The sequence below is a fragment of the Solea senegalensis genome, linkage group LG18, assembly GCF_019176455.1.
Source record: "Solea senegalensis isolate Sse05_10M linkage group LG18, IFAPA_SoseM_1, whole genome shotgun sequence".
Lineage (NCBI taxonomy): Eukaryota > Metazoa > Chordata > Actinopteri > Pleuronectiformes > Soleidae > Solea > Solea senegalensis.
Genome location: NC_058041.1, coordinates 7,887,269 through 8,172,549, shown reverse-complemented (window position 1 = coordinate 8,172,549; position 285,281 = coordinate 7,887,269). Strand labels below are relative to the sequence as shown.

Below are 285,281 nucleotides of genomic sequence, written 5' to 3'. Positions count from 1 at the left end.
CACGACAACCAGAGTACGAGGCCTCTGCAAAGATCTCTGCAAAGACTCTGCTACTCCATTACACAGCACTTCACAAACTGCAACTCATTCATTCACATTAGACACAGCAAACAGCTCAGACCACTGCCGACGTCAGACTGCACAAGGTCAGCACCTGATCCACTCAGGGTTTAACTCAGGGTTGTTTTATTTATCAATAAATCCTTAATAACTTAACTCCGGCATAATATCAATCAAGAGGAGAGAGCGCCACATCTGCACCTAATCTAAGCTCTGTTTGCAGCCTTATAACTAAATCACAGACCGGGTTCCATCTACTCTGCATATACAGTGGAAGGAACTCCAGCTACTCCTGCACCGGCAACAACTTCCTATGGCTGCAAAACAACCTAAAAAAAAGAAGAACAATCTAAAAGAGTCAATTAAATAAAACTGGCAAAAAGTTTCAGAAATGATGAAACGAAAAAAAGATTAGTTTTTGCATAGTCAGTGTAAAAAAATAGTAGTTTAGCATACTGTGGATAAAACTATTGATCTTACCTACTGCAGCTTTAATTATTGTTGATTTATGTCCAAATGTCTGGACATGGAAACTAAATGTACAATATTGACCACTATTTCCATGATTGTATTAGAAGTTGGTGCATTTAAATAATCACCAATCAGGTTGAATCAGGAATAAACTGAGCCAAGCTGATTTCCACTTATTCTAAGTGAAAATGACAAAGGAAATATCTTTTGACTAAAACCAACGGAGTGAGCTAGACGTGGCTAAAAGGTACAATTTCAGGTTCATGCAGACGTACAGTATGAGTGTCATGTTAGCTCAGCTGACTAAGTTACACGGCTGGTTTTAACGCCAACCTCTGTTTTCCCACTCTGGGCTCCATCTCCAGACTTGTCAGCCTTGTGACCCTGTCGGGAGCGCTTGCCCCGTTTCTTGCCCTTCCCCCCCGTGGCTCCTCCTGATGCTGTTGCTGTTGCTGTTGCTGTTGCTGCTGCTCCTGTGGAAGAAGCAGCATGTGCGCCACCTGTTGCTACACCACCACCACCAACACCAACACCAGCTTCGCCTTCACATTCCCCTCTTTCCTCTGAGTTGACCACGCGGCGCACCACCTTTCTGATCACCTGTAGGGGGCAGAGGCATGTCAGGGGGCAGGAGGAGGAGCATTTTTGTGAGGAAAAAGGTAGAAGGAAGGAAAGGAAGTGTACAGTATGTGTGTATGCCTGACAGTATCCTGGTGTCCATTTAAAACAGTATTCTGTGTGTGTAAGTGGTAGGATGAGGATGCAACAGGTGAAGGTGGAGAGAGGGTGAGGATGGTTACTTTTCTGGTGACCAGATTCCCGTCTTCATCTGTGAACTGCTCCTCCGTCACAGACTCTCCAGGAATGTTTTTGGCCTCCTCTCCCTGTGGTGTTTAGGATTGTTGGAGTGGAAGGATGGATGTGGGCGAGGGTGCAGGTTAGGAGAAGTTAAAGACATTAGTTTTTAGGTTATTTCCCGCTATTACAATGTAGGAAAACATAAACCAAACTGCACCATCACTAATAGGCAAAGGTTGAGATGGACAAAATGAAAACATATCAAGTGCATCAATTTAAAATAAATGTAAAACTTTCTACACAACCTTAACAGCTCATTCAGAAACACTTAAGACCTTACACATGTTAAATACGACCAGTTCAGAACTGAGGCTCAATTTACACAGAGACGGAACATCTGTATTTTCAAAGCTGCAACAATTCTGCCATGTTCTGGACACACAATTCATTAGATTCATCGGATTCATTCATACATTCTAGAAAGAGCTTCACTGTCTTTCAGTAAAGGACATTTATTAGACATACGTTCAACAGCTGGGCTCTAATGAACGCCTCCTGTTATCACATGCCTAACAGATCTTCTGCACCTGTGAAAATTCAGCCTCAGTGTTACGTTCACACATGTCATTCTACGGTTAATTCTCCACCAGCAACAAGCGAGTGAGTAGCACTTCACGCCACAGCAACAAACACACACCTACGCAAATATACGCTGGTTTCTGTTCAAATGTACCAGACGGGGAAGACGTGAGGACGAAAACCAAGTCAGAAACCAAATTAGAATTAGTTTAATAAATTAAGTGTCTTTGTACGACATCATTTATTCACCATTGCTTTGTAACATATGGGTTTTAATCTACATATACATTTTCTTTACACCCAAAAATTATTATTCTTAATATTAAGAACTCAATAGAACGGTAGTAGATTCTCAAAAACCCACAAAGGACACAAACACACACTCACACTGTCTCTCTAAAACACACACAAGCTGACAAACGGAGTTAATCGTTCCGTTCACCTCTGTGACTCACTCTTCGTCACTGAGCCACAGAGTTCAGGCAAGAGCACACTGCACACACCGTCTGCAGCTCTCCACACACCTTGAGTATGACCCGTCTGCGGTACACCCTGGTGGTGACTGTGGTCTCCTCGTCGGAGTCAGACTCCGACTCCTCGGCTCTAACGCTCTCCTGACGAAGACAGCCCAGTGACAGTGGAAGAATCAGTGACCCCCCCGGTGTGTTAGTGAGTGCGTAAATGTGTCAGTTAAACACTGTGGTCGGATCCTTAAAATTGAATTTGCGTGATTTAAGTGAGTGCAGCACAGGTCCGGGTTCCATGGCTGTGCTTTGAATCGTTAACATATGAGACATTTCACTGAAAGCAAACGTTTACAACACCTATTGACAACATTATCGCTCTTTATGTTTAGGCATGTAAAAATTGGACATAGTACGTCCAGAAACATTTACTGTATTGCCACCAGGGAACTCAATTTGAATGGAAGTCTATGGGAAAATGTGTTATAACGTTTTGTTCTGAGGAGTTTCAGGTCGTCAAAAGCACATGATGACACATTTGTACATTATGTCCCCAATTAGAGGACAATAGAGGATGTCACATATGAGTGGACACCAGTGAGATTGACAGCTGGTATCGTCCAATAGGTGCAGAACAATATTTGTTCTGCAAATGAAGGACTCTGTCCACTTTTATGTACAGTCCATATGCAAGGATTGAAAAGGGTAAGAGAATCCATCTATAATTGTAGACTCTGACCTGGACTTTGTGTTGGGACCTGTCCACTCTCTCCTCATGTCCTCTACTTGGTCCTGGGGAACTGCTGTCCTCCTGAGATTCCTTCCTCTTGGCGTCCTTTTCCTTCCTCTCCCTGGCCGCCTGAGTTTGTCCTCCGTTCCGTCCGTTCGACCGAGTCGGCGGCTGCTCTAGTGAATCGGCAAGACTTTCAGGGCTGGGGGTGGAAAACAAAGTGGCGTTGGCAGTGAATGGAAGTGTGTGAACCGTAAAGAGGTAGACAGAGCTGCAACTATTGACTGTGATCATTAAAACTCGAGAATCATGTTGTCATTTTTGATTTGTGGACAAAACAAGACATTTGACTGAGAACATCGTCGTTTTAAAGGCTGACCAACACGGATCAACATTTTGCAACATGTTCTGACATTTTATGGACCAAGCAACAACCAACAGACGAATCAACGATGAAAATAATCATTAGTTGCAGCTCTACTGGTATTAAAAAAGAAACCCTACCTGCCCTCCTCGTTGAAGGCCGCTGCAGACGACTCTACGATCTCATCAGACATCTCACTTCTCCAACCTGGAACTGAACACACAGCCTTTTCTGCTTGCCGTACTTGTTCCAGGATAGAATTCACCCTCTCCTCTGTCATCTCATCGTCATCCAAACCTCCCTCCAGCTTTATATCCTCCAGCAGACGCTGCAGCTTCTCCTGGGTCATCTCCTCCTCCTCTTCTTCCTCCTCTTTATCCTGCCTCCCATTTCCTTGACCAATTTGTGAGGCAGAAAACTCTTGGTGACATTCCTCCAAAATAATATCACCCCCCGCCTTCATGTCTTCTGTCCCCTTTCCAGAGCTCTGTACCGCGTGTCTGTCATTATCTGCCGTCTCATAGGAGAACAGCCCTGGCTTTGCTTCAGCTCCTTCTCTGGTGGTCAGAGCTGTGTCTTCTTCCACAGTAATGGGGGCCTCTGGGGCAAAAAAGGCTTGGCCTGGGGCGACTGTGAGGGGCTTGCTGTTGGGAGTACTGGTGGTCTGTGAGAGAGTGAGGTCACTAGGTCTACTAAGTGTGGTCTTGCTAGGGGAATCTAAGCTACCTTCGCCCTCACTAAAGAAGTCGTCTGAGCGCAGCGGCGTGGGGGGCTCATAGTTCAGGTCTGTGGGGGTTTGCAGCTCCAGATCTATATTGTGGTACCCTGGATGGATGGCAGGAGTAAAGGATTAGAGGGTAAGGGGGTCAAAAAAGGGGAGAGGAAGAAAAACAAAAGAAGAAGGCGAGGAAAAAGGGAGGAGGGGAGTGGTGGAGGTGATGAAATGAGAAACACTTGGAACATCTAAAGGTGGCATTTGTTCAAAAGTCACACAAGCCCAATTCCACTTTGAAGTGGCATTTGTTCTTTAGTGTTTTTTTTTGTGGCAACATGGGAGCTTTGTGAAATGAAATAATACTGTAGTTGCCCGGTTACACATCCTGGAGACACTTAGCAACACATTCACTTGGCTTTGTACGTTGTTTCCACAATTTCAATAGTTATTCTCCTTTAATTTCTGTTTTTCCCAACTTGAAATATGTGGCTCTTAAGCAGATAAAAGCTCTCATTATGTAAATCAGCGTATTCTTTTATTAGTTTATTTATTTATTCATCCATCCATCTCTTTATTGTTTGGAAACAACATGTGGATCTTTTTAAGTACTGGTTTATAAGTGCTTTTTTCAATTATAATCAAGAATACACATCTGCAGATGTAGATCAGAACAAACTTGCTAAAATATGTGGCTCTTTCGAGCTTATTATTCAGAGGATTTGTCACTGTGATCGACCTGTTTCACATATAAGAAAAAAGCTGTGACGAAGTCTGTGTGTGACACATGCACAGCATCAGCATCTAAAAGCCAAAAGAGAGCGAATAATGACCTTGCATTCATTAGAGGGCCAGAAGCACACCTTTTAAATAATGCTAATGTTGCTTCATGTCTGTCGGGTGTGTAATTATTAAACCGTTTGCTCATCCATTAACAGTATTCAATGTGGCATTGGTAGCTTCTTCTCGTTCTTCTTCTTCTTCCACTGCCCATGCAGTGCAAATCAAATAACAGTGGTGGAAGGTTATTTTCCACATGGGAACTTGTATGTGACTCCTGAACCATCATCCCAGAAAAGACACATGACAACATCACAAAGAGATGGAAACAGAAAAAAACGCACCAGGCAGAATAGAAAATATAAAATATAAAATAGAAACTTCACATCCTGTATATGCTGTATTTAAATATACTTTACGCTACACAGAGCTACTGAGGTTCCTTCCATACAGTAAATTAAAATCTGGGCAAATTCAGCTTATTGGCTCAGTCATTACTGTGATGAAGGAGCAAAAGCTTGAGCAGAATCAAGGTAGGTTAGTTGTGTTGGTTTAAACAGGGGAGGGGAGAGTTGAAGGAAGGAGGAGAAAGGGGGGAACAGTGACAGGAGAAGGTGAGGAGATGGAAAAGGGGGAGACAACATACAACAAGAGAGGGGAAATGGGGAGATGTAAGGCAGGCAGAAAAGAGAGGAGGGTGGAGAATGAGCAGAGGAAGTGGGCAACAAAAGGGAAGTGAAAAAGTGAGGGAGGACAGGAGCGACGGGCAGGATGTAAACTGGACAAGTAGAGGGGGGAGACGGGTAGAGAAAGACAGAGGAGGAAGGAGGAGTAACAGGGGGAAAGGTAAAAGAAGGAGGTGATATGACTGAAATTAAAAGGGAGGAAAGGAAGAGGTGACGGCGGTGCAGGTGGGAGAGTTCTGAGAAGTGTTGGAGCTATTTTAGTTATCGAAAAAAACCAAAAAAAAACAACAAGTGCTAGACAAGACTTGGATGAAAAGACAAAGACAACTTTTAAAAGAGACAATGAAGTGGAAACGTGATTGGTAAAGCTGCAGAAGCAAAGATATCGCACGCCGCTTACATCAGGTGAGAAGCAAGAATAGGCTTCCTAGCCAGGAGCAATAGAGCTGATTAAAAATAGTAAATGTATGTTCTGGATTTGTCTTGGGTGTGGTCGAAATGTTTGCTCTTTTTCCACCAGTTACTTTTCATTCTTATGGTCCGTTCTCTTGAAAGAAAAAGAAAAATTCAAAAATGAGGTGGAGGAGTGTCTTTTTTGCCGCATTTGAAAACAATTTCCAATTGACACAAAGGCGAGACTTTTAAAACTGTGTTTCTTAGTTTTACAAGAAAAAAAGGTGAAAACTGGTCAGTTTGATAAATGTAAATCTTCCCTCCATCTTTTGGAATGTAACAGGAATACTTTTCTTCTGCAATTCTTTTGTTAATTGCGTTGTTGTTCGTGCCGACAGGGGTCATTGTGCACTTCACTGACTCAGTTCTCACTCTAGTTGGCAGCAAGCGTGTGTAAAAAGTTATTACTCGGCTGATTTCATATTTTCAAAAGTAAAAAAAAAAAAGAAAGTGTTAGCCATTGGGGAGAACTTGCTGGTTATTGTGGCTTAATGGTGTGTCAAGGGAATTTGCTTTAGTGGTTAGTCATTTAGAAGCAAGAGGAGCAGAGAGGAGGAGGCGGCAGGAGAAGCTACAGCAGAGCGGAGACGCTGGGAGGCTCGGAGGAACCCAGGGGATGACGGGCTACAGTACAGCTTACAGCAGTGACACACAAGCATAATCATATACTGTCCACTTTGGAAAAAAAAGGGTGTTTCATTTTCAACCCATGTTGAAGTGTCGCCCGGGGCAGAGCTCGTCCTCGACACTCGCGGATGTGTTGAAAAAAGGTTTCCACCCATTTGAAATGTGTTTAAAAAGTGTATTATTGTCAACGACAGGTGACAATAATTCAACAGGTAGCCTCTCATACAAAGCCACAGCCATGCATTTTGTTGATCTTTTTGGCCATAGATTGGTTTCACTTTAAATCATCTTTACAAAAAGATCACGTTTTGCGTTCAGCGTTGGCCAAGGCAAAAGTAACACTGATCCTTGTGTTCACAGGGCCCTAAGACGACCCACAAAGTCAAAATTAGGAAAACTACTAGCTGCCACATTTAAATTTCATTTAAGAAGAAAGAGAGAAACACAGAAAGAGGGAGGAAAGGACTTTCATACTGGTTAAAACAAGCATGCCATTGTTATTAAGTGTTATAATTATGTTAAAAATTAAATATTTACACCTGTAACAGACACATACATGTAACTACTCTTGAACCAGTGCCCTAACCAGTGCCCTTATTATTGTTATTATCTAAATAAATACAATTATCAGCATTTTTCAGATGGGACAGAAACACCAATTCATTCATAACTCACATTTACTTCAAGATCATGCTTTTTGGACGGTTTACAAAAACAGCCACACATACTAAAACGTCTCATGCACCCATACTGGCACAGACTTCCTTGCACTTAATTGAAACAAGTGACGTTTTAAGAGGTTTCATTGCAAGGTGCTGCAAAACTAACAAGCTGACTGGGCTTAACAGCTTAATAAAGACAAATCTAATGCTATTATCACCTGATGGTCTGTTAGATAGAAGCTAAGTAAACCTGCTGGAGCATGAAGTCATTTCGATTCACGTCTAATTAACTCCCACTATTCAGGTTAGGCCTGATTGGGTCTGTGTTTGTTGACACGGTTAGCTCCGACTATCGGGCTGAGAGAAGAGGTGAAGAAGGGTGAAGGGATAGACTGAGAGATAGACTGAGAATTCAGCTAGGGTGGGCTACACTTTACCATCGGACTGATCCGGGAATACTGCGTTATCATCGGCAAAGCAGCGTGTGCCTGAAATGTTACCGTAGTCAAATATGGGCCCTTCCAGCAAAGTCACAATATCCAACCGATTGATCTTAGTCAGCGCCGTAGTTAAAGCATCCGCTAGAGAGGAAAGAAACAGAGGGATTTCATCAATATTATTCAACACTGATATTGCCTTATCATGTATTCGGATATAAGCGTAATCCCAGCTATGTGAACTACAACGGCCATTTCTCTCACACAGAGTTCATAGACTGCAGGAACGGAACACACAAAGGCACACACACTGCTTACTTGTGGCATTTTTACCGTCCCTGTGCACCCATTTCTTAAGGAGCATGAAGCTCTGTGCTGTCAGGGAATTTGGGTTCTCCACTCTGATGAAGTTGATCTCCTCCACAGAGAATTCCAGCTCCCTGGCCAGCTCTGAAACAACAACAAACACCATAAATGTTCAAATGCAAGATGATTGTTGTTCATGGAGCCACAGGCTTAGGATTGCTGACACCCTCCGCTCCAGCAAGTACAGAAAACAATACAATGCACTACAATACATAATACATAAAGCAGACAATCATTTAATTCATTTTTGGGTAGTAAAGGTGCAGCAGATCAGCAATAATTGAAGGAGCCTGGTCATTTAAAGATATAAAAGAAGTAACAAGGACTTTAAAATGTATTCTAAAATGAACTGGTATCCAGTGAAGTGATGCTAAAATATGGCAGATATGTGCTCTTTTGCCGTTGTGAGTGAGAAGTCGAGCTGCAGAATTCTGGACAGTCTGCAGACGGTCAAGCTCCTCCTTATTAAGACATGTAAAAAGAGTTGCAATAGTCGAGGCGATTTGAGATAAAAGCATGTAGGATCGTTTCTAATTCAGCCTTTGACACAAGAGATCTGAGTTTGAGTCATGCTCACTCCAGCACAAATGCACCCTCTTTAAAAACGAGTCACTCACTGTGAACTGAAGTGAAGCTGTAGCACTGAAAGCATCACATTCATTTGAATTTATTTCCTTGCCGTCTGTTCACTGAGTAATTATTAACCTGCCAAACACTCTGCGCCAAAAAAAAAACAAAACACGTTTGTGAAGATTAACACAGGCTGTAAATCTAAAACTGTAAGAAAATAATGTTCGGCTGATATGCTTATTCACTGCAGCTCTGCAACAGCAACAACCATTAAATATGGATTAGATTCCTTTCCTCTACTGAGTGCTCACTCAGCCACAGGACGGGGAGGCAGTCCACCACAGCTATACACACACACACACACACACACACACACACACACACACACACTCTCACTCTTCGGAGGATGACGGTGCACCCACTCACACACATGCAGACAGGCGTGGGGCAGTGCTGCAGTGCAGAGCAGAGCAGGTGGACAGACTTGGACTAAACTGCAGAGGCCACACCCTTATCTCTGTACTGTAAACAGAAATATCGCCATCTCACCGTTCCCTCTGAAATACACACACGCTTCATAACATGTAAGGACGCAAATACACTGCAGTGCGAACCACAGTTTAAAAGCAAAATGAATAATACATGTATTGCTTTATATGGATTTTTTTTATTTTGATGTTTGCCCCTAATATATTTAAGCATCTCAATCAGGTGAAAATGTTTAAATTTAACATATTTGAATTCAAAAGATTTGATTGAATTGAGGTTTCGTAGCAAAATGATGCATACAACATGTGTATCACTACCACTGCTGTAATGGTTAAGTCAAGATAATTATACTGCACGGCCACCAGATGGCAACAAACACTGTAAAAATAGTGGTTTGAAGGCTGATTCATTCCCATGTGGGTGTTGAAAATTCACACAGAGAATCATCTTTGTTACAGGATCAGATTCATATTTCGTTAATCCTTTAGAAAAAAGCAACTCACATCTACCATTGCAGTTGTTAAAGTAATCCTGATCACCATCCTAAATATAGTGTTCACCATTTTTCGATTGAAGTGTTTAACAAAGGGGTGAAGAAGTTAAATTTGTGTACACTTACCAGTCCAGCTGAGTCCAAGGTGGTCAGCTACTATTGCCATACGGAGGTCTGTTCTCTCGCAGGGACTCTGAGGGCCTGTGCGAGGGAGAACAATTAACATGTGGCATTTCGACAATAATCCCAGTATTAAACGAGGTCGCCATGAAATGACCACAGAAGACAGTAACGATATTTGATGAAAGAAAGAGATTGGGATAGTGAACTAAAGTCTATTACGGGCAGTTTACGTTAAAGTAGTTTAACCATGAGCTTGACTAATTACCTTGTTAGTGAATACTTACTTTCACTCTTTTTTTTTGTAAATCCTCTGGTCATATCCATATCAAACCTTTAGATCAACTTTAGCTCACTCTCCCATGTCTCACCTTAAAAACAGGCTTTTCTGGCCAGACTCTCCTCAATAGTTCAATGATTTGGTTTAAATCATGGATGCTTGGAAAAGTATGCAAAGAGTTTAATTTGTTTTCTCGTAATAGTAAGCTTACCTAAGTATAGACTACAAACTGAGGGAAACAGGAAGCCTGCTTAAGTATAAATAAAATAATATTAAATTGGACATTTAAGGTCCTATTTAGACAATCTAAAACGCCTGGTCTGAAGCGCAATTAAGGCATGTCCAATTATTACTTGTTATTTACATGGCGCATTATCTTGGCGCAAAGTTTCGCTTGCCATTCTCTTTAAAAGCCAAGTGTGCAGGACATTGGAGATCTCTGCTGAGGACATGGATAAATGCACAATAAAATAAATAAATGCAATCAAGAATGAGGATCTGTGAGGCCAGAAAAGAAAAAAAGAAGAAGACAAAATTCCATTTTTTACTTTAAAATGTTTGATGTGTAGTATGTTCAGAAGTATTAGTAGTCAATGTTAAGTGTGAAACATGTTTGTATCACGTCACTAACAACACACATCTACCATCAGGCAGCATTCCCTCACACCGAAAAAAACAACAACGAGCCATGGCGTGAGTTTGAAATCAGTCGTAAAGCAGCTGCACAACATTTTCTGCCGAGTTACAAATGATCGCATCCTGTACAGCTGACATTCACGTGATTGTCAAGTTCAGCCGATAGACTGTTTTCGGCGTGATTTCAGAGAACAAAAGGCCACCCAATATCTACAAACCAGGCAAGCAGACCAAAACAAACAGAAGGAATCTTTTCCCCAGATGTAGTGTGGTCTCACATGATGCAAGGTGCAAGGCTATCTTAATGTCAGTGTTACATGAAACTGAGCATGGTCCACTGTAATAAAAATAAATGTATATTATTCACTCTATATACCCACTTCTAAATGGATAATGATGCTGATTTTGACATGATTGTTCCTGTGCATTTGTTTTAATACCAGAGATATTGAAGTTCCTATGAATTAATTCATCAAGTCTCACAACAGACCATTGCCATTTCCTCAAGCGATCTTAAGAGTACTGCTAATTCACTCACTGACTCTTTGTGTTTTAGCCTCTACGTCTTTGTCTAAACAGACGGCACAAGACACAGATAACAAGAACGACAGGAAGAAGTGACAGCTACACTTATGTCACATCACAAAGCACCCACAACAGCTACATGCATCTCACAGAGAAAGATTGAGAATAACAAGTGTTTAGAAAGAGGTTACAAACTAGTCTTGTTCTCCGAGACAGGAGCCTTGACTGGTTGATCAAACTTATGCTCCTTTTCTCCAAGAGTCCGCCTACTCTTCCTCTTGCTCCTCCTCATCTCACTGCTGGCCTGCTCAACCTCAGCTTTCACATCTCTAGCTGATGGTGTTGATGTTGTGGTGGAGGTGGAGGTGGAGGTAGAGGTGCGTGAAGGGCAGGAACCTCTAGAAGATGTAGGTGTCTCTGACAGGGAAGTGTTCCTGGTAGTGCTGAGACTGCAGCTCTCTTCATCCTCAGTGGGCAGCTTTTTCCCTTCTAACCTTGTTTCAGCCTCCTTAGGAATGGTTTGGTCCAAAGATTTGGCTACCTGGCTACTAACTGACCTTGCTTTAAAGTTTTTGGGGACGACTAAACAAGTTTTCCTCCCTGTCTCATCTGTGCGACTCCTACCTGAGATTTTTACTAAACTGCGTTTTTGTTCAGTGCTGGTTGTGCATTTAGTTTGCTGTTTTTTACCAATGTTTTTTTTAATGCTTCTATCAATTACAGTTTTGTTAGTAACCCGCTTTGCACCCTGAGAGGAAGAGGAGTACTGGATGGCTTTCATTACTGGGATTCTAGATTTAGGAAATAGAGTTTCAAACGGGTCACATCTTTCCCTGACTTTATGTATTGCATGCTTCTTATCTCGAAATCTGTCAACATTTTCTTGTGCTTTGCCTTTCCCTATTGCTCGAGTTTGGCTACAAAGTTTGTGGTCGGGCACCCTAACCGGCAACTTGGACTTGCATATCTGTGCTTTGACCTCTTTGGCTCCCATGTTTATTATTGCTACATTAGGACAAAACCTGCCTTCCCTACTTTTCACCTCTAGCTGGTTGAAGCCAGCATCTATCCTGCTTATCTCTGTTAGTCCTGATGAGGACAACAAATTACTACCAGTCTGAACAACATCTGAATCTACAAAATGGGAGACAGGGATATTGCAACTGGTATTGGTACTCCATGTTTGAGAATTACTTCTATCTTGTGAAGGTGCAGAAAAACAATCTGTGCTTTGGTAATAAATATCCTGATTACCTGAGGACCAATCCAAATGGTCCCTTGGTTTGGACATACATGAATGAATTGTGTGGTTTGAATAAAAATCTGCCGGGTCTAATGAATTAAGATCAAAAGAATCTTCATGGTTTGAGGCTACATCATAAGAACTAATAGAATCTAAAGCTGTTCCTGATGGCATGTCATTAAAAGTACATGGTGTTCTACATTTAATATTGCTATCTGGAGAACCAGAATGTTTATCCGATGGCAATTTGAATTCTGTTCTAAAAGTGGAGAATTTAAGCTCAGTGGTGGAAGCTGAGTTTCTGCATGTGCTGTAACTGCCAGCTAGATTTGACACTTCAAGCTTGACAGTTGTAGTCTGAATGGATACTTGAGGGATTGATGAGGTGTTTGTGGGACCCTGAGTACTAAAATGATCTCTGTGTTGTATGGAGGCCACTATCTCTGAGTCTCTGACATTGTACTTGCCTGCTGAATAGGAATGCTCACCAATCTGAAAAAACTGGAGCCTCTCCTCCACCATGTCTCTCTTGCTCATGTCAATTGCCCCACTGCGTGTCATCTCAAACATCTTCCCTTCATGGAAGGGGAATGGATTTGGCTCACTCGTCGGGGTACTATCATCCGTTGGTGTTCGGGCTGGGGTAGTATCTGGTGTAGTGGCCTGAGACTGTTCGTCCACTGCTAGTCCAAAAGGTTTAGGCTCACCGTTGACCCCCTGCATCCCTCCCATGTCAACAACGACTTCTTCCTCTGCACCTTTACTGGACCAGGGGTCAAAGTCCAGGCCTTTAGTGGCAACAGTCTTAAAGGGAGAGTTAAACTCCTCCTCTAACTTATAACTAAAATAAGTGTCTGAAAATCCCTCTTTATTTGAGGGTTCTTGTTCAAGAACTTTAACCCCATCTTTACTAACATCATCAGATGTTTTACCATTTGAGGGGGTATCTTTATTGAAAGTGTCCTTTTGACATTCTTCTGGAGTTTTCTCCTCTTCAATAACTTCCAGTTTAGTCTGGGGAAAACATCTATCCGAAGACCTAAATGTGTCCGTTGCCCAAACGTCTCTACGGCTGTCTGGAAGACCATACAGTCGTAAATCTGCCTGCTCACACAGGCCATCGTCCTCATCTTGAAGTTCATATCCATCTAGGGAGTCAATCTCTGTTGCATCAGTGTCATGAGAAAATTCAGCGGTTGTGGCTATTGAACAATCTGTTATTGACTGGTCATTTCCATTTTGCTCATATTCATAATCTTCTCCTTTGCCATTAGAACCCTTAGAACCATTGAAGCCATTGGTTCCAACATGATGCTCTTTGTTATTTCCATTTTTGTCATGTTTTTTGGATTTAGAGGCCTTTTCCTTCTCTTCCCTCCTCTCCTCTTCATCCACATCAGGAACTTTGAAAGTGAACTTTTTACAAGGAATTGGTTGAAAGATCGACTCATCGTCGTCCTCTTCTTCACCATTTGACTGACTTTCATCTGTCCCTGGAGGGACTGGGGTGGGGGGTTGGATTCTTATAATTGGCTCAGTCAGCAGAAGCTTAGAGTTTTCTTCCTGTAAGTTCACCTCCATCATTTCTGTTTCAGTCTCTGAAGAGGCACAGGATCCCTTTCTCTCTGGGTCTGAAATTTCTGAATTAGAGTCCAGAGGGGGTGGGGGAGGGAACTCAATATATGCAATACCTTTGTCTTTTGAGACTTCTTGATATTCCTGCCCATTTATTTCATCATGCTTACCAATGCTTGTTACTTCTTGCTGGTCGAACCTATTTATTAACTCCAGGTGGTTATCATTAATTTCTATTTCTTGCTTGTTAGCATTAACAAGGTCGTCTTGAGTGGCATATATACCAGGTTTCTGTTCTGGTGTGGCCTCTTTAAAAGAGAAAATGACCTTGCTGTGGTCATCTTCTGATTCCTCAGATACCTCCATGATAGGACTGGGTTGCCCTGGCAGAAATCCCATAAAGCCATCAGTGGTCCTTGTAATGAGGTCATAGCTGACTTCCTCAGAGCTGGGGGTCTCAGGTGTAATTGGGCTTTTCCCTGAGCTATCTATGAAAGACACCTGTTCTAGTGTGTCATCATCTGGGCTGAGGGGGCTGAGGGCTGAGTTTGAGTTCTGTTTGACTGTGTACAGTGCTCCTTTGGCCTCTCTCTCTGCTTGCCTGCCCACCTGGACGCTGACATAAACAGGTAATGTTTTGATGCCCTTGAAGTTTTCTTTGGTTGTTGTTGCAGATGGAGGGGTTAGTACTTTCCCTAGCATTTCTCTCGGAAGATTATTGGAGTTGGAATCTTTGGGTGCATTATCTAGAATTTCAAATGAAAGATTTTCATCTGTTTTTGTTGGGGTTGTCTCAAGACTCATCTGTATTTTGCTTTTAGATAGTGTAGGTATCTGTGAGGGTTTAGTTGTTGTCTGTTTCTTTGTGACGTCATTGTCTAAAGTAGAAGGTGCAGTTCTTGCAGGAATTTGAGATTCTGTCTTTTTTCTTAGATTTTTGTTTAATTGTTCCTCACCATCTTTGTGGGGCAGGTCAACTTTTGAAATTTGTTGGTCATACTTAGCATCACTATCTTTCTCTAGTGGTCTAGGTGTCTGAACTTTCTGACCATTATTGCTTTCTTTAATTTCCTGAGTAACACTGGAATGGATATGTTTCCCTTTTTTAGTCTCAGTTTCAATAATTTGTCTTTGTGAGGAGATTTCTGTGACAATTTGATTTGTTAGCTTGTCCCCTGTATGTTTTGGGGCTTTAGATGGTGATATTAGAGCAGCTTTACTGCTGTCTGTTGCAGCACACATGTCCTTCTCAACGTCATTTTTCAAGTTTTCTTCTTCTGATTTTTCAGATAGTTTTGTAACTTTTCCTCCAGCAATAAACTGAAAAACAGGAAGTTTGCTCTCCTGTATTTTTTTTACTGAAGGTTTTGGCTGGACAGGAGGAGGAATTCTGGATGAACTTGACTGATTTTGTTTCTGAGCCTCAGATTCAAATTTCATCCTCACAGCACTGACTTTGGAAGTTGATTTTATGTGTGAGAGAGACTGTTCAGACTCACTGGTCAATGTATCATCACCACTGTGGGAGAACACACTTTTCTGGGGACTGCTTGGCAAGCTACAGCTTTTCTTTTCAGTTGTTGTGGTTCGCCCAAACATTTTAACAGCCGAAGGCTCTCTAAGTTTGCTTTTACCATACCCCTCTTCTGCTGCTTTAGGTTTCTGCTGTGTTTTCTCAGGGCTACTACATGCTGAACTAGGCCAGGATCTTGGCTCCTTTGGCTCACGTTTCACAGGTTTTTTCTCAGGTGATTGCAGCTCGTCATTGAGCTTCTCAGTTTTGTCACGGAAGAACTGTGATACTTCACTGAGTTTTTCCTCTGCTTCCTTCACAGTTTGGTCCACCCTATCCTCATAAAGGAGCTTATCCCTGCTTCTGTCATGTTTATCCTCTGTAAATCTCATCCAAACAGCATGCTTAGGGCTGCCCTGTTCTGTGGAGTAATGGAGCACTGTCACTTTATCAAACTGGGATGGCTCATCCCTCTGCATGAATTTACCAGATTTCTGAGACCCCTCTTTTGATGACTTGGAGATAAATTCTCTCTTGGGGCTTCTATGTTGCTGACTCATGCCCTCAATATTACGGTTGTCTATTCCCTCAGAAATAAGGTGGTGGTGTTTGTCAGTCATCATTGCTGAATCCTCTGTGTCAGAGTGAGATAGCGTTGATGCGTCAAGTTTCTCTGACAGAAGCATTTTCTCAGCAAACCTATAGGATTCACTTCGAAACTCGGACAGCTCATCATCACAGTATTCTATGGAGTGCTGGCTCAATAGTTTCAAGGCTTTGTATGAATCATCTGCAATTAACTGAGCAGAGCTTGGGCGACTATCCTCCTCCTGTGAAAGTGGAGTGTTAACACGGGATGTTTCTAGGAAAGAGGGCAGGGTTTCTTCGGCGTTAAGTTCCTCTTCTTCCTGTTGGACCTCATCATAATCACCAAGTTCCTTAATTCCACTTTCTCCTTTGTAGATGTAAAGCTCGGGGTGTTTTTTGGTTTCCCTGAAAAAAACTTCAGTAGGCTCTGCTGTGCTATGGCCCTTTTCAATATGAACCTCGATTATCCTTTCAACTTTGGGTTTAGATTTAATATCTCTGTCAAGAAATCTCGGCGTCAACTCATCACCTTTAACGGAATCCTGGCTAGCCTTGTGTTCAAAAAGACCTACCAGTTCTTTAGATGGGTCTCTACCTGACTGAAATGCTTTCATTATGTCTCTGACTGACATACCTTCCTCTATCATCTCTGCACCATCAGTTAGTTTTGGCTTGTGATAGACCATTCTAGTGGTAGTTGTAAAATGAGTTTCCTCTTTAAGACACATGCTTTTGTTCATTATGGAGTCGTCTTCTGGAATTTTCATCTGTAAGGCTCTGGTGGAGTTCGCTGAGGCCACATCTGGCTCTATGTAAGGAGAGGCAGATGCCGCTTCCTCCATGAGCGGAGGCTCCCAAGGATCATCAGGCTCATAGTTACCAATGTGGACCTCGTCAGTCCTGGTCTCAGTTACACTAGGAGGTATTGGTGAATCTGTAAATAAAGGCTTGGGCCCTGTGCTCTCTGCACTCTGAGGAGCAGAGGGTGTTTTTTCACTCCTGGTCTCAAATCCACTGTCTGACAGTGGACTCTTATCCTGCTCATGAGATAGGTCCTCTGGTGATTCCAAGATAGTCTCTGACCCCTGATATGACTCTGTAAGTTTGTTTAGGTCCTTCTCTGAGGGAGACCTGAGCATGCCTGAGACTGGCGGAGGCATTTTGAGTTTGTGCTCTTGTATTGACATAGATGGTTTGAGAACACGTTTCTGTTTCTCCTCCCCTTCTCTCCTTGCCTCCTCCTCATACCTATATTTCAACTCTGCCATTTTAGAGAGAGAGTTTGCACCAATGTCATTTGTTAAATAATCTACAACTTTAGCCAACTCTAAGTCCTTGCTTGACATAGAATGGTGCTTGAGAAGGCTCATTGTTTCATCAAAAGGAGAATAATGTGTGATGGCATTTCTTTGTGCCTCCTCAATTTCCTCTTTGGAAAATTCTTCCCACTCATCCTCTGAGGCCCTTTCTTTACCTGTGATGGCCTTAGCTTCACCCACTACATCTTTCTGCAATATCTCACTAACTTTCACTAAATCTTCTTTGACTTTTTCCACAAGAGTATATGGCTCTTCATCCTCCAACTTGGTCTCTTTAGGAGTGCCAGTATGTGATGTTTGAACAGTTTTGGCTGCTGTCTGTGTGTCTGTCTGTAGGATAGCTGTCATTCTCATCAAATCCTCTTTCATGTCAGCTACATCTTTTAGTATCTCCTGGTTGGAGGTTGCAGTTGGGTGGATGACCGGCGGGGTGATAAACGGGGGGGACTTCAATTGAGATTTAATTTTTGATGCAGTAACACAGGTAGACAAAGAGGAAGATACTGAGGCATGAGGGGGGTCAGGCAGTGCCATTTTAAGAGACCCTGGCCCTGGTTTGACAGGGGTCTCTGAAATGATGTTGACTAATGAATATACAGGTACAGTCATCGTATTAGATGAAACTGCAGTGCTAGGGGGAGCAACTACAGATCTCAGAGAACCATAAGCAGAGCTTGCTGATCCAGATCTACGTGAGGATGACAGTGATTTAAGTGTTCCGTAGCCCGAGACAGAGTATGAGTCTATAGCTTCATTTAGGGCTGCACTGACACTGGAAGTTGCTGCCTGTGTGGTAGCCTGGATCCTCTCCTGAAGGCTGCTACTCCTCTCAGAGTGCAAGCGAGAAGACGGGGAGGATGGCGTGGAGGAGGAGGATGGATATTTAATGGGCGAGGCAGGGCCATTCATCATGGACAGTTCTGAGGAGGCAATAGTTGTTTGTCCAGTTGAGGAGAGAGAGGAGAGGGATGATCTCCCTCCTCGGGATGAGAGTGTTGAATCTACAGAGGTTTTTAAAGAGGACAAGCTAGAGATGCTTTTAACAGAAGGAAGGTTAAGTGACCCTACATCTGTCACAGCTATGGATCCAAGGGCAGTTTTAAAAGGCAGGTTAGTATTGAACACGTTGTTAGGTGTCTTTGATGATACAGGAGCTGTAACAGAAGACAATAACCTCTCTGGCACAGAGCCATTAGGTGCTGAGTGAAGTGGGGAAGTCATTGATGTGTATGCCGAAGCAAGATTCTTGATAGTTGCTGGATCTGTGGCAGGTTTACATGAGCCTCCAGAAGACAAAAGGCTGGCAGTTCCCTGAACAGGGTATTGGCCCTGCTGGACAACTGTTTTAATTGGTGAAGGCATAGTCCTGTAAGACCTGATCGGGGACGACGATACGTTGTCATTAACTGATTTAACAGGGGTAGACAGGGTAGGTGCTTGTGGAGCTCCGAGTGTGGCTTTGAGGTTTGCAGGGCATGCAGGTGATGGGGAAGGGAGGGGCCAGGTAGATTTTAATGGAGAAGGAGCTGGTGAGTCTGCCGGTGAATCGGTAGAGGTGAAGGAACCCCCCACTCCGATGTGCCTTGTTTGGCCAGGGACGGTAATAGGAGCAGTCGACCATGGTGGGAAAGGTCTGGTTGGAAAGACAGGTTTGTGAGGGTAACCAGCAGGCAGTGTTCTTGCTGTTGTGCTTCGCTCAACTGCTGTTTCTTCAGATGAATTTGTGGCAATAATGGTGAAGAAAAATGGAGAAAAATAAAGAAAAGAATGTGGAATATAAAAGGTAACAGAAATGTTGGGGAGGGGAAAAGTACAAAAAATATGAAAGAAGAGATCAGAGGAGGAAGAGTTGGTCAGTGACGCAATCCTGGCATCAAGGAAGGAAAACAGTTAAGTGCAAGACAAAGAAACATGATATACTAAAGTTGTGCTCCTGTAATTCACAATTGAAAGATAACACGATGAACATCAAACAGCAACAACAACATAATGAAGTGAACAAAGCACATTAAGCAGCAAAGTAAAATTCCAGAGACAATGGCTTAGACCAACGATAGACAACAGAAATAATGGCAAGACAAATGCACCCAACATAAAACAACTTCTTTCTTTTTTATTTCATCTGATGTTATACTGTATGGATCCTTGCTAAATTTTCAATCTGCTTTTTAAAGTGCCTTTTATCTGTTTGGTCCAAAAATTACATGATAACAGATTGACCCAAAGACAATTTTAACACTATGGTAAAAAAAAAATAGAGCCAAGGGCTGGCAGAGCTTTACATTTTCTGTTCATTACATAGCAAACCAAACATGCCAACATGTGTTTTGGTCCATTTCTTCATGCAGGATTGATAAAAAAAATAGGTGACAAGCAGAGAGCGTGAACAACTTACAGAAGTACACAATCCTGAAACAAAGCCGAACTCAAGACCTTCTAACATGCATCTTTGTCCCACAAAAAAAGCTGCTACATCACAAAGCCAAAAACCTTTAACCTTCCAAGGGACAAGATGAAAACAGATACAATTTTACTTTGACCACCGTTCCAAATGTCTGTTCACTTTGTATTGGTAAGTCAAAGAAAAATTTTGTGTTGCAACAGTCTGACGTTTAAAACTCAGAAGGGGAAACAAACCCAGAACAATTCGTAATGTAGACAAGCACAGCACCAAAACTTAAAACCACTCATTGACCCATGCAAAAATATACCATGTACCATGTTGTAAACAAGCATGTGGACAGTGCAAGTTATGTAGGATGAGCAATATGCATTTATTACATTAGTCACATCTATCTAGATATGGATTACTCATTTTACAAGTTAATTAAAATTACGTGTTAATGCTGTAAACTAACTTATCATTGTTATAGTCATCAAAGTGTTTTTTTTTTTGTTTTTTTTAGTAAAAATGTCAAAACTCACTCAGTGCAGGCTCGGCCAGATAGCTGTAGCGCTTACGTAAGGCTAGAGATGCAAAGGTATGACGTCGCTCTGGCTTTTCAGTCTGCAACAATAGCAAACAACACAAAATCCTATCAGTTCTAAGTCACCCTACATTGCATAGTTCTGCCAAGTGAGCAACATTTGGACCTTATCATGTCAAATCAAAGATAGTCAATTGTTGCCATAAAAACAAAGCCGATGTTCAACAGCTGCATGAGGCAGCCGCGAATTGTCCCTCGAAAGTATTCACTGCACTTCAGTCTCACCTGTTAAGTGCTGCTTACAATAAGTGTAAGCAAGTCACAGCAAGCTAGTTGAATTAGCTTGAGTTAGTCACAACAATGCGACCGACTCCAAATTATGCTTAAAAGTTAAATATTATATAGATATATAATATTCACCCAAAAACAATGCAGGTATACCTAAATGTAAATGCCATTTGTATAACAGTGAGGAGCGCATAGGATTTGGAACTGGACATAAATCATATACTTCTACATCTATAATAAATTATATCATGCAAAACTATGCGGCGAAAAGGTTGCTTTGAGCAAGGGAAACTTTTTAAAGCTTTGATGAGCGGAGCAGGGCCACTATAGGTCTAACGCAGAGGACAGCACAAGATGGGGAGGGTGTAGTTTACCTCATCCTCGGCATCTGACTCCATTTCCTGGTTCCCAAGATGCATAGCAGAAACAGGGGAGTAACATAACATGGAAAGCAGGGGGAAAAGAAACATCAGGGTGTGAAAAAGGAGTGTGTGAAAGAAGCTACAACTCCCAAGCCATTTCAGCAGAGTCAGCAAATCAAAGAAGCATACCATAACCATAAAAAATTAAAGGATAAAAGCACCAACAACAGCAAACACATTAAATGAACTAAAGCCAAAAAAGCCAACCTGATAGCTAAAAAAGTATTTTGCACAAAAGCCCTTAGCCAAAAGCAAGTATCCAAAAATGAAAAAAAAGGAGGCTTTAAACAGATAAAAGACACAGTGGCTGCAGTTTGGCCAAAGTCTTTCATTGTCTTTCATCTAGCAGGGTTATCGGTGGTGAAACTACCCTAACCATGAGTATGGTTATGGAGATGACAACAAAGAATGGTGAGGTTACATTACCATACCTTTTTCACTGCTGGAAGTGTTATGTTCAGGTTGCACACGGCGGTTTGTGGAAGGCTTTTTATAGTCTTACACTCTTTGAGGAAAGTGAGACGACCACATGGCTCCTGGCTCGGGTCTCTCACCTGGGGAGAGAGCATTGCTTCTTTATGCACTTCATTCTTTTAAAGCCAGTAGTTGCTATTTGATAAGTTGAAGTATTAATGAATATTTTCAATCATTTTCTTTCAACAGAACTATTGGAAAATCCCAAGAGTTTCAAATAAACAACATGCATGAAGACACCATCTTGGACTTTGTGGTTTTTTTTCCCCTAATACACAATTTTAAAGACTTACCACTAATTTGAAACTTTATTGATTTAGTAATTTATTGATAATAGTTTTATGTTATGTTTGGTGTGGATGAGGGTTACATCAGGACATGTTTTATATTTGCCTGGAAACTTGATTGGATATTAGCTGATACTGTGATCAAAGGCTTAGCTCCTTGGTAATGGATAACAAATCGATCAATAACATGAGGTTATTTAGCAGCGGCAAAGGTCGTACCCTGTGGACTGGGTTAATTTCACAGTATGAAGAAAAAGGCAGCAAAAGGAAATATAGCTGAAATTATTCATTTTTCATTGTATGAATGAAAAAAATACGCCGCTACCTCTGTCTTTTCCCTTGTTTTATTACGTTAGTGACTTTTTGTGATTTTATTTGTAGCCTTGCTGATGTATAGCTCCACCTCCATCTCCACCTTCCACCCTGAGGAGGAGGAGTTGTAGGTGACGGTGGTGATAATTGTGTGTTGGAATACCTTGACGCAGAAGGGCAGACGGTTCTCCTTGAAGGCATAGAAGTTAAGAGCTAACTGCTGACCGGCTTTAGTCAGCGGAGCCAAGTTTCCATAGCAATCCACATAGATGGGTCTACCCTCCAGAACCTTAGAGAGCAAATCAACAAGGTAAGAACCACATTCATAGTCAAGTCAGAGTCCAGACCATGTGAGCTGTAAGTGTTTTTACGGATGCCAAGGGTTACAACCTGCAACGTTAAACCTGAAACTCACAAAATGTTATCTGTATGCACTATCAATAACCTTTGTATGAAGTTACTTTGACTAATTTATTGTTCAGCATCCAACATTTTTTATAATTTTTATAATATGTGAGCAGTAACATCACCGTAATAGGTTTCAAAAATGTTGCATATCTGAAGAAAATTGTCCAAAAGGCTGTAGAAACCATGGAAACGATGGAGCATTCATTAAAAAAAACGAGTGTGGTTCAAACTGCCTAATACATTTAGCACATTGTAATAAGTAAAACACTGTCCTACAAGTCATACAAGGGAACATCCATCCTTTATTATGTCTTTAATTCCCTTCTACATACTATTATGTACCTCGATATCTTTGCTCCTGGCCACCTCTTCAAAGTTCTCCTGCTGCTCTAGGGTCTTATCCACCTTGTCGTCCGTCATACAAAAGCACCTCAGTTTGGACTCCACTGGGTCATTCGTCTTGGCAAACACTACAAACTTGGCCATGTAGGGGACACAGATAAGCTCCCTGTACAGCTGCATGGCCAAACCCACTGTCTCTGGAATCTGGTGGCAGTCTGCTAACCAGAACCTATGCAAGAGACAAACGTAAACAGCATGTATGACAATTAAGACAAAGAGGCGAAGGAGGAAACAGATGCAGCAGTCACATGCTTGGTGCGCGTCTCACCTTGCAGAGACGTTGGTGGTGAAGGAAACACAGTCGTTGATGAAGGTGAGAGGAGTTGTGCCTGTGATGTCTTCCCATTGCGCTGGGGACGTACCACCTGGTAAACAGCCATACATCAAACATGCGTATGGTCTTAGACACTTGATGTGATTCATCATGAGATTACAAGATTTGTGGTTTCTTGTACAGCAAAAGAAGGACTTCACTTAAAATTCCAAAAACCCAAAAGTAAATTATTCAGTGAAAAAAAATCATCAATATGACATCTGCACAGATGTACCACTTTTAATAATGAAAGGACCCTTGAGATGTCATTTTCAAATAAAATAGCATACCAAAATCTAGATCATTACTAACAAAAATGGATTTACACATGTTGTAATGTATCCACAAGTGCATAGTCTTAACTTTGCCTATCACAATAACTGGTAGTTCTCATTTACAGCCTGACCAGTCTCAGTTACTCTTCCCCTTCAAAGGAAATTCAGAAAGTAATCCACTCATCTCAGTCGGATGGAGAGGCGACTTGGAGTCTGTGTTTTACAGATAGTCGTGGAGTGCCAGTGTCTCACCACAGGCAACAAGACTAAATAAACTAAATTTGCATTCTAGCCTCAAGCCATGGACAGACAGCATGTTGTTAGCGGCGTGGAAGAGTAACAACCCCGGCGACATTTGCATGTGGGTTTAAATGCTGTTTAATATATTGCATCTTTGCATCCAATTAACTATCAAGCCTGTAAACTTGGCGCATTACTGAAGTCCACTAAATAAGGAGTGATGAATGCTGTACAGTAACACACAATAAAAATGCCTTTTAAATTCTGCTAGACTATATGTACTGTACTACATATTAATGACAATAAAAGATGAACATTCAATGAACTGCACTTGTGCCCCCCCACCCCCACAAACACATACCTGTAATGCTACAGAGGAGCCGGAGGCATGGGGTACAGTCTCCTTTGTAGCCATTGGTAAGCCCCTCCCCTGACAGGGGCGGTACTGGGATTGTCATGGTGATCGGTTTGTGAAACTTCCGCCTCCTTGGCTCCACGGTAACAATGGGGCTAAAGGTTGCTCGGTTACCAAGGATTTTCTTCACAGTCTCATCAGGTACTGGTTGGGCCTGGGAGAGAAGAGACATCAGTACAAATAGTAATGCAAATATTACCTAAGACCACTAACTACTACTGACTACTGCTAATGCTAATTTTACTGCTACTGCTTATAAAATGAATACTACTACAACACCATTCATACTCTATCTTTCTGACAGTTTACACTAGGGGTAGGAATCACATGGTACCTATAATACGCGATACATGGTCCACGATACAAATAATATCACGATACAACAATTCTGTGATAATCAATATGCTGCAGGACAATCATATAGCGATACATTGCAATATCGGTCTAACTGAAGAAAACAAAACATACGTGAAAAGTCTAAAAGTGCAGGATTTCTCCATTTATTCACAACATAGAGAATAAATATGACAAAAAAAATAATAAATAAATATAAAATAAAAATCACTCAGCTCACCTGCAGTCCAACTTTGATCTTCTTGGTTAGTGCTCCCTCAGGAAAAGAGGCCTGGACCATTGGGACACTCCGACTGCACAGAGTTCCGCCCTCTGGTCCCATCTGATTGGTCTCCTGTCTGATCCGAGACACGACTGCAAAGTACTGCGGAAAGTCCTTCGTGACAATGCGGCAGATCCTCTTCTTCTCCAGCTCCTCAGGACTGTCCAATTCTTCAGGTAAATAAAATACATTTGTTTACTTATGATTGATTAGAATTACATTTTATTGGCAATCAAAGGGAGAAGAAATGCTGACTGTTGACTAACTACAACATCCTCCTCCATTCATATTAATATGTGTCATTTAAAAGACTCTATGACATAAACAACTCAGGAATGATCTTTAATCAAACCTTTAAAATGGCTGTAAAAGCGTTAAAAGTCCCAGTTGTTAAACAGTTCAACTTGCAGGTGTGGAATAATCACAATGAAAATAAAAAAGTCCTTCCATTACAATAAAGCCATTCACGTTTTGTGTGCTCGGACTCTATTAACATGTCTTACCTTCATCCATCCCATTCAGAAGCTGCTTGAGGTCATCTGTCTTACAGTCGTACAGATGTTCCTTCCAGGACTCTCCGTTCTCACTGCGCAGCAGGATCAGCTCTCTCTCCTGGCCTCGCATTGAGCCAAAATGTGGGATCTCCACTATCACTGGCCTGTTGAGGTACATATCATGGAGATATGGTAACAAGTAAAGCAACGGGTAAACCAAAACAATACAGTTGCACTTTGCCATTTTGTCCTTAGAATATGGCCGAGTGCAAGTAAGACAGAGCACAGTTGAACATTCTGAGAGACTACACAAAATATAAATGACAACAAACATGTCATCATTCCATTAAATCTGGACATAGTTCTACGAATAAGAGACAAAATGTGAATCAGAAGCATTGCAGGACATGTGACTCGGGAAGATGAACTGAGAGTCTGCTCGTGACTGTGTTGCTTCTTAATGAAAGCAGTAGCAGTGCTGCATTTCGATGGGATGTTCAGAGTGCATGTCATAGCCTGGGCATGACGTGGGAAAGACGTGGACAAGACAATGAGTTGAGGAATTGGAAAAAGAAAGCTGCACAGCCCTTACTCACTACAACAAGGCATGACAGCAACACAAGTGAGAAGGATGGACATACTTTGGCGCGAGTGTACTGCACATTGGACACACAGCCGGTGTGTAATGTGCAGTACACTCACTCACTGTAACACATCAACGGGAACGTCTTATTACTACATGCTCTCAAAACAGCCTCTGTCACGATGCTGGAGACATTAATTCCAACTGTGTTGACATGATTTACTGCATTGCATCATTTCTGCAGAGCAACATATGAGGAAGACACAAGAAGATGGCAAACTGTGGCCATAAAGGGACGAACATGGTCATTAAAAGCATTCAAATATACCGTGACATTTAAACTATGACCGATTGGTGTTAAAGGACAAAACTGTGTCAAGAACAAAAAGTCTCGACACATCAAACAACCACCAGAAGCCAAGGCAGGTTCGGTCCATGGATTAATGTTGGTGACGCCATATTGTAACGCTACCATTCCGAAGTTTTCAGATAAATGAGTTTCATTTTGTTCAACCGTCCAGTGTTGGTGAGAACGTCTCCACAGCACGTTCAGATTTCTTGCTGTTGCTGTTCTTCGTGTTGTTGTTTTAATATTTGATTGTTTTTCTGCTCCCCACACTTAAAGATATCTGACAAACTGAAGCTTCTCTGTCAAATCCAACCAGCCACGCCATAGACCTCTCCCATCCACAAGGTGTTTCCGTCTCCAAAAACTGCTGATCACTGGATGTTTTCTGGCAATACTACAACTTGTTGTGTATAAAAAAAGAACAGATTTCTCACACACTTCTCTCAAAACATCACATTGTCTGTCCTGTGTTCAGGAGTAGCCCTATATCGTTTCCTGGTTTCCTAATTTCTATGCGTCATGGTACTAATGCATTTCCGACTTGCCACAAACCCCCCCCGAGATCTTCCTTGTTTATGTTAACGTACCGTATAATGTAATAAAAAGTCTTAACACACCAAATACCGTGACATAAAAGTGATCTCACAGGTGACGTAAAGTAACAGCAGTCATGGGAAGCAGGATGATGCTTGGCTTGAGAAGGAAAAGGCTCATGCCCAACAAGCGCAGTCCAGTCCAAACAGCCAATCAAAACCTTTACTTTCAGTGAAACCAGAAGCCCACTGAAAGCCTCTGGGGAAGAAAAAAACAAAACATACAATGGTCTCTAATGAAAGTGACTACAAAGGAACCATAATGGATTAAAAAACTATATTTTTGTGTAGTTTTAGGAAGAACTCTGTATATCTCCCTGTGAAAGTGATTGAGGCAAATCCACTTTACTGTGTCCCTCAGCTCACTTTAAATAGATCAGGTTTTACTCTTGACTTACTGTTATTTGTCCTCCTTTTCTTTTTTAAAAGAAATATGAAAATCATCACTATGCCATTGATTTCTTCCCAAAACTACATGGCAACCATATCCTTACAAATCAAAGTCAACAGAGATGGGTAAAGTAATTACATCCATCAGCATGAATCAGCGTCAGTCATGTCGTTTCCTACGGGGAGTGGGAGGTACAGGGCGGGGGAGAAGCAGGGAGTCAGAGTGGGGGTGGGTGAGTGGTTGGGGTGCTATGTTTAGGTTCCTACCCAACAAATCTAGTTCCTCTGGGTCCCAGCTGTAGTACTGGACTAACCAGGCTCTCGCCTTCATTAAGGGCTGGCAGCTTTCTGGGAAGATGCAGTTTACTGTGTCCGCAAAATAATGAAACACACATACACACAGAACACACACACACACTCGCAAAGTCAGTTAAAGCACACACCTCTGAGTTCTGGTTTTCATCAGTAATAAGATGATTTCTGCCACTTCCTCTACGTTCTATCATCAGTAACATCAGTAATGACTACTCACTTACAGGCAGCTTCATCAGAAAATGGCATTGGATAAGAGGAGTGGGTGTATTATTTGTAACAGCACAGTGTAACCAGACGACTTTAATGATGATGTTTTTCGTCCTAAATCAGCCCCAGAATCATTCATGCAAACACAACATCAAATAACATTTCTCAGAAGAGCATCTGCTGAATTTCTTTGGAAACTGTGACTCATTGGGAATGACCAAATCTTCCAACCTTTTAGACACTAAATTATTCAATTTGACACCTTGGAGTGCAACCATTTAATTATGATTCATGTAAATGGTAAATGTTTACAATCCACATTCAAACAATGTTTACATCGGATGGTGCAGGACTGAAACACAGCTGGACAACTCGCTTAAGGGTGAGCACATGGTAACGATTATACTTCACATTAAACTGCATGTATCACCCCCCGCAACATGCGCACACACACACACACTTTCCAGTCGAAAAGATAAATGGCTAGAAATGAAGATGGCACGAAGCAGAACGAAGGAGATGTCACCCAGAAGAAGAGCACCCAAAAACGCTGCGACACCATTTAAGTGAGGTTTTAAACTTAAAGTCTCACCCGAGGAACTGAGCTCCTGCAGGACCGACCTCCACCAGTCGGCTGGCCAGGCCCTCTCCTTCCACCATCGGAGGAGGCGATGCTAGCTTGTGCCTCTTGACCAGGCGACAGGTGATCCTGGTGGGTGCCGTGCACTTCCTCGGTGGGATGATGATGCGCATGCCGTTGTGGCGACTTCCCCGCATGGAGCCGCCCCTGGCGTCGACCATGAAGCTGACCAGGAACCTAATGGAGTGCACAAAAGAAGAAAAGAAAAAAGGAGGAGAAGAGGACAGAGAGTGACAGAAATGAGAGAGAAGCAGAGCGCGTGATGAGATAAATGAGGGAAAATATGAGATAACCACACAGAGGGAGAGAGGGAAGGAACAAGAAGTCAAATATTCATTTGTATTAGTTTAACAGCAGTACACTGATGAGGAGAGAGGAGGTTTAGTCGAGGTGCTTCCCATGCTATGATCTTCAAAACACACACAGAGTGAGTGTGAGCAAAAAAAAAAAAAGAAAAAAAGAAGAGAGAACAGATATGTCAGGAGTTTTCTGTGTTGGCTTTGACTGCGGTGGCACAGCAAGGAAAAAACAAAAAACACCAACTCTGTCAAGTAGATGTACATAATTTTCCCCCCAAAAAATTATATTCTTATGCAAATATTCTTCCATGCTTCAGTATAACCTAGTATTATACAAATATTTCACATAATGCTCTGTTTTGAGGATGGTGCATGATTTAAAGTCAAGATGCCAACACATGAGCCTCCAGTGTGTCTGAATTGTACCAGAAGGTAATGTAAATCTGTGTGTAGCTCATTTGAAACGTACAGACGATAAATAAAGAAATAAATAACTACCACATATCTCAAACACACACAGATTCACACCATGCGATCTGGTAACTCTGATGTCATGTTGGTTAGTATGTAAATGCTGACCGTCAAGCACACAAACGGACACTTTTATTGTGTGTTGTGTGGGCTCTATTTCGCTGGCAGCTGATGATTGTTTTTATCTGTTTCAGCAACATCTGGAAAATGTGACAAACAAACTCCAGGTCCAGCTGTAACTGAAGCACAAGTCCATGTCACTCCAAATCACGACCAAGTGCAATCGAATTGAGTTTGTTACGTTCAAGTCTCACAAAAAAAAAGGCCAGAAATAACAACACCGGTCGTGTGTGAGGGGAACAAACGTCGATGTTATGAGTGAACACGGGGGAGGGGGGAAGGGTGTGATGTCACCATAAGACAAGGAAGCGGTGGTGATAGACAGGGCAACCAATCACAGTCAGTCACCTGCTGTCGTACTGCGGGAGCGGAGAGGAAAAACTGCAAGATGGAATGACAAAGCAACGCAGAAGTGACACGTCAAAATCAGGTTTTTGTCAATAAAAATACCACTGAGAACTGTGGAGACTACCAACGAGTCCAGTCAAGTATTAGTTTGATATTTGTTTTAAAAACAAAGCTTATTTGCATGAGGGGATTGACACCACTGTTAGTTTTGCACACTACAACTATACTATGTACTAGGATACTATTACATTTAGCTTAGCATCACATATGGAATGTTTTTAACTGAGGTTTTTGGACAAATTTAAAAAAGGACTGACTGCTCAGATTTTGTTGAGAACTTTCTCGTTCTCTAACAATGGCCTTGGAGAGTTCCTAATAACACACAGTGCCGTGCAAAGGGTTTTGGTCGCATTTCAGATGTTTCTCCTCTTATCCGTGACACTTCCCCTCGGCAGAGAGACAGAGGACAGGAAACTGTAGCAGATTCTGCAAGATGACTAATCTGAAAAGTCCCTAAAAAAAAGTGTGCGGAGGAAAACAAGTGATGTTTTCAGGCAAAATACAGTTGCATCAAATCCTGATTCAATTCAGGTCTTGTCTGCTTGTTGTTACTTCTGCTACTTTTAGTATCCAAGACCTTTGCAAAGTACAGTTTGTGTTGACCTCTGCTTCTAATATATAAACAATGGGAGCTTACAATTTCATCAGAGAGGGTAAAGGGAAAAGGGGAAACAAAATAAGACAGAGAGAACTTGTAAGGATGACAGACAGAGAATATAGAACGGGTGGGTGGAGACAAACACAAGCACTTGTCTTGTATCCTCCCTCCTTCCTTCCTTTCTCTCTGAAAGCTGAATGCTCTTTTCCCATTCATCCTTTCAAACGTGCTCACCCAGAGTGTATTGGTGAGGAGACAAGGTTGACATTATCCAGTGCATCTCCCGTCCAGCTGTATCTCCTCAAAGAGTCAGTGTCAAAGTCCTTAGCCACCGTCAAATGCTGCGGAGGGGAAGACAAGGTCGTCGCACATCACGAGGTAAATGCACGAATGCTTTGAGAAGGTGGGGAAAAAAATGATGTATAAAATGTGTGACAAAATGATAAAACCCCAAGTTATAATATCAGTGTCCCATGAAAATGTGATCTAAAGCAATTCAACCTTCTATAATTTAATTCTAGCAGAGACTGGCGTCACATCCAAAATGAATGTGGATGAAGAAAACTGAATAATTTAGTATTTTTTAGCTCCAGTCTGGCTCACTTCAGGTCCCACCTCCTATGGGGAGGGAAGGTGGGCATTAGAACTAGCCATGACTTGCAAGATTTATGGTTTGAATCATTAAGTGAATCCTACACGGGGGACACTGCACCAGCTGTCATCAAAAGTATAAAACAATTTAAAAAAACAGAATTTACAAGCTATGACAGCATGCATTTCAAAATGACATTTTCAAAAGGAAAGTAACTCAAAAGATGGAAAGGAAATCATGAACCAAAATCAGACCACCACATAAAAATACTAACATAAATGTGTAACATGCTCTGATAGGAGCTGATTTATTTGAACAGAACCAAAAAAAAGAATATTATACTACATAAAGGCATCGTCTGACATGCAGTGACAGGAGAGCGACATGACTTCAAAAAGTACCTTGTTGTGCTGCTCTACAATGAAAGACCTTTCCTTACAAAGCATCTGGAGCAGCATGAGAGGAGACGAGCCGTTATTTAACAGACGCTACATCCGCAAACAATAGAAAAGTCTAACTTGTCTTTTATTTGTGCAAAAAATGGCACGCACACTAGAGCGTCCCAACTGTATTCGGTCTATTTGCACCTTGGACGTTTCACTCTACTGATTTTACAAATGAGGCTCAGTTTACTCGTCGCCGTTACTGTTACTTCCCGTGAAAAAACACTTGTATGAAGTCCACTGTGATTCTGCGGGAACACTCTTCAGTCTGATCATCATGGTTTGAGAATGGAGAAAACAACAAACATCTAACATCTCAGGGGAGGCAGAAAGCTTCAAACAAAAGGCATTTGCCACATAGGGAGATTGTGATGGAAGACACTATTGAGTTGCATAATAGGAGGAGAGGGATTAGATTTAAAGGCCACAAATCAGGATTTTGACAGTGCTTTTGTTGAGCTAGTCTCCAGATTATGTCACACTGACATATTCAAATAGGACTTTTTATAATTATTATTTAAAACATTGGGAAACAATGACAAATGCATGTGAATGGCTTTGAAAAGGGTCTTGTTTTGTCTAATCAACAATGGTATTTTGGAAGCTTATTAACACAGCTCATAAATATAATTCTGCTGTTTATAGATAAAACAAATATATGGAAATTTATGATGGACATTTTTGTTGCAAGTCTGATTTACAAGGTCAATAACATACAATTATAACCTGAATTATGACTTTACTTTAAGTTCTGTGGCATCCTGAAAAAAGTAAGGTCGGCCACTGGATTAATCCCGTTTGTACAGCAGCATCGACCACTAATCTCATTTCCTCTTTCAGGGAACAGCCTGACTTTTCACCGAGCACCAACACTAAGGAAGATTGTTTCATGTTTAGACTGAGCTGTGTCTTTTCTTGTGAAGTGAATGACCTGCACATGACTAACTTGCAAAAAAAAGGAGAGTATTACAGACATAGAGAGAAAGCACATGCACCTTTAAATAGCTTTACATCCAGCCGGTGTACATACCATCTCCTTATTGGGTGCCAGCATCTCCTCTATCATCATGCTGTCCCGGGTGAAGGAGCTGCGGTTCAGCGTGTTGGACCTATCGGAACTGAAGGAACGGAGGCTTGGTGTGCGGTTGCCGTAGCGGTCAGGGATTACACCAAGACAACAGTCACAATGATGGAAACAGGAGGTGAGGAGGAGTTGGAAAGGGGTCGTGGGTGTAACGGGAAATGAAAGTGAACAAGGGGAAAACAAAAAAAACAAACAAAAACAAACATAAACACATTAAATGCATGCAGCTTCCAGGAACCTGACTGTATGCCACCAAGGACAACAACAACCACAGGGTAATAATACGTCAGAAATCAATCAATGTTTCAATCAATACCCCTTGATTTGGGAATCTAGTGCAATTGTTTATAAACAATATACAACAATCATACATCTACGGCTTTTTTCCACCTCTTAAAATGGACCATTCACACCAAACAGCACACAGATTGAACGCCTGGGTGAAACAGAGAAGCTTATGAATGTTCGGCAGATCACTGCATGATGGGCAATGGACAGGAAGCTCATATCCGCTGACATGATGATATGACTAGCAAATACTTTTGCCGATGTGACCTTATCTCGTCAATTAGTGCACGTTGAAAAGGAGAAAAGGAGAAAAAAAAACGGAAACGTTTCTGTCTGAAGGCTGAACGCCGTGATGTTTGCGAGGAGGGCATTTATGAGGCAAATAAACTGCATTCCTCAGCAATGACATGTGATGAATGTTTGCCCTGCAACATCATCCACAGCTACAGCTCTGCACAGGTAAAACACACGAGGGAACCCATTCATCTGTGCTCATTTTCCTCTTCCACAGTCTAAGTCTACTTTTTGTTGTTGCCAGTTTAAAGGTTAAGCTGAAAACATAATAAATGTGTGTTTTATTGCACAGTTAGACAACAACGCTAATTTTTTGGACCTTTGGGGTCTGAGATGAATCGTATAATTTAGAGCTTGGTTAACAGGCCAATTGGAGATTGGTATTCAACTTTCCCAGCTTTAACTGTAACCGTGTGTTGTTATTTTAAGTGTACAGTGTAAGCTCAGCCAATTTCATTTCCAAATGATTTTGTTTGTTGGCAAAACATAAAATGCCATCCAATCGTCTGATGAGCTTTTCATTTCTTTTCCAACAGTGTTTTATTAAATCATAAGCAATCATAAGATTACTTCTCAAACATGTGGACGTTAATATATTTAAGACATATCACCCCTATTGCCTGCAGATGTCAGTTCAGGTCCCTGGAAGCTTGATAAAAAAGAAAATTCCACACCGAAACCAAAAATGATGCAAAGCTCTACCTTTGTGGCAAACCCACAAAGACCCAGGCATAAATGACACCACAGTCACCACAGTCAAACACCAACAAAAAGCAAACACAGCAGAATATTTTCTCCATGTGAAAAAATACAAAAAACAAAACCCAGATCCGCTTTTTTTTTTCTTTTTTGCAACTTAATGCAAAAAGCTGGAGAAAGATCACACGAGTGAACCGACAGTACACCACACAGTGTGCCTGATGTCAACACAAAACAGTGTTAAAGAAAACATGACCAACCAGCTCAAAGTAATCCAGTTAGTAGTCAAACATACACAGTAAATAATGTATTATGTGGGACCACAGAGTCATGACTGGGGTCTACAGGTTAAGGCAGGAGGAGGGGAGGGGGGGGGAGGTGTGAGGTGGGTGAGTAGGTGGTGGGAAGGCTTCATCATGCCTTCAGCCTTACCTGACTTTGGGACTAACATTAAGAAGGGACATGAGGAGAGAATAAAATATTGTGAGGAGTGGATCGAGAAAAGCACGGAGAGACGCGGGCTGGGAGAGCGAAGGCAGATGCTGCCAACTGCCCGACTTAAACTGTAAGGATTATTATTTAGAATTGAATCATCAACTTAATCTTACAATTTCCACATAAATACTTTACTTGTACCGATTGCAACAATTTATTATAGGTCCTCTGTGTCTCCTTTGTCTTATGCATAGATATTACCAAGTTGGTAACATTAAGGGGATTTCAAACTTCAAAAGTACTGAAATAAACCCACCCTTTTTTTTCATTTAACCCATCTTTAACAAAAATCACACAGCATTTTGATCACAGAGCCTCAAAACTACTACTAAAATCAAGATAACATTTGAAATCAACATGAGATTAGTTCAGCGTCCATTATCTGAGTTTGCAGCACATCTTTTTCTGACATCATTGCAGCTGAGGTCCCTGGATACTATAGTTCTGTTTCCCTTACAAACTAAGGGATGCTGGGCTGCTCCCAATTCTTAACTTTATCGTGTTTTGAAATATCATAAAGATGTTTTAATGACAATAAGAAATTTGAAAGTTAATATTTAAACTTAAAAAATAGATCTTAGAGATGGCTATTGAGCTTTTCATATTCCCTTCCTGAATCACGCGAGCTGGAAATAATTTGAAGCCCGTTCCCCGAGGACCACACATTTGTTAGACCAATTCTATGCTCAGGGCTAACTGCTCCCCACACACATTCACACATTCCCTCTCACTCAAACAGCGTGTGTTGACCTAACCCACCGCTCAAGGCCGTGCAATCGAACATGTTTCTAATTTCCTGTGACTCAGTGTCCATGCGTGTCACTGCTCAGATATTCAATAAGCCCTCCCCTTCGTCAGTGTGTTGCACAAGTGTCAATATTCTATAGGGCAAGCAAAGGGTTCAACGGCAAAGAACTATGACCTCCCACCAGTGAAGGGTTAGAAATACGGTGTCTTTAGGTGTAACTGATGCAGAATGTTCCAATACTTTACACACAAACTGCTTAAAAACTGTGGCTGAAGTCCAGAGAAGGAGTTAAATCACAACCTTTCAAAAGCCTTTCTGGTCGCTAGTTCATATGTGTAACAATGACAGTGGTTAATGGTTAAACTCTATATGATATTATCAAGATAGCATTATCTTAAAGCTTTTAAAAAAGACCACAGTGCACATTTTTACCCTGTGATGTGGTTGTAGATGATGTTCGACTGTCAGTCACATTCACTTTCCACATCTGACAGGACTTTTCATGTCAGCTGCAGCATACTGTCATTATTATTAGTTAGAGTTAAAAGTCATCACACTGATTTATGGACTGGGTTGTGTGTCACTGTGTGTCTCACCTCTGTGACCGCGCACCCACGCTGAAGCCCATGTAGCCCTCCTGAGGGAGCGAGTCGTCCCCCAGCTCCCGCAGGTCCTGGGGGGCCAGATATTTGTCCGTGTTGCCCGTCATGGCATCATCACCTGGTGGGTTTGAAACACACGGAGCAAAGGGCTCGTTTTTGTCAGCTTTCAAACAGTGAATGATTCCTCACTCTCTCTCTCTCTCAGTAACTGCTGTCCAGGTTTGCTACAAGAACACACATCCTGCTTTCTCTGAGATTACACTTCACGGCATTGTGTACAAGTGTGTCGTCCATGCAGGTCATTACAGAGCCGCTCTTTTCCACCGACAGATCAATGCAGCTTGAGCCCAGAGGCTGCTTTTCAGTCACACACACACAAACAAAAGTCTCGCTGTCACTTAAAAGCTTGTTGTCCCTGTCCCCCATACATGTCCACAGTCATACTACAAATAGAGCTACTGTCACAGACTTTCTATGTCGGGTACGTTTGCAAAAGTAGTAACACCAGTTTAAGAATGTAACTTTTTGAGCAGTTTTTACAAACCACAGTTAAGGTGAATTAAAAACAACATCATCACATCAAATCACACAAGTTAAAACATACATTACAGGCCTATCGGGAGCATAATCGGCAGCATGTTATTTCCCTCAGATGTACTGTAGGTCCTACCCTACTGATGAACCAGTGACCGCAGAGTTGAAAGAGAGACGGGGAGGAGGAGTTAAATAGGGGAGAGGGGAGCAAGTGCATGCAGGCGGAGAGACGAAGGGAAAGAAAAGGCATTCCAGCAGCCACAAAGCACCGGAGATCCCATCAGCACCCCATCCCTCCCTGTCCCCTCGCCCCCTGCTGCTGCACCAGCACCCCTCCCCCCTAAAACTTTCCCTCTCTCAAACACACACTTTACAGACCCCATCTGGCGACATTCCAGTCGATTCTCCAGGATTCCTCCTCACTGAAGGTTTCACGAAAAAGCAACCCCCCCGAGCGCCTGAACACAACTCACCTCCTGCTTTAAAGCACTTCATTCAGCTGGCCTTCAAGTTTGCAGGATTTCACCCTGAACTAACTTTTCTATGACTTGTAACCTCCCCTTCAGCTCTTTGTCGCGCTCTCTCTCTCCTACATACACTGCCTATCTCTCTCTCTCTCTCTCTCTCTCTCTCCCTCTCACTCACTCACAGCACTCACACAAACAGATCAGCTTTCTCCCGCCTACCCAGCCTGCTCGAGGATTATACACTGTGTGTGTGTGTGTGTGTGTGTGGAATAGACACCTACATCCCACTGGAGGACAGAAATAGTAAGTGGGTGTGTGACTCGGACCAAGTTGTCCAAACGTCTACCTCTGTAGTGTCTGTTGCACAAGAGTATACAGTAGAGCACACTGACTGTGTATAGCCTAACCAACTCCTCCTCAATTTCATGTAACTCCCCCTCTCAGCCCATCTACTAAATATTGTTTACTTTCAAAGTGTGCACACATAACTTTGTCCTCCTCGATCTTTGTTTTTTCCACCCCGCCCTGCAGCTGACTCCATAAGTCAACATGCACGAAACCCTGCTTGTCACCTGTGCTAAGTAGATAGCACATGTGCATGTGCTTTGCAGGATCTATATTTATAAGAAAAAAAACATAATTCTGATCCTTCAAACATCTTGATTTTGCCAAGTTAAACGTGCGTCTTTCAAACCAAGTTTTTAAATCTCACCCTAATGTGTCAGAATTAAGTCGAACACATCATGAATCACATGAAAATGAGACTCCCTGCCGCATGTTGATCAGTTTTCATTCAACAAATAACCACGCTGCCTTCTTCTCAATACTGCTGCTTCCCTTTTAAATTTAGAAAATGAATTTAGAAACCTGAGATGGGCACGGACAGCCAAGCATTTAAACACATGACAGATTTTGGATCTTCTCACCAGATCAATTATCAGAGCACACAGAAAGCTACTCAAACATTTGCAAAGATGTCACCGAATCATAAATACATACACTAACCCAGGATTTAGATTTCCATGCTGACAAAATATTTATCAACTTTACAACACAGCCGCCACTGTTTATCCAAAGGCTCCACACAGGGTTTGTGGATGTCCACATTACGATCATTGGACCAGTGCATGTCACTGGAGATGTTCACTGCTGTTACTCGGCCGGTATGTGAGCCTGTGGGTGTATTTTTGGACGAGAAATTAAAGATGGGCCCACAACTCGGGCTCTACACACACACACACACACACACACACACACACACACAGCTCCAGAGTGATAGCAAACATGCACATACACAAACAAGTGAAAGCGGCAGCAGCAAAAAACCATGTGCACAAAGTTAAGTTCCATCAGTTCGGCTGCACCACCTCACACTGGTTATTGGAGTTTAGGTGAAATCACACTTTTATCCATCACTTACAGGAATAGCTGACGCAGATATTTCCAACATCCATCTCTGTTTAAACAAAGCAGAAAACACCTTTTATTTCACTTACAATTTGGTCCTTATCCTTAGGATTTTTTTTAATATAGTTATTAGTGACCTATTAGACTTATCTCTTCATCTTACTTCATATTGTATGTTTTTTTATTTACATATATTTTCAATACGCTTTTAAGTCACCCGAAACTGTACATGCTGAAGATATAGGCGAGCTACGATCAATTCAGAGCATCTCTGGCCAAACCCTTTTGTAATTTGGGTCCTTTGTAATGATTTGAGTGATGTAAAATATGGTGCAACACTTGGCTCTGTTCTGGGCCCTCTGCTATTCTCTCTCTTATATTTCACTACCTTCACATTTCACCCGTATCTTCATGTAAAACCTTCTGAAATAAGATGTGTGCCTGTCTGTTCTATTGCCCAACGCTGGTTAACACTTTATGACACACACCTGGAACACATCAGCAGAGGTTGTCTCCGACATGAATAAATAATGGCGCACCTGTTCGCCACGTGATCCGCGTTTATCCGTAACACTTTCACAAATATAAACTGTTTTGATTGTGATGAGGACGCACGGATTACTGCAGGCTACTGACATTTAGCGGCTCTAAAAACTGTGACACGTGACCAACTAAAACTGGAAGACTACCGTTATTTACCAACTCTGACCGTGTAGCACTGTAGATCCAAAATGAGCCAAGCAAAACCTAGAATCAGGCAAACCACTGATCAAAAAACTGGTGAAAAATCAGTTTCCTCCATTCCTCAGTCTGCAGTGTACTAGGGAAACCACACACACACACACACACACACACACACACAGAGACACACAGACCCAGCAGCTGACACCATGTTTGTTTTGGCCAAAATGTGTGAGACGACAAAGGCTGCATCATCGACAAGCCTCCGTAGACAAAGGATCGAGTGTGCGTGTGTGCAGTCTACCCTCCATGGTGTGAAAAGAAATCTGTTACACGCTCCACCACAATGCCATATGCAGACAGTTGGCATGGCAACCCATAAAAAAAGACATATCCCCCTGCAATTGGATGCATGAAAATACTGGAGGCTTCACGGCAGCTCAGCATGAGAGAGTCAAAGGGGGGATGCAGCAACAGAAAGTACTGGAGTACAGTATAGAGTATCGCACACACTACATTTGTGACACACTCAAAAGAAATTAGAAGAAAAGGAGCAATGGCTACAATTTACAAGAAGCCACTCTACTTAAATATGTTCATTTAAACACACTATCTTGACACCACTAATACAAAAATAAAGAAAGAACCTGGCGAAAGAGAACAAAGGATTGCAGGACATGCAGAGAGTTTTTAAAGAAGTGAGGGGGGGAAAAAAAAAATGAACCAAACAATGAAGAAAGATGAAAAATACCTTCTTCCACATCAGATAAATAGTCCTCAGTGATCATTTCGGGGACATTGGCTTTACGGACTGTGTGATTGGGATGGAGGAGAGGGTTAGAGGAAAGAAAATCAAACCAAAATAAATGGAAAATCATATCATAACAAAACTCGAAGGCAAAGAAAGAATTGAAAACAATATGAATGACATACGTTCAAAAGTGTGCCTTTACATTACTGTGACACTCTTAATTCTGAATCAAACTTAAGACGCTATGATTAAAAAAAAAAAGAGTTATTTAGCAGCAACAAAATTTCCTTGACAATAAAGGCAAACATTTGACAATGAGGAGACAAACACTGTGTGAACGGCAACCTTTGACATCACCACAATTGTTTGACGAGCAGAGCTGTTCAACGGATTTAAGGGGACACAGATTCAAACTTTGATTTAACCATGACGGGAAACCTCACCTTCATCATCGGACATGTCCAACACCTCGTTCATGGTCTCGGGAACATTAATCTTGTGCTTCTCTGTCACAGTCTGTTAAACAGAGATACACTTTACGTCACAAACGGCACATCAGACACACACACACACAAACGCTATTTGGTTCAAGGAAGTGGTTATTTATTGTCTAAAATGTTATTTCTGAATATACATTGCATTAGAGTGAACTAAGATCCATCCTTAACCTTAACAAAAACTAAACAATGGAAATGTTCGGATATTGTCCGTAGATTTTATGCATCTACATATTTATAACTTGCCAAAAACACATAATTAAACCAACTGTTCCCGTCATACTAGAGCGTGTAATGTAAATGTATTGATTTCTGCAGAAGCATAGATGCACCTGAGTCGTCAGGGTTTCCTCTGTGACCACTTTGAGCGTGTCCACGACAGAGATGTAACCAAGCCTCCTGGCAATGGACAGGGCACTGTTCCCATTCTTGAAATACAGAAGAACAGTATTATAAGAAAGCTGAATTGGATGCATCCGGTGTGAATAGTACATTGCAGTGGAGAATCTGGCCGCGTGCACGCGCACTTACAGTGGTGAGCTCGTTGGGCGACGCTCCATGATGTAGCAGCAGGTTGATGATGTGCGTGTGCCCCTGCTGTGCAGCCTGATGCAGAGGAGTGTAACCGTTCTGCAGAGGAAGCCAAGAAAAACAAAGGTTAAAAGTAAAAAAACAAAAAAACAACACACATTTGTGATGCACCCAACTCACACACAAAGATTTTGCGTCAAATTTAAACACTGAAAACAGAAGAAGGCACTTCTGCACTTAATAATTACCTTGGTCTTGGCATTGACCTTTGCCTGATTCTTCAGCAGGAAGTTGACCATCTTTGCGTTTCCATAGTGACAGGCCACATGAAGAGGAGCGTATCCCAGCTGATGATAAAAAAAAAAAAAAAATTTAATACAATTTTCAGCAAAGAAACGATCCAGGTGGTTTATGCGCCACATCAGCCAAATGTATGTGTTATCAGTGCATTTTAGGTTTGATATGACGACGACGTTAGTGCACCAAAGATGAGGGTTTAAAGACCAACAATATATATGTAGGCATAGGAAGTGGTCCAAACATTGGGTGGTGTCTACTTTGACCAAGACTCCAAAAACACATATTTAATTCACAACAACATAAAACAGATTCTTATGCCGTGTCTCCACTACCGATTGCTGGTGGGCGGAGTCACCACAACACGCCTGAATGAAACTGTGACTTGTAAAGCAGTTGTTTTTGATGTACTGAATCATAAGAATCAGTTAATTTAAAAGATTAGTTCAGTGACCGGAGCACATTGTTCGCTTTGACTTCTTGCTCAAGCTGGGACCAGTAAATATGAGATTTGTTTGCCTGACAACTGAATTCTAGAAGACGGCAGAAAATTACCTTGGTCTCAGGGTCTATAGTAGCTCCTTGGTTGACTAAGACCTCTGCAACATTGACTTTATCCTCCTGCGCTGCCAGATGGAGTGGAGTCAGACCAGACTGAGGATACAGATGGAGACAGAGAGGCAGTTAAATACACAGACGGAGACAATAAAATACATAGAGACACAGACAGGGAGAGAGAGAGAGAGAGTGTTAAACACATAGAGACAATTAAATACAAAGACAGAGGCAGAGAAAATACATCTTGCCAAAAACAAGGCAACAAGTTTGTGCAACGCGGTGATAAATCACAAGTGACAGAAAAGCAAACACTTGCAGCAGAGTTTTCTAACGTCGACGTCTCGCACCTTATTGCCGATGTTGATCGGCGCATCTCGAGCCAACAGCAGCGTCACTATGTCCACGTTGCCTTCCTGCGCAGCGAGGTGCAGAGGAGTGATGCCCTGGCGCGTTACCGTGTGAGTGGAGGCCCCGTACTCCAGCAGCGTGGTGGTTATCTCCATCTGATTCTTCTTAGCCGCAATGTGGAGCGGCGTGTAACCGTTCTGGTGCACAGAGACAAGCGGAGAGGTTTCATGTCGGTCACTCACTAACAGTAGTGCAGAAAACTCGGATGACCTTTTGATGCAACTGTAATTCTTCAATTCATAAAAGTAAAATTATGCACATCTTAACGCAATGACACGTGCATTATTTTATGGGGATTTGCTGCGGGTAGATAGTGGATGAATGATAATTTAACATTCAGTGGAATTGCACTGTGATATGATCATACATATGAAAAACATTCAACACAACTGTAATGTCTACATCTGCAGATCTGCTGGCTTTGAATAGGAGTATAACAGGATTTGTGAGGAAAACCTGAGTTACATTTTGGAGATTCATACGTGGATGTAATTCAAAATTTGAACCGCATACAGATTCACAGTTTTAGTTTATCCGAAACAAGAAAACACAAGGAAAAAAAAACAAACTACTGGAGCTTTGATAATTGCCCTGGCAGCTCTTTCGGAATAGATGCTGTTAGACCAGCCAATCACCAGTATAGAGCACATGGTGTAATTGCATGTGGGAGACTGAAACTAGGTCAGCGTGCTTTCACCCCGAGCCAGACAGAGAGAGAGACAGAGAGAGAGACAGAGAGAGAGAGAGGTTTTGGTGCATCAGTGCGTTAAAGAACATTAAATATTTCCTCCATCAGCAAAGCACTCTTATTATACTCTTACCTTTGCAGCAGCAAGTGGCGAGGCCCCCTGGTTGAGCAGGAGCAGCGCCACCTTCTGGTTATCATAATGTGCTGCCACATGCAGTGGAGTTAGTCCACTCTGAACGCACACATACAGTAAACACACACACACAGGCATTGTTAGACGGTGATACAGGGCATTGACAGTGGAGGAGATAAACACTGTGAGAGCTGTGGCTTTACAAAGTAATGATGAAAAAAAACAAAAAACACATGACGCCGTGAAAACAGGGACAGTTTTTACGGCGTTCCTGTTCTTTATGCGGCAGCTCACACACTCAGTCTTTGCTGCCCCTGAACAGCCGTCTCTCTCCTTATTGATTTAACATGCATTACCTTCCCTGCAGCATCAGGCGGGGCGTTCTTCTGCAGAAGCAGGTTGGCGACCTCGATCTTCCCGTACTTTGCTGCAACGTGCAGAGGAGTGAAGCCCTTCTGGAGACACACAAAAACAGAAGACACAAAATTAATGTACAGAATTTTCCATTCAAACATGATCTGATTTACAAAAAAACACCTACACAATTTTCTGCTCTACAGAACCACGTGTGTCTGAGTCATTATGCAGTCTTGTGTCATGACAACATAAAGAACCGATTATTTAGAAATGATGAAACACAATATGGACGCAGGGTGTGGAAGCAAGGACTCGTGTTGTGTTGTGTTGTGTTGTGTGTGACATGTACATTCTTCATCCGTGAGGCAACACAGAAGAACCAGAGAGCTCTCGGTGTGTTTGAACATGACTTGAATGTGTGACCACATCTGTGTACGCAAAACAGAGACGTGAATAATAGTGTTGTTATTTGACTTGACAGAATCCAGACTGGCCCCTCTGGTTCAAGGCCAATGGACTTTTACGTACAGTATATGGCAGTGATAAGCCTGTGAAGACGCAGTTATGAGCTACAATTTTTACCAAGATCTCCACGGACAAACACGATACACAAATACACTTGAGTGTTAGTATATACAGACAAAGAGTAATCAAGTATTGTTTGACACTTTTGTCAGTACAAACAGCAGTCTAACTCCCAACAAGCCAACCTTTAATCATTTTACTGACAATTATGTTGTAATATTAAATATTTTAAGGATTTAAAATACATACATATTATTTATATAATACATTTTACCCATTTCCCCCGAAAAAACCCCAGTATACTCGTCTTGATGTCATGCAGCAGCAAAAATCAAACATTTTGTCCTAAAAATAATAATTTTTGTTATAATTAAAATATGAAGTCAGTGAATCTTTTTTATTCCTGTCTAAAGTAAATATAATATACATTAAGCCATGTCGTGTGCCCCGTTCCTTTATTTTTCTCCATCCAGTCATGCAAAAACTAGAACGCCATAGTGAGGGTTTAGGGACTTTCCTCAAAAAAAAAGAAAGATATAATCTGTGGTAATAAAATGCTCCACTGCCATTTAAATGAATGTTCTGTACTGAGTGAATGAAAACTGAGCCCCTCCTGAACAAATAACTCCTGGAGTAATCCTTTAGGTCTTACAGCATTGCGATGACCCAACTCTTCCATTGGCAGAGCGTCAACTGTAACTGGCGTTTCCCAATCCCTTTGACTTTGCTGGAAATATCACAGCATTTATTTCAGTTTTTCCATCAAACTAACCCTTGCTAAATGTGGAGCGACAGAACTTACCACATCTACAACTCAATACATCCTCCCTACTGATATCCAGTTATTATGCACATAGTAACCTTTACATTTAGGAGTTGTTTTTGCATTTTTAAAACATAATATTTCAACTTTCTTTCACATCAAATCACTTTGTTTTGAGAAATGTATCAGCCAACTTATTAATTATAAGCAATCTCGATTGAATTGTACCATCGAGACTTGATTATTGTAACGTTCTGTTGTCCGGTCTCTCCCATACGAGCACTGGATTCTGACGAGAAGTGAGACATTTGAACACATCACACCGGTCTTAGCTTCTCTTCATTGGCTCCCTGTCCAGGTGAGATCAGATTTTAAGGTCCTTCTGTTGATTTAAAAGATTGTAAATATCTGACCTCATAAATTAGGACGTTCCATCTTGAGCTCTGACTGGGCTTTTTCCTATCGTGCCCCCTCCCTGTGGAATAATGTGATTCTCTCTTGATCCAGAAGCCCCCTCCCTTCTGTTATGAACACGTTGATTACTTAATCTGCAATCTTCTAAATTCTACTGGATTCATTTTCTTGTGGTCTGTCCTTTTCCAGACTTCCACGGTGGTCGGGGCTTCGTTTTCCATTTTGCAGTTTGCCAAACTGTTCAGCTGTGACCAAAGTTTCCCCTTCCTTAGGCTGGACGTGCATCTGAGGCCTTGTGTCCACACATCCTCAATAATACTTATATTGATATTAATATTATTACCAGTTGCGGTTAACCATCTGTCTCTTATGTTTCTACTCGTTGTAAATTTGCTGTTTTGTTTGTAATCTGCCAGGTTTTTCCTCACTCAATGGGAGGGTCTAAGGATAGAGGGTGTACACAGACTGTAAAGACAATTGTGTTTGTGATGTTTAAATGTATAAATAAAATTGACTTGACTTGATTTGAATGATTAGCTGGTGACACTTTGATCCTCTCACTCACCTACGCTTTGTTTGCATTTATGCTTGATTTTTACCTTAGTAGTAATGCCCAGACTCGCTCCTTGGTCCAGCAGTGCTGTGGCCACGTCTCGGTGTCCCTCCCTGGCGGCCAAGTGTAAGGGTGTGTATCCGGAGCTGGTCGTGGCATCTGGACACGCTCCGTTGGACAGAAGCTGGTGGACAATGTCTTGTTTGCCAAGACGGCTTGAGATGTGCAGAGGAGTCTGGTCATCCTGGTGGCAACAATAAAAAACCCATCATTTTTAAACGGATGAATACAAGTCCAGCATTTACTCCCTTGCCTGTGTTGTTGGTCTCCACCAACTCCTGAGGGAAAAATCTGTCCCTTTCGCTGCTAAATCCTGCACATTGTTCAGTGTCTGGTGCTGAGCAGGTGTACAGTGGCTTTTTACAGAATATATTACATAAAATGACCATGATGTGTTACCAGAGATTGAGGAAACACATGAATGAATTTCAGTGATAACAATGGCACATATCCACTAACTAAACAGTGTGTTGGTCTTTTGTAAGGTTGCCAACTCCCCTCCCCTTTACCTGATATACTTTATTACATTACATTACAAACACGACACACTTTCACAGTCGAGTAAAAGATGCAGTGGCATTGTTTTACAATAGTAGTTCTATGTATGGAACTTTCTGTACCACCAAATATGAGTTTAAAATCAGTATAATAATTGTATTAGATTGTTATCGTCCTGAGCAGTATCCTCCTGTCGCCTTCACATCTCGCCGCGTCTCCGTTGCTACGATACACAGGACTCACGGTGAATCGGACGACCAATTAAAAGTGTCCATTCGCTGTTGGATTGTAATGAATGACAGAAACATCCAAAAGGGTCTGACAGCAAGAGGAGGATTTCATTTTCTCGCATAGCAATCGTGCAATCTTCATTGGTGGACTAATCTATAATTTTTCTGTCATGGTTTCTTATCTGTTTGATATGGAACACGTCTTTTATCCTTTAAATACGGAACAAATGGTCTACCTTGGCCTTGGCGTCCACTTGAGCTCCATTCTGGATCAGATATCGAACCACGTTAGACTGTCCTGCCCTCGCTGCCATGTGGAGCGCCGTCTCCCCCCTCTGCAGAACACATGCACACACGGATTAAAAAAGAAAAAAGGAACAGCTAATACTTATTTATTAAGACTTTAAACTTCCTCTTATCCCTATAGAGTGACACAGAGAGAGAGAGAGGGAGAGAAACCCCCTTTCTCTACACACCCAACTTACCATAATGACGTCACATCATGCTCTGTTTCTATGGTAACCTGGCCACAGACATGGCGTAGGCGACCAAATACTTGGGGTTTAAGAGTTGACTGCGCTGTGCTCTTCCCCCTTCTCTGTTTACTTATACACACATGCAATATCTCTTCTCTTTTCCCCTTCACCTTTAATGCAATATTAGAGTTACCTCGCTGCAGCAGGGACTGTAGCTCCTAAATCAGAGAGTTAAAGTGCGAGTCTGCTTTTTGTTTGTTTGCTCTATTCCCTTTTCAGCGCTAAACTCACCACATTGCTCGTGTTCGGTGAAGCACCGTGGTTGATCAGCTGGTGGACGATGTTTTCATGTCCCATAAACGCCGCCACGTGGATCGGAGTCAGACCAGACTGCGGAACGAGAACCAGAGGAATAATTCTGTGAGTGTGAAGGTCTGTGAGCTGATTTTAAAGGTTTCCAGAAGACATCGTTGGCTTTGGTCTATATAGACACATATATCTATATCTAAAGATAACCCTGCAGATAATTTGCAACACCCGCTGCATGCTTCTGTCACCAGGACGGGAGCAGCTGATCCAGGTGATTTTTGCAGGTTTATTGCTACTGGCAACCTCTTTCAATTCACCATCCTACATATAAAGATTCAATTTAAAAAATGTAACTAGCCACTATCCAAAAGGCTGAATTCATCCTATCACTATGAAGAAAGAAAGAAAAGTTAGACTTTTAACAGTCAATAACAAACTTATCGGGTTTGCTTCTATGGGCGCTATTTAAAATGCTCCCACTGTAGTAACAGCTGCAAAAATAAGATTTAAGTTCAGTAGGAGTATGGCAAAACTGTAATTAACCACAGCCTGTCTTTCTACCATTGTGTTTAACTACAAGTGTAACCCAGAGGAAAAACTAGACGGACAGAAAACTTTTCCCACTCCTGTGACGCTCCTGGAAGTTCACCGAGTACACGAAGACACTTTACGGCAGCGTCTTTGTCACCAGAAGTGATTACAGTAAAGAAACAACATAATTAAATGACGTACACACACATACCTCAGTGACTGCCTGTATAGATGCTCCGTGCTTCAGAAGTAGCTCCATCACCTTCACTCTGTTCTTCTTACAGGCAATGTGCAGAGGAGTGAAACCATTCTAGAGCACAGAAAACAAATCGGAAAGTATAAAAAAATAGTCCACAAACTGTGCGTGGGAGTGTGTGTGAGTGTGTGTCCGTCTTGCACCACTAGCAGAAGACCTGGATCTGGAACTCCACATGGAAAATACAGTAAAAAAAAAAAGAGGGGGCACCTTCTTTCTTTTATCCCCCTCCTCTTCCTTATTTCCTTTCACTCTTGCTCTCAAGCCCTCACTATGCAAACCAGACAAGCATGTGTGGAAATAATTGACTATAAAAAAAAGTATGCTGTGCTGAAATAGATACTTTTCTTTACGACTCACTCGCGTCTCGCCAGCTCATGGATTCTGCCCCCTCCTTCTCTCTCTTACTCTTCTGACTTTGAGGTTTCTGGCTCAGTCGTATGACTTCATTTTCCTCTCCATGTCCTTTTTTCCCTTCCCATTCTCTCTGGCTATGAAGTCCCAGTGCTCTAACCACACCCAGACTTCTCCCATTACAGAACAGAGATGGCTGTCTTATTGCCAAAGACACGGGATACATCTTTTTTTTTTTTTTTTAACGGTTATCCATTAATTTCCTTCATATTCAGTCCCCGTGCTCTGTCACTGATTCCCATGTTTATACGTCAAAAGAGAAAAAGGTAAACAGCAAAAGCAAAAGAAAAAAAAAAAAGGAGGGAGACAGGAAATGAACAGACTAGGTTGGTTGGGAGATGAAATCATCAGGACCTGATTTAAACACTTCAACTGCCACAATCTTAAAACACATGGCAGCTTCAACGTAAGTCTCAGTGGAAATTCCAGCTTTTTTTTATCCTTTAGCTTTGAAAAAAAACAGCAACATTTATCTATCCCTTTTTTTTGTCTAAAGGCACGTCCAACAGCAATTGACATTTCCATAACTCACAACTGTGAGGCTCAAAGTAAATATACATATGCATTTTGTGTTGCAATTGATTTGATAATTAAATGATCATTTATGACAAATGGAACAAAACAAAGACATTCTGTATAATACAAACAATACGATCCTATTAATGAGTCTCCTCTCTTGTCATCGATGTTTGCACCCTCTCATAAAGAACAAAAAAAGGATAGTTTTAATATATGTTTTTTTTAATTTTAGAAACTTTATTAATCCCCTTAGAGAAATTATACTCTGCATTTTCACCCATCCTAGAATTAGGAGCAGTGGGCTGCCACACTGAGTAGCACTGTACCCCAGCCCTTTCGACCTGGTGGGGACTTGAACCGGCGACCTTCCGGATACAAGCCAAGTTCCCTCTCCACTTGGCCACAGGCTACCCTAAAGAAAAGATTCTGGCAGCGGTGGGATTATAAGCCCTTACAACATGCAAGCACGTCTATGAATATGACTAATCACTGAACACACACTGGACACATATCCTCACCAGTGCCTTGGCATTGGGGTTGGCCTTCTTGTCCACGATGACCTTTGCCACCTTGTAGTGTCCGCAATGGGCAGCGACGTGCAGCGCCGTCAAGTAATCGTTGGTTACGTCATCCACGGGCACCTCGTGGTGCAGCAGCAGCTGAACACAGTTGAGGTGGTCGCCCTGTGTCGCCATGTGAAGGGGAGACAAACCGTTCTGGAAGGGAGAACGCAGGAGAAGCTGATGTACCAAACGACGGCTCGTGGCTTGTGCGAAAAGTAGAGAGGATACAAGACACAACACGGGGCCGACGACAAGTAGAAAGCTGTACCTTGGTCTTTGACATAATTGGAGCTCCTCTGTCCAACAGCATCTCCACCACCTGCTCATGACCACTCCTGGCTCCACAGTGGAGAGGGGTCAGACCGTCCTGCAGTGCCACAAAGTTACAAGATGACTTGAGTTTATATTCACTTTCATTTCATTTCATTTGAAGGAATATGTAAAAAAAAACAAAAAAAAAAACACTGATGTGATGTGAGAATATATGATATAATATATGATATTATCACTTATCGGGATTAAAAGCACTTACAGTGAGTTAATCGTTTTGAATTTCTATTATCGTGTTAATCGTGAATGAAGAAAAACATCAATATGTCACGTGAGTGACTCTTAATGTGTTTAATGTGGGGAGCTGCATCTTTCCTCGGTTCCTTCATTCATTCATTCATCATCTATGATCTATGAATTTCACAAAGAAAAAATGCTTCCGACCACCACAAGAGCAGACAGAGGGCTTCTTAGATTACTTATATTATACTTTATTATGTTTTACACTAATATTAAAACACACTTTTTCAGCCATTGCAATAATACTGTTAATCGCAATTAATTTGGTGAGGATAATCGTCCCATGCCTATAAAGGAGATCACTTGATCTGTCTGTTCAATACCGCCACTTTATGAAAGTAAATCAGTGTTTAAATAAAATGATATCTTTTGTGTGAGAAACCTTGGTCCGTGCATCTATCTTGGCCCCCCTCTCCAGCAGCAGTCGCACCATGTTGCTATTCCCGCGTTTGGAGGCTACATGTAGCGGCGTGATGTCATTCTGTGGAGAGAGAAAGAGAGAGATTTTTTATTACTTAAAAAATAATCGCAGAATACGCTCACAATACCTGTTGGTGAGACACAGTCCAGTGTTTTTTATTTTTTTGGTACCTACCCTTGCCTTGAAGTCCACGGCTGCCCCTCTGTTCAGCAGCAGAGTCGCAACGTTGATGTTGCCGTAGTGAGCCGCAATGTGAAGAGGAGTGAACCCACTCTGCGAGGGAAAAGTCAAAAGCAAAATGGGGATCTCTTAACAAGCGGGTAAAAGGAGGTAAACAATGCCTCGCCATGAGTCGTGAGCAAAGCATGATGGGGCATCACATACAGCAGCAGGATAAACAGAGCGCAGTCGACCAGGACAAAGAATAGCTTGAACATGCTTAGATAAAAACATGAATGAGCACAGTGTATTTCTCTTTCTCTTGTACAAGTGCACCACAACTATTCAGTGTTTAGGTTCGGTGTGGATACATCAAAATAGAAAGTAAACATAAGAGCACAATAACCTCCTGTCAAATGAAAACCATGCACACTTTACTCATTTGGCTGTCCAATAAAATGTCTCAGTGTGGTGACACGATTTCATGTGACAGGACAAAAATAAAGTCGAGAACACACATGCAGGTGAGTGTGCATCAGTGCAAGTTAAAAGCTCGCTTTATTTGACAGCTTTGAAGAGGAAATCAACTTGCAGTTTAACATAAAACCCTATGATGATGGTGCACTGTAAGGTCTGAGAGGTGTGAGCAATTTGTAAATATAGGTTGCATTTTTCTTTTGTTTAAATAAAAGCAGGAAGGTTCATGAGTTCACAAGACAACGTTTGTTCAAATTCAGTCCAATAACAGCTCAGTTAAAGTTGTTCTCATTGACGAGAGTCTCAGTGTGGTGATCACAGGCTCCGGCCACATTAAAATGAAGCTACAGCAAATAAATTCTATCTCCTGCATGACTGAAATACGGTTAAACTCCAACAGAGCCGGCACTCGAGAGGAGCAGGCAACACAAGAACTGATTCTTGTTGATAGATGTCCTAAACATTGTTTTGATCCGATTAGGATCTCATTACAGAGAGCTGCCGCCGTGGCTGGAGACAGGGAAGTCAGGATTAAAAAAAGCAAAAAAAAAAAAAAAGCCACAGACACTGAGACTTGACCTGGCAATAACAGCACTTTTAGTCATTTGAAATCCATGATTACATCACGTGTTTGTCCTCTACATTGTGTTTTTGCAGTTAGACAGAGTTAGTTCTGTTCTCCTGATTTATGTTCAAATACAGCTCAACGCTGTGCGTAGACTTTTTTTTTGGATTAAATGTAAAATCTACAGAAAGTGCTGATAGTAGCAAAATAAGAGTTGGAGAATTGTTTTAATTTAACAGCATAAATATCACACAGTGATCATTTGAAATGTTTTTTTTTTAATGAAAATGAGAATAATGATGTAAAACATATGATCTGTCAAAATAATCCCATTTAGATATTTATTATTGAACGGGAAATGGTTTCCAAGGCTTTAGGAGTTCTTAATGTAAATGAAAGTCTACTGCTGTTCATTATATTTCTGCCCCAGAGCAGCAAACTGCTGTGTATTCACAGAGCAACGTCAAAACATGATGCAGGCTCTGGGAACAGGTATACAAGGGTGAAGCACGGTGAGCAGCAAAAGCATTCATGCCAGCATTAAGGATTCATGCCAGCAGACAGAAGGCTTTGCAGTGGTGACCATGAGTGAACAGAGGAGAGGAGAGGAGAGGAGAGGAGAGAGGAGAGGAGAGGGAGAGGAGGAGAGGAGAGGAGAGGGAGAGAGGAGAGGAGAGGAGGAGGAGAGAGGAGAGAGGAGAGAGAAGAGAAGAGAAGAGAAGAGAAGAGAGAAGAGAAGAGAAGACATGTACCTCGGTTGTTCTATTCACCATCATCTAGAAGGGAAAGAGGGGAGTGGAAGGGTAAACAAATAGAGAGAACAGGAGGAGGAGGAGGAGGAGGAGGAGAGAATGGGGTGGTTAGTGCACCACAACAATAATAACAACAACAACACCATGGCGGCACCAAGCTGTAGGATGAGCATGAATATGGCAGGAGAAAAATGACAAGAACTAAAAGACAACCACTCAGAGGTCCATACAACTGCAAGAAGGACTGAGACTCTCCATGTCCTTTTTGTTCTTTTACTATCGTTTCCACCTCACAAAGACAACTCCGTCTTCTTTCCTTTGACATTAACAACATCTTCTACACATGCTTGCACACAGATGGGATCTGCAGTCCCGCCCGTCACACCGCGACCGTACCTTGGACTCCACATCTGCGTTGTGGTCGTTCTGCAGGAGGAGGGCAGCGGCTTTGGTGTCATCCTTTCGCGCGGCAATGTGCAGCGCCGGGAGGCGGACCTTCCCCTTGGTGTCGTTTTCCAGTAGAAGGGAGACCACCTGGTCATGGCCCTGCTGCAACGCCACGGCAAGGGGAGTGAAACCGTCCTGTGGACCAGCACAAACAGAGACAATGACGTCACTGTTGGCAGTCAGATGCATATTATGAGCCATGTGGGTGCTGAATGTCAGCCAAAATAACCTGACGCTGACTTAAATCACACCTTTTCCATGTGTCAACAATGTTTTCACATCGTCGTTTATTTACTCACAGAAATCTGTGTGAATATAATGCGGCGCTTCATTTTATTTTAAGTTTTTTGAGTCGTCGGGCAGCTGTTACCACTTCATCTTCAAACCTAATTTATAAAGACGTCCTTGTTATTTCTTATGGTGTTTATATTGTTTTCTTTTTGTCTCAATTATAACATTGTTTTGTACGGAGGCAACTTCTCTGTGTATCCGTGTTTAAATTGGTGTGTTACTACCTTTAAAAGGTGCGTTAGCAAAGCACAACAAAGTACAGCAGAGGATATGAGGAAAGCCGTTAATGGAAATCTGTAAATATGTTCATACCATTTTGATTTTATACTATTTCTTTAATCGTCAAGAAACCGATTAGCACATGAATTGAGTAGCACAGTAATATAGAAGTGTAGGTGTGGTGTGTGCACACATAAATAAGCTCATGCACATTATTGATTTACAGAGACAGTGATGAATTACAAACAAAACAGAGGCGAGTAGCAGCAGCAGCATGAGTGTGTGTGTGTGTGTGTGTGTGTGTTTCCAGTCTTCTACACAGTCACATTATGGGGAATTGTCTTCCTCATGGAGACAAAAATCAAGCTCTCGTAACGTAAATGATTACATTTTAAGATTAGGATGAGGTTAAGGTTGGGGTTAGGCCTGTAGTAGTTATGGTCAACGTTAGAGTGAGTCTCCAGGAAATTAATTCAACCCCTTAACACAGAGCGTATCGCAGACGACACGTTTGCGCAAGCGTACTTTGCGTTACCGTAATCACGCGGCCGGTTTGTGCTACAGGAAAAAACGGTTTCTGAAAGCACATCATTTTAAATTGTTAATACACTACTTTAACATGCAGTAAATTGTAAATAATGCAAGATAGTGACAGTTATTCTGGAAAAATGGGCAAAAGCATTTACTCACAGGATATTTTCTGGCCCTTTGGTGGGAACAATAAGCAAAAAAAGTCCAGACGGACATTTTGCATTTTGAGGCTTAGGTGTTAAGTCAATGTAATGTCCTCTGAAGTCCTGAAAAACAGCCTGTGTGTGTGTGTGTGTGTGTGTGTGTGTGTGTGCTGTCAAGGATGCTGACTCTCTGGGTAAATCCAGCTCAGCATTGCCCACCACACATCAAAGCAGAATCTCCCCACGGAGAAAGAGTCCACGTTAAAACTAGAACAGAGATAAACAAACACACACTCACATGCTAATGAACACACTCATGGTCTGATCCAGACATCTGCAAGACACACACACACACACACACACACTCTCTCTCCCGGGCAATCTTCAAAGCAATATTTTTTTCAGTCGTCAACTATCCAAATGTGCCCCGCTGTTTCATCTGATCCATTAGGGATTCAGGAGGAGACACAAAGTCAGCTCAATGTCCTAAAAATACCTCGACACAAACGAGCAGCAGAGGCAAACAACGAGGCACAAAAGCCAATCTGAAGACTTGCAATGACACAGCAAGAGGTCACCAGACTGAAATAAAACCACAGTAAGACAACTTGAAATAAACACGACGTGAACAATCACCTTGATTGTAACTGAGCTTTATCAAACAACATATTGAATACATCGTAGTCCATTGTGTCATCGAGATAATAGCAGAAGGGAAACAAAGGAATCTCTGAAATGCTGAAATATGAATTATTAAACACCGGGAGTTGCTTGAAAACGTGGTCCAGACACGTGAATAATTCATTTACAGCGGGGAGGCAGTGAACAGTGAGTGGAGAAGGAGGCAGAGAAGAATAATTTGGTTGAGATAGATGCAGCTTTAGTAGATACAGTATACACAACACAGACAGGTGCAGAGAGAGACAGTGACGGTCACAACCCTAAATACTATACATAACAACAACAGTGGGATAGAGGAGACAAATTTTGGAATTATCAACACATTTTTTTTTCAGTTTTCTGTGTTGTCTGCTAAATGAGCCACGTTTGTCAGGCACCTATTTACCATTTACAGCAAACAGTCTGCTGGTCATGACGCTGCAGTGTAATTACAGGGTGGCTGCACGAGGGCTGGGATAAAGAGCAGTGTGTGTGTGTGCGACCAGTCGTTAAGTGCACAAGTGTGTTATCGGTTGTGCTTTTGTTTATTTACCTCGGTGGCGATGCTCTGACTGGAGCCGTTGTCCAGTAAGAACTGCACCACGTCCAAGTGGTTCTCCTGCGCCGCCATGTAGAGCGGAGTGAAGCCATTCTGGAAAAGAGGATAAAACAACACGCGGGGTCACACGTGTAATCACCGGCATGATGACGGGGCGCGAGGACAAAACACAGACAGCTGCTCACGTCTGAGACTAAACAGTCCGAATCCAGACCTCCCCTCTGTGATTTACTCTATATTTGATTTAACGAGTAAGAGGAATTTTATAATTACGACATCCTGCTTGTAAAACACAGTTTATATGATTATAAATAATCACTGTTGTTAAAAATTATCCCACTTTATTTGCCTTAATTTCTTCCTCAGTAATCAAATGCAAAGAGAAATGTGCACAAACAGATAAATACTGTACACCTATACATACTGTATAGTGGTGAGATTAAAAAGAAAAATATGAAAGATTTAATACAACAAAAGGCAAACTAAACATAAGTGGTGAGCAGGAACACAAATAGATAAGAGATTAAAATTAAATTAAAAGAAATAACATCCCCACATCCCAAATCTTTGGATTGAAAGTTTCTCCACAAGCTTGGGGATTTTTCCCATCGCACAGCATTTGTATATTTAACGTGCAGACAACACAAATCTTTTTCTTTTGACAACAAGTCACGTACAGCAGGGAATACATAAAGTAAGTATGACCTGGGGCACAAAGGAGGAGCGTGATCCACATAATGAGAAACATTAAGTACCAGTGTTTCGCTTAGATAACAGGACATTGCCACGAATAATGATGAAGAGTCTCTTGCTCTTCTTCACGTGTAACACACTGTAAAGATAAATGGACATTTTATCCTAACGCAAATTCAATAAAATGAAGAAAATCACTAAGGACGTGGCAATATTGGCTTTAAAGGATTTTCTGCATTCTACAGGGGGTTCTGCCACCAGGGGTTTTTAATCCATAAAGAGTCACAGAGTGGGATTTCTGAAAATGCTGTATCATGATATTTATCTACGAGTTTTTTACAGCACACTCTGTGACCTCAGCGGTAGTGAAGGATGTGTTTCCGTGTGTGTTTTTAAGTTCACTTTTCCTGAGCCCTCGTCGTGAAGTACATACTGTCACCTCCATACATAACTCACACCTGATAAGAGCAAAGATAGGAACGGATCTAGAACTCTCTCTGTGTGTGTGCGCACTCATGTTGTGGGGACCTAAATCTGTTTACACAGTCACATCATGGGGACCTGTCTTCCTTATGGGGACAAAAAGCAAGTCCCAATAATGTCAATTATTATATTTTAAGGTGAAGACATGTTTTATAGTAGGTTCTGGTTAAGGTTATGCCGGTAGAGGTTAAAGTTAAGGTTAAAGGAAATGTAAGTCAATGTAATGAAGTCATGGCAACCAGACTATGTGTGTGTGTGTGTACATTTCTTTAAGCTGTGTGGACCAAGCATCAAGCAAACCTATCTTTGTGAGGACATTTTAGCTGGCCCATACACATTTAACAGGTTTTTTGAGGATTAAGACCTGGTTTTATGGGTAGGGTATGGGCTAGGGAATTTATTATGTCTATGAGTGTCCACACAAAGAATGCAAAACCAGTCTGCATGTGTGTGTGTGTGTGTGTGTGTGTGAGAGAGGTGCCATTAAAACTCAACAAGTTGATCCAAAAATTATTTCAGCATGCAAAAATGACTCTTCCTCCTCTTCTCTACTTCATGTTTGTTGTCGCGTTGCTGCAGCAACGGATCTTCGGTCCTAATGTATTTACTTAAAAAATTGACGGTCAAAACGTGAGTAAGACCAAGGACATGAGGCAGAAAAAGCTCAAATGCATTGTCTTTTATGACCAGTAGTCCAGTACTCACAGAGACCAAAAAAACCTGGTCCTAATGAGGCAGACCTTCATTTCTGAGAAACTGGTGAAGTTTAGGGTAAGATTTGGAATGCGCTTGGGTTAAAATGAAGGGCTTAAGTATTTTTCAGGTTGTCCAAACGAACTGAAGCCTGTGAGTGTGTGTTTTACCTGAGACTGCGCGTTGACGTTGCCTCCGTGAGTGACAAGCTGCTTCACCACGTCCGTCTGTCCGGCAAGAGACGCTATGTGGAGGGCTGTGTTTCCTTTCTGCTTAAAAAACATGAACAAAAACACAATCAAAACATTTGGTCTCTGAGGTCTGAAAATAACATTTACGAAAAGACTAAAAGGGAGAAGGCTTAAATCTAACCATTAATTTTTTTTTGTTTTACACTGGAAGTTTTCCCTTTTTAATCACTATAGCCCTTATTTGAAAAGTGTTTGCAGCACTTCTACATCCTTTACGGCAGAGTGTGGGATTCCAGGATTTGTTGTTGTTGTTATTCAAACTCTTGTATTGATAGTACTTTTTCCCATATTGGTATTCCCATAATGACAGAAAGTGTGTTAGGTTCACACATCACAGCTATTATATACCTGTGCTTTATCACACTTCATTTACACCCATTCAGAGTGCAAATTGGAGGTTCAACGTCTTACCCAAAAAGACCAGGGGCCTCATTTATACAGCTTGCGTACGCACAAAAGAATGCGTTTGGGAGAAAATGTGCGTTTTTTTTATGGGTAATCGTGTCCATGCATACGCACATTTACATTCAGCGAGAGGAGAAACTGCGACTCCGATGGCAGAAGGATGAATAACCGGAAACTGTTTAACACGACTAATGTCGAATTATAATCTGGGGTGAAGCCCACAAAAGCTGTGCAGCATTACGAGATGGTTGTGATAAAGAGAAACTGGTATGGGAAGTGTGCGCGCATGGTTTTATAAATCCAAATAATTTTTTTTTTGGGTAAACAAATCCTGTGCTTCCTACGTCAACTTTTCAGGCGTACCTACGCACAGCTTTATAAATGAGGCCCCAGAGAAGCCGGAGATTGAGTCACTGACCCTCTCGTTAGAGGACGACCCACACTACCTCCTGGACCACAGTGTGTGTGGAGTCATGTTCACTTTCTGTTCCATATAAGTGAGACTTTGTGACTGAAAGGTTATAAGGCAAAGAGGAGTGGGAAGTGGAGTGCAGTCTTGGGTGAAGGACAGATTATGTTACTGTAGACTGTACGAGTGAAAATGTGAGCGACAAACACAGCGAGGACGAAGAGAGACACAGCTTGAGACAAAGTTTGCGTGAGAGTGAGCCGCGTACTGAGCCTGTCACGGAGGCACCTGTTGTATTCATGTTAGCTCCGGCAAGTAGCAGCTGCTGCCCTGTTGTCATTCCTGCTGCCACTGGAGCCTCCACATATACACTCCCCCATTCCTGAATGTGAACTGCTGTATCTCCCTTCCCTTCTCATGCTTCACCTTTCAGTGCACTTGAACCTGCCACATGAGTGCATTTTACCAGACCGACTGCATTACAGGGGAACAGGAAAGCAACACTTTCACAGCACTAATCCTATCATGAATGGAGGATGTGTGCATACTGTGACATATTCTCACAAGTCGATATAGTGATCTTTCAGATGTGTTCAGATCTCCACAGCTCCATTTTAAGGAGAAATAAGTGGCTTTTTTCTACTTTGTACATTCTTTTTTAAACCCTTTATTGGTGTCAAAGGGTATTGCAGATGACACGTTTGCACAAGTGCACTTTGCGTTACCGTAATTACGTGAAGTTTTGTGCTATTGGAAAACTTCCAACGGTTTCTGAAAACTGAGAAGTTAATAAGTTTATTACTTTTAGGTAATTTCACTCAGTGTTGCAGGAAGCTGGCGAAACAGAATCTTTGTCACCAGAGAGGAGAGAGTATAGGAAAATGCATGTAAATAGTTTCCATTTTTTGGCCTGTACAACTACAGTGTTTTGTTTTTCAAATAAACCTTTTTGTTTTTCTTCATTTCTAATTGTTAAAAACTATTTTAACATGCAGTATTTTGAAAAAACAGGCAAAAGCACTTACTCACAGGACATTTTCTGGCCCTTTTATGGTTAAAATAAGCCTCAAATGTCCCAAGGACAGCAAAACTTTTTTTTTCCAACCATACATTACTAATGGCTCTACAGGAGAGATTCACTGTCACATCATTCTAAAAGGCACCACCTAATTTATAGGAAACACCTCTGTGATAACACGCAGCCATTTATCTCTTCACACTGCTTAGGCAATGTGACTTTGAGACGAAGCTGACGCAGCAGACTCCAGCGTGTGGTGTGAATTCATGTATAGACAGCGTGAGTGAGTGTGTGTAGCGGCACACACCTTGGTGGTTGCGTCCACGTTGGCGCCGTGCTTAATGAGTTCAGCCACCACTTCCACATGTCCCTCCTTTGAGGCCAGATGGAGCGCGTTAAGACCATTCTGGAGAAAGAGAATGAGACAGAGCTTTTAAAAACAAGACAAGAGGAAAGATTAAATGACGTAATTACACTTTCTTTCAACAGTTGAGGACTCATTGTCACCCTGAGTGATAGTTTAATATGTATGCAAAAACAGCCAAAGAAGAGAAGGAGATGTGATGAGTAAATTTTAGTTATTTACATTATATTTTAATTCCATTTTTACCAAATTCTCCAGGTTCTCCAGTTTCCTCCCCCAGTCTAAGAACATGCAGGTTTGGGGATTAGGTAAATTGGTCACTCTAAATTGGCCGTAGGTGTGAGACTGAATGGTTGTTTGTCTCTATATGTGTCTCTGTGATAGACGGGTGACCTGTCCAGGGAAAACCCCGCCAATCACCCTATGTCAGCTGGGATTAGCACCAGTGCCCCTCGACCCTTATGTGGAGGATAAAGCAACAGAAGATGGATGGAATTTTAATGAATTTAATAATAACAGTTGGGCTTATTTCTATGTTTATTTGTTACATCTAATTGATGAAATTGTGTCTCACAACCTGACGCAGATGTCAAACAGGTGGATGCATTTTTGATAAGAGTATAAAAAACCTGCATGTAAACACAGAAAATAAAAATATCATATTGCAGGTTTTTACACTTACGGGGGAAGCGGAAAATTTGCCATATCAATAAAAAAGTATATGTGAATGAGTGGAATGTGAATAGATTCAGCAATCAGTCCTCATCAGTAAAGACAACAAGGGAAGCTCAGCTTCTTCTAAATTGTCATCAAATATGTGTTGACATATTTTAACACATAATGTGCCCTAGAATGTGATTAGAACGTGTCACTAGATGGTTCAGAATCAGCTGTTTATCACGGATGATGGATCATCTTACGTGATTTTCGTATTCCCGTTGCGACCTCTGCTTCAAAACCACCTGAAGGAATACTTAAGGAAGGAATACCGATTTGCATTTAGCTTTGTATTACTAGAATAGGGCTAGTATTTTTGAAAAATACAACCTCAGTTTCTCCTGAGTTGAGAAATATCTTCATTCTTTTCTTTGTTACATGCCCACCAGTGACACTTGGTCCTGTTAGCATAACTGTTAGCAAAGATGGCGGACACTGTTTACATTCTGGGAATCTCATGGCTCGGACCAAGTGTCACTGGTGGACACGTGACAAAAAAGAATAATGAAGATATTTCTCGACTCAGGGGGAACTGAATACTTGAGTATTCCTTTGAACCTACTGTAAGTGGCACAGACTAGGTTTTTGAACTGCACTGAAAACATCAGTGCTTCCCTACACAAAACACAAGCAGTGATGTTAAATTTGAAGTTCACTTTTGAACTTTTGAAGTGTGTATTTTTACCTGATTGCATATGTTGACATCAACTCCATTCTTCAGGTAGTCCAAAGCTTTCTCTAGGTTTCCAGCCCGAGCTGCTCGCAGATAACAGGCATTTGTATCCGTCTGCAGGAAGAAACAGAGCAACATGTTCACATTAATAACAATGTTCTGATAAGAGCGGTCACTTCAGGTAAAGAGAAAACAGGGGAAAAATAAAACCTGGTTGTCTCGTAAAAAAAAAGAACACAATTATAGAAATATTTCTTTGCAATAAAGAAAAATGGAGAATGATTTAAAAACGGAAATTGCAAATTTTAATAACCTCTTCCAGGGTAATTCCTTTTTTGGGAAATATAAAACAAATATTATTGCAATATTACTCGGAAGCTGTTATTTATGTGTCATCAAATCCCTATGAATCCCTGCAACGGGGGACAAGTTGCATCAATCCCTCAAGGCTGGAAAAAAACAGGATGAAGTTAGAATGAAAAACCCTTTGAGAGGAGCTGAACGGGAGCCAAAACATAAATGAAAAGTAAATGTCTTCAACATGGCCTCCTTGTTAAAAAGTAAAACACCAAGCCAAGAAGAACCAACCTGCCAAACCCAAACTGACAACCAAGGGATTTACTATATCTGTCTGATGATGTCAGTCTGGTGTCAGTGTGTGTTTTTATATAATATAAAGATACGGTCAGATACAGTTCATTCATTATGATATAAGTCCGAATGCATCTAAATAATAATTTGATAAGGAAGACACACGGACCCTTCATCCAACACCAAAACAAAACATAATGCTGCATCTTAACATAAGGAGATTAAAAAAAATATGAATCTAAAATACAAACACTACATAAAAAAAGTGTTTTCCCAAAAAATGTAATAAATTAAAATGATCATTAAATCATTGCAGCTCAACATTTTTACCACTTTCTGTGGTTTGTTGTGGTGAAAGGTTTAGGAACGTGATAAAATTACACTAATATTTCATGCAAGGGGCAAAAAAACATAGAAAATGTGTACAATAGAGCACAAGAGATCATATTAACACAACTGTCAGCTATAGAGGCCTTCTGTTTCTGAATAGTGAGTTGCAGTTTTCTGAACGGCACGGTAATATGGGACCAAACGCATTCATTCCTTTTACTCGTGCGTGCACAGTCAGCTCGTGCTAAATGTCTTTCTCTGGCAGCCACTGACATCAAGCAGTTTGCAGTCGACCTGCAAGCTGAGTGCAGGATTCTGCGAGAGGGAACTGAATACGCTGTGTGTGCATCCGTGTGATGATATCAAAGTGTGGGGGTGGGAGGAGAAGGTGTACATTGAAGGTGGAGCAGGGACAACAGACTTGGTAGAAGGTTGAAAAACATGGTAGAGACAGACAGACAGACGGACAGGCAGGAAGACAGTGTCGCTGTGCGTCTCCAGTTTCATGATTGCAGTGCAGTGCTTCAGTCTGCCACACCCATGTAGTCAAAGAGAGACCCACAGTGAATAGAATGAGCACTCTCCAATTACCCTGTGCTACTGTGCTTATTAACCTACAGTATTACCTAGAAGACACACACACACACACACACACATAAAAGCCATCACAGAAACTGCATGAAATCCAAACTCATAAGAACAGAATTTATGTTTTTTAAAGGCCCAATAAAAGGTGGTTGTTGCCATAATTAGTATGAATCCATTTTTACACTTTGACATTTAAAGTTATAATATTGTGAGCCCCAAATGAGGTTTTGTTTTATGTAGTTTTTTTTTTCTTTAACATACAACTTGTAATAACAATTGCAAAATTTGACTTTAAGACAACCAAAAGGGGACGCCGAATTCCTCTAAATTTGTCCTCTCGTGTCATTTTGAAGTATCGCCTCGCGTCGTACAGTGCTGACTGCACCGTGATCTTTGTTATTGTAGACAGATTGTCGGCTAAAGCTGATCGCTGAGCTCATTTCCCCACTCAACCGATGGATGTTATCGGAGTTCATCGTCAAACACGCACTATACTGCAGTCAGTGTGTGTGTGTGTGTGTTCTTGCTGTCAGCATGCAGCCACTGGCTCAGTCAGACAATGGGGGGGCTTTACCAGACGTCAGCCAGTAGAGGTGTCCAAAAAACAAGAATCTATTCATGTAAAAAAATTGTGATTCGTAACCTCAAAGATTTTAAGTTGATTCAAAACTTCAATGTTTCGAAGACATTCGCCCTTACAGCGTGGTAAAAAATGAAATGAATAGCTTAAATACATGCAAATGTTTTTTTCTTGGTTTGACTTTACACTGTCTGGCTTACATCGTCTTTTCTACAAATATTAATATTATTGGTAATGCTATACTTTAAGTCCATCCATTCTGTATTTTTAAGCAACATGAAAAATACTTAATAAACACTATATGACACATTATGACGTAGATTATTTGTATAATTGTCAACAACTGTGACTAATATATAACATAATATAAATTGTAATCCATCAATATTTACTGAGACCACCCTTTGCCTTCAAAGCAGCACAATAATGTCATGGATTTTACAGGATTATACTCAGGTGTATGATTAACCAACTGAACGTAACATGCGCTAATGATCATCATTTTCATATGTAGGTTGACTGAGAGTGGGAGGATTAAAACTGGACAAGGACAGTCAGACTCTACTACCAAGGCGGGGTCATGGGAGACAGTTTCTAGACCCAGGCCATAAATACATGATGGCAAGACCGAGTACAGCAACAAAACACGAGGTAGTTATTCTACATTTGCAAGGTCTCACCCAGGCAAAGCTGAGAAATACAAGCAGATACCTGCAGTCCTTTCCATCAGGGAGGTGATCGACCACAAATCTATTCTGCAGCAGGACAACGACCCCAAGCATAGAGCCAATGTCATTAGGAACATGGAGTTCAGGAAGTGATGGATTGCCACGAACCGGAAGAACCCTGATCTAAACATCAGTAAGTGTGTCTGGATTTAAGACATTCTACATCCACAGAAGATCTGTGCTTACTTCTCCACGCTGTTTGGAACAACCCAACGACCCTGCCTTCACACCAAATATTGATTTGATTTAGATGTTTCTTCTGTTCGCTCATGCTGCATTCTGTGAATTGATGGAAATAAACAATTCAAATGTACATTTGTTAAAGTGTTTGAGGTTGATGGATGGATAGAAATGAAATGTACATGTGTTCTACAGTGAGGAACTGTGCTGAGGAGAGCTTTTAAAACCTGAGACGGGCGGTAAGGCACAATGCCAAGTGAAGTGAAGGACCAGACTTGGCTCCTCATAATTCAGATCATTATCAGAATTCCAGTTCAGAGCATCAGCAATCCACACTAAGCACTGAGCATTGCTCTGCTGCTGCTGCACGTTGCCAAACAATAACAGAATAACAGTCAACACTTTTATTTTATTGTATGGCAGACAGTCAGTATGAAGATGGAGAGACATCTCTGTCTATGGTTCATACTAAAGCTCAGGAGTCTCCGACATTGTTTCTTCTCCGAGCTACTTTGACGAAATGACAACGGCCGAGAATTATTTGTGTTTTTTTTTTTTTAACATTCTTTGTCATAGCTTAGCTGAAAATGTACAAAATGTTGGTGTCCACAACTCACAATTTGTAATAAACATGACAAAAATAGTATTTCATTCACATCCATGTGCCTTTTTCTATTTCTCTATGTATTTCTTTCTAGTATATCTCACAATATCTGACACACTGGATAAACATTTAAGCAGGTTTATGTTTGATTATTGAAACCTATAATCACGGTCTCATACGAGACCGTCGCTATAGATAATTTGTCATGTGTCTTTACGACCTCAAAACATCATTATTTAGTTAGATGCTGTTTTGGCTCCGCTGCTTGTGCACAGTTATGAAAGAAAAAAGAAAAAGGGGGAGGGGGGGGATGAAGCAAAGGGATTATTTCAGCTGTTGACTAATAACAGACTGTGCAGCGCATGTTTGAACATGTGCACACGCAGCGATGTCAGTGATAACAACCCAGTGAAATCATTCCACTACAGAATAAACATCAATAAAAACGTCTTCCCATTCAAATAAATAACTGAGCCACTAACATTCCTTTTCCAAATCCACTACTGTACTACATTCACATGCTCCAGCTCCAGTGTGTGTTTGTCCACACGAGCAAATTCTTAGCAGCAGCCTGAATCTAATTGTTCTGTAAAAGTTTTGCTGCCAGTAATTGATAGGGCTACTTAATTTTTACTGAATGTATTTAATTCTGATTCACTCAAGGTCCTGACTTGATTAGATTTCAAATTTGATTTGAAATCAGTATTGATACGTTTACAGTTTTCCATACCAATATCGCTTGGTTATGATTGGATATGATAGATTTATCCAAAAGCATCTGCATTAATGCACTTCCTATTTAGGACCACATCGTTCAACTCCAGTAGGGGTGGGAATCAAAGGGTACCTCGCGATACGACACAATTCGTGATACATGGTCCGCGATACCAATAGTATCGCGATACATTCTGTGATAACCAATTTATTAGAATACAATCATAGCGATACATAACTATATCTGTCCAACTCATGAAAACAAACGTCCGTGAAAAGTTAAAAGTGCATGATTTCTCTATTTATTCACAATATTGGAGGAAAAAAAAGTGCATGAAGTCTACGTATTGAACGTAGATGGAACATTCCTTAATGTAGCTTTCTCCTCCATTATCCCTCCGTACACTCCTTTTTCATCTGCCAGGTAACTTCCGCACAAGTTTCCCTCATTCATTTGAGCAGCGCCACCGCGAGGAGACATGAAGTAGTGACTCCTGGTGAGTGAAACTGGCAGGGACTGATTACTTTAGAGCGCCTTAATTTGTTAATCAAAATATCGATATTTGCACTGGTGTATCGATTATCGTATTGCGCAACACAACATCACTGTTGTGTTGTTGCAATGGAAACGTGTGTGTCCTCATGAACAATCATGACACCAAAGCATCTGAAATGTGGCATGTGTTTGTTTTTTTCTGGTTCGCATGACACACTGTCATAGTCTAACAAAGTGATTCCCAAAGTAATGGTCGTAGCCCTCTAGTGGGCGTTGACGGTAATGCATGTGAGCCATGAAAGGTCATTAAATAAAATTAACTTTTTAATTTTTAGTTTTGTAATTAAATAGCTGTAAAATAAGTACGATAGATTTCAAGAAGTACAAAACCAAGGCGTTTAAATCCTGTGTGATTTCTCTTTTATCTGACCTTGTATAGCACAGCAATATTGTGACATTTTATGTGCAAGTATCCGGTGTCATCCGGTCAGCTTACAGGCCTGATATTTCAGTGTTTGCCCTCGATGTTAATTTTAATTTGTAAATTGTTATTTGTGTTGATGGATAATTACGCACTTTGAGAGCGAGCACTTTGTTTGTGAAGCGAAACCTTTCAAATAATGACACGTACGAGTCCACCTGTAATAACCACACGTGGCGCCTGTGCTGAGAGATATACAAGCTCAAGAATAAAGTGGACTGATTATTAACTTATACTGGATTTTTGTATCCCATATTCACATGAAAACAATGGGAACTATTGATCCTAGTCTTGTGAGATAATCAGAGAGGATTTTCAGACATTAAAATGGTACCTGGCACTCTTGTGTTTGAGAAAGGCTGGTCTAGAGGAGACAGGAAATGGCATATATTAAATGATAGGACAAAGGATTTTTTTGAATCAATATCGGATATTTCAACTGAGGATTGATATGAATAGGGAAATCTATTTTTTGTACCCAGCCTTAATAATTAATAATTTCACTTTTGCAGTATCTATATACATATATATATGTACACATGTACACATATACACACATTTCTCAGAAATAAGTATGTATATATATATACATATATATATATATATATATATACATATATATATATATATATATACACACACACATACATACATACTTCCACATTCTGATCTTAGTTTCGGACAAATGGACATATGGTGGGGGACTTGTTTGGCTCTACTGTAACTTTATTTATCCATAAGAGACATGCAAAGAATGCCACACTCACTCCGTTTCCACACACACACTCGTTCAGTTACACACATTTCAACATGGCCGAGCAACCAGCCATGACACACAGAGGAACCAGAGAGAGTCAGACATAACAACACCGGCTGCTGAGTAAAGTAATGTTCACTAAAAACTCCCATTTAGTGGAGAAAAAAAAAAAACAAAGATTCATTTTCAAGCCAAACAGAGAGCACAGTAGCTTTGTGTCCTCCTGTTTGGTTTTCATTGTAGGTGAAACAAACAAGAGAGGGGGAAAAAAAAATCCCAGCTCTTGTTTAAGTTGACACTAAAATTGATACGTTGAGCAAAGCCAGCACATGCTGCATATAGTAGATCACATATCAGCAGGTTGGGGAGGGGGGGCATTTTCTCATAACAATGGCTCATAAAGAACTATCTTCATATACTGTAACTGAGTGGATTTCAGGAAAATGAACTCATCATTAAATCATAAAAAAATGACAATTCCTTACATTAAATAAGTTTCTTTCTTTAAAAAAAAACAACTTATAGTCTCCTTTTCAACAAATGTACAAATCATGCACCACTGTCCAAGGTCAGGTGCTTCCATTCACATCCCTGTAACGAGACACTGTATCCACAGTACACAGCATGTACATGTATAGAGTTATATGAATAATTATCACTCAGACTTTGTGACAATAAATCAGGTAGGGGTGCAAACACACACACACACATATATATATATATTTAAATAATATATATACACGCAGACTGCAGCAGAGTGGTGCAGCAGAGTTGCCACTGACACCAGTCCTATCAACGACCCCCCCACCACCACCACCACCACTGTAACCTCCCACCTCATCCCACAGTGTCCCATCTCTGGATGGGCAGCCGCCATAACGCCATAATCGAAATTCTGACGGCTATAAATTCCATAATCTGGTCAGCATACATGAATGCAGTCTAGCAGCAGCAGCAGCAGCACAGAGGTAAAGTAAGGTTACCAGGTTATAGTCTCTGTACAGTCAGTGAGTCCCATACAGTAAAGCACATGCAGTAAAGACTTACTTCTGCCAGATAGTCTGCTGCCTCCTCCACTGCCATGTTTCTCAGTGTGTGAAACCTGAGCACTCTATTACTGTAGCAGCTAGCCCTTAGCCTGGCAGCTAGGCAGAGAGGGATGGGGGCAAGAGAGGAGAGAGAGAGGAGAGATGAGAGGGAGGGAGAGGGTGAGGAGAGGGAGAGGGACAGTGAGGGAGAGAGAAAGAGAGAGAGAGAGAGAGAGAGAGAGAGAGAGAGAGAGAGAGAGAGAGAGAGAGAGAGAGAGAGAGAGATAGGGGTATTATGTCACGGCCAAAAATACCTGACTTGCAGTGAGAAAGTCCAGAGCATGCAGGGGGGAGGAGGGGGGGAGGCAGAGGAGTTCCGGTGTTAATCTCAAACCAACTCTGGCTACAACAACACGGGATCAGAGGACAATGCACAGCTTTGAGCGTGTGTGTGTGTGTGTGTGTGTGTGTGTGAGTGCATGTACACACACTTGTTGAAAGCACACCATGTAAACTGTTTACAATCATATTACATTTAAAATAACACTATTTAGTACTTTTTTAAATGAATCCTACATGAAAGTGTTTTTATAAGCCTCCATGGTATTGTGGATAATATACTGTTATACTGTTATACTGTTTTATTTACAAAGTACTGTTAAAGAAAAACCTGGTCCTGGTCCTTGAGACAATGAAAATGTTTATTGAAGTTGTAAATCAAGTGACTTTTCACTATATTATTATTTTCCATGCTTGGCTTTAGGATGAACCCCAAATAACGACTCCACTTTTTATATAGGGTTTTTCAATCAATACAAATATCAGTCACATTTCTGCTGATGAGTCATAACCAGCTGTTTTTTTTTATACTTTAACTGTGCAACACATTCTTGACTCAATTCAAATGACACTGCAGTTTTTTTTATTTACATTGTTACGGACTGTGTTTAGTGGAGCATGTATGTGACTTTAAGGCTTTTGTATAATATACAAAATGTATATTATACTGTATATGTATATACAGTATGTATTTTCTTGAGTACCTGTTTGGGTCTGCAAAATGGCAAAAAAAGGCGATTGGTGGTTACCCAAGCAGGAAATGATGATGTTCTCCATTTGCTGTTTTGTCCACGAACTAAAACTATTCAGTTTTAATGATTTTTTTTTGTAATAGGGAGCAAAGAAACCAGAAAATATTCACATTTAAGAGGCTGAAAAATCAGAACACTTGCTTTGATCAGTTAGTAGTTAATAATCGTTGCAGCCCAAAAATATTGTAATACTGTTGATATCAGAGCAACATAAAAACAGCTTCCCCAAAAAACAATAAACCAATAACTTTGGGATAAATGTGTAAATATACAGTATGCCAGGTGAGTTTGTTTAAGTGGACGTCTCTACATGAAACACACACACTTTGTAACTTACTTTACAAACAATAGTCGTCATGTCTGAGGTTACGTTCGCATGTGATGCTGCTGCACTGACGTTCTGTTTACATAGATTTTTGTGCACTAGAGAGCACGTTTCATGTTTCATAGCAACCTGACTAAAGTCTTTATCAGTCAGGACATTATTAAAGACTAAAGGGTGCAGCCTGTTTAACTAGAGTGAAGCACTGGGTTTAATCTACATCAGGAACGACTTCATGTTCAGACCTTTGGAGTTATGTTTTCATGAATGTCTGCTGCAGTGGTTTCTGCTTTAGGGTCCCATTGAAAAAGGAGGGGGGCAGCAGGTGGTTTAGGTCCTTTATCAGGTTTCAGATGTCTTTGAGTTGTCAGACGCTCCTGTCTAAAAGACATAGTTGGTTTAACGCTTTAAAACCGAGTGTATCGCTGACGACGCGTTTGTACAAGCGCATTAGTACGGTTACGCTGCCGCTTTCTGAAACCTGAGATGTTTTTTGAATTAAATTTCAAATTTAACTTGCACAATATGATGTCCGTGGGCAACTGCAGTGCTTTTCTGTATAAAACTTTTTGTTTTTCTTCAATTTAAATAGTTAAAACAGCATATTGTAAATAGCTGCCAAAAAGCACATTCTCTGGTCCTTCTATGGTTAACATAAGCAAAAAACGTCCAGGTAGACACTTTGGTGTTAAAGGGTTAAAGGGTTAAAGCATTCATTCATCTTCTACCGTTTTATTCCCCACATGACTCCAACATTTATTATGTCACAAATATCATTTTTAAATGGCAATGTGACATAATGTAGGCCACGCAGGAGAGAACAAATGAAAACAATTCTGCCTTTCTTTCATATCTGGAGTCAGATGACATAATATGATCTATCTGTATGTATCCAGGACTCTAATTTCAAAGTGCAACTCCGTACCAGCTGAGCTAATGGGGATGACACGTGACTGGTACTGATTTTTTCTGTCCAAGTCCATCTCTGGCCATAAATAATACACAGTAAAACCGGAGCTGCAGGCTTTTCTAAATCTGACGGAGGGCCATGATTGACCCACAGGCTGGCATTTGGACTTGCCAGGTCTAAAATTACTGTTTTGGACTAAGTTTGTGATATCGGTATCAGACACAAAAAAGTGGTATCAAGCCATTCCTACTTTTAAATAGGTTTGAGATTTAAACAAGGATCTATAACGTCTCTTTGGTGTACTTTTGGAACTTTGAATAAATACTTTTACTGTAAGTTCGTTTTTTAAATAAATAATCATTAACCCTTTAACACCGAGCGCATCGCAGGCGACACATTTGCTCAAGCGCACTTTGCAGTACCGTAATTATGCGACGGTTTGTGCTATCAGAAAAATCTCCACTCTTTCTGAAAGCTGAGAAGTTGCACATCGTAAGTCAACATGTGGTTATCACGGTAAATTCACTCGCACTGTTGTAGGAAGCCGACAAATCAGTGTCTTTGTCACCAGAGAGGAGAGAGGTTTTGGACATTAGGACAAAAACTCAAACAAGTGTTATTTTGAATCTGTTTTATATGTTATTTTATACTGTTCAAAATTCAATTTTAACACTACAGTGTTTTTAAAATGAAGAAAAAATTGCAATGTTTAATTATTATTATAATTAATAATAATCAATAATTAATAAAAAAAACTTAGCACCCCTCGGCGACCCTCCGGTGGAGGATAAAGCGGTAGATGATGGATGGATTGAATTTAGAAAAATTGTTAATACACTACTTTAACACGCAGTAAACTGTAAATAACTGCCAGATATTGAAAGTTATTCTGGAAAAATGGGCAAAAGCACTTACTCACAGGACAGTGTCTGGCCCTTTTTAGGGTTAAAATAAGTCCAGATGGACATGTTGAGGCTTTGTGTGAAAGGGCTAAAACAAAGACCATACCAGGATACATACTGACCTTCTAAAATCTGCAATATTCATATTATGTAACTAAATGTTGATTTGAAAGCATTAATGTAGTTGTTTTTTTTAAGAAAGTTGTTGATTTTCACAGTTACTCAGCAGAGTCTGCTCTAATTGTATCAGCTCATTGATGCTGACGTGGACTCACAGCTGGGCAGACACAGCTGATGCAGGCGGAGCTTTAAGACGCCGCCTTGGACCCAAAGTCTACAAGCGTTTGCCAAAAATGTGTGATTTATTAAGGTGAAGCGCTTGGCTACAATAACCAGTCCGCTTTAGTTTAAGCTTGTTCCAAACAGTTTGCCATTATCCTAATGAATGTACTCTGGCTTAGACACAGTGGCGTTAAATGGAATGACGACTGCTTTTCTGCAAATGTAGGCTTGAACAATAGGAGTCTGATTCAAATTTGGAAAAATACGCTTAATTGTGTTTGCAAATTCTAAAATGCCTGATCGCTCAAAGCCCAAAGTGACACTTTCCCGTCACTCCTTGTGCCTTTGAGACTGAGCAAAAGGACCTGTTTTTGTCATATTCGCTTCAATAAAATACAAAGAAATGGCTGCTTCCAATTATTTTTTTGTTGGACAAATTGATTAAGTGCCTCAGCTGTAAAAGAGAAGCCCGGGGGAACGTGTATGCTCCGTCACTGCGGGCAGGAGAGAGTCAGACAAGTGCTCCGCAGCAGCACAGTTAACCATGAAATGCACACCCTCATATCAACCAGACACACCGGTTTAATGATCCATCTTTGGTGTTTTATGACATCTGTGAAAGGAGGGAGAAAGGATAACAGCCAGATGGGGGGGATGGGGGGTTACCATGGTAACTGAAGCTCCTAAATTTATAGCAAAGGAATGGGCCCGTTAAATGTGGTGGCATCCTATTGTCTGATAGACAAAAACGGAAAATTGGATTAATCAACACAGTAACGTAATGGCCATGGTTTGGACACACAACTGTCCCCGTGTGGGTCTCACAACTCGGACAGAGCAGAAACCAAGTTTCAGACAGACAGGCTGGTGAGACAAAGATCTGAGGAAGGCTACAAAAATGTAGTTCTAAAGTGCTACAGTGGCCTTCACGATTGGTGAATGGAAGATTTTTGTAAGGACTCTGATTATGAACAACCAACAAAACTAAGCCATTGAGTGGGGGGAGAGCTTTGGTTAAAAAAAAAAGTGACCATGAACCTGCTCACGCACCCAAAAACTAAAGTATGATGTGGCAAAAAAACAACTACTTGAATACTAATATGCACAAGCAAAGAAAGATAGAAGCATGTGTCCAGTGTTAGTGAAGCCATGTTGTCCCTTTACTGAAACGCACACAAACACACACACGCACACACACACACACACACAGCTCCCCCCATAGTCGTTAATTTCCAAATCCTACATCAGTCCCTAGTGGTCCATCCACAGTACTGCATCGTCTTCAGCAGGAGGAAAAAAGTGATTTTGTCACTGTTAAAAATCACTGTTAGGAATCCAAACACAATCAAACTGCGTGTTTAACTGCTTGAATCATTTGTTATTTGACACATTATGAAACCAACAGAGAATGAGCAAAAATAAGGCAACATGTACAAGTGTTGGGCAATCACTGGTTATGTTTATGGTTATGGTGTCTCAATCAATGGAACCACAGAGTCCAAACAAGAGGAGCTGCTCAAAGCTGCGTATGTGTTTGTGTGTGCTTGTGTGTGTGTTGTCCTGCCTATGACTGGCTGTCGGTGAGTGCTGCGGTGTGATTGGCTGCTCTGCTACTGCAGTCTCAGTGTTCTCACAGCACATGGGATACAGATGGAGGAGGATTAAAAACACAGTGTGAAATTCTTCACCGTCATCTTCCTCTGTCCTTCAGTCCACACCTGTCACCTCTTCTATAGCATCCCTGCTGTATTACACATTGGACATCACATTTTCTTTTCTTACAACGTTCAAACTCCAGACATCAGAGAGATACAGTGTGCGTCAGAGAGCCTTCTCTTCAACTATTTCTCACTGTGAGCTGCAAGCTCCGAGTCTCATTTTGACTCATTGCCATTGGCTGAAAGATCTGCTCCACTCACTCCTCACTGGAGGATGGCGGATGACGTTGCTGCTGCTGGAATACAGGCACTGTGCAGATGTAAGGCTATGTCAGCGTCTCTACATATGTGTATGGTGACTGATAAGCAGGGTGACTCGTTGGTCCACGCAAATGGGGGGCAACAGAAACAAGTAAAGACCCACACGGGATCCCCTGTGTGCTCGCTATGAGCCGCACACGTTCAGATCAGGCTAAAACTGTTGATATTAAAAGACAAACGGCAGCGACGCACCGGTAACTGTACCACCGCTCGGTTAATCCCCTCTGACAGAGAAGAGCACTGGTCATGAATAAATTAACATCTGTCCAAGACCAAAAGCACACACGGTGCAGCAGCAGGGGCGTGCACTGCAGTGACTGTGCGGTGGTGGTGCATGTGAACAACACTCAGCCGCACTCCCTTGCATTATCCACTTTCCTCCATTCTATATATAGAGAAAGAAAAAACTCCAGTTGATGAGATATTTTCAGTCTGCATCAATACACAAGAATTTGTTTGTTTGTCTTTTTTAAAATGATTGTGTGTTTGTGATATACTGAAAGAAAGTTAACCCCTGAGTGCCCATGCAAATTGCCATGGGAATAATACACAACTCCTTATATGGACATCCTCTTATGTGTTGTTGAACTTTGAACTGTGACATACTTCCACAAAGTCTTTTCACAAATTCAATATGATTTAAAGAGATCTAAAGAGAGTACATTTTGCTCAATAAAAAAAATTATAATTTCATCAGATTGCCTATAGGTTGTGGTGGACACTTTACAGTATATTACACATTCTTATAGCCTCTGTATATGTGTTATAACAAAGTAGTCACAAAGTGGCCTAAATGCTCTGCGTTTTAAGGGTTAACTTGTTACTTGTTACGTCAGCAATCTGCTCAGCAACATCATTCGTCTAATCCACATGCTGGAGATATAATCACTCATTCACAGATGTATTCAATCAATTTCAGGGTTTTTATTCACTTGAAATCTTCACTTATTTATCACATGAACATTAATCCCCAAAAGCAATTCTAAAATCACTTAACTTTGTATGAAAAATGTGCACCGATTAAATTAAAGACGGAACCTCTTAACTAACGATTATCGATGTACATTTTTTTGTACTTTGTGATTTTGCATAAACTTGTTGTGTTATTATAATAATGTGGATGCAGCAGCTCACTTGCCATTAATAAAAGTTTGTTTTTTTGACTCCATGTCCAGTCACAATGAAATCAACAGAGGACAGAGACGTTCTGGAGCTGCAGAGACGTTCTGCGTGAGCCGTGGCGTTCTATTTCACAGCTCATTGCTCACAGAGGCAATAAAGAAATTGCTCAGTAAATCAATAGAGCACGTCGGTCGCGTGTACAACATTTGCCATAGCTGCTTCCCCTCTCAGCGACGACCAGACACAGACACTGAGCTGAGGCTGCCATTTTAACATCCTACAGTAAATGCTGCACTTACTGTCTTGATAATAATGAAAACACACTGACAACAGAAACATGGAAACTTATTTTCTAGCAACCCCTTAAGTTTCTTTTGGTGATGAAAACATTCTTTTTTTTTAAGTCATGGGGGCTTTAACTATTCTGTAATTTATTCTTCAATATAGATAGTCAAATCTTATAAGTTGTTTCTCCCCGAGGATGAATAGACCGCAACAAATTAAAAAGAAAAGACATTTAGCAGGACAAAAAAGGAGAGGAAGTTATGGGCATCCTGATAAGGGAGGGTGTAAATGAGGACAGTGTTTTTTGGCTCACACCAAACACACACTTTGATTCCCCGGTAGTCTCAGCTGCTGCACATCTCTGCACACAGTTAGTGGGCGAGGAGGACATGCCTAAATTAAGACACCCTTATAAACTCTCAACAAGAAGTGGGAAAAATGCTGCATTAGCTCAGCGAAACGTTACACAGCAGCAAACCCGCGCATGTTAGTGAGAGAGTACAGTTAACTGATCCAGTTGGCAGGCACGATAAGACGCGTGTGGGAAACAATTCTGTAATATCTATGTTCTGTCTGAGCGTCATAAACACCCCAGCTCTGCCACAAAAGACCCCCGAAAAGATTGGGGTGTAAAAAATGGGGCCGGTGACACTTTTATCAGAGTTACCTTGGAACAGAGTAGTCAGCTTTTTATCATAAATTCCTGCACTGGACGGGCTGGTCGTCTATCACAGGGGAAACAAACTCATTATAGACACAATTCAATTTTGTGTTTGGGTGTTGACGTCAACCCTCAAAGGATATAATTATATCTACTCTCCCCCCCTGAAGAATAGATCCATAAATCTGCTTACAAATCAGTGGAAAACAATCCTTGTCAATGTAAAATTGCCTTAGAACAATCCAAATGTTATGTTTTCTTTACCCAATGATCTTAACTTAACCACACATCGGATTTCCATCCACCTTGCATGCTGCACTGTGCTTCTTTATCTTTACACGACATTGAAAGAAAAATAATAATGAGCTCTTTAGAGATGTGACCATGAGTTAGGAGGCAATTCAGTTCTCCTTAAAAAAAAGAAAAGAAGAGGTGATAACTACTATCTCAAGTCCCTGACAAGAAACAGATTAAACACTCAGAGAAGGATTTTTTTTTTTGTAAAAGCTTATACTGTTATGAAACGCCCACAGGATTTTTCTCATATACAGTACACTTTAAACTTCACATTTGTGGACAGGGGAGGGCGGCGCAGGGTTATTGTTGCTGCAGCAAAATATGAAATCTACTGCAGTATTTTTTTTTTGTCATTATCAAATAATTTGCTTTTTTTTTTTTTATAACCTCCGACAGGAAGGTTATGTGTTCATCGGCGTGGGTTTATCTGTAAGTGTGTTATCCTGGTAACAACTTTCTGTCTCTGGTTTCTGACAGATCAATCTGATTCTTTCTGTTTGATGAGCAAAACTCGTCAGTGTTTAACAAGTTCAGATGTGTATATCTCAGCAACATCTTAACAGATCACAACAATTTTCACGCTCATGTACGATGTAACTATACAAAGTGGGTATGCACGTCCAAAAATGTGAAAGTTTCAGGCGCTGGAATATAAAACACAAGTGACAAAGAGTGTAAGCCTTGGCAGAGTCTCTCTCTCTTGATATATTTATTTATCTTTTTTAACCGTATTGTTGATCTGGCAAACATTTTACACCAGATTTTGTTTCTGGTGTAACCCTCTCCATTAAAGACGCCCAACAAAAAAATCATACCGAACGATGCCGAACAGTTAGATCAGTTAAAAAGACTTAAAAATCCTGAAAACATGAGTTAATCTCCAACATTTAGCATGGAAATGTCTAAAATCTCAATATTTAAATGGGGGGTCTGGTGTTTTTGGTTCAGTGACTGTGTCTGTGCTCTGGTCATGCAGGAAGTACTGAACTTATCTTTTTAACTAACTGGTTCTAATGATTCAGAACACCGAAAACGACTGCTTTACAAGTCACTAGTTTGTGTGTGTCACGACAGTTCCATGCAGGACTCTGCCCACGTTGAGGAGGTACTATATTGTACTGGAAAAGTGGCATTCTGCACCACACGTGACTGGATTCTTCCTTTCTTCTTAAATCAAACTAATAATTGAGTTATTGTGAAGTCAAAAGTTATTCTTCAGAGAAAATGTGGAAATGTGATACGTTAACAGTGCAGATGATGGAAAAGGCTGATGTTACAGGAGTATCGAGGTCATCTGGCAACTTGGACTCAAAGTGGAAAATCATTATTACTTTAAGGGACAATTACTAGAAGCTGCAACAGTTTTAGTTGGTTCCATCAATACTTTGATTGTTTCAAGCATCTCTGCCAAGAGCTGATTAAGACTGTCCTTCCCCTGTCTATTCCTGTCTGATCCAGGCAGGTCTCCTCCCTTCTTCTCACCTTCAAAATGTCCGCGACACACACTGACTCTCCTTCATCCTCTCCCACACAAACACACAAACACACACACACACACACACACATACACAGACTCTGCCTATGTCGTGACTCACCCTGAAACATGTGCCACACTCACCCACTGCGAGCAGGGCTGAAACATCAGGGAATCCTTCCCCCCTCCACAATTTTAATGAGAAATTTTAGTGTTTCCAAAGAAATGGAATTACATTCACCAGCTCATACATAGAAGGAGAAGTTAACACTCTTTTCAGTTACTGCTCATGTCCCAGTTTTATTCTAACAAATCACGTCTGGTTGGAACATTTCAGTCCTACATTTCCCATATTCTACTCTCCTCCAAAACTCACCTAACGCCAGTTAAATCTGCCTATAGTTGTCATAATCACGGAGATGAGTCATTATAGTGAGATGAATTCATAATTGTGTGATGTCACACCAAACACCAATCTGCCATGGGGGAAAAAAAACACAGTGGTGTGTGTTCAGTGAAATGAGAAGACAGGATGGGAGAAATCTACTGAGAATAGTGTGTGTGTGTGTGTGTGTGTGTGTGTGTGTGGACTGTCCCAGTTCTTAGTGTCGATCTTCCACTGCAGAGAAAGCAGAGGATAAAAAGCCTAACTAACAATATCCTCATCTTCTCTGTCATTGTCTCTCTCTCTCTCTCCAGTTTCCTCCTCTTGTTTCTGCCACTCGTAAGCCCCCACACTTCCTCAGCTGTGCTCCTTGGTCTAACTCCATCTTTCCTCCAATGTGCTTTCTCTAATTCCCCTTTATTTTAATTAGATCTCACCCCTTAATCCACCCCCCACATCTCTTATTTGCAACCCCTTTTCTTGTCTTCCCCATCCACCAATCACAATGCTGTGACTGCCTCTGCACCAATACTCTGGCTCAGCAACCCCCTCATACAGCCTTATTACAGAAAACATTGCAGCTTTCTGCCACGAGGGTGCCATGAAACACATTACATCCCTCATCCTCATCCTCATCCTCCACACACACACACACACACACACACACTCTCCTCTCCTCCATCCCTGCTTCGTCCCTTTTACTGTTGTTTTAAGATTCTTGTCTCCTCTCCGCTGTCGTTGCCCCTCTGCTCCGTAATGGAGTCATTACATAATTCATAACGCTCTTTCCCTCAGTTGTGTTACTGGTTTGTTGTCAGGCGAGGCAGTTTTGGCATCTGGTACTCCAGCTCGTGCGACAGCTATCGCAATTATGACTCTGCATTCTTCAAATAATGGTCACAACAAAGGTCATTGGGTTTTTTTTTAGCTTGCCACTGCGTGACGAGCGAGAAAAACGTCTGTTTTACGTTAGTTTGATTTTTGAGAAACGCGGTTCTCACATTAGCTACTCTAAACGTCTTTACGTGGATAACAACAGTCTCTTTTGAACCAAATGGAGACAAATGAGATGTAAACTGAATTAAATCAGAATCAGAAGAGGAATATGAGCAGGAAATTAAATTAGCACCTAATGGAAACCTAATCTGAACAGTGTCTTGGATTATTGGGGTCTACAGTCAACATCAGACAAAAGTCGTGGTTTGTAAAGCAAATCAACCCTTATAGTCATTAGACGTTTGTTAAAAACCCAAATGAAGAACATTAAAATCAAGCATATTTATTGTGTTGAGCCTTACGTTAAAGTACATTTATTAAGTCGCCCACTTAAGAGCAGGAATCCTTCCCCTCGCCCTTGAAGGAGGCAGATAAAAATGTTAATGAAGTTGAAATTGACAGTCACTCTCAGACCTAACAATGCCTTTACTGATTGATAATTACTCTCAAAACCCAGAAATATCCTGACGCCCTGATGACGAGAGAATAGAACGGAAGAAAAAGAATCATTCAATCAGTACATGGCTTTTCCTTGTTTTTGAATCAACATTTGAATTCATTCACATTTTTGTTTCTGATGTCATACTCATTCAAACGCATACAGGGGTATGCAAATGCAAAAGAAAAGTATAGACATGCAAGATTATAAGTACAGGTTTAGTGAAGCAGTGGACAAAAGGATATAGAGACACTGGCTGTAGAGCACGAAGAATAAAGAGGCTTCAAATAAGAATCTTGGCTTAAATAAGTGTCAGGGGATTAATGTGGTACAATGCCTGGTCACAAGGGACCTCCCTCTCTCTCTGTGTGTGTGTGTGTGTGTGTGTGTGTGTGTGTGTGTGTGTGTGTGTGTGTCTGTCTGTCTGTAGGAGTCCATGAGGACAAATTTGGATTTAAACCTATTTTTGTGAGGGCATTTTGTCCATGGAAGGACATTTTGGCTGGTCCTCACAACTTCAAAAGGCTTTTAAAGGATTAATATTTGCTTTTAAGGGTTACAGTTAAGTGTAGGTTAAGGGTTAAGGGTTAAGTGTTAAGGTTAGGCATTTCATTTCGTTGTGATGATGAAGGTTGTCCTCATTAAAAACGCTACACAAGAATTGTATTGTGCATGTGTGTGTGTGTGTGTGTGTGTGTGTGTGTGTGTGTGTGTGTGTGTGTGTGTGTGTGTAACCTCCCCGAATCCCAAAAGTGTGGCAGAACAATACAGGCAGCTGACAGAAGAGGGGAGGGAGGGAGGCAGGGCTGTGAAAGAGGGGAGCATAAAGATGAAGAGCGATATGGGTAAACGGGGGTGGGTGGGTGGGGTGGGGAGCAGAGGAGATGAGAGAACGGCACAGATGAAGAACGCCAGAATTCAGTCCTTCCTAAAAATAAACCTTCATGAGAAGCGACATTTACCGTTATCTCCGTCCCCTCTGACTACTTCTCCTCTCACCCATGTCAATCACACAAATGACCTTTGCACCTCATTCAATCCTGACCTCTGGAAACTCCTGGACTTCTTTCTTTCTTTCTTTCTATTCTTTTCTGTCTTTCTTTCTTAGTTCAGCAGTAAATTATATATTTATGTGCTTGACACTAAAGCAATTAGCAGAGGTGTACATACACAGGTATATATATATATATATATATATATATATATATATATATATATATATATATATATATATACATACACACACAGGTATATATATATATATATACATATACATATATACTGTATATATATATATATACACACATACATATACATATGTGTATATATATATATACATATATACATATACATATATATATACACATATATATATAAGAGAGAGGAAACCCTTCCTTACGGTAAATCTATCCTGCTCTTTGCTCTCTCCATGTTAGTGTCCTCTTGTACTGAGACTAAGGACACGATGGAGGTCAGGTGAGGCCTCCACCGTCTGGAGTCTGGCCATCACCAAAAATGTGAGCTCCGGTCCAGAATGATGATGACGGTGGAAAAAACAAGGGAAAATGATGCCAACAGTTCCGACTGAGTAGTGTTTTCATTTGCTGTCTGCCTCCGAGGCAGTTTGGTTACACACACTGATTTTTTTTGTCCTCTTGCCAAGTCCAATCCCCCACTGAAAGCCATATTACTCTCCTTCACTGGAGGGTCAGCCCCACACACGACATAATAATTCATGGTACTTTTCAAAATAAAAGGCGCTTTGTTACATGGATGAGGAGGAGAATCCCCCAGCATGCGCCGGACACTGAAGAACATGATAAGTAGCCTGCAGTCAGTTTGTCAGTCAATCAGTCAACTGGCCGGTCACCCACACAATCAGTCACGCAGCCCTTTAATGAAGAAGTAAATCAGCCTAAAAATAACACAGCAGTCAGGAAGTTTACCAAACAATCTTATCATGTCTCACTACAGGAGACATGATAACAGTGCAACATGACCTGTATGGTTCAATCTTTGCAGCATGTGTACTAATAGCTTGGCAGCCACACTCACTGCATGGTCTCAGTGGTGCTCTAATGCTCTTGTTTTCCCGTAAGAGGCATCAACACGTCACACTGTACACAGCAGCAGCCACTGGATGCGTCACTTAATGCATGTACAATACAAGGTATATGCACGAAGGAGAAAGGTGCGTATGCGTAATACGGAAATTATAATTGACGTAAAATTCCCTTTTTTATACAAACTTTGCACATAGCCGGTAGACTTGTTTACACTGACCTCTCCTCTCAGCTTTCAGACATCGTATTGATCTGACGCTCAGCTAAAAAGATAAAAACATCCAACAGTGACCCCCAACATCTTTAAAAGTGACTATAATTTACATTCAATTTCAGGAGAGAATCAACAGAAATGTGTAAGTAAGAGGAGGGACTCTGGCAATGACACCAACATCTAGTGCGGCAGAGTATCCGTTAAATCCACACCGTCTCAGAGGGGGAGAGGAATCCAGAGAGAGAGTGAGATGAGGTAACATGAGGTGAGGAAAAGGAAAGAAAGGTAATTGAGGTGACATAATGTGAGGAAAGTGAGAGGGTATTTTTTCTGGTGCCAAGAACTGGCCTGGGACTACATTATAGATAAAGATAGCTGATACCCTCCATTACGCTACAAACAACGGGAAACTGCTGATGTCACCTGACGCACACATTACCACAGCAACACGTCTCCCTCACCTGTTGCCCTCACAGAGGATGCTGTGAAGCTTTGGCTGAAAGGACAGATTGTGCCATCAAGGTCACAGCTCCCGCCTCCGACCACATTCGCACTATTCACATTCAGTTTTAAATTCAAATTTAAAAAGCGAGATCTGTGATGAATTTCTTTTAGTGTTTGATGACGGCGCGTAGATTTATTACAGATCATTAACTGCTGCATTTGTGGGCTGTTCCACAAAGACTCACAATTCTTGTACAGCAGTGAAAGGTGGAAGCAAGGAGAGGATCCAACGTGGAATTTAAATTCAAAATTTGTACATAAAAAATTGAGGAAACTTGCAGGACAAGTCTATAATCTGATCCTGGTTAATTACATTCACATCTACTTTATGTCTAAATAACCATATTCAAATGATTGAAACAAAGTTTACTTTTATAAATAAACTAATAAATATTACATTTACATATAACATTAACACAAACAGTAATAAAAATGTTATTTTATTTTTTTTTAATCTGTCCTCTAAATGTGTGCCTATTACAAATTTGTATTCATTTTTTTGACATTCCTTAAAGCATTCTTTATTTAATCTGGGATAATTTGACCTTTTTGTGCCTCAGATTAATCTTTACATGAAGCCATGTGATCATTTCAAGAAGGAAATCATATTAATATCCACAAAGTGACACAAGCGACACATGTGACAGAGTGAAAAGTGCCCTAATATGAGGAGTATTTTAAATTGTACTAGTGAGAATAATTAAATGGTGTTTTTTTTCTTTGTCTTTGTGACTTAACTACTCACAAACCACAGGAGGTCACCTGTCCGTCCTGACCTTGATGGAAATGAGATGACTGCTATTGATTCTCCGTGACAGGTGGCTAACCCTGGACTAATGATGACCTCGGGCTGATCGGCATGGACACGCAGACGTGCACGCATATACCGTCCATGTGCACACACACTGGTGCATGCTGAAGATTTTAAGAATAAACAAACGAAAAAGAAAATAGGTCAACAAAAAGTATTAGGACACTCAAACAACGCGCGATCTTCAGCTGTGATGTTTGCATTTCATCACATGAAGTTGTCGCTGACCTGAAAACATTATTGATTTGAAGTCAGAGATATTGATTTGACTTGTGCACATTCGTGATCAAGTCCTTGCACAGTGACGTATGTACGCACACACACACAGACACACACACACACACACACACACAGAAACCGCAGGGTGTGACTGCTGATGTCTCTGGCATCAGGACAGTTACTTTCATAGACAGTTTATATGCAAATGGGGCACAAAGCCTTACACACGCCGCTATAAATATGAGTAGCCAATGATTTTTCTTGATTAAAGGAGCATCTATTCTTTCATTTCTGCTTAAGAACTAAGGACTTTTTTTTTAAGGACACGCAACATATTAAAAACACACACATGCCTAAAATATAAGTGTGTCTGTCCACCATAGCTGATTCTTGTATTATTCTATTTTCCCAGTCCATGCTCTCCACTCATCCATCTCTCTCTGTCTGTTTCAACCAACCTGCCCCCCCCAGTATTCCCAATGGGACCACCCCTCTAATTCTGCTGTGTGTGTATGTGCATGAGAGCGTGTGTGTAAGAGGAGGCTGCATCATGACAAAAGCTCCGCTAGACCAATGTGTCCCATTCCTTTCTTTCTGCCCCGTGTCAGCTCTATAGCCCCGTGCTCTTTCATGTCCTTCCTCGCCCCCCCCTTTCTCTCTCTCTCTGCCAGACGCCTTCCAAACTCCTCATCCATTCCTCCTCTACCTTTTTCTTCACTTCACGGGAACGCTTTCTCGCCGCCTTCTTCTTCTCCTTCTCGTCTTCCACAGCATTGAGGTTCTCGTCTGCCTTTTTCTTCAGCTGCGAGGCGGCATGCGCCATGCTGATCCAGTCCAATTAATCCTCACAGGTGGGAAACGGGAGAAGGAGGGGATGAACGGAGGTATGATGCGAGGACCCCGAGTCTCCCCTATAGCCTTTTGTTTCTTCGCTCTGTATTATCTTTTTTTTGTTCCTCTTCTCCTCAGCTGTCAGCCCTCGCAGGTATCTGAGAGGGAGATTGTCCAGAAAGGATTTTCCTCTGCTCGTTTAAAAGCTTCCCCTCTTTCTATTGTTCCTTATCTCCCTCAGCAGCTATCCACTCCACACTAGGCAGATGCAGAGGTCCAGTCTAGGGCAGGACAGAACCTGGACTCTGTCTCCTCCTCAAGATCCTCTGCTGAGAAGGCAGCTGATTCCACTGCTCTGTGCTCAAAGTGCTAAATAAGTGCCAGTGATAGGAAATACAAAAACTAAATATTTATATGATCCACAGTCTGGTGGGATTGTCCTCTTGATTAAGAAAAATATATAAAAACCATTCAATTACAGGTGCATTAATAGAGTGGCTCCAGTGGCTCAATCTCCAGCTCCTAGCCCAGCCAAGAGCTCTGTCCTCTGGGTAAACAGACTGGTCCAGCTGCTGGTTTGTTGACTGGTTCCCAAAGCTTGTCTCCTGCACCTGAACACTGAGCCATCCTCTATGTGCACACACGCAGACGCATGCACAGTCCGTGACGTCTCACTGGGACATATGAACAAGAGGGAAATGACAGTGGAAAGGAGGTTGAGATGGGAGGAGGTGGAGGGAGGAGGAGGAGGAGGAGGAGGGAGGGGGTGAGAGGGGAGGGGGTAGAAGGAAGTAGAGAGAGCAGCCAGGACAGCAGGAATAAAGGAGTAGGAATGGATGAATACCTCTGCTCAGTACCAGCTGGCTATGGCTGGGAGACAGAGACAGAGGAAAGAAGGGTGAGGCTTCACGCATGCAGGGCAACACACAGTACAGAACACCAGTGGGTGTCCGGGACAGCAAAGTGCAGCAAGTGCACAGCCATGTTGCATCCACAGTTTTCACTCTTCACTCTTCTTCCATCTCAGTCGCTACCATACAAACACAAGGGATGATAAATTATTTAACGTGGTAAACCTTTTGCATCTACTCTCATCCCAGGTTTTATTTAAGAAGATTATAATCTGTCTTTAATTTCTATTTTATATTTTGTATATCTCATAAGTTTCCTGTTACACTTGCTTTCCTTATACGGAACAAAAATGTATGTTAATCAAGTGCATTGTCAAGTACCCTGCACCAAATGTCTATTTTCAATGTTAGGTTATATAATGTAAAAAAGCTGCAACAACGAATATTAACTAATGTATAGAATAATAAAATCCAGAATCTTTAAGCAATAACACTTTAAAAAATATATGTACATCAGAATATAAAAAAATGTAATATAAAAACTATGTATTGTAGTAAATGTTATTGTGATTCACTGACGAAGCAAATTTAGGTTAGTCCACCATTTTGGTCCAGACTGAAACTACTATAACACTTTGCCACAAAAAAATTCCTGTAAAGTGATAAAAGAAATCTCTTGTGACTTTGTCACCCCACAGAAAAAAATATGGTTTATGTGTTTAAAATTGAGGTTTTAAATCATGTAGCGACAGGAAAATTCAGCATCATTCTCTGCTCTGAGACGCTGGGGGTGTGTCCACTGAAGGAGACAAACACACACACAAATACTCGTCTTCTTTATTTAGTGGTGATCAATGTCCGCAAATCTACGAGCAATTCATGTTCCCATCACGGTGTACAGCAAATTGAGTGATCCACTACCATTTCATTGTACTACTGTCAATTATGAGATTTCATTTTCCCTATTATATTTTTAACAATTATCACAAAACAAAATAAAATCAAACTAAGATGATGGACAAGGTGAAGATTATTGAGCATGTAGCTCAAACGAATAATAACCTCTTGTCTGGCTGTGGCGTTTTGCTCATGGTTACACGATATTTTGCTCTTATTTTGTCACTAGAGACCTTTGTAGAATTTAAGGTGGGGAAAAAACTGTAATAGCATCAGTTAGAGACGCACAATTAAACTTCCATTGCCACGATGCTACTCTTGTGATGGAATTCTGATTAAATAAGAAAAGACACTAGAATATGCTCTCAGAACGACACATAGATACTGTAGGTTTCTGTGCACCTGTTTCCAGTATGTGTGAACTATACATATACTCATGAGACTGCAGCTTTTGCATATCAACAACATGAGAGAGGGTATGGGGACTGTAGCCCATGACACTGACATGTGACAGCAAAACATGCTTCTCATTGGCTGTCTGGGATGAGAGAGAGAGAGAGAGAGAGTGAGAGAGAGAGAGAGAGAGAGAGAGAGAGAGAGAGAGAGAGCACTGTCACTGGCTACTCACAAAAAATAAGTCCCTCCCACAACATGATGAAAACAAAGAGGAGATGTGAAGGGGACGTTTCCATGCACACAAGCAACTAAAATAGCAGCATAATCAAAAATAGAATGCTTATTATTATCAGTTTAACAAAGGGTACTGCATCTTACAGAATGGCTTTAGTGTTAACGGTGGTATTGTGTCTGTATCACTCTCTAAAATGGGTCAAGTCCCAACCCCCAGCACCAAACTCAAATAATAATGTAGCTATGCGAGGATACAACAGAGAGCAGCTGCATATTGTAGCGGGTCAAAGGTTTGCATGTGTTTCTTCACTGCTTAATTGAGGCCAAATGGCCTAAGTAAGTAATGTTCCACTGATGAGCTTTAGGTGTACAGTTTATTGCGTCACACAATCAAAAAGTAGAAAGAAAGTGTAATTTCAGACACGAGTGAAGCACTGGGTACAAAAAACATCAACAAGGAACTTCTCAAGGTGAAATAATAACTTAAATATTTGTTTGAATTTGACCTATTTTAACAATATTGTTCCATTTGTTTTTGTCACTGGCTATTCTAAAACTGTGGACAATGCCAATTATAATTTAGTAAATCTCCTTAGACACAGAAACATAACATGCATTGTTACTGACAAAGACAACATCAATGGGGTTTCATCAATTAAGTAACATTCCATTGATGATCTTAAGGAGTACAATTTATGTTAACACACTACCATAAAGTACAAAATCCCTTCTCTGCATGAACCAACTTTAGATAGACTTTATTGGTCTTATCCCTCATTATCTCCATCTACAAAAGGAGCTTAAAACGTGGATGTTTTAGCCATTAGACGTCTTCCGTCTGTCCTGAAACACGGATTAACGGCAGGGGATTTTCTCTCTACGTGGATCAGAAATGTAAAACGAGCATAACATAAAATAATAATGTCTGACGTTCTATAAGTCTCTGTCCTTCCGTCTCCAGTGACTCTCCGCTTCCCATGTGCTCGGGAGCGTAAACAGCATACTCAGGAGAAATGTCACGGTGTATAAGGTGGGTCATCAGTAAAGATGTCAGTCAGTTGCATTATTTCTTTTATCAATCTATGTATCAGTGTTTCGCTGATATAACCACAGAAGCCGCACTTAATCAAGTCATGGCAAGTGTGTGGTATTGGCTTCTACAGGATAGGTGAAAAGATACTGCAACAAAGTCTAAAGATTTTATGATAGCATGAGTATAACATTAAAGTACCAAAAACAGTGGAATTTCCTTTAATTTCGGTTGGAATTTCAACTATTTTAACTGTACTTATAGTTATATTTTGGGTTTTTTCTGTTACTGGCTATGGGTTATTTCCCATGAGATGTAAAAGTAAAAGGTATCATGTTATTCATACCAGTTTCAAAGCCCACATGACCAGAAAGAAGGCAAACTTAAACATCCAAGAAGCCAGGAAAAGCAAATACAGATAAATTAAATAAGACTGGTGTTCAAAAACATAGTAACTCATTTATTTAAATACATAAAGACTTGTTCTGCCTTTACATGGACGGATACTGAGGTGTATGGCTCCCTCTAGTGGTCATTTTTTAGGCTCCACAGCACAAGCCTGATTCATCATTGACCTGCATATGCTGGGAAGGTGGATACAAACAATACAAAGACTGTAACACCAACACACTGTAGATGTGACTCTTTTTGTTTTGTTGTTTTTGTTTTTATGTGCTCATGTTTGTGCTGCACTGATAAGTGTGAAACTATTTTAAATGCATTATTCATTAAAATAAAACTATACTACTACTACTACTAGATAGTTCTCTTTTTTGACCACTGGCAGGCAGCATCACACAGAGGGAAACGATTCTGTTGCGATGGAGGCTGGTGGAGGCCTCAGTGTTGCTGGTTGAATAGTTGAATGGCTTTTTTGTGGTGTATGTTGTGTGCACTTCTGCCTTAAGGAAATCTCTTTGCATTACCTTATTATAATATTTTTTTTTATCATATTATGTCCAGTTAGGAACTGTATATGAGATTTTTTTTAAAGCTGAACTTGATCATTGTGGCTGTAAAATTACTTTATGAAACAATAATTGTAGAAATAAAGCAGTAAATATGTAGAATTTTGTGTTTTTAAATGATTGAAAAAAGTGGATTTGAATAGAAAAAGAGTTGCCAGTTGTTTTTTTCTTGACTGGGTGACTGGGTTTAATCAAGTATCGTTGGCAGGTCTCGATTTGCTTCTTGCATATGCTTTCAATTAGCGCCTGCTCCTTTTATCTGTATATTTGTGTTTGTGTTGGACAAACTACTCTTATTTATAGCGTGTGTGTGTGTGTGTGTGTGAGATTTACTGTAGCTAATCACATTAGCACTCTGTTCCACTGAACCCCCGAATCCACCAGTCTAATTAAGCCAAACATCCCCTACTATACCAGGACATTCACCTCTGTTTATACCAGTGAATATGGATCAAAGCTATTTTTCAAATACAACATCAGAACATTAGCACTAAATCATTTCCTGTTCCTTTTAAAAGTGCATCATGGGATCATTTCCAGAGAGTGTCAGAGAGTCACTGAAGAGTCCTGCATGACATCATTAATCCATTTGGAGCTCAGTGACATTAAAAACAATGTTTTCCTCTTGCCGATTGAACTCCACTCTCCACCGTGGATATCGCTGATTCATTTACCCTGCATCAGGTCCCACCACAATATCCTGTTTCATTGGGAAAGTACATCCAAATTGGCACAGCTAAGATACCGACATTTTCATTAAGCAGCCAAAGTCCAATTAAAACCATGCACATGAAATGAAGCAATAAAGTGCCTCAATTATCAAGACTTCGATACACAGGAAACATAAAGTATTATGACAGTTATTTGTGTACTTTTTGAAAGCTAAATCTAATTTAGCCTGCAAACAGCAGCCTTGGCATTGAAACACATGGGCTTTTTTTTTTTTGCACTTGCAGCAAATACGAGATAAACCCTGGGGCTGCTGCATTCATAAGAAATACCCACAGATACATTATAAGCTGGAAATAAAGTTTACTTTGCCAGTGCCAGATAATGCATTTACGTTAAGACGTAGCTCCAAAGATGAGCTGAGTTGAAAGAAAAACAAAAAAAAAACATGTGACTGCATTCACAGCAAGATTTTGTTGCTAGTTTTAAGAAAAGGTGGATTTTCAGATCAACAGGATAAAACAAAAGGAGATGATAGAAGGGACTGAAGCACTTTTCAGTCTTATGGACCACTTAAAGCGCCTTACACTCTGAGTCACTTTCACACATGAATTCATTCATACTGCACTTCTATATATAGCACGTCTTCTATCACTCATACTGTACATTCACACTTGGACCAGCATTGGGGATTCAGTGTCGCCTAAGGAGTCGGACGTTTCAACAGGCGCCAGGGATTGAACCACAGACCTTCTGATTAGTGGATGAAATAAAGTTTACCCCCTCCAGCTGCCCTGGTGCTCTGTCTGATTTATTTTTTTATCCAGGCTGAGATTGTGCGTTATCTCATTAAAACGCCAGTAAACCTGCAGATTGTTGGGCTTCATCACTCGGAGCAGGACACACTGTACATACTGTGTTACATTTCAGTCTGAAAACATTGACAGCTGCCCTATAGCAGCATGTGAAAACAGGCGTATGTTGTATGTAGGTGAACACAAACGCTGCAAATTAATCATTTTATTTTGCTCTATGCCAATTCAAAAATACAATAGATAAATGTTAATACCATTTACATATTTAAGCTCTCATCCCTGCATGATAGTATTTCATATTTTGATGATATCGCCTTTGAAAATGCATCTTGTTTCAAAATCTATAATTGTTGTGAAGTTTGACTTGACATAAAAATCCCAATTTCCAATCCCCAAATCCCAGGCATCATTAATAAGTTAACAGCTCAATTAGAAAAACACACAAACATAAAGCAGACACAGATCATTGTCTTATGACCTGCACTGGATTACAGAAAACTACATACCAGAAAGGATGTCTTTCTTTTTCCTTTGCACAGTAAACAAACATAAAAAAACCCAGGCTGAAGAAGCACGGTCCTTACCAGAAGATACACATAAAAAGCTTAATCTAAGGCTATGAAAAACCAACACATTTTATTTTAAAGCAATTATAAACTTGTACAAACATACTTATGGGTAGTTTATACAATGTCTGCCAATAAAATCTCCTAAATGTTACACACTGGATGTGTAAGGCAGTTTCTGACATTGGGATCTGTTGGGATTTGACAGACAATATCTAGGGAGAAAAACACCTGAACTGCTAGAATGTTACATTATCTTACAGTGTCCATACTATATTTATTTGCATGTGTCTTGATGAGTATAAATACTTCAAATGTATCATTACATTCCTTTAACACGCTAGTTTCAAAACCACAGTGCCATACAGGTTTTAATAACACACAAATAAATAATTCAGTTTGGTCCCAGAGGGGACATAACTTGGCCTCCATGTCCCCTGGCTGTCTTACTCTTCATTGTCTCTGTAACTCTCAGTCTTACTCTCTGCGACACTCTCACACACACTTCACTTGCTCCCCTTTCACTCTCTTCACACCGATAAAGCAGAACTCGCATATCTGACACTGGACACTGCGAGTTGGCCGAAAATCTTGATAAGAAAACATGCCAGAGCACAATACATCACGCCACGTTTAAAGTGGCTGTTAAAGATGATGGTTGAAGTGAGTCGGCCTCCCGGATCAGTCGGTTAGATGTATCGGATCAGAATTTGGGTGTGGCTGGTCCCAGACAGTCCATAAAAGAATATAATTGTCCATTAAGAACAAGGTTCAGTTCATGTGGGTAGACTGCTATAGTAGCCTCATACATCTACGCTGCCTCGATCCTCCATTAGTGCTGCAGCCCGTATGGACTCAAATGTCAAAGCAGAACCAAATAATCACATTTGAACTACTGTGAATCAAATGACCTTTGGCCAAAACCCTTGATGCTAGAGAAGGATGAAGAGGCAGCAGCGCACATACATTATATATGTATGTGTATACACACATATATATATATATATATATATATATATATATATATATATATATATATATATATATATATATATATATATATATATATATATATATATATATATATATATATATATATGTATATATATATATATATATATATATATATATATATGTGTATGTGTATATATATATATATATATATATGTATGTATATATATATATATACACACACATACATACATACATACATATACGTACATATATACATACATACATATACACATATATATGTATATATATATCTTTATGTGGTGTGTAGAAATTACTATGAATACTGCTACACTGACTCAGAATTGTCCTCATGTGATGGACAATTCGGGCTAAAAAAAAGATAGAAAGAATAAACGGTGACAACTGGGATTCTAGATCTAGAATATCTAGGTATTCTGTTAGCCATCAAACCAAACCCACTGTATCTGAAGCTGGACAGATTTATAACTTTATGAGAGAAAAAGACTTTATTCTGTATTTGTATGTAAAACTGAGGTCACGCAGTATGTTTACATGCACAGTTTAATCGAACTATGGCCATAGTCTGACTGAGTCAAGCAATCGTCAAACAAACATCGTTTTATTGGCCGTGTACGTCTGACTCCGGTGGCGCTGCATCTCTATAAGCTAGTATGTATTGAATCAGTTTCCTGTTGACCTTACGTCACAGAAACGGTGAAGCGGATGGTGAGAAAGATCATGATGCGGTACTAAAGCATAAATCTTGTCTCATCATCGGTCCAAAGACCGATTGCATCCTATTATTTGTTCTTTTCCGGCAACAGTATTGCAATTTATAAGTCGTCTCCTTATCAGGTCAAAGGGTGGGGAGGAAATTGTGGTGCAGAAAACCGAGTCCGACTCCAGTCTGACTAAGTATATACTAGCAGGAGTAATCAGTCGGACTAACCTAATGTTATGTGTTTACATAACATTAAGAAAACCAAATTATTGTCTTAGTCTGTCGAAAATCAGACTTTTAGCATGCACGTAATCACAGAAATGACTTTTAAGTTCTGTACAAGCACCTATGTACCTACTGAACTTACAGCAAACAACTGATGTCCCTTTACATCTACTTGTTGTTGTTAACATGATGGTGAAAAATCTGTAACATCTGCCAATAGAATCTACATTTGATCGGATGAGGAGAGCCTTTAAGAAACATTCACCACCTTATATAGTGTGAGTTTCATACTCACTTTCCGTCATCGTGTCAGTGAAAACACTTGAACAGTCGACTCGAGGGTAAACCAACTACTGAATATGGATGGAGAAGATGGTAGAGACCAAACCTGAGCTAAAACATGATTTCTGATGATATGTAAATGTGTTGTGTGATATCATCGAAGTTTTTGCAACCACATTTGAAAAAGGTGTGACTGCACGAAAAACCTTTTAACACTGGCTAACTCCCTCTCAGGCTAAGAGGGAGTTCTCCTCAGTGTCTCTAAGTGGTTTGAATCTCATCAGGACCAATCAAGCGGACACCACTTAGTGCTGAGTACCAGGGAGGCGCTTGTGAGGATTAGTGCAATATCACTACAGAGAGTGACACGGCCGACCGTGGGGCTACAAGTGCGCCTGAGATAAATGTGAAGAGGATGGACGAGTACAACACTGTGTGACACAATCCACGCGAGGACAACCGGGGACATTTCAGTACCACCTTAAATCATGCATGTCACCAGTGAAACACATTCCTTCCCAACTACCGTCTCCCTGTAATGAGAGCAAAGAGTTGTCGGCACAAAGGTCAGCGGGGCTGTTGCAGCACGTACAACAACGTCTCCGGTGTTCGTGGGGAGGACACATCAAATCATATTTAGAGACAGTGAAGCAGCCTTGGAGTGTCGGCAGCCCAGCTTAGGCACCATGTGAACACAGTGAGACCACGGAAAACATCAACTCTACACTCTGACAGAGCAGCAGTCTAACAGCTGTAGGAGTTTCAATCAGTAGCAACGGCCGTCTGATGCTGTCTTTTCATATAGAATATATATAGGGCTGGAACAATTACTCGATTAATCGATTAATAATCGATTACTTATCTGTTTTTTGTACTAATCAAGTTTTCTGATATTTCAGCTTCTTAAATGTGAATATTTTCTGGTTTCTTTGCCCCATGTAACAAAGAAATCATTAAAGTGAATCAAACAAGACCTTTGAGAACATGCTATATGGCCATATACACGTCATTGCATGTTGAGGCTCCATTGTCCTGGATAGACTGCTCTGGAAAGCTACAAATGGGACTATATCACCTATTCAATAACAGCCAACTTCAACATGAAGCCAGAGCCAGTTACTTGGCTTCTCCCCGTTCACCTCTGTCCCTGACTTGTGTTGGTGTTTTCTTCCCATAAAGAAGCTTAAGCTTTACCTCAGGAAACAAAAGGAAAAAAAATAAAAATCAGTCTTTGATCACCTGACATGTATAGCAATAAAGAGCTACATCAATGCTTCATATCCAGTGGAGTGGCTGCCACCACCACCAGCCGTTGAGATTCACAGACCAGCAGTCTGTGTGCTCTCACCTGCCGACTCCCCAAGTCAAATGGGAGCAAGACACGATTTTCAGGCCAAGTTTACGAGATAAATGAGGCTTTATTGAAAGGGCTGAGGTCATAGTTGGAGGGAAAGAGTGCGACTTACTTCGAGGAAGAGTAAGAAAGAGTAAGAAAGAGTAATAAACTTAAACGGTTGATCATTTTTTTCTGTAACTGTCTGTCTGTCTGTCTGAGGTCAACTTCGGTCTCCTGCTGGCACTCTGCCATCTGTCTCCTAGGCAACCACATACAAGAGCCACAAATAGCACTCCAAAGAGAGTATCCCTCCGCAGCACTGTGGTCCTGTCACGGCACATTTCAAATCAGATGCAGATACATATTTAAAAAAATAAATAAATAAATACGCAACATATATATTATGATTTCATGTTACCGTGATACTTTATACAACTACACACATACTTGCACACAACACCAGTTAAAAAAAAGATTGGTCTCTTAGTCATGATGGGAATTATATCTGGTTCAAAAACAGCATGTGTTCAAAATGACTCCAACTGTGATTCTTTTAGCAAAAGGTGGCCTTCTGTCTGTGATGCTATTTCACACATAAAGAGACAGAATTTAAACGTTTTACTCTGTGCTCAAAAACTTAAGCTCCACCACGGAACCTCCATCACCACCTGTGGACGTCTGCCTCACTTCCACAACACTGTGGTCCTGATTTGACCTTGTTTTTCTCCCCATCCCTCTCCAGTCAGTCACTCACACAAACAAAGAGAGTTTTTTTTCCTCCACTACTTTGCTAAGTTATGAGTTGTTTATCGGTCTTTTACTGCCGTTACTGTATCTGGGAAACAGTTGGGAGGACTTGAATGAACCATTCAAGTAAAAAACTATTTTTTTTAACACTGTACAACTTGAAAATCTGTTAAAAATATATATATATATATATATATATATATATATATATATATATATATATATATATATATATATATATATATATATATATATATATACATATATATATATATATATACATTCATATTTTCATACTTTTACAGCCCCAAAGAATAAACCAAATTGTCTGAACCTATTTCAGCCCTTATAACTTCAATGAGCTAGGGTCTTGGGCACCCAATCCCCTCTTAACTGTGTCTGCACCCGTCTTGTGCGTGTGTGTGTGTGTTCACTATTGGTGTGTACTAAAGTTTGGTTAAATGTAGAGGACAAATTCTCTATTACTAACTGATGTGTGTAAACATTTCTAATTATCATGGTCTTTTCAAAATATGTGGAACTTGTATGTGCTCTACACAAGGGCACAAGCATTTTGTAGCCCAGTGACAAGATGAGACCGTATTCAATACATTTCAAAGCTGTTGCAGCCACACTCATCATTTGTAGTAATTGCTAAACATCAAAAAAAAAAAATCTTCTCAGGGATGATCTAAATTACATGAGGACGTGAGGAACACTTCACACTTTGATCTTGTCGTCATTGGAGAACAAATCTTACACCAGCCCCTTGAAGCTGTGCTCTAATCCATGTGGAATGATAACCCTCCCTGAAATTACAGAGGTTAATTAGACATGAGACCTTCCATTATGGACACGGATAGCTCACCCTAATCCGTGCATTCACACGCATAAACACACATGAGCATACTCAAAATCAACAGGACGCTGCCTCTTCAGGACGGGTAGCCTGACCTAACTCTGCTGGGCATGCTCAGTGGGAGATATGCAAACGACCACGGCGTTGACACCTTTGGCAGGCTGTCATGGCAACACGTCATGTAGCAGGCATGTGGCTGTTGGCAGGGGACGGCGCAAGGAGGAGGAAGAGGGAGGACATACAAAACAGAATGAGAACGGAGTGAGTGGATGGATTTTTGTAGCTGGTGAAATGATGTTTGCATCAAACAACAGTTAAAAAAACCAAAGGGTATTTTATGAATGACAACAATTTTATTTGAATTATTTGCGTTATTGAATTGACTTATAAGAACTAATAGTTCTTGTTTTGGCCATTTAATAAATGCAATGCATTAGGGCTGCAACGATTATTCGATTAATCGATTACCAATAAATAGTCAACTATTTTGATTATCGATTAATTTAATTAATTAATAAAAAATAAAAAAACAGCCTTTCTGATTTCTCAGCTTCTTATATATGAAAATGTTCTAGTTTCTTTACTCCCTATAACAAGTAAATCATAGAACGCATAGAACGCATACACGCTGGACCTTTTTTAGGTTTTTTTGATGGCATCTTATGTGGTAATGAGCCATCATGTTCAAGATTAAATACCCTAAGCAATTGAAAACATTCCGATTCACATTCTGTGCAGTGAACTGAAGCTACACGTACAGTATAAATACCAGAATTGATTGGCATTTACACTTTACTCGGGAGTTCAAACAGTCAACCTGAAAAATGACACAGTGACACTGCGAGTATGACTGATGTGGAGGCGACACAAATGTGGGATTTAGATTATGCTTTCACAGTCACAGTCAACACATTAACAGTATTAGTGATGGCGATGATGTTTTTTTGAGTGTAGTCAGCTCAGAGATGTGATGTCTGCATCTATTTCTTTCTAGAATGTGCAATGAAGTTAATTCCATTTTATTGTACACAAGTGCTGTTTTTTGTGCTGATTTAATATAGTGGATATTGCTGTGCGTGTGTGTGTGTGTGTGCGTGCGAGATGACTGAAAGCGAGCATACTTGCTCCTTTGATGCTGTTCTGTTCTACGTTCTGCGCACAACTCGACATCTTTGTGTTTCCTATCTGCACCCTTAGCTTTGGTGGCGTAGCGTGACATGACCGATGATGACACAGTCGACTGTAAACATACACACAGTCTCCACTGGTAGCACACACACACACACACACACACAGAGAGACAATGATGACGTACATCTAAGAGTGTGTGAGGAACAGTCTGGGTATTTCCAGCAGGCGACCTGCCAGTACTTTTAAATGTCCTAGTCCAGAAACCCCTCTGCCGTCTGCCTTCCCTCATCCTCCTCACATCGTTACTGCACTGGTTTCATCTTGCTATTCCTGTTTTGTCTGTCACTTGCATCATGCTTGAGGCTTGAAATTATGAAGCAGCTAACCCTATTGTAGCATCTGTGTTAGGCAGATCCACTGGAGCCAATCAATACATCTTGGTTCACTTCTGACAGTCTTCAGACAGACAGACAGACAGACCGTTTTGTTTTAAGCTAATGATTTTAATAAAGCTATTGATTTCAAAGGTCTTTGTAAGGGTTATGGCTTGGTTCTAGGGTTAGGGTTAGAACAAGGTAAGATTTGCAATTGGGTTAGTTAAGGTACGCTTTGTGTACGAGTGTCCTCACACCTATACGAAGACAAAAATGTACTGCATGTGTCCATCTTTTGAAGTTGATAGGTTAGGGTGGCGTGCAATAATCTGGAGGCGAAAGAATGACGTTTTAGTGATATTTTTGATGTGTGGTCTGAAGTAAAGCCCGAGATCCAAGATGATGCAGAGATATTGTTTGATTTTTATTGCTTGAATGATACGATATATTGTAGTATTGAATTTGGCAAGCAAAAATATCATTAAACAATCATCCATAATATGGCAGCTGTGGACCACTGGTTAAGTAGGTTGTCTTTCAACCGGCAGGTCAAAGGTATGATCCCGGCTCTGCTAGACTACATGCTAATGTGTCGCTGTAAAAACTGTCGTCAAGATGAGACAGTGAGACTAGGACATTCGAGGGAAGAAAGGGACACACTGAGAATGAACGTGAGGAGGGAGGTGAATAATGCACGGTGACTAATATGAAGGAAAGTAGATGGATGTTTCCCCTAAAACCATGACATCACCCTCCGCACAAGCCGGTCGCCATGGCTACGGAGTCACATGAACCAGGCGACACCTTCACCAAAGCTCTGTTCCCGAGTGCATTTGTACAACTGAGTGTATGAACATAAAATGAAATGAACAGAGGAATATCTTTTCCTGATGATCTAATTGAGATAATATTGATATTATATTAAATGTCCTTTCGTGAATAACATTTATATTCAGTAGAAAAGGTGCATCTTTTCCACAAGTTCAAATACCAGCACATCGTACTAACATAAATGAAAGTCACAGCAGTCCATTTGGTGGCCAGCATTTCAATAAAATGACTGAATGCATTTTCCTTCAGTACCTTCCCATTAGTACTTACTTTAGTCTTGCTACCGCTTTTAGGGAGAGGAATACAGAAGCAATACACTCCACATTAGATTGAGTGTATTGCTGGTGCATGTTCTACTCAGTGATCTATAGCCGACAGCTCGCCGGCTTTTCTGCAAACCACGGCTCCCTCTGACATCGCCACTGCTTCGTCAGGTACTTTAACATCAAGCTAATACAACAGCTACATGGTACGAGTGCACGATTTACGTTTCTCTAAGGTCTCTGATGCAAGGCAACACTAGAAGAAGCTTTCGCTCGGCAGTAACGTTGGTCAGCGATGGGATTTATTACATTTATAAGTGTGACACCGTCACCACACACACATACACAAGTGAAGATCGGAATTAAAGCAGTATGTTTGCTTTTAATACTGTCAAAATGATCCTTGGGAATAAGCTATAAAAATGACAACACGCTCAGTAAGTTTACAATCGTACACAAAACCACTGATTTAACTATAACCAATCTTATCCTCCACATGAACGTGTTGTCTGCAATACGCTCGATGTTAAAAAAGGGTTGCGATAGTCCAGGAAGCATTGGCTAGATGTAGATTGTAAAAAAATAAATTAAAAAGACAAGAGCATGCTAAGGGAAAATAAAGACCAAATGTAGAAAAATCAGAAGTGTTGTAACTTCAATATATAAGCTTAAAATTAAAGAACTCAAAAGCAGCAATAAAGATAAGAGATTTCAATGGAAAAACAACCAACGTGTATCCATACTTATCAGAAATATTTGTCCAACTTGTAATGTAAACTTACTGAAGTGACTTCATCACTTTTTAGTGTGGAGAGCAATAAAGCCGCCTCATTTAAATGCAACAACTTTATGTAAAATCGGTGTAACTACACAGAGGCACAGAGGTCTGCGGTACCGCATCCCATTCAACTGCTGAACAAGGCAAACGCAGCAATGTACACTTGGACGTGAATCAGGAGGCTTTGTCTCTCCCTCACAGTCTCCAGTGAACTCCCCTCTCGCAGCCACGCTCACAGAGCAGAGCCTCATCCTGTTCCTGTGAAGTGTGAGAAGCGGAGCCAAGCGCAGCATTCTGCTCCATGGCTGCCTCAGCAAAAACACAATATGTTGGCTCTGGAGGACCTCGCTGGCAGGAGCTCACCCCCAAAAAAAAAAAATATCATCAGCCTTATTATACTGTATGCTGCTTATTTGGCGAGAATATCTATCTGGAAAATGAATAGGTTAGGGAGTGAGAAACAGTGCGTGATGAATAGGAAGACCCTGCCGCACTGAATACACCAACGCTGTGTTACAGTTTGTTCCGATATTATCGTCACTATGTAAATTAAAGTGATCAGTTCCAGTTTTGTGTGTCAATTTCTTAAGCTGTTTTTTTACAAGATAATTACTTTTTGTGAGAGTGATTCTATTTTTCTGCCAAGTGGATGAGATTCAAGGGCACCCAGCCGACTCTGCAACTATACTCTTACAAAGTAAAATGAGTCTCTCAATTAGGCCCTTGACCACTCATGTCTATTACTGTAGCTATGTCGATAAAAAAGAAAAAAAACAAAACAAACCCAGAGTCCTTAAAACACCTTAAACCTTCTTTTAAAAAAAGGCAACAAATTATTAAAATGATCACACTTTTAACTGAATGGCCTTTTCATAACCAGCGTAGGTTTTCAGATACTGTTTGTCAGTTAATCCTACATTATTTCATTTATTCCATAACAGCTGCACTTCTAATACTAAAATAACACATTCAGTTATATTCAGTCTGCTCAGGAAGTCTTGCTCCAGAAGTAAATATGGTGGTGGCACAGCTTTAATGCACAGCTATACACATTTTGAATGAATGAATTAAAGTCACTGTGCTACAACCTGCATGCTGCAAATGATATATTTCGACATGTTTACATGAGATAACCACCCACACAATCGCTTTGCACCACAAAAACTATCTGATTCACTTAAGTGTTGGTTAATAATAACGTTCTTTTACCCTATGTCAGCTGGGATTGGCACCAGCACCCCCCACGACCCTCAGAGCAGAAAATAAATGAAAGATACAAAAACAGTGACATTACTGCTAGCAGTTGTCCAATGCTTGAATCATAGTGTTTGTAGCAGATGTCCCTAGAAGGGCTTTTACGACAGGAATTGACAGCAATACAGTATATATAAAAAGTAAACTAGTATAAAAAAGACATTTAAACGTTCTATTCCATATTATATCCAAGCACTAAACATGCGTGCAGGTTTGTTGCTGAATGAGCCAGGATTGGTAGCTCTTTTTAAAACGTGTGAAGTTTCCTGCTGATTTCACATGATCACATAACAAGTCTGGAAGTGTTGGCGCAAATGCAATAGTTTCCCTGTCGTTGTGCTTAATTATACACAGGGCAGCACCCCCTGGTGTTCCCAAATGTTTCTTTCCTCGCTGGTAAAAAGCCAGGGGCGCGGCTTGTGTATAACATTGCCGACTTTCTGAGCAAGCCAGCGGAATTCTAGAATGGGCATCTCCTCAGTTACTGTTACCCTTTGCAGCATCACTTCCTGCTTCCAGAGCGGGGCATGTGGCATGGCACCCACAGTACAACAAGGCCAAACTCTTAAGGTGCGGCTTGTAATAGTGCCAAAGGATGTTATCGGGTTTCTCTGGCAATGTCTGTCCCAACAGGAATGGAGAACTGGACTCAACAGGAGGGCTGCAAGTGCCATGCTGGCAAAATGCTATTCACCGGGGAATTCCAACTGGGATTACACGCGGGTATAGAGTAACCTGTGCGACTCCACCCAGCACAACCCTCTGGACGACAAGCAAAACGTAGTCAGAAGTGGAAATAATCCGATGTCACCTGAAACCATCATGAACAAGTGTACGGTATGAGTGAACTATTGGTCTGCCAGACCAGAGGAGAGTGTAGAAGCAGGAAAAGATGAAGGTTGATAGTGGTTCTAAAAGTCAAAAAAGGATATTTCAAATCTCAATTGTTGAACCTCAATAAATATTTTACCTACTGAAGTTGTTATTTGCACAATCCAAATAAAAAATGGCAGTGAAATTAGCATTAAAATACTGTTCTTTGTCACTTTGTTTGATCCACCTGTTGAAGGCTGTGTTTCATCAAGGGGTCTGTCAGTTTGCACATGGAAGCAATGTTCTTCATGGTCGGCTACAGACTATTTTGGTGGCAGCATGAAGGTCTGTGCCAATCCAACAGGTCGCCACACAAATTCTATCAATATTAAATTTTCCCAATCTGACACAACAAAGTCCACTTTCAGCGAGAACAAAATCTGTTTTCTTTGTCTAAATCAGATTACGAGTGTGCTGGAGCTACCACTTCATGGCTATTGAAAGCATTGACAGTATTGACATTGGAGAGGGTGTGGGATGAAAATGACTGAATGTGGGCAGTCATGTTACATAAGCAAATAGTCCACTTCTCTTCGCTAAAACTGCACAAAGACATAGATGCATCATGTTTATGTGCTGCTCCATCTAACAGATGGGATTTTTTTTTTTTTATTTGTTGTGGGTTCATGTTACATTGTATTTCGGGGTGTGATATTCTAATTAAATTAAATTATTAACACAGATGGTCACTCTGTGGCTTTTTAAAATAAAGTTTTTAGAAAATCTTGGGCAAACAAGTAACATATTTGGCATCCACACTAGTTGCACACTGCACTCTGTTGGGGCATTTCCAAGGTGTGACATCCCATATTCATTTATTTACAACCTGAGCTCATACTGTTGGATACAGTGTTTTTTTTTACACACAAATGTCAGTACAGTCAAAACTGACACTTGATATTTAATGTACTTCATTTCTCCACATGATGACTTATGGCCACAGTCCCAGAGTGGTCCCCTCACGTCCCCCCTGTCTCCCAGCAGGTCTCTGGTTGTCATAGCTGCATCCATGAACTCACCTGCTAAGCTTTCAGTTCCCACATATGATGGCTTTCCCTCTTCCTCCTCCCAACCCTGTCTGTCACTGACCTAACATATAAGCTCAAATGAAAATCATAAGGATGACTCATTTTGATGATACACTGTGAGTTTCATTAATTCATGCACGCTCTACTTTTCTCTTTCGCTCTATTTTTCCCAGAATAGCTTTCAATATCTGGCAGTTATTTACAATGTACTGCATGTTAAAACAGCATTTTAACCATTTAAAATGAAGGAAAAACAAAAGTTTTATTATCAATAATAATATTAATAAACAAACAACACTGTAGTTGTACACGAACAACGGATTTTGCATGTCAAATGTGAAATTTGAACAATATAAAACATAAAAAAATTGGTTTTAATTTTTCTCTCAATGTCCAAAAACAGGCCAAAAAATGGAAACTCTTTCCTCTGGGGACGGCTTCCTGCAACAGCGCAAGTGAAATTACCGTAATAACCACATGTTGCTTTGACTGGCAACTTATCAGCTTTCAGAAACCATTGGAATAGCACAAACCGCCATGTAATTACGGCCAGATTTAAAGAGGTGAGTGCTTTTACTTTAATAAGCATTCACCGTCATGTAGGCTTCATTTACAATTGAAGCCTACGTCTTCAGTCCTCACACAAAACACCCACATCCGAGCATGCGGTTGTTCTTTTAATATGTGATGTTCCTGGTTACTCATTCACACGGTTTGTGTTGTACTTCGTCGTCTTCACTGCGGTTTATCACCACAGACTCGCCGTGTCCGTCTCTGTCAACAGGTGAAGAGTGGAAGCAGCTTATTCTCATTGTTCCCCTCCCTTTTTTACTTCCTGTTCACCCGACATTTATCTTGTCGGCTCATTCTTTTTATAGCCTTCCTTCTACTTTATGTATCGGTTTTTCCTCCTCTTCACTCTGTGCCTACCCTTCTATCGTTCTTGCTTCTTCCCAAAAACAGAGACCTCCTTTTCTTCCACGTTCGTTATTCCCTACATACTCGTAATCCATTTCATTCCCCCATCTTCTCCTCTCTTCTCTCCCATTAATCCCCGACTGTCTCTTCCCCACAGGATCACAAGCGACATTACAGTCATATCTCATTAGTTGAGTTGCCATCACAGCACAATCGTGAGCAGTAAAACCAGCTCCTGTCTCTCCTCTCTTGGTCTTTCTCTCCATTTTATCTTTATATTTCCCATCTTTTGTCTTCCCTCATGTCCCTTCTTCCTTCATCCTGTTCGGTTTCATCCCTTGGCGTTTTCTTCTGCTCCATCTCTTCCTCCAGCCCTTTCTTTGGCTCCTCCTCTAATATTCTAGTCCTTTCTCTCCAGCTCTCTTTACCTCTGTGTTTAAACAATAACATAACCTAAGCCAAAAAGAAAAATACCGATATTAAAAGGACTTAATAAAGCATATATGGCCTCTATACGTTGCCTTCTTTGTCCACTGGGAGAGACAAGAGCACCTGTTACACAGAACAAATAAAGGCTGAGTGTGAGCAAATGTGTGTGTGTGTGTGTGTGTGTGTGTGTGTGTGTGTGTGTGTTGCATATAGGGAGACAATTAAGAATAGCTGACTAAACATAAAGCTGAAATGTAAGGTGCCTAGCCAGCAGCCTTTTCCACAGTATTATAGGCTCTGCAGAGGAAACAAACAAACACACACAGGCAGTGCATGACACAACTTTCACAACACAGTAGTTAGTCAATTTTCTGCCTGAAGGCCGCTGGTTCGTATGCGGAAAAAAATAATAAAACAAACGATTTAGACACTTGAACCAGGATTTGTATCAAAGTGAAAAGTCTGCAACTGAAACGAGCCGCCTTTAAAAACACATAAATCAATAATTAATGCAATCACTGTGTTAGGTGGAGTTCTTAGCAGGGTCTTTTTTGAGCTTTGACAAGCAAAACTGATGTAATTAATCAACAGAAAGACCTGGCAAACAGGCTAAAACATGGAAGCACCGCAGATATAAAGACAACAGCCCAGTAAGTTATGGAGTTATGAGTTACGGATATGGATCATCTGCCATATCTCACAATGGTGCATGTGTCACAGCAGGACAAGAAGGTTGCTGGTTCGCGTCCCAGTCTGGGCCTTTCTGTGTGGAGTTTGCATGTTCTCCTCTTAACCCACATGTCCAAAATCATGCAGAGGTTAATTGGACACTCTAAATTGTGAGAATAGGTTGTCCGTTTGGCCCCGTGATGGACTGGAGACTTGTCCAGGGTGCCTTTTACCCTATGTCATCTTGGACTGGCACAAGCAGCCCCACAACCCTCATGGATCTAAAATCAGATTCCCACAACGCAATACCCCTATCCTTATAAGCATTGTGTCAATATCCCTCTTCTTTTTGTTTTGCTTTTATTTCCCATCTGGGATTTCACACACACACACACACACACACACATACACACATACACACAGCCCACTAATGTAGAAGTATCCATGCTCTACTAGATCACAATAAAAATCCTTTTTAATCATTGAATGAATGCAATGAGAAGGCTTTTTTTCTGCATTGCATCATGGTACATTAATGCCATTTTGACTCATTCATGACAAAAAGATGATTGATGCTTCCATGGATGCACAACAGCTGTCAGTTAAAGAAAAACCACACAGCCGTTTGTGTGCAATGATTCAAACATCTGGACTTCTTTCTTCACCTTCCTCTCTCAAACATGATGTCCCATTCTGCTTCTACTTAACCCTTTCTTTTCTTTTCCATCTTCCCTGATGACTTCCCTCCTTCTTGTCCCTTTTTGCCTGGTCATCTTTTACTCATCGCTTGAGTATCCCTCTTTTCCACTTCTCTCAATCCTTTCATTTTCTTGTCTCTCTTTCCTTCATGGCCACTCCGGTTTCACAACCACCACACCTTGCTGTGCAAAAATCACTTTCAAATGAAATTAAAAAAAAGAAGGACTTTACAAATCACAAAATATCCCAGCATCATCATCATCATCATCACATCACATGCATACTTTTACTACAATTAACAACCTGCACACAGGAAACAGAAGAGCAAAGACGACAGTCTCCTCATAATGAATTAAATGCCTGAAGAACAAAGCCTAACTAACCATTAGCATCCCTGCTGTGTAATGATGGTGATCGGTTATCACATCAGTTGTCACAGGATGTGACAGCATCCAGCGCCATGAAGGAGCTGCTCTTTGGCTACAAAACCCACAAATATGTTACTCACAAAAGGCAGAAGGTGTCAAACATCCTCTCTCACACCTCTCGTGTCAAATCAGGCACACGTTTGTTTTAAATTCGCCAACTTTCCCTTGAGTAATACACAAAGCAAGTAAAACCACGTCGTCTGACCGACTAACAATGGAATTGTTCCAACTGAAGCAGCCACACTGTGTTGTTTACAGACCCAAGCCAGGCTTAATTTTACCTTCTTGCCTTTCTTCTTACGAGCCGACTTCCCCGTAGCCTTCTCTTTAACCTCCTCGCTCATTTCAACAGCTGTGAGAGACTCTCAGTGTGTGTGTGTGTGTGTGTCTCAAACAGCTGTGTGTGCATGAGTCCAAAAAGAGGGGTTTTCTTTAATCCAGCATGGATGAAAAAAGAAGAGTGGAGTGGCAGCCACTCTCAATGTGCACTGAGACCAACTCGCTCAGCTGCTCACACCCACTTTCACACACACACACACACACACACACACTGTGTCCGCGAGGAGAGAAGCCAACAAAGCTGCCCAGCTGGAGCGATGGAGAGACGCACATTCTCGTTCTTTCTCTCCGTCTCCCTGAATTTGAGACTCTTTTTTTTTTTATTTAATCATCCACAGACACACACACACACACACACACACACACACACACGTACACACACACACATTTCTACCTGTCCATGACTGCTTCCTCCCACACACTCCACAAGTGAGAACAGAGTAGCAACAAGCTACGGGGGCTTGAATATTAATAGCAATCAATACCAGCTTAAATGTGTGTGTGGCTGTACATGTCTTTAGTAGGCTGTGTGGACCAACTGTCAAGCAAACCTATCTTTGTGAGGACGATTTGGCTGGTCCACACAACTAGACCTGGATTTAAAAGCTAGGGTTAGCATTGCATTAGGGTCAAAGTGTGTGTATGTGTGTTCTTGTATTTGTGAGGACCAAGAAATGTATACACCATAAAGAGTGAGGACATTTTGGGAAAGTGAGGACATTCTGGCTGGTCCTTACATCTTTAAAGAGGCTTTTGGTGGATTTTAGGGGTGCGGTTAGAATTGGGATTGGGTTAGGCACTTTGTTTTGATGGTTAAAGGAATACTTCACCAATTTGCATTTAGCTTTGTATTACTAGAATAGGGCTAGTATTTTCGAGGCACAATTTTTCAAAAATACTACCCCTATTCTAGTAATACAAAGCTAAATGCAAATCGTTAAAGTATTCCTTTAAGGTTACGGTAAGGGGCTAGGGAATGCATTATGTCTAGGAGGGTCCTCGCTATGAATAAAGCGCAAACATAGGTGTGTGTGTGTAACTCTGGTATTCCTTATGTTGTGGGGACCTACATCTGTTTACAGTCACATTATGGGGACTTCCTAAAAAAACAAGTACCCATAATGTAAATGACTACATTTTAAGACATGCTGAGGTTAGGTTAAGGTCAGGGTTAGGATTAGGCCAGTAGTAATTATGGTTAAGGTTAGAGTAAGTATCCAAGTCAATGCAACGTCCTCTGAAGTCATGGAAACCAGCGTGTGTGTGTTTTTGTTGATAGTTGTGGAGAAATTAATATATAAGATGTAGAAAAAACAATCTCAATGACACATATTAACATATATTACATCCTCCAAACATTGTCATAGAGCTGAATCTGTAAAATTGAGCACCGACGACAACTGACACAATAGTGCAATATACTATTTCATATATATGTATATATATATATAAAAATAAATAAAACACATTTTATCCTTTAAAAAGTGTAAAATTGCCACCACAATATAAAAAAGACAGATAGCAGATGTATCAATAAAACATAAGAATGTAGCCTCTAAACAAAGAGACGTGAAGGTGTTACAGTGAGAAAGCGACAAGTAGTCGAATTCCCTCTCTGTCTGTGTAAAGGAAGCTGTCAGACATCAGCCTTCCTCTTCTTCACTATTCTCTCTCTGGGGAGGGAAAGAAAGACTGATACTGACAAACAAGTCTCTGTGTATTTATTGATCAGTGAATCAGTAGAAGTGAAGAAGTGACTGGTTTGCAGTTGCCAAGCTTCACCTGCTCCTCCACCACCCACCTCTCCGTGATCAATAACAAACAAAGATGGAGGCCGATCACTGTGGATTATTGCCGTGCGTCTATACGTGCACTTTTGTGTAAATGGATCATGCCAATGTGAACCAGTTTGCCAAATACTATTGTAACTATGCAGAGGTATTCAAGGTTTGTAATCAGGGAGAAGAGTTTGCTCTCACACACCAAACTGAAATATGCGCTATGATGTAAAATTACACCCCTGTCTTCTGCAGAATAATGCAGAAGAATGTTCCGTGGTGGAGTCATGGTTAATCACTACTTTGTGAAAACAAACGTGTCCCAAGCCGCACAAATCCATTTTAAATAAACACACACACCGAGTAGGATTGACCAAAGGAAAACAAGCAAAATGAAGAGTTGGATAAGTAAGAAACAAGTAAACTGATTCCTCTGGGAGCAACAAGTGGTGTCTGGACACTTGTTGTTTTGTATCAATGCTGTTTTTTGCATTTTTGTGTCACCATTTACTGAGACAAGATTTCAAGTTTTAACTGAACAATTTTCTGACATCTTGTGGCCAATTCTTGCAATTACAACAACCAACTGAGTGATTCATTCATTTCAAAAGAAGCTCTATATTGTTTTCTGGGTGAGTTGGTTTTTTCTTTCAAACATAGAAGATAAAAAGCAATATTTTGAATGAATCCGTTGTAGATGTGACATCTTAATCTGAAAACTGGAAGATAAACAGTGGAGTTAACAGGACATAAAACAATTAAGTGCAGTTGAAATAAAAAAAAACAGTGCAACATGAAAATAGTCAAGAAGTGAATGTACCTCAAAAGTGTACTCAAGCTGAAATATTGGAAATTTTTTTAAATTATATACTATACTTGTCTAACATAAATCAAGAAAGAAACAAACAGTTCATTCTAAATTTAAATAGAATAATAAATGTTATGCTTTTCATGTCAGTAAAGCAGCACAGTTCCACTATTCTGTTTACGTTTGTGTAAATTTGGTCTCAGTTTCAGACTCATGAGAACAGGTACATTTATGTAAGCGGCATCAGAAGCAACCGAACAATACTAATATTTTAAGCCTGCCATTAAAGGCCTAGTGAAAGAGGGATTGTTTCAGAAGTCCACAGTAAGTGATCCATAACTGTGAATTATAATAAGCAAAAGAGCCGGCGGTTACAGGAGGCAGGGGTTGCTAAGTGCCAGTGGGTTGCTAATGAGGCTGGATAAATCAACCCAGTATTGAGATACAGTCCGTGTAGGCAGATGTTTACATGACTATGGAAAATTGGAGTGTTTTTATAATGTATAGCTGTGTTATTTCACAGAGAGAGACGGGAGACAGACGGGGAGGATCAGAGAGAGGACAGAGTAAAGAAGAAGGCCGCTCATCTATATTTAGCTGTATGCTTACACGGCGAGGTTTGTATGTTACATTCCTCATCACAGCGAAGGCGGTCATGTGCACATCTGAAGCAGACAAAACGCCAATGTTTGGGTGGTTTTTGTCAGAGAGTGTGTGTGTCTTCAGTATTTGACAGAGTATTAGTGTGCAAGTGTGTGTGTCTGCCGGTGAATGATGCACAATAAGCAGCAGTAAGTGGCTTTAACTCATGTGCTGAGGAGACAGTGAAATTTGATTCCAAGTGTCTGGAGCTGTTCAGTAGTGTCGTGTGATTCAGTTCACCTGATATTCTGAGGGGTTTTTTTCCCCTTATTTTACAGTTTTCATTCATAGAATTCAAATCTGACGCTCAACTCTTCAGGCCTGTACATTTGTTCTTTTTCTCCGTGTGGCAGGAACAAGAACAAAGAGACTTCTGCCCATACTTCACAAGAAACACGAGTGCACAACTCCAGGGAGGTTTCTGAATGAACCACGCACACGTTTCACATTTCTGGCCAGTTACACAATACTTGTCGGACACCACACAAGAAGAAAAGTTCTGCCCAGATGATGTGTCGAGAACGAGCTGCAAGAAAATAATGATGTCGGGGCGAGAGAACAAATGTCTCTGTTCTTGTGGAGCACGTACAGGCCTTCGATGTGTGATGAATAGCGATGGAAATCGGTATTTATACAATCCAAAAGTCCTTGATATTATATGACATTCATATTAATAATGAATTATCGATAATGATTGCTTTTATTGTAAAAATGTTTCCAAACCACATTTGAAACGTTAACTATACCATAGAGAAATAGATAGAATCACTTGATCGGATATATCGGACAGATAAAAATGTGATTTTTGGATACAATCCTATACTTCACTATGCACAGAATGTAAAAAATGTAAATCAAAATCAGCAAAAATCGCAAGTTCGATTCCACCCCTGGCTGATTTTACTCAATTGCATTGTAAGTCTCTTTGGATAAAAGCATCTGCTAAATGACATGTAATAATAATGTAATTATCATTAGCTTTCCAGTGTACATGTCACACCAGTTTTCCCGTGAATCGACCATAACGTTAGGCCACAATTATAAACACACTCTACAAACTTACATGTGTGAAATTGACTCAGTGTTTACTAGCTGTCTTTCCCTGACTTTTTAAATACACTTTAGTCAGCAGAGCTGTCAGCAAATGGCTCAGATGTTCACACCTACCCATGTTTGCACAGTGACAACAGGTGGTTGAGTAGTGACAACTAAAGCTTTCTCTATCACAACTACACTATGCAGGGGTAAGACCATGAGATGGAGTAAAAAAAGCCAGGGACTGTGTTTTGAAAAACAACCAAAAACCTCTTTTTAATCTCTCATATTTTACATTATTGTCAGTGTGCACTGGAGCCTACAGGGTACAGGCTTGGTAGGTGGATCGGCAAGTTTAGATGCACACTGACCATGATCAAACCCCAGTTCATACCTGAACATGAAAGACAAATTCCTCTTTCAGCAAATTAATTTGAAAAAAAAAAGTGCTTGTGGTCACAATACACGATTGTGTAAAATATGGTGTAAGGTCTGATGTCACCAAAAGAACTCGTAGTGTGTACAACAACCAGTCGGCCTGTGTCTGCTTGTCTGAGTGGGTGTTACCATTATTGCAGAGGCAAACTCTTGATTAAAGATAAAGGCTCTTCATACGAATGAGGAGAAACTGAGTCAGAGTCACAAGTTTTATGGGTGTTCTTCTCACAAACCTTCATCTATATTATACTGCTGTACCACAAAAGAATGTATCACCATGTAGAGTTTAACCGAGAAACAGCACACATTTGATTCTGCAACACAATTTTGTTTTTGTTTTAAATGAAACGCTGCCATTGTCATCATTCAAATACAGGCTGATACTTGTGCATGATCATTCTCTGCTGATGTCAGTGGTTTATGCTTTGAGAGATAATGTGGAAACCAGTTGTAGGAAGTCATGTGACAGAGATGCTGATGCGAGTTAAGCATCTACTGACTGCATCACAAAATAAAAGGACAAGACTTGTTCCCAGTTTTTCTCTGCAAATGTATTTATGCTTATGATCAATGTCCTTTCCTTTCTTCTACTTCAGTATTCGATTCAGTAAATCCCATTTCACAATAGCCTTTTTTAACATATTTTTCCATTAGTCTTTTAACCCAGAAAGACAAATCCAGTGCTGTGTGAGATGTAATGAATGAATTTTCTTTTCATGTTTTTTCTCCTCTAGTCCTTCTCCTTGCATTAAAACTTATTTATGGAGAATAAAATGAGAATGCACATATTCCAAATGTAGCTCATGCAAACCATCGATCACTTTACTCTTCAGATTAATGACATCTTTTGATAAAGTCATGATAATGATCAGCCGGGGAGGAAAGTAATCACTCAGTTCATACTTGGTTGCCAGGGGCATTGCCATAGCAATGGATGGATCCCGATGGTAGCAACTATAGTGTTGCATGATTTCTCCATGACAACCCCACAAACTGTGAGACCTGAACCAATCAGAGCTCTGGAAACAAAGGTATGTGTCAAATCTCTTTTCTCACACACTCGCAACATACTCATTCACAGAGAGTTCAGCTCACTTTTTTGAATGAGTTGTGAATTTTGAGGCAGACCCAGATGTCCTTGAACAAGTATGACTTGGCAGAGTTATATCATAGACGTTAACACAAAAATGGAGAAGGAAAATAAAATGATCTCCAAGTAAACACGTCCTTGGACAGTTCTGACTACAACAAATGTCCTTCTCATACTTTGCAGAAGCGGATCAATAAATTGTGGAATGAAATGATTAATAATATCACTTAAAAAGAAAAGTTGTCCATGAATATTTTGTGGCAAGATCATATATTGTATCCATGTGATTTACAAGTAATACATTTTAAAAACAAATTAACATGTAAATTGTTCCTGAGTTGTCTGATTTTTCAGCTTCTTGAATGTGAATATATTTCTGGTTTCTTTGCTCCGTATAACAAAGAAATCGTTCAAACTGAATCATTTTGGTTTGTGGGCAAAACAAGACATTTGAGAACATAAAACACTGATCATCATTTTCTGACATTTTTTGCAGCTCTAGTATACAGTACACCATGACAAGCGATTGTTGTTAGTCCAAGTTTTTGTGACTCAAGAGGCAGTTTATGGCCCCGTTATGAATCTGGTGACTATGTGGTGTCTCACGAACCGAGCTGTTAAGACCAGATCATCTGTCACTTCGTGATGAAGTTTTGAATAAATTACACAGAAATAATAACCCAAGATATTTAAACTTTGTGCCTGAGGAAGCTCCGATGTGTTTGGTGCCTTATAACAAACCAGTCAGATGGGACACTTCTTGCACAACCCCAAATAAATACAAATGTCAGATTAAAAGGTTAAAGAACACTTAAAAAAAAAAGAAATAAAGGGGCTCATTTACACTGAGGAGAAGGAACCCCTCACACACACACAGACACAGAGACACACAAACAGACAGATGACCAGTGAGAAAGAGCAGACACACAAACACAAGTCACAAAGAGACAGACTTTCCATCCTTCTCTGATTTACAATCCATCTTTGTCTCGGGACTGGCGCACTAACACAATGCTAATGGCTGAGAAAAGGACACAGTTCCACGCCTAAAATGGTCTCATCGCCAACCCAAGTCATCCGCATGCTGATATGACCAGACCTGGAAACTCTGATTGTGACTCACTTTCTACCACCAAGCTGATTTCCCTGGCCCTCTATCTCACATCCAGTCACATATTCATCATTTCATTACAAAGTCGTCAACTATAATAGCATTTTTTACTTTGGTACTCTTCTCTGCAGCTGCTAGAGAAATGCATGATTTTTTCATTGTCCTTGTGACCTGGCAACAACGGCTTTATTCAACAGCTCTGGAAGCCACCGGTGCCTTAATGATTTCAGTGTTTTTATTTCAAGTTAGAGAGCTGTGCATCTGGTGAAGAAATGCTTAGATGTGCATTTTAATCAAACAGGGGGACAGTTGTAAAATGTTTCCATAATGTCCTTCATCCATAATATTGGATTCAAATTCAAAAGCCTACTATTTGTTAAAAGGTCAACAGGGTGTTGGTGGGTGAAGAAAGATGTTTTAGCTTCAGTCATCCACATCCTACCAAACTGAATTAAGAATTCTGGCAGTGGCAGTTCCATTATTAAGTGTTTCTGGTTTGACAGAATACTGTACAGAAACAATTCATGCTTTAATGGTGGATGGTGACCATTGACCAAGCTTGCTATTTTTTTGTAAAAAAAATGTGCATCTCAGTTTTAAATTGTACGGTATATTAAAATTTACAACAACAAAAAAAAAGGAAATTTTTTTTGTTTTATGGCTAAAGGTCTAGCGTGACTCAGCTCGGCTCAACTCTACTTGGTTTGGTATCAGTCACGTTTTTATAGTGTAAAAAGTAGTGTATTGTTTTATACGCGACACAAACACACAGTGGTGAGCAAAGCAGTTGTTTTCTGTGTACTGAATCATTAGAATCAGTTGATTAAAAAAGATTAGCTCAGTACTTCCTGCATGACCGGAGCACAGCGGACTCCGTCTGACGCACTCACTGAACTAAAATACATCTGAACGAGAACACCAGACTCCTTTGTTAAATATTAAGATTTTAGACATTTCCATGCTAAATGCTGGAGATTAATGGATGTTTTCAGGGATTTAAGTCTTTTTAACTGATCTACTGTTCGGCATTGTGCAGTTTGATTCTTGTGTCGGACACCGCGCTCATGACTCTTCCAGTGAGGACACACTCGGATCACACTCTGGGCTTCAATACTGCAGGGGTAATTCTACCCCTGCAGTATTGGAGCCCAGAGTGTGAGTGAGATTAAGGAAGACAAGGAAATGTCCCCTCAGGCAGTAAGTGAGCCTGAGATTGAGTAAATGACTCCCACTACAACTAAGAAGTAACAATAGAAGCCATGCAGGAGCTGGAATGGAGTATTTCTATTCAGCGTGGTATTAAATTACTGAAATTATTGAATGCTTCCTTCAGCAATGCCACTGCCCAGACACACACTTACTGGTCTAAAAGTCTGCAACATTATCAAATTAATTTTTCGTCCCTGATAGTAAGGAATATAACATAATAATACACGGGTTCTAACCCACACTGAGGAAACCATTCATGGGAACGCTGAGCCATTCAGACAGATACAGTACAACAAGCTCAGACTACAGTGTCAGTCAGTGCTATGACCCTGTATGTAGTGTTTGAGTGAGTGGGTGTGTATCCTAAGTCATTACTGGTTACACACTGGTACTCTTTCATTCATCCATTCATTCATCCTTTCTTTCAGTGGGCAGATGTTCAGTAAGTTGCAGATGTTTTGTCACTGCACTGCTAAGCAACAGGGTCAGTTTTATTCCATGTATACTTTTGTTTGGCTTAGGGCTGAAGTAAATAATCCCATTTGTTCCAGTGATAAATGGCCTTGTTTAGAATGAAATAATCTGTCAGTGTTTAACGGCTAAAGTTAGACATTTGTGCAAACGAGGACAGTTAATCATTACAGTCTGATCCTTCATCAGCAGTTTTCAAAACAAGTGTCATGTCATCATTTTTAGGCGTGTTTCAGCCTTTTGTTACATGCTGCAGAGACTTGTTAAATTGTAACATCCAAAACCACTTTTAATCTCATGTGCACCGAGTTTCCGCCGGGCTGTTTTCAAAGAACTGCATGGAAACTAAAACTTGGGAGATGAGCCGAACCCTGCACAGATAAGATGAACCACACATTAACACGGTTTCCTCCGACTTGGACGGATAATTTAGTCTTTGATGTGCAGGAAGGAAGAAAAACTTTTATGACTGTGTAAATATCCTAGTCAGAGAAACACTGTGAACTACAGGTGACCCTGCACTAGAATGGCACTCCACCAAGGCTAAACAGAACAGAACCAGAATTCCACACAAATGATTACTTCCTGCAACATGTCATATGTGTTCCTTTTTTCAATTACTGTATTTAACCAGGGAAAAGTCCCATTGAGATTAACAACGTCTTTTTCAACGGAGAGCTGGCCGAGACAGAAAATAAAAAGTCATGCTGTCAACATAAAAGACAAAGTAAGACAATATATACAGTATATCAAATTCATTTATTACGGTGATGTATTTTTGATAATGTTAGAGTAGAAAAGTCTCCCGATATTGTAACCATATATGCAATGCACCTGTGATGTGTTAATTTTAACCCAGCCTAATAAACTAATAAATACATTTAAAAAAAATGCTGCTAAACTGAATGAAAAGCACTACTTCTATTAAGTGTGTATATCTGTATGTATGTATGAAGGATAATTTATCTTATTTATATGGACAAACACACTATTCAGTGCCTCAAAATAGGCCGTAAATCATTAATAATTAGAAGAGAGCTCATATCTGTGTCAAGGCTAACAGCCGTTAAAGGAAAAAGGTCTCAAACATGCCCAATAATTCAGATCAGATTGATTATTTGGATTATGCCCCATCGCAGGTGTAAATATTCCCACAACACTTTATGCACCGACTGTGAGTTTTTGTGTAACCATGGTTTACTGTGTGTCAGGCTGAGCGAGTCACAAACTAACAAGCTCTACAAAACAATTAGAGGCAGTTATTAACCAGTTGGGTTAATGAATTGAGTTAATTCCTGCTGCTATCAGCTGATTATTATTTAACCCTTAGTGCTCAAGTGGCATGGATCTGTGCCGCAGGCGCACCCATTGTAAACTGCTGTGGGAATAATACACAACTCCTGGGGGTGGGTGTTTATAGGTCACATATTCAGGCTTTTAAAAAATATGTGTTGTTTTTTTTTCTTTTTGTTCATAAAAATAAGCCAAGTGAACTTTCAACTGTGATTTCACTTTTCAATTTTGTTTATGTAGTAACTTATTATTAAATTAGTAAATGTATTTTAAAACAGAGGCTGTGCTGGGGGAAAAAAGGATATAAGACACTCTATGTTGCACATTCTTATAGCCTCTGTATATACTGTACATTTAACAAAAATGCAGCCAAAATGCCCTGTAATTAAACTTTCACAAACACTGCTAATACACTAAAACTCAATTTATTCAAAGAGATTATTTGACAAAGTTTATTAATTTTGATAAGCTGTTTCATGTATTTAATATTTAGTTTATACGAGCCGTGCAGACTGGTGAGATGGAATTATTATTTCATAAATGTTTATTTATGCATTTGTTGTTATAAGAAAGAAAGAAATCCTGCAAACCTACTGCACAAAAATAATCAGCTGAACCGATCTCTAAAGATCGGCCATAGAAAAGCCCACATTGCCCATAATCTCAGAAAATAACACTTAACCCCACGTTGCTCCTGACGGCTGTGCCTGCAACAAACAAACAAACACAGTGACTTGACATTACCTCATCACCACTGAGGTCATGTTTTCTCACTTCACGACAATGTGCAGCACTGAGAGCCAGAATGAGGGAATCATCAGTTATCTCCCTCCCTCCTGTGCAGCACGCTGAGTCAGCTGAACTCTTCTTGTCACAACAGAAAGGCTTGTGTCATATAAATCCATACAAAATCTACAGCACCGCTAAGCAAACCTTTGTTGGGCTCACAGTCCACAATTATCCTCACATCACTTGTTACATTATGAGGTTTGGCTGTAAACAATGCATAAAACCACAGATTATAATAATTCTGAATTTTCCCATCAGCCTGAAACCCAAATATATCAGAGAAGATTGAAGCAGAAAACATTTTGTTATGATCCTTATTCAGCCACTTTAGTCGTTTAGAGTCTGGTCCGACCATGAAAAAAAACCTGTTGGTCACAATAGTCAAACCGATTTACTGAACATGAAATATCAGCACTGGCTTTCAAGCTTTAGCAATTGGCAACTAAAACTCAAATGTAAACTGTGACATGAGAAATCATGCTGATTCAGTTATTGACTACTATATTAATAGGAAAATGGAATTTTCTGTTGGATTTTGGCAACTAGGAAATGTACTAATTATGTGTAGCATCAAATCCTCTTATTTGAGGGGTAAAAAACAAATATGTGACATATTTTCCTCAGAATGTCACAAGGTCAATAAATGTTTTTAAACAATTTTCCAGATGCAGATTAAAGCATGTGAAAGAATCACATAACCGGTCACAAATGACCCCACGTAAGATACACGTGTTTACACTGTCATCACAATAATTGGGTTCTTCCTGCCAAACTCTGCGCTGCCCTTGGTTTTAATCCCGTCAGACGAGCTGCATGTGCTGCACACACACACACACACACACACACACACACGCCCAGCTCTGCAGCCTCACAGTGTTTGCTCTGCCAGAACAAACCTCCAAAACGACATAGCCTCATAACAACAGGCAGTTACTACTACGGCGACAGAGAGAGAGACCTGAACAGCCTACCATTTCCCAACGCAATTTGTGGTCAACCATTAATGCCCAGAGGGGAGGAACCACACAGACAGATAGGCGCACTGACAGGCTGAAAGACACACGGAATCATGTTCAAATGAGTTAAACTGGAAATCCATCCGTTACATAAGTCGGACAAGCACATTTATTTCCGTGCCAAGCCTTTTAAAAAACAATTAAATCACCATTGTATTCATTTAAAAAATGTCCACTCTCACTACGAGTACAATAACCAAAGATAAATCCCTGACTTTATAACAGAGCCCTAATGCTGACACAGCATCTTTCCTTTTTAATTCACCACTTCCAGTCAGATTGAAGACATGGAGTTTTAGAATCGCAAAAGAAACAAAAAACGGCAAAGAGCAAATTGGGGAGTGCAAAGAACAAGTGAGGGAGCACTAATGCAAAAGTCTTAGCAAACAAAATTCCCATTGTTTGCTCAATCCATAAACCCTTCATAAAAAGTGTTGTTTAAAAATATTGACACAAAGCTAATTCCATATTATAGTCATACTCACATACTAGCACACTATTTATGCTTAAAATAGAGGTGTATCATAAGTGTATGAAGAAACTGGCACATTATTTTTCTTGATGGGTAACAAATATTGTGTTCATTTTAATGATTAATATCAGAATAGTAAAACTCTTTTAAGCAGTTTTAACGGCTCATTTCTGCCTAAACATCCGTCTTTCAATATTATTGTGATTTTATTTATTTTTTTATCTCCGTTCGTAATCATTACAGCACACCTGAGCAGACAGACTGGTATCTTGACATTTGCAGACGAGCTGTGACCTGTTATTTATTGGAAATCACTGATAAACATGTTGACACTTGCTCCTTTATTCCTCTTCTACTGTAAAACTGATTGCGGGTCAAGGCTGAAGTCTGGGGTGGAACATTTGTCAAGACCAAGTGGATTCATGTTCGGAGGTTGCAGCACCAGTTTTATGAATTGATTTAAAAATGTTATCAAACTTTCTCTGAACCAATTTTGATACACAGGAGAAATAACAAAAGAAGCAGCTGCAGTTATTGGAAAATTATATTATAATAAAGCACTAGGCCACATGAGATTTGTTGTTTTGGCAATGCTATTATGACAAAACAGTATAATTATTTCTCAACGACTTTATTGGAACTCCTCCAGAAAACATAGGAAACAGGTATGCAGTTATATAATAACTACAAAAGAAAACTGCTTCTACAGTATTCAGTGTGAACAACCTGGCTCTCTTAAAACTGGAGTGGAAGTTGTTGGTAAAACTTGTGTTTGTCCTACTATTTTGTGTCGAGAAACATCTGAGATGTAACATACTGTGTGACATGTTTATTCTGATTGTTCCTAACTCTTATTCGGAAAAGTCTGAATGTTTGCTGTGTCAAATTTCTTCGTGAACATGAAGCAAACCACTTAAATTTTCAGTCAGGAGCGGAAATCGTCTGACATTCATTGTGATAATTATCAATACTGATTGTTTTTATTGTTAAAACTGTCTGTAATCACGTCATCCAACCCCATTTGAAACTATAATTATACCACAGAGAAATGGAAATATATAGCTGGCTGGACAGATGAGGGGACGATAATAGGAAATAAATAGGAATGGGAATCGATATTGGTCAAAATCACTAGATTAGATATCAGACATAAAGCTGTAAACTCCAATACAATCCAAAAATCCTACATATCACTGTGAATAAAACATAAAAATCAGGTAAGAAGCATTTTAGCAAAGTCATGTTTAGGCTGTTTCTTCTTTTGGGGAGAACAATATTTGTAACACAGCTGTATAGGAAATAACTCAGCACAAATGTGTATTGTTAACAGCTTCGTAGTTCATAAATGGTCTAAAATACACTAATATCAGTAGATACTCGAGTTTGTGATATCGGTATTGGGCACCAAAAAAAGTGGAATGTCTACAATGGCTCAAATTAAAGTGCTATTTAAACACACCTGCGTCACAACACACGTTCATTAACAACCGGCTTCACCTGCGTGCAGGTTGTTATTATTATTATCATCATTATCATATGACGTGAATGAATCATTGAGGCGTAAATGTCTCAACATACTCGGGTTATTTCCCCCATGGCAGCAGACAAGAGAGGGTCAGTGTTTGCATACCAGAGTAAATGAGCCATACATTAAAAGCACTCTGTCAGAGTTTTATCGTGATTTCTACACTTCATTTCCCTCTCAAACTCGGGCAAAATCAAACAATCAGGAAGAAGGAAACAACACGAGCTCCACTGCGGTTCAGTCTTTGTGGAACTTCAACAAACCAGAGCAACAACAACAACAACAACAACAACAACAACAACAACAGGACAGTCACATCTTTGCATTAAGGAGGAAACAGTTGCTTTCAGCCGCAGGACAAGTGGGAAAATTCCGCTTACCTGCTCCGCGCGGTCACCTGTGGCGGGGGAAGCCATGTTGGAGCTGCTGCTCCTCTTCACAGGTAAATCTGATCACCGGCGCTGAGGAGCACACAGGCTGGTAATCCACGCACACACTGCTGGGAAGTGGTGAGAGGTGGAGACATTTGTTTTGACAACTAATCTGTGTAAATGTCTCAAGGACGTGTGTGTCTTTAGGCTCCAGCAACAGCAGCAGCAGCAGGAGAAAGAACAGTAGTAGAAGTATAGTTGTTGTAATCCGGCTCCGGAGTCTGGACTCACACAGAGCGGAGAGGGCGTTTGTCTGTCCCGGTGGAAAGTTCAGGTGGAGCGATGGAAGTGTCCAGCAGCCGCTGCTGCAGCCCGGCAGCGACTCACTGAGGAAACACCGGTCAACACTAGGTGGCAGCATAGTCCCATCCATCCTGCACTCCCACACAGTGAGGTCTATTTGTTGGTTTCTTAGAAATAAAACCGAATAATTACTTTTGACCCCCATTTTTTTTTTACGAAAGTGAAAAAAACCCAGCATGAATTCTGAGGAAAAAAGTCAGAATTCTGAGGAAAAAAGTCAAAAATATGAGAAAGAAATCAGAATTCTGAGCAAAAGTCAGAATAATGATAAAAAGTTCTGACTTTAATCCCTTTATTTTAACATGTGTCCCTAATAAACTTCTGTATTATGTTTAATCTGGACACGTCTATCAGAATAAATAAGTAAATAAAAATAAACTGCTGATATAGTTGTGCAAAATAAATGTTAAAGGATTTGAACAATCATTAACCAGGGTAAAAAAATCAAACGCGCGGCCCGTGGGCCACATGTGGCCTTCCAGTTGATTTCCTGTGGCCCACCACTGAATATCAAGTTATTTGTTAATGCAACGATTAATTTTACATCGTAAATACATTTTTATTTATTGTTCTGTTGAAACACTTGTTTTAAAATATCATCAAAATGTTGTTATTGTAATATCAGATTATGGCGCTCTTTTTTAACAGTTGCAGTTTTACAGTTTTAAACCTTTTTTCACTTGACCGACCCCCTCCTGACTCAGTGGCCCTCTGGTCATTTAAGACCCCTGCCTTATAGTATGTTCCATTTATTCCTCAGGTGGAATTTGAAGGATCATTTCATGTCATGTACTTGTCTTGTTGTAGCACATGGGGGCAGTGTTGACTCAAAAAGAAATGACAACTTTTGTGTGTGTGTGTGTGTGTGTTCCACTCAAAGATCAACTCTCACTGTACTCTGCACTGCCAGTCTACAAAATCTCATAAACATGTGGATTATTAAATATTCTCCACTCAATCTTACTACTGTTCCTGCATGCATTCATTCATTCATTGATTTATTCATTCATTCCCCTTCTTCATCGGTCAACATGACACATTGATGTTGTATTTAAAGTGTACACACAAGTTGAGTTAGACTGCAGCTGTTTGGATGAGACTGCACTTGATATTGTTTTGACAGAACATCAAGGAGAAGGGAAATGTGCCTCTTCCTTTGTGGTTAGTGTTATTAATTTATTTTATGCAGACAGACAGGAGACAAGCAGGCCCTGTGGAATCGTTATACATCTTGGGTGATCCCATCTCAAGCAAATAGTTTTACTGATGTGTTACTTTAATATTGTGTATGATTTTTGCTCTATTATGTGACACAGTTTGTGAAAGTACATGCAATTACAAAGTAAAATGTTGTATGTTTAGTACTGCTCCTTTTCCCCCCCATTTTAGCAAATATAGCATTTGAAACACTCAATTCCCACGTTATCTTTATATTAAAAGGAGAATTCTGACCCTGTGAGCATTCACGAGCTACCCAGCAATCTACAGTAGTCCTTTAATTGATTTTACATGCATCAAAATTGTAATAGTTTAATCAAAAAATGTTTTTGCCTGCATTGATGCCATTACATTATTTTACTGAATACATTGCCATATTTCTTCTGCCAGTGAGGAAAAATACTAAATCAAGTTACATTTACAGCACAATAGGCGATATACACGGCTCAGAATCTTCAGCTGGAACTGTTAAAAGGCGATGATTCACTCGTCGTTGTGGCCAAGGAAGTCTGTCTGTCCAGCTCACCCCCAAACTGCGCTGCAGCATTTCAGCGGGAAGATGAGTTTAACAGAACCTCATTGTCTCACATGACTCATACCTCAGCAATGTTTGTCACTCCAAAAGCCAAAGCATGGCAGATCTCCCTTGTTGTGGACATTTACGAAGGACACGGCACAAGAAGTGAACTCATTTACGTTTTAATCACAAGACACCAGGCACGAAAACAAACAAAACATTGAACTACAGCAGGTTTTAAGTTGGTGTTGGTTCGTTCCATTTATGGGAGGTTGGCGTACATTTTGTCGATCTGTGGCTGGAAGAGAGTTTTGAGCTCAGCCCTCTTGGCCTTGAGTGTGGGAGTTAACAGACCGTTCTCAATGGTGAACTGCTCTGGATGGAGGTAGACTTCTTTCACCTGTATCAGACACAAAAGAGAGGTTCAGACAGTCACGCAGTATTCAAGATCCCAAATAAATAAACACCTGGTTATTTAATTGGTTAGACAGGGATTTTGTTTCCACTGCTTTACTGGAGACATTTCAAAACAAAACTCTGCACACTGTCTTGCACTGAAATTTTACTTCAAGGCCTCAATACTAGATCTTCCATCAGGCTAAAGTCAAATAAGTCCACTCTCTGATGGAGGTCTAGTACCAAAGCGTTAGATCCTATCTCCAATCTTTTACTAGACACAGATTAAATTAGACAAGAAAATGGACATAAAATAAAGAAAATGTGGTTAAGTAGAACATGTGCAACACATTTCTTTAAGATGCTTTTACCACTAGAGGGCGAACTGAGCATTGTTCAGAATTAGAATGAGTTGTTTTTGAGCCAGCCCCCCAGGCCTTGACCCGTCCCGGGATTTTGAACCCATTACAAGCTCCTCTTGGCTAGTGACCACCCATATACATGTAAAGTCACTTAAAATAAAATTGACTACTTCAAGTAATCCAGTTTGGGTTTGAACCAGCAACTTGCACGATTGGGAATTCATGAAGACCTGTTACCTGCTCAAAGGACTTGAGGCCTGCTTCTTTGCCGAGTTTCGTCATGTCTAAGAGAATGGCTTTCTTAATTTCCTGGGGGAGAGAGAGGTCTGTGTTAAAACTGTTTCTCAGCTGAAAGCAGAGACCAGGTTCAAGTTAGATGTGTAGATCTGGGGTATGTGCAAGACTCCTCCAACAGTCTTTTAATGTTAATGATTGTTTTCTGCACATATTCTTGTGGTGCTATAAAAAGACACTCTCCTATCATGTGCCATTTTAGTGACTTGTAATTGACAGATGTTGGCCAAAACATTACTGTGTGTTTGCAGATGTCTTCAATGGAGCCTTGGCAGCCGAGATTTTTGGCAAAATCCGGGAGGATGTCAGGATCAGGGACCACAACGGCAACTAGGCAGGACTAGAGTCATAGAGATGATTCATTATCACAGTACGTTCTATATAATCACAGGAAACAAATACTGCATGTTGGGTTAAACGTACCTGTAGACTGTCTCCATGCACGAATACCTGGGCCACCGGTCCACTGCGTACATACACGTTCTCAATCTTCTCCGGTGCGATATACTCACCCTGAGCCAGCTTAAAGATGTTCTTCTTACGGTCAATAATCCTCAAAACACCGCTCTGTCAACAGAGTTTACAGAAATGATTCATCATTAAAAGGAAAATATCTTGTCAACTTTTTAAACACTTTTTTTGGTTCCATTGGATCATTGTGTCCAAGCACTGAACTTTAATATAAACACCAGAGAGGAGCTCGTCTTGCATTATTCAAGAATGAATTGCTTGGCTTTATTCACACAAACACACACACCAAACATTAGCTTTTCTTACCGGAAGCCATTTTCCAATGTCTCCAGTGTGGAGCCAGCCGTCTTCATCCAAGGCCTCTGCAGTTTTCTCTGGGTCTTTTAAATATCCCTTGAACACATTTAAACCTTTGACACAGACCTGAAAAGAAAATCAAGAGACAAACTGTAATTAAATTTGTTGCTTTTATGTGTTGTATATAGAGTTTTGTGCTGTTAAGGATCCATTGTGAACATCTGGATTCAGAGTGACTTGTATTTCCCGTGTTTCTTGTTAAAGACTTAAAAACCAGAGATTGGGTTTCCCTGTGAGAGCTGTACGTGCAGTGCAAACAGGAATAAATGGTAATTGTGCACACTGTTGACACATATTTGTCAAAAATGTCTGTACTCACAAAGTTGCATTAACAAACCAAATAAATGTCACCCTAAACCTACTTGGGTTTATTCCCATTTTCACTTTACTTCTCAAATCGGGAGTAATCTGCACAAACTTACTTCTCCTTCACCGTTTGAAGCAAAGTAGTTCATTTCCTCCACGTCCACCAACTTCACAATATTACAAGGCAGCGGCACACCAACATGTCCTGTGGAAAATGAAGCAAGTCCGTCATTTAGCAGACATTAATGAATGATCCGTCAGGGGTGATGTGTGACAGAAGGTCTACAAGACAGTAATGAGGCCAGCTATGATGTATGGTTGAAAGAAGAATTAAATATTCACCCCTATAATGTTGACAAAACCTAAAGTGTTAAGCTCTGCATGTTTTAGATGGTGTCCTGCTAAGGTGTGTTGGCGCAGGGCAGCATCTAAGACATGCAGGGCAGGGGTTCCCCAAGACCACGATTGGGGAAACACCAATTTAAAATCATGTAAAAGTGAATCAATGTTCAATGTCAATTTCTAGCTGGTATTAAGAAACAAATCCAACATCAGGACTACATACCTGAAGTGCCATCACCCGGCATGGTGAAGGTGCAGCCGGCTGTACACTCCGTCTGCCCATATCCCTCAAAGATCTGGCACCAGTCAGATGAAAGCAGAGTCAGAGCAGTGTGACCAGGTCACCATGACAACTTCATGTAAACAGCACCAGATGGATGCTGTTGCACAAGCCATTACTGTATCAGTGTGGATTTCCTGCAGCTCTCTCAGTTCACCACAGTTTAATCCATCAAAACATGAGGCTGATTAGAAACCCGCTGACATCAGCCTTTAAATCCATCCAATTGATTCAAATTATTTTAGAAACAACTGAAGTGAATTCAGAGTGTTTCCTCCTGAAGTTTCAAATTCAACATGTCATTACCTGACAACATTAAAAAGACAAAAAGAAAAGCTGAGAGACACTACAGAACAAAATCTTTTTACCTGACAGCCTAAAGCAGCCCTAAGGAAGTTGAGAACAGAGGGAGATATGGGAGCTGCTCCAGTCACCATGATCCGCACACGTCCACCCAGAGACTCCTGCAGACAGAGTTAATGGTCATATATGTAAAATGTGTACAACAGCAACTTTAAGCATTTTAAATGGTTACTAGTTACAACATAATTCAGTTGCTTAGTTATCCATAATAGAGAAATGCTTTTATACTGTGTTCATACACAACAATTCTGTCATTGAACCCATTTGGTTCATTTCAGTGTGTCAGGAACAGCCAAGTGGAAAAGGAAAAAAAAGGAAACAAATCACATGACAAGACAAGGCACAACAGACCTTATACATATTATACAGATCAAATATCTATACTGAAAGTGTATAACAGATCAATTATCAGTCATTTTATGTCTTAATACATTGAATGTCTTCCATATGCCATGTTTATGCACATTTCTCATCAAATAAATTGGTGTTTTTGTTTCCCATCAGACACAGACACCTGCATTCATTTGAACAGATACCTGGACTTTGTGGAAGATGAGTTTGTCCCATATGCTGTTGTTCCTAATGATTCCCTCCTTGACTTCTGCAAATTTCCTCTCCACAGCAAAGTTCAGGAGCCATTTCTTGAATGGTGTTGAAGCTCCACTCTGGACCTAGTTAACAAAAAAAACAAAACAAGGGAAGCTGCTGCAGTTACAGTGAAAAAAAACGGAACATTTTCAAATCAATGGATTAAGCAGAATGAGCGGTGGAGAAGGGGGACTGTTGTGTCTACCAACTTTGTCATAGACACGGTTGAGAAGGCGAGGAACAACTGGGAAAATGGTGGGCTGCAGCGATTTCATGTCATCTGGCAGCAGTCTGATGTCACCCTGGAAAAATCCCACCCTTGCCCCATGACCATACATCACAGTCTGAAAGAACAGAGAAAAAAAATTATACAAAGAAATAAACTCCTATTCAAGAGTTTTGTTACCATAACAATATTACAAGTAGCAAGGACTTTATGTGCAGGTTTTTTCATCAGCAGAGAAGAGACAGAATAAATATGGAAAAGCTATAAAATATGTACACATAATAAAAATACAATGAGGTGATGTAACATAAAGTTCCACACACACTGCAGTGTGTATTGTATACTGTACATTTTACATTCATTGCACTTGATAGGCGCTTCCTAACGTCATCTGCCATCAGTCTGGCTGGAAAGAAGTCATTTTATATATATATTTTTATAAAAGAAATTTCAATTGTTATTTTTAAATTAAATAAGTTTGTTTTTATATTATTTCTTTCCAATTCTTCCTGATAAATGTTTGTTTAAAACATATTGAGTTGCCTTTGTGTATGAAATGCACTATATAAATAAAGCTGCCTTGCCTATAATTTAATATTTTCTGTTGAATGTTTACACCTGAGGTGGGTGGTGTGAGAATACATATTTAGAATAATTTGTGCTTCCCCCCGCAGTGGTTTGTGTAGATTGAACTGGCCAAAGAGTCTGTACCCTTGGTAGCCTTCCACTTTGTTAGTGTACCCACTGTTTGTGAGCATGCTCTGTGTAATTCCTTTATAGGCCTGTGTGAGGAGGTTACGCTCTGACCTCCCATTTATGTATATGTTATATAATTATTGTATGAATCAATCATGTTCTTACCTGTACAACTCTCTCAAACATGTGCGCCAAAGGCAGAAATGAAATGCTGACATCCTGAGTCGATGGAATAATTGACGTCTGGGGGGGGAAGGAACGCAGAGCATCGGTCAACAACAGTTTTCTCTCCACAAGTAAATGGTACCAAGTGTAACCTGTACCATGATTATGTTTTGGTACCTCAAAGCTTCTGACAACACCTGCAGCATCAGAAACCACATTCTGGTGAGTCAGCATTGCTCCTTTGGGGTTTCCTGAAAAAAAAAACATGATGTCAGCATGCAATCTTTGCTACTAGATAAGTAGCTATAATCAACACATTAGCTGACAGTTTTGTATATACAGTATATAGACATAACTAAAATACTGCACAGAAAGTGTCTTTGGGAAATCAAAGTCATTATAATTACATGTTGAAAAACTCAGGATCACCTTAATTGATTCATCCTCTGGGGACAATGAGGCAGCTCAGAAATTCAAGTATTGTCAAGAAAGTTGTTTTTAATTGGTTTTGGAAGGTATTGCATGGCCTACAGCTAAATAATAATAATAAAAAGGATCTTTATATCTGTCCCCTCAAAACTTCAGAAGTGTTTACTATTGTTTTCCTTATTTTAGATTATACATATTACAATAAACCCATAAAAATCAAACGTGATCACCTGTGGTGCCACTGGTGAAGCAAACAACACTGAGGTCCTCTGGTTTTGGTGGCTGTAGGGACATGAAATCAGCATATTACAATAGTGTGCAGCTTGTGTCATAAACAAAAAATAAAAATCATAATAAATATATGAAACTTACAATTGGCTTTTGATGATTACTTTTCCCCACAGCCTGGAAATTAAAAAAAACAAACATGGTTGTGCTTCAGCCAGTGAGCAATGATTTACAGGCAACTTTTTTTGTTCAGCATGCGTTACCTCCACTTCCTGCATGGACATAACATCCACCCCACATGTGGATCCTCTCTTGACCAGCTCCAAGTCAAAAGTGTCCATGATGATGATGGTTTTCAGAACGGGACTCAGACCTTTCTCCCGGTTCTGCAGCAGCGTTTCCGCTTTCTTCTGATTGTCGCAGAGCACGGTGGAGATCTCAGCTGAAAGCAGAACATTTTTTTTTAAAAACACAATACATTGAACATCAGTGTGTGCATATGCAGTGATAAACCGTGGCCACATAGTAAAAATGTCAACACTGTAGTGAAAGAAAAAAAAAAGACGGCTAAGCATTTATGATGGGTGTGGGGGAGGGGGGTGGTGTGATAAACAAGTGACAAGAGATTAGAAAACACTGGAGACAAAAACCCTGTGGGGAGCAGCAAATTACTGGACACCGATGAAATGATCAGCATCAAAAGTGCAGCGAGAAGCTCCAATTACCTTGGTCGATAATGAACACAAGAGCCTCAGGACCCAAAGTGTCGTACAAGGGAACCACGACCATGGAGTACGTGTAACAGGCCAGTTCACCGATAATCCACTGCAAGGCACCCATGACACAGCAATATTACATCACGTCATTTAAAGAAACTATTTACAGTAAAACAAAAAAAGAAAAAGACATTACTTACTTCAGGTCTGTTCTGAGCAAAGATGCCAATAAACGTGTCGGTGTTCGGCTTCAGACCTTGATGAAGAAGCCCTGACCCCAGGTTCTCCGCTCTTTCAGAGACCTTTATTGAAGAGATGGACGAGAGAATAATAATAAAAAAAAAGGAGGTCAGCTTTAATTCATTAAAGTCAATTTTCACCATGTTTTTCCCAGTGTTTTGAGGAGTTTTAACCTGCTTGTACCGCAGCCACTGGTACGGCTTTCCTGGCTTCCTGTAGCCCAAGCATGGTCCATTACCTGCAAATAAGACAAGGGTGTGTATTCAAATAGTTCATACCATGCCCTATGGTGTGAATGGCAGGGATTGAGTCCCTCACTTTTCATCTTATTGCCCGTTTGAGTGATAATCAGTTTGGCGGAAATCGCTAAATAAACTTTTCCAAAGAGAATATAGTATGAAAAATAAAATGTTTCCAAGAAAACTAATGCTAATAATAAAGAGTATCTAAATCTACTAGTGCTGTAATGTGTTTACATATACAACCGATAATAAAGATAATCTGAGGCTGAATTAGATTAAAGACATTATTTAAGTTGACATATACCAAGTTGATTGTGTTTCCAATTGGTCTATTCACTCAAAACATCAGTTTGAACAAAGATGGAGGGTTTTAGAGGGTGTAAATGTAGATATAGTCACCTGACACTTTCAGCCCCCTCTGAAAAACCTCATAGAGGGTCCTGGCGTCGTCATAAAAGCATGAGATCAGGTTGTTGTTATCCTCAAGCAAAGCAGTCTTTCTTGCTCCATCCTGAGGACATCAAGCACTTCCTTTATAAACCCTCAGGACACAGCATTTAGGCTGCCTTTTTCCATTACCATGTTAAAACGAGAGGCTTACAATTACAGTGTTTTACAATTTTTTCAGCTCAAAAATCAGATTGAATTTGTGAAATTTGGAAATGCGTCACCATTCAAATTTGATTGGCTCATTTTTATGAACAAAAATAAAAGAAAAAGTCTATTTTGTGACTTCAGCACAGGTATTACTACTCCCAGGTTTGTTTGTTTTTAAAAACAGCACATTGATGCAAGCACCTGGGTGCACTGCAAGTACTACTACTAGTGCAGAAATCCAACAGCTTTACACTCTTTACCTTGATCCCAATAGTTTGGTGCTTGAGGTCAGCAGGGGTCTGGATAGGACTGGGACGCGTGTTGAGGTAAAACAGGACAGCAGCTGCCAGGGCGAACAGGGAGAAGATGACCGGGGTCGGGAGAGGGGAGAACAGGAAGAGGACGTCCATGGTGCCAAGTCTGCTGCACAGACACATGGGTGTGTTTTTCTTTTTTTTACAAATATTTAAGTCAAATGATTCACTTATACCACAACATATAAAGTCCTATTATGCAATTCTGAGCTCTCTGACACTCCTGCCAAGTCGTCTCCACAATAACCCCAGGTCAAAGTCAACTTGTGCAACTTTTAAAGCCATTCCTAATCACTCAAAGATAGTCTGACCAACAGAGTAGAACAATAACCCTGTACACCGGGATATCAGCTTTATTGGTTTATTGATATTTGATTTACATACACTTGCAAAGGGGATTTTGCATCAGATAAACACATTTAAGCAAGTTACAAAAGTGACCTTTTTCCTTAAGACTTCTTAACCAAGTTATCCACAACACGTTGCTTCATGTGTTGAATTGTTGACTGTATTATGTACGTATATCAATAGTGTATAGAAGAGATAATATACTATGAAGCTAGGGGCAGTGTATAATGTCAATATTCTGGCTGCTGTGTTACTATTATTTTGAAAAATCCATTCAGAAAAAGTGTGTTAGACTCAACCCAGCTGAAATCTAACAATCCAATTACTCTGGTTCTTACCTGCTGCTGGATCTCAGGTGTTCTTCTCAGCTCTCAGTAAGCAGACAGATGTGTGCTGGTGTATGCACAGCAGATCCTCCTCTGCTGCTGCTCTGAAGTGTGACACACAGAGTGAAAGCCCATAAAAAAAAAACAAAAAAAAAACAGTCCAAGATAGAGTCAAAGTAAACCTTGAACCTTGGCCATCATCACTTCCACTGATAAAAATGACCATGAGCACAGAAACAATCCTAGCTGTAAATTCTAATATAAACATGTACTGTACACCGTGTGATTAGTTCTACCCTGCCAAAAATGGACTCATTTTAACTTTTTATTTCATACATTTACATATGAGGCTTTGTCAGAGGAGGCCGACATGCTGCAGCTGATCAAAGGTCAATATCTAATGTCCAAAAAAAAAGTATTATCAACATACTTTGAATATGCACAGGTTAAATAACCACCAAGTTAAACCAAGTGTCTTAACTGTTCTATCAATCCTAAGAATATAGAAAAACAAATTGTCGGTGACAAGTTTGACCGCAGTTTCACAGAGGTACAGTCTCAGTTTAACTTTAAGTCGAGCTCAAACTGGCATCCAATCATCTGTTGCTCATAGCGGTCATTAAATATGTCCAGTTCATAAAATAAACCAATCCATGACTGAGGAAACACCGACAGCCATAACTAAATCCTAAATTCAACATTATTCAACACTCCAACTATATTTACCTCAACAAAAACTGCACCACACAGACCAGTTCCTACGTGACACAAATTGTCATAATATGTAGGTACAGCACATTCTGGACAACCACTGTAGTTTTTGAAAGTTCAGATGACATTTTAATCACTAAAATAACACATTTGTCAAGAAACAAAACAGCATGTTTATTTATAATGGTGCATTTTCCTGCTCATGAATTTACTTTCTTTTTTTTAAACAGAAATATGCAATTTTAAGAACAGTTGCATGAGATTCAGCTAGTGAATTAATGTTTCTCTTCTAATCAGTTCACATTCAAGTCAATTTATTGTTGTCAAACATTCCTCCTCTTTATAGACAGTTACCAGAGTTCAAGCTGTGCAGCTAACCTCTAACATGTCTCCTCGTGTGAATGATCTGATTCTGCTGGACAGTGAGATGAAAAACAAGAGTTCATTTTTTTTTTTTACCTTGTGTGATTAGTGTGGGGCCAGGCTGAGCGAGGGATCCCCAGGGGACAACTGAAGCTGAAGCCAGCAACACCACTAACAGAAGTAGAATCTGCCCACCTGTCATCATTAGCACCTTAAACTGCACACAGGTGTGAGCAGCCTCCTCTGCACAGAGCAAGGCTCGGCCTGTCAGCCTCATGTGACTCCTGCACCAGCAGATTACGCTCCCACGAGAGCTGCAACACCGTTTTAACTGAGGGTTTTTTGGTGTAGTCGCTTTGAAGGCCTCCGCACTGACACGTGTGTGCACCCGCAGTGTTCTCTGACAGGAACTGGGTGTGTGGCTTTCACTCACAGCTCCACTCCCCTGTCAATTTGCATTCTTTTGTAACACGGTTGGATCAATATTTTAAAAAGAAAACATGCACATGTAAATGTATTATTGATTATATTAACCCTCTCCTTTCTAAGACCAATCATCAGTCAAGTTGGTTTTCTCTCCCCCTTACGCCATGTGCTTTGACGAAGATAAAGGCACTGCGATGAACTTCGACACAGGGTTTATGAGCGATAACGAGGCAGTGGCACCTTTGAAATTCACTGATCCACATGTGATAGGAGCTAATCGGGGGTCTTATCTTGTCATACGGCATCTTAATTATAGATAAGTGATAGAAAATGTTAAGGTTTAAGGTTCAACCTGCAATAGAGGTCACAAATACTTGGCTCAATTTTCACTGAGGAAATCAGATAACAGATTATTATTATAAATATGTGATTTTTTTTTTGGAACATATCACATCATATTTCTTGTGTTTTTATTTTTTTTCTAACATTTTCTAGGGTAAAGGACCAGAGGGGGAAATATTTCATATGTGCGGCCTGAATACAGAAGTAGATCTACCTTGTCCTGTATGCATTAAGGCTTTTTAATTATCATTAAGAGTAATGATATGAAGGAAACCAATGACTGGAGATATTTTGATGATGTCATGTTATGTATACTGTATTTCTATAGCCCTTTACAACAACCCACAGGTCAACAAAGTGCTTTACAAAATAAAAACATTATAGACACACAGCATTCAAAATAGATGGTAAAAAAAAGAAAACTTGTGAAACAAAAAAAAAGCATGAAAATGCCAATTAAAAACACACAAGAATAAAATGTGAACTAAAAGAATTAAGAGATTGAAAGAGGAAAAAAAGAATAAAAACTGTCAACTGGGTATTAAAAGCCATTCTAAATAAATGTGTTTTAAATTTGACCCCAAATCTCTGCCATGCTTGCGAAAAGTAAAAAGTTTAATTTCATAGGCTGGTGTTTCCAAAATGACTCATGATCCAATTCATTGCATCATTTAACCAATTATTATTTTTGAGGTACACCAACCATGTCCAAGAGATGTACTGCATGAATCAGAACATACTATTATGCAGGTGTTGTTTTATAAGGTAGATGCTGAAAAACTTCTGCAAATGTACTCAAAATCAACATAAACCATCAATGGTTCCGGCTCAGCCTGTGGGAATGACTGGATTAAAACATAAAGATTTTTGCATGGGCTAACTATGGGTTTTACACCATAGGAAGGACTAAAAACAGATGATGTATTACCTCTATATGTGTACCTCCCTCTCTACACATATTTACATTGTCTCCTCCCCAAACAACTTTCCAGCATCACCAGGGAAGATGGTGTTATTTAAGCCCTGTAACACTAAGCAACTGATAGGATGAGAGGGATGTCGAGGGCAGCATATTCTCTGGGCATGAGCCACATACTGGTACTTCATTTCACGTTTGTGTTAAGTGCAGCTGCTCTTCTTAACAACAGCACAAATGGGTCACAGCCGTACAAGTTGCTCATTGGCTTCCAGGCTCCCTGGAACATGTCCTTCCCTTTCAGCGCCCTGCGCCTGGGCTCGGCCATGCAGATCGCCGTGGAGAAGGTGAACACAAATCCCTCCTTCCTGGGCAACTTCAGTCTGGATTTTGTGTACATGGACACAGACTGTAATCCCAAACTTTCCCTGGGAGGATTCATTCATCAAGTCTGGAAACAAAATGTGTCTGCACTCTTTGGTCCAGCGTGTCCAGGAGAGGCTGAGGTATGAATCGTTGTTGTCTTTGAATGCAAAACTATTGTAATATTGTACTACTATAATGTTGCTACTTCTCCTTGTAACTTCCCAATTGAACTTCTTGTCAATCAAAAGATCATCCTTACTCCTCCTCAGGTTACAGGTCTCATTGCATCAGCATGGAACATCCCCATGTTTGGGTTTGTGGGACAATCGTCCAAAACAGACAACAGTTTTATCTATGACTCCTACATCAAGATTGTGCCCCCTCTCAAAAGAAGCTCTGAGGTCTTGGTGAAGACGCTGGAGTTCTTCGGGTGGAAGCACGTGGGGATTATCGGAGGGGGGTTGGAATCCAACACCTGGGACAAAGTGGACGCTTTGTGGAAAACGGTGGAGAATCCACTGAGAGAGAAATTCAAAGTAACCGCCGCGGTGCAGTTTGACACCAGCGATCCTCAGCTGGTTTATCGAAATGTGAAGTACATCGCAACAGTTGCTCGGGGTGAGAGAATCTTTCTGTGGCTCTGTGAGACAAACAGCATGTGTCCACCTCTGTATTTGTCTGACGTGTCCCGCTGTGCTGTGTCCTCAGTGATTGTGGTGCTGTCGAACAGTGAGGACTCAATGACTCTGCTGCTGGAGGCTGAGCGACAGGGACTCATGAATGGTGACTATGTTTTCTTCCTGGTGCAGCATTTTGAGGTCAGTGGAGGCGTGGTGAGTAAAACTTTCATAACACAGTAACACAGGTGGGATAAACAGATTGTTGAGTGGCAGTGTCATTTGTAACCATGCAGTCTTTTAAGTTTGACATCACTTTGAGGTCATATTTTGCCTCCTTATATTTGTTGTAAATCATTTTGTGGTCATATTTTGTCTCTTTCGAGTTGTTTTACATCGTTTTGTGGTCGTATTGTGTCTCTTTATATTTGTTGTACATCATTTTGTGGTCATATTGTGTCTCTTTATATTTGTTGTACCTCATTTTGTTATCATATTGTGTCTCTTTAAATTTGTTGTACATCATTTTGTGGTCATATTATGTTTCTTTATTTTTTCTTTCACATTGCATTATTTTGTGATTGCCACTCTGACTCAATGTAGCTAAACTCTCTGGTCATTGTACATTAATATTATAACTAAAAATAACGCATACAGTATGTCACAAGCTGCTATGTGCTTTTTCTGAAATGTGTATCTTTCAAGAATGTATTGCCTTTTCTTAAATTATTATTCAATCGCTCATAAATAGCATAGTATAGTAAAAGTAATATTTTCCTCCATTATATACGGCCTATGAAATGATTGTTTTGTAATGTAATTACAGTGTAAGAAATGATGAATGTATTTCTATGAGGCTTTAGCAGTCAGAGTCATGCTGTTCACTCACTGCAGCTCAGTGTGAAATCTTTATATTATACAGGTAAACAACTCTCAAGTAAAATAGATACTGCATTTGTCTTAATTCTGATTGCTAAACCCTCAGATTAACTTAATTTAACATCTGGGACGATTTTCTTTTTGCACTTTACAAAAATGGTGTTTGCAGCCAATATGATTCACAAGTAATATTAACGTTTCTTTACTTGTGTGCATTATCTAATGTGACCCTACTTTACCACATTTTATCTGCATATGTTTTCATAAACGTTGTTTAATTAGATTAATAGGTATTCTCAAATGACAAAAGCACACTTGTCATTTCTAATCTGTAACCATTTCAGTTGAAATGACAAATGTCATTTCAACTGCAGCTGCAGTCATCAAACTATCATTTGCTAAAAAAAGAAAATCTGTGAAAAATGAACTTATCTCGTCTATATTTTTTATTAATATGTCTTGCTTTGTCCTTGGGCAGGATAACTTGTGGAAATACGCCCTGAACAGCTCGATGAACCAAGCTGCCCTGAGAGCATTTGACATGACCTTCATCATTGGCCAGAAATCTTATGAAGGCTACGAGTACTACGACTTCTTTGAAGAAGTGTTTGAAAAACTGCGAGGACGCCCATTCAGGAGCAACCTGACATCTGCAAAACAGGTTAGCACCTGTGATAATCACACGTGATTTAAAAAAAACAAAAACAAAAAAAAGTTAAGGTCTTGGAAACTAAAAAACATTTACACTCCTTCTGTTAACAGAACTAAAATCACAGATACATATATATATCTGTCATTTTAGGTGAGCCCCTATTCTGCCTACCTGCATGACGCCGTGCTGCTCTATGCAATGGGACTGAAGGAGGTCCTCAAAGACGGGAAAGACCCTCATGATGGACGTCACGTGCTTCAAACCCTGAAAAAGAAAAACAGCATTCGCTTTTATGGTTGGTGTCTGCTTTAATCGCTGTTTTGGTAAATAAGGCTATTCAGTAGTTTGTGGAATTAAAGGAATCCATTAATACATTTAACATGGGAGCTTTTTCTGAAAAGAGTTTACTTACAAAGTATTTTTTATTCTTTTGGACATAAAATGCTTTAAATTTCTTGGAAAATACCTATTATTATGCATAATATACCTTCACATTTGGTAATGTAGGCTCCATGTTTTGACCATTCTAAAAAAAAGAGTAGTATGAGTAGTTTCCATTCTAGGTTTCGGGGCTAAATCCATCTCTCATGGCATAAATTCTCAGACATTTTTTTTAAGTAAATTAATGTTTTTTAAAGTAGTTTTACGCACTCATTTCACTTTATTGCCCAAACACTATACCAGACATACGTTCCAGACCGTTTAATAAAATGAAGACTTTTTTATCACAGGTGCCTCTGGATTAGTCCACTTTGATGAAGACGGAGAGAGAAATGTGGACTATTCCATTTTAGACCTGCAGTACAGTGGAGACGTCATTAAGTTTGTGCCCATTCTCCAATTTGACAGTCACTCCAAAAATATCCGGTAACAAACCTTGTTACTATTCAAAGTATTAAAGGCTTTGTGCACCGACAAGTCAGTGAAAGAACAAAAAAAACATGTCATTTCAGGCCAACACCTATGTATACTTCTGTGGTTTGGCCCAAAGGACGAGCTCCAGCTGATAAACCAGAATGTGGATTCAACAACGAATATTGTGAATGGCTGAGTAATGGTAAATAACTAAATAAATATTTAAAAGACTCTTAAATAAAACCTGATTTATGATCAGCTGATACTGCACACTGAGTCCAAGCTAACTGCCTTCATCTGTATTGATGGGATGCAGACGTCGTCCTGCTCACCCTCGTCGTGACCTTCCCGGTGATTGGCGTGCTCGCCGTCCTCTGCATCGGTCTCCTCACTCTGCAGAAGTCCCGCCTCCAGACCAAACTGGATGACTCCTGCTGGTGGCTCATACACTACAGCGACATCACCATCGTCAGGGAGCCCACAGTATGTGTGAAGAATAAAAAGTGCATAAGCACATATGTGTGTGTGTGTGCGATTGTGGTCACATTTGGTGTGGATGTGTCTCCTCCAGGGAAACCACGGTTTATCTTTTAGCACCACAAAGAGTCAGAGTGGGAGTGGGGGCTCTCAGTCCAACTTCTCCAGCAACAGCTATGGCCTGAAGGACAAATCAGGGAGAGAGCACATCTACGCCACCATAGGACTCTACCAGGTAACACTTTACTACTAGTAAGGTGTTATTCTTTTGTTTCCTCTGTCATTCCTTCACTTTGAAGGAAACTCAAATTCAAGTATCAGACCCACTTTGGGGGGGAAAATACAAAAGCTGGTTTGCAACAACACAGTTTGCACCAATCATTAACATCAGAGTATTTAAATATTTGTATTATTGCTGTATATAAAAAAAGGTGAATATAGTTCCCTGGTTGCATAACATCATCTTGTATAAAGTATCTTAAGGGATACTTGAGTAAATGCAAAAATATCTTCCCAGAAAAATGACATTGGTAGAAGTCGAAGTAATAATACTTAAGTAGAAGTCTAAAAGTATATGTACTTCAGTATCAAAAGCCATTTTCTGATATAAAATGAACTTAAGTTTTTAAAGTTAATTATACTAGTGAGGAGTTAGGATTGAGCTATGGTGGCTCAGTGGTGGGGGGAGTTGTCTTTCAGCTGGAAGGTTGTGGGTTCAATTCCTGGCTCTGCTAGTCTCTGTGTCCTTGAGCATGACACTTAATCCCACAGTGAAGTGTGTGAATGGGTAAGAAAACTATAGAGTAAAGCAGATCCTCAAGACTAGAATAGTAATGAAAACAAAGACAGTTAGAGGAAATGCTAGAAATATAAATAACTGGGGTCCACTCACATGTGCTGTGCTTTATCGTCTATTTTGGAACTGGAACACAATTGACTGAATTAAATTCACGTTCTTTTGAAGAAGACCTAAAAACTAGCAACTGAGACATTAACTCCTCAGGAAAATGTTTTGCTGACGTTCAAATCAAATCAAATCAAATCAAATCAAATCAAATCAAATCAAATCAAATCAAACATACTTCATTATTGTCCCCGCAGAGACAGTTTTCTTGGGCAAAAGTGTTACAGCAGCTGCACAGAACACAAGGCGGCAGAAAACAGCAGCATATACAGTGCAAAAAATAACAAGAACACACTGAAAAAAGAAATGGGTTATGCGGTGGACTGCACCTGCCCTGACACATAAAAACATTTTAAAATAATAAAATAAATGGCTGAACTGGCCTGAACTCATTAATCAGTAAGTGTAGTAAGTGCAGTAAGAGCAGAATATAGTGCTGGACCAGAAGCTGTAGGGGAAAATGCTTGTGCTCAACGAGATGAACATGTTTCCCTGTTGAGTAAACTGATAGATGTTGGAATGAACGAGTGCTCACGCCAGTTGGTTTTGCACTTTATCGCTCTGTAACGTCTACGTGAGGGTAACAGCTCAGGGTCGTTGTGCAAAATGTATGTGTAAGGATGTCCTCACAGACGGAATCGAGGGACGGATAATCTCGTTTGAGATTCTGTTTTATTTGTAAGAGTAAGATTGAGTGACATATTCAACATACATTTATTGTTTGTCCATCATGCACAATGAATAACCGATATTATCACGTTCCATTGTGCGTCGTTAGAGACATTTGTACGTTACATGCACATGTTGTGTGCACTGATTTATAAGAGTATAAGAGAAAGTGTTTTTGTGTTGAAAAATGAATGAAATGACTTTTTTTTAAATGTTTTTAATTTCCATACAGGGGAATCAAGTGGCTGTCAAGTACATGAAGAACCACGGTGGTTGTAATTTCCAGAAGCCTTCAATTATCAAAGAGTTCAGTGTGGTAAAGTTCCTCATTTTGGTTTAGACAAAACATTTTTCTCAAATCCAGCCATGGTTTATATACAATTAAACATACTGCTATGAAACTGGAGAGGAAACACACCTTTAGCTTAACGTGGTTATTTATTTTGTCATTAAGTGAAATGTGCGCGTGTGTGCGTGCCTAACCATCTTCACCTCTTCAAGACAGATGAAAGAGATGAAACATGAGAATTTGGTGCAGTTCTTCGGTGCATGTGTCGAGCCTCCAAATGTTTGCTTGGTCACGCAGTACTGCAAGAAAGGCAGTCTAAAGGTCAGTACCACAGTGTGTACTTCTTCACATTCTTGTTTGTGTTCTTTTAAGGCCACAGTAGGAATGTTACATCCTGTTTCATATTGCTGTGTTTTCCCCCGCAGGATGTTTTCAAGGCGTCTGATATTGAACTGGATTGGATGTTTAAGCTCTCTTTTGCTTATGACATTGTAAATGTGAGTCCACTTACCAGTGGTTGTTATAATGTAAACAAGGTTTTATTTATTGATATAATAACACAGGGGCGTAACAAAAATACTTGTTGTTAAAATTAATTTCTTTGTGATCCAGGGGATGGAGTTCATTCACAAGAGTAGCCTGAAATTCCATGGGAATCTTAAACCCACCACATGTCTGGTGGACAGTCGGCTACAGATCAAACTCTCAGGATTCGGACTGACAGAGTTTAGAAACAAGATGACCACTCAGGAAAACCCCAACTATGATGGTCAGTGGTTGCACTCAAGTTCCAAATATGTCTTTCTTCATTTGATCAAACATTTGACATGATTTAAACTGTAACTGCTCATCGTCGCAGAGATGTACTGGACAGCTCCTGAGCTCCTGAGAGTATCTGGTACCCTGCCTAATGGGACACCTAAAGGAGACATCTACAGCTTTGCCATCATAATGTGGGAGCTCATGTACAACTCTCGGGCTGGACCGTACCATGAAATCAACCTAGAGCCCAAAGGTACAGCTGAAGGAATACTCAAGAAAAAGCCGCCGCACCGCCACGCAGGACAGTTAAAGCAACACTATGTGACTCATAATGTTGAATAGAAAGTGACAAACAGGCTTTGTTTTCTGTACATGAGGCGACTCATCCACTCTGATTTTGAGCCTCACAAATATACTTCCCACTTGTGCAGACAGAGGGCGCAGCTGCTCAGCAAATATACATAGTGTTGCTTTAAGAGTCTTAAGTTGATGATAAAATTTAAAATTTAAAAGGAAACTCATCATTTAATACATACTTTAAGAAATAAAATATTTTGTAAGACTAATATTGGTTTGACATGCAACATAACTTGGTAATTAATGGCTTTCTAGGACTAAGAATCCATATTAATTCTCAATTATAGCTTTTAAACTGTTATGATAGTGCCAGAAAAGGCTTAGGTTTGATTTGGAGAACCCAAATATTTGAACATTTGATAGAATATTTACATATTTGATAATATGCCGCCTAACAATATTCACCGTAGGAAAAAAATCCCCTGATAAACAGTGCATGTATGGTCAATGTATCTAGTGAATTTGTCTGCAATATTCACAGGCTTGATTTAGCATAACATACTAAAGTAGAGGGAAAACAAGATAAAAAAAAAATCCAATTTCTAAATAACTTCATGAACCATTATTTCCACTCGTTCTAACTGCTATAATTTCTGCTTCTTGCTCTTTGTTTCCTACAGAGATTATCATGCAGTTGCGGACACCTTACCAAGGGCAGCCCCTACGACCAGTGCTTTCTGAGCAGCTGTGTGACGAGAACATCAACACACTGCTGAGGGCCTGCTGGAATGAAAACCCAGACCACCGACCACCGTTTGGGTCATTACGGAGGGAGCTGAGGGACATCAGCCCTGACAGGTCAGGCTTCAGACGTTTTCCTTAAACCGATCTCCCTGTTCCACATGGGAGAATCGTTTATTTTGTTGGCAATAGATAGTAACTGAAATCTTTGCTGTACTGTAGCCATGCAAATATACTGGACAATATGGTGGATAAGTTGGAGAAATATGCTAATCACTTGGAGGACGTGGTGGAAGACAGGACCAATCAGCTCACAGCAGAAAAGGCTCGTGCAGACAGGCTTCTCTCCAGCATGTTGCCAAGGTACATCCACATGTAGCTGCTCTTTGTCTTTATGCTGTTGATTACAAAATGGACTACAACGCTTCACCTTTTTAGTGCTGACCTTTCAATGGTTGCAGGTACATTGCAGATCAGCTGATGGCGGGGAAGTCAGTGGAGCCCCAAAGCTACGACCTGGTGACCATTTTCTTCTCCGACATAGTGGGTTTCACCTCCATGTGCTCTGTGAGCTCTGCGATGGAGGTGGTCACGTTCCTCAACGACCTCTACAGCCTCTTTGACGACATTATCAAGATGTACGACGTCTACAAAGTATGTCAAAACGGTCGGACGCAAGAGTTTTAAACATCTTGCCCAGAAAGTATTCCTTTAAAAGGCTAAATCTTTGTTGCCTTTTCATCTTATAGGTGGAAACAATTGGTGATGCATACATGGTAGCCAGTGGTCTACCTATCAGCAATGGCTACAAGCACGCTCTGGAGATATCCACAATGGCTCTACACTTCCTGAACGCCATTAAAAACTTCCAAATCCACCATATGCCAACTGAGAGTCTTGCAATTCGCATTGGCATACACTCTGGTAAAAGACAATGCTCTTAATTAATAATAGACTAAACCAATTTAATATTTATCAAAGGAAAACTCGAGTTGGCAACAACTGACATGAAACCTTGTGTCAAAATAGCTGATGTGAAACAGGCCTTTTAGTCCATTGTTTTTATCCATGTTAATATTTGAGTATTACAGCGGTTTGCAGTAAATCCGTGTAATTACATCATAGCAGTCAGTATGACTTTTATCATGTTTAGTTCAAGGATGACCGTAATAGTGATGGAACAATTGTAGTTGTAGATAAACTTAAGTGTAGGCAATGAATGCATATATTTCCGTAGGTCCAGTGGTTGCAGGGGTCGTAGGCACCACGATGCCTCGCTACTGTCTGTTCGGAGACACGGTGAACATGGCTTCTCGGATGGAAAGTAACAGCCTACGTGAGTGAACTGTGGTACCTGTTTTGTTTTGTTTTTCATTTAATTCTACAATGGACTGTTGGTCCACCATTATTTTTAGGTTGGACTGAATAATCGTATTTTGACAACTCTTTGATTGGTTTGCATGAATGTTGGTGCACATGTCTCTAGATCAGTGGTGTCAAACTCAAACGACCTGAGGGCCAATGAGCATCTAGTCTGGTCAAGAGGGGGCCGGTCTAGAAAAAAAAGTGGGAATTAAAAAAATAACTTAGCATGTGGTGGTCTACAAGACCTTCAAAGTACAACACAATATGTCATTATGATATTGCAGTTAAGATATTCATGATATTATTTCACAGACTTTCAAAGTAAAAGTGCTTGTTTTAGTAAGGAATGATGCAAACTTCACAATAATAAACATATGTATGATGCAAAATATAAGCTATTGATATCAAAAACAGAGAAATAAATTGAAAATGAAGTACTTAAAGTAAAGTAATTAAAACATCAAACAAGCTGTAATTAACTGCTGAGTGCATTTAATAATGCAATAGATAAAACTGAATTTCGTATAATGTATTACATTATGAAATATTGCTAGCATATTTAGTATTCTAATATTATTATATTACATATCACCTCGCTGGCAGCTGTGTCTCAGTCACACACACTGTGTTTACGAGGAAGGGAAGGTCATGGGTCATGTTTTCATGATGTGGTGGGCCACAAGTTATCAATTGGAGGGGCCAGGTGTGGTCCACGAGCCTCCAGTTTGACACTTTTTCTCAGGGGTGTCAAACTCAATAACAGAGGGGGCCGAAATTAAAAACTGTGTCCACTGTATTTCAGTAGAACAGCACAAACAGTCCTGTAGTCACATATATTAGCCAATATTTCCTCATTTGTATTTTAAAAGCCAAATACAAATGACGAGCTGAGCCCCCTTAAAACCCCCCCCTATGTTTCCGGCTCTGTGTTTTTCAGAGTCCACATTTAATGTTTTTATTTATTTTACTGGTGAGGTAAAGTGTGGTACTAATCAGTGAGTCAGTGGGAAAAAAAAGCTGGAAAAACATAACATGTTATCTCACAATTACATGGTGGGCCGGATGTGGCCGGCGAACCTTGAGTTGGACACCTGTGCTCTAGATGATAAATCTTAATGACTTTGGTCATTCTTTAACATCTTATTCAGCTCCACCACCAGCCTACCAAATGCTCAACGGCCAGAGCTATAACATGTGACAATGCTCCGAGTTATGAATAAATAAATAAATAAATAAAAGTCACGTCTGTATGTTTTACTCAGCCATGAAGATTCACATATCTCAGTGCACTGCAGACATTCTTATCAAGGCTGGATCATACGAGCTGGAGGAAAGGGGTGAAATCGAAATGAAAGTAAGTGTGCTACAGCTTTTCAGAGGGTTACTGCCTCTGTGTGTTTGTGTATGACGTGTATTTTTGACCCGTGTGTGCTCTGGTCCGTGACAGGGTAAAGGGGCCCATAAGACCTACTGGCTGCTGAGTAAAGCAGCGTTCAATCCTCCTCCTATAGCTCACAGCTCTCCACCAGCTGACCGCCTAAAACTGCAGCCAGAGGTAAAAAAAGAGAATCAGTCATTGTTTAGTTACCACGTGATTGACCACAAACGGTGATTTGACCTGCATTTTTTTAATCTCTTCCCAAGAAACCCGCCATGACCAGAGCTTCTGAGAAAAAGGTCCCAAAAATCGTGACCAAAGGCCTCATTTCAGAGACCATGATTCCTAAAGTGCACATTTGAAGAGACCGGGGATGGTGTGACCATATATTTTGGATAAATTAGCAGGAAGGTCTGGAAATGTCCATTCCACAGGTCTCACATAATGCACAAGCTTTTGAGTGCATGGGGCTGCATGGAGACGAAATGGGGACAAAGGCCTTTGGTCATGATGCAAAACACTGATATAAGGATGCTTATTTATTTGTGAGCGTTTTATGTCAGGAATGATGGTTTTATTTTTTGATTGTGATTTAGTCACAAATTAATAAATAAGCTGAGTCCGAACCACACGGGTGGTAGCAGTTACATTATTCACACAACACTGTATGAAAAATCTAAATCTATATTTGTATTAGGGAGAGATTAACAACATTAACAAATATACATCAGATTAATGTTATTTTGTTTACAGGAAGATTAAAGAGAGAAATGAATGTTATTCATAGGGGCGCAGGATTAGTCCTTAAGTACTTTTATTTCACTTTGTCTTTGTATTCATGTCATGTTTGGGTCAGTGAGCAGTCAGCCTTATTTGAAAACTTTAGATTTTTATCACAAACATAACTTGTAGAAAATGTCTTTTAACTTTGCCTGGAGGAGTGAGTATATTCACATGCATCAGATTATTTTACCGTCAGTGCAATAAAATAGACCAAAGTATGAGACATGGGAACTGTTGTTACTATACAATAGAAAACCAAAAAAGGGAATTGCACAAACGTATTAATGTGTTTTGATTTTGAATTCACCTTTATTAGACAGCAGTCTGTAACATTTTATCTCAAGCATCAATAAATGTGCTAGTTACAATAATACCTGATAATCAGTTCAGTCATTCATTTGAAAGTGGGGGGGAGAATGTGATCACACCCTCCGGAGTATTTGTATGTAAATGAATATATAAGACTGAGAGAGAGAGAGAGAGAGAGAGAGAGTTGTTACATTATTAATCCATTTAGTAAATCACAACATGGATTTACCAGGAGAGCCAGCAGGATGAACAGTGAGGCGTCTGTGTGAAAAAGAGGAAAATAAATACAGTTAATCAAACAGTGAATGGTGAAAAAAAAAAAAGGTAAAATACTGCATCACTGCAACTTACCTTGTATGTATCCGTTATTGGCAGGTCCTTTACCTGCTGAGACATAAATACATATCATTTATATCATACTATTTACTTGCTTATTTGGACTATTAATTAAAGGCACCATGCGTTAAAACCCCTTGATGATAAAGACATTGGCCCGAAGGTTCACTGTTATTATGTTGTTAAGTAAACTAAAGTAGCTCTGTCATCATATCGCAACTAAAATAATTGCATTTGACAAATAAACTGTATTTGAGTTAGTACACCATTGAAGGAATGTGTTATTTTACATTAAGCCTTTTCATACATTGGCATCACATACGTTATTACGTTGACAACATCTTCAACTGTACCTTTAAAGTAAAACTCAGTAGTGAGGATCCCCCCACTTAACTCTGCCTCAGATGACACACTTCTTCTCACAAAGCAAGGGCTCTTCAGGAAATAAACAGCAGGTGACAACAAATGAAAAACAGACAACAGAAATGTGCGAACAGCAGTGAAATGTCTGCAATGGACAGAACATGGACTGGAGGACAGATGTTTATGAGAATAATGGTCCCTGGCAGCTGTTTAGGATTCAGGATCCTGATATTACACTTAATAAACAGCAATATATACCATTGTCAATGGTTTTTCTACTATAACAGGTCAAAATATCTACTTTGATAATGGTAAAAAAAACCATTCTGCAGCGGTTTGGTGCTCACCGGCTGACAGGCAAACCGCTCTCCATCACAAACGTGGACCTCACAGTGGAGCCACACGGTGGACACCTTGTCCAGCCGCTGGAAGCGGAAAGAGTTGAACTTAAACATGGAGCGGCTGTCTTTGCCGTTCTCGTAAATAGTCACCGTGTTGTCAGAGGAGCAGCTGTCAGAAAAAACAACAGACATTATTTCAATTTTACATCATTTACATTGTGATAAAATTGTCAATATTATTAGTATATATATGTCACATTTAAGTACCTGTTAATAATTAGACTCCACCTCTTCCTGTCCGTCGAGTACGGTGTAGGAGTCGCCCAGCAGTTGTTTATTACGACTTTGAATCTGAGTGTTAAATGACAAACATGGATCAGAAAGGTGGAGGAAGCCAAGTATATATATATGTATATATATATATATATATATATATATATATATATATATATACATATATATATATACATGCTGAATTTTCATATACCTGCTGCTTAGTCCTTTTGCTTCAATCCCGATAAAAACCTCAGAGCCAATCTCAGAAGTATCGATGACATAGGGAGAATCCTTGGTGTACAGGAACTTTGAATTCTGGAAAATACATTCACGTTTGTTTTTCCTCAGCTTCCACTCTGTGCCTCTCCCTGACCCAAAAGTCTCACTCGTACACCAAACACCAAGCAAGTTAACGTTTCCAGACAGTATAAAACATGTCACACAAGGTTTCCACTGGTGAAAATGAGTCCGTGTGCAGCCACTCACCGTGAACACGTTCATAGACAACTGTGATCTAAAAGTGCCTAAACTCCCATTGTTGACATAAACTGTAGCCACTCTGGAAAAAGCAGAGGGTTTAGTAAAAACACTGCAAGTCATTGGGTTAGAATGCACACAACATCCACACAGTGACTGCGGCCGCCTTGTGTCCCCGTCCACCGATGCTTACCTTTGGCTGAAAACGGCGTTGTTGACCAGGTGGGCTGCTCGGTACATGCAGCTGAAGGTGTAGTTGACTGGCTGGTTCCTGACGGTGAGCGAGGTGTCATTGGACACGATGGAGTTATAGAAGACATATTTGGGGTCCTTGCCGGACATGTACTGCGGAGGACGTTGTATGTCATATGTTATTCCACCCTGTGTTGTGTTTTATTTGAATTTTTAGTTTATTTTAAAGTTAAAACAGCGTTTTAACCCTCTTGACTCAAGCCTTTTCCTATTTTATTCCACCCTGTGTTGTGTTTTATCGTGTATTTGCTTTTTAATTTTTTTTTTTCCTTTTATTGTGAAGCACTTGTATGAACGGTGCTATACAAATAAAGTTTATTATAAAAGAGAAGGCAGCTTTTTAATGTGAACTCTATTCACGTCCATGGTTTTGTAAAGGAGGCAGAATTCTGTCTCACCTCAGACTGTGTGCCACAGTACGAGTGGTTCTTAGGCGTTAGGTCTGGGATAATGAAGCGGTAGTAGCCCGAGCTGTGTATCCCAGTATAACACACGCCTCCCAGGGACAACTGGTCGATCTCCCAGCCGTACGGACACTCTGGGACGTTGGCGATGATGGCGTTGGGGAAACATGACACCATGACATAGTCTGAAATATGAAGCAGAAACAAACACCCGGCCCTTATTTATAACACTGCAACACTGTTTTCTACACTTTCTCTTATGAAAATCTACTGCAGCTTTCTTCGTCCTGGATTATTCACAGAGAGCATGACTGATACTAGCCACATTTTCAGTCAAACTTAAATCTAATAAATCTTTGCAGGAATACACCACAGACAATCCATCCATTATACCTCCTCACTGCTTGAGCCATGGAGTCATTACCTGCTTTTTGGGGAGGGCAGCTCCATGCAAGAGGCATTAATAGCATTAATAAAACCCCAAGAAAGGCCATGGTGTGATGCTGCAGGGAGAGATCAAACAATTAGCATTTGAAGAATATAGGCCGCACATTCCAAAATGACGTAAATATGTCACAAATAAGACTCACCTTGGTTAAACTTGTGTCTCGTCTGCTATCAGAGGGTTCTCACTCATGGCTCTCCAACAAGTCACAAGCAACAGTGACTCTTCCACTCGAGTCATTTTATACTAGCCCAGGTAAGGGTCATCAACTCCCCTCCCAGTTGTCCATCCCCACTCTTCCCCCTGTCTGGACTGGTTTAAGAGCTCTATTGTGGAGCGGCTCACAAAAGCTCTCTGTGCTGCTCGGACATTCACTTTCAAATGACCAACACCACACGGGATTAGCACTCAAGCTGCTTAAATCACCCTTTATGGGTGCGTGCATATATGCATGTTATGAATCTGACACAACAAACGCATTACATTCTACATTTTTAGTGTCACAGGTAAACTTTGAGAACAGGACCTAAGGTAGAGAGACACAGACTGTCGGACTTCTCTTTATTATTTTGCCAAACAGGACAGAATGTTCAGGAACATAAAACAATTTCATGTTCGCAAATAGTGCAAACAGACGTGCGCGATAACCTTCAAAACGCGACGCTCTGCTCTGATAAACACGAGTCATATATGGCCACTACAGTTTCCGACGTTTCTCGCTTTTAACGTGAACTTCACGGCGTCAAATAAGCTCCTTCAAAAGACACGGGAGATAAGAGCTGTAAAATGATAGCAAGGAGGTTGGACACTAGTGTCTTTCACGGGGGACAATTCAAGTCATCCAGTGAACGAGGGGACAAACTTGAGACAATTAGCATCCAAATGGAGCAACTAAAGAATTGATAAGGGGTTAGTCTGGGAAGATACCGATCTAAGAAGGGGTTCAGGAGACAGGTAACGTTACAGCATCTGGTGAGCCCAACAATCGGGAGCCACAAGATTCCGCCGTGTTATGTAATGGGGGCGAACCCGCGATCTGAGAGACTCGCTCAGAGGGTGAACGAGTTCATGTGTCTGTAAAGTACTTGGAGATTCATGGGGAGGACCCAAGACTCTGAGTGTTAAACGTTAGTCACTTTAGTTTCAGTGTGGTTTAAATAGTCTGGTTGTCACAAACTGCAAAGACACTGACCATAAAACTGTCTCAGATCCTGATTTTTTTCTTTTTCTTATGTGGGATCCAACTTGTTAAACATGACATTACTGTGAAAAAAAGTTAAAATCCTGATTTTTTTTTCTCATGACATTCATCCACTTTTTGCTATACGTTACGCTATACGAGGATTATTGGTTTTATGTCATAATTCACCCAAATTAATAGCCGACGTAAAGTGATTTTGTTTACATATCTGGTTTATTATTACAAAAACAAACAAACAAACTACAGTAGTGCTTACGTCAAAATGTACAGAACAAAATCATACAAAAAAAAACAACAACCCGTCCTTACTACAAGAACGCATTAGGAAATATAGACATTTCTTTATACAGTCATAGCAAACATATTTACATCATAAATAACTTTTGTATTGAGGCTGGAATCAGGGCTGGGGCACTTGACAGGTCCAACTCTTTTGCTCTGGCTGATAAATAAACTCTCTCCTGGAAGACAAACAGGGAGAGGTTAGGATCATGAAGACTCATTAAGAGTGAAAATGTGAGTCAGTCAGTGGAGTACTCACTCTCTCCTGGGTGGCGAACTGCTGTCACGACACAGCAGCCCATCATCACATGGACAAATCTGGTTGATACTGAACGCCAGGCCGCCGTCAGGCACGAAGCAGCTCTCGCCGCGGATCAGGCGTCTCTTGCACACCTGCTCGCCGTGGTGTCGGGCGCAACACATGGATGCCCCACAGTCGCGGTCCACTTTACATCTGGCACCTGCGTGAAGAGAACACGTCCCCATTTTTTTTTTTTAGATTTCAAAGGTTAAAGTGAGACTTCACAGGCTTTAGATAAACAGTGTTGACTGATCACTGGTGCTCACTGACCCTCTTGTCCATTGGGGATGCTGCGGTGGCACTTCCCAAACATGCAGCTAAGGCCACGGACACACTGGGCGTCCCTCCGACAGTAGTGTCCCTCACCGCGCAGAGGGACACACAGGCCAAAGTGACGGTCGCAGGAGAAACCCCGTCCACACACCCTGTCGTGGTCGCATGTAGCCTGGAGAAACGACAGAGGCATGGTAAGACTCGCCAAGGGACAAGTAAATGTGTGATGATTACAAACAGGTCTCACATATACACGTGCAGTGTTCAGGAGCTTACCGTGGCTACTTTGGACACTTGAGCGCTCTCTCGCACTATCTTGGCTCCGTCTTTGGGGGGACTGTGGGGCATGTTGAGCATCCACGCCCAGATGCGAGCTTCGGTCCAGGAAAAGCAGAGACAGAGACAGAGCATCCACAGATTCCCAGACATTTCCAACCAACAGCGAAAATAAATAAATAAATAAATAAATAAATAAAAGGAACTGAGAACAATTAACTCAAGACAGGGTGCCTTTAAGAGAAAAAAAACAAAACAAAACAACGTTGATGACTCAGCACAAGAAAATCCCTGACTTAAAAACTTCCAGGAACTGTGCAGCAGAGTGAAGTGAAGGGATCCTTGCAGTGAGAGTGGTCGGCCTCCTACTCCAGTCTGAGTTTTATAGGTCAGCAGGGTTTGACCCCCCCCCACACCCTCCCCTTCACCAACCCATCAGGTTTGTTTGTCCAAGACACAGTGTAGGAGGAGACAATTAGTTGTTAATGGATTAACTAAATTGCCCAGGTTACCCCCCGCAGCCAGAAGATAGTGGCAAAATGACCAGTCGTGGAGCAGAGAGAAAGGGAGAGACGGGAGATGGGGCAGGGAGGGGCGGGACGAACACGATGGGCGGACAACAGTTTCACACAATAGAGCCGAGACGAGAGTCACCTCTCTCTCTGTGAGGTTATCTATGCCAGACAAACGACGGGAAACAAAAGCAGACAAATGCACGACATGTTTCACTGCCCACTGAGTGACAGGTAAAGCTTCTGTGGGCACCGGCCCCCAAACACTCATGCCCCCAACCTCCACCGCTCCGCTAGCCCCTACCCTATCCCACTCCAGACCCCACGCTGAGAGCAATTTGCAGAAGTGCACCCCACAGACGACCCCATGATCTCATTAAATGTGATTACCATCAGCCATTAGTTCTCAAGAGGGGTTGGGGGGTGAGCGGGGGAGACAAGTTGCTCGAGGGAAACAAACTGTTTTTCTTCTTTTTCACTTGCCACTAAGGAATCAACAATGATCCGCGGAGAACCAGAATTTCATAACTCCATAAATCTTGACAATATCGCAATCTTTAATTTTCACAGTGAAAGGATTCGAAAATATCCTGTGAGAGAACAACAGCAGTTCAATATCAACTCACAAGGCGAAAGAGCAAGAACACATTTCACTTTATAACGTCTATATACGTCTATGCAATGATTTATAACTATCGAACATTTTAAATCACTTTTAAAGACCGGCCTCTTCTCCTGGGCCTCCACTTCAGGATGAGAATGTTACCCAGACATATCTAACAAGATTGTTTTACCATTTTATGATTTTAAAAGTTTTACTTTCAGCCTGTCTTGTACATTGTTGTTGTTGTTGTTGTTGTTGTTGTTGTTGTTGTACCTTACTTTGTAAAGCACTTTGGTGAACCCTGGTTGCTTTTAAATGTGATTTAGAAATAAAGTTATGTAATTCAACTCAGAAAAGCTGGTATGAATACAAAATCCATAAATCTGACAGGTTATCAGACACCAAAATGCTGCATGGAGATATACGATACAAAATGTTATTTTTGTGCAGACTATCTATGCTTTTTGTTTTCAACAAATCTCCCCAAAAAATATGCTCTTCAACATTGAAATGCTTTGCTTGGCACCACATGTCAAAGTTGAAGAAAATGCATTTGTATGTGAATAAAACTAAGCTAAAAGTCAGTAAATTATAACACAACTTTCTGCTTTAGTTACTCTTATCCAGAACCTTCTGGACATCACTCCAGGTAGCTTAATCCCAATCGTAAAAGTGCTATTTTCCTGTATGTACTAGAATACAGCTTGGGGTGAGAAGACAAAGCACGGCACTTCATCAGCTGTACTTTGTGTAATCACAACTTGTGTGTGTCCGAATGTTAGCACTCACTCCGTTTCATTTACATTGAGTCTCGTCACAGTGGCTGAGACTGAGATGCCTGGATAATTGTCAGTCATTTACATGTTCTCAATGGCAGACACAGCACTGATTGTTAACACAGATATTGCAGCAGGACTGCACCAATTCCAGGTCCAGGTAGTTAAGTCCTTATCAAAACAGGCTAACACAGACTAATGATGTAAGTGGTGGTCAATTAGAAGCACAATAGCTGCAACTGGTTCAATTAGCAACATGTAAATAAGCACTGAATTAGAAACTGATATGTGGCCGAAGTCAATCTTTAGCAATTGGGACAGCTGATGGACATTATAGGGTGTATTTATTTATTTGGATATGAACTACGGATTTTTCTTTTCCCCTCCATCTGATAAAACATAACAATTCTAACATAGGACACACAAAATTGCCTTGCACAACAATTCTCTCCTGGCTCTCCAATCTGTATTGTTTTACATTTTAAAATAAAACACATATAATTGAAATATTAAATACATGGAGCAGGTTAATAAAGAAGTAACCTTAAACATTGGAATGAAAAGTTTGAGTGTTTAGCAGCATTCACTGAGTTTTCGAGAACAAAAATGTGTAAACTAAATAAATAATAATTGCTCAAAAACACTAAATAATTATACATTTGTGAAGATATATTAGTGGATGTTTTATTGCTTTAAACACCTTTGACAAATAGAGTCCGCCATATCAGAATACTACTTGTACATTTGTGGTTGTTTGTCCATCTTTAGGAGAATTCTGATTTATTGTAAAATCTATGGTTACCTTTCAAATCAGTCATCGTTTTACTTTTTATTTTGCATAAACAATCTTATCCTCACATTGATCATATTGTGAATAATAACCTTATTACTAATATAATGAAAATAAAAATAAAAAAATCTATGCAAATCAGTCACATATAAAGTATCTTCTCTTCTGATAACGAGACAATTGAATTTCTTCCTGAGCCTCAGCAGCATATAATGCCACTTTAACTCCCAATCCCTTCCCTTATCACGTTCCTCCAAACACATATTCTTGTTCAACATCCGTATTTACAGCAACAAATCTCCCCGTGTGTTTACCCAAAGCCAACAGCAGATAACTGTCTCCAAACAGTCCTTAACGTGCTCTCCCAGTGTTAATGACTCCGCTAATGACGGCCGCGATGAATGTGCTCACTGTCACAATCAACATTTGTGTGAGTCTTACAATTAGGGACTAACAAAAAATAATGGGCAGGGTGACGACCAGTCATTGTGGTGGACCTGTGTGTGTGTGTGGGGGGTTCACAGGGGGCCGATGAATGGTGGAGGCAACAAGGAGTCTGCCATCCCACCACCACCAAAACATGTCTAATGCAGGAAAGGCCAGAAGAACGACGACAGACTGAATGTGTATTCAGGGCATTGGAGACCAAAATGAGGCAATTAATTAAACAACAATTCAACGTAGTTTCAGCATTCCTTTCCTAAAGACACAGAAGAAGCAAGGTTCTTAAGGCAACAGATGAGTCGGGGGAAACGGGATTAATGGGACATAATTGGGCTATTTATTACTCTGATGTGTGCAAGAATGTTTTATTAACAAAGAGGGCGCTCCATATTGAAAGCACAAATGAGATAAACTTGTTGGGATTCTTTCAAACACACCATATGTAAATTTGAGGACCAAAAATGAACAAAAGACAGAAAATGCTCCTAAATGTGCTGTTACTGACATTATGTCTTGGGCCTGGCTGTAATTCCGTGGAAGCACACGGTGTTCCAACATTTTTTTCCTGAAATATTTTATTTTTAAACAAGTTGCTATAATACCCCAGAGACGCTTCTCACTCATTGATTGTGTGTCGTGTCAAAATGTGGTATCTTTATTTTATTTGACGGCCAGGCTCTTTGTAGGTCGTCCTCTTTAAAACAAACTCATAAAACTTTGATAGTAAGCTATTAAAAGGCAGAACACAATGAAAACTGTAAAGTCAAGACTCGCAACAGAACAGCTTGATTTTGTTCGCCTTTTGTTTTCAGGCACAAGAAACCCTCTCTGTGTAATGACTCGTCAGTTTCCAATAACGGCTAATAGGTCTACTGACTCAAACCGACTCCACATCTGTCTTTAAATATTATCCAAACAAAGTGGCAGCGATGCCGTAAAAAGACACATTCTTTGAAAGAACCTATGTGCTGAAGTGTAAACGTAATCCACAGACAACATAATTCTGCTTATCTAATTATTAAAAATAACCTCAGTTTTGGCCACAATGTTTTACACAATGTTTTCCAATTGGAACAAGACAGACGAGTGCGACTTCCTCAGTAATGGGGAACAGCCCCGTGTTTTTGCCAGGTCAAAAAAAAAAAAAAAGGAACAAGAAAAAAGGCAAGATGAGAATGTGGAACAAGGGTTACTGATGGCCAATAATCAAAAACAGGACCATTTCAAATTGCCCTCACTTTAAAAGTGCAACAAATATCCTGCAAAGTAAAGTAAACCGCGGTACAGAGCAGAAAACTTATGTTTAGTCGGCTTTTCTGCCATTGATTTTGGACTTGGATGTTTTATATTTCCAACTGTCCAAAAGAATTAGTGTCCCCCCCCACCACCCCCAACCTTCATTCAAGAAATACTGACAATAAGATCCATTTCATTCAGTGGCTCCTTCAAGGTCTGCTACTGTATCTTAATTTACTCATTTATTCATGTCTTCTATACATTCTCGCAGGTTTAGATTTAGAGACATGGTCTCCAACGCTGACACAGACATCCTGTGGACATCACATGGACATTAATGGTCCACCATACGCAGGAAATGTGCTGTGTAATCACACTGTTCCCATGGAAACACATCTGCTTTCAGACACCCTGAATGGCTAATCACGTGCTGGCACAACCTCAACAAGTCCCGTCCACTCCCCCCGACGTATTATAATTAAAATATAATCATTTAAGTTTGCATTAAGGATAAATGTGCGCCCAAAGGTCTAAAAAAACACCACACCACGTCACAAGTGATGATGTTTTCGCAGGACACCGACAGTGAGTCAGGAAATTCAGAGAACTGGCAACGTTTTGGGGAAGTTGTAATAAAATCAGTGAATGTACTTTTAATGAAATCGACAAACTAAATGGTCTGGGAAGAAGTCGCTTGGAACAGATTTCTCCTCTTACTGGATCCACAAAAAACAGTTGAACCACACACACACACACAGCTCTGATGTCATCATATGTTTGTAGGACAACAAACATGAGCTAACGTAAGTTTGCAGGACAGGAGTCTATGTTGGGCAGCAGTATATATACATATGTATATATATATATATATATATATATATATATATACATATACATATACACATACATATATACACACTTGCAGTATCACTCATAACAAAGTTGGGACAGTTGGCAAGACTGAAAATGTTGAGTAATACTGTTACTGAATGTTCCACAACTACTGGGTTAACTGGTACCAGGTCGGGGTACCAGCTCAGTTCAGATACTTTTCCCCAAACAAAGCTTCTCAATATTGACAGTTGAAACTAACACACACAAAAAAGTGAAGGTCAGTCATGGCAGATATATGATAATTAAGCATAGATCCAAGGGCGGGTAAAAGGTGATTCACATTTTCCCCACAAACACACCACTGAACGTCCCTTTATACAAACCCTCCATCACAGCGAGAAACCGTTTCTACAGCAAACAAACTTAAACTGCGCCGCACTGATCCACTCCACAAACAAACCAAGAACCATTTAACGATCACATTTGTTTTGGTTCAGCATGCTTCCACATGGAGGAAACATGCTCCTCCCAACTCCAGTTCCCCCCTCCCCCCTCTTTTTGGGTTTGAAAGACAAAAAAAACATTGCAAGGAATATATAAATATTTTGTGGTTTTGGGGAAGTCTTAGAAAAAGAGAGGAAGTGGGAGCAAGGTAAACAGAAGTGAGAGTGAGAAGTTCAGTTGCTTTATAAGATTGGAGAAAACTGTTGCAACCTGGGACCTGTCATCGTAAGAGTTACTCCACACAAGAGCAAAGAAAGACATTCGGCTGAGGAGAGAGGAGGGAGAAAAGCAGTAAACCTTGGCTGAGGTGAAGAAAAAAAAAAACAGTTGTGTGGGAACGCTAGGGCGAAGAGAGAGCGACGCAAGTCTGAGGAGTGGAGGAGTGACAAATCCAAGCAGAGTGAGAGGGGAAAAGAAGAAGAAGAAGAAGAAGAGAGGACTGATAAAGACTTGGGACAGGAGGGAGAAGAGACACCTGGACATGGGGCTTTGTGCTGTTCTCCTCATCTGTCTTTCCCAGGCTGAGCTGGGGAGAGTTTGGGCTCAGGAATATGAAGGTAAGCAGCACATCGGCTGTATTTTGACTTTACGTCTTCAGAGGAAACTGTCAAGTGCTGCGCAGAGCAGCTGTCAAGTGTACTGAACCGTGTGAAGTTTGACGAAAATCTAAATCGCCTCAATACAGACATGTTAAAAAAACTCTTTTTTCTGTGAATGCATGCACATGCGAGTGAGGGAAAGGACATGAAAGGTTGAGTGCAGCTCTGTATTTCCTTGGCATGCAATTCTAAAATCCTTCCGTTTCTCTCTATATTTAGGTGTAGGGTGTTTATTTGCCTGAAAAATGTGTTTCATGAAAGTAGAAATCCTGCATTCTAGTAAATAAATGTTAGAGACTTAAGTAGAAAGAGTCAATGAGAGCAGCAGCTCGGTCCCCTTAAATGTGTTGCTTTATGTTCACTCATGTTTTTCCCAGGCTGTATCTTATCGCTGCAAAATACCTGTTCTCTGCATCTCAGGTACATGTATCCTCTCATCCCACCTGTGTGTGAACACTTCTGTATGTGTGTGTGTGTGTGTGTGTGTGTGTGTATGAATGCGCATGTATGTATTTTTACTCTCCTTGGAGATGCATTATTTTTAGCCAGCCCCCGTTCTTCCGCTGCCACTCCTCCTCCTCCTCCTCCTCCACCACCTCCTCCTCCTCCAACAATCAGTGGTGCTCCAGTTTCTCTGGCCTCTCCTGAGGTGCCAGTTCCTCTGATCAGGGGCCTCGCTCTGCAGAGGACAACCTGACCCACTGTGCACAGACCAGAGAGACAGATCTCCCACCATAATAAGTCCAGCGAAACGTCCACGTTCACAGCTGCCACTAACTTACGCTAAAATGTGTCGCCCAGCCTCAGAGCCGTCACAGAGATGCTATTTTGGGCTTTGATAACCAGAAAATGGAACAGCCATTCACTAAAGAGGAGATGCTGGAGGCTCGGTCCACTCGTGTTCAATGTAGCATCAACCCCTCCGTCTCACAATTTACTGTAGACCATGCAACATATTTTAGTTGGGGTTCATATTCACTTCATATTCACCAAAAATGACATGAACTTGGCTAAAAACGTTGAAACTATCTCTAAGAAAAGCTCCGTGCACATTTACTTCACCAGTTCTTTGTCTGAAATGTCTTGTGGCTGGTGCGATGATGCCTGTCAAATTGGGAATTTGGATTTGACCTCCGGGTCCATCCACCAGTTGTGGTTCTCACACTGTTATGAGTGACATAATTTCACTTATGTTCACCACCAGGCCTCCGAGATCCTGCCTCGCAGCACGGAGCTTAGTCAGCATTACAGCATTTAAGGCCAGATGTGTCTCAATCTTTATGTAATGTTTTATTATCCATTCTGCCACGAGGAGAACAACAACAGTTAAGGAAATGCTTGGCTTTCCAGTCGTTGTGTGAGTCTTCTGCCATCATAAAACACATGAGTCATTTGGTGTTTGGTAACATTGAGGCCCTTCTCCCTTTAAATGACACATAACATCATGACTGGGGCGTCGTTATTACTTCCGCTATAATTTAATGTGCTGTCCACACATATTTAAAAAGAGGATACTGTCACAGGTTTCGCCCGAGAAGAAAGATCACATAATGCATTGGAACTGGATTCAGGTTTCAGTTTGATTCAGACCTTAAAAAAGAGGATACAAGGCAATATTGATCCAAATGTGACAAAACTGCAGGGATCAATAGGCAAGGGAAGACTGCAGTTTCAGACAAGTGACCTAGATAAGCTAAATAAAAGAAAAACAATCCCTGTGTTTTTTTTCTAGGTTACCACCAACAGAAGATCTAGACGACAGGCCACAGTAACTCGATAAACAACTAACAATGTAAATGTTGCCAACAAATAACAGATGTTGCCGCTTTGACAACGAGAGTTTAAGAGAACTGGGTTGTGTTTCTGTATAGAGCTGCAAAAATATGTTAATATTGTAGTCAAAGACCCGAAAAATCACTGCTCATCATCATGAAACATTAGTTAATTGTCTTGTTTTATTGAGCAATCCTAGTCTAATTTGAAATGGAATGGAAAATGAAAATTCTCTTATCTAAAATAATCTATCTCTGGCGTTTCTGATTAGAATAGTCAAGAGGATTACATACAGTATCTGACGACACTAATCTCCATTGTGAAAACTATACTGCAGCACTGAAAAAAAAACAAAAAAAACATGTGGTGCATGTGCAAGCCCTGTACATGTGGAATCTGGAACTACATGTCATCTGCACTAGAAATGGACTATTGGTTCCAGATGTAAATCAAAAACCAAACGCCACGAGACACATGTCCATGTTGACCTAAACGCTATCAGTCCAGCTGCCAATGTTAGGGATCGTGTGTTATGGTTACTGCTCTTCCCCTGGGTGCGAGGTGCCAAATGAGTTCCACCCATGTCACAAGCTACACGCACGGTTTTAATCACCCTTTTGAAAAGCCTGACTACAAATGACAAACATATCGACGGCTTCGGGCCGCGGTGACTGTTCCACCAGTGGTTCTTTGGCCAGCAGGTGCGTCGCCGATCCCTGTGCTAAAACTGTGGCTCATCTAGGAGGAGTACATAAAACAGGGCTGCTTCAGGGTCAAGACTGTTTGTGTCTTATGATCTAATCACCTCTTCCCAGCTGTGTTTAGATGGTACATAATGGTTCACCCTCTTCTGCAAATTGCCTCTGCCTCCGAAGCACAGATGTTGGCCTTTCGCTTCCTTATGCGAGACCTACCGATAACTCTCTTTCCCTTTTCTCCATGATTAAGTTTATGCCTCGGTGCCCTCTTTGCATCTCCTCCTCCACTTGGTCTTCAAAGTGTGGTAAATCTATCCAGAAAAGGAGAAAAGTGAATATTTGATATCTGGACTTCATCCAGATGAACAGACTGATATATAGCTCATGTCTAAGTTGATCAACATGGCTGTGGAGGCTTCAGAGGCTGCTTTGAAAGAAAGGGAATACTGTGATCCAGAGGGTTTCTGAGATGTCTTTCATCAATCACAAAAGATTAAGGGAAGGATAGAACAGCTTCAGTTCTGTACACATGTAATGAAAGGAAACAGAGTGTGTTTTCTGTGTGCAACGGCTAAAAAAAGAGAGGAAATTTGGAAATAGGTGCGTGGGAGCTGGTGATGAAATATCTGTATATCCACATTCCACTGTATATGGCTCAGGATGCTGTGTCCTAGTTCAGCTCGACTCTCGACACCCACTAGGTTTGCCACACGGTTGCTGCAATGCAGACACATCTGTGAAGGGGCAGATACGACGACGAGGAACACCACTGCCATGCCGGCGATACATTCACACGCTCCACACAGCAGATTAGGTTTCGTTCGCACGCAGGTCAACACGCCTGGTACGCCAAGATATGATGGATTTAACCTTCTGCCAATGATCAGCAACTAACTAACAAGAGGACTGTCAAATGAATTTGCATGCATTTATGTTGTATTTACAGTTAAACCAGAAATGTGTCTAATCTCCTATTTCAAAATCATTCTCATGTATTCCAGCAACAGTTTGATGTTTGTTACAGCAGCTCCACACACACACACACACACACATACGTATTCCAGACGTGATGCTACTGAGGTCATATTGACTCAAGCCCAAACCACTCTTGAACTCTCTTTAGCCCCCTTTTGTTAAAAGTTCACGCAGGCCCTGATGTGGATAGTTTAGACAAAGCTGATGATGTTCCAGGAGAGAAAACAAGTTCAAAACGTGGGAGGTTTGGAAACCGACATCTGAAAGTGTGGAGAAGGTGGAAATAGTCCTGGAGGACTCGATGCACACTGATGCATCGTCTGCCTGATCCGTCTCTTCATCGCTCTTCCTCCTCCTCCTCCTCTCCCTGCTGTTTGGTGCCTCCTCAGCTGTTCTGTGATGATGGTTTTGAGTCCTGCCAATCTGACCCAATTAGGGGCCTCTTGTTCGGAAACTGTGGAAATAGCTTCCACTGCAGCGTAATCAAACGACAGTCCTCATTAAAGCCATCTCCCCTGCGTGTGTGATAACCTCCATGTCTTTCCCTTGTCCCATTTTGTATCCTTTCTCCTTTAATGTATTTATTTAGTCTTTATTCATGAGAGCACCTCAATTTATTCTAGATTTCAGGACAAATTATACAGTATATTGGGGGGGGGGAGAAGTCACTGTATTTCTTGCATAATCCTCAACAATCTCAAACGTGACATAATATTTTTGAGAATTCAGATTTTGTGACCGTAAGACAAATAACTCTCATATTTACAGTACACCCACATCAGTTTCAGGAGTTCCACAAGATTACAGAACCTGGCTACATTAAGCTATAAGAGTGATGTTTGGTGACAGGATCTGGCTCATTCGACTTCATCCCAAACGTGTTTCATCCGTCAGGCCACAGTGCGATCGAGTGCCATGCTGCTGAACTGGAGAAACTGCTTCTAAGGGGAACTATTGCCTAAAATAATTAAGAATGCTGTGAGAAGGGATTAAACAAAAAAGGCTGAGCAAACCCCAAAAAACAACTTAAAACCAAAATACAAAAAGCAAAGGATCAAGGGTTTGTGCATATTTTGGCCACATGTTGTAAACACATTTTTAAACATACAAGGCTATGAGGGAGGTCCAAAACCTCAAAATGGCTCTTGTATTTGCCTCTTTCAAGATGTCCTTGCTGTTACTTAACAACTCAGCTCAGCAAACTCCAGACAGTCATTTTAATCCCTCAACTTGTACTCGGGTAGAAAAAAAAACCCAAAACAGTGGGATCAGAAAGTTTAGCGAGTTATTCCGTCCACTCTAAGTGTGCACTGGACGGTGATTCATGGGGTTTTTACCGTCCAAAAAGTCAAAAGAATAACATCCCGAGCAGGAAGGAAACGTGAAGGCGCACACAACCGTCTATGATCTGTTATGCAGATGAAATTAAAGCATGTGGAAATCAGACATGTGAACGCGCACCCACACGTGCAGGTTGTGTCATGTCTCACAGATGCTTAATAACAAGCCAATGACTCAAAAATTGACGCAAAAAAAAAAAAGGAATAGCGTTGTGTCTGCAAGACAGATGACGTGTGCCGTATGTTGGATTTTCTGGCTCGGTGAGTTTTTGATCCAAAGTCTTAAGATTGGCTTAATTTACTGGGGAAAATTCTGACTGTTGATGTTACAGGTTTCCAGAAGTCTAAAAATCTAAAAATGTACAATTTAATTATTGCCAAACTGATGTGTGCCCTCAAATAGGTGGTCATTGAAAGGTGAGCGATGACTTCACTTTGAGGAAAACAAAGAACAAAATCTATTGACCCTGCAGAGTCTCTGCATGTCTTTGTTGACACTGCTCGCTCACAACAATGCCTGCCTTGTTCTAGACGCGATGAGTCGGACTCCTCTGTGGACAGATGTGGATCCATCCGGTTTTCACAGAAGCAGGAGGGACCAGAACCCCCCACACAAAAACAGAGAAGCCCGCAACATACAGACTGTGGGCGCAGGAAAAGCGGGAGGAGTTGATACCAGCGTCCTGCCTGAAGACGTGACCCGTATACTGGTGAGAGTCAAACAACTGGATTTAGTTTGTCCTGATTGCCTTAGTTACTGTCACCTTAAAAGTATGAGTAACCTTGATGTTAGCGTGAAGCAGGCCTCTCATTTCTAGCCAGACTATTATGATCTATTATGATTAAAGAAATGTTTCTTTAATTATTTTTAAACGCAAATATTTAGCCAATATACTAACAAATCTGGGCCACACTTGCAGCGAGAAGACCCGGGTTCAAGCCCCGGTTGGAACAAGGGCCTTTCTGCATGGTTTGCATGTTCTCCCCATGTGTGCGTGGGTTCTCTCCGGGTTCTCTGGCTTCCTCCCACAGTCCAAAAACATGCAATGTGGGGATTAGGTAAATTGGACACTCTAAATTGACCGTAGGAGTGAGTGTGAGCGTGAATGGTTGTTTGTCTCTAGTTGTGTGTGGCCCTGCGATGGACTGGCGAACTGTCCAGGGTGTACCTCGCCTATCGCCCGATGTAGCTGAGATTGGCACAGCACCCCCCGCGACCCTCTGGTGGAGGATAAAGCGGTTAGATGATGACTGACTGACTAACAAATCTCACATAGTACAAAATCGGACCATTTCAGACTAGGGAGGGGAATCGGTATCGGTCAGTATCGGTCCGATACTGGTCAAAATCATTTTTAGCTGAGTCATGTTTGGGCTGAGAATTATGTCTTTGAAATGACTCGGCACAAATGTGTTGCTAACAGCGTCATACGTTCATAAATGGAATGTAAAATGACGGACTAATATCTGTATCGGTAGATACTCATTTGTGATAAAATGCTATCGTCCCATCCCTATTTCAAACCTGGTATCGTGCTAAGTACGACTGTTCACACCTGGCATCAAAGTGCGTCCAGCATGTGTCTCGTGTGACCGAACTTCTATGAAATGAAGTTTCTATCTTGAGGTTTAACTAGTGAAAGGACAAAAAAGCAGCAACATAAGAAGTAGAAAACGTGGCCGACCACAGAACAACATAAAGTAAGATCGTTTGCAGCAATCGCACCAGTAATCAAATAAATCCACTTTCACACCGCCTGAATAACAGAAAGCAACAAACAAAGCTATCACTAATGACATCAGTAACGTTTACTTTGCCTGCAAAAACATGTCAACATGTCTGCCGTGAAAAAGGTAGAAAAATAAACATTTGCAATGCACGATGGCTATGTTTCTCATTAAGTTATTTTGGAAAAATCATAGGAAAATATAGCAATCACTCGAAACAACAAATACTGTATATAATACTGTAAATAAACCTGAATGTACGTCATAGTGATAATACCGTACTGGAAGGTCAACCTAAGAACTTTGAAAAGGTCGAGTGGAGGTCAAGTGGAGGTTATTAGACCCTTGTTCAGGGACTATTTTCCATTCATTACATCTCCAAGTCCCGTGTGTGTGTGTGTTTGAGGATGTGTGATGATGTGGTTTTATTTGTCTTGTCTCGGACTCGTCTTTCACTTCAGTAAAGACGAGTCCGAGACAACGATTCAAATTGAAAACAGACGACAAAGTCGTCCTGCCAATTTACAGTGTTTGTTTAAGCACGGCTGTGCGTGAGTGCGTGTGTGTGTGTGTGCTTGTGAATGACTCACTTGGAGGAGATTACAAGTATTCCCGCTGGACTATAGCTATTCTTTTTAAGCAAGGTCTAATCCCAGTTTTCCGAGATGCTCCATCTCTTGTCCGATGGCAATCTCTTCAATAAATCAGTCAGCTGTGAGGGGAAAGTAAAATTGCTCCCATCCCCTCCCCTATAAATCCCACACACAACCCTCAAGAAAACACACAGGCTCGTGTTAGGCAGTGGCGATGGGAGAGGAAAAGTGGGTCACTTTCTCTATATGGAGCAGCCAGAGAGGCAGAGAGAGAGTGCTGCTCCACTTTCTCAGCCCAAACTAAACCCCAGAACCATTGCTCTCTGTCACCCTGAACTGTAGCATATATTAATAAAGCCATCAAGACGCGATAGCTGTTAAAAGATGCAGGACATGTGTAAACAGCTCCCCCAAGTGGAACTGTAGGGACACAATTGGAGGCCCCAAAATTTGTCAGATGTCACCGCGTAATTTCCAACTCAGTTCCTCAGTAACTATGCAAAGACGAAACTAATCCACAAAACATATATATGCGTAATTTCCCAATGACTTTCCCCTTTTCTGACAGGATTCCAAGAGGTACTACAGATGGCAGAGTTTCGGCCCGACAGACAGACAGACTTCAAACTTGTGGGTGGACCTGGACACCCTGCACATGAGCCAAGTCCAAATCCACGGCATACTGTCCAACGCACACCAAAAGGCAGCGGTAAGGGAAGCAGCAGACATGCTCACATACTGTATCTAGCACATTTAACACCCAGGCATGTGCGATGCTTCGTCTTTTCCGCAGAGGGTGGCGCTTTCCTTCGACTTCCCCTTTTATGGACACCACGTGAGGCAAATCATCGTAGCAACTGGCGGTGAGTTTCACTTTACGATGCTCGACACCGCTGCTCTTCCAGTCAAACGACAGTTATGCTGAGTCTTAATATAATCCTTTTCTCACATAGATCACCTTTAAGCCTCGATAGCCTGATAGCCACAAACACTGTGCACAACATTGGCCATTATGAGGGATTATAGTCTGGTAATTAATTTTCATATCACGTAATGTGCTCATCAAGACCAGTTCTTGGAACAGGCGTGAACGCAAAACAGCAGCTGTCAGGAGATTGACAACCACATGCAAGGATGAATTTCATAAAGAAGAAAAATGTGACAACATGCATCAAAAAGATGTATAAAATGCATATATTCATGCACGTGCATGTACACACTGTTACCAACTGATTTGACTTCATTATTGTTAACATATTGTATGTACCTGTGTGTTTCTGCCACTGTGCCACCAGGATTCATCTTCATGGGGGAGGTGACTCATCGCATGCTGACTGCCACACAGTACGTTGCCCCCCTCATGGCCAACTTTAACCCAGGCTTCTCTAAGAACTCAACAGTGAGGTACTCGGACAACGGTAAATTGGAACTCCTCTATGGTGCCGTCTGAAGTATGTGGGTAACTGTGCGTCGTCGTTTTTTTTTTTTGACTGACCCCTCCGTCTTGCCCTCCGCACAGGTAATCTGTTTGTGGTGCAGTGGGATAAGGTTCGACTAAAGGGTCGAGAGGATGAAGGAGCTTTTACCTTCCAGGCAGCTCTAAACAGGAATGGCACCATTGTTTTCAACTATAAAGATGTAAGTTATGGACTTCAGTTCACTGCCCTTTTCTATTTTTAAAAGGGAAAGACGACCAAGGCGGCCTCTCGCTTGCATGTCTGATTTTGCTGTATTAAAATTGATCAACCTGTTCTCTTTCAGATCCCTGTATCAGTGGACAGTATAAATTCCACCGAGCACCCAGTGAAAGTGGGACTGTCTGAGGCTTTCATGGAGAAACACTCGGGTCAGTTCTCCAGAAAATAAGCCCACTCTTTTGTACCATATAGTATAAAAAACAAATATTTTAATCTCAATGAGGTTTCCCTAGTTAATAAAGGCTATGATATTAATAATAATTAATAAAAGCATGACTGTCATATTGCTCAGGTCACAGCAAAGTGTATTTATCCTAATACCTTTCTCTTGGTATTATGAGAAAATAAAATGTAGTAAAATGTACTGTTTTTCCACTTCTCTTGAAGAGGACGCAAATCTGCGTACGATCTACGAGTATCATCGCGTGGAGATTGACACGGGAAAGATTGTAAACAGATCTGCGTTCGAGTTCACCCCTCTACCAAGCAAGTATTCTTACAATCTGGCCTACGTATGACAGCCTGGCCTCCTTATTCACCCCTCTAACTCCAGAGTACTGTGCATACGCTGTTCCTCCAGCTTGTCTCCAGCACACGTCCTGCGATACCTGCCAAACATCCAACTTGACCACTGACTGTGGCTGGTGCAACACCATTCAAAGGTAGACAGACGCTCTAAAGAGACAGCCTTACATTGAAGCTGTCGCGCGCTCCTCACACTTACGTTGTCACTTTCTTTTAGATGCTCCGATGGGATCGACCGCCATAGGCAAGAGTGGTTAGATTATAACTGCCCTGAAGAGGTGAGACACACTTATCTTGTGCACATCCGAATCAAATATTGGAGGCATTTCACTGTTTCTGAGTCACGACTGTGGGCATTCACTCAGGCTAAAGGCACATGTGAGGACTACAACCCACCAGAGGGATCGATGAGCCCCTTCAACCACTCCTCGCCAGATCCAACAACTTCTTCAGCAGCTCTTGTAGATCAGCCCGTCACCAGAGGTGAGTTTCTCTACGACAGCAAACAACCTGAAGCATGTCATGGTTAACCTTTGTTGTGCCCATTTTTTTCTGACCCGTTTGTCTCAGTGTGTCTTCATGGAATATGCTGTGCACAACAGGCTCTATAAATAAATAAAGGTTTTTTTCCATGTAAAGAGCCCTCTTACAACGATTAATCTAGCTGTTATGTACAACCTGAATTGTACAACATGAACCACAGTGATACACAAGTACTGGCAAAAATGTGACATAAAAGTCAACAACTTGAGTCAAATTTGATAATTGATATCTATAGCCTTTGCCATTCAAAACTGGCTTTTCACCATTTGACAAGTATGATCATTTAACACGTATTAAAAATGCAATTTACTTTCGTGAAAACTGCAGGAACCTACAGAAGAAAATAGGACAAATCAAGGAATATTTTTCTTTATCTTGCTGTAAGATGATCCCTACACCAAGACAAATGAATTCCTTTGATATTGACCTTTTCCTCGCCGTTATGATAGTAATATACACTCACAGGCTACTTTATCAGGTGTCCTGAGTACCTAATAAAGTGGCCCGTACACGGCGTGGTCCTCTGCTGCTGTATTTACTGCCCATCTCCTTCAAGGTTTGCCATGTTCAGACACTCTGTGTACCGTCTGTTATAGATTCAGATTTAGAAACCACCCCACCAAAGAGCAAGGGGATGACAGAGAACACTGCCATCATAGCTGGGGTTGTGGCCGCCCTCGTCCTGCTCGTCGCTCTGACCTTACTGGCTGTCTACTACATCAACACACACCCTACAACTGCTCCACCGTTCTACCTCATGCAGGTGAAACAAGCATGCGCCACTCACGCTCTCATGATTTGTCTCGCTCTGTAGAGTCAGCTGTTTATTTTTCCGTTTAATGAGACCTCACATGGCTTTCATCAACGACTGCTTGTTGTTTGCAGCGGCGCCCCAATAACTACTGGCCCTCTATGAAGTTCCGCAACCAGGGCTGCCACTCCAGTTATGCTGAGGTCGAGCTTGGGGGTCATGAAAAGGAAGGATTCATTGAAGCTGAGCAGTGCTGCTAAAGACCATGGACCCGCAGGACTTGGTCAGAAGATGAAAGGGCACCAACTTGAAGACTATAATGGCTCAACAAAGAGGATGATCATGGACAATCAGGCAGACCTTCAACACTAGATGCCCCGACTCCAAGCGTGGAGGCTGGACAGTGTTCACTGTAACTGCTCTCAAAGCTCTTGCCAGCTTTCTGTGTGTTTCTTTGCTCTTTGCCATCACACACAGGAGAGTAGCCAAGTTATCCAAGTGTCTGAGAGGAAGCCAGCTGTGCAGCAATGATGAGATCCAAATGTGTAACTGTACAAAACTCCATCAATCCAAGGGAACGTCAGGGAACGAATCGAACTAGCCTTCATACTGCAAACCAATGTACAGCTCAACCTATCTATGTGTTTTTGTTTTTATCCCTTCTATGGTGTTATTTTGGTTTCATAAAACCTTCTATGTGAGCAATGACTGGTTGATAAAGTGTCATACAACGGATATCTAGCGGTATAACTGATAGTGTGTGTAATGATCATTTTTAACTTGTGTGAAGAAATACTGTTTGGATGAATCTTAGAGACATCATGAAGTTGTGAGACCTCTCTTTGAATCTTTCTGTTTTAATGTCTTATAATAAAGACTGGTGGTGAGTGTTGACATTAAACTAACAAGGCATCAGAGAAAAACACAGATCGTCTTGGTATATAAGTCCAGATGTATTGAAATCGTGACCATCATGGGGAGGATAAAGTGGAATAAAATGTGAACAGCTAATGTAACTTACACACAAGATTAATTAATTAACTGCAACCCCATTGAATCAAGTTTTCTGCAAAAATACAGTACATAAAAAGCATTAGGTCCAATCAACATTTCCAATCAAGTCTTCTATGACTGTATATTTAGACTAGTTGGCATTTATCAAATCAGTTTTGCAGTAATTCAATATACAGTCAGGCAAATCATCTTAAAGTGGGAGTAACACAGAGAGTAAAACATGACACAAGAAAACCAGGCATAAACAGGTTATACTAATCACTGCCACGTGGTGGAGCTATCAGACTACCAGAACAATAATGCACAATTTTCCCAGACAGCAGACTAACATCATACGTGTATTATCACACATCTCACAACCATCGGCACTACATGTACAGAAAAAATATATATATTATTATATATTGATTAACTTTGCACAACACACAAACTACAGGTTTCCAAACTGCTTCCGGCTCTAAAATGGTTGTAACTAACCTAACTAGCGCCAGTAAACACCAATAAACAGTCTGAGTAATGTAGCAAATACACACTAAATAAATTATTACGTTAACATGTGACTTACTGTTTGGCGTAGATTCGTCAACAAATAACAGAAAGCCACTTTTTCTTCTTTTTTTCAAATCACCTACAAACATTTTGCGCATGTCCTTTGTAATGTAATGTGGAACAAACCATTGTGGAGACGGGGTAAAGTAAGTAAACAGTCGTGGAAATACTAAAGTGGAGAAAACATATGGATATGACACCAATACGGATGTGAGGTGCTTGATATGAGTAGTGCTCTTTGTTTTTGGAATGCAGAAAACTGACAAAGTACTGCAAAAAAATGGTAAACGTTATTTTTGAGTCAAACGAAAACCCCAAAAATCAAAACGTAATGGGAGAAAGGGGGCACCCGGATTTGAACCGGGGACCTCTTGATCTGCAGTCAAATGCTCTACCACTGAGCTATACCCCCTCTCGACACAAGGGGGCGACGCTAGTGTATTCATCTGTGGACTTTCCGTGGGCTTGCGTACTATGTGTGTATTATAAACCAGCGCCCGAAAATCACGATAACGATGAACGTCGTGACTATTAGTACACATTTAGTAAAGGGACCAAGAACAAGAAGTAAGAAGAAATAAACTGGAAAAGAGGGGGCACCCGGATTTGAACCGGGGACCTCTTGATCTGCAGTCAAATGCTCTACCACTGAGCTATACCCCCGTGCTGCTACCATGCGATAATGTGCAATATTTATATGTTTATAAAGTACACATCATTCTGTTGCATTGTGTTGTAGTGTGCGATAGAGAGCACCATTTACAAATATTTAAACTGTGTCCGTTAAACGTTGTACCGTTTCTATGGCAATTACTTTGTCACAATTGCATGTCGTTATCTTGGTCCTAACTTTTCATCATTTTGTTTTACACTAATGTTTGACTCTAAAGAACCCACAATAAAGTGGATAATATTGTGTTATCATTTGGGTTTTTTTCCCTTTTAAGGTGATTAAAATGATTCCGCTGCCTTCAGGTGCCCAGCAGAAAGACGTAATTCACACTTGTTAACGTGTCAACGTGTAAATATTTAATGAGCTATTCTTTGTGTTTATTTTGCTTATTTTAATTTTTTTTACGAATTACGTTGAGCAATACACAAAGTGTCAATAAAATACTTTGGATTAAGTTTAGTGTCTGTGTTTCACATGAGGATATAAATGATAAACGTGGCAGCGGCAGGTTTAGATGAGGTATGGTGAACTACAATAAAAACTACAGTACCTCGTCTACTGTGCATCTTGATCTTCATTTTATCATTTACCGCCGTGCCGTGTGTTATACACTCAATTCAAATAAAGTTCTTAAATCCGACCATTTCTGTGGGAACATGAAGGCGTCGCGCTCCTGACTTGACTCCTCCTCAGCCTGAAGTAGCGTCCGTGTATTAATTGAATTGCCTGCAGGAGAAGTGTCCCGGCCACTCATCACAATCTGTGCCCTGACTTTTAAAAGCTTTTTACTTATTTTCTCCCGTCATTATTCAGTCATTATTTTTCTTTGTGTAGTGTTAAAAAAAATGAATCCGCCCTGTGGAAGATGCAAAAAGCCAGTTTACCCAACAGAAAAAATCAACTGCCTTGATAAGGTAAGGTGCAACACATATGTGACCTTTAATATTGTTATTATGTAATATTTGACATAGATTTTGTTAAATTAAAACGTGTTATGTGCTTTATGGCTGCATTTTCATATCAAAAGATGACAATTATGAGTAGGAATTTTGCTTCAAGTTCCCAACACACTTTGAAGTATTCTCGTTTTTTAAAAGAAGACCTTTTACCTTTGTTGTTGTTTGTTATTTATCATTTATTCTTGTTAACTATTTTTTACACCACTTGTAATGAAACAGTGATCCCTCTGCTTTTCTTTGTTATTTGTCTGGCATTTGTGGTTGCCTATTATAATTTTGAGCATATGTATGATACACAATCACCCATGCTGTACAATCACCCACACCCACACACACACAGAGACACACACACACACACACATTAAGGGAGTTATGAGAATGAGAGCCACATCCGGTAGATAAACACTGACCAATGTTAAAAACTGTGACACAAAAAAGTGAGGCTCTTTTGGCCGGGTTAGGGCTTTCACCCCTTAAAGGGATTTTTTAAAGGATTAAGACTTTACTTTAGGGTTAGGGTAACGGTAAGTTAGGCATCTGTGATGGTTAAGGTTAGGATAAGGGGTTTGGGAATGCATTATGTCCAAGAGTGTCCTGAATACTAAGTCTGCGCAAACCTTTTAGGACCTTTTCTGTTAAAAACACCAGTCTTCATGGACCCCAAAACCTGGTCCTAACGAAGTAGACCCTGATTTCTGTGGAACTAGAGTTCAAGCTCAGTATTTGAACTGTTGTTAAGTTCAGGTTAGGGTTTGGCATTAACTGGTTCTAGTTAAGATTTAGGTTGACCAATTGATTGAAAGTCAGTGCAGAGTCTTAAAAAGAATAGCTAGACAAACTTTAGTTTAGTTTAGTTGTACTCAACAGAGACGAAACTCTGGGTTAATTAAGTCAGGTTTGGGACACAGTCAAAGGAGAATAACTTATTCTGATTGAGCTGAATTGTTTTAAATCTCTATCATCGCTTCAGATATTAATGCATTATGTGGGTTACACTCAAAGGTGTTTTTTCTTTACACAGATTGGCGTACATGTAGCTGTTAATTGTTGAGACATGACATGTTATAATGAATAAACAGCAAACACAGTTAGAAACCTCAAGGCAGTGGCTCAGTTTGACTTTTTTTTATAGATTTGTGACACTAAGATGTCTTCTCCACATGAAGAAACATGTGTATGAACAGTAACACTAAGCAAGAAAATCATGTAAATAGTGAAATGGGGTAGTTGATCTACTACAAACTGACTCACCAAGTCATTTTCCAGTATTCATCTTGTAAAATGGATCCACATTTACATGATTGCTCTGTAGCTATGTTTAATTGGAACTGAATGGCTGTCAACAGCACAAGGTCAACAGTACAGCTGTGCTTACAGGGTTTTTTCCAGTTTCCCTGCAAGTCTCACTGCAAGTTTTCTGTTTTTTCAGCTGATACAAAGCCCATTGATTTAAACCATTAGTATTAGAATTCTGTCGTGGTTGATTAACAGCTGGACATAAGCCTCTGGGATGTTTATGTATATGTGTAAACATTTGCTCTTTTTGCTCCTAGTATTGGCACAAAGGATGTTTCAGCTGCGAGGTGTGCAAGATGGCCCTGAGCATGAACAACTACAAGGGATTTGAGAAGAAACCTTACTGCAGTATGTGAGTGTTTACACCACAATGGACACCTGATAATTAAAAAGAACAACTAGAGAGTCATTTTGGTGCAGTGGAAGTGATGGAAAAAGGGAAGTGTGAGCAGACAGACAGATCATAATAGCTGTGAAAAAGTGAAATGTTAGATCTTCACATGAACATGAAAAAAAACCTTTAACAATGGACTTCAAATTACAAAATGAAACCTTAAGTTTTGAAATGATGATGTGAGCATAAGTACAGTACTATTTCTCATTTCACCAGGTTGTAATGTTGTGGCTGATCAGTACATTTAGAATACATGTTTTGCTGTAATCCTTCTGTTTACTTGCAGGCATTACCCCAAAACCTCCTTCACTATTGTGACCGACACCCCCGAGAATCTGCGTCTGAAGCAACAGACCATGCTCAATAGTCAGGTGAGAAATCTTCGCTGACCAGTGCTGGCATTCTGTCTCTGCTTTATCTCACTGCCATAGATACTCTCCCTAATCTCACTGCATCGCCATGACTCTCTGTTTATCCGCGTCTGTCTCACGGCAGGAGATGAGGACGCAATTCTCAGCTCTGCTCTCAAAGACAGTTGGATTCCTATGATTAAGCCTTTTGTGTGAATACTAAAAACGAGAGACGCTATAAGTGATCATAAATTTGACAGCACATTTAAAAAAAGAAAAAAATCTCTCCTCCCTTTGGTCTCTCATGTGGCACCATCTCAACTCAGCCTAGTTGGCAGCCTTCACTAGTGTTCTTAAACTCTAATCTACTCGCACTGTTCAAGCCAGCAACCTCACCTGATTGAAGGGATAAGTCTTGATGAGATTCCTTTACACTTAAAGTTTTACTTCAGGGTTTGTTTTTTATTCTTTTCCTCATGTGCAAGAGGAAAAAGAATGTGCACTGTCGGTATTCCATATACTGTATAAGTCTAAACGAGATTGGGATTTTTTTCATGCCTGTATGTATATGTCAGAACAAACAACTTAGTGAGCTTTAAAGCCACTCTCGTGTTTTTGAACAAAGTCAGGCCTGGCTACCTGCATGTGAGCAATACCAGTCCCTCATGCTGTGACTGCAAAAACAAGCTCATCACTTAAGTGAATTAAAAGATTTACAAAAAAAAGTCCTAACCTCACAAACTCACATCCATTTTTGGTTAAAACCCATTTTGTGAAACACAACTGTTATGCCACACTGATGTTATGATAACACTGTGATCAGATTTACACCAAATCTGTTTCCTCTCCCCCTTCCTCTCTGCCTGTGTGTGTGTGTGTGTCCTTTCTCGTCTCATCCAACCAACCCAGTTCGCTTTGTTTATAACCATAAAAGTCTCGTAGTCGAGCTCTTTCTCCCTCTCTCTCTCTCTCTCTCTCTCTCTCTCTGAGACAGCATATTCCTCATAGCAAGATCATGACTCGTTTGTGTGTGTGTGTGTGTTGGGGGTATCTCGGATTTGCCTTCAAATGAACATTTTAGCATGGTTTAATGTCATAAGTGTTTCTGTTCATGCCGTGGTCTACAAGGAACCTGGACAAACAGCTGTTAAAAGCTCATTAAAATGGTGTAATGTATGATGTATGATATAGTATTTACGGTCATTTTGAAGGACACAGCCATCCTCAAGCTCACAACCTAACCTCTTAAGTCTCTCTGATTTTAAATGCAACACTGAGTTTCCCTAAATCCTGACGAATTACAAATTAGCATGCGCTCTGTAAGGAGGACTTGGAAAAGGTTTCAGTGTGTTGGCCAACACTCTGGAGAGATGCAGAGAGGGAAGAAGTCACGAGAACAGATCAGTAACAAACACCCAGTTCTACTAAATAACTGCGGAGGAAACAAAAACATAACAATGATACAACCTTCATGGCCCATTTCCATTCTCGTCACATGCACGTCTGCATTCAAAACTCTTCTTACACGCCAACCTGTTTGCTAAATCCTTCCTAAGTGGTCTCGATGTGATGTAGTCAGGTGATGTCAGATTTACTGTTGCTGCTTGCCTTCTGCTATTGTGCCCTAAATAACATACACCATTGTACAGTACATGTATATAAACTTAGCAGAAAAAGTAAGGAACGTCTGTTAATTTCATGCCTTTGTGGGTTGAGCAGCAGAGTTGAGTATGTGGGTTATGCACCAATGAAAAACTTGACAAATCTTCTCTGTCGATGCCAAACAACTTTTTCTGCTACTAACTCTGGTTTGGTGTCATTTATTGGATTGGTTGATTGAAGTCTGAAGACATATTTGCAAGACATTAATTTAACAAACAGGAGCCTCAGTAGCATGTGGAAGAACCATAACACGGCCACAAAAGCCTGGCACCTCCTCCTCCTTCTCCTCGTGCTGGTCACCAGCTTGATCTCACACACACTGCTATGGAATGGCCAAAAGTCAGCCAATTTCTGTTGTGTTGGTCACTCTGGCACGAAGCTGATCCCACAAGTGTTCAATGGGGTTGGTCAGGACTGCAGGCGGGTCATTCCATCCTCTCCACTCCCAATTTCTGGAGGCAGTCTCTGATAAACCCCCGTTGTCGCTTTGGAGGATAGAGGGATTGCCACTGGTTGCAGAATCTCATCTCGATATCTCAAACAAACCTTGTCTGGCATTGGCAGAGAAGATTTGACAAGTTTTTCATGGGCACAGCCCACATACAAAACTCTGCTGCTCAACCCACAAAGGCATTTTCCTTACAAATGTGGCCACCATTTAAAAAGAAAACACACAGTCTTTCCAGCAATATAAGAGTTATTGCCTAAAAGCATTGTTACAACCAAGAAATACTTTTACAGTGAAGGATAACAGTTTGAAAATCACCAAAAAGGCCTACATCCTGTAACAAGAACATGCCGTGACGGGCTGAGACCACGAATGCTGTGAATAACTCGTTCTTTTACAGATGAAACTAAGATATTATTAGATTTGATTGTAAGTAAAGAGCTAAAGGCAGCTGCCAGGTACTTTAGTATTTAGTATTAAAAGAACTGAAACTAGGAACTAGATGTAACATTAACAGTAGTGAGCATTATTTAATTTCAAGAAGAAACAGTTGCATTTATTTAGCATTGCTATGCTAAGCAGAGCTTCCTTTACCTCGATTTCTAGCAAGTGTATCCCCTCCCCTTCCCCAAAAATAATGTCTTGTTTTTCCTCATAAATCTGAAGGCCCTTTACAAGGAGGACTTTGAGAAGAACAAGGGCAGAGGGTTCAGCGTGGTGGTCGACACTCCGGAGATGCAGCGGTTGAAGAAGACGCAAGACCAGATCAGTAACGTAGGTGCAGTCACAATGAGTAAAACACAAACGACACAGCTGATCTCTTACGATGAACATTTGAGAGACACGGATCTGATTTTCAGGGACATTTCTGATTAGGCTGCAGAAGTTTAATTGTGAATGTTTTAAATGGATTTGAGTGACATGCAAGATAAATTGTAAAACAAATGTCAACAACAAAAAAGGACAGCAATTCAGAGGTTAGATGTTAAAGGTAAGTTTAACAATGGGAGGATACAGAATTTTTTCTACAGATTATCTCTAGGGTACATTGTCTTTGAAAAGCACCAGAAGCAATCATTCTGTTCCAAGTCAAACTGGTAACATTTATTTCTCAAGTTTAAAATGAGAACAATTCTTGACGTTTGCCCTGAGAGGAAACTCTCACTCAATCTACTTTGAAAAACAACTGTTTTAAGTTTTCTCACTGATATGAAATGAAATGAACAGATACAACACTAAGTCATCACCAGGGTCCAGTAGAGTTTCAGGTTTGAGGATTTGCAGGCTGGTATCACAGTGAGCACAGAGCACAAACTGCTCCAGACAGCAGTGAAGCATCATGTCACAGTGTGATCCTGCGCGCACACACACACACACGCACACACACACACACACACACACACACACACACACACACACAGAGGCACATTTCAGACATTTCTCTGTGTCCACTGAGCAGCAGCTGCCCTATATGGTCAAAGTCTCTCAGCTGTGGACACAAATCAATGCCACGCTCTCCACTGCACGCACACACACACACACACACACACACACACACACACACACACACACACACACACACACACACAAAGAGACTTGGTAGATGCACGCATACCATTCTGAAACACACATTTTCTCCGCAGTTGTAGAAAGGAATGCTTGTTGATAAGCTATGCAATGTCAAAAGGCCAAACTCCAGCGACAAATGTTTTCATTAGTTTTATCTTTTTTTTCTTCTTTTTTTCCACCCCCTCCCCTCCCTCCTTCTTTGAGTTTTTTTTTGTTGCTGTTGTTGTTTTTTTAATTCACTCTCGCTCTTCCAGTCTTTTTCCCACCAGCTTGTTTTCTATCTGTTCCTCTCGAGGTCTGCCGAGGACACAGGGGGGCTGGTCCTTGTTTTTCTTAATCGACATTCAGCTTCCTCTTCCAGCCTGTAAAAGCTCAAAGCACATTCACTTCATTTCACATTCAACCTCTGCATCGCAGTGGCCCCTGATGGACTTAGTTAATGTTGTGTGAATATCACAGCTCAAAAATCAGCCTGTGTGAGTTGATTTTTATCAATCAAGCACCAAGATTTTCGTAAAAACAACCTGGATACGTATTCTGAAATACTGGATTATCAATCTTAACATCATCTCTGTTTGCTGATTAAGTCAGACTTAGACTCAACGGTGCTTCTCTCGAATCAGGGGCCACAACAACTGCAGACAAGATGTAAAACACCAGAACACAGAGTATAAAGAGAAAGTACAGCCTGAGTGAATGAGTCAGTGTGCACCCTCAGAAGCACCTCCTAAAATGGTGAACTACTTGTCTCTCAGTGAGAAAACTTCCTGGTCAGCTGTTAAATTTTGAGTGCTGCGCCCTCATGTGGTGTAATGTGTATGTTGCTGCCCTGTGTGTGTGTGTGTGTGTGTGTAGATAAAGTACCATGAAGATTTTGAGAAGAGTAAAATTCGAAGTGACGCACCTCCTCCTGAGAACAGACAAGGTGAGACACAACCTTTAAACATTTAAAGGTTATATTCTTATCACCATAATCACTGTAGCAAATGTTTACAAATGTGTGTGTGTGTGTTGAAGATCAACCATCCCCACCTGAAACTCTCAGGCAGCCAGCTGAACATTTGCGCCCTGCTGCTGTAGCCCCATCTAGTGGAGGGGTAAGGCTATTGCATAAACACACACACAACACACACGTCATTACATGTTCATGTGATCATTCAATGGCATTGCATTGATATGCTGCTACAAGACATTTATGAACGAATCAATCAATACAAATGTATAATATTGGGCATATTATATTTATATTAAGTAATTACTTTCAGTCTTGTATAAAGTATCTAAAGGGGACACATGAGTAAAGGTACAAGTATCTTGCCAGAAAATGACTTTGGTAGAAGTTGAATTCACTTTTTATAATATTACTTCAGTAAAAGTCTTAAAGTATTTGACATTTACTGTACTTAAGTATCAGATATCATAAGTAATGTTTTGATATAAAAATACTTAAGTTTTAGAAGTAAAAGTTTTAAAAAAAAGCATTGGTAGCTCAGTGGTAAGGCGAGTTGTCTTTAAACATGAGGGTTGTGGGTTCAATTTCTGACTCTGCTGGTCTGTATTGAGCAAGACACTTAACGCCATGTTGCAGCGCGTGAATGTGTATGAAAGATCGAGCTCATCAAGACTACAAAAGTGACCAATACCAACTCTTCTTCTTCTGATTTTATTTGGTAGTAACGAGTAACAAAGATAGTTAGAGGGAAAGCAGTGGAGTGAAAGTCATCATGTGTAGCATGTCAGTGCATCTGTGTTACTAATTTCTCCTGTGGTTCCACACACACACACGCAGAAGCGATACCAGGCTCTGTACAGCTACGCAGCAGCAGAAGCGGATGAAGTCTCTTTGCTGGAGGGAGATCTGATCCTAGACGTGGAGCCAATAGACGAGGGATGGATGTTCGGTTGTAACCAGCGTACGGGGCAGCGAGGCATGCTCCCTGCCAACTATGTACGGCCCGTGTAAAGCAGACAACACACCTCCAGTGGCACGTATCTGCTTTCACCACTCAATCAGGCCTCTTCTCGAAATCAACAAAAAAAAGGGTATTGAAATGCTACTTTCTGCCCATTTCTTGGCTTTTATCAGCAGTAATAGTTATAGGTTCTTCAAGTTGAGCTTTTACTGTAGAGAGGAACAAAGTGGAGTCGCAAGGATTTTAAATATGTAAATGAGACCCACAAAAGAGGAAGTAGAAACAGAAGAACAATATATATGTAAAATATATGAAAATATGACAGATTTTCCTTCCATCTCAGGAAATACTTACTTTTTAATGCCCCTCAGACATACAGTGCAGTAATCTGTAATAACCCATTTGTAACATCTGCCACAGTTCACTTCATTAATGCTTATTGAAAAAGAGAAACTTTGGTATATGATTTAAAACTTTTTTAAAACCGTTAGGTTGAATAAAAACATGTGCATTTGTGATTGAAGACTAAAAATTGTTTTGGGTCATTCCTGCTTTTGTCTGACAAAAATGCACCCTTATTGGATTCTACTTTACCTTTCAGTGTGTAAATAAACACCAGAATAAAATACATATATAGCAATCTCTTTATTCAGAAACACTTTGAACATAAATCATAACATGAAGTAAAATGTTACCCAATTAAACTTTAAAAAAATAAGGCAAAGACTTTATTTACAAATTAGATTTCCCTAAGTTAAAACAATTAAACCAGCACCATGTTTTTTTTAAATACAGTACATAAATCATTATTGACAAAAAAACTGAGTAGCTTTGTAAAAACAGTTATTAATCTGTAAGACAGGGTGTCAAGCTGGAGAAAAATGCCACTCTCTTGTCCACTTTGGTCTTCAGTTTTGGTGGCAGCCAGTTAAGTTGCCTCACAAACAGCTGTGGGTTTTTCCCAACAAAGTCTTCACACAATCTGTAGAGATGGGTGAAAAAGAAAAGGTTAATAAAATAGGATTTTTATGGGCAAAAATAAAGTATTTTCTTTCTCCTTGATCTTCAGACATTTGGGTGTTTCATGTTCATCTTTTTTTTTGTCTTTGTCCAAAAGTAATTTATGGATTTATGAAAGTATTGTCAGATACTTTTACAATGTTGTGTCTGTACATTACAGAAGTTACTTCATGTGTGGTAGTTTGAAGCAAATTAAGGAAAGGAATCATTTCAGTGGTCAGAAGTAATCCTTCCCCATTCAGTGATTCCCAGATTGTTCCCGTGAACGTGATTTCAGTTCCTACCACTTCATTCATGAGGCTAATATTTAGCAGATTATACCTCACCCACTCCTTTTTACTTGTTTGAATAACTTTAAATTGACAGTACAACCCATAAAATGCACATTTGCACTCATAAAGTTATTTTAATTGGTTTCATTCATGAGGGTAGTAGTATTCGGCAGATTATACTTCACCCAGTAATTCTTACTTTTTGGAATACACTTGCCAAAAGGTGATTGCAGCTCCGACCATATAACCTAAATATTTTTTTTAACTACAGGAGGTATTTTTATAAATATGGTGAAACTTTAGCTTGAACCATCAAATAACACTGCATTGGTTAAAACAAATGGAAAAGAAAAACCCCTACAGAACAAGGTAAAGCTCATTAGCACAGCACCTTGTCCGCTGTAGTGCGTGAATGTGCACGGGGCCCCAACAGGGAGCAGCTTAGTGTGAGAATATAAATAACTCACGTTTAATAGTGTGTGTGTGTGTGTGTGAGACTTTGTTTAAACTGGCTTAACCATGCGCGACTGGAAAGGACATGCAAACAACTTCTCACATGTAACCACCTGTGTACTGTACATAATATGCAGTAACAAGAAATGCATAGTTGCAGTTCAGTCAGCCACCAAATTGTACCTGGAGAGGGAGTATGGCTGCATCTGAAAGACGATCATGTTGCTGCAGTGATGTTGTGATGGCGCTCTGAGAACCACCATCTGAAAACAGGAAGATTGACAAATATGACACATGTCACATTAGGAGGGATGCGAGTGTAAACGATTACATTGCTACATACTGAAATGATAGAAAACTCATGTTCCTTCAGCAATTATTTGAAATACCTTCACAACAAGTGTGGATGCCATGGACTTTGGAACAGAGACATACACATATCCAATCCTTCATTTTACCAATATTCTACCTTCTATTCTTCCACATGGTAACACTGAGGAGGCTTTGATTGTCCCCTAGTAGTAGTAGTAGTATTTTTCACAAACATTTTTTCAGCTATTCAGTAATTCTAACTTCTGTTCTGAGCTGACACATTAAATGAAAACAAATGTCTTTACATTCGCTGGCTCCACGTGTGAAATCACTGCAGTAACACACAAGTGCACTTTGACCCCCACTAAATCACTTAAGATGTATTTATGTAACAGTTAAACTGAGTCCATAATTAGTTCCCCTCAAAAATTTACCGCAGATTAGTGCTGCAATATTTACTGATGTCTAAATGAACAAATAAGGTTAGAAAATAACTACCAAGTACTGCACAAAAAAAAGGTGAGGTGGCCATGAAAGAAAGAACTCGCAAATAAAGAGCTTTCCCGTCGTCACATACCGTGTCTGCGACAATACAAAGGTTACTGCTTCCACCGAACACGACGACGTCGCCGTCATTTCCGAGATTCGCTGTGTGGCAAACTCTGAGGGGAAAAGAATGTGGGCAATTATAGAACTATGATAACAAATAATTAAATAAATCTATGATCATATTCAAGTGCCGTAGTTTTATTTGCATCTTTTATCCATGCTTGATACATAAACATTTTAACATCATTAACCACCTCATTTTTCCATAGTGTCTGAACAAACTACCTGGGCTTGCCCTCGTGTGCATGGTTCATGTTGGTCCACTCTCTTTTGAGCGTGTTAAACAGCCAAGCGTCATCTAGGAGAAGATTTGTGACAAATGAGATTACACAGCAGGGAGTTTTAACTTAAGATGAAATCTGGTTCTTAGACTGGCATCAAAACCTTGTCCATATTTGAAGGCTCAAATTCAGTGTGGACACGGCACACTCGACTGTAGAGATACAAGAGATCGATGCGCCATAACTGAGACTTACTGAGTGTGTTTCCGTCTGTGCCGAGACCTCCGTATACAAGGACTGCATGATCGGATATGGCCGCCATGGCGTGCATGGAGCGCCCCATGGGTGAACAGGACAGGGGGATGTCACTGATGAAGAGTTATACAGTTGTAAAACAATTAAAACAAAAAGTAAAATGTTTTGAGAAGAACGAAGGGTCTTACAATTTAGTCCAAGTCCAGCTTTCTAAGTCCAAGCAGAACATGTCCATCTCTGGCGTCTCCTGTAAATAATCATAATGCTCAACCATTAGAAAAAAAAAAAAAACATGTTGCTTTTAAATCAACTAAACTGTTCCTGTAACAGTAATATAAGGATGTATAAACCATAACAGGGTCAGATACAGTATATAGCTAAAGGTTTTCATATTTGGAGAGTAATCAGCAAGTACACACTGCTGCAAAAAAATGGCTGCAGGGATATTCTATCTCTATCTCATAGGCGTTGGGTGGGACTGAGGTCAACAGGCTAATCACTAAACCCGGAGAAATCAACTTATTTAAAAAAAAGGATCCGACTGTGCACAAGGGCACCGTCACATAACAGGAAAGGGATGTTGAAACAGGAAAGTGCCTCCTCTAAACTGTGACCGCAAAGTTAGAAGCAGACTATTGTATAAAAAAGAAAATATTTCCCTTTTTCAGAACAGAGAAAACTAAAATAAAAATCATGAAAAAACCTTTTTGTCTCAGTATGGCAGTATAGCATTTACGGTTAAGATGAGGATTAGATTTTAAACTCACCGCACCACCTGAAACGTAACCCTTGTTCCCCAGAAGGGCGGTGGAATGGCAATCTCTGGGAGTAGGAGCCGATCCCTGCACGTTCAAAAATCACAAATATGGTTCATGATTGTTTTTGCTTCTGTTAAGTCTGCAGTAACAGAAACAATAAAACATTAGTAGGCTGCATCCTTCACCTAAAAACCTGCACCGTCACGCAAAACTATCAGACTTGACTGAGGGAGTTGGTGTGTGTACAGCAGCAGCATTTTACAGATAAATCTCCTATTTTTTGTCTGAAATAAAATTAACAATATCTATGCTTGCAGCTGCAGAAAGAAGAAAAAAGTAACCACATTAATACATTCTTTTACTCACCTGAGTCTCAGGCACAGTCCATGTTGCAGTGCGTGTATCAAAAACATTCACTTCATTGTTCCAGCCCCAAAACCTGAACATTGTGTCGCCGATTGTTGTCTAAAGAAAGAAAAGCGTTGTGTGGGGCACTTTAGAATTGTGCGTTTCGATGAATAATACGTAAATTATTTCACAGATTAACTACACGATCAGCTCAATGTTCTACCAATGGTTGCATTTGCACAAAATAACATTTCTGCAAATTTCTTGCGATCAATAATTACCAAGGACATCTCATCCATGACGAAGCTAGACGAAGATGTGTTCCGCACTTGCCCTATGGTTTTACAGCCATATCCGCCAAAGTAAATTAATCTGCATAGACACAACAACAAAATGGGCAGAATGTGAAACTACAGAGGGAAACACAAAGTGCTATAGAAAGGATTTCATTAATTCCATTCCATTAAGTACCATGACAGCATTTAGTGCACATTTCAAATAGTCAATTTTGGTGTATGAATAAGAATTTTCAAAAAGCAAAAACTACTGTAAGGCTCGTCAAAAAAAGTTCAGCCGTTTGTATGCACCAGTCCACCTTTTCTTCAGAGGCTGAACTGACCTGTCTCTGTGTACCCAGCAGGAGTGTTTGTTTCGGGGCGATGGCGTCTCTCCCTTGGCGTCAGTCACTTTGTTCCATGAGTAATGCGGCTCGGTGAGAACGACACTGAACATCTACGAAACAAGAGTTAAATCAGAAACTCCAGTTAAAGCAAAAACCACCAAATAGGAACTTCAAAGTTCAGTTTCAAAATCATTTGATTTCTCGTCTGCCTCTTGAAATGGAGATGATCGAGCTGGAGTATCTCCAGTGTCCACATAGTTTGATATGAGACTTTCTGTACAAAATCCCACCATCACACAGGCTGAGGATTAAATTAATTTTTTTGTTTTTTGCTTTTACTGTCTTGTGAAAAACATGACATTGTACCCGAGCTGCTCCAGTGTGAACAAGACTTGCTTTTTTTTTTCCTCCATAACTTTCGGCATTTTACTTTAATTTTTTGCTCTCTATCTCATCAAATTCATGTTACAGCAAGTCTGTCAAATATTTCTCTCCCCAGACCCAGTTTCTGCTGCAAACGTGTCGATTTGAGAGGAATGTCCAGGATGGTGTTGGGGATTAATTTTCTCTAAAATATGGAAGGCAAATTATAAAAGCTGGGTTGTGCTCAGAAAAAAAAAAAACATACAGGGAGTGAGAAAAGCCTTTACGTTTTCTAGGCAAACAGCTCGACATTCGTGTGAGAGTCGAAACAATGTTTGAGTGAGGCAAATGAGTTCAAAGGTCATAACTGAATTTCAATTCAACAGGAACCAATTCCCATGCTGGGATATTCCTGCTTGGACCAAAAGTGGCCAAACCAACAATAACAACTGCACCATAACAAAACCCTGTCCTTTTTCAATGTCTCTAATACATCATAAATGTATTTCAACACTTGCATTAACTTGCCTGTAAATAATAGCCTAAGTCATGATTTGCATGCAGTTGTACTTCGCATGAGAGCACAGCTGCTTTAGCAAACAGTAACAGTGCGAGTCGCTCACGTCGTTGGTGTATCCAACGGTGTCACAACCTGCAAAAATGTAGAGCGTGCTGTTGACATGAGCGCCACAGAAGCCTGACAAGTCTCGGGGGACGTCACTGCCTGCGATCTCCCTCCGCTCCCTGTCACACAAAGAAAAGAGGCCGCTATTAAAGCGTGTGGAGTCAGTGTTTGTAGCAACTTTAAAGGGTGACGTTTATCAGCGATGCTCAAATGTCAAGATGTTATTTATTATCAAGTGTTCCTTCCGTGCTGATACAACAATGGGGGCCTTCCTTGTATCTTACCACATCCCACTGTTCAAATCACAGAGCCATATCTCATCACTGGGCAACATGACATCTGCGCCATCAACTACCTGTGAGGAAACAGGAGATAAGAGGCGTGTATGAAAACACAGTGTACTAGCAGCCACTATCAGCTGAATGAAGCCAGCTGAGAAATAATGCAGAGCAAACAGCAGAACCTGATGTCTAGTGTCCAGTTATCTTGAGTGTTCTATTCCTGTGTGATTTTGTGGCCCTGGCAATAATCAGGATGGAGCTACATATGAAGAGGTGACATTTTTTAAAAAGTAAAAAGAACAGAATGAACTACTAGAAAAGTGTACATCCAGTCCAGGCTAATAATTGTACAATGGAGAGCACCTGTGTGTGGAAGCATCTGCATCTATTATTTCTCCCCTCTCATTTTTCCAAGGTGTTTTCCCCCTTAATTTGTCACACTGTGGAGTCTCATATGTTGTCCTGTTCAAACACGTTCCTCCTGTGGAAAAACCTGGATTCCTGAGAAAAAGCTTTTTCCTCACAGGATTACACTGTCAGTTTTTACATTATTGGATACAAATAACCTAACAAAGCTTGTATTGTACTGGTAAGTTCAATTGTTGCGAATTCAACGGATTTAGAGGAATGTTGGTTGCAGTTTTATGGTATATTTGAAGGCTGCAGATGCAGAGAGAAGTCTAATTTATCAACTTGCAGACAAAATACACTACATAACATTAAAACCTGAGGCAGAATGACTTTAATTTCATGATAAACATTTAAAAATACACAACAATGAAGAGGATAACAGAGTTATACATTGCAACGTGGCTCCTCCTGCTCAGGAACAATGACACCTGCAGTTTCTTACCCGATAACCTCCCCACACATACAGGGTGTTGTTGTCTATGAACGCCGTGTGGCTGCTCCTCTCCTGCGGACTCACTGGCGCGTCTCTCCCGGCAGCATCCATCCTCCTCTGACTCACCTCTCGAATAACAACAAAGTATAAAATGTTCTTCAGCTTTGGAGAACAGAAGGAGGAGGGAGGAGGAGGTTTATCCTGGTGAAACGTGTTTTTCAGGCTTGCCTGTTTACTCCTCCCATTATCACGATCCTTTAAGTTATGTGTGTCTTCTTCTACCGGAGGGGGGTAACGACGACGACACAAAAAACAACAAACCACCCAGTGAACTCATATGACATCTTTACTGAACTCGAGTATTTATTTAAGGGATTCACTGTTCACTGTCCCTTATTGTTTGTGAATTTAAAGCGAGTAAAATTAAAGCGAGGAGAGGAGACACAGGTGTCTCTCATTTCACTTTACACAGCGGACATGATTGGCTGCACCTGTCCCCTGATTAAAAGCAGGGCCGCGTTAGAAGACAAACAGGGGCCAGGACGCAGAAGAGTAAAGGGCCCCCTGTCCACCCACCCACCCACCTCTCCAACATGGAGGTGTTGCAACATACTTCCAAATGCAAGTTAATCACAAAATCTACACAACATACGTTGTTGTATCGAGCTGTAACGCCATATTGGCAATCACCTGGGGCGCCATCTGCGGGAGGGTGCGCCACAGAAACTCAAAGAAAAAATATATATACGGAGGTGGAAAGAGTAAAAGTAGTAAAACTACAACTATTTTGATAACATTTTACTTAAGTACACGTAAAAAAGTACTGGTCTAAAAATCTACTCAAGTTAAAGTAAAAAAGTAGCTTGTTTAAAATGTTCTCAGTAACAGTTGCTTAGTTACTTTTTTAACAAGGTCTTTAACAAGGGAACATATGGAAACATATACTGTATCAGTCAAAATGGGTCAAAGGTCACATGTGCTTTAACTCTCATTGGAGCCTCACCATTCACTGCCAAAGTTTACAGTGTGTGATTATTATTTCTTTTTTGAAAGTCAGGCCATTTTAAAAAAAAAATGTGATTTAAAATGTAAGAAATGACTTAAAAAAAGTGCAAGTACACAAAAAACCTACTCCATTACAGTAACACGAGTAAATGTAATTCAGTACTTATCACCTCCGATACTGCATATGAATACAAAATCTGCCCATGGGTGCCATACTTCACTCAACAAATGAACATACCTTATAATAACATAATAGTAAGAAATGAAAGAAAATGCCTTGGGCATAGGGCTGGCCCTGGTTACACAGATATCACTTCCAGCTCAGATTGCTGAAACACACAATACACTTTTAAAGCTTTTAAAAACAGATGAAACACCAATGTTTTTGGTTTTGTGTGGAACCCGGGTAAATACACATCATGCAGGACCATAGACTGTGTTATATTATAAAATGTGGGTAGTGTTTCTGTTTGTAGGCCGTCCAAACAGGAAGTACCAATTTACTGAATAACCAGCAGAGGGCGATAAAGAACTCTGTTGACTGGAAGTCGTGGAAAAGTAAGCCACTTGATTTAAAACATTATTAAACATTTTCCTGAGGAGTTTATGGTCTCAACAGCTAGTTTTGGGTCTTCTTCAACAGAGCATGATTTGACATGGTGCTGGTCAAATCGCATATTAGAAATGCAACTAGCAGACTACCTCCACTTTTTATACAGCCTATGCCTAACACTAAATAGTTTTGCATTAGTAAATGCATAGGAACTCTGTTTCAGAACAACAGCACTGTTGTTTTCTATACATGCATTAGTCTTAAAACAGAGCTGACTAAGCTTCTTTATGCCCCCTCCGGGCGACAAGTTCGACTGGGTAATTTAACTTACCTTTGAGGTAATTTCGCTCTGATATTGCTTGCTTAACACCTGTGGTAGTCGTCACACTGGCTCTGTTGTTCCATGCCATGCCTCTGATTCTGAACAGACGTCACACCATCTAAAATGTGTTGGTTTAGTTGACTGCAAACGAGCAAAATTAAAACATAAGCTGAATTACAGGTTTTACCTACAGGTAGTTTATATAAGTGAATTAAAGCATCTCCTTCATACCTACATGCCATACACTCCTTTGATTTACCTATTTTAAGGGAAATGTCATAAGTCACATGATACACAGGACCTGTTTGGTAATGCTGTTCTTCAACAGAAATACAGATATTCTGTATGGTTTTAACTCAACAATCTACAGAGATCCTACTCACTCATACCTCTGTGGTAATGTGTGTTCTGCAGTACAGTAATATCACAAAACTGCTTCATGAATCTGCTCAGGGATTGTAGGTCAACCAACTGAAAAATGTTGTGGATCATGCTACCACAAGAACATGTTGACACTGGCTAAGAACAGTGTCTCCGACCTTAATCATGTCCTGAACCATGAATACAAACTATTACCACGCGGCCGGAGACACAGGGTTCCACAATTCAATAAGATTAGACTAAAAAAATGCCTTTTCACACCAGTCAATGTTGAAACTAAATAGGAAACTTGGAGTCTTGAACGTCATAATGTGAGTGTTTGTGTCTGTGGTTCCTGGGCGATTGTAATGTTTGATGTCTGTCTATTTTCTTCTGCCCCGTATGTATGATGCAAGATAAATTTCGGGCATGTTCTGACAATAAAGCATTATCTTATCACATCGTATAATCAAGCACACACTTACTGGGCATCCAGCTGGACCAAACAACATGAGAATGAAATATGCTGATGCAACACACTAAGAAAATGTCACATATATACATAACACCGGTCAGAATCACACCTGTACTTGCTTTAAAAGTGCATCAAACAAAAGTCACACACTGACTTTTATTCAAGAATGCTCATTTACTGTATATATCATACAAACTAAATGAAACAAAAAAAACAGCTGCAGTATTCTGTAATTATCAGTTGCAAAATTGATTTAATAAGTATACCTTCAATGATTTTTCCGATTTAATATAATCCTTCATGTTCTACATTAGAGTTAATGAGTTAAATGTTCATAAGGTGAAACATAAAAGAATTAAAAAAAAATCTCACTGCATCGTTTCATGTGCTGGAGGATAATCCAAAAACAGTGTGGTTGGAATATCCATTTAACAGTCGTAGCGAAGTGCAAAGATGCAAAATGTGTTTTGACTTCAGAATCCAGGAATTTCCTTCCTCCCAATAATGTTTGATTTGGTCCAATATGTTTGCATTTTTTTCCCCATTAGCAAATTTATAACTTCTCTCAGTGGGGCTCACCCAAAATCGAAATCCTTTCAAACGCAGAGCTGTACCTCAAGTCATATCACCTTTAGTTAAAACCAGACTAAGGTTAAATATGCTAAAACAAAAGAAAAAAAGGCCACAAAATGTTGGTGATGGTGTCTCTTCACCTTTCACTTATGACAATTTTAAAAAAAGTCCATGTGATGCGTTTTGGTCCCACATTAGACCAGAGAAGAGTAGTGTAATGCTTAAATAAAAAAGAAGGCACAATCAAAATGTGTTAATTAGAACAAGTCAAGTGCTGTACACCATACAACCTCATATGCAACTGCCTTTGTGCATCCACAACAAATTCGTTCTCCGGTAAACATGATGCGTTCAGACTGTATTTGACACAATGAGACACACAAAAATGCAGCAGATACGATTCATGGCAGTAACCTTCATTGCCGTGTCGTCCTTATGATTTCGTGGCTGAATCAGAATTCAGAGAGGTATTCAATTCAATAATATTTGGCTGCATTATGTCGGCTTAATGAGGTTCAATGTCCCTCTAATCTACTTCAAGAGATGACGACTACTGTAGCACTGAGCCTCTTACACCTCTGTCTTTGGTGTTAGGGTCATTTAGGGCAGGTTGCTCTGCACTCATAATTGCACTTGAGGTTACTTCATGTAAAAGCTAGACTTTATTTGACTTCTATGTCATTTTTCTCCTCACTATCTGCCTTCTGGTTTACTGGAAAAAAAAGACAGTCGTCCGTGGCGGGCTGCTCATCGCCCGTGCTGCTCTCAGTCCTGAAGATCCCTCTCCCTGTATTTTTTCATTCGCTGACAGCGAGGGCACGAGATCCCATGAGTCTTACAAGCCAGGTGAAACACAGCTTTGCACTCTTTGCACCTGGGTCAGAGACAAAAACATCATACATTACATTTAAAGATGAATTAAAATTTCTGACAGCTAAGAACTCCAACACTTAAAAGGCCCTACCTGGCTATGTTAGAGAAAGTGGAAAAGTAATTCTACCTCCACCCCGTAATCCAATCCACTCAAAAATTTATTAATTCTTCCTTGTGTCAAGCCCCACCCCTCTATAACATTTCACAGAAATTGGTCTAGTACATGGGGGGGGGTTTAGGTGGAAAAAGGTGGCCAGGATAACATACCTGGTGGTACTGTCGAACTGGAAGGGGAAGATGGTGTCATGAGAGTGGCATATCTGGCAAATGAAGCCACGTTGAGTGCACAGGTCACACTGAAACACGTGGGTGGTGGCGAACTGTAACAGTGTCATTAGGTGAGTTGCATATACACGGTCTGCTATCTAGAAAAACAAAATACATACATATTAAGATGCTCTAAAAAGAGACAGAAAATGTCAACAACATCACTGAGCCAGCAGAATACCTGTCTCAGGTCCAAGACACTGTACAGATGGCTCGACTCCAACAAGTACGTCCGCTGCCCAATTCTGGAGAGAATATTGACAAAAAAATAAACAATGAATAATTAAATGCAAATAACATTATCTAAAAGTTTTATATATATATATATATCAAAGTTTTATACTTTGATATAGGTCAAACTTCGTGTGATGAAAAAACAGTAGAGACTATGAGTCACTGTGGTGAAAATAAATTTAAATAAGATTTCTTCCTGCTTCAGTAGTGACTGATCGTTGTGGTCAGTTCCACAACAGCCTCCCGTCACTCAATGCAGTTACACAAGCCCATATTTAGTTTCAAGGTGCTGAACATCTCCTCACAAACACCATTTAGAACTCTATTTTAAGTAAAGATAAACAAGAGTACAGCACAGTGCACACGTGCAAACAAATACCTGGCTTGAAGTTTCTTGTAGGCTCCGCTGCGGCAGGTGAGCAGGTAGTCGCCTAGGAGGCGCAGCCTCTGCCGCAAGTTGTGTACTTGACCCATATACTCAGAATGACTCACTAACCCAGGGTTTAACTGCTCCACATTCAACAGAGGCTCCTGTTCTACCTGAGCCAGCAGCCACAGGGCCTTCCTAGACACCTGGACAGAGAGACGCACATACAGTATAAAAGGTACGCAAGTCACATTCAATCAGACTAAACAAGAGTGCCATCTTGCATTTCATCACCAACAATTCAATATCTGATAAAAAAAAAAAAATCAACAACTTTAAGTTGCTAATAGCATTTAAGTAAAATGAAATAAAAATAGTGTTGTCCCAAGTTGTAAACAGTAAGGTTCGCAACACACATTCATGACTAATGTCTATGATGACCATCATAGATGACTAATGGCAAACCAGAAGATAAAAGTGCATCTTAGTAACACAGTCAATAAAAACCTACATGCATTGCAAAACCAACAATTGCAAAAAGACAAGGATTAAACAGAATGTGTGGCACCCACCTCCCTCTGTGTGATGTCCCAGTTGTGCACCACACGAGAGGGAATGATGGTGGTGTCACCGTGGTGACAGGAGTCACAGTAGTGCTGGCCTGAGAACTCGCATAGCCTGGCTCTGCCCAGCGATGGACCAATCTGCTGAGGACATCCTGTGTATGATACACAAAAAAACTCAGAACTCAGCGGCTGATTCAAATCCAATAAAACATATACACATGAAAAATACACTAAAGAAGTAATACTATATATACACACACACACAATATTACCTGCACACTTGAAATTCTGAGTGTCCAGTCCCTTTTCCGAGTGCACGGTGTAAAGATGAACTAAAAGAGCTCCGTCTTCTTTTAATCTGTGCTGCACCAGTCTGTGGAGATTTCCAGTCACCCCCATACATACTGGCTCCGTAAAGCACTCGTCCTCTCCACTCTCCAGGTAAGAGTCCAGAGCTCCACGGATCAAAACCCTCCACATGCGAGCCTCATCTGCATTCTCTGCCCTGAATCTGAGGGTACTCTTTAAAGTCAAGAGTTTGAAAAAGGCTGGTCCTCCCAGGGACACATCAGGCACCACATCCCGGATTTCCTCAATCAAACAAGTAAGCTGAAGAAACTTTCTCCCGCCTTCTGTCCGGAAGCCTTTTAAAGCCTCCAAAGAGAGGGAGAAGATCAGAGGCGCCCACGTCCGAGCATCAGCATCTGTGGAGAAGTACAAAACTGCTTCTTTAATGGCATCCGTTTCCAAATCAGCAGTCCGAGTCCAGTCGAACTCCTGTAGAGGAGGAGGTACTTCAATCCCTCCACCGGTCTTTATGTCAGACGTTATGAGCCTTTTTTCAGGGCTGGATGGAGCAGAGGATCGGGATGAGGTGCGTTCTTCGACACCATTTTCACTGGTTGGTTGCAAGACTTCCCACTGCTCATCAACATTAGATGCTGGCCGGCATTTGTTGACAGCTTCGACTATCCTGTCCACCCAGTCCTCAGCTTCATCATGATTGGCTGCGCGGAGGTGCAGCCGTTTGCCCGGAAAGGCCACCTCAAAGCGGCCCTCGGATGAGGTGATGCGAACATCCTCGCAGCGCACAAGGTAGCAGTTGTCGCAACATGTCCTCTCCTCTGCATTGACATACAGGCGGAATTCAAAGGGTGACAGCTCGCAGTAGTGGTCGCGCCACAAGCCCATTGCACCCCGCCTCTCTAGATGACCGAGCTTCAGCAAGCCACGAAACGGGTTGGACAGTCCTGACAGACAGACAGAAGAACAGCGACCCTGTTACTGGACTATTATCACATCAAGAGGCTGATCAATAACATCACACTTTTTATTATCTGCTTTTACGACTATATTTGACCTTGCAGTCACAAGACCAACATACAAATCAATATGAAGAACACTTAGCAGAAACGGTGAATAGATAAGCCTGTCATAATTCTGTAAAGTCGACATATTTATTACATATGTTTCGAAAACACAAGTGAAAGCGCTCTATAAGTGAAAGGTATCTTTTGGGTAGAGGGGAATATACTGTATTTGACAAATAATTGAATTCAACACTTATTACTCCATAGAAGGGCAATACTTGGAGTGGCAGTTGTGGTTTTCATGAGTCAAAATGTGCTAATTTGCCTCAGTAAATTACAAATGTGAGGCTAATCTCGAATCAATAAAATAATCTCGGGTCAATAAAATAATTATAACCATGTCACAAAGATCCTGACACCATGGATTATGTTGTGTCACCATTTCATGATTTAACCAACTTGTTTTGTCTACAGGAATAGGCTGAGTAAGTGTGTAATGTAATATTCATAAATAAATACAGGCATGAGAAACAAAGTCAGTGACAAGGCCCTTATTTTTAAGACGTTCTTCCGACTCAGCATAAACCCTTTACAGTGTTTTGTGAATTAAACAGCTGTTCCTTGAATAGAGGATAGCAGATTTCCATTTCATTACATCTATCATTATCTCCCTTCTCTCTCCCCGGGCGGATTTTCACCGGAAAATTCTGCAGTGACACTTTTGTTTTTAAATTACTTCTACATCACAATAAACTTTCGGACTTGTTACGGTGGCTATCTTGAAGGAAATTACATTCCAGTGCAACCTGAACACACCCTCACATGTAACGTAACAGCAAGTGTTTTCCCATTCGCCCTTTCAGGGAAACTACAGACCGTCACGGCAGTAATGAGGGAGTGGCAGCGACAACAATAGACTCTTAAGTATTATTTCACTTTTCAGTGCTGCAGGACATTTCTGCTCTGTGTGGCAACTAAACACGTGAGCGTGTTTCTTTACCTTTAGCTTAATTCCTTGGTGATGACCTTTGCTGTGTGTTTACATAAAAGTTCTACAGATTTTGACCACTAGTAGTGCTATGGAGCGCTGCTCTACTTTTGCCTACTGTTGTTTTCACACCATTCCCCCGATTACAGGTGGCATAAACACACCAAGAATTGTGTTTTTATGTAAATGGGAGAAAAAAAGAGATTTGCACGCAAAACACAGAGATACTGTCATTACCTATTTGTCTGCGATGAACAACACTGGGAGGCGACTGAGAAACCTCGACTTCGGGTGTCAGAGCAGGTTGAGGCACCTCCTCATGCTCCGACTCCACTTCCATGTGAGGCTTGTAGATATCTTCCTCAGAGATCCAAGAGCGGGAACACTGCAATGTAAATAACAGAAGACATGTTATTTTAAGAAAAAAGGTAAGTAACTGCTGTCATTACTTTTCCATGTTGGATGGTAGATGTCTCTGAATAGAGCTGTGTCAATTCAGAGAACAGACTTGTTTTTGGATGTCAGTAGTTTGAGGACAATGCAAAACAAATAAATGGTGTCTTTCAGTATTAAATGTTGTGTAAGCTAAATATGTCACTCTCTTAACTTACTGTAACTGAAGGAGCATCATGTGGCAACTGGCAAGTATTGTTCTAGGAAAATATTGTGACATATCCTTTGAAATCAAATTTAATACTGAACACAACCTCATGCCTTGGGGAGCTTTTGAATATTCTAAAATGAACAAACAACACAAGGACTAATCATCATCTTGTTAAGTTGTTTGAACAGTGGGAAAAAATAACAGCTACAGATTTTTTTCTATGAATATGCAGATTTTCCACCCTGACACACTGGCTTCCAGGACGAGTCAAACTTAGTTCCTCAGTGGGAAAAACCCAAAGAGGAACACAGCAGTAACATCTGTGAACACATTCTTACGTTTCTTAAAGAAACTGACAGCATAGTTACCAGATATTCACCATTGTATTGCAAATATTAAATGTAATTTATTTGTCTGCTATTATACTTACTGACAGAGAATCTGAGGACAGTTTCTTACTCAGGATGCTGGAAGAGCGGCGAGCAACTGGGTGTAGCGAAGGCTCAGATTTGCTCTTCTTTAAGCATTCTTCATCTTTCTCTCCCTGAACACTGTGGACAGGCTCATTACTCTCCTTAACATCAGCTGCATTTACTGCCTCCACAGACTCTAAAGGCTCATCGACTGGGGAGAACACGTCAGAGTTCAAGTGTGATGCCATAGAGGTTTCTTTGCACACATTAGACGGAGTGTGGCTGACGTGGTCCTCAACAGACGACAGCAAATCAACAGAAGTTGTTGATGGCAGTGAATCAGAGTGAATGTGGTTCAAGGGCTGGTCTTTAAGGTCTTGGGATGGTGTAGGGGGATCCTGGGTCTCACTGTCAGAACCACTGAAAACAGCCGTTTCTGAAAACTGATCTGGTCCTGTGCTTGAGACAAAGGAGTCTTCACGCATGGAGTCTTGACTGCACTGCCCACTCTCCCCAGTCAGTGAACTGCAGCGACAAAGACAAGTCATAATGCTTTATGTATATATGTATATATGTGTATATGTGTATACATACATATATATATGCATATATGTGTATATATAGTATTTATATATATATGCATATATGTATATAGTATTTATATATATATATATGTATATATATATATACATATATATATACACACATGTATATATATGTAGTCTGACAGACTGCAGAATGAAGCAAAGATGTTTCTGCAGAGCAGGAAGTAGACACCCACTTCCTGTTTGTGTTTCAGATTTTAGTGTTTTTTGGATTATATCTATATATACATATATATACATATATATATATATATATATATATATATATATATATATATATATATATATACATATATGTATATATATGTACACATACATATACAAATATATATAATGCACAGTTGATCAAGTGAGTATTTAAAGAACCATGACAATGTATCAGGGTTAACTCAAAATAAACTACAGTGTGTGTGTGTTCATGGTAAAGGAAAAAAACATTTCATCCAGAGCAACAAAGAGTCTCATCGATGTTTTTTTTATAGGAACAGAAACTCCACAGCACAGAGAAATAACATACTGTAAGTCGAGATTTAGTTCCTACTACATGCTTGTTAGCTCAATTACTTACATGAGCCTTGTAGAAAATATCCTACTAGCTATACTTACTCTTTCTGTGGCCTCTTGCTGATATTTACACTGGGCAGGTCCAGGTCACATGACAACCACTGCTCTCCTGTCAGGCTGCGGGGTTCCTGCCCCTGCAGAAGGCTATCTGAGCTCAAGCTGGAGGAGAGCTGAGAGGAGCCTGTGGTATCCAGACTTAAATTAGAAGAGTTTAACGCAGTCCTACTCCCTTGCAAAGCATTTGGCCCCTTCGCCATCAACACTGGGCACCCTCTCTGCATATCCAGGGCATCTGATGAGCCTGATGACTGGGACACTGTATCCCATGATTCTTTACATTGGGAGTTGGAGTTGGGAAGGTCCTTGCCATTAATGGACAGGTCGAGTGCATCTGCCTGGGACAAGGGGCAGAGTCCAGCGAGAGCCAAGGGTGTCGTGGTCCATTCATTGAGAACGGCTGACTTGTAAGACAGGCTGAATGTAAGTGAGGCCAGACCTTGGAGATAGCTGAGCAGAACTTCCCGCTCCTCAGGGTTTAAGAGCAAGGCACTGGGCTGATAGTGGGCACGCAGCTTGGAGTCCTCACGGAACAGCGATGCGAGGTAGCACTCCAGCAGGCCGTGGTTGAGGGCCAGACGCAGCCATGCTCGGCAACGACCCACGTCTGTTCCCAAAAAGCTGATCTTCTCTAGCTCCTTGATAACATCACTGGGCATTTAAGAGACAGCATAATGACACTCAATTATTTTATGAACCCAGCATTGATACTGATATTTAAAATGATCACGCTTAAGATTAAAATTTGAAAACTGTCCTGAACCTACCGGTGGGTGACAGATTTAAGGAGGCTCCAGAAGAAAGGCTGAGGGAGGGGTCCCCGATCTCCCTTCCTGACCCGACCCGCTGCCACTGAGCGGATGTATTTGCTCTTGATGCCATGGATGAAGATGGCCTCCAGGGCACAACAGAGCAAGTTAGCATCACCATCTTCACTGGTTACCACTGCATCTGTTGACACATATCGCTTCTGCAGGGCCTTGAGTGACTGTGCCAACCTCTCTTTAATCTATACAAAAACACACAAGAGAAAGAGAGAGAGAGATGAGGCATTCTTGTATTTCAGGATGGAAGACAAATACTTTGTGATTAGTTTGAGAGGCAGGTTAGCAAACTGACTTATGCCTTATAAAAAGGTGTGTTAACAAATAGAGCAGGCACACTTCTGCACACATTTTACAGAGGGATGAGGAAAACATACAGTATCGGGAGTTGCTGTTAAAAAAAATGGTCTGTAGATTACCTACTGTCACATGATGTCCGCAACATAACAAAAGCAAGCGGGCATTACACAACAGCTTGCAAAAGAACACGTTTTTACTACTGAAAACTCAAGAGGCAATGACCTCAGTGCTCTTTTCACTGAGCTACATTTGACAAAACCTGATGATTTATAGTGACTAATCAGTGCCTCCCTGACATCACTGCTTTAAAAACTGAAAGTGCTAGCATGTTGAACACTGTCCCAGTACATTTACTGTAATTTCAACATGTAATACATACTATACAACCTGTCTGCCTGATAATGTTGAGCAAAAATTGATTATCAATAATCACATTGGTGCCTCTCCTGCTGAAACATGTCAAAATGTCTGCTGTGAAAAAGGCCAGTTAAAGCTTAAACCTCATCAAAGCTATAGCAGTAACAATAGATGAGAAAAAACCAGGCAGACGAGAAGTAATAACACAGTTACAGCTTGTAGGTTTACCTGTTTGACATCTTTAGCCTCAGGTGGCATTTCTGGCATCTGTGTGGCTAGCATGGCAGCTGCTGGGAATATGTATTACTTCCACATGGCACACTGAAACACAAAAACAAACATATATGCAGATATATAACAAATATGTGCAGAATAAAAAAGTGTTACCCAACACCGAGCCACTAACATGCTTATCTAATGAGCTCTGCTTCCTTAAGGTGGATCAACAAGTAATGCGAGCTTGGGTGACATGTGATGCCAAAGAAGATATTTTTTCCTCGTCCTCCCTTTGTGTTAGCAGCATATTTGCCATTTGCAATCATTGCATTCTCGGTCATGAGATTGTATTTGATGACTTATCTGCAATGTCACGGTTTCAGTGTGTAACCATTTGAAAGTGAGTCATGTGAGATGTTGTGGATACAGAGGGTGTCTGCAGGGAAGTAACAACAAACGCTTCAGAGCTAACTTCCCCAATCAGAAAAACGATTTAATCCTGGGGGAACAATACAGGATCCAAGCGACGCCAGGTGCTTACTTCCTGACACAATCACAACCAGATAAGATAACTCAGCAATCCTGTACAACTACAACAACTACAAAAAGCTCTTCAGTGAACAATGACTAACAAAGTTAGAGGAGACTAAAGGCTATTTGTATAAACGCCACTGTTATACAGCCCCGGTGTCTTTAACGCCAAAGCCAAATAAATAGGTTTACTGTAACAAACAGTAAACTGACAAGAGAGGGCACTATTAGAGATACATTTAGTTATAAAAATACATGAAGTTACACTCTTCTCTGTACATTCTTACATTAACTGACAAGATGTCACTTGTGTTAGCGTCGGGATTAAAGAGGGATGTACAGTTGACAAGAAACGGTGATAACATCGAAATATTTCTCACAGAAAACAATAACGAGTAAATAAGTTCAATTATAGCATAACTAGAAGTTGTGGAGCAGTTTCGCTAGTAAACCACTGTCCTGTCAAGTAGCATGAATGCGGCATTAGCAGCGCTGTATCATCACACAGCTAGCTTACCGAAACAGGTCCAGATATGTCCAAACACAGGCGCGTATCCTCTGTGAACTACCGTCAACTCTGGCAGTGAATTAACCCGTGCTGTCGCTCTCCATTCTTTCACTCAAACCATCCAACAAAAGACAAAAATAAGCGATTTCTGACCTTTGTTTTGACGAGAGGTTGCGCGACTGTCCGACTAAGGACAAGTGCATCATGGGAACTTGAATAGATTCATGATGCGTTCAAGTTCCGTGAGGAAAAATAATAAAAATAATGTGTATTTTTGTGTAATATCAATGTTGTGTATGGTACCATGTATTGGAAATTGAGCTGATGTTTCTGAGTTTTTGGTTTAACTCATTACCACATTTGTATTATTACATCACTTGATGTTTTTCATATGTTTTTTTAAGTTAAAAGTTAATTAAAAATATTATTTAAGAAGATAATATGCTATGGTGTAATTTTATTCACATTGGACATTGTTTGCACACAGACTTCTTTGTTCTTTTGCCTTATCAATCAAATATACTTGCACATATATACAGTATATCGAAAAGCACATATGTAAACACTACTTTCACTAGTTGTATAAGTTAACAATAAGTTATGACATATTGTGCGAAAAATTAAGCACTTACAATAAAGCAATCAAAACAATTCACTAATCCTACATGTATTATTTTATTTCATATTATTTATTATTATGTGTCTCTTTTTTACATGATTTGATTGATTGATACACATCTGCTTAAGCTCCAGATTTACATTATCATATGTCACCAAGTGCAGGAGTTCACGCAGCAGCGATATAGTAACACCCATGATTACGAGCAACACCCAAACGCAGCACGGGTTCCGAGAGCTGCCGATGTTGCTCCACATGAAAACTCTTTCTTCCTGTCTTGTTCCTGACTCAGAGCGTACTTAAATAAATAAACTGTAAACTCTGCAGTGTCGCCACCACATCAACCCCTTTAAAGACGAGACAAGTGATAATTACCAACACTTGTAACACAAATTTGGAATGAAGTTGAAAAAATTATTTCAAGGCAAACCATTCCATAAAGTTTGAGCTGTTTTCTATAGTATAAAACGATACTTTTTTACACTGAAGTAAAAGCATCAATTTACTGTAGTAAAACTATTTCAATTAAAAGTCTTGCCAGTCAAATATACACATTTCATGGTAAAGGACTTACAGCAATTAGTTTGCATGTGTTTTGTTACAATGACTGATTTTTAAAACTCTTAAAGCAACTTTAATCCACCTAAATTACTGTAACTAATTTGCATGGGCTTGACAAGTAAATATTAGTATTAATAATAATAATAATAATAATAATAATAATAATAATAATAATGATAATCATAATGTAAATAATAAAAATAATCTATCACCCTTGTTGATACAAAACAATAAAACAAAAGATTTCTCTGTATGCTGGAAGAATTGTCTTTATTGATTTGTAACATGTTATAAAAAATACAATACATAAATAAAATAAATACATTCATTAACAAATAAATAAATTCATTAACAAATAAATAAATATATATGTAAATTAATAAATAAATACAAAAATAGATAAATGTGATTTTAGTGCCCCACAACCCTCATGTGGAGGATAAAGCGGTCGAAGATGGATGAGCAGGTTTTAGTTGGTGGTGAGCAGAGATGAAACCAGTAGGTCGGCTCTCATGAGATGACTTTGAATTTCCTTCCTCACCAACTCCCAGGCTTCAGCGCCCTATACACACACACACACACACAATAATATGATCATTATTACACCTGCAGATAGATAAATAGATAGATAGATAGATAGATAGATAGATAGATAGATAGATAGATAGATAGATAGATAGATAGATAGACAGACTGACTTACATTTTGCTCAAGAACATGGCGTGAGAGTCTCTTGAAATACATGTGCATCTTCTTGTTCTTCTTGTGGCCGTGACTCGCAATCTAAATGAATAAAAAGGTAAAAAACAACAACATTTAAAACAGAGAACAGTCATAGAGCTCTGATGCATTAAGCTTTAAATGTAAGGGGAACATACACAGGAGCGAAGGCCGTCAGTCTGCTGGGTCACAATATTGAGAAAGTCGTCCACATTTCTCTCGTCCCACGATGCAGAGCTGTGGTCCTGCTCTAACAGGCCAACTATCTCCTCCAGAACCTGCACTGTGAAACCAAGTTTGACCTCAGCCTGGAGGAAGAAGAAATAGAATAGATATGAGATACAATAAAAAAGAAAACTCACTCTTCAAAATCAAGTCAGAATTCTTTTTTTAACTCACCGTAGCTTTGGATGCCTGGCTGTACAGATCATAAGGGAAGGCCACAGTTTCGTCCATCCCAGCATCCTCAGTGCTGTTAGTGTTGGTGTTATTAACCTGCATTAAACACACAAACACAGGTAAACAGTCAGTAAACACAGCGAGTTAAAGAGACAACTGTTAAACAATCTGCAAAAAAAGTTCACTCACCATCATTTGGAGAAGCTCCAAGTAGTTTTCACTGTATTGCTTGAATTTTTGATCCATCCATCTGCAGCGCAGAGCAGAGCTGCCACTGTACAGACCCAGGAACAGGCAAACGAAGAGGATCCTGTTGAGCATTTTTTTAAGACAAGCTGTAGGAGTTCACTTTGTATATTAGTAAATTCAGATGCTGACTGCTGTTGTGTTGTGTTGGAGCAGACCTGTAGCTCCTCATTTATAGCACACCTCATTTCATTTTCCAGATTGTGGGAAGCCACCAAAAAATTCAGACAATGAAATGAATGTTTCTAATAAGGGTTTATTTATTCATCATACATCATCAATTCATTGATTTGAAACTATTTGTTTTCTTGGATTCTTTTTTTTTTTTTTCTTTAAGATTGGCAAGACACTGTGTGCACCATTTTCCTCATTTCAATGCAGGCCTATAGCTCTTATTCAAACTTCTCTTATTCAGTCTTCTATAAAATAATGGTATTGTCTTATTAATGAAATTTAGTAATTGTATTATCCTATTAAGTAGTAATTAATACTGAAGTTGTGTAACTGAACGACTGCAGTGTTTCCACAGAGATACCACAAAGGGAAATCACTTCCCCAAACAGAGAAAATGACGCTGCTGCATACCTAAGAAAATCCAGTCACATATCTGTAGAGTGACCACATGTGAGCGTCTTGCTATTTCATCATGTCATCTGCCTAAACAATGACTGATTATATTTGAGGTGTAGTGGCCAGATTTAGTCTCAACTGCTCCTCTGTGCACGCCGGTTTGTCTGCATTTATTTTGAACATTCTCATCATAACTAAATAATAAAAGATTAATGCCCCGTTTAGGTTTCCACACTGGAACGAAAATGCAGCAAACAATAAATAAACTTACCTGAGGCAATGTGCCATTGTTTCTGTAAAGTTACAGGAGCACACTGCGTTAATACTAATTTATCACTGGCAAAGAACAACTCATATGTAAAGGAATGCTTTTTCTATATTCCTCCAGTCAAAGTATAATCTGCAATAATCTAGTTCAGTTTAGAATCAATCTAAACATATGTCAAACTCATTTAGTTTAGGGGCCACATACTGAAAAATTTGATCTCAAGTGGAACGGACCTGTACAAATATAGTATAATAACCAACAAATAACAAGAACTCCACATTTTCCCCTTTGTTTTACATTTAATGAAGTATCTTTTTTTACAAAAGATAAAATACTGCAAATGCATAAAACATCTAGTCACAGGTATCTGGAACTGAAAAACGTAGTTTCTGTCATATAAATTTTAAGAAATTCATCCTGGGGGCCGAATTGGACCCTCTGGTGGGCCAGTTCTGGCCCGCAGGCCGTATGTTTGACACCCCTGCTCTACAGGTAAGCGGTCACTGACGTGAAGGGCCAGCTGCATCTTTAAACCTCCAAGCTTTTGTGTTCACTGATTTCATATTAGGTCACACATTTTTACATTTGATTTGTTTATTTATCTCTGATTTACAGCACTTTGTTTAAGCTGATGTTGTTTTAAAGGGTTTTATAAATAAAGTTGGGCCCATCTAACTAACGCAAGATCGTGATTTCAAGATCAGACTGGGAAATACTGTCTCATCGCTAGTATATCCATAGCTGGAAGGAGAGTTAATATTATTGTAAGATACTCAAGTTAAAATGATGTGTATCTATAAATGCAACAAAAGTCCCATTAAAAAAATTTGTCTCAGCAAATTCCAGCCACATCATGAATTACAATTTAAAGACTCCTATAATTTTTATATTGAAATGTTTATTTCATATTTCATTTCACAATGAAATGGGCTCTGGTCAGTAAGATAAGGTGAAGGCGAGGGTGAATTCCACCCCCCACAGGTAATCTTTAACACCTTTGTGGTGTTAAAGCTGTGGTTGCTATAAAGCTGAAATGTCTTTGCTTAGTTCATACTCCACGTGTCACAGCCGTCACTGAACCACTTTCATTTTCTCTTTGTGTGGACTTCCCATTTCTAATGCATACGACACCTACAGTGTACTGTCATCAGTGAATGATAACAATGATGCAATTGTTTTAACGACATATACAGGTATACACTGTTATCTATTCTTTATGAGGACAGGTGATTTCTGATTTGTACACATTTTTTATTTGGACCTTTTTTTATGCAATGCACTGGACTTCACATATTGCATTTTTTTTTAAATCATACAAATATTTTATTTAGTTTAAGTATAAAAAAATATATTATATTACCATTGATGATTTGTTTTTTATTGAATATTTATGCTTGAAAATCACAATTTCTGCAAAATGTTGCACATCAGATTAATCTGTGAATGTGATCGTTACTGCTTTCAAAACTTGTAGTATTCCAGCTTGTGTGGTCATATTTGTAAGTTTCATTATATATCACAGTGGTTAGTTCCTTTTAATTAGGACACTTGTTTACATTGAAGATGTGAAAATTTTATTTTTGTGTGTTGAGGTTTGAATTGGAGTACGTTAAACTCTGTGAAAGCCAGGAATTCCCATGTATGGAAAATGAAATGAGGTGTGCTATAAATGAGGAGCTACAGGTCTGCTCCAACACAACACAACAGCAGTCAACATCTGAATTTACTAATATACAAAGTGAACTCCTACAGCTTGTCTTAAAAAAATGCTCAACAGGATCCTCTTCGTTTGCCTGTTCCTGGGTCTGTACAGTGGCAGCTCTGCTCTGCGCTGCAGATGGATGGATCAAAAATTCAAGCAATACAGTGAAAACTACTTGGAGCTTCTCCAAATGATGGTGAGTGAACTTTTTTTGCAGATTGTTTAACAGTTGTCTCTTTAACTCGCTGTGTTTACTGACTGTTTACCTGTGTTTGTGTGTTTAATGCAGGTTAATAACACCAACACTAACAGCACTGAGGATGCTGGGATGGACGAAACTGTGGCCTTCCCTTATGATCTGTACAGCCAGGCATCCAAAGCTACGGTGAGTTAAAAAAAGAATTCTGACTTGATTTTGAAGAGTGAGTTTTCTTTTTTATTGTATCTCATATCTATTCTATTTCTTCTTCCTCCAGGCTGAGGTCAAACTTGGTTTCACAGTGCAGGTTCTGGAGGAGATAGTTGGCCTGTTAGAGCAGGACCACAGCTCTGCCTCATGGGACGAGAGAAATGTGGACGACTTTCTCAATATTGTGACCCAGCAGACTGACGGCCTTCACTCCTGTGTATGTTCCCCTTACATTTAAAGCTTAATGCATCAGAGCTCTATGACTGTTCTCTGTTTTAAATGTTGTTGTTTTTTTTACCTTTTTATTCATTTAGATTGCGAGTCACGGCCACAAGAAGAACAAGAAGATGCACATGTATTTCAAGAGACTCTCACGCCATGTTCTTGAGCAAAATGTAAGTCAGTCTGTCTATCTATCTATCTATCTATCTATCTATCTATCTATCTATCTATCTATCTATCTATCTATCTATCTATCTATCTGCAGGTGTAATAATGATCATATTATTGTGTGTGTGTGTGTGTGTATAGGGCCACAGCGCTGAAGCCTGGGAGTTGGTCAGGAAGGAAATTCAGAGTCATCTCATGAGAGCCGACCTTCTGGTTTCATCTCTGCTCACCACCAACTAAAACCTGCTCATCACATTTATTTATTTATATATTTATTTATTCATCTTGTATTTATTTATTTATTTATTCATTTTATTCTTATTCAGTTTATTTATTGCGTATTTACTTCTTGACTGATCGTCTTAATATTTATAACATGGTAAAAATCAATAAAGATGATTTTTTTCAGGCAAACAGAGAAGTCTTTATTGTTTTTTTTCCTTTGTGTTGCATCAACAAGGGTGATGAGTTTTCTTTTTAAAATTATTACTAACATTTACTTGTCAAGGCCATGCACTGTAAAACATTTTGTTGTGAGAAAGTATATATTTTTGCAATATTTTTAAGTCATTGTTACAAAACCCATGCAAACAACTTTGCTATAAGTACTTTATTGAATTCATTAAATTCCAGTGTTACTGTAAAGCCAATAAAGACATGACACAGAAATATCTATATTGTTTTTTATTATTATTTTGTTCCTCGGTTATAAATGAGAGTTTTAACCATTTTTGTCACAGGGACAGAACCAAAAAACTGCTAAAGGCACCAATGTCATGAAAATCAGGCTTGTCAGCGTACCTCCAATCACATCAGATTATTATAATACACTTAAATGGCACAAAAGCAATAGGAAACATTTAAGTATAAACATTGCTGGACATTCATCGGCAAAAATTACTCCGAAGCGAGAGCAGAAGAAGAACAGGGAGAGGAAAGAGAAGGTGGAGATAATGCAACATTACAGATGCCAACTGCCATAAAGTACAACTATATAAACTTATTGTGCTTGAATGACGTTATATATGTCGCCCACTGAGGACACACTGTCATTCATTTTTTATTTACGTCAAATGTTTAAGGTAAAAAGAGACTGTCAGTCTCACTCCCATGGGGCCTCAGCTCCATCAGCCTGGGCGTACACCGACAGTTCCTCGTACAGTCCTCCACCACATGACTCAATTGCCAAACCCTGAGTGAGGTAAAACAACAAGTTTTAGTCACATTGTGTGGTCGAGAGATAACATTTTGCACTTTTGATTGTATGGTTGTTTTCTAATTCTAATTTCTGTATCAAAACCGATGCATTAAAGTACTTTAAAAGTCATGTCTTGCATTGATGCATATCAAGACATTTCAACCAACCTGATAGATGTGATCAGTTTCAGGATCCTCATATATGCTGTCCTTCTTTTCTGTCTGTTTAAGAAACAAAGGATAAATGAAAAATACATAAGCAGTTACAGTTTTGTCTCAGGTGTTTGTCTCATGCTACTTCTTACCATTGTTTGTCTGCGTAGCAGTATGGCAGATATGCAAAATGCCAACAATAAGCCCTGGAAAATAATGAGACCGTCCTTCAACGTGGTCCTGTACTGTGCCTGGACAACATTATTGGTTGCTGTGGAAAGGAGAGACGTGGATTTGCAAAGGTGAACTCAACTATACTTATGTCATGTGTGTCTATGTTGCCCCAGCCACTTACTGGCAACCTTCACTTGAGTTCCAGACCCCAATGAGTTGTTAATCTCGCAGTAGTACACTCCACTGTCTTCTGCTGTCACATTAGGGATAAAGAGATAGGAGTTCTTGGTCATATTCTTGTTATGAAATTTAATCCTTTCTCCACGAAGCACATCCCCCTTCGTATCATCCTTGTACCAGCGTACGATGTCTGACAGGGTTTTTTTGGAACACCAGATCCACACAGTGGAGCCAGTTTTTGCACCAAAGAAACGTGGCCTCTGGGTGAGCTGTGGCACGGCCGCTGAACAGATCAGAGAGAAATGAAACACAGTTAACAGCTGTTTCTGTGAAGCTGCTGCTTTTTGGTGTTTTTAGCCATAGTGCTGTGTGAAGCTGTCTTGTGGTACAAAATGCATCACACTGTGTGCAGGAATGTAGCCACAGACACCGAAACCAAAAAGCCTTCTATACCGAGAAACACAGAGAGCGATATTTGGAGTTGACAGCTAGGCTTAATCAGCATTATTGTGTGAAATGTAATTTAAATATAACCCACTTTGTTTATATTTTAAAGTTATGCACTACAGCTTTAATGATATGAAAGCGAGAGAGAAGCAGCACAGCAGCTGATCCACAGTGGAGAACCTTGATGACATAAAATGAACCCTGCGTGATATTATTTCAGTAATTTTACTTTATAGATCTGTTTATTTATTAAATAATCCATTTTTATTTTGTATTTTTTAACACTTAAGAATAATGATGTTTTTTAAATCATCAAAAGTGATAATGAATATAATAGTTATGGCTCTAGGATGAGTAAAATTGAGGATTACTGTGAATTAATGCACCAGTGGATCATTCTAATTCCAAATAATCAAACCTGTGCTGCTTGTTTGTGTTCAGACTTAAATTAACGTTGATGGGTTTCATGTTCGCTGCATGTAAACATTGAATCCGTCTGACAGAAGAAAAAAAACAGAAACATAAAGTGAAATAACTGATTGACTGAGTAGAGTCTACATATCAATAGATGACGTCCCCTAATCAACATGTCAATAATGTCTTATTGTCTTTGTCTGAAATAACTTCCTCTTTTCACACAGATGGCCAGGAAATGATGAGTATTGTAGACTCAAAAATAACATGCAAAATATTTGTAGCGTTGGTGTAACAGACATTGACATTAAACAAAGTACAATTCAATGAAATGCATAAAGCAAATATTGCAGAACATTAATCTATTGTAACAAAATTCTGCTGTTAATAATGTTATCAGGACATTAACTGCTGACTTGATAACTTTTTTTTGTTTTCTAGCCTCTAATTAAAACAATCACATTTTAAGAGTTGGCGTTTACCTGAGAGATAGATGGAACCCAGCACACAGCATCCAGCCAGAAACCAGCGCATGATGTCATGTAGAGAAAAATGTGTTTTAAAAGCTGATGCCCACAACGTCTCTCAACGTCTCCGCAGACATGAAACTGTGCAGTGAAGTGTCCGCATCAGTGGGCGCAATGTCTGTTATCACATACACTTTAATGTCAGGCAAATTATGGGGGAAGTGTGGTGCAACAGACCTTCAACTAAATGTCACACTAAAAAAAAAGGTTTAGCATGAAAAATCTGTCCAGTTCCATCACATGCAGTGCATGTGTTCAATTGTCAGGGACACTTGTCTACAATGTGGTAAATGTGAACAGTTTTCCACAGTTTTTCTTTTTTTGTTGAGCAAAAGTCAAAGTTGTAAGTTCAGATGTTGTCCAAACACATGTGGCCTTCAGGCAAGAATAAATAAGCCTAATAATAATTAAAGTCAGGAAGTGCTCGAACAAAATGACAGATCTAACCAGACAATGTGTAAAGACAAAATAATAGGAACTAAAGTTGTCGCGTTAACTAGAATAAGTGTGGTGAGAGAAATTTGCAGAGATTGTTGAGCAACTTTTTTTTAGATGATTTCTATCATCCATCCATCTTCTACAGCTTAAAGAGAGTCGCAGAGGGTGCTGTGCCAATCTCAGCTGACACAGGGCCATAGACGGGGTACACCCTGAACAGATTGCCAGTCCATCACAGGGCCACATAAAGAGACAAATAACCACCCTCTCTCACACTCACACGATCCAATTTACCTAATCCCCGTATTGCATGTTTTAGGACTATGGGAGGAAAGTGGAGAACCCGGAGAAAACCCACGCACACACGGAGAGAACATACAAACTCCGTGCATAAAGGCCCCTAATAGTATGAATCTCTCTGAATTCAGGAAAAGTTGTGACTTTCAATGAATGGACTGCATTTGATTTTGCTGAAATATTCATGCCTTCATTGTGCCTAATTGCAATAACTACTAGAATTTAATCCATCACTTTTGGTTTCAGCAAACATCTACCTGCAAAACATCAGTGTGTAAACATTGCTACTGTGTGACACCATCACATTCAGTCCCACTAGTACACTTGAGGACATCTACCCTTGTTGAGCAACATTTACATGCACCCGAGAGTGAAGTTGGCAGGTCAGTCAAGCAGCTCACATTTCCCTCTTTGTCAATACATCTCACAGCACCGGCTCAGGTTTTTATATATATATATATATATACATGTATATATATATATATATATGTATATATATGTATATATATTTATCTACTGAGGATTTGAATTTCACAAGTGGTTAACACAAGTGTCTTGTTTAGAAACTCTCTGAGGTGACTCAATGATGCTTATGCTCTATGCCCAGAAACATTTTGAATCAAACTTTGCCGCCATAGGTCATCCACTGCTTTATCCTCCACATTGGGTCATGGGGCAGCTGGTGTCAATCCCAGACAAACAATCAGTCAGTCGCACACATATATGGGAGTACCCAGCCTTCTTGCTGTGAGGAAACGGTGCTAGCCAGTCATCTTGGCCTACAGTTCTTAATGTTGACATTGATCAGTTTCACCCTGCTTATAGCTGCTCACCCAAAATCAGTGTCCCCTGGTGCGATTAGCTGCAGGGAATTGACCGGTCGTGCTCTGCCAGGCAGCCAACATGCAAAGCACGTCACGCACATTTGCAGAACCACTGCAGCTGATGCCACGCTGCTTTGAGTAGAAACCACCTTGTTTTTTTTTCTTGTGGGAGGCTGGGGCTATATCATTTGTCAACACATAATGATTGCATAAGCCAGCTGCAGGTCATAGTGACTCCTGCGAAAGGACTGATGTAAATTTGCTACAAATATAAAAATAAAAATATAAATACAATGATAAATATAAAATATTTAAGCGGCATGTCTGGTCTCAGCTGATAAATACTCCAGTGTGTTCACCAGCCACTGCTGTTGTGGTTTTTTTTCCTTTATTCTGAGCTGTTGAACAGCTGTTTCCTGCAGCCAAAGATCATAATATCAGTGATACATGAGCTAAAAAGTCACTGTTAAATTCTGTAAAGCCAAGTAAAGCTGCAAATACTTACGATGCAGTGTAAATACCCAACATGTACCGTGTAATTCTTATAGACATGCTGTGTCATTTCATGGTAAGAACAGCGCATAAAAAGCAGTTACAGTACAATTAAGGAGTAACAATTGGTAATTTTAAGATGAAAGAAGAAATACTGTAAGGTTTTCTTATACTTACTGACTAGATATGGTGTAGCCTATTTAGGGCAAAGGAGTAATACATTATAGCATACACATTTTTGAATTACTAAGTATCTACAGGATTAGATAAAATAAAGGAAAAATAAAGTCAATGCAGAGTATTTGAGAGGAAAGGAGAAACAATATCAAATAACAAGTCTATTTGAAGTAGTGTTTTTGAAAAAAGGAGATATAAATTGCATTGTCAGTAATTTTGTAAGTATCAGGTATGTACCATAACTTTTATAATTCATTTATTTTTTCATCTAAAATCAAAACTGTTACTCCTTTATTGTACTGTAAAAACCTGTAAGTACTTAAATTACACAGTAAGTCGGTTATTTACGGGGTATTTAAGTGTTACCACACTTTCATTTTGTGAAACCCCTTTTACAAACTTTAAATATCTCTGTTTATAGCAACCATTATCATGTTGTAGTGAACACAAAATGTGACAAAATTAGGGGATTTGTGATTTAACCGTGCAGCCTGTTCCTGCCTCCACCAACAGAGGGCGTCATTGCACAAGTGCAATTACACAAGCGACACACAAAATAAGCTCCTGACAACAGAGGCTCACAAACCCACTTGTCCCCCAAGAACTTTATTCTAAGAATAATGTTACAGTTTTCACAATAATAAAATTATATAAATATACAAGAAGGAAATGATGCATATACAGGCAACACTGACAGGGGGTGTGGTAGTAATGACTTCCTAATGTAAACAAAGGGTGGATAGTGTCAGGTATATATGATTGTACCATAAGGGGAGACTACAGTTTAGTGGTGCAGCAGTGAGTCAATCTGCAGGTCACATGACAGACATTCATTATTTTTTTTGTTTTTTTTTTCTCTTGGTTTGATGTTAAAACAGTGTTGACTACACACGCACGGGAGAAGCAGAAAATCTTCTATCTACTGTAAAAAACAAACAAACAAGAAATTCAAAAGACTAGAAACTGTAAAACTGTAAAAGTGCATATGTTATTTATATTCAGAATAAGACATTTTTAGTTCAGTTAAGACTTACAAATCCACAGGTGAAGTGACCTTTCCACATGTGAGATTATTAGATGAATAGATCCAGTCAATAAAGGCTCATATATGCCTAAAATTCCTACGTAAAATAAATACTTGTATATATTTGTATAACTAGATATGAACATAAACATAAAACTGCAGTCAAATATTTTAGCTACACAAACATTCAGCTGTGTGCAATGCACATAATCTAAACTGATGGCAAAACATAATCTAAAATGGAGTACTTATTGTTGATTCATTGACAAATATGGGAAACAGAATTAAGTGGGTTCTGTCAGTTATTTTAACATAAACATCATCGTCGTCGTTGTCATCTCGAATGAGCATTCACAGATAAGTCTAGAGAAACAATCAGATGGGCTAAAAGACTATTTTGAGTTTTGTTAAAAATCAGCAAATATCTGAGGGTGGGCAATTGTAGAAAAAAAACAGACATGCATGTATCAGTGATGAAAACAGAGGTCAACAAGGTTGAAGGGATATTAATAGTGCAATACAAATTGGGCAAGTCAGGGACAGATGTTTAGTGTATTGGCTGTCCTGTTTTATTATAAGGACTAAAAGAGATCAGAGCTTCATTTGATGGACTGGGACAAATCTGATCTAGATATGCTTTTTTATTATTATTTAATGATTCACAATGTACAAAAGGAGTTCAGCCATAGAACATCATTGGTGTCTGATTAGGATAATCTGCGTGTAGAGACCTCACACAAAAAAGTGACTTAGAATCAGCAGGGATCGGATATTACTTTTTAACTTTTTCCATCTATGAAAATAAACGAGGTATTAGATCAGTTCAGTAGTGTTGCATGCTAATAAAGCGCATTGCCAATATTTGCTCTGTACACTCTCACATTAGTGATGCAATCATGTCATATCAGACTGAGCAAATTGGTAGACTTTTTTTGTTGTCTTGCATATGACGTAAACACTATAAAATCCCAATTCAAGTTTTGTCACGTGATGTTCAAGTTGCACTTTGGACAGAATCAGGGGAGCATGGTTTGTTTTGTTTTTCATCTAAAGTTAGATGAAAGACCGTAGTACTGAAATCTACTGAAATTAGATTTTCCTGAAATATAAGGTGCAATCCTTGGCTGTATGTTGCAGCTTGAAGAATTTTGCACTAGAAATCCCTCAAATCCCAGATCCTGGTCCACAATGTGTCACTCTACAACAACAAAGACTGTAACTGCAACGGCTGACAGTAAGTGTAAAGAAAAAAGTGTCTCCCGTGTATTTTGCCTCTTAAGAGTTTTATCCTGAGAAATCATATCTAATTGTACCCTTAAATTGAAGCTGTCACATAAGGTACAATTTACTGCTTACTCTGTTATCCACAAAGAATTTAAGGCACAAAGTGATGATGATTTATTTACCTGACATTTCCCATATAGCAGATAAGAGAAAACCATGCACTTCCGTTTCCACTCCAAAAGTTTGGGTTTAAATGTTGCATGAAAAAAACAGGAATTGTTTGTTGCGACTGTGTAACTTCCTCATCTAATGTGCATCACTACTGAGAATTAGTGCACTTATACTACTTTAATGACTGGTAAAAAAGAAAGAAAACTTTGTTATACAATTGACTCTCTTAAATTTGCCTGTAGGGCCAAAATGTGTTGGTTGGGAGCAGAATGTAATACGACCTCATTAGTAATTTCTACAGGTACGACAATGATGTTTGGCTCAGGGGGTTCTGGATCACACTGAGCCTCTATGTTTTCTGGCAGTGTCTCTGATTTTGGAGGCTCCCGGTTTACTCGAGTCTCTAGGACAGCCTGCTCCATCTCTTCTGCCAGGTCCAAATTGCTCCCATAGAGCACTCCTAACCTCCGTGCAAGCAGCCCTTTCTTTTCAGGTGGCTCTTGATCTTCGTCCTTTCTACCTATCCTTTTAGAGCGATACATAAAAGCAGCATGGCGTACGCAACGTTTCAGTAGGTGCATGCGGTAAGCTCTCTGAATGACCACAGCAGCACTCTGCTCTTCTTTGTGGCGTACCGTTGTGGTAATTGGTGCAAAGGAGTCTGACGTGGGGTTGTTCAGGATGAACTTAGCCTCAATGCTCTCCCGCATGGCTGCCATTTCCACTGTGTCGCCTAAGACCATCTGTGTGACAGCCAACAACACATCCAGGCAGTGGATCCTGTCCCCGATGACCAGAGGTAGATCCATTTCAATCAAGCGAAGCCGGTTGGGCTTGGCTACTCTCAGTGGCTCTTGCAAGGTATCACAAAAATCTGAGAGCTGGCTATACTCAATGAACTGAGTTCCATCCAAGTCAAACTTCTCCCAAGTTTCATTGAACATCTCAAAGTCTTCCTCGCAGAGTGCATCACCACTCTCCTCCTGTGCCACGTTGAAGTTCTCCAAGATGATGGCAATGTACATGTTGACCACCACTAAGAATGAAATGATGATGTAGCTGCAGAAGAACATCATACCCATACCTGGACTGCCACAGTTACCCTTTACATCTGTGCCTGGGTTCTCAAAGTCTGGATCACAGTCTGGAGCGTTACTGTTCAACATGGGAAGTAAAAGCCCATCCCAGCCTGCAGATGTCGTAATCTGAAACAGGCAAATAATGCTACCGCCAAATGTCTCAAAGTTGAATATGTCGTCAATACCGGCCTCCTTTTTGACATAAGCAAAGTTTGACATGCCAAATATGGAGAAGATGAACATAATAAGGAAGAGCAGTAGACCAATGTTGAAGAGGGCAGGGAGTGACATCATTAGAGCAAAGAGAAGCGTCCGGATGCCCTTAGCTCCTTTAATAAGACGCAGAATCCTGCCTATTCTGGCGAGTCTGATCACTCTGAATAGTGTCGGAGATACAAAGTACTTCTCAATCAGGTCTGAGAGCATTATACCTGAAATAGAACAAGAAAACAATCAGAGTCAACATATTATCTGTGCCATTTGTGGTGTGGAATTGAAATTGAAAAAATAGCACCTAATGTATAAGTTACCCACCAGCAATTGACAAGATGACCACGACAAAATCAAAAACATTCCACCCATTGGTGAAGAAGTATTGTCGCAGGGCACAAAGCTTCAATACACACTCTCCAGTGAAGACGATAATGAAAGCCAGGTTTATTTTAAACAGCAAATCCTCCTTCTCTGCGCTCTGATTATCCGTCTCCACCATCATGGTCACCATATTGAGGCAGATGAGCACCATGATGAAGATGTCAAAGAACTGCTGACTGATGAGGTCAAACACCATACCCTGGATTGGGTTCTGTAGGTCAAAGGGAGAGTGGGGTGAGGGCATGGGAAATACAAATCCATTAGGGTCGTTTGGCCTGTTCACACCATCTGTGCAATGAAAAGGTCAGCGCAGGTGTCATGGACGACATCATCATTCCACGAATGCCGAGCTGTTGTGTAATTACTTAAGCTGACCCTGGTTATACTTTTCACCGTCAATAATGATTTGTCTTAAATGCAGAAACTGACATCATCATGCAGTTGTAAATAAATGACATACCGTTGGACGTGGGATTGGCTTCTGTGGCTTCTTTGAACCAAGTTTTTTCATGGCCTCGTAGTATTTCTTTTGTTCCTCTGTCATAAATATGTCCTTATCTCCTAAGTGCAGAGACACAACACGATACACGGACTGTTAATCAGGAATCAATAGTTGTGTTTTAGTGCAGACAGTTTACCCCTAATAAAAAGGAGAAACTTATCTTTTTCTTTTGTTGGTTGAAATTGTCGATAATGACACCGATGAAGAGGTTGAGCGTGAAGAAAGAGCCAAAGATGATGAAGATGACAAAGTACATGTACATGTAGAGGTTGCCTTCATAAGTCGGTTGCTCCTCTACCTAAGGAGAAGAAAAAATGTTGATGAACACAATTTGTTTTATAGAAAGCAAATCTTTGATAGTGAAACTTTTGAAGCATACCGAGTAAGAAATAAGACTGAGAGACAGCGGGATAGGATTAAAGGTTATACTGGAATTTAATACAAGCCAGCCATTTGTCACATACAGCTAAATATACAGCATGTTCAATTGTAAGTGCAGAATGGTGTTATTAATTAATATATACAGATTTCTCAACTCACTGTACTGGTTGATCGGGATACCTTGCATGTCGACAGTACATGCATGTTGTTAACTATTCTTTGAGTGTCATTTTAGCAACCCAGTCAGCAGTGTTCAATTAAGACGGATAGTTTAAGCTTAAACCTTAACCACAGAAAGTTGTGTCAAATGCCTTAAAGATGTAATTAGTGAGTGAAGTAACTGTTTTAGAGTTAAATGACTTCTGCATCAGAATCCACCATAAATCATGGGTTAGGGTTAACCCCAACCTAAACCAAACTTCATTTTCAATGATTGATTATTCTAAAAAAGAAAATGTGCTACCAACCAATATTTAAAGCTGATTAGAGAAACTGACATTTTTTAAAAATACTAGCTGTTCTAAACAGCACGTATAAAGAATACGCAACAACAAACCGAACAAAGACCAAAGTAAAGCTATAGTTAATATAAATAATTACCTCTCTTGAGTCAACAGCAGCGTACATGATGTCCATCCATCCTTTAAAAGTCGCCTGCAAATACAAAGAGCATTGTTTCAAAATGTGTTTCATTGCATACAACAATTTCAGCTCTCTTTAAACAACAGTGCCCCTCACCACTTGAAGCAGGGACAGGTAGCCCTGTCCAACGTTGTCATAGTTGACTTTGACATTGACCCAGCGAGCGTCCTGTGTGGCTTCACTGATGGCCAAGCATTCACTCTTGTTGTTGACTTCAGAGAGGTGGAAAAGCTCATCTGTGGTGGTGTTGATGCAGTGGTAGAACTTGCCAGCAAACAGGTTAACGCCCATAATGCTGAAGATGAGCCAGAAGATCAAACACACCAGAAGCACGTTGAAGATTGAGGGAATCGCCCCAACAAGAGCATTTACCACCACCTGCCCGACAGAGAGGATATAGTTACAATTAGAAAAAGACATATCATTATTTCCTGATGTATTTTGATTATAAGGCGGACCATTAAACTTGGTGTGAGTCGATGCTGTGCTCAGTCACTGCCGACACTCTTACCTCACTCAGCTCTGTTAAAGCAGCCATGGTGTAAGCATGTATTCAACAAATAGAACAGGGAGAAGCTGGTCATATTAGTACATTAAACATTTTAAATCAACAACCCCATTTACACCTGGCATTTTATTTAATTTCCTATTCAGATTGTATATATGATCTAAACCTAATTACATTCAGTAATCCAGTGTTCACATTGTATCATATATCATAAGTGTATGAAGAATTTTATTTAAATTTGTTTTCACTGTCATCACAATCTGTCCCTGACAGATCCAGAGGTAGACATGTATTATCATGTGATTAAGCTCTAACTCTGATTGCAATCCAGTTGTCCAAACTGCATTGTAATGCCAGGTCTAAATGGGGTCAATGTTAGCAGAGCACACTGCTCAAATGCTGAGCATCGATGACAAGAACTTACCCTCATCCCTTCAAATCTGGACAACGCTCGTAGAGGCCGTAGAGCCCTGAGGGTCCGCAGGGATTTGATTGGTCCAAGTTCAGAGTAACCCATCCAGTTTGCAACCAAACTAATCAGGGAAATCTGGGGAAGAATCAAAACATTTCCTATTCAAGCGTTTACCACTGATGTAAACAGAGTTCACATTTGTTCTGCTCCACACAAGAAAACTTACGTCTACAATAAGAAAGTCTAGCCAGCACCATGCATTGGTGAAGTAGGTTTTGAAGCCATACGCCACCCATTTAAGGAGCATCTCGATGATAAAGACATAGGTAAAAACTTTGTCAGCATACTCCAGAATAATTTTGATGGTTCGGCGTTTTTCTATGTTTATGTCCTCGAAGGCCTACCAAGAGAAGACATTCAATATCAAGATACATGTCCTAGCAGTATTAAAGAATCTTCATACAGCATCACTGTTGCGGGGTGACAGCACTCACCAGAGCTCCACTGCTGAGCAGGATCATAAAAATGATGAAGGTTTCAAACCAATCGTGTTCCACAATAGTGAAACAAGTCCTGCGGAGGTTCCACCATTTCTTGCCTTTGCCTTGGGTGATGTCCACAGTCAGACAAGGCCAGCGCCTAACACATTCTAAAGGAGAACAAGGGTTAAAGATTATGTCCATGTATCAGACTTCGGCAGCATGAGCATTGTCACCCTTTTTGAAAACAAGAACCATTGTTGGTAGGAAAACAAATGTGCGGTTCTAGTTTCACAGGCTACACGTACCATCAGTAAAGCAGGCCTCTGGCTCCACTGGCTCTTCTTCTTCTTCTTCTTCTTCCTCTGGTTCGGGCTCAGGTGGTTGATAGTCTGCTGTGCTGCAAACTGAGGAGTCCCCATCGCTCAGAGCACCCATCTGATCAGGAATCATAAGAAAGCACGAGTTACAAAGCTATCACAAGTAAACTAAAATCCTAATGTAATAAATATCCTACAGCACATAATTCGGCAGAACTAGAGAGAATATTTTGAATATTATTCCTTTTGTTAATAATTGTGGAACTCAAATAACACATTTCCTCAAGGTTACTCACTTTTGCCCTTCTCGTTGTACTACACTGACCCTCTGAGTGTTTCTGGAACAGAGCAATAGAGCAATTACCTTTAGTAACCATTCATAAGCAGCAAGATAAAAACCTAATTTAAACATGTTTATATATGTACAGGACATAACTGTGAATACACATACATTTCCCTATTCAACCAGCTATCCTTTACCTGATTGGTGGAATATGTGTTTTAATAAACTGGTATTTTTTCAAGTTTTTCAAACTGTGTGTACCAAAAGGATAATACCTTAAACCTTAATACCTTAAACCTTAAAAAAACAATGAACAGCAATGAAAAGTGACTATAAAGCAGAAACATTAAACATTAAATTCAAAATTCAAATATGGTGGGCGTTACTACACAGTTCATTACTCATACAGTAGTATTGCACTGGGTGATCTGCCACCAAATAGAACAGGTACGGTTTAGGTAAGCTTTCTCACTCTGTTCTGATGTGTATGTTTTTCATCTGGAATCGCTACATCATCTTCATCTTCGTCTTCATCATCGGTATCATCCTCACCAAGATTTTCAAAGTCTGACTCTCCCTGCGCAATTGGCACATTGAGACTGAGTTCTTCACCCACAAAAAATCCAGAGGGCCGGCCCTCGACTAAGCAGTTAGCTACCCCGTCTACCATTTTGAAATCCTGACTGGTGTCCAAGTGGTTCATTTCAATCTCCTCCATTTTAGGGTCTACGTCATCTGCTGGACCTTCATCAGGCTCCTTGGGCTTTTTGCCAAGAATCTGTTGTACAGTTCTTGCGATAAATGCTTTGACCCAGTCGATGCCCCGTGTGATCCTGCCAATGGCGATCTGGAGGTTATTCATTTCTCCATCTTCATCTCCCCCTGAGAGGTTGTCACCACTGAACGAGCTAAGCAGCAAGGCCAAGAAGAGGTTCAACACCTGAAGCAATGAAACACGAAAGAGCCATTAAGGTAGTGAAAATGTACATCTGAGGTTTCGAGCATACATGTTTCCTCTTGAAACTGCAGATACAGTACTTACTAATCATCGAGATTATTTCAGTTTAAATCTTTGATCAGTGAATGACAATTACAGTAAATTATCCCATTTTTTCCCTACACTAAGTGCGTGTATAGTTACAAAGCTTCAAAATAATTAGAAACGGAAGCCTGGATAAACGTGTTGGTCCTGTTAACAGTAGCTATATTTAGTTTCTTAAACCTGTAAGTCAATTTCTCACTTCTTGTTTCCCAGGTTTAGCACGAGATCGTGGTTACAAAGGTTGATCTATCTCATTTCAGTGTAGGATCTGTGAATCAGTTAAGATGTCTGTGTGCAACACAAGGCCTGTGAGTGGAGGTTATACGAGAGAGGTTAGTTAGCCCAAAATGATTGGCATGTCTCCAACCACCCACATCAAATCTAACCATGCGCGTTACATCGACTCCATCGCTCCATATGCTGTAGAACCAATGTGATTAACTCTGCTGATTATGGGTCAATCTGCTATCAAATTACTTCTTCTTAACACCCAGATCCACTGCCTCCTGAACTCTGCTCGCTCAGCTGTCTGTGTTTGTTCCTCCAGTGGCAGCATGCTTACTTGAGCCGGATCTTAGCACATACTCAAGGTCAAAGCCTCTGTTTGATGGCTCGAGTCATTTGACTTAAATAGAAACCCCCACACAAGTCAAGTGTTAAGTGTCTGTGCCTTCAGTGCAGAGGTTTGCAGAGGAGTACGAGTGAAGGGCCAGGCGTGTGTGAGACCAGCGGAAGGCCATGATAATATTGGCACAGTGCAGTCACTGCATTACTTTTGTCAGCACTTGACAATGAGCCACTTCCTTCCCATTTCTATGAATACCCTTACAGGAAATGGTTTTGGCTCAAGCTGATGAATGTGAAGCTGAAACGTCACATGTGAAGCACTGACTGTGATGCCAAGATTAAATGTCAGGGACAATATTCATATTTTCCTGCTTCAGACACTTAGGATTCTTCACTAAGCGTCATGCACTCTTGAGCATCTTCACCCAGACACCCTGTGTAAAGGTCAGTGCAGCTGAATGAGTTTAACAGTTACCAATGTTCGCAGTGCATTTTGGTTCCTAACAACAAAAACATACCTTGTATGTCTGATATCTAATATCCTGGCTGTGTCTGTATGTCCCTCAGCTGGTGGGTATGGTATAGAATGCTTAGATATTCAGACCCCAGACATTTCTGGCATTACAATGAGATATGTGAACCATCTGAGAACATAATATTCGAGGCAGAAACTCTTGCATCCCACTCTGTGTGACCTTTGAGTTGCATATGGACATAGATATTTAGACACACTTATGACAAGTTACTAAATAGATTTTTGAATCCCCGGCTGTACTTACGACAAGATTTCCAATGACCATGACCAACATGAAGACAATAAGACACATCGCAGGTTCGGTGACCTCCATGCAGTCCCACATGGTCTCAATCCACTCCCCGCACAGGATGCGAAACACAATGAGGAAGGAGTGGAAGAAGTCATTCATGTGCCAGCGCGGCAGCTCACAGTCTGCAGCGATCTTGCACACGCAGTCCTTGTAGCTCTTACCAAAGAGCTGCATGCCCACCACAGCGAAGATGAAGACGATGATAGCCAGGACCAAAGTCAGGTTTCCTAAAGCTCCCACTGAGTTACCAATGATCTTGATTAGCATGTTGAGCACGGGCCAGGATTTGGCTAGCTTGAAGACACGAAGCTATCTCCAGCACAGGACATGCACATACAGAGACAGTGAATAACATAGGAAGTAATGTCATTGTTTGTAAATGGATGCAAATTAAATGAACCAATGATTCTCACCAGACGAAAAGACCTAAGGACAGACAGTCCCTGGACATTTGCCAGCCCTAACTCCACTAGACTTAGCGTGACAATGATGCTGTCAAAGATGTTCCAGCCAACTTGAAAATAATAGTAGGGATCCATGGCAATGAGCTTGAAGACCATTTCCGCTGTGAAAATCCCGGTAAAAACCTGCAAACAAAAAGGTAAAGATTGTACAAGAACTGACACAACCAAATTGGAAACATTAGAACTTTTCTGCAATTAACCTTAAAGCTTGATGCGGTGCAAACTCACCAGATTCCCCACTGAGAGCATGTAGTCAAATTCTGGTGTCATGGGGTAGTGCTCCATGGCCATGAAGAGGGTGTTGAGTACAATGCAAATGGTGATTGTCAAATCGACAAAGGGGTCCATCACCACAAAGTACATCCAATTTTTAAAGTCAACCCAGGGCTTGCAGCAGTCCCACTTCAGGAAAATGTCGGCAAATTTGTACCAACCAGGGGGGCAAGGCCTATGACTCTCCTCCAACTCTAGCAAACAGCGACAGAGACAAAACAAAACAATTAGGCAGTGTGCCTGTCAGTTTCATCAAAACGTATGGGTTATCTTTACTCTATGTGATAATGGAGACAGAAGCAATGCTGAGTGTCATTGAAATTCTTGCCGCACTTGGTCATAGTTGAGCTGAAATAGCCTGAGCTTAACACTGCCATGGTGTGACACTGAATGCTGACAGCGTTTTCTCCTGCATACAATGTGATTAGCCTGATTGTGGCAACCACTAGACAATGCTACTGCATCTTAGGAATTTGAGCTCATTGTCAGCATTCTGCTTGCAGGCAGTGAAACCTTCTGGATAATTCTACCCTACCATTTTGCATAAAAACAAATAAGATGTATATATAATGTGTGATTCTTTTGGTCTTTGTCTAACAGTTGCTGGTGCATTTTCTATACCTTCCATGGCAGCTGTAGTAAGCACAGTCAAAGCACTTGCAGTCCTCTGTCCCAAGCCCGGTTCGTCCAGATGATGCATGCTGTGCCCAGAGCTTAGTGACATCTCTTTGAGTTCATAATCCACAGCAGACTGGAAAACAAGTTGGTAAACTTTCAGCTTTCCACATAGCTAGTGCTCGTCGCAGGAAATCTCACTAACACAACTGACCTTAACCATGGTGGGTGCTCTGACGAGCACAATAGGGATAACTCTCCCATTGCAATCCTTGACATCATCGTCATGTTCAAGACTCAGTTCATCATCCGCCAGTGCCGACAAAGAGTGACGACTGAGTGATTTCTTAGTGCTCAGAGAGACTTGGCTCCCAATAATGTGAGCCTGTTGGTTTAAAGAGTTTTAGTTGAGGTAGTTACACTTATGTGATAAACAACCCTCAGGAAACCACCATTGCATCTGGTTGTATCCTTATTACTTATCCTTATAGTTACCTGTTCCTGTTGATTTTTGAGTTGCTCAAGTAGCCGCTGGAACTCCTCCTCTTTCTCTCTGGCCTCTCGCAGAGTTGCCTGATTCTGCTCATCATAAGCCATGGCCACCACAGCCAGGATGAGATTGATGAGGTAGAAGGAGCCCAGGAAGATAACCACCACAAAGAACAGCATGTATGTCTTACCAGCTGCCCGCAGGGTCTGTGTAGTTGGAGCAAAGGAGAAACTGCGAGAACTAAGGACAAGATTCTCTTTAACTTTGCATTGACAGAAGTTCCAAGATAGAGGTTAAATCTGATTGCAACAAATGAAAGAAGTGCCAACCAGCTGGAAAAGGTTTTCCCAGAAGTCCTGGGTCATGAGTCTGAAGAGGGAGAGGAAGGCCCAGCCAAATGAGTCAAAGCTGGTGTAGCCATAGTTGGGGTTTGCCCCAGCCTTCATACACGTGTATTCTTCGGGGCACTTTCTATCAACAGAGGAGAGTCAGCGTGGAGAGTCAGCGAGATTGCTCCAGACACAAAATCACACTACACCATACTTGTGTGATATATTTAACATGTTTGCTGTAACAGTTTTGAAACAATTAACCCCCAAAAGATACCTGGAGAAGAAAAATACAATACATACCCAGCATCGGAGCTGTTCCCACAAAGAAGAGCATCTAGGCTGTTCTCCAAAAAATAGTGATTCTCTATAACAAAACAAGAAAACAAATACATCTGCTCCAGTGTGGATACAATTTTGATGAGGAGACATAATACAATAGCGGTGTATATACCTGGGTTTTCAATATATTGCAAAAAATCGAATGTACTGTTGGAGTATGTCGTCTGATTGATGTCCATGGTGTTGTTTGTATCAATGGGCCATCGCACACATTTTTGGCGCAGATTTCCCATGAAAAGCTGAAGGCCAACGAGGGCGAACACAGCAAGAGCAAACACAGTAAGAATCATGACGTCCACCATTTTCTTCACAGACTGGATCAAAGCGCCCACGATGGTTTTCAAACCTAATAAAAAACAAAATATATGTGTCTGTTAGTGTGGCATTTGATAAATGATAATAAATGTGTCTAATAATGTATTCATGCAAGGCAAGTTACAAAGACAAACACATTTCAAAGCTGACAATCTTTAGAAATACAGGTATAAAGACACATAAAAATATCATAATAAGTGATAAAAATACCAGGAATCACAGTAATTGTTTTGAGGGCTCGAAGTACACGAAATGTCCTGAGGGCTGACACGTTGCCAAGGTCAACAAACTCAGTAATATATCTGTGGAAATACATAAAACAATTATTTAAATGCAATCTGCATCAAGTCTACACATTTCCCAATTCAAAATGGCCACACAATGAGAATATTCCATATAAAAACACAATGTGACATGCAGGCTATATAGTAACTTACGCCATGCTGATCACCATGAAATCCAGCCAATTCCATGGATCTCGAAGGAATGTAAAAGATCCAACACAGAAACCTCTCGACAACACTTTGACTGTTGCTTCAAAGGTATAAATACCTGTAAAAACATACCTGGCAAGACATTATGGAACAGGAGTGAGTGAAGGGAACACAGATATATAAATATAACTGGAATTACTAAGGTACTCACTCAACAGTTTTACTCCATGCTGGTGGGTTACTCATTGTCATGAACACACAATTTGACAGAATTGTCGCCATGATGAACAAGCTGAATGATTTAAATTTGGGATTAAGGAAAGAAACTTCAGTGTTATCTTGTCAAAGCAACGCTTTACTCCTCATCTCTAAAACTCTACACACTCAATAATTCACAATGGTTCAAAGGATATGAATGTATGAGAATTTTGATGGCTCCTCTTCTAACCAAACTAAAGGGGCTCAGAATGTAGCAAGCTGGTTCTGCGTTGAACCTGAAGATTGTCTTTCCTTTGCTGATCACAATGAATGTCTGAAACACATAACAATGAAAAATCCAGGAGTAAAATTACAGTGGATACAGAGTAAGGACAAACATTTGTATACAGACATTTTTGTCACATCATTTTTGTAAGAACAGGAGTGCAATGTGGCTGAATAAGCCCACTTAATCAGACTCTGACCTTCTCCGCTTGGTAGAAGGGGTCCAGGTCCTCCAGAGGTGTGTTGAGCACCTCTGGTGGAGGGTCTCCATAGATCATGGGCAGGCCCTTGCCTGCCTCCAGGTCAGCATGAGGTGTTGGTTTCTCCTCATCCTCATGGCCCTCTACTTCTGCGGCCTTTTTTCTTTCCTCCTGGAGCCTCTCGATCTCCACCAGTGATTCCTGGGTGAAGGGGCGGAACGCGTGGTTGACTGAGGGAGGGAGCAGTTTCGCCATCTTCGCATCGCGAAGGGATACCGCCTCAGCAAGGTCTCCCTAGAAGAAGCTGGAGGGAGGACCATCGGTAAATACAGGAAGCATGATGACTTTGACAAATAGCAAAGACACCAGAGGCAAAACATATATTACTTTCCTGCACAAATGTCTGACAGCCACAAATGTTTCTCATATTCATTTTTAAATGATACATGAAACAACCAAAAATGAACTTTTTTTCCCAATTTTTTGTGTCCTAATTGACAAAATGTGTGCAGTAATGCTTAAGGATGATGAATACACAGCTTTAGTTAATTGCTGCCTCGTATAACCTCATATGTAACCTGAAAACCTTAGAGGGGAAGTTCCTTTTTGGTGGAACTGCCGATGACATTTGAAACCTGCGATGCCCCATGTGCTCTACGTCTCTGAGGCGGCACCACTTGCAGCACCGCGAGTGCTTGAAAGTGTCACGACAGCAAACAAAAAAGGCCAGACGGTAGGAGAGCATAGACTTGCCCACCGTTCTAAAGGGACCACGACATGTGTACATCAAATTACTTATGAGGTTAGCAGACGCTGACGCTCTGCATTGGGTCCAAGTGGCATTTGCTTACATCCTTTTGATGTGTTTAGCAACCAGTCAACATCACTTGGTTTCCTTTGCAGCAGCTAATGTTAGGCTGCTGCTCTCACTCACATATATAATTTAAAAAAAATAATAATGTTATTACTGCTTATCCAAATGTATTAGTTGTTTTACTATTACATGAATCACATAATTACTGTATGTACAAACAATTAAAAATAAACATTTATCAAAACACAATGACATATGTGCAAATCTGGACTGAAATGTATTTAAGAGACAGCAATGTGAATATGTTATCTGCATTTCATCGTAAAATTTATTATTAATAGGCATTTTGCAAATTATTACTTTTTTTACTTTGGCTTATTGATTGATATGTTTACATAATATTTTTATTGCCTTTTTTGTATTTATTTATCAAAACTGATCATTAATGTAATCAACATTTACTTATGAAAAATGCATTGTTAATGTGCATTATTTTCATTATTATTCAATCTCAGTGTGACTTCCTAGTAAAATAAATGTTAATAAAAAACGTTTGTTTGGTTGTTGCCCTGTGACATCACTGGACTTTTTAAACTTAACACATAGTAAAACAGCATTAATCACCAACTCATACAAATGAGCTGGTAACAGAAGAGAGGCAGCTGCTGAGTTTACGTATGTAAAGACACAGAGGCCGACTGATTGACCAGGACAGGATACTGTCAGTCACTGATCACACATATCAGCCCCACACACACACACACACACACACACACACACTCAAACCACTTCTCTTGAACAGAAGAGAAGTGATGGGACACACTTGGAAGTGATGAACACACTTGCACAGATATGGTGGCTGCCCAGCTGCTTCGGGCAATCAAGACGCGGCGTCGTGTTTCAGGAGCTCGATGACTCTGCTCATTCCTTCCTGGCCGAGCCTTTGCTCTGCTCCTCACATCCCTGCGATAAACAGGACAGCATGCCAACATATCTTACCGAGCTTCTCTACACTCCCTTCTATTTCACACCGGGGGCCCCTTAACACACTGCGCTTCCGCCCCCACACCCTCACAAGCACTTTACAACCTGTACCCCCCACCATCGCCATCCTGCTCCGTGACACTCGAGCTTCTAAAGCCCCCTTTGATACAAGGCAGACTTCAATTATCGAATATCAGCCCTATCATTCATCAAACCTGCTCACCCAACTTTTTCAATCACACACAGAATCTGGAATAATAACACTTCAGTTTCAATGGTCCAGCTACTCCCTTCCCAAGTCCTAGTTTCCCCTCCTTTATCATCTTATTTCAAAACCATCATTCTGGGAGCCACAGGCCCTGATGCCCTCGTCTGTGAGCCAAACTTAAAATACACCACCGTCCTGGACGGATGTGTTCCTCTGTGGCTCATTGTAAACATTTACAAATTGCATGGCATGAAACTGTCCCTGCTAAAGGCATTAAAAGTCCACCCCTCAGCTGAAAATGTGCCAATCTTTATAAAAAAAAAAAAAAGAGTGCTCTCTGGTGCCCTGTCACCCGCGTCAGTTACGTTTTGGCAGCATGTTAGGTTTTGTAGCAACATTAATCAGTCTCTCTGCATGAAAGAGCCAAGAGTATAGGCAAGACTGGATATTTAGTGTCAGTCAAAATAGATTATGTGTATCATGCTTAAACCTAACCTGTCCAGAAAATGGAAAGCAAATGTTACAAGTGGTCAGATCACTTACTTTGGTAAAAAAGAAAGAAAATGGAATTGAGAATGCACTTGAAAGTAGGTGTCAAACGTTAACGTAGTGTATTTTAACATGTGTCCTCTCTCTTTTTAGGACATTTTCTGGTTCAAACACTGACAATTTTAGGACCTGCATTATTCATATAAACTAACATAAGGTTTTGATTAGGCTGTCCACTATGACTGTAAGTCAATGCAGTGTCCTAACATGGTTAGTTATGGAAATAGGTTAGGTAATAGGTGAGTTGATAATTCTAACCCAAACAATTTATGCGTGTGGACCTTTGTTCTAGAAAATATTATTTAATCAGGCACTAAAAGTGTGATGGCAGCCCTAAACTCTGACACAGGTAACAGGTAAGAGTTGATTGTTTACTTTAGTGAACTTACTTTTTTCACTGTATTCTTAATTGAACATGCGAACCCACTCACTCTTACTCTAGCAGAACAATAACACAAGTATTCTGCTGCTGGCCTGTTAGGACAATAAGTTTAGTTTTGTTCTCTGTGGACAGTTTGGACCAAAATGACCACGAGTCACAATAGTTACTTCGTATTTAAAATGTTGGTCTGCCCACATCTGAACCATCTCAATGGGGGTATAAAACAAAATAAAATGTACATATATATATATTATATATAGTTTAAGATTACTCGTATTCTGTAAATCTTGCTAGGTACTTACACCACTGGTTTGATTTAAGAGTCTAACTGAAGACAGTCAACGCAGTTCCATGCTCATTGAATTGCACCGTGGACAGGTGGCAAACTGAGGAAGACTGAGGGAATGTTGAATTTCAGAGGCCTTCCCCAACAGTAGTATATATATCACCTTGCATGTCAGTGAGGACCATGTGAACTGTGACATTCTGGCTGAGTATATAGACAGGGGTAATGTAGATACCTCTTCGTTACACTAGCTGGCCCTGGAATGCGAATGCCAATGTTCATCTCCGGAAACTAACCCAACTAGCGACAGGGATTTTTGTCACAAATGCAGCATGAGTTCACAGAGGCGAGTGGCGTTCTCCTCACATTAACAGTTCACTAAATTTCAGGGTCCGACACCTTCACAGTGTAAAAACACGGTAACATGTTTACACTGGTCTACAAGCGTCTATTATTTCAACCAATTTCAAAGATTTATTGGTTTAACTCTAGTTAACGTGACTGGAAAACAGGTCCATGTGACAACGTGGCACAATGTGTCAGTCGGCTCATTTTGCTTCCATTCCCGGCATGTGGTTAAGCTGTAAACGACAGAACTACAGAGCAAACAAGGACTTTTATTCACACGTCCTTTGACATTTACCGTGCTCCTGTTTCCCCCGGGTTTTCTCACGGGGTCAGATCACATCACTGTGGTTTGCTCTCCCCCAGCTTGCTTCAACACCCTGTCACCCACCAGTTAACCTTGTATTTTAAAACCTATAGGGAGCCACATTAAAGCAGACGTTTACACCTGTTGCTAGATTCCATCCTGCCATTGTATTTTGTCACCGGGCGAGTTTTACAAGTCTAACATCATAACGTCACGCATGCTCGTTGTAACTGGAATATAAGAGTGCCTCTGATTTTGATGTCTTTATCAGACGTGGCACTGCCTGCGTTATAGGACAGCTGTTGTCACCCGTGGTATGCTTCTATCGCTGCATGCCGAGGAGCTGTGAAGACCTTGGGGTTATCTCCATGTGATAACTGCAGACGAAGACTCGTAGGCCATCTGATTAATAAATCCAGACTTAAACTGGGCAGAACATAATATCCAGCACAGTGCTTTCCAAAGTGTGGGCCACAGCCCACTGAAGCTACTGCAGGTAGGTCATAAAAGGTCATTAAATGTACAATATGTAATTTCTGCCACTTGGGGTCTCTCTCTCTCTCTCCCTCTCTCTCTCAATGAAAACTAAAACAAAAGACAGAGAAACAACGTGGAATCATGAGCTTTGGCTCACATCCTGATAAAGTGGTTGATCCTCTCTGTACTGTTCTCACTTTGTATTCCAGCTTTTCTTTTTTTTCTTACATTGCATATCAACTTATTTAAAAAGTGTGACACCAACCAAATGACTCTCCTTCCCTTCCCTCCTCCCTCTCTCCAGTCTCGACTGAAGAGCATGATTAGACACCTCACTCCAGCTGGTGAATCTCAGCTCAGCTGAACCGCAGATCAATGGCGATGAAATATCAGTCGCATGTGTCGCAATCACAAGCACGTCCTGTATATGTTACAAAATAAAAGCACTCTAGCTTTTCTGTGACCTGATCCCATTCCTTTTTTACAGCTTTTATTGTAAAATATTTGCTGGACTTCATACTGAAGAGTCCTGGCATGAAAGAATATTATTTATGGGGATTTTCCAAGGCAAACCTTGTGTAAAACACAGAAGTGGCTCCGCTACACACATGGCATTACTAAAAGCCAGTCAAAATGAATGAATCTACATATACCAATTAAAAATCAATAAATAGATATTAAAAATAACGTTTTTAGATATTTGAATGCAGAAATATTACCCATTGAATCTTTTGATTGAAGAATCATGAAATAAACAACATTTGTATAGTCTTAGATATAACCTCCTACACAATGAAATGAATTTGTTTTACATCACAGGGACTGATGCCATCCTTTGATTTATTGTCATACAGCTTTATAAACCGATCTCAGCCGCTTCAAACTGACCCATTTGGCCTTTGCACTTGCTGCACAGAAATCTGAGAATTACATTTGGACATGATATTGAGAATATTCCGTCCAATTTATGGGGGCCAGAGGGAGTTACCTTTGTATTAATAACACCAGTCATTCTTTAAAAAAACACAGACAGCAATGAAAAGAGCAACTTATGTGTGAATCATGTCTTAAAAAATTTACTTTTTTCTATGCGTCACGCGATGACAGCAAAAATGTACATATACGTCAAAGATATTTAAGATGACCTAATGTGGAATTGAAAGAATGATATGGCATATTTTGAAGGCAGGCGCTCTTTCCTTATCTTTTACCTCATTTTACCTTTTGAGTACTGTGGAAAATACAGACGCCCAGCCAAGAAATCACATGGGCTCAGTTGGTGAAAGAAACTCAAGACCGACACCTTCTGCGTCCAAGAACATGTGATGCGAGACACACAAACACACTCGGCCAGAGTTCGACCATGTCCTATTCAACACTGTGCCCTTTGAGACACAAACGTGTTTGTTGTGCCACCAATCACGCAGCGCAGAGGAGCGCCGTTCTGAATCGTAAACTGCAAATTCACTCATTAACAGCTTCGCTTTCTTCAGTGCCATGGAATACACTGATATCTAATACTCAAAGAGCCGATGATCCGCATCCGTGTTAAAATCTACAGCTGGAGCTCTGAAGCCCAGCTTGTTACATCGGGCCTGCAGGTGCACTGCGAACCAGATCTAATAAGAAAGTCCCCACAGCTTAATTATTAGTCCAAGCTTTTGAATTTACCCCATGGAGACAGGGTGCTCTGTTGTCCCAAACCTCTGATTTGGACAGCAGAGAAATTGTGCGTTATATGAGCATCCACAGCATCATAGTATCTGGCCCATCTGCCATGAAGGCCTGACCTAAAAATAAATCTTTGTCCCTGTGGGAGGAGACATAGTGGGGACTGAGGGGGTTGCAAAGCGCCCACACTGGGCATTACAAGCCATGCGGCTCCAATGAGAGATTTACCTGGCAGGTGAAGCCAGTGTTCTTCTTTTTCTGCTGCTCACGCACACGTTTCACATCTAATGGTGTAGTAGAAGGAGAAACACACACCGCAGGCGCCGCATGTGTCTGCGCCTTCACAACCCAAACACACTCTCACTCATGCATGCATTCAAAAACATCGCTGAGGCGCCATAAATCTACCAATTCCAAATTTGACTCTAGCTACATTACAGGTTCATGTTTATTATTAGAGTAAAGGTGCGCGTATTAAAGCTCGTCTTTGCGTGTTATTCCTTTGGCAGAGCAACTCATTATTTTAAGTGCCAATAAAAAGAAAAGCCCTTCTATTATTCATACCACAGGAATTTTCTTTTTACCTTTTGAATGTAAAACTTTAGTCATCAAATATAATGTGTTCAAATATAAAGCAGGGAAAAACAAATTTAACAATGGTATTTTTTTTTTTATCTTTTAACCCTAAATATGACACATTAGTCTATTTCATCCAAAAATTATAAAGTGAAAATAAAAAATGAAAAGCACCAAACTGTGAAAAACAGTGAAGCCACTACCAAGTAAAACCCTGAAAGCTGCAGCCTGATGGCAAACTTTCCCACTCCAAGCTTCAAGCAGGAGTCATCTTTATACTCGTCGAAGACAACAGAGGACAGGTGGCAGGTTACCTTACAAGCTGCAGCAAATATTCCCACAGAATCCAAGAAACTTGGGGGGAAAAAAAATAATAAATCAGGTCCTCCGTCCAGCACCACACTAAGGACGTAATTCTGCCCTTTCTCTGGCAGCCAGTGCAGGGCTGTAGGCAGGACAGCTGTTGCTGACGCAGGGTGGTGGTGCCTGGCAGTGAAACCGGAGCAGTTGCTCCAGGTAGGATCAGATGAGACCTTTGACACTTCTGACTTCCCTGTTCCCACACAGCTGGTCACTGCTGGTGGAGTCCGGCATTTACATCTGGACCTTTTCTCATTATAGTTCAGACAAGACGCCCATGGTATTATCCTGTCACCTTCAAATGTGTTCATGTGATCTTCCATGCACACTTCAATTCATCATTTATTCCTGCAGATAAAAAGAAAGAAGATCAGCAGTACATATTCGGTTTATAAATTGACCCATTTCAGATGTGTAGCTTGGTTTTTGTGGGGTAACTAGGTCCCAAAAAGTGGATCAATACCTAAAGCTTTAAAACAAAGAGTTGCCAGAACTTTAGAAATCTGCTGTAGTTTTAATATTTTTCTCATGTGATGAGTGAAGAGTTTTGTTGCCAAATGATCAATTGTACTATTTTTTCTTTCTTTCTGTTCCAGAAAGTAGCAAAGGGAATATTTGGAAGGGTGAAAGTCTCACCCTATATGTCAACCACTATAGATTCTTAAATTAATTTGGCAAAGATTAACTTAAACGACCAGTGTTCATGATTTAGTCAAGATCACTTAAATTAGAACAGATATTCATATAGTTTCATGAATATAGAGTCACATAAAACTTAAAACTACTGAAAGAAGTGTTTATGTTTTATTACTTGAACATCAACGTAGAGTGTGGCATTTTTGCCACTAGATTAGACAGAATGTTATATTTTCACCAGACAAATCCCCTGTGTCATAATGACCTTGCAACGTAGCTGTTACAGGGTCACATTGTACATAATTCACCAGTAAAGTACATCTGACTTTTGATTTTGAAATCAAATATTCTCCGTTTCCAGTTATAAGGACTGTGATCGGTGATCTCGAGCCTGATTGGGCGAGTCCTGCTGTCAGTGTGAAGGCTATATTTGGCTGAAAGGTGTGCAGTATGATTATACAAGGAAAATGATATCTGTGATTACAAATGCAAACCAGTGTCATCTGTTTCTTGGAAATGGAGCCTGCTGCGATCACCTCCCCCATGCAGCTGAAAAAGCCATCCTGTAAACCCACATGAAAAAATTGTCCCTGTTTCAAGCTATAGGACATATAAAATAGACAAGAAATGTTGGCCATGATTCCTAAGTATCAACATAATTAAATGTGAAAGGATTATTTTTTTCTCCCCCTCACCTTTTGTAAAACTTCACAAAAAAAGGAGGTGACTCCCAAGAAACCACACATTAAAATAAAACATTTTAAAAGTTTATTAAAACAAGCATGAGAAGCCTACTGGCAGTCTGGCTGTGAGTGGTAATATACGTAATGTAATAGTGAGTAGGAACTATTTAAACGTTCCGGAGGGAAGTAAGAAGAACGCGACACTGTTACTATGGAGACCGTCGCTACATCCGGAAGCTCCGCGCTGTGTGTTTTGTCCGTGTGTTTTTTTACTCTAGTATAAGTTGTTTTAAACTGTATATGTTGAATTTAAGACACAGATAAAAAACATACTATATTAATGACTCGTGTTTGTTTTACAGGTTACGACGTGAACTCTGCATTTCAGGAAAGAAAGAAAGAAAGAAAACATGGACTCTGAGTATATAAAGAAACACCTTGGAGAATGTCTGGCAGAAGGACTGGCTCAAGTGTCCGAGCAGCGACCTGCGAAGCCCATCTTATATTTGGCTCACTGGCTCTACAAGTACAACTCCAACGTTCAACATCAGGCGGAGGTGAGCTGCATTTCCGCTTCCTTGTCAGTAGGGGGAGCACTACATCATTCACTCGACTACAGCGAACCAGGGCAACTGATGAGCTGATTGAAATGAAAAGGCAACAATGTCAACCAATAGTCTTCATTAATAAGTGTATTTAAAGCAAAATGGCCAAAAAAATAATAAATTACCTAAAGTCTCTAAAGCTCAGTCAATAAACAAAAACTATAACCTGGGCACCAGGGATAATAAAACCTTAGCTTTGTGTATACTTACTATAGGCACACATGAAATTAAAGCAATTCCAAGGAGTGTGTTGAACGATAGACCAAATGTTTCTTCTGATTTTATCTCTATAGAATTTTTTCAAGAAAACCTCACAATGTCCTCTTTAGCTGTTTGTGCTCCTGGAGACATACTCGGCTTTATAGGGTGATAAGTGTGGTCATTTACAGGGAGTTTCCTCTGTCCTTGTGTCGTACAAAAACGTTCAACCACATTTTGCTAATATCACTTAAAGACTTCTTTTTTGGACAGATCTTAATTCAAGATATCTAGCTGTTGTGAAAGGTGTGAAAGGAGGGCAGCAACAGACGTACTGACTCATGGCCACACACTCACCAGTGTGAAACTGCTGATACTAACAATACTCATTCTTCCACTGCCACTTACTGTGCATCTCAAGACACTGGAGTTAAACAAAGGTTTTAAGAAGCACTGTAAAGGATGACACAGGCTTAGACAGTCTAAGCTCCTCAGTCTGAGTGCTATAACACTAAGTATCTTGTGGAGACTCTGGCCGTATAAACCCTCTCTTAAAAGAGCCGCATGGAGATATGAAGGAAGGCTACTTTATCAATCCATCCTCAACTGTAATAGTGTCCTCTCTGTAAGTCACAAGCCTTGTTGCCGTGCCACTTTTCCGTTTGCAGAAAAAGGCCCATCTCCTGGAGAAGGAGCAGGCGAAAGCCAGAGAACAGGCTCTGCACAAGGAGAAGCTGAGCGGGGAGGAGCCAAAGATCAGTGAGGCCTTGGAGAAGTCAAAAAAAGTATGTTCTGTGACAAAATCCCTGTAATGTTTTTTGTTGCAAGGCCTGGAGTTTTAATTTCTTCAGTTACTCATAGTTTGTAATATACAGTTAGGCCTAAAATGTTAGATGATCCACTTTTTTTAACCATTTTGATAAGTTGCTGTTTTAAATGAATCACCCCCAAAACAATTGAGAAACGGGAAGAAAAGACCAAAGTTTTTCAAGAGCACAACACCTGATCTCTGAACAGGAGCATACAGGGGTTGATGTTCTGGAGCCAGCGACAGAAGCTGTTAATGACATCACGCCTGTGACAGAGGAGAAACCAAACACACCTCATCCTGAAAACCAGCAGGGCACAGATGAACTCCAAAGTCAAGCTCAGGAAAAAAACACAGAACAGGTGATTAAGTAAAATAGTCGGAGTGCTGCTGCTGCTGCTACTGGCTGTGTCTCTAGGCTGATCATTAGCACGTCTCTCTATTTGGTTTTGATTTATTACCTTTGTTAAGGTGTTGGAGGTGCTGGTGGTGGTGGTGGATATCGCTCCTTCTTATCGCTCCTTATGATACACTTTGTGCATGACGCAACTTGTGTGGTGTGGAAATAGCCATCAAACGAGTGACTGCACGTGGTTTAAAGAGATGGTGTGTCTGCCAGGTCACAAATGATGTAAGCAGGTCAGGATCACCTGAGGGAAAACCAGCAGAGGAGGCTAGCAATACTTTCTCCGAGACCATCAGCAGTGAGTCTGAGGAAGTGGGTGTTGGAAAAAATCAAGAGAAGTCAAGGAGCGATCACGCTGAGGAGAAAAGTGAGGAGGAGCCAAGCGACATAAGTCAAGAAGAGAAGAATGACCAAGATGAGGTTAAGGTGATGAGACACTGTGGTCAAATTACATCTATATAAGTGCACACCTGTGACATGACATCCTGGATGGTTTGTATCACAATGAAATATTCCTAGAAAAGATTATAAAGTGTTGAACAGTGGAGAGGGCTTACGGTTAATGGTGATGTTATTCTGCAGGTGGTTGATCAAGCTGAACCTGCCGAGGCTGACGCCACAGGCAAAGAAGAGGCTGGTGATTTAAAAACAGACATCACAGAGGAACCTGACAACAAACAAAACAACGAATCTCAAGACTCAGAGAAGGTGACGCTGCTGAAATACAGCTCATGTGATTTGATATTGTGACGTGCATGATGGTGTAAAATTGAGAAGATAACTGTCCAGATTAGGGACTGAAGAACAAGGTCAGAGGAGTCAAGGTGAAGAATATACAGACAGGTTTCAGGCTGAAACCTGACTAAAGTGATTAAAGTGACTAAAATGGTTTTCTAAAATCGTATCTTAAGGTTTATAGTGATGTTACTGTGTCTCACAACTGTGCTGCAGGTGGTTGGTCAAGCCGCAACTGATGAACCTGAGCACCCTGACCCACACGCTGCACTTAACAGCCAAGACGCTGATGATTTAAAAACAGACATCTCAGAAGAACCAGGCGACAAACAAAGAAATGAATCTCAAGACGCAGAGAAGGTGACGCTGCTGAAATACAGCTCATGTTGATGCAAACATTTTGAAGATATAGAATGATTGAGCGATACGGACAGAGTGATGAAGAGGAGATTAAGTGATCTGAATTTAACAGGGCAGATTAGGGACAGTAGACTGATGTCAGAAGAGGCAAGGTGAAGGGAAACTTACAGGAATAATTCTTGACTATTGTTTCACCAGGTCAATGAAGACAAAGATGATAAACCCGCAGATTCTATACTGGTAGAGTCGACCACAGACCCGAGAAATGAAGATCTCAAAGGAGAGGAAACATCTTCTCCTGAAGAACAAACAACAGAAACGGCACTGGAGACACAGAACTCAAGTTCTCATGCTCCTCAGGAAAAGGTATCTGATCTACTTTAATCTTCGTCAAACAGTTGTAAACCTTGTCTTGTATACAATGCAGAATATTTCTCAAAAAAACCCTGTAGTGACAAAGGGATAGAGCTATTCTCTTACTGTGAAGAAGTAAGAGGTGTAAATACAAGGCTCAAAGGTTCAGTGCTTCTAACAGAAATATGTTCTGGCCACCTCATCTCAGGCAGAAGCAGACGGGCAACACACAGATGAGTCCATGAGTGATGCAACAGCAGAGGGGGCGATAATAATGACTGAAAGACCATTGACTTCGCATGGGGAACAGGAAAGGCCTTCTGACAAAGATGACTCCATTGAGGAGGTTGACACTTTAATGAAGCCGGTAACAACTGATCTGTTATTTGATCTGTGTATGATTTGTATCAATAACATTCCCACTGACTAAAAAGCCTGGACTAAACTATTCATACTTAACCTCAACAGTGTATTTACTCTGTTTCTTTGCAGGAGGAATTAAAAGAAGCTGAAGACTGATCCATCTTCAATTACACAGTTTATACTAGGTTGAAATAAATACATTTGAATTCAAACCAATGTGTCCCGGAGAGCCCGGAGAACCCACAGAACCAGACATGGGAGAACACAGGGCGTCCCTCAGTTGAACAGAGATTTGAATCCCTGACCGTCTTGTCGTGAGGCAACAATGCTAGCCACTGTGCAGCTGTGTGATAGGAATGAAATGAATATAAAATGTTATCTCTGACTAATAAAATGCAGTTCATGTCAGTAATCTAATTACTATAACTGTCACAGCCGTTCTTCCTCTGAGTCTTTTCTTCTTTTTCTTGAAGCAGAGGGTACAATGTGAAGATTTAACCATTAAGATTAAAAGGCCTGTTATTAATACCAACTTAAATATTGGTAGTTGTGACTAACAAACTCATAGTGTGGCAGCTTTGTAACCAATGTTTTTGTCGCAGTTCCAATTGATATACAATAATTCAAATTTCCTGCCATGGTGGTTTCAAATGTACAAAAGAATCAGTAGTTAAATCATGCTGAACATGTCTTCAGGAGTGGTGGACAAAAATCATAAAATAATGGTGTGTGTGGACAGAGTGAGAGATCTTTCACCCAGTGCCAGCTCACGCATCCGAGCAGCTTCCTCCCACACAGTGACAAACCGTGAAGCACAAAGGCATCGTTTCATTTGAGAGTTTATTTGCAAAGTCACCATCTCTTGGCTCCCAAAATAGCATCATGGTATGAGAGCAATATGAGGAAATAGAGCGTTCGATATCAGGTCCGCTTCCTCTATGGAGTTTATAGACAAACCGTCATTAATACACTCGGATCCTCTTAATTAAACAATCATACCACAAAATGCATTCCTGGCTTCATAGAGAAGGACGCCAGCACACCATTGACAACATAAAGCATTATTTTTCTAGTGACAGAAGCTCCTGTGGTATTCTCCTTGCAGCTCTGAGGACTTCTTCGATGTTTACTTTATCCCCAAACTCGATCTCTCTGTGTTCCAGAAGTATTCCCTGCAGAAAATAGAAACAATGAGGTGGTTTTCTTCCAACAAATATACATATTTTTATGTGATTTATCATGCAATACATTAATTTACTAATAAACACCTGCTCTTCTCTTCCAATGACGAAGACCCCACCGAGGACAAAGCCCTCTCCCATAATATTTCCCATGAAGCCCTTATTAAACGCCCTCAGGCCACTCAACCACACCCCAGGACGAAGGAACGCCAGTAGACCCATCTTCCGCTCAAGGGGTCCATAAAAGCGCTTCTGTAACACAAGCAACTCTCGCGTTATTCATCCAGACCGGAACTGATGGAACTTGAATGACTTTAGTGTATTTGCAACACGGAATTATGCTGGAAAATATTTGGTGATGACACCATTTCCTCCAAATGAAAAAAAGAGAAGGCTGTAGAACAGACCACACAATATACCAATTCACTGCAAGAAAACAAAACAACCTTCTCATCCAAGAAAATCTCCCCTTTCAAGTACGGTCTGAAGTTCTGGACCTCGGTGCCGATGTCCTCCTTCACCACAGCGTACAGAGGGACCCCGAGCTCATCCAGCTGGGGTTTCAGAGAGGACAGCTCTGCAGCCTCCTGTAACAAAAAGCACTCAACAAAGTAAGTTTTAAGATGTTTTACAAAAACACACATTTACAAATCACTGCTACTGGCAATCTGTACTCCACCCATCGCCCTATGTCAGCTGAGATTGTCACAGCACCCCCACAACCCTCATGTGGAGGATAAAGCAGTAGAAGACGGATGGATGGATGGTTAGACTGCTAATTTTTGTAGCCATTGGTCCGTCACCTACAGCATGGTTATAGCATATTATCAAGTGGATGTTGTCTGGAGTCCGTGTACATGCAGATAATTTTATCTCAAGTCAGAGGCTTGATGATAAAAGTACTGGATGCTTCCGACCCACTGCTGAATCATTCCTTTACAAACTCGTGCTGTGGAGATTAACACCTTAGAAATAAGTCACTGACAGTCCTACCAAACATTGATTTCAAAAAGACATGTCATCATTACAAATACACACTATGCACAGACTGTAAAATTCAAATCAACATATGCATTTTAGCTGAGTCATATTTGGGCTGTTTATTTCTTCTTCTTGGGAGAACAATGAATGTGTTACACTGTTAGGGAATTATGTCTTTGAAATGACTCAGCACAAACGTGTCATTAACTAACCCTAACCCTTCATAAACTGTCTAAAATGACTTTATCGCATTAATATCGGTATCAGTAGATACTAGTTTGAGTTTGTGATATCAGTATCGGACACAAAAAAAGTAATATCATCCCATCCCTACACAAAACCTATGACAGTCATTGAGGAAATTGACAGTTTTTATAAATGAAGGACCACATTTTTTAAATGAAATTTCATGAAGTCAGATCATCCCAGGATGTTACCTCTCTGCACAAAAATCATCCAGGCCTCCGTACTGCCATGATGACAGCTCCAGACGTCTCCCACAGAGATTTGGCTCTGATGGTTTTCGGTTCTGACGCAAGGAAAAAATGAGGCAAGAGGGCGAACGGGATTAACTCAGTACACGCACTCAAATTGAACAAATAAAGCTCTGCTTGTGCATTAGCTCAAACATAAACAAGAGTCTTTGAGGTGAAATGAATTACCTCCTGTCAAAGTTTTCAGTTCTGCTTCCTCCAAATGTTTGATGGTGGCGCTCAGCGGCGGTGTCAGAAACATGTTCGTGAAGAAATTCATGACAGCCGTGATGAGGCCGAAGACAGAGGCCGCGACTTCGGCCACGACTCCCCCTGCCATGTTCCTGCTGCTCTGCGCGGTTTCAGTTAATCCATGTCGGACTCTCAGTTGCTGCAACAACAACCACCACCGCGCGACTCCAGTTCCAGCTCAATCCTTCCAGTGTTTGACAAACCTCGGGCTTTTTAACACTGATCACATGACCTGATTAAACACAGCTGCTATTCGGTGACGCTGTCGTCGAGACAGCAGACAAAACTGAGAAATGTAATAAAAATAAAACAACAACAACGAATGCGCCAGCTCACACTGTCTGTCCCTCCTCCTCCTCTAGGTTAAAGATCACTGAATACAATGCGTCATTTGGCCAAAATATCAAACATGGCAACCAGTTTGTAGTGGATAACAAAACAATTGTTGTATTTCATCTGGATTAAAACTAAAGTGAATTAATCAAATCAAATGTTCTATTTTGTCCTCACAGGAAAATACAGTATGTCTTGGGCATAGTTTCTCTCTTTATACCTTAACACAGAGGTCTCAAACTCTAGGCCCATGGGCCACGTGCGGCCCTTCAATCAATTCCACGTGGGCCGCCAATTAAATGTTAGATAATTATGCTTTCATTTTACATCATAGATATGTTTTCTGTAACATATTGTTACGCATCAAATCAAACCCCTTTATTTTTAAATGATGTGAAAAAAGTTGTATCTAGTCTTTCTGAGTCTTTTTTTGTCTGGGTGATTTTTGAAATTGGTCTGAGTTCAGAGGTCTGTGTGTTACTGGAGGACAAAACAGGTTAAACCATTTTTAGTTTTTATTTGTACCTCATGGTCAGTCATTAAAACAGAGGAAAGTGCAAAAAGCCACATATGAATGAGATTTAACAAACACTTGTGATTTAACAAACAAGATTTTGACAGTTAAATATTGTTCCTTATGAGTTTTGTTTGAATTGAAGACCTAGTGAAAAATAGTGAAAACAGAATAAAATTGTGTGAAATGCATATGAAAGAAATGCTTGGAATAAAGTAAATGTAATAAATCAATGCGTCATTTATTGTTATAGTTGTAAATTGCATTAATTATACAGTCATTATACTATTTTTGGCATTGACTCCTCGTCTGCTGCACAACGGTTGTCGGTTGAGTGGCATATTTTTCCTCCAATCATTTGTTCCCAATCTGCTACAATCCAGCCAATCAGCGTGCTCTGGAGGCGGAGACTCACTCATCAAGGGAAATGTTCCAGCCAGGTGAGCGTGGTCATTTTGCGCACCATGGACTCTGGTATGTCCGTTAGCTGATCTAATTTAGCGAATTTACGGAATATGAAATGGACTTTAGGACACAAGGGACACTTTCCCCAACTTAATTGACCGCCGCTTTCAATATGTGTTGTCTTTTATTGTTAATATACATCAAATGAGATACTGTCAGCTGCGTCTTGAAGCGTAAAATGTGTGGTAAGTTGTTGTTTATTTTCTCCATGTTTATTATTTTTAACAATATTCTGTAAAACTGTCGTCTGCGGAGCTCATTGGTTTGTTAAATAAAGGTAATTAAGTGCAGTTTGACTCTGACTGTGGACATTGGTTGGGGGAACCCCCAAGGTGACGCCACAGGGACGTGTATATTATGATCACAGTATAAGTTTAGTGACAGGTTACCATGGTATCGACATCATGTGACGTCCAAACTTTAAGTGGGTCAAGTCTGAGCTAAATAAACCCATTAAATCCTATTTTTAACATCACCTGCAGGCAGTCTTGTACAAAGTACCATAAAGGGATACTAGGGTAAACGTATCTTACCAGAAAAAGTCACATTTAATAATATTACTTAAGTAAAAGTCTTAAAGTATTTGACATTTGATGAACACTGAACTATCAAATGTAATTTTCTGATATAAAATGACAAAGTATTTGTACTTTGTTACATTAAAACACTGCTGGCACTAATGCAGTTTCTATAATGTGGGTTGACTTGGTAAGCAGTGGGATCATAGATGCTCTGCAGCAGAGATTAGTGTGTGTTATTGTGTAGCTGTAGGTGTGTTTGTTTACATACTAACTCTTGGTGTGGCTTTGAGACTCAGACAGGTGAGAGAGATGCATCATGGGCAGGAATGGACCAAAGAGTCAGCCGTCATGTCACAAAGCAGCCCGCATCAGTGAGTTGGAATATTCTGCCATTTCATTTTCAAAAACGTGTACGCGTATTTAAGTGTGGGTATACTGTGTTGTAGTTCAAGAGTGCGGGAAACACGGAGAATACCTTTCCTTCTGTTGTACACAGCTGTAGCCTCCTCCACCTGGAGCTGAGCCCCCGGTGGAGTGTGTGTGTGAAAGGGGACCCTGCCAGCCTCCATGGCTCACTTGTCAGACCCATCCCGCAGGGAGAAGACCCCTGGGTCCCAAGGGTCACATACTGCCACACGCAACCTCTTGCGGAAGAAGGAGCAGCGCCGGCGTGGAATCCGATCCTCGTCGCCCATGGGCCGGGTCATCCTCATCAACTCTCCTGTGGATGGTAAGGAGTAGCTACACTGGCTGATTGTGTACAGTGTGTACTGTATTACTAACACAGACAAAGCACCAGGGATGTTCAGTATGTTGCTCTATGGTTCTCAAACTGTGGTATGCTTCCTCTGGTGGTACTTTGAGGAAAATCATAAATAGAGGGATTTTGACCAAGAGTGCGTAGAAAACAAATACTTTATACAACTTAATCTAATTTCACTATACCAGTGTCTGAAGTATATGTGAGAGAGAGCAAATTAAGACTGTAGTTGACTTTGCTCGGCTTATTTACACCACTGCATTCTAACATTGGTGATAATGTGTTACTTCAAGAGCTCAATATTTTCTCAAGTGGTACCACTGATCTAGCAGATGCACAGTTTTCTGTTTTGAAATTAGACCTAATTTACTTTTAGTTAACCATCCTCATCATCTTACATATTAAAACATACCTACCTGATCAGTGTTCCTGCATATGATCACTATTAAATTAGCAACATTATGGACAATGGCAGGAAGTAAATTATTATTATTTAACACAATAAAAAACACAATAAACACACTTTCTAAAAGAAATTCTGTGCAAATGACTTAATTATCAAAAAAATTACATTTGGTGCATTTCCATCTATATTACTGTAATTATTGATGGATTGCAGTCATTGTTAAAACTAGATGAAACGGAACAATTTTAACCCACAAAATGCACATGACTTTGTAGTTTGTTTTTTAAACTCGTGCTCTCTTGTGGCCTCCACCAATAGGAGGACCAAAATTATGCCTGCACAGTCTGCACACTGATAATTGAACGATTATGAATTATGACCATTTTGTCTTTGTCATCTGGAAGTTGTAGAAGCGTATTTTGCTGTCATTTTTAGCTATCATTTACACTCAATTCTTCAATGGGAGGGAAGAATAGACCCACAGGAACTGTTGCTTCAAAGGCAGAGAACAACATTATATCGGTTTGTCACATAATCCTTATCCTTGTTATATTTTTAGGTGGAGATGACAGCGAGGACCTCCATACCATCACAGTGGATAAGAGTGTGGATGGAAAGCTTGGCTTCAGCGTGCGCGGAGGCTCCGAACATGGCCTCAGCATCTTTGTCAGTAAGGTGGAGGACAACAGTACAGCAGGTAACATGACTTACTACATTTAGGTACATAAGCAGTTAATTAAATGCAGTCACTGACCACTTGCTTGTGACGTATACTGAGTTTGCACTCTTGTTTTTAATCATTTGTTTTTCAAAGAGGAGGCAGGCCTTCAAGTGGGGGATAAATTGGTGGAGGTGAACGGGATCAGCCTGGAGAGCATCACCATGAGCAGCGCTGTGAAGGTCCTGACGGGAAACAACAGGCTGAGGATGGTGGTGAGACGTGTTGGCAAAGTCCCCGGCATCCGCTTCTCCAAGGAGAAGACTACCTGGTAATAAAGGATTACTACTGGATTTATATCAGATTCTGACTGAATGTGGCTCTGGCTGACTCACGGTCTGTGTTGTGATCGTGTTTGTTTCTCAGGGTGGACTTGATACACAGGCGTATGGTGGTGGAGGAGAGTGGGCGGACACCTTCAGAGGCCAGCTCCGGCAGTGCCCTCCAAAGGATTGTGCACCTTTACACCACCTCCGATGATTACTGCCTTGGCTTTAACATCCGTGGGGGAAAGGAGTTTGGTCTGGGCATCTATGTCTCCAAGTATGTATCTCTGCTGAGGAAAGTGAGAGACGTGTTAACAAAGCTCACATAGAGAAGTTAAAAGATGATGTGAATAATGATCTTTAATAACACTTTACTCAAATAGACAGAAATTAGAAAGAAAGCTTTCTTGTTTCTGCTTTTGACCACCCTTTTCTAACTCACTCTGGTCTCAGCCTTTTTGTGTCTTAATACCTAAATTCATATTTTTCTGTGTTTGATGATTTGTCTGTCTCTCCGACACAGACTGGATCCTGGTGGTCTGGCTGAGCAGAATGGAATAAAGATGGGGGACCAGATCCTGGCTGCCAATGGTGTGAGCTTTGAGGACATCAGCCACAGCAGTGCTGTGGAGGTGCTGAAGAGCCACACACACATCATGTTGACCATCAAGGTGAGCGCGTTGTTGTATTACCCTTAAAAAACATTGCGCCCCTGAGGTTATGTAAACTAGGTATGTAGTTTAAGGCTGAAAACTGAAATTAAAGTGGTTTATGAAGAAATCCCTTGTGGATCATCTTAAAGGTTTTGTATTTAAAATGGACATAATTACATTGGAATTTAGAAATATTAGATATGTTAGAAATTATTTTTAAAATCTGATGTCTGTAATCCTTTTGTACATTGTTCAATTCTAATTGACCAGTTTAGTCTAGAACAGTAAATCCACATTAGCATATAAGTATAAAAAAGTATAAAATGAAGGAAAATGTCAAAACCTTATACAAAGGAATGTATTTTTTTAAAAAGATTGTCATCACTGACTCATACTATGGGGCAAAATTATAGTATGAACAGGATGTACTCAATAAACTGGACTATTGTATCTCAATGGGATCTTCCTGGCTGAATAAAGGACAAATAAAAATAAAACAATAAGAAAGATAATGGTAGCAAAACTAAAAATTGGTTGTTGCTAATAAGGTATATGTTACAGATAAAGAAGTAGAGCCTCTTATCTGACTGTTGTTCGTACGAGTTACATCTCAGTTGAATGCGAGGCCGTTTGGTGTTGAATTCAGTGTGAACGATAAGCTGAAAAGGCTGTATCACATTCCATCACGACTCTTTTGTTATTAGAAAGCATGTTCGTCCTTTCATTACTGCCTCGATTAAATGGCCTGACATGCATTAACTTTGTGACCCGCTCTCTGCCCTTCATATTTTATTCTCCCACTCAAGAAAACCGAACACAAACTACACGAGATGCACCGCTACACAGTGGCTGTAACGGCGGTGGTTTGTGTGGCGGGGCTGACAGCTGGCATGCAGTCGTAATATTCCTCACTCACTTTACTTGTCGGAGCTTGGGTTTCGTGCTGTGAAAAATAGCCCGGCCGTGTGCATTATTCACCAGGCAGCTGGGATCAGGTGCTGATCAAAGCATGGGGCCCGTGTTTCGTGTGTTTTGGTATCCCTCGCTTTGTCACATGGAAACTAAAAGAGGCACCGGAGTTAGAAAGCATCCCAACTGTCAGAGGTTACTAGAGAGTCAACAGGGGCAAACACGGTTCCCACCCAAGCAGATGTGGTGAATGTGGTTGGATTTCTATGGCTCTAGGGTTACTCTTTATCAAATATAGCGATCCCATAAAAATTTCAAGGTTTCTACTGTATCTAATTTGCATATCTGTGGCCATATCTGTGCAGGAAGCAGGACGATACCCTGCCTATAAGGAGATGGTGGCAGAATACAGGTGGCTCAATAAGTGTATGTATCTGGGTTTTGTTGTCCAGCTAGAGAGCTAACGTTGTGGCTTTGTTTACTCATGTTTTTGGTATTTACTTTGTGAATAACAGACATTGACATGTTTTCCTCCCTAGTGGCCAATGGCACTCAGAAATCTTCCTCCCAGGGTTCAGAATCCAACTCCTCAGCCTCGTCTCTGTCGTCTGGGACTCCTGTCAGCTCTTTGAGCGGCCTGTCTCAGGTCATGTTCCCTCCCAGCCTGCCGTTTGGCTCAGACATGGTGGATGTCAGCATCTCCACTGAGGACCAGAGGTCAGGGTCATCTGGTTCATTTCCATTTATCATCTTCAGGAAATAATAGAACCAAATTAAACTGTTATAGTTGTTTCACTGATCAAATGTAGTTTTAATGTCCAGGTTTGAGTCTGAGCGAACAGAGACTGCCATCCAGACAGACCTTCCTTCTCAGAGGATGGGTGCAGAAACCACTCGCAGCCTGGGACCAACCACTCTGCTCAGAGACACAGTGATCGGTGGAGAGGAGGGCAAGGGGAGCAGAGAGTCACCCAAGACAGCCATGCTGCTGGCTCTTAGCAGGCCAAGTCGACCAATCACTCGGTCACAGAGCCAAGTCACTGTGGCGGGTGAGGCAGAGAATGTTGTCAAAGGCCGGAGTGACTGAACTGCAAGTACTGACGCACTGTTCGTATTTCCATCGTAGAAGCCACGCAGAAGAAAGAGAAGAAGCAGAAAAAGAAGGACCCAGAGCAGAAGAGCACACTGCAGCGCTCAAAGACCTTTGTTAACTTGTTGTTCAAGGGTGGACACAAGAGAGACACGTCCAGGGGACGCTCCAAGTCCCCGTCTACAAAAGGTAGCTGTGATTCCCTGTATAAACTACACCTTGTGCTCAAAATCACACAAATAGGAACAACCCAGTAAAGGGGGGGGGGGTTGTTCTTGTTTCCAGAAGGTCGAAAGCAAATGCCAAATTCAGAGATGCTTGGGGTAGTGGAGGACATGGCTCGTAGGCTGCTGACTGAGGAGGAGGTGTCTGCTGTGATGACGTCGTGTCGACGGGTGAGAGATTAAATTCAGTCAAGATTTAAGATGCACTGTGGATTTTAGTTATGTTGATCTGCCCTAGAAAGGAGTCTTTGTGTGGGTTTACACAATTTACCACACATTTTCCACGTCTCGCTGGAAGCTCAAGTGCTGCTCTGATTATTGCATTTGCAGTACACAGCCGAGCGGTCAGTGGAGAACTTGATACGCCACCTGCTGGCCGTGCTGGACCGGCCCGAAAAACTGCTTCTGCTGAGGGAAGTCAGGTAAGAGAAACATAAATGAGGAATAATCACTAGTTATTTACTCACCTGCTGATGTGACAAAGGATAACCATGACCTGTAGCTGGAGTACATGAATATAAAAACAACTTGTTTTCCAGAATGCTGCTTCCACCTCACGACCTGAATGCATTCAATAACATGGTGACTCCGATAGAAGTCGAGGCCTATGATATCCTCAAGTATCGCTCAGGTGGATATGACACATTCTGAATTTGTGACATTTCTTAGCAGCAATGTGTGTTTCTCATTTCTACAATTGCTAAATATACAGTAAGTGTCTTCTTATTTCACCCCGTGATTCAACATCCATTTTTATTTCAGTTCGAACTCCTCCTCTTCGCTCTCCCATGTCTGGTCGAGCACCCAAACGACGCCTCATCACTCCCATCCCAGGTCAGTGCCTTTCACCTCCTCTAGAATATTAGTTTTCAAGTGTAATTTTGATACGAGGCTTGTGATTTATTATATTTAAAAGCTGCTTATGGAGATTTTTTTGAAGAGGGAGAAACTCTCGATGTGTTCCAAGTGATAATTCCACTTAAAAGAGAGATGGCATGATAAAGATGATCCCTCAGACAACTGAAGCTATCATTATTGACCTTTACTGTAATGAACTGGCGTTCCTACTTTCCAAAACCACAGCCTGGGTTACAGAAGAAAGGATGGGTGAATTAATATCTTTTCTCACTAGATTACAAAGGAGGCTTTGAGCTACACAGTGCTGAGGAGGTGGAGAAGGAGAGCCATCTACTGGGGGAGCTGGAGAAGCTCAGTCTATCTGGAACCCATCGGACCAGGGAGCGGCCGCACACTACTTCCACATCCTTCACTCCTCTGCTGGACATACCTGTGGACGGATACAACACAGAGTTCAAAGAACTTGGATCCCGCTCCGCGAGCACCATGCTCCCCAACTGGCTGCTGGCCCGGAGCAATGACTCCCACCCTCCTCTCCGAACAGACATCGGCACCATTCGCTCTGTGCACTTTGACGAAGTGTCACTGCACTCTTCCTCAGACAGGGCCGACTCAGAGAGAGGACGCTCCCCATTCAGAAATGGTCACTCTAAAAGCAAAAAGGAGAAACGTGGAGAGAGGAGTAAAGAGACGGTGTTCACGCTGCAGAGTGCCGCTCGCAGGAGTCGGCCTGCGTTATCGCATGTGTTTGGTTCGAGTCCACATCAGCAGGTCGGGTGTGAACACATGAACAGCCATCAAGCGTCTTCTGAAAATGGACTCAACGGTTCGGTCACTGAGCAGGAGTTTGAGCTCAAAACTGTCACCATCTCCAAGACCAAACAGTCACTGGGTAAATGTGTTTGACCTTCTCTTAAATGGATACAGTTGGTTGAGAGTTAACGGTCAGTTTGAGGTCTGTCTTCTATCCAGATGTTGAGAAGCAAGTTGGACTGCAAAGTAATCACAAAACAACATGTAATTTGTATTTACAGCTATATGTGAAACCTGTTCACTTTAAAGACTAAAAATATTAGATTACCAGTCATAGGAAGTCACATTTTAAAGTGGCTCAAACAGTAAATGAATATATTCAGCAATCCTAACATTCCACATGCAGTTGACTGTTTCTCCAAACTTGGTGACAATTTTACTTTTCAAAAAATGCATCACTGACTCCCACTGTTGTTGTTTTTGTGCTGCAGGAATCAGTATATCTGGAGGGATGGAGTCGAAGATTCAGCCAGTGGTGAAGATTGAGAAAATCTTCCCTGGAGGAGCTGCCTCCACCTGTGAAGTGCTCAAGGTAACAGCTGTCACAGTCACTTTTCTCTTTCATTTTTAGACTGAATTAATGATCATTCTTCCTTTAACTTTTAAAATATAACACTCTGCTACACATTTCGACTACTTCTTAATGGTGTACAACAATAATTCCTAAATACATATAATTGATTCAGTTAGACCTGAATAAGCAGCAAAAATATGGACGTGTACACCTATTATGAACTGTTTACTCTCATTATATCATTTTATAATTTAGATCATAGGTCAAAAGTATTTTTGTACAGCCCAAAATACAATTTATACAATTACAATTAGACCATCAATCTAAAGCTATTGAGGAAAAAATTTAACTATTTTTATGATTTTGTTTATCCATCGCCATATCTGACTTAAACTCCTCCCTCTTCAATGTTAAGGCTGGATTTGAGTTGGTGTCTGTGGATGGAGTTACCTTACAAGGTGTTACACATCAGCATGCCGTGGACATCATCCGAAAAGCCTTCAGCAACAAGGCCAAAGACCCCATGGTGTTTGTGGTCAAAGTCCCTAAAAACATTTAAAGAGACTGCTCATTGTGAATGTGGATGAATCGTCTCTGGTGATTTTAACAGAGGCAGGAAAACCTGAGCACGGCTGAGGTCAGGTATGTTTTTATTGCCATTCATTTTAACGTGACGACATGGACACCATGGCTGTGGAGAATGAGAGGAATGTTGTCATGTACGAGAAAACGGCAAAAGAGATCCTCACAAACACTCGATCATGATAAATGTTGCTCCTGACGCCTTGATGTCACTTCATCAAAACCCAGGAGCCAAGATCGTCGCTTTCATTTTACATTTTATGTTGTAAAAACATTCATCAGTGTACCGAAGATGTGTTTTCAGCAATGTCTGAGCTCTTTAATTAAAAAAGAAATTGCAGGATAACAAACTGTAACTTGAGTGCCTTCAAAAACACTGTGGACTGTTTGATGTTTGACCTGTAGAAGGCAGACGTGAGCCGTGCACAAACATTTCTGTTAATGAAGAATCCCAGTGTAATCCCAGAGCACAAACCTACATTGTCTAAATGTAAACAAGCACAGGGCTGTTAAGTAAATAATCCAGGTATAAGGTCTGTTAAACACACCTGAAAAATAAATCTCCAGTTATATTACAAAAGCTTGTAGGACTTTTTGAACACATCTCCATGTACCACAGGCAGCTTTAGCATTTTGTCTTTTTTAATTAAAAACATAGGTTTGTTCAGTAAATGTACAGCATGAAAATATACATTTAATGTCTTTATACAAATATTGTGGATTATAAAATTATACTACGGAACCAGAACAAACATCCACACCGACATTAATATACAGGCGTTGTATCTATACTGTAGGAGCAGAGTATACTGTGCATTGCTTTGGTCTATTCACAGTGGCTATGTTTTTATTCTTTTTTTTTTTTTGAGATAGAAATACATCTCTGGAATGAAACTTAATACTTCTATGTTTAATTACAGAGAGGATTATAGTTCAAATCAGCAGTGATAAGAGGAACAAGTGTTCTCATTGTAGTGTCGTGAAATACATACACGTGAAACACAGACTCTAATTTTAGAAGCTGCTGAAAAATCGTCACGTCAATGTCCAAGTAGTTTTTCGACTTCACACTCAAACATCATTCAGTGCATGGAAGACACAAATCCTACAAACACGTCACACTAGTCACATGTGCATTTCTGGTTGAGTGGACAAATATAACTTTGGCCTTATATTAGCAAATTATGGGACGGAATTTAAAACACTAAGTGTGAGCTACTGTATATGGAGGCTATATTAAGTTTATCATGGTGTACACAATGGTTGTGATCTCCCTTTTTTGTATGAGGCTTAAGTGTGCTATTTTGAATATCAATGTCGGGACTGCACATAACACGCATCTTTCTTATCTGTATGTTTATCGTGAGGACCTGCAACACTGATCACTCAAGTTAGAGTTTTTATGCAAGGAAAAGGAAGCTCTCGTCAGGTGACTGTACCCATTGTAAAATAAATTAAAACTATTTTGAAAGGAGCAGTTTACTGTGTTATGAGTGCTACTGTGTGTAAATAGTATTGAAATAGTTTGAGAAGCCAAAAAAACACTCACATAAACATCCTTTTAAACAACAGCCTCTTTCAATAGGCACAATTGATTCAACACATCATGAAAAAGCCTAAACCTCAATAATAAAACAGTCACTAATAATTCCCTTCACTTTTTTTCAGTAAGCAGTAAATGCAATTTCAGACTCTCACAAGAGATTACTTGTTTTCATCCAGCTGTTTCAATTAGTGCATTATAGAAAAAAAAACAACTGGAAATGCCAGAAATTATATAAAAGAAAATATTTAAAATGAGAATTTGGTGTCCTCATAAAAGAAAATTAGGAGTGATTTAATGCACGGCTCTGTTGCTGTACATGATAAATTACTACCACATGAGAAAAACTTGAGAATAGCAGAGCCATTGTTAATGTTATTAGTAACACCTGTAGTTAAAAACATGTATTTTTATTCTAGAACAATGACTATATTGCAATCAACAGTATAAAGCATTATAAAATGACTGTACTGTTTACCATTAAAGTAGTTTCATCCATATCACCCACTTACTCACTCACACACACACACAACAGAAAGTGATGAAATCAACTCTTCTCACAAGTGCAATAAAGAGGCAAGAGAGAAGCCGACATGTGCACTGTATGTAAGGAGTTCTGTTAGTGTTAGTATTTGTTTCATCGAGAAACTAATTCTGTGTACTGTGCTGTGTGTAATGAAAACATTAATTCAGTGTTTTTATGCCATCCTCCAAAACAGAAGGAAGTAAACCTATTTTGGAAACCTCTCAAGTTTAAATGTTGGCCATGTTGGAGTTCTGGGGGGAAAACAAACAATAGAATCCTCACTACATCACAGTGAATCCACCGTCATTAACACTTTAGATCCGACTTACTCACTCTTACAGCATGCTGGATGTGTTGCCGTCATTTGAACAGTGTGGGCACACTCAGAAGTAATGGTACTAATGTGAGCCCACGACGAACAGCGTGGGAGGACTGTGAAAGGTTGATGTTACTCATGCCCATCACCTAGAATCAGACTGTGAAGGAGGACTACAACACTGATGTCTAGTTAGTCAGTGCAAATACTAACACAGACATTAATGGAGGAAAAGAGGACCGAGGTGGCCTACTAATGACTAATGGAGGTCATTGGCTTTTAAAGCAGGACTCCATGGAGAGCAGACCAATGAGGCAGAACTAAAGTGTGGCTGATTTTACACTGCAGATGTTTTTGTCTTTGATTTTTTTTTTGTGTGTGTGCGCTGCCGATCCGTTTCCCTCTAAAGGATCAAGAAGAGACCAGATCTGTGTTATGTGGGTTAAAATGTTATGCTGATAGTAGTGCAAATCAAAAACTGGTGACACACAGGGGTCAAATTTCTGTGGCAGCCACCTCATCAAAGTTTATCTCATTGCCACTGCCCTCGTCCTCCTCCCTGCTCTCCAGTTCCTGACTGAGGTCCTGCAGGTGCTGTTCTAGCTCCCGGTTCCTGCGATACATCTGTACATAGTTCTGCTGCAGCTGCTTCTGGTAGCGGATTACCTTGTCCTTCTCCTCCTGCCATATCCTGCGCTCCTCCTCGAAGCTTCCCATTTGCTGCTCAGCCCGCTGACGCTCAAAAATCAGCTCACTCCTCATCCTGTCCATCTGCGCCTTCATGTTCTGCAAGGCCTCGGTGCTGCTCTGCCGCTGAGCCTTTGCCTCGTCACTTTCATAGGCGAGCATGTGCTCCTCTGCTTCCTGGAACACCTGACACTGTCTGTTTCCCTGGCTCTGATCTTTCAGTTGAGCCAACTCTGCTTCGAGACGTCCAACCTTCTCTCTTAGGAGTTCTGCTTCACTCTTGCGGCGCTGCAGCTCATTCTCACACACCTCCAGCTCCAGGGTTCGTGTGCGGGTAGTGCCATGAGCCTCCTGGAGCAGGACCTGGGTGTTTGTTAGCTCACCACGAGCCTCTCTGAGTTGACCCCGCAGTGAAACGATCTCTCCGACACGTTGAGCCAACTCTCCCTGCACCTCCTTCAGTTGCTGCTTCAGCAAAGAGATTTCCCCCGACTTCTGACACACCTGAGAGAGAAAAACTGTTCCATACAGGCTGTATATTCCTGGTACACAGTAAGACAGCTATTAATTTAACTAATTAAATTAACTAATATTATATTTTTTTTAAGTTTTTCCAAGCAAAAAACGCAAATCTTGATTGATCTAGGTTTTAAAATGAATATATGTTTTCCCCAGTCTTTTACAGTCCTCAACTGCAAAGTGCTTGAGTTTAACGTTGACCTAAAGATGTGTGTATGGCAGCGATCACGTTTCTCTCATTAGCTGGAGTCTGTCACAACAGCTGAATAATTCAGGAAGCTTTGAGGTTGAAACTCATATCCTCCATGTATGAAAAAGAACAATGAGCATCAGCTAGTCTTAAATACTGAGTGTCGAATATCTTTATATCTTTTTAATCATTAAACCTTGTATACATTCAAGAAACTGTGCAGTGTTGCTCACCTCCCACTTAGTCTCTTCAAGCCGAGGCCCCAGCTGGATCTTCTCATGCTCATATGAGGTGCAGCGCTCCTCGAGTTGTTCCCTTTCCTTTAGAAGCTGGGCAAAATCCTCCTGCAGCTTCTTCTTCTCCTGCTGCAGCTGAAATGCCTGCAGCCATTTCACCAAACAAAGGAGTTCAGAATATAGAGTTTTGAAATGTATTTAATTGGCTTTGTCTTGTACCGATGATTAATTCTCAAGGCAACATCCATGGGAAGCTGACAGACATGCAGTCTTTAGCAGATGAGGGTTCTCTATTCCATTTATTTATTCTATTTTTGTTGATTTTCTGAGAATCTGAAGGTCTTATAGACAACTCTGCTTCTCAACAGGTGTTCTCACCTGCATCTGAAGCACCTGCTGGGCGCGCTGGGCCTTCTGTGAGGCTGTCTGCATCCGGGTGGCACAACTCTGCCTCAGCTCCTCCAGCTCAAGTTCAAAGCGTTTCTGCTTCTCCTCATACACCTACACAATATCAAAAAGCAAAATCCATTAGAACAGTTAACGTACAAAACAAAAAGGACCAATCCGTACACGTCAACCCACCTGACAAATAGCGGCTTCATTCTCATCCAGGTTGTCTCTAAGTTGCTGCAGCTCCAGCTCTCTCTCCCTCAGTTTGTCCTCCAGGTCCCTGACCACCCCTTCATAACCATCAAGAGGACCAGGGGAGCGCCCACTGGATCCGCTGTCAGATAAAGGTTGCCCTCGGCCACTTATCGACCCAGAGCCTGTACTCTTACTGGAGGATGAGCGCCCACTGTCTGAATTTGAGTGTCCGTGTGCACCGACTGATGGAGCACTCTTCATGGGCTCCATGTGGCCTACAGAGGCCTCTCCTGATGCCAGACTGTAGCCAGTGGTGCCGTAAGGTGGCAGGCTGGAGAGGGAGTTGCGTCCAGAGTCCGACAGCGAGCAGGACTGACTGCTCCCCCCGCCGCCACTGTGGCGGGCCCCGCTGTACGAACTGCGTTTCTCGGAGCAGGAGGGCGACACTTCCCTATGGGTGGGGCTGAGCAGGTTCAGGGTGTTTTGGCTTTCTGGAACGTTGGCACAATGGCGAGGAGAGAGGTACTGCATGGAGGTGCGGCTTTTCGGAATGACTGGTTTGAAGGCAGTGGGCCGCAGCACTGTTTTCTCCATGTTCTAGAAAAGAGAAATCAAGACAGAAACCATGTTGGGAAGCAGGAACAGGTGGCTGACATGGCAGACTTACTTATTTGAACAATAATAATAATGTATCATGCACCATATGTATGGTCATCATTGTAATACACATTTACAGTGAGTAATATACTGAGCATTGTATGGCAGGTTCATAATAGTAGGGCTGCAACTAACAATTATTCTCATAATGGATTAATCTGTTGATTTTTTTTGATTAATCGTTTGGCCCATAAAATATAAGAAAACCTTAAAAATGTTGATCGTGTTCTCAAACCTCAAAATTTTAATGATTTCTTTATTATCCAGAGCAAATAAAATTAAGAAAATACTCACATTTAAGAAGCTTAAACAATCGGAAATCTTGTTTTAATCATGAAAAAAGCTTCAAACCGATTCATCGATTATTAAAGTAGCAGTTGATTAATTTAGTAATCGATTCATTGTTTCAGCTCTACATCATAGTATTATGTACTATTTAACATTACATTAAGTAAACACAATCATTTATTCAAAGACTTACTCTCTCAAGTTTTCCTGACTCTGGGATCAGTTTTGGAGGAGGCCCCCCCACATTCCCTTTGAAACCTGATCCTTCTTTAATCTCATCTGTGTCACTACTTGGGCTGGTGGTTACTGCATGGTTCTCATTCCAGTCACCCATATAGTCCTCATTTTGATAAGTGTAGTTCCCACTCCTGCTCTCCTTTTCCAGGCCCCTGATGAATGCTGTGGAGCTTTGTTTCTTGAGCGGTGAGATGTTCTGCAGTAAATGATCCTGTGGAGACTCGCCATCAAGGCGGGAAGCTCCGGGTGTGGGTCGTCGAACCCTTGTTCCAAATTCAACACCGGAGCGATGGTCCTGGTAGGGACCAGGGCGGGTGGCTATAAGGCTGCTAACAGAGCCCATGGGATCCAGGGTGGAGGGTGGTGGTGCGTTGATGGGGGGTGAAGGGCCAGATTGTAGTCTTCTACGGGTCCCTCCACTGAGGCCTGAGTTGTGGGGCTCAGCAGATATGGGCAGAGCCTGAACCAGAGCCATGGTGGCGGCTGGGAGGGGTCACTTGCTCTGAATGAGGAACAAAAAGTCCAAGTTAAATCACAAGTCAAGTTACTAAAACCAAAACAATCTATGGCCATAAACCTTGTTCTAGACACGTGACAACTTTGTAAAATTTGTAAATGCAAATCTAGTTATGTCTCAGGTCTTTAATTACTCAATGTTTACTCATGCAAAAGTCAAGTCATTGAGAGCAGCCAAGTTGATCAATTATCATTGCAATTATGAGGTCCTTAACTCTTAGATAACTCTTAACTCTTTGGAAATATAAAGTCCAAATCAAGGTTCAAGTTGAATCATATTCTGGCAACTTTCCAGTCATTCAGTTTAGCCTTGTAGTAAGTCTTAAGTCCACTTTCCAGTCGCCAGAGCAGGGTGTGTTCAAGGAATGTTTATGCATCAAACCAGTCCAATACAAAATTTCAATTATACAGAGTAGACAAAGGCATAAAACTATCCCAGGAGACAATAGTGGCCCACACACAAAGAGCCTGAACACACCATTCATTAAAACTATTCAAGCAGCACAAACTTGAGGCATTTGGCTTATAAAGCATGGGGCAGCAGAAGTAAAGGGTCTCTTTTCATGTGAGACGTGAAACGGCTTCTAACATGCTGCTATTTCTCCTGACAGCAACAAAGGCTTCTGTCTCCACACATCTGATCGGCTTTGGGAACAGTTTCAAATTCATAACCGGATAATATCTCAAGGGAGAAGCAGAGGAGACTTGTTGAAAGTGATGTGATTTAGCTATGGGTGTACATCCAACAGTAAACAATGATATAGCTGAGGCACACCCACATTTTCACACAACTGGCTGACACATACAAACTACAGTATCAGCAGTTTGTTCTGTGGTTTGGTGAACAGTCGAGCGTTGTGTGGAGAACAATGGCCAACGGGACGTGTGATGATGAAGTCATGCTGCTCCGACATCACCACCGACAGCAGAGCCAGCTGTGCGCTACAAACACAGTACAGAGTATAAGGATATCCGACTGATGGGCGTGTACTAAACCCACGTTTTTAACCTTGTCTGGCAGTCAAGAAGACGTCAATGTTGGATTTACAGCACAGCAAGACTCACTGTGTTCTCACTACGTGACACACAAATTAAGAGTTTGTATTAACCTGTATTACTGCTGGTCCTCAGAAGCCAGAAAAAGTTCTCAAAAAGGTAACAAATACATGTACATGCACACACACATACACACACTATTATTAAGACTTCAGTGTCTCATGTGGAGAATCCTCAAGGGATTGTCACCAATTTATCCTACGTTTTAAAATTAATTACAAGCTTTATCCAGCACATTTTCCTCTTTATTCACCTTCCCTGTAGCACTCTCAATCTTCTCTTAGTCACACCGACGAGGAAAAAAGATGAAGACGACAAGAACAATGGGTCACAGTGGGTGAAAGTGGGGCTGACAGCAGGCGTGCTGGCCAGCCATGTTTGTAGCCTCCCTCAGCCAGGACAGGCCCATGCCAAGGCATTTTTCAACCTGCCAAGTTTACTAAAGAGCTGACAAGTCTACTAACAGTGACTCAACTGTGATTTCCACACTTGAATTAGCACCTTCAATGTCTGGATGATGGAATATGTTCTTGTGATTTCTAAAGCTTTTTCTAATTCTACTAAATTCTACAAAAATTCTACTCTAGTCTATATTTGGTACTGTTTAGTTATGTTGGTACAGTTTTAACAAATGCACTAAGGTTCGACACTGATGCATTGCTGTAACTCATACATAACCAATCAAACAGAAAAAAGAACAGAAATGCTCTGTCCATTGACTCACTTAGGTCATCACCTTAATGCAGTTTGAAATGCACTTTCATGGAATGGCAGCAGGAGCAATATGCGTTGTTGAGGAAGCTGTTGTTGTTTAGAGGCAATTCCTCTAAAAGCGAGTTAGTCCATGACCAAGATAAACATACATGTAATCCTGTCATAATTCATTTACTTTGTATTCAGCGTCTCCATGTTTTTGTATACTTATGTGTGTTTCTCCAGGCTGTGTAGAAAGTAAAGGAATATTTATTGTAAAGACAATAAAGACAATAAATCTAGTCTAATCTAATCTGAATGGCAGGTAATGAGACTGACCAATGGCAAAACTCTTATCCCATTTCCTGGCAATAGTCTGGAACTATAGATCTTGTTCAACCAAATGAGTATGCACCAGTCAATCAGCTCACTGGTGTTATGTTTAGTTGTGGACTGCTGAAACCTGTCCGGCTGAAACAAATGGCTACTGTCATTATTAAATTACCACAGACAAAAGTTGACACCCTCTGGTGTCCAATAACCCAAAGATATACATTTTACGATCATGTTTTTTTTATTTGACAAAGAGAAACATTAATGTCTCACACATGAGACTAAACAGCAGATATTAATACTTCTTAAAATGTGACAAAGATGAGGTTTTTAAATTACGTTTTTTTACTACTTAAAGAAATATACAAACATCTAGTTGATGTAAAAACAATATCCTATTATTTCCTGTATTAATCTGTCGTCCTTTAACTCCCTCCAGATAAATGAATAAGCTTTAATCCTCCTGGACTCAAAATGACTGAAACTATGCAGAGAGTTTACGGGGGAAGGCAGGGGGGTCTCAAACATTATTCAAAGCCCTTGTCATGTTCATGCAATCCTGGTCTCTCCTTTGTTGTCATAGCGACCGGTGCCTCAAACATTGGTAAGAGGAGGAGGGATAAAGAGGAGTGGTTGGTGGTCAGAGGGCTGACAGGGAGGCCAGGACCCCTCCTCAGCATCTTAAAGCCTTCACTTGTTCTTAAGTGGTGACAATCTTCCATATGCTCCCAGATGGCCTGATGGAAGTTAAATGGACATTAACAACTACTCAATAGTGGACCAATCCCTGGTAACCATGCAGAGCAGTGAATAAAGTACAAAAGTATAAAGTACTGCAGTGCAATAGGCCTTGCCCATATAATGTAGTCTAGTTGGAAGCATTTCCATTATTGATTGTTCGTTTTTGAATGAATCAACATGCCTTTTTGTTCCTTTTTAGTGCAGATTCATAGACATAAACACAGGAAATTGCCAATGTAAAAGTGAAATGTTGTTTTATATTATAAATATTTTTCAACCATTGGCTTAGATGATTAACTAATCATTTGAGCTCTAAATGACTGCAATGAAAACATCACAGCACCACAGCATGTGGATTAAATTACACCGTCAGCTGACTGACCGTGAGCAGACCGCTTTTGTCTGGGAAAACCCCTGAAAGTTTTGATGTCTGTTGCCCTCACTCAGTCAGCAGTCAGTCACTCCTCCAGATGGAGGAGTATGCAGACACAAGTACAGCAGCTAAGGAGTGTTTTTTTGTCTAAACATGGACACAATAAGCAGTAGTCAGATTGTGAACCGTGCGCCTCAAAAGCCATTGGGGAGAACATTTTAAATATTATTTCCATATTGCAACAAGTTTTCCTGTTACTAATTTAATTAGCAGCACATTCCATATCTCAAGGCAGTTTTGAGTAAGATTAGGGCCTTATAATATAATATAAACATACCAATACTTTTTATTTTATCTGTATCTTTAAGAAACAGCACAAAGAAAATCTTTTTCCATTCTGTTAATGAAATGTTTTCGGATTCATTCATCAAAATTGTCACTTTTTTCTTTTCAATTTTAAATAGTTAATGGTTTATGTTCCTATAGCATACTTTATTTTCTAATTAGTCAAAGGGAAAGACAACTTACCAAAGATTATTTGAGAACAAACACTTAAGGAATTATATATCCTAGAATTACTTGTATTGTACAATGTATTTATCAGTATCTTAGCTAGGATCAAAGAGAAAATGGGGGCTTCTTCTTTTTTTAATATTATCACTCCTCCACCCTCCTTTGTGGTCTTAAAGTATTTCTCAGGGTAAAATGAAGGGGGGGGGGAATCCATATCCTGAGATCAATACATGCTTAAATAAAAAGTCTTGCTGAGATTCCAGTCAAAAATATCAGCACCGAATGGAAATCAATTGTGTGAAACAGAGTCTGCAGTCTGCTCTGAAACAGTTCAGTCAGATACCGACAGTCAGGAGGCGACTCCACAGTGGTGCAGTCATTACACATACTGTCGAGCAGTAAATCGAGATCGATTTCAGTGACACTCATTGGCAAGCAGGGCGGCCAGCATTTTGTCTGATTGTATCCAAAATAGCCAATTAAAGAAACACACAACATTAGAGCCTTGTAATGGAAGCCATTTTACAAAAGGTACACTATACAAGGTTTACTGGCTCTCTGCCCTGCAAGACTGCAACGTCACACAAACCTGCTTTGAGACAAACTGAAGGAGCCGGCACTAAAAACCCTCTTTGTTAGTACCACGCCATAAACACACATGCAACAGCCACAGAGGTGAGAGTCTAAAAATATGCCCCCACACCAGGTGAAGTAGAGGCTCAGGATGGAAACAAGGAGAAAGCTGTGTTACACTGGAGTAACACCTCTGACTTAAAGATGATGTGGAGAGTAAGAAGTAAGACACTCTGATGAAAGTGAAGGAGAGGAGTAGGGAGCATCTGAATGAGGAAGCAGACAAATGATCCCCTCCTCCACCTTCCATCACTCTGTGGCCAAATGTCTGAATTCTACTCTCTCTCCTTCTAAACACCCCCATCTCTCTCCCTCTCAGAAAACTGGAGCATAGAGCAAAAGTGTGACAACGCTATTTTAGTTTTGTAGACATTGGACAACCTACCTTTCCACAGGCGGAGCCCTTACAGACACCACAGTCACCATGTCAAGTATTCTCAATTATTTCACTGTCAATTCCACATGGCAAGTGCACAGTGTGACAAACATGTGTGCCATACTTTTGCGTTACAATCGTTTTTATTCTCAGTTCCTCTCCTTGTTAAATGAACTATACTAGAGACTATAAATAACGCTAATTTCAAAATGAATTATTCAATAAGCAGTCCCAGTGGATTTACTGAAGTGACAAACATTTTCCCAGCCTGTAGATTTGTTTGAATGCTGCACTGACCACTGCCAATGATTAAACAGCACTGGAAAAAAGTGCTGTATAATGTCTCCTTCCAACACACACACAGCTTTTTTTACACATTCTACTGGCTATTTTAGTTAATTATATTAACCTGCAAGACAAATTTAGAAATTGCAATTACCCAACATCACTGTCACCTTGACTGCTCGACTGAAAACTTCCATCCGAGCTTCTTACCCCACTTTGCTGGCTGCATTGCTGCCCTGCTGCTTCACCAGCTCCTCTGTATCCTCCAGTCTCAGCTCCTTCAAGGTCTCAGGTTTAAGTCAGCACCAATTTATTTCTGTTCTCCTGGCTCTGTCTCTGACCAACCTGAAAACCTGAAAACTTCTCCTACCCAAGGAATAAAAAAACACTCCAGCCAAATGCCGCCACTGTGAATGGGCGCACAGTCCCCTCCCCTTCCTCTCTTTTGTGCCCCTTCTTTTCCCCCTCCTCTCAGTCCAGCCTCTGTATGAGTGATACACCTCCTCTCTTCTTGCTTTACTCCTCCTCTGCCGTTTCCTTTGACCAAAGAATCTACCCTCTGCAAGGTCCTCTACTGTCTTTGTCAGTCTGTAAAAAAAAGAGGAGATAGAAGGATATAGAAACAGAAAGCCATGAAAAAGGGCAAGCTGGCAGTTGAAACCCATTTTGCTCTTCCTGTCAAATGAAAAGAGTGGACAGAACGTGGAATGGCAAGAGGATATTACTCACTGAAAGAAAATCTCTAAGTTTGTACGCAAGTTGTGCAGCACTTTAAACTGTCCTCTGCATTAGGTGAAACATGAATGCAAAAATAGTCATGCTAGTCAATTAAAAAACAAAATTGAAAAAAAACAGGACTAACATAATAAAATATGACTTGACAAATATGGCTTATTGACACATTCATATGGAATTAGTCGCTGATTCTCTATTCTTAGAGACTAATGTCCCAAGTAACCAGTCAGTCAGCTTCAATAAGTTTATTCTCCTGTGACAGTGGCAACATTCAGCCTTGTCCTATAATCTGCCATCTGTCAAAAACAACAAAAACAAACCAGTAACAAAAAGGACAAGTTGAGATTGTGCAGTCGGAGCTCAGCTGTTCAACTTGCAAATGAGCAGAGGGGTAAAGTGGGGTACGAGAAGTAGGCTATGCCCTGCCACCGCCTAACGTAAAAAAACATAGATCCGTCTCTCTGCCTTTTCTCCACTTTTCTACTCCCTCTCTCCCTGCTTCTGTAACTGGGTCACACGAGAAGGCACCAAGTTTGTCCTTCAGACAAGCCCAGGGAGGGAGTTCAAGGTCATCCGTGGTCACGTCTCGATAGGAGGTTTGGAGAACACGGAGTGTGCCACAAGCCCTGTAAAACCTGTCCTGCTGCAGCCAAAGCAACAGAAACCGCTCTCAGTTAAAGATTGGATAGCGAACACCATCAATCAGCTGACCCGAGGCCACAAGTAGTGGAATAAGGAGGCAGGCTGCAAATCACCTCTGTGAATGCCACCATTAACACCATGTCTTTACGGGCGAGGGGAAAGCAGGGGGGAAACATGAGTCAGCCCCTTTTGAGGGAGTCGATTTACAGGCCCCAGCAACAAGGTACAATGTAAGCAGGTTTGAAAAGTCTGAAACATCAAATTCAGATCCATAAAAAACACACTGTTATTCTTATTTATTGTCATATACAGCTGGTAAATATGGACAAAATTGCAATATAAATACCAAAAAAGTTCTATTTAATTAAAAATGTGTAGGCTAAATTGTTCCGACAGCTTTTCTGAAACTCACAGAGCTCCTGTGCAGAACCAGGGAGAGATTGATATTCTTTGCATTCTGTTGCATTTTCAATATCTTTTAGAAGCCAAATAATGTGTGATTGTGATTGATATACCATTGTTAAATCCTACTGAGCGTCAAAGTTTATCTATAGCAATAGAATCCACTTCTGAAACTTTTTGTAGTTGTTATCACAGTGTTTTCAACCATTGTGCAACTGTACCTCAACCACTCAGTTGTGAAGTAAAATACATCACTCAATCTGCAGCACAGGAATGTCACCACGGACACAAAAACAAACTGCTGCAATACTGAAAGAGGGAGAGCGAGTCACACAGAGAGTGTTGTGTGGTTTATCAGAATTGTTACTGAACTTAAATGGTTTGAATGCAGTTTGGTTAGAGGTAGTAGTTACACATTAAAGCTGTAACTTTGTAAATTGAAAAAATATATTGTATTGTTAGTGCTATAAAAGCTCTTAAAGTTTTGAATTTAAACACAAATATTATCATAGTCTTCCTCACTCTCTGTCTGCAGGATAGGAAAATAAACCCAAACACCATATCAAATACTTCCAGTGTAGCTTTGGGGAAATGTTGACTACACCAGCCTAGTGGTTTTTGGTTTCTGCTCTTGTTCAGTCATATAAAAGTTTATTATCCCACAGAGATGAATGAAACATTTAGGAGTGCCATCTGTGGACCAATTTCTTGTCCACATTGAAAGTGGCTCCTTAGAGGCGATAATTCTAATGTACCCGTTATCTACAGAAGATGCCCAGCAGGTGGTCATCCATCACAGACCCGGCTGCTGCCTCACCACCAAACGTCTGTCTGTATTTTCATAACAATGGCTCACTTCTGTGACCAGGAATGAATGGAAAGCTAGGCCATCCTTCAGTGTCCATCCTGCCTCTGCATGGGGACATCTCTCCCACTAGATGCTGCAGCTAAAATAGGCCTCGACCATGCTGTCATTTGGACCAGTGACTTCCAAAATAATCCCCCATGGCACAAAGCAATCTACGAACACCTCTGAAATAAAACTTAGCAGCTGGCAGAGGTTGGGTCATTAGTTTTCAACACAAACGAAGAGTAGCAAGGAGGAGAGATCTCTATAGATTGAAACGGGAGCACTGAAAAAGTCCTGTGATAAATCCACAGAATTTAGTTGCTTGTTCCGCGTTGGAAGGGACCCGACTTAGCCACAGTCTGATTTACAATGCAACATGCCAAACAGATTCGGGTTACACCTCGAGGTCTGGAATTACAGTAAAACACTATCCATGATTAAGATCTGTTGCCAACTCCCACACAATAGCAAAGTGTTAACATCCACACATAGAAGGAAAAACACTGCTATGTGTGTGGCTTGATGCAGCCACTTCCTTACTTCCTTACATCAATAAACTCTGAACCCAAAATGGCTCTTGGGAGGAAGAAAACATGTTTGGTCTCAATTTAATTGTGTGTAATCTGCTGTAATCCAGACATGTTTGCATAAAACAAAGCTTGAATGCCAAAGGGGAAAAAAAAAAATGGTACGATCACTTTTACAATTTAAAACAGCATTTAGTCCTTAAGGCTCCCCTTACCTGTCAATGACGCCCCGTCTTCAGCGTCTTGAGACCGTAGAAAGCATAGGGTGCTGGTATCCTAGAAATCACACCGGCAAACAGATCTTCATTCTTTCCTCGCCTGTCTATGTTTTCCCAGCCTAAGGAGACAAAAAGGAAAACGGCATTAGGTTGTTAAATCAGCAGAGGAGACGCAACAAGAATACTACCACTGTAGAGAGCTGGAAAACCTGAAATGTGACAAGTGTGTTTATGGAAGTCAGGGAGGAAAAGAGGAAAATCTGAGTCATGATGGCAAAAAAAAAATCTTCACATAGAAGGAGGCAGAGACTGAGGGGATTTTCCATGTCAACAAGAGTGAAGCCTGAATGAAAAACTTGCACCAACTTCATAAAACAAACCACAAGTATACTTAACATGTGACTTCTTTTGTTTGTGAATCACCACCCGTTTTTTCTTCATTTTCTAGACTCATGTGAGACTTAAACAAATATATCTGTAAGTAGAACATGGTCCGTTTTACTGAAATGAAACAACAGACATATTTTGGACCGTATTGGCTCTGAGAAACAATTTAAATGTGGAAATCAACATTAGTCATGTTGCGCAGGAGTAACTAACTGGTTATCGTGCATCCTGTTTTATCAACAGGATCAGGGATGTTTGCTAAATACGAACTGCCTGCAGGGCAACTGCAACTGCAGCGGCTTAGCGAAAGGAACCGTCAGCCCCCTCCATCTGTGTCGAACATACTGTATGTTACAGACAGATGGAAGTGTTGAGGATGGAGCTCAATCCAGACGGCTGTGCAGAATGTTGCACCGCGATAGCACCAACCCTTAGCGTGAACTTGTAAGGTACTGTATTAACGTAACAGTGGTGTATTTAAAGCGCTTATATTAGAGCTACAGATCACAAACAGGTGTTTACTCAGGAGAGCTGCTCCTCTCACCTGCTACTCTACATCTAAAAAGGGATAATCCTCATTAAAGAAGAGAAAACAACAGAGGCATGGCGAGACACAGAAAGAGGAGGATGGATGTGAATGTAGAGTGGAGGACAGTACTGTGATTACAATTTCCCCATTATTCATCTGCTAAACAGGAACCGTTGTCTGTGATGTTTACTGACCCACAATCAAATCAGGTGGCCTCACATTCCAGTAAGGAAATGCACAATTTGTTGGTTTTGACATACTCTTAGTTGTTTGACATATTTATGTGTAACTACGATGAGGCAAGAAAAAAATATGATGTAATATCATAGATGTTTTCAAAGTTAGGAATATGATGGAGCCTTCAAAAAGGCAGAAACAACCAGTTACAGCTTCTAGAATTGCTGTGTTGTTAAATCGGGTTGACCTCTGGTAACGTGGACTGTGCTCTCAAGATAATCAATAACGTTTCTTCTTATATACATTTCCTTGTTTGTCTATCATAACGTACCGTCCCAGGTGACAGGTCAAAGAGGCTACTAGGTCCTGAGGGGAGATAATAGATCCTCTTTATGTCTTTATATCAGTCAGTCGCTAACTTTATCTGCTGTTTGGTACTGGACAACTTAACTTAACTTAAAAAGCAGCCATCTGACCCACTGCATTGCTTTATAATCACTTTAAAGCTGAAATGGGCTTCTTTAAACGCAAGACATTGTAACAGGTAATGGTACCCAAACCAAGTTTCACTGAGCCTCCTCAGTTCCAGCAACACGTGAACACACATTATTGTGCAAACACACATGCACACACAGAGCAAATGACAGAGGAACAGGGTGGCGTCCTGCTTCTTCCTTTTCCAAACACTGCACTTATGTTTATTATTCTAATGTTTAACCGTGTGTTGGAGGGTTTCATCGAAGTTAATACTCAATAAGATGCAGTGGGAGCAACACACCCTGAACAAAGTCCATGCGGAGGAAGTGGTGGAAGGATCATACAACCTCCACTAAAATTAAGGCTAAAATGATAATTAAGAAACACAAACTGCAACTGTTGTGTTTGTAATTTCTCAAATAACACAGCTCTTTATGTAAAAGTATAAAATCAAAAGGGAGGGGAAAGATAAGCCAGTGGGAAAACTGGCACATTGGCGTTGTTTGGACAGTGAGAAAATGGTCCACATGGAAAGCATCACATTCCTTTTAAACAGCACAAAATATCAGCATTTTTTCAGATATAACCATTTAGGATCATCCAGGCCAAACCTCAAATATCCTACTTTGTTTTTTAAAACCTGAGAAAACTCCATTTTCCATTTCCACTGCTCTGAGTCCTGAGTGTTTGAGGATGATGAGAAAAGGTGTAGCTGTAAGTGAGGACACACAATTATCAAAATAAGATGTCTACCTCATTTAAGAAAATATAAGAAAAAAAACTAATTAAAAATTGACATTTTGAACATCATCATTTCAATGTTCAGATCATTTCTTATCATTTTCTGGTATTTTATGAACTAAACAATTGATCAATTAATCCAGAAATTTGATTGATTATGATCAGTAATCATTAATTGCAACTCTTGACTTTGACTAGCCACGGAGGAAATATCCACAATGAGAACTCACTATTTGGAAACATGATAAGGAGTTGTTTTGTTTGTTTTTGCGTTTCTTTGTTGAGGTTCATCTGAAGTATCTGTTGAGTAATTAGCATGCAGCTGTAAATCACATGTTAATGTTTATTCAACTATCACAAAAAAGTGGTGAATAATATTGATAAATTATAGGAGATTGTGATTTATATGCTGGTGAATAATGAAAATAGGCCAGTCTCACGTCTCTTAGGTGTAGCTGGATGGATTGTTGGAATAACTCACTCACACGCTCGTCCTCTCAGTGTGCCAGCAGGAGTGAAGGCTCTCCTCACTCTTTACTTCAGATCCACTTCACCACTGCCTGCGTAAGCCCTTATGCAATGCTGTGACGTGGCTACTGCCAAACTCACATCCCACCACCCACATAGCTTCTGATCCACACCCTTGTTCTACTCACCACCTCTTCACCTCTCAATCACTCAGCCTCCCACCACATGGTCAGCCTCCCAGCTCTACAGCCTTTATTTAAATACTGCTTGGCAGAGACAACTCTTCTACGCACGTCATTTATTTGACACTTGTGAGAATTGTTATGCTCTTATCCGTCTACATGCTTAATAAAGAGTAGGTTTGTGCACCGTCCATCCCATTGCCTCTCAGCAGGAGAAGAATCGGGCCAGCAATCACATGGAGTGTGAGGAAGGATTTACTCAAAAATATCCACAGAAACTAAGGGATGGGTATTTTTTTTCCCTGGTGGTACCTCACAGTAAATGTACATTTAAATCAAATAATTGGCAAAAAGGCTGACAGCCATAAAGAAGTAACTTTAGCCATGCTATATTTTTGAGGTAAACCCTGGGAGAATTTCCACAAAGCACAGGATGAATGTAATTGTACAATTACAGGAAGTTTGAGGTAGAAAACCTTGGTTTTGGTTTAATTTAAGGATTTTTCATCTGTCCACTCGCGGTCTAGGCAAAGTGAGTGCATGCTTGCTGGTCTATGCTGCTACAGTTCTGTGCAAAAGTGGTTCATATATTATAAACCATTGATGATAATGTTAATAGCTAAATAGCAACCCATCTGCTCAAGATGCATCTTATCCCTGTCGCTTTTTCAGTCATTTAATATAAAATATGTATTTTTAACCACTGCTTTCATCAGTGACACTGGTATTTCAGTCACTTCAGTTTAAATATACTGTAGATTATATATATATATTAGATAACATCATACTAACTGTACACTGAACACACTTACAGCAAGGCACAGTAAAAACAGGCTATAAAATTGTTGTTTATTAAGGGCAGTATTAATTCAGATCTCACAAGTCTACATCCCATAGTGCTGGTCTGTGTGTTGTTTTAACGTTTCACAGTGTGGGCTACACCACAGTCAGCGAGCGCGAGAGGAATAACAGCAGAGCAGTTGACACAGCTGAAGAGTATAGTGAAAGTGGTAGTGAAAGAGAAGAAAAGAGCGTGAGAGCAGCAAAGGTAATGGCAGAAATGAAATGAGAGAGGCTCAGAGTCTGTGCTGTACATCAGAACATATGGGCCTCCCTTCAGCAGCTGTGAATGTCATGATTACACTAACTACCACCACCAATCACAGCTGCTCACAGGAATGGAGCACATTGTTTTTCATGCTTCTTTTAAGCCTGCCCCACTCGAGAGGATAATTGGCCAGACCTGGCCCTTCCAACAGTTGTGGGTTCCTTCCAATTTTAGGCTGATTTTGAACAGATTATCTAGTCAGATTATCCTGTACTGTGTAGAGGGGTTAATGGACGCGATTTTAACGTTATTGGACGCATCGGAGTCTTTCCAATTTCAAATCGTAGGTATTAAACATGTTTGATATTTACGACTGAACAGAGATTGGGGGCGTGAGCAGAACCCTGCAATAACAAATGAGAGCGAGTTGACCGGGAAATGGATGTTACATACTTTTGATTAAAACTGTAATTTCTCAGCACAAATCATCGCACACACAACAGCTATTAACTGACAATAAAGACAGTCCGCCTCCATCTCTGTTTGTATTCTGAAGCCACGTTACATCACGCAACTTTCTGTGAGATCCCAAATCCACCACCAAGTGTGTGGTTCTGTGTCTTCGCGTTGCATTTACAAATTTCGCTGTGTCTGCGACGTTTTTGAAATCAAGTCAGATTTGAAAGTCCTCTAGTGTGGGGCAGGCTTTAGAGCACATCATCATCAACAAGTGAGATCAGACAAGATGTAGTGAATAGTGAGGTAACACATTGTATGCACAGGCTGTGTACATAATTCTCCTGTAAACTCAGACATGGCAACAAAGCCAAGCAACCAAACTGTGCCCAGATCCTTTCAACTCCAACGGACATGTGAATCCATGTAATCCCACCAGTTATTCCGTACCTCGCATTCCAATTGGGAGAGATTGGGAAAATGAATGGGGTTCTAGTGGTGACGCAGTGAGTAAAGAGACACAGGAGATGCCTAATCTCCATTTCTTTAAATACATATTAAGGTATTTACAGGGAGAAGAGTTGTTTTGTTATTTCAATCATCAGCATTAAGTGGACGGACACATTTGTATCATAAAAACAGCCCTAGAAATTACACTTTTTTATGTAGTGTGAAGAGCGGGGGGAGGGGAGTGCACTGGTGCATCAGGTTCTGCGTAGTAGAAATGAATGACTGTAAAGAAACAGAACGTCATTGTGATATTCTTCACATCCATGATGTTATGTTACCTATAGGTCAACTTCATTACTTGACATCATTAAATCTTATGTAGTTTAACCATTAATCTTTCATAATACATTTATAATATAATAACTATATTAATATAGATCTATATTAATATTAATATAAATACATATACAGATACAATAACTTTCATAATAAAATTCTTAATAAAGTATATAATTTATTATTATTATTATTATTATTATACTCATCATTTTGTATCGTTGGTAAACAAAGTCAAACTCACACAACTCGGGTGAAAGTTTTGGACCAAAAAAAAATGTGGACCCCTATTGAAAATAAATTAGTTTTGAAATGCACAGTGTTGTTTGGTACCATGGTCAATTTGCACCGAAATAAGGTCATTAGTCAAAGCTTCAGAAGGGGAAATGAAAAATTGTAATACGGGCCACTGTGCTCTGTACCTTAAAATTAGGATCCACAGAAGGAGGAAAAGAGGGAGAGAGAGAGAGAGAGAGAAAGAGAGAGAGAGAGAGAGAGAGACCTGACCCATTTCCAGGCCCAAGGATCTATGTTCTCCGAAACCTCAACCCCTACATCTCGATGCCCTCAGACAGATGTGCAGTCCAGCTGTGTGCAAAACTGAGACCTGGCTAAGAACTCCAAAAGCCCTGTGGAAAATATGAATTAAAGCTGGGAAATATTTCAGTATAATATTATGATACGTGACCGGAGAGGTGTCTGGGATCTGGTGATCATAATACTCTGTTACATTACCATGTGAAGTGTAACTACAGTTTATATTGATAATTTAAATCCCTGACAATTTAATCAGATCTTTACAGTTAAAGAAATTAAATTATAATCTCTTGATAACAGTGGGAAACCATGTTGCATCGTGGCTGGTTGTTTGAATAGCCACACAGACTCACAATCTGAGGTCTGAATTATTTCAGACTGAGGTACGAAGGAAACTGTGCAGCATCACTACTTACTGTAAAGAAAGCAAATTCAACACAATATGACACTATATGCAACAAAGACAGCCGCAAAAAAATAAATCCACACTTCATTTGACAAAGTAAGCCCGAGGGAAAACTAAACACAACAAAGTCTTCATGTTTTCTGTCAGCAGAACACCCCCTCTCTGTTCCTATTGTTGCCTTGTCTTCTAAAGTTTCTCTCCTCTGGTTGTTCTACAAAGAGCCGACTCTTATTAAAAGGCTATTGAGGACTTGACCTTCAGTTTGAACAGCTCAAGGGCAGAATTCACAGACGCACAACAGACTTAGCACACAGTATTTATCCAGTCCAACTAGAAACTAAAGAGAAGATAAATAACACACATTAATGTGTGTGTGTGTGTGCGTGTGTCTACTGCTTTTTCCTCCCACAGCTCCAGGCTGTTTTAACCGTCAGCACATATTTTACCTCAAGGTTGTCCATATCTCACAGACCTGCTCTTCACTAAGTGTAACTTCAGCTGCACCTACACCTTCAGAAAAAAGTAATAGGTAATATTTTGATTGTGCTTTTTGATGAGTACATACACAATATTAGCAAGCATGTCATTGAAGCCACATATATATTTTTTTTACAGAAGCAAGTAAAGAAACCAGCAGGAAGCAAGAGGGAATGCACACTCATCCATCGCCTACTGCTTTATCCTCCGTAAGAGGACCGCGGGGAGCTGGAGCCAATCCGAACTGACCTAAGGCGAAAGGCGGGGTACTGTACACCCTGGACAGGTCACCAGTCAATCAAAGAGCCAACATACAGAGACAAACAACCATTCACTCTCACATTCACACCTACGGTCAATTTAGAGTGCCCGCATATTTTTGTACTGTCGGAGGAATCCAGAGAACACGGAGAAAATTAAAACCTTTGCTCAGACCAGGTTGCAAAATCAGGTCTTTTGCTGCAAAGTGACAGAGCTATAGCCACTCTTCGGCTGTGTGGACCAGTATATTGTTATTCTTCTTATTATATATGCATAATATTTTCAAATTAACACTAAGCCCATATTCCCCTTGTTAAAAAAACAATAAAATCAGCTATATTTTATTAAAATCTGCCAATATTTGCCATTTTTTTAAATATCAGCATAGGCCAAGTAGTATTTACTAATCAGCCAATTATTACAATTTGCTCTCAGTAGGTTGACAAATGGTGCCAAGTCACTAAAACTTTAGTAATTACTTTTTTGATGATCTGTTTTGATGTATTTAGTGTAGATGTTTAACTGGATATCAGATAAAAGGAAAAGGCCCTATGCTGCAGGTGTGTAGAAAACTTTATGTAGTTATGACACAGAATGCAATTTAAAACCACTTATTTTAAAGACTAGACTGATTTCTCCTCAAATTACATTAACTAATACAACGCAGGATGCAAAAGATGTAAGATTCAACACCAGAATAGGACAAGATAAAATATGATTTAAAGGCCCAATCTTTAAGATGCAGAGTCATAATATTCCTGTCATGTAAAAACAAAAAACATGGCGCACACCTCTAAAACTCCACACCGATGCCAACATCTTGATATGCTGACAAAGCCAGAAAGTGTTTGGGGGAAGGAAACATGTGCTTATAAAAATCACTTTATAAATTATCAATGCAAATCAACTGTGCTGTAGGGGCTTCACTGTCCGCTCTTTCTCTAAGCTGCTGCATGAAGTGAGCTCTTGACTTTTGCGAGTGTATTTAGGCAGAGGAAATTTTAGTCGACCATCATGTGGAGTCAGGGGCCAGGAGGTTGTGTATGTTTCTTCTTCTTTGCCATGGCATTATCTTCTTTTTCCAAGTGTTTGTTTACAGATGAGGCCGTCGCACACAAAAATAGACTAGGTGTGTCTTAACCTTATTAAATGAACACTTATGGGACTCACCACAGAGCTGCAGTGCCCATATAGTCACTCTTGATAGATATCCACCTCACCTAAAGCAAACTTTAGGCTGTAAAACACAGATTTATATTCTTGTTTCTTCCCGTAACTGTCAAGCAGTGACATTTGTTCCCATAAGTGCACCTGGCAAACACTACAATACTGTGAAGAAAAAAAAAGTGGCTGCAGACTACATTAGAGGGGGACCGCCATTAATTTTAAGAATTCACATATGTTATTGCTGCACTGCAGGGCAGGTCAACCAATACTTGTGGATGTGAACCACTCTCTTTTACACACAGACTAGAAAATAACCCTGTTAATGACTGTTCAATGTTGTAACTGGGATCTAAAAACAGTCTGTCACAGTCCCTATAGACAATCAGGTTTATTGACAGTTAAATCTGTGGAAGATTTTTTGCCCAATTTTACCCAAGATTCACAGTTGGGCAGAGGCTGCACCAGTCAGCACTAGTTGGGGACAGTCGGCATTGGCTAGTTGGCCCAGAAATCTGTTAGTGTGTGAGGGCAAAGCCGATTTTTAAAAGGCTGAGTAGACACTGACTGACTGGGGGATCACACATTTAACGACTGAGTCTGACAAGGGTTCACAGACTTACATGATTTGTCAAACTGAAACTCTCGCGATAGTCTACAAAAGCAACAGTATGAAGGGCTCGCTGTTGCTGTTTGCACAGCTATCTGCTCCGAGAAAATGGAAGGAAGAAAAGATGGGTACAGGTGAAGTCATGGAGGAGTTATTTAGATATTCCGGCTGCTTCCTGTCATTGTCACCACTCTTGTTCATTGGCTGTTGGCAGCATGTTTGCAGTTGGGTCAGTAATCACTGTACACACTACCAGATTGCGTTCAGAGTCAGCTCAAAAATACCAAACATGTTTAATTGCAAATTGGAGTCTTTAGCCCTCACACACTAGCAGATTTCTGTGCCAACGAGCCATGCCAACTGTTCCCAACTAGTGTTGACTGGAGCAGACTCTGCCCAACTGTGAATCATGGGTAAAATCAAGCAAACATCTTGTGGTGTGTGTCCCCAGCTTAACAGACCTGACCTGACCCCAGTCGCGGTCAATCAAATACGTTTGAATTTATGAAGTGGACACAATCGGGGTACAAACACATGTTGCCAACAGCCAATGAAAATAGTTGAAGGACACAGGAAATAGTGTCAGAAGACAAAGTCAACAGGAAGTATCGAGAATAACAATGATGCATTCAGTTGGTTTGACAAATCATGTAGTCGGTGATTACTTATCGGGTTGTGCAAATGTGAAAGTTGTGTAGTGTGTCCCCAGTTTTAGATTTTAGCGAGGCCTTGCACTCAAAAGACGTTAAAAGTCATTGCTATTAACAGAGCAACAATACAAGCCTTTTAATCATTTTCATAATGTGTCCATTTCAATGACCAAATGACGTCACAAGTTTGACCAAAATAAATAAATGTGACTTCTTCGAAAGCTATTTTCCATTTTAACTTTACACTCCTACAAGCAATTACAATGAAAGGAATAAGATGGAGGAGGAACACGGTGGAGGGCATGATAAGGAAACTGTTTATTTATTATGTAGACTAAAGCTGAAGTTGGAGCAGGAAATGAGTCTGGATCTGCTGCAGGAGGCACTTTTGTTTGTTATGTCTGAAGTTACCCACTGAACCTGTCACGTCTGATGCACACGTTGATAACATTAAAAAAAACAAAGAAAGAGGGCCGGGGGGCACAACGACCTCAGGAGCCACCAGGTGGTATTTTACATTATTTACAGGTTTCATTAGTAGGAAAAACACAAATACATTTCCTCCAGGATCCAGTGTGTGTGTATGTGTTAAGCGCATGGCAACAGAATTTAACCTTCACACACCTGAGCGGGAGCGCAGCTTGATTTCCATACGTTATTTTTTTAAATATTCACAAAGTTCCAAACTCACACGAGCTCCTCTACAGCAACAATGACCATTAAAACGCAACTGACACACTCACTGCGTTACAGTACAACGTACAAACAAATGAAATGTGGTAAAAGCTTACCGTTCACAGAGGACTGTTGATAGACAGCTGCTGCTCTGTCCCGTAAAGTCTGCCCAGAAATTCAGGATGCGACGGTGTTTTCCTCCTTTTATAAACTCGTCGGACCCACAAACGCAGAACAAAACTGAAGTTATTTCTCTCGCTTACTTACTTTTCACTCCTGTCGCGTTTGCTGTTCTACGGAGCAGAAGACTGGACAGTCGCTGCTCATGTTTTACAGAGCACAAGTAAGCTAGCAAAGTTTATAACACACACATCCGGTCACGGCTTCCAAAATAAGAGAAACTATTCCGTAAGGAAAAGTTACATAAAACAATAGCCTGAAATAAAATACTGTATAATAATTTATTAATAATAATAATAATAAACAATTGCCATAACAATAATAATATCATTTTCACATTAATTGATAATTCTGTCTGAGGAAGTAAAAAATGTTGACTATATATCATATAATTTTAAATAAGTCAAACATTTGACCTTGCATCCAATAATTTTGAAGATATATGTAAGAGCTGTGACATTTTACATCATATTCGAGACATCGTAAGTCAAATATATTTCATTTTATTTGATTTGATTGGATTTCTTTTAATCAAGTAAATACAGTGCAAGGGGAGACATTATATACAATTTCACTCCATTATTCACAAAATTATATGTTGAAACTGTATGATTACATAATTGATAGAGTCGTTTTGAGTTCTATTGTTATGGTTGACATTATATACTTTGGTTTTAATAAATCAAACATTTGATTGTACGCCTATTAAATTTCACTCATCAATGCCAAACATTTACCTTCTAAATCACATTTTTTTATGTAGAAGGTCAGTATTTACAAATTGAATAATTTTGACTCATTTACAACTTTTTATAAATAGTTCTGAATCATCTGCTGTAATTTTTAATCAAGGTTTTGACGTCTGTAATGTGTTTATTTGATGTCTACTTGGAAGCTGTAGGTGGAGCTCATGACAAGTTAAGTTTGTGACATCTTTGCATTACTATCACTATGTTGATTCTGTAAGACTTTGCTGATGTTAAGTGCATTTTTGCTCAGTGTACATTAAGTTAAATGGAAACTAAGTTAAGTTAATGTTTCTTATTTGCAGTTACCATACAACAATGACTTTGTGCAATTGCATGCTTTTATTTTTGAAACCAAGTTGCATAAATCTGCTATTGTACAGTCTGCAACGAACTTGACTGCTTGAACTGGAGTCAATGACCCCCCCTTCTGTCACACACACAAACACAGAGAGAGAGAGAGAGAGAGAGAGAGAGAGAGAGAGAGAGAGAGAGAGAGAGAGAGAGAATTGTAGTAGTATTAGATCACATTCTAGGGCACAGTCTCCCTGCATGGGTTTGCTACACACAAAAAAGGAGTACAGTGGTGCCAGTCAGACACATTAAAAGATTTGAGTAGTGTCATATAATTGCTAGTGCTTGAATCAGTGTGATTTTATTGTAAAGGCATGGTGGCACAGAGAACTACAGTACAATGGTTTGTGATGAAGATAAAAGTAGCCTAGATTCCCACCTTTTTCCTGCACAACCGGTTATTTGCTGCTCTGTATTCTAAAAATGTAGAACAAGGTGACTAACTAACTAACCTCAGCCCTCCCAGACAAGTCTCTCTTATGTAAACAAGTAAAGCTTGTTTGTTTGGATATAAGTTCAGTGCTTGACATTATAGGTCACGGATAGGTCACAATAGAAGAGATGTAAACAAGACAAATAAGCAATATTTAAGTATACATATAGTAACTTTGAAAAATAGAACATGGCTAGCAGGTGATAAAATGGTTCAATGTGCCTCAGACCCAATACTACAATATAGAATGTATACAACAATGGCCAACAATTTACATACATCAGTCAGACAAAGGCACATACACACACACATGCTGCATTGACTTCTATTCTTTTGAACAGAATATACAAAGTGTTATCCCTAAACACAATTCAAATCTTAGCTATAAACCTAAGGTTCTGCCTCATTAGGACCACTATTTTCATAGAGCTCAGATTTATTTCCAAAGAAATTGGATTTACTGAATTGGCTGACTTTGTGAAGCTGGTGGGGCTCCAGCAATCAGGCCTGATGGGGATGAAGGGAAATTGTCCCACACTTATCTGAAGAGTCTGAACAGTAATTGATAATTGTGTATGTGCGTGAGTGCATGTGTGTGGGTGTGACTCCCTAAATCCAACCTCTGAGTATGCCCTTTGCCACTCCAGCAATGGAACATTGTGTTCCCACTGCTCCCTGCTCCTGGCTGGGCCAGAGTGTGCATGCCCAAGATGCCAATCGTTGCCCAAAGCAGCAAACCCATATGCAATTATGCTGTGTTGGCAGATAATGGCATCCCCATCTGTATCCACTGCGAGCTCATTTTATTCAGAAACATGCCGGATGGAAAGGTAATTGTTCAGTGACGCTGCAGATCATTTCTCTCAGAGATGGCCTGGCTGAATATCTGCTGTTTGAGAGTCCATTTCCTGCATGTGAACCTGCACTTGATTCCATCGTGATACATGGTAGGCATATGCATAGAGGAAGCCAGGAAAATAAGTTTCTCAAGGTTTTCCCAGCTGTGCTTTAATGGTACCCATGTACAGACCTGATATTCCCATTTGTGCACTTTGTGTTTGATTTATCTGACATACTGTATTTTTAGCAAAGAGTGCACCACATTTCCTCTGCTTGCTTGTCTGAATGCACAGATTCTCTCACAGTTCTCACAGTTCTCTCCTTGAGTCACTGAATTAGTTTTACCCTGTGTATCTGTTGTGAGAAGCCCCTTATAAACAGTACGTCAAAAGAGGTAAACAAAAGACAAATAAAAACATTGCTTTTCCTTAGTTTACCTAATCTTACATATTCACGCGTGTAGATATGTGAGAAATGACCATGCAAGTGTTGTCTGTAGCACCATTTTCACGGATTCAGGTTTTGATATCTGGCAAATCTGTCATTTAAAATGAGTTTGCTGTTGTGTATAAAAAAGCTCCAGATAACAACAGTGAGGAGAGGATGCTGGAAGCAGCAAACTTTGCTGTAATGTCTGTCTGCTGACAGGTCATAAATTAATTTCCACAGAAGCTGCAGAGTCAGTATTTTTATTAATTCATTCATATCAAAGACTTGAATAGAGGGTGCTGAACAGAGCGTTTATGCTTCTGAAGGACAAACCAATCATGAACATGTGTTGTAACAATCACTAACGGTCTACACACATGTCCCCTCTCATGTCTTTGCTAATCTGCAGGAGCCAGATGGTTGGTGCGCATCAGTGTCGAGCGATGTCTTTCTTCTCATTTAGTTATTGGCTACAATCCTTTAATCAGAACACGTCATTTGATGTGAATATTAAAATTGCTGGCATGAGCTTCTTGCCAAAGACTCCATCAGCCACCTAATATCATGTCAAGGGAATTGTTTTGTCACTTTGGTTCCCAATTTCAAATGTTGTCCTTTTAGAAATTGATTAAAATGTGCAATATTTCATGTCTTATATCCACCTTTGTTGGTCCCATAGAAACGGTATGATGATATTTTAGAAATGACACCTACTTTGTTTTACTTTACATGATAATGCACTGTGAAATAATCAGCTTAATGCTCACCCTGATGATGCTTCAGTTAGCTGCCGCACTGGGCAGACACTGGCCCTGGACGTAGACGGTGAGTGTGTGCACACAGTCTGGGAAGATTAGGCAGAGAGGGGCCCTCCTTTGAAGGCGGCCATGCAGACGGTTCATTTGAGAGTGAATTAGCATTTTCTTTGGCCTGGTCGTGGAGTACGTCTGGTTGGCTGCGTGGGCAAAGCCGCCTCTATCTCCTATTCTTTTTCAGTCTTTCCAGCTCTCTGAAGTGAATGAAATTCAAGTCTGGTATGACATGCTGGAGCCCCGCCAGGAGCCCCACTTATCCTCAGTGTGGGACGCCAAGTCTGACCACTCACTCAACAGGAATGAGGCCCCTCCACTCATTAAAAACAGAGATGGCTTTCTCTCAAAGCCTCATTTAACAGTTTCATCATCACCTCAGAATCCACTTTTCGGACCACAACCCAACACTCTTGTCGTTTAACACCATAATTAAGCCCTCTCTGTCACACCAACTCCCAGCTAATTTGACCTTAATACATTTTCCAGGATGCTGGAACGGCTAAGTAAGACAATACGCCCTCTTCAGTCCCTTCACAACTCATGAATAGCCTTAGCACACTTGTTAGGGGAATATTAAGCCTCTCGGTGCTGTGTTTGGCTGGATCTCGGTGTTACATAAACCCCAGGCCCCTCTGGTGTCACCCATAAGATTTTCACCTCATGTTCACAAGGCAGAACGTGGCCAGATGAGCACACAGACAAGACAGGTGTCTACAGGACAACCTGCTAATGTTACATGACAGTTCAGCATTTGAGACAGTGTGTGTGTGTGTGTGGGTAGGAAGAAGAGATGATGCCTGCAGCAATAAATGCTTGATGAGTCTGTAAATTAACTTTTCATCCACAGAGCAGTTAAGCACAACATATATTTTTTAAAGGGGCTTTACAAGTTCTCATTCACTCCACTCAGTTAATTCATCTAAATCCAATATTCACCCTCCACCCCACTCGTGAGGGAAAGATCTGCTTCTTCTCCTGCTCACTTTATAAGCCAGCAGCTATTTGGTGTTAGACAGCTTGCGTACAGTTGGCCTTTAGAGCACTCTCATCTACGCATAAACAAATAAAATCAGTTTTAATAACTAACTGCCGGCTGCGACCCACATGACACTATTATGAGAGCAGTGTTGGGGGCAAACCAAAGCAGTAAAACCACAGGAATGAGCTAAAAGATGCTATTAACCCCTTTGGAGCAGCAGAGTTGGGTGAAAAAAGGTTTGTGCCTCCTTGCATGTCATGTGATTCATCAGGTATTGATATTAGAGGAGACTATTTGGAAATATGTGACCAAAGCTGAAGACTAATAGGTCACGGGATAACAGTAAATCTGTCAGTTACATGTAGCTGAAAGCTCCAGAAACAGAAATTGGGTGTGTATTTTGGAATTATTAAAACCTCTGTATTGTCAACTTGAGTCAACAAGAAATAACAAAACTACAACAAATAAAAAAAAAAAAACAGCAGTTTAACTTAACACAAGTTGACACATGTTCAAAGGGAGTGGGAAGATGTCTAGACTTATCAAATCCCTCCCCATCTCCCTTATTTATATTATATGTGTATCCTGCTTTGTGCTAATACTACTACAAATAATTATAATAACATTCATTTAAAAAATAATTACATAGAAAAGGACATAGACAAATGGACCAAACAAAAACTAAGAACCAAGTTAAACTGAACAGAATTTAATAAATAAATGGATCCTAAGTAACATAAATAGTATATTTATTTATCAAAATATGTAAATAAAGAAATGAATTAAAGAAAGTGGCACATAAGATGTATAACAGGATGTTTGGTTTGTTTATTATAAGCTTATAAGATATGTTCAGCTGTCCCTGTGAATAATAAAGTAAATACAGTCAAACCGAGTCGAAAATCAAGTGCCTTTTTAGCTTTGAGTACTCAGTGTTCATCGAGAAGGAAATAAAATAAAATGCTGTGCCAAAATGAATCGGGGTTCTTGAAACAGGACACGGCACAAATGTGAGTTAACAAATGAAATGCAGATGACATTGATCAACAGAACTTCCAATACTTCTTGAGATTAACTGAAAACTGCTCAGTTCAGAGCCGTTTCTGCTCCTCAAGTTTGATTATATATGCATTGTCTTAAAATAAAATATGTTGTCAATTTTTCCCCCTTTCCTTTTATGTAGGATCAATTAATTGATGTTGTGTATTTCTATGGGACATGTCTTGAGCATCATTATCCTTAAACTAAAACATCAGCCTTCTCCTGGTCTGGGAGCACAGAGGGGAGGGTGTGCACATGGTTATTAATATACACAGTGGCAGACACACTGTTGGGTAATGTGGGTCAAATGTGCAAAGTGCACGTGAGTAAGTACAGTGAACTACCCCCCACTCCTGCGTACTAACACTGAGGGGATGTTATAGCAGGTTGAATCAGCCTCCACTCTGAAAGCACCTCGAGTCTGACTGGAAGCATCATGAGTCCTCTGTGTGCTCCAGCTGCAAACGTACTAGAGAAATAAAGCATAATGGGAATGGCATTACTTATAATACTTCTGTGTCTGATTATCAATGCACTGCAAGGACCGCGTACAAATAGGCGGCTGTGTTTCATTTCCCCCACTTTAAAGGAGCAGAAATGTTGCCATGCCGGCTGCAAGTGTAAAGTGAGTGACAGTGTGCCGCTGAACTTGTTCTACATACTCATTGAGCCACTGCATGCTCTCAATGTTCTCCCAGCATGTTCTGCCACACTTTCTATTTTAATGTCAGTCTGGGTCGAATCAGATTCTCACTGAGTCTTGAAGTAGATAAAATTGGGGTTAATCAAGCAGGACAAAGGAAAATGTCTTCCAGTTTACATCAGTCCCCAAAAAACACATTTAAACCTCTGCGAGTTAAAACAAAGTGAATAAAACCTGCTAGTATTTTCAGTGTTGTAATGCAGTTTTTAAATCTTTTTTTATGTCTCACCTGCTCAACAATTAAGCCTGACAGGTTATTCATGATTTTGGAAGAAGCAGCTGCCAAAACAAATCCACTGATTGCCTACAATAAATGATAAGTGGATGTGTTTGTCCTATGAGTGTTTGTCCTAGAACCAACACACACCACAGAGGACACCAGTGTGTGTGGACTTTAAATGCCTTTCTTCACTGTTCCATGCAATAAAAAGCAGAAGTTCTAACACACATACAAAAATGTGGGGACAAAGCAAACACTTCCTGACCTTGGACTCACAGGGAAGTGCACTAATATGTTTTAAATGAATCATTTGATAACACGGGAAGTATCAGTTTTATTCAGTTGCGTTAAACCGTTGCTTTATATTTGCATACAAACAGTTAAAAAGGTAGCATTCTTCTCATCAAACAGCAAAACAATTAACTGTAATACTCAAATGAAGATGTATGCTCTAATTAAGACACTATTGTATCAGCCTATTTTGGTTGTTGAGTGACGTCTCTCTGCAACACTGGAGTCCTCGGCTTATTAACTCTGGAAACTGGGGGTCTTCAAATTACCAACAGACTTGGTTGAATAGTTGACATAATGAGAGGCGGCTAATGGGGCAGAGAGTTATGCATGCATGTCATCATCAACAGTGCTGGGAGCAGCTGGAACCTCAATTTTTTATTTTTTTTTGTTATACTGTTATGCCTGGGTTTTACTTTCTTGTTCTGTTCATAGAGCAGATCCATGTCTAATGGTGACATGTGATCATGATGTTTTCAGATATTTTATGAAAACAGGGTTTCAACTTTTTTTTTGCCACATTTGATCCACATCCTCTCATATCCCGTAGCCTTTTGATGAAGTGGAATTCCTTTGGTCTCTGCGCAATTGGTCTCCGTAATGATTAAGAGCTGCGTAGCTCAAGTTGTTTTTATCTCCTACTCTTTCCAGATGGCAACTATTTGAATAGGCATGCACGGCACTGATCAGTACATGCTTTAAAAAAAAAGGCATTCAGTTATGTACTTTTGTACAGCGTTTAGGAAAAGAGAGACAAGATGAAGCTCAGTACTGTATAACAGAGAGCTACAGAGTGTAAATATGCATATGCGTCTTCATGCATTTCTGTGTTTTTCTTCTCCTGAAAGCTGGCAGGCAACAGAGCCAACATCATCTGAGTGTAGCGATGCCTCCACACACAAGGAGCCCTATTCAGAGGCCTCAGCAGCCATACTCCACACCCACATTCAAGAGGACACACAGACCCATCAAGTGCACAGCCTGTAGCCATTAGGGATAAAATGTGTACTTACAAAGCAGTAAAACATTAAAACCTTAAGCCATAAAGGAAAGTTTAGGGGAGAGAAGATAAAGCTTGGAGGAGAAAACCTTGTCAATCATCACATCACTGTCTCCTTCCTGCAGTGATTTGTGTTTTTCAAATACCAAGGAATTGTCCCTGCAGCTAAAAACAATATTTAACAGTTTCAGCTATCCAAGGACCTCGGAGGTCCACATGCCATTTGTAAACTGAGTCCGGTGCCAATAGTTTCCCCTGCACTGGTCTGTCGGAGACAGAGCCAGCAAAGATCTCGGAGGCAGACAGACGGGCCACACTCACTGTGAAGTCAATAAATAGAAAAATTAAGTAGAAAATCTCTGCATTGGCTATCTTTTATTTGATATTCCATGCCTCGTGTTAAAGGTTTATTTCAGATTCCATAAATGAAAATATCTTTATGGGCTTTATTTGTATAGCACATTTCATACACAAGGGCAACTCAACGTAATAAAAATAAGTAATAAAAAGAACGAAAGAAAAAAAAAGTTGATATGAGCAGCATAAAATAATAATTTACTCATAGACATATGAGAAAAGCAGTGTTTTTAACCTGAAATATTCACATTTGGTGCTTATTTCTGGTAGTTTGTTCCACAATGACTAAATGCTGCTTCGCCATATTTGGTCTGAGCTCTTACACGGTAAATGTCAACATTGTGAGACAAGATTCATTCAGCCTAGATGCCAAATCATCAGGCACATTCATATTGCCACAATGATTTCTTCTCCTTTCTATCATAAAACTGAACTTTTCCTCCGTGACAATCAGCACATCCTGCAGCAGCCTGCAGCTCAGTGCAGTGCAGGCTGCCTCACCTCGCTCTAAAAGCTGCTGATCCTACATGTAACCCTACACCGCTGTATGCAGGCAAGGCAGGGCCAAGGATTTTTACACATGAAATATTCATGTGAAGATGTTTTGAAAGACACTTTGCATTTACTAAAAGTCACTCTGGTCTAAATAATGGATCGTGTAAAGCGACACCGGAGAGGGTATGGCCTCAAAACAAAGCACCAGGAGAGCGGCATCATAGTTGTAAAATAATGAACTACAACAAATCGGCAACGCTGTAAATGAAATCTGACTTGTGATTTGGTGAGGCCTCACATTTAATCAAATCAAGCACATGGCATGTCCATCCAAGTACTATACAATAGTACAAATGATTGTTTTTCTTGCTGTGGACAAATGTAATCTGATGATCTCAGGGGGCCCATTCTGACCCTTCTGCTCAGCGGCCCTGACACAAGAAAATTTGTTATGCAATAAACATCAGGCGCTAATTATGCCTAATGTCAACACTTAATCAAATGCACATGTCTGCTCTCAGGTAAAGGTAAATAACTGTGAGTTAAGTAATAAATAATAAGGGCAGTAATATTTACTGTCAGCTCCTTTATTGAGCGACCTGCCTCATTTATGTCAGACACTGCCCCCTGCTGCCCACAAATGAAAATACAGCCAAAAGGCCACATTTTAAGTCTTTTTATATGTATTTATTTTCATAAAAGCAGCTCATTAATTTGACAATGTGATTGTGTTTTTACCATCAAACACAAGAATTACCATGAAAACAACGGCTCCCTGTGTCACAGTATATTTTGAAATTGAATAATAAGTCGAGCAGGATTTTATCAACACTTCAGTTCAGTTCAGTCCTACAGAATGTACAAGTACATCACAGAAAAGCTTAGAAACTGTACACAAGCTGATGAACACTTTACCGTCATTATTTCACATTCTGCTTTCCAAACACCATTGTGCGATGAAAATACTCTTTAGTAATCTGAATCAGTATTTGCCACTGGCAATTACAATCAATACAGTAGACTAGAAACAACAAGCAACGCATTCTCACAATACGCTGTATGTTTAGCTTAATTCGAACCGTATATTATGCATATAAAACAGTTTTATTTATACAATTGTATACAACAGAAAAGAAATTCACAAATTATGAAGCAGTGTTTACTTTCCAGTAGCCGGATTCTGAGCAAGTTGTCGAGTCTTTGTTGTTTTGTTTGGCTTCTCCGCCTTCTCCTTCTTGACTTCACCCTTCTTCACTACCACCTCACTCCCCTCACTCCCCTCATTCTCCTCTTCCTCTGACTTGGAAGGCACTTTCCGCAGCTTGTGTTTGCCTTTGACAGGAGCTGAGAAGGTGAGCGAGGACTTGAGGAAATCCAAGGGGAAGATGCCCACATCTCCATCAAAACGGTTCTTGGTCACCTGTAGGGACCTACGGCCAGGACACGTCACCAGCTTCTTCTCTTGTAAAATGAGAACATTGTCTGCTTCTTGGCTGGCCTGGGGGAGGGGGGATTGAAGAATGAGACATGTTTTGATTATGTCAAACATCTACAGTTGTCATAAAATAATGCAGCAGTGGTTCATTTAGTCTTATCTTCATTCAGCTACCAATATTTTGGATTCAAATTAATAAAAATCCTACCCAAATTGAATTGACTAGAGACACATCTTGATTTGTGCTCAATAACTATGCAGTGAATGATTGGATATGTTGTTATTTGTTTAATCCAATCCCAATGACCTCATTTTTTGTACACACAAAAGACCAAAATATACTAAAAACATTACTTAAGTTATAAACACAAAAGGTACAGTGATTCATCGATTAGTTTTTTTTTTAGTCCTAAACGTTTACCTTGGCAGAACCAAAAATCGATGCTGTTTGCAATTCACGGTCATCCTCCTCTTTCCTGGGGTGAATGATCAGAGTGACGTGGCAGCTGGAGTTTGTGGCAAACTTCCTGAATGCCCCAACAATGTGGTCCTGAACGGCAAACCTGGGTCACACGAACCATCGGATTATGTCCACATTTGTCACAAACAGTGCATCTTTTAAAAGAACTGCACCTAATGAAGCAAAATGTTTCCATTTGTCTTGACTCACTTGTCTACTGAGAGGTTTTCCTGCCCCATCATGAACTGCAGGTTGTCAATTACCACATGGTTTATGTCATAGAGGTAAACGGCATGTTCCATGGTGTCCAGCACTGACCTATGGAAAACAAATGTAAAGATTGAAGAAGGATCACATCAGATACTTGACCATGCTAACTAATACATACAGACTTGTTTAAATGAAGTTCTTCATACCCAATATTCACATTTTATCTCATACTACTCTACTGAATGATGTGTGCACACTATATGTAAAGAAAATACACCTGACTGGACCACTAGAGCTGTGGCAAACCTTACTTGATGTTCTGCTGCCCATGAAAAGTCATAAAGTAGAGAGGCAGCTCTTCAAACTTGTCTGCCCAGAAGTCGTACTGCTCCAGGTTCTCCTCCAGCCTCTGCATGGCAAACTGTGTCAGCATGATCTTAGCCAGACGCACGTTGTTGATCTCAAAGCTGCCCCATAATGTGTTGACGCCCTGCATGCAAAGGTCCAGGGCAAACTCACTGATGAAGGTAGTCTTTCCACTGCCAGTAGGACCTAGTAAATACAGAAACATTCGTATATATTAAGATAAACTATAACATAAAGGTATGACTTAGTGGATAATGTACTAATATGTACAACTTCTCTAATTCAAACTTTGGTACAAAGCCAAGCCTTCCGGCACCAAATTAATTATTTTTCAGGACAGTTTAAAAATAAACTTTGGGCCACTGTCTGTAAACATTTTGGTCACTACTTCTTTGTTTGTTAATGTTTGTTTTGTCTTTGTAATGTAAAATGTAATGTAAAAACAGTGACGAATGTTGTTTTCATCACTACTGAACACATACAAACCTACTTGGGATTTCTTGAGGAACACACACACACAAAAAAGGAATTACAAAACTATGTTTCTTAATACCTGTAAACACAGTCAGCTCCCCCTTGCGGTGTCCCTTCAGGATGCGGTTGAGCTCTGGAAACCTTGTCCACTTCACTCCAGCAACCTGGTCTGTGTTCAGCAGCTCCCCATACACATCCTCTCTGAGTTGCTTGAATGAAACAATGGACTTATGGGCTGCTGGGATGGAGCTTTTGATGATGCGACTCAAGTTTTTTCCTTGGGCCAGTGCCTCTACGGGACATGGCCGGTACTCTCCAGGTCGCACCAGAGAGCAGCGCCTCAGACCGAGCTTGCGGGAAAAGATCTTTGACGCTTCCCAGGAGCGAATGTCTCCTCCCAGCCACAGTGTCACTCGCTTGAACTGTTCTAGATATGGCAGCAGAATCGGAGGAAGGCAGCTGACCCCACGTGGAAGAGCAACACTGGGTAGTCCTGTGGCCTGACTCACAGCTAGAGTGTCCATTTCACTACCAGTGAGAACTACCTCAGAGTCCATACGGCCCACCAGGTGGAGGCCAAACAAGTTGTGATAAGAGCCGCACTTTGGGACTGTAGCTTCAGTATAGGTGACTTTGTCAGTGACTGTGTTTTGCGCGGAGAGGAGCTTGACCCCTTTCAAAGAGGAGTCAGGGCCACCAAACCAGGGGAAGACCAGACTCTTGGTAGGCTTAAAAAGCCTAACACCAAACTTCTTGAGTGTTGCATTAGACACTTTCGTGATCTGAAACAAAACATTTATAAATCACATTTCATCACTAGACAGCAGGTGGTTCAAAAAAAATGTGGACGTGGATTTAATATAAAGACCACATTGCTTTTGAAAAAGTGGACAAAAGTGGTAATACAATAATTTAAATGTCATCTGGTATGCAAGCATGCAGCAGCTATGATCTTATACACATATTTTCCTCAACTCATCTCTAAAGCTGATTCAATATCAAGCACTTTATCACTAATTTGCACTCAATAATACCTGGAACATGGTTTTAATCAGCAGGGCTTCATCCTCCGAGACATCACTGAATGGAACAGAACTGGACCAGATCCTCTGCACCTCCCTCAGTTCCCTCTCCCTCTCATCCTGCTCCTCTACAGTCTCTGGATATCCCAGGAGCACGTGGGGACTGAGAAAGTCTTGTTCTTCCTTCTGCATCACCTCCAGACAATCCTGAAGATCCTCCCAGCTCCCTTCCACCAGAGTGTCCTTGCAAAGAAACTGCCCAGTGGTTTTGTCAATGAATAGGGAGAAGCTGTCCTTCCTGTCAGAGAAATTGATGAAGATGCTTGGGATGTGGAGGCAGCTGTAGCCATCGTGGAAGACAATCTCTTTGGAGCGTATGTACTGTTTGATTTCTGTGACTGTGATGGGACTCACAGGGAAATCGACAGTGGATGTGGCATCCTTTTTTAATGTCCTGGTGCCACTTAGTGCCAGAAAATAGCGTGTGCCCCACAGCCTTTGAACAGAAGGACCCCGAGAAGGCCTATGAATGAGTCTGTGAGTGAGAAGTCTCAAACACAGGGATGAGAAATGTCTTTGGTGGAGAAACATTGGGTCTGCCGCCTGCAGGACACAGGTGGTGCCCTTCAGTAGCAAGTTTCTCCACATCTGTTGTCTGTTTAGGACACTGAACCTGCAACAAATATGACAACATGAACACAAAGTATAACATGCAAAATTCTTGAATGACCCCGCTAGAAAGGACAATACATACATGCAACATACATAACACTAGCGTGGGGGAGTTATCTGACTCATAATCATGAATACATAGAGTTTAACAGTAATACGTTTAAGAATTATTACCTAAATGCACTTGCTGGCTCTTCATGCGTTCATGTTCCTCCATGCTCTTCAAAACCCGGGCTTTTCAGTACGTCATCAAAACAAGTCCGTGGGAAACACACGGCGAAATAAATCGCACTGCAACATTACACATGTGTAATATTTTGTTTATTTAAACAAAGTGTATAAAATGTATATTAAGGAGTTTTAAAAATATTTGTATCGCTATAATCATTATTGTCACGGCCACAGTATTTTTTGTGTTGTGTAAGTTTAGTATCAGTTCCATGTTTCCCTCCGGATTCATTCTGGGCGGACTGCGCATCATACATGCCCGTGAAATCGTCCTCTGTGGATGTTATTGCTGTTTTTACGTTTGTTGGCAGGTTGTTTTTTGTCAAACGGTTGTGATATTAGATGAATGTTTAGTTGGTAATCAAACCGTGTTTGAAAGATGACTTCCAGGGGGACGCCGAGTCGCTTTCTGAGAAGTGTTCTTCAGAACGGGCTCGGTCGCTATGTCTGCCAGCTGAAAAGGATTTCTATCATCTTCTCGAAAACACACCCGAGCTCGTTGGGAGTCAGGTAAAACACCTTTGAAATAGACTGTTTTATGTTCTATTCTGTTTTCCACAGTTTTGTAGCTTTTTTAG

General features: G+C 40.5%; 19 protein-coding genes, 1 long non-coding RNA gene and 2 other non-coding genes across 45 annotated transcripts in view; 8 read left to right on the top strand and 14 right to left on the bottom strand.

The window, feature by feature from the left end:
- LOC122759052 (ankyrin-3-like) overlaps positions 1–84,068 on the bottom strand; it is an 86,532-nt gene extending 2,464 nt beyond the window's left edge. The window contains exons 1-50 of one of the 9 annotated variants that reach the window (XM_044013532.1): positions 83,291–84,068; positions 60,564–60,665; positions 59,105–59,203; positions 56,885–56,986; positions 54,840–54,938; positions 52,392–52,577; positions 51,996–52,019; positions 50,217–50,315; positions 50,004–50,102; positions 49,320–49,418; positions 49,007–49,204; positions 47,511–47,609; positions 46,751–46,849; positions 46,220–46,318; positions 45,242–45,439; positions 42,940–43,038; positions 42,584–42,682; positions 41,702–41,899; positions 41,352–41,450; positions 40,748–40,846; positions 40,500–40,598; positions 40,301–40,396; positions 39,915–39,987; positions 39,472–39,531; positions 38,053–38,088; positions 35,626–35,749; positions 34,219–34,230; positions 32,452–32,539; positions 31,380–31,424; positions 30,621–30,727; positions 29,729–29,761; positions 28,443–28,667; positions 25,423–25,577; positions 24,878–25,089; positions 24,250–24,457; positions 23,329–23,425; positions 23,001–23,229; positions 22,414–22,539; positions 21,609–21,731; positions 21,130–21,156; positions 20,466–20,547; positions 13,013–19,249; positions 9,868–9,942; positions 8,142–8,273; positions 7,824–7,967; positions 3,607–4,291; positions 3,112–3,304; positions 2,433–2,522; positions 1,332–1,415; positions 865–1,131 (exon numbers count right to left, since the gene is read on the bottom strand). In XM_044013532.1, the coding sequence (XP_043869467.1) occupies positions 865–1,131; positions 1,332–1,415; positions 2,433–2,522; positions 3,112–3,304; positions 3,607–4,291; positions 7,824–7,967; positions 8,142–8,273; positions 9,868–9,942; positions 13,013–19,249; positions 20,466–20,547; positions 21,130–21,156; positions 21,609–21,731; positions 22,414–22,539; positions 23,001–23,229; positions 23,329–23,425; positions 24,250–24,457; positions 24,878–25,089; positions 25,423–25,577; positions 28,443–28,667; positions 29,729–29,761; positions 30,621–30,727; positions 31,380–31,424; positions 32,452–32,539; positions 34,219–34,230; positions 35,626–35,749; positions 38,053–38,088; positions 39,472–39,531; positions 39,915–39,987; positions 40,301–40,396; positions 40,500–40,598; positions 40,748–40,846; positions 41,352–41,450; positions 41,702–41,899; positions 42,584–42,682; positions 42,940–43,038; positions 45,242–45,439; positions 46,220–46,318; positions 46,751–46,849; positions 47,511–47,609; positions 49,007–49,204; positions 49,320–49,418; positions 50,004–50,102; positions 50,217–50,315; positions 51,996–52,019; positions 52,392–52,577; positions 54,840–54,938; positions 56,885–56,986; positions 59,105–59,203; positions 60,564–60,665; positions 83,291–83,407 (12,477 nt within the window). In that variant the 5' untranslated portion in view covers positions 83,408–84,068. Of the gene's footprint in view, positions 1–864; positions 1,132–1,331; positions 1,416–2,432; positions 2,523–3,111; positions 3,305–3,606; positions 4,292–7,823; positions 7,968–8,141; positions 8,274–9,867; positions 9,943–13,012; positions 19,250–20,465; positions 20,548–21,129; positions 21,157–21,608; positions 21,732–22,413; positions 22,540–23,000; positions 23,230–23,328; positions 23,426–24,249; positions 24,458–24,877; positions 25,090–25,422; positions 25,578–28,442; positions 28,668–29,728; positions 29,762–30,620; positions 30,728–31,379; positions 31,425–32,451; positions 32,555–34,218; positions 34,231–35,625; positions 35,750–38,052; positions 38,089–39,471; positions 39,532–39,914; positions 39,988–40,300; positions 40,397–40,499; positions 40,599–40,747; positions 40,847–41,351; positions 41,451–41,701; positions 41,900–42,583; positions 42,683–42,939; positions 43,039–45,241; positions 45,440–46,219; positions 46,319–46,750; positions 46,850–47,510; positions 47,610–49,006; positions 49,205–49,319; positions 49,419–50,003; positions 50,103–50,216; positions 50,316–51,995; positions 52,020–52,391; positions 52,578–54,839; positions 54,939–56,884; positions 56,987–59,104; positions 59,204–60,563; positions 60,666–83,290 lie in introns of all 9 variants that reach the window. The other 8 variants (XM_044013534.1, XM_044013535.1, XM_044013533.1 and 5 more) reach the window with 8 other exon arrangements.
- A 37,244-nt stretch (positions 84,069–121,312) lies between these two features.
- Positions 121,313–130,617, bottom strand: acsl5 (acyl-CoA synthetase long chain family member 5). Of its 2 annotated transcripts, XM_044014235.1 has the most exons (22): positions 130,603–130,617; positions 129,445–129,536; positions 128,705–128,867; positions 128,247–128,358; positions 127,779–127,843; positions 127,566–127,667; positions 127,375–127,474; positions 126,913–127,091; positions 126,794–126,826; positions 126,652–126,703; positions 126,170–126,243; positions 125,993–126,070; positions 125,115–125,249; positions 124,854–124,988; positions 124,323–124,418; positions 123,898–123,970; positions 123,449–123,537; positions 122,976–123,092; positions 122,622–122,765; positions 122,437–122,538; positions 122,142–122,213; positions 121,313–121,546 (listed from the first exon to the last, which is right to left on the bottom strand). In XM_044014235.1, the coding sequence occupies exons 3-22, from the start codon at positions 128,852–128,854 to the stop codon at positions 121,409–121,411; spliced, it is 2,046 nt and encodes a 681-aa protein (XP_043870170.1). In that variant the 5' UTR covers positions 128,855–128,867; positions 129,445–129,536; positions 130,603–130,617; the 3' UTR covers positions 121,313–121,408. The 2 variants fall into 2 exon arrangements, with proteins under 2 accessions (XP_043870170.1, XP_043870169.1); XM_044014234.1 differs by lacking the exon at positions 130,603–130,617 and having other exon boundaries at positions 128,705–128,864; positions 129,445–129,550.
- A 1,716-nt stretch (positions 130,618–132,333) lies between these two features.
- Positions 132,334–143,595, top strand: gucy2g (guanylate cyclase 2g). 2 transcript variants are annotated; one of them, XM_044014233.1, is made up of 22 exons: positions 132,334–132,696; positions 132,826–133,174; positions 133,265–133,374; positions 134,531–134,713; positions 134,855–134,999; positions 135,436–135,571; positions 135,658–135,761; positions 135,876–136,042; positions 136,131–136,271; positions 137,842–137,925; positions 138,115–138,219; positions 138,324–138,395; positions 138,511–138,667; positions 138,758–138,913; positions 139,638–139,815; positions 139,921–140,061; positions 140,160–140,352; positions 140,448–140,622; positions 140,936–141,034; positions 142,326–142,417; positions 142,511–142,618; positions 142,708–143,595. In XM_044014233.1, the coding sequence occupies exons 1-22, from the start codon at positions 132,358–132,360 to the stop codon at positions 142,801–142,803; spliced, it is 3,330 nt and encodes a 1,109-aa protein (XP_043870168.1). In that variant the 5' UTR covers positions 132,334–132,357; the 3' UTR covers positions 142,804–143,595. The 2 variants fall into 2 exon arrangements, with proteins under 2 accessions (XP_043870168.1, XP_043870167.1); XM_044014232.1 differs by having other exon boundaries at positions 133,265–133,389.
- Positions 143,596–143,669: 74 nt separating this feature from the next.
- Positions 143,670–146,637, bottom strand: tectb (tectorin beta). 5 transcript variants are annotated; one of them, XM_044014240.1, is made up of 11 exons: positions 146,573–146,637; positions 146,407–146,485; positions 145,977–146,167; positions 145,520–145,671; positions 145,336–145,408; positions 145,061–145,164; positions 144,841–144,924; positions 144,580–144,742; positions 144,223–144,304; positions 143,885–143,920; positions 143,670–143,794 (listed from the first exon to the last, which is right to left on the bottom strand). In XM_044014240.1, the coding sequence occupies exons 2-11, from the start codon at positions 146,474–146,476 to the stop codon at positions 143,721–143,723; spliced, it is 1,029 nt and encodes a 342-aa protein (XP_043870175.1). In that variant the 5' UTR covers positions 146,477–146,485; positions 146,573–146,637; the 3' UTR covers positions 143,670–143,720. The 5 variants fall into 5 exon arrangements, with proteins under 5 accessions (XP_043870175.1, XP_043870176.1, XP_043870172.1 ...); XM_044014241.1 differs by having other exon boundaries at positions 143,885–143,917; XM_044014237.1 differs by having other exon boundaries at positions 145,061–145,408.
- A 1,231-nt stretch (positions 146,638–147,868) lies between these two features.
- Positions 147,869–149,144, bottom strand: LOC122759567 (dickkopf-related protein 3-like). 2 transcript variants are annotated; one of them, XM_044014496.1, is made up of 4 exons: positions 148,761–149,144; positions 148,482–148,656; positions 148,170–148,371; positions 147,869–148,089 (listed from the first exon to the last, which is right to left on the bottom strand). In XM_044014496.1, exons 1-4 carry the CDS (start codon positions 148,911–148,913, stop codon positions 148,029–148,031), a joined length of 591 nt encoding a protein of 196 aa, XP_043870431.1. In that variant the 5' UTR covers positions 148,914–149,144; the 3' UTR covers positions 147,869–148,028. The 2 variants fall into 2 exon arrangements, with proteins under 2 accessions (XP_043870431.1, XP_043870432.1); XM_044014497.1 differs by lacking the exon at positions 147,869–148,089 and having other exon boundaries at positions 148,166–148,371.
- Positions 149,145–154,574: 5,430 nt separating this feature from the next.
- Positions 154,575–166,607, top strand: LOC122759693 (plexin domain-containing protein 1-like). Its single transcript, XM_044014710.1, has 13 exons — positions 154,575–155,017; positions 160,377–160,555; positions 162,735–162,875; positions 162,960–163,029; positions 163,462–163,584; positions 163,686–163,804; positions 163,928–164,012; positions 164,251–164,349; positions 164,444–164,525; positions 164,606–164,666; positions 164,754–164,871; positions 165,528–165,694; positions 165,817–166,607. The coding sequence occupies exons 1-13, from the start codon at positions 154,942–154,944 to the stop codon at positions 165,940–165,942; spliced, it is 1,446 nt and encodes a 481-aa protein (XP_043870645.1). The 5' UTR covers positions 154,575–154,941; the 3' UTR covers positions 165,943–166,607.
- A 978-nt stretch (positions 166,608–167,585) lies between these two features.
- On the bottom strand, positions 167,586–167,657 carry trnac-gca. Its single transcript has one exon. It is a non-coding gene; the product is annotated as a tRNA-Cys (tRNA).
- A 179-nt stretch (positions 167,658–167,836) lies between these two features.
- trnac-gca lies at positions 167,837–167,908 on the bottom strand. Its single transcript has one exon. It is a non-coding gene; the product is annotated as a tRNA-Cys (tRNA).
- Positions 167,909–168,617: 709 nt separating this feature from the next.
- LOC122759606 (LIM and SH3 domain protein 1-like) lies at positions 168,618–177,571 on the top strand. Its single transcript, XM_044014543.1, has 7 exons — positions 168,618–168,832; positions 170,431–170,525; positions 170,854–170,938; positions 173,694–173,801; positions 175,452–175,521; positions 175,614–175,693; positions 176,386–177,571. Exons 1-7 carry the CDS (start codon positions 168,764–168,766, stop codon positions 176,557–176,559), a joined length of 681 nt encoding a protein of 226 aa, XP_043870478.1. The 5' UTR covers positions 168,618–168,763; the 3' UTR covers positions 176,560–177,571.
- LOC122759605 (kelch domain-containing protein 1-like) lies at positions 177,287–183,961 on the bottom strand. The gene is made up of 13 exons (XM_044014542.1): positions 183,502–183,961; positions 182,652–182,722; positions 182,366–182,486; positions 181,377–181,489; positions 181,039–181,129; positions 180,776–180,874; positions 180,419–180,493; positions 179,840–179,898; positions 179,652–179,764; positions 179,401–179,473; positions 179,144–179,228; positions 178,438–178,517; positions 177,287–177,491 (listed from the first exon to the last, which is right to left on the bottom strand). The coding sequence occupies exons 1-13, from the start codon at positions 183,601–183,603 to the stop codon at positions 177,356–177,358; spliced, it is 1,218 nt and encodes a 405-aa protein (XP_043870477.1). The 5' UTR covers positions 183,604–183,961; the 3' UTR covers positions 177,287–177,355.
- A 2,388-nt stretch (positions 183,962–186,349) lies between these two features.
- plekhm1 (pleckstrin homology domain containing, family M (with RUN domain) member 1) lies at positions 186,350–196,631 on the bottom strand. Of its 2 annotated transcripts, none has more exons than XM_044014490.1 (12): positions 196,578–196,631; positions 195,398–195,490; positions 194,456–194,697; positions 193,674–194,339; positions 192,480–192,987; positions 191,683–191,830; positions 189,420–190,397; positions 189,154–189,299; positions 188,594–188,787; positions 188,162–188,225; positions 187,921–188,078; positions 186,350–187,654 (listed from the first exon to the last, which is right to left on the bottom strand). In XM_044014490.1, exons 2-12 carry the CDS (start codon positions 195,449–195,451, stop codon positions 187,546–187,548), a joined length of 3,267 nt encoding a protein of 1,088 aa, XP_043870425.1. In that variant the 5' UTR covers positions 195,452–195,490; positions 196,578–196,631; the 3' UTR covers positions 186,350–187,545. The 2 variants fall into 2 exon arrangements, with proteins under 2 accessions (XP_043870425.1, XP_043870424.1); XM_044014489.1 differs by having other exon boundaries at positions 196,434–196,622.
- A 1,442-nt stretch (positions 196,632–198,073) lies between these two features.
- LOC122759582 (interferon a3-like) lies at positions 198,074–199,044 on the bottom strand. The gene is made up of 5 exons (XM_044014512.1): positions 198,913–199,044; positions 198,724–198,819; positions 198,483–198,632; positions 198,307–198,387; positions 198,074–198,166 (listed from the first exon to the last, which is right to left on the bottom strand). The coding sequence occupies exons 1-5, from the start codon at positions 199,042–199,044 to the stop codon at positions 198,074–198,076; spliced, it is 552 nt and encodes a 183-aa protein (XP_043870447.1).
- Positions 199,045–201,573: 2,529 nt separating this feature from the next.
- On the top strand, positions 201,574–202,587 carry LOC122759083 (interferon a3-like). Its single transcript, XM_044013604.1, has 5 exons — positions 201,574–201,705; positions 201,799–201,894; positions 201,986–202,135; positions 202,233–202,313; positions 202,450–202,587. The coding sequence occupies exons 1-5, from the start codon at positions 201,574–201,576 to the stop codon at positions 202,546–202,548; spliced, it is 558 nt and encodes a 185-aa protein (XP_043869539.1). The 3' UTR covers positions 202,549–202,587.
- A 390-nt stretch (positions 202,588–202,977) lies between these two features.
- Positions 202,978–205,505, bottom strand: cd79b (CD79b molecule, immunoglobulin-associated beta). The gene is made up of 5 exons (XM_044013603.1): positions 205,356–205,505; positions 204,014–204,295; positions 203,811–203,929; positions 203,674–203,727; positions 202,978–203,500 (listed from the first exon to the last, which is right to left on the bottom strand). The coding sequence occupies exons 1-5, from the start codon at positions 205,405–205,407 to the stop codon at positions 203,411–203,413; spliced, it is 597 nt and encodes a 198-aa protein (XP_043869538.1). The 5' UTR covers positions 205,408–205,505; the 3' UTR covers positions 202,978–203,410.
- Positions 205,506–208,602: 3,097 nt separating this feature from the next.
- scn4aa (sodium channel, voltage-gated, type IV, alpha, a) lies at positions 208,603–228,676 on the bottom strand. Of its 5 annotated transcripts, none has more exons than XM_044013593.1 (27): positions 228,542–228,676; positions 221,629–221,932; positions 221,359–221,477; positions 221,157–221,246; positions 220,949–221,077; positions 220,722–220,813; positions 220,309–220,542; positions 220,158–220,221; positions 219,855–219,996; positions 219,531–219,731; positions 219,250–219,420; positions 219,042–219,171; positions 218,376–218,614; positions 218,097–218,270; positions 217,636–217,992; positions 215,720–216,187; positions 215,261–215,302; positions 214,953–215,082; positions 214,660–214,814; positions 214,392–214,565; positions 214,178–214,300; positions 213,342–213,623; positions 213,204–213,257; positions 212,383–212,520; positions 212,181–212,285; positions 211,661–211,931; positions 208,603–211,557 (listed from the first exon to the last, which is right to left on the bottom strand). In XM_044013593.1, the coding sequence occupies exons 2-27, from the start codon at positions 221,881–221,883 to the stop codon at positions 210,257–210,259; spliced, it is 5,640 nt and encodes a 1,879-aa protein (XP_043869528.1). In that variant the 5' UTR covers positions 221,884–221,932; positions 228,542–228,676; the 3' UTR covers positions 208,603–210,256. The 5 variants fall into 5 exon arrangements, with proteins under 5 accessions (XP_043869528.1, XP_043869530.1, XP_043869529.1 ...); XM_044013595.1 differs by lacking the exon at positions 228,542–228,676 and adding an exon at positions 227,192–227,351; XM_044013594.1 differs by lacking the exon at positions 228,542–228,676 and adding an exon at positions 227,202–227,351.
- Positions 228,677–230,111: 1,435 nt separating this feature from the next.
- On the top strand, positions 230,112–234,152 carry LOC122759080 (cilia- and flagella-associated protein 251-like). Of its 3 annotated transcripts, none has more exons than XM_044013599.1 (10): positions 230,112–230,161; positions 230,269–230,463; positions 231,378–231,494; positions 231,727–231,879; positions 232,137–232,349; positions 232,506–232,631; positions 232,875–233,018; positions 233,217–233,384; positions 233,581–233,739; positions 233,865–234,152. In XM_044013599.1, the coding sequence occupies exons 2-10, from the start codon at positions 230,317–230,319 to the stop codon at positions 233,889–233,891; spliced, it is 1,254 nt and encodes a 417-aa protein (XP_043869534.1). In that variant the 5' UTR covers positions 230,112–230,161; positions 230,269–230,316; the 3' UTR covers positions 233,892–234,152. The 3 variants fall into 3 exon arrangements, with proteins under 3 accessions (XP_043869534.1, XP_043869533.1, XP_043869535.1); XM_044013600.1 differs by having other exon boundaries at positions 230,148–230,165; XM_044013598.1 differs by having other exon boundaries at positions 230,133–230,463.
- Positions 234,153–234,561: 409 nt separating this feature from the next.
- On the bottom strand, positions 234,562–236,979 carry LOC122759081 (peroxiredoxin-like 2A). The gene is made up of 5 exons (XM_044013601.1): positions 236,560–236,979; positions 236,335–236,426; positions 235,363–235,503; positions 235,004–235,168; positions 234,562–234,907 (listed from the first exon to the last, which is right to left on the bottom strand). Exons 1-5 carry the CDS (start codon positions 236,708–236,710, stop codon positions 234,797–234,799), a joined length of 660 nt encoding a protein of 219 aa, XP_043869536.1. The 5' UTR covers positions 236,711–236,979; the 3' UTR covers positions 234,562–234,796.
- Positions 236,980–238,557: 1,578 nt separating this feature from the next.
- On the top strand, positions 238,558–247,719 carry LOC122759253 (PDZ domain-containing protein 7-like). Its single transcript, XM_044013970.1, has 17 exons — positions 238,558–238,826; positions 238,952–239,185; positions 240,181–240,318; positions 240,436–240,610; positions 240,706–240,882; positions 241,129–241,276; positions 242,533–242,593; positions 242,707–242,884; positions 242,990–243,216; positions 243,294–243,446; positions 243,543–243,652; positions 243,812–243,903; positions 244,021–244,112; positions 244,244–244,315; positions 244,614–245,231; positions 245,584–245,684; positions 246,082–247,719. The coding sequence occupies exons 2-17, from the start codon at positions 239,023–239,025 to the stop codon at positions 246,223–246,225; spliced, it is 2,649 nt and encodes an 882-aa protein (XP_043869905.1). The 5' UTR covers positions 238,558–238,826; positions 238,952–239,022; the 3' UTR covers positions 246,226–247,719.
- A 74-nt stretch (positions 247,720–247,793) lies between these two features.
- On the bottom strand, positions 247,794–271,291 carry LOC122759254 (leucine zipper putative tumor suppressor 2 homolog). Of its 2 annotated transcripts, XM_044013971.1 has the most exons (7): positions 271,073–271,291; positions 260,923–261,044; positions 251,989–252,534; positions 250,848–251,447; positions 250,644–250,766; positions 250,263–250,409; positions 247,794–249,824 (listed from the first exon to the last, which is right to left on the bottom strand). In XM_044013971.1, exons 3-7 carry the CDS (start codon positions 252,505–252,507, stop codon positions 249,129–249,131), a joined length of 2,085 nt encoding a protein of 694 aa, XP_043869906.1. In that variant the 5' UTR covers positions 252,508–252,534; positions 260,923–261,044; positions 271,073–271,291; the 3' UTR covers positions 247,794–249,128. The 2 variants fall into 2 exon arrangements, with proteins under 2 accessions (XP_043869906.1, XP_043869907.1); XM_044013972.1 differs by lacking the exons at positions 260,923–261,044; positions 271,073–271,291 and adding an exon at positions 257,762–257,967.
- LOC122759255 lies at positions 253,433–267,830 on the top strand. Its single transcript, XR_006358248.1, has 3 exons — positions 253,433–253,703; positions 267,531–267,648; positions 267,735–267,830. It is a non-coding gene; the product is annotated as an uncharacterized LOC122759255 (long non-coding RNA).
- A 9,236-nt stretch (positions 271,292–280,527) lies between the features above and the next one.
- On the bottom strand, positions 280,528–284,714 carry twnk (twinkle mtDNA helicase). The gene is made up of 7 exons (XM_044013215.1): positions 284,650–284,714; positions 283,816–284,476; positions 282,861–283,563; positions 282,253–282,493; positions 281,942–282,049; positions 281,693–281,834; positions 280,528–281,334 (listed from the first exon to the last, which is right to left on the bottom strand). The coding sequence occupies exons 2-7, from the start codon at positions 284,449–284,451 to the stop codon at positions 280,996–280,998; spliced, it is 2,169 nt and encodes a 722-aa protein (XP_043869150.1). The 5' UTR covers positions 284,452–284,476; positions 284,650–284,714; the 3' UTR covers positions 280,528–280,995.
- A 221-nt stretch (positions 284,715–284,935) lies between these two features.
- Positions 284,936–285,281, top strand: part of mrpl43 (mitochondrial ribosomal protein L43) — a 2,226-nt gene continuing 1,880 nt past the window's right edge. The window contains exon 1 of the mRNA XM_044014174.1: positions 284,936–285,213. Coding sequence (XP_043870109.1) covers positions 285,083–285,213 — 131 coding nt within the window. The 5' untranslated portion in view covers positions 284,936–285,082. The remainder of the gene's footprint in view (positions 285,214–285,281) is intronic.

Bases quoted from the DNA above. Each gene is read 5' to 3' on its own strand.
- LOC122759582 (XM_044014512.1), bottom strand. From the start codon at position 199,044: ATGCTCAACAGGATCCTCTTCGTTTGCCTGTTCCTGGGTCTGTACAGT. The intron at 198,820-198,912 runs GTGAGTGAACTT...TGTTTAATGCAG, and splicing joins TGGAGCTTCTCCAAATGATG to GTTAATAACACCAACACTAA. The intron at 198,633-198,723 runs GTGAGTTAAAAA...TTCTTCCTCCAG, and splicing joins GCCAGGCATCCAAAGCTACG to GCTGAGGTCAAACTTGGTTT.
- cd79b (XM_044013603.1), bottom strand. From the start codon at position 205,407: ATGCGCTGGTTTCTGGCTGGATGCTGTGTGCTGGGTTCCATCTATCTC. The intron at 204,296-205,355 runs GTAAACGCCAAC...TGATCTGTTCAG, and splicing joins GGGTTCCATCTATCTCTCAG to CGGCCGTGCCACAGCTCACC. The intron at 203,501-203,673 runs GTTGGTTGAAAT...TACCTCACTCAG, and splicing joins AAACTGATCACATCTATCAG to GGTTTGGCAATTGAGTCATG.
- LOC122759253 (XM_044013970.1), top strand. From the start codon at position 239,023: ATGGCTCACTTGTCAGACCCATCCCGCAGGGAGAAGACCCCTGGGTCC. The intron at 244,113-244,243 runs GTGGATATGACA...TTTTTATTTCAG, and splicing joins TATCCTCAAGTATCGCTCAG to TTCGAACTCCTCCTCTTCGC. The intron at 245,685-246,081 runs GTAACAGCTGTC...TTCAATGTTAAG, and splicing joins CCACCTGTGAAGTGCTCAAG to GCTGGATTTGAGTTGGTGTC.
- twnk (XM_044013215.1), bottom strand. From the start codon at position 284,451: ATGTGGAGAAACTTGCTACTGAAGGGCACCACCTGTGTCCTGCAGGCG. The intron at 282,050-282,252 runs GTAAGGTTTGCC...TGTTTTCCATAG, and splicing joins CATGGGCAGCAGAACATCAA to GTCAGTGCTGGACACCATGG. The intron at 281,835-281,941 runs GTGAGTCAAGAC...CGTGTGACCCAG, and splicing joins GAAAACCTCTCAGTAGACAA to GTTTGCCGTTCAGGACCACA.
- tectb (XM_044014237.1), bottom strand. From the start codon at position 146,476: ATGGCCTTTCTTGGGGTTTTATTAATGCTATTAATGCCTCTTGCATGG. The intron at 145,409-145,519 runs GTAAGCATCGGT...TGCTTTTTCCAG, and splicing joins AACGCCGTTTTCAGCCAAAG to AGTGGCTACAGTTTATGTCA. The intron at 144,305-144,579 runs GTGAGCACCAAA...TATTTCCTGAAG, and splicing joins AGCGGTTTGCCTGTCAGCCG to AGCCCTTGCTTTGTGAGAAG.
- LOC122759080 (XM_044013599.1), top strand. From the start codon at position 230,317: ATGGACTCTGAGTATATAAAGAAACACCTTGGAGAATGTCTGGCAGAA. The intron at 230,464-231,377 runs GTGAGCTGCATT...TTCCGTTTGCAG, and splicing joins ACGTTCAACATCAGGCGGAG to AAAAAGGCCCATCTCCTGGA. The intron at 232,632-232,874 runs GTGACGCTGCTG...ACTGTGCTGCAG, and splicing joins AATCTCAAGACTCAGAGAAG to GTGGTTGGTCAAGCCGCAAC.
- LOC122759083 (XM_044013604.1), top strand. From the start codon at position 201,574: ATGCTCAACAGGATCCTCTTCGTTTGCCTGTTCCTGGGTCTGTACAGT. The intron at 201,706-201,798 runs GTGAGTGAACTT...TGTTTAATGCAG, and splicing joins TGGAGCTTCTCCAAATGATG to GTTAATAACACCAACACTAA. The intron at 201,895-201,985 runs GTGAGTTAAAAA...TTCTTCCTCCAG, and splicing joins GCCAGGCATCCAAAGCTACG to GCTGAGGTCAAACTTGGTTT.
- LOC122759254 (XM_044013971.1), bottom strand. From the start codon at position 252,507: ATGGCTCTGGTTCAGGCTCTGCCCATATCTGCTGAGCCCCACAACTCA. The intron at 251,448-251,988 runs GTAAGTCTTTGA...TCTCTTTTCTAG, and splicing joins AGTCAGGAAAACTTGAGAGA to AACATGGAGAAAACAGTGCT. The intron at 250,410-250,643 runs GTGAGAACACCT...AAATGGCTGCAG, and splicing joins AGCAGGTGCTTCAGATGCAG to GCATTTCAGCTGCAGCAGGA.
- LOC122759567 (XM_044014496.1), bottom strand. From the start codon at position 148,913: ATGTCTGGGAATCTGTGGATGCTCTGTCTCTGTCTCTGCTTTTCCTGG. The intron at 148,372-148,481 runs GTCAGTGAGCAC...CTCTTCACGCAG, and splicing joins CATCCCCAATGGACAAGAGG to GTGCCAGATGTAAAGTGGAC. The intron at 148,090-148,169 runs GTGAGTACTCCA...TTTGTCTTCCAG, and splicing joins AGTTCGCCACCCAGGAGAGA to GAGAGAGTTTATTTATCAGC.
- gucy2g (XM_044014232.1), top strand. From the start codon at position 132,358: ATGAGCCACATACTGGTACTTCATTTCACGTTTGTGTTAAGTGCAGCT. The intron at 141,035-142,325 runs GTGAGTGAACTG...TGTTTTACTCAG, and splicing joins GATGGAAAGTAACAGCCTAC to CCATGAAGATTCACATATCT. The intron at 142,619-142,707 runs GTAAAAAAAGAG...TCTCTTCCCAAG, and splicing joins GCCTAAAACTGCAGCCAGAG to AAACCCGCCATGACCAGAGC.
- plekhm1 (XM_044014490.1), bottom strand. From the start codon at position 195,451: ATGCTAGCCACACAGATGCCAGAAATGCCACCTGAGGCTAAAGATGTC. The intron at 189,300-189,419 runs GTAATATTGTGT...TATCATACACAG, and splicing joins TCAGAATTTCAAGTGTGCAG to GATGTCCTCAGCAGATTGGT. The intron at 188,788-189,153 runs GTGGGTGCCACA...CTCTCTGTCCAG, and splicing joins GGGACATCACACAGAGGGAG to GTGTCTAGGAAGGCCCTGTG.
- LOC122759693 (XM_044014710.1), top strand. From the start codon at position 154,942: ATGGGGCTTTGTGCTGTTCTCCTCATCTGTCTTTCCCAGGCTGAGCTG. The intron at 163,030-163,461 runs GTGAGTTTCACT...CTGTGCCACCAG, and splicing joins AATCATCGTAGCAACTGGCG to GATTCATCTTCATGGGGGAG. The intron at 164,350-164,443 runs GCAAGTATTCTT...CTGTTCCTCCAG, and splicing joins CGAGTTCACCCCTCTACCAA to CTTGTCTCCAGCACACGTCC.
- acsl5 (XM_044014235.1), bottom strand. From the start codon at position 128,854: ATGGACGTCCTCTTCCTGTTCTCCCCTCTCCCGACCCCGGTCATCTTC. The intron at 128,359-128,704 runs GTAAAGAGTGTA...TGATGTCCTCAG, and splicing joins ACCAAACTATTGGGATCAAG to GATGGAGCAAGAAAGACTGC. The intron at 124,419-124,853 runs GTATCTGTTCAA...CTCTGTCTGCAG, and splicing joins TCATCTTCCACAAAGTCCAG to GAGTCTCTGGGTGGACGTGT.
- LOC122759605 (XM_044014542.1), bottom strand. From the start codon at position 183,603: ATGGATGCTGCCGGGAGAGACGCGCCAGTGAGTCCGCAGGAGAGGAGC. The intron at 181,490-182,365 runs GTGAGCGACTCG...CTTGTTTCGTAG, and splicing joins CCGTTGGATACACCAACGAC to ATGTTCAGTGTCGTTCTCAC. The intron at 177,492-178,437 runs GTACAATTTGGT...CCATCTCTACAG, and splicing joins CAGCCATACTCCCTCTCCAG to ATTGTGTGAAGACTTTGTTG.
- LOC122759606 (XM_044014543.1), top strand. From the start codon at position 168,764: ATGAATCCGCCCTGTGGAAGATGCAAAAAGCCAGTTTACCCAACAGAA. The intron at 170,526-170,853 runs GTGAGTGTTTAC...GTTTACTTGCAG, and splicing joins AAGAAACCTTACTGCAGTAT to GCATTACCCCAAAACCTCCT. The intron at 170,939-173,693 runs GTGAGAAATCTT...ATAAATCTGAAG, and splicing joins AGACCATGCTCAATAGTCAG to GCCCTTTACAAGGAGGACTT.
- scn4aa (XM_044013593.1), bottom strand. From the start codon at position 221,883: ATGGCGAAACTGCTCCCTCCCTCAGTCAACCACGCGTTCCGCCCCTTC. The intron at 211,932-212,180 runs GTATGTCATTTA...TTTGACCTACAG, and splicing joins AGCCAATCCCACGTCCAACG to AACCCAATCCAGGGTATGGT. The intron at 211,558-211,660 runs GTGGGTAACTTA...GTTCTATTTCAG, and splicing joins GGTCATCTTGTCAATTGCTG to GTATAATGCTCTCAGACCTG.